Consider the following 288,358-nt stretch of genomic DNA (forward strand, 5'->3'; position numbering starts at 1 on the left):
GTTTACATTAATAAAAAAAAAAAGTTTCTTTTGAAAATACCTGCTAGACCTGAAAAATTAAAAGCATAAGCCTTTTACTGGTTACCAGGGCTTATGAAAAAAAGAACTCGCTTCTTGTCCTGTCAAGTCTTACCCACAATGTAATTTTTTGCAGCTGCCCCAGAAGAATCTGTTGATACCCAGTGCTAGAATAGTGGAGTGACAATGACAGTGGATGGACAGGGAACACCCACCACCCTTTTTCATTACACATGAGAAAAAAAAATCATTGCATAAACAAAAGCAGAAAAAGAAACAACAGTCTACAATGACTATTCAGTGCACGGAGGCAGGACTTTTCATTTCTCAAGTCAAGTACAACACCCAGAGAAGAATTTTGTCTTGGCTTGTTAGTACTGTAATTAGACTGAATAGAAAAACCAAGAAAATATTTAATGCTAGGTTATCATTCTCAAATCACAGTAAATGTAAGATGCATCAGAAAGGTCCCCTTGATACTCAGTATTACTCAGCATGATTTTTTTCTTTTTTTTTATTCCAATATTTTCCAGTTCTACACCATTGTTATTATTTTATAAGTCCAAAAATATAGGAAAAAGTAAGTCTTAGGTTATTTTTATTTTCAATTGTGTATGTCAGAGATAGCTTTAGAACAAGCTAACATTACCGTGGTTCAGGTGTATACAACTGGTACAGTTCAGTAGTACATAAACAACTCTAAAACAAATGCACCATAGAACTTAAATTACCAAAAATAAACAATATTAAACTATGTAGGGCTGTAGGTAAAAACAATTACCTTTAGGTTTTGCACGCTAAAAGAAAAATATCTAATTATGATTGAAATTATGAAGCTCTACTACAGATAATATTGATATATATTACAAAGAAATTGAAAAGTTGTCACATTTTGCTTTTGTTCCAGTGATGTACTGTTACATGAAATCTTACATCAGCTTGTCATGAAATTAACATCTGCTTACTTTAACTACAATATTTCATGAGTTTATAATTTTTGTGTGTAAGTTTTCTAAAAATTTTTGAAAAACTTGCATGTAAAAACATTTAAAGTAAAATAATGTTGCAGGTTGTTTACAGATTCCTTATGGATTATAGGAGTAAAAGCAGTCAGGAAGCTGCAGTGTTTTTAACATTGGTAAACAAATACTGGATTAAAGTGCAACAGTCCTTCTGACAGCACACCTGCTCTGGCTGAAAGGAAATCTTTTCATCTCTGCAGAGAAGCAAAGAAAAAAATATCAGTGTCAGGCGTGTTTCTCTCGAAAGTCAGTGATCGCCTTCCAGAGCGTGCACAGCATTCCTCCTCTGTAAAGAAAAATCATAAAGACACTCAGGTACAAAGAAACTCTCTAGACTGAAAGCCTTCCAGCTGAGGTGCTTTCTGATTTTCTTGCTCTGGTTTTGATCAATGATATTCAGTGGGAAGGTTGATCAAAGGTGAAATCCAGCATGCGTTACTCAAACAGAGAACAGAGTCCTTTTCTGATTACAAGACAGGGCAATCTTTCCACTTGGAGGTGCCTGCTGTCTGGAATTCAGACTTCTGTTCCAAAGGACTTGCATAACCCACATTTGACTTCCAACATGATGCAAGCTGGTGACCTATACACCTGGCATGATCAGGTGATATGTCATGTCACTTACAGTCCATGAGTAACGTTTCTGAAGTTTGATGATGATAATAAACTACTGAAAGCTTTTCAAGCTCTACTTTTTGAAATAAAAGCAAGGCTCTAATGGTGTTTCCAGTTGTAAGGTAAATGCTATACCTTAAAATTTTTCTTTCCACAGAAAAAAGCTTATTTTAAGATTTAAACAGTATCAGCTGTTTGGCAGAAATGTATAGCATACAAAGACATACTGGAAAGTGTTAGTTATTTTAAATGAATTGCACACAATGCAATAAATAGAGACTTAGTATCAATTTTTCTTTTTACAAGCACAGTTCATTTAACTCTGAAGCATTACCTCAGTCTCAAACATTTCAGATCATCTCGTGTAACATAGCAGAGAACATCCGTTAAGGTATAGTCTTCAGCCAAGAACTGCAGAAGGAAATTTAAATGAACATTTTGTTAGAAATATTATTTAAATTCCTAAGCTCATCTTCCTGGAATCATCTGCCCCTAAAACTAGAAGGGTAAATTTGGGAGGAACCTAAAATTGGACTGAAATGCAGTACATGTAACAGAAAAACATGGTTTCTACAAATACAGTGAAACTACTCAAATTTTACACTGTATACTCTGCATCGGCATAGCAGACACAACTTGAAAGATGTAATGCTTTTACAGCTCCTCGAAACCTTTGTCAACTGGCATTTCTATTGCTACCACTGCTATCACAGAATTACAGACTTCACTGAACACAAATTTGACCGTAAGCAATAGCACATTTAGCCCATGAGGAAATGAAAACAGTTAAGACGTATCTTTTCAAGAATGGCATCTAAATTTGATGTAATTGAACTTGAAGGAATCTTTAGTCTGATCTGTAGGAGTGATAACTACATGCAGGTATTCCTAAATTAGCTGAAAACTTTAACACCTCTAAAGTTATATAATTTGCTGCAGAGCAGACTGAGCTACTTCAGGATATTTCACTGTAGCACAGCTAGCTAAGGGTGAACATGTATCCTGTATCCAGAGTATCATCAGTGGGAATGCTGCAGTGTGTAAAGACACTGAAAACCCAAGAGTGTCTATTTACCAGGATATTTTATTGCTTTATTCAAAATCATATTTAGGAACAATTGATGGTACTTTATATTTATGAAGGCCTTCACATTCATGGCTTTTTCCTATCCTCTGAAAACAAATTATTCTCTCAAAATGTGCTAAAGTAATTAGAAAGGTTTGGTGTTTTTTAAACTGAGTCACAAAACAGTACTGCAACTGTGCCAGGCAGTGAATGGGATCATTGCTACCTTGTTTATCGTGGCCTCATCAGCTCCATGAACTCTCAGCCAGTTTATGAGATCAGGGTCTTCGGTCCCTGTGCCAGTGGAATGACGATGACGGACAGACGATCCAGGAATATCTGAAACAAGCATATTTGAGACAAGGTTTTGTGTTGCCAAAGCAACCTCTTCTCATTTTTGACTCCGCAAGCACTTTCTTCAGTGAGCTTTTCCTTCAAGCATAGAATACCAGTATACCCATAAATAAATGCCAGTTCCCAAAGAACACACTTAATTACAACTTATAGACATTATACATTAATTTCTCTGCTTGGTTAAGGGTACAGTTAAAATAGTGTGAACATTGACACACACAAAATTTTTCTGCCCTTTTCTGAAAATGACTTTGCTAGTACAAGGCACATCAATTTCACCGCCGCTGTTTCTACACGAAGGTTGTTGCATCAATTTACTGAACTGTTCAGTGTAACTCAAACAATTGCTACACAGGCAATGTCTTAGGCTGACGATCAGCTACTTTTGGAAGCAACAGTTAGAAGCACATTGCACAGAAATATCAAACTGCATTAGCATTTTCACCTTCTTCAGGGCAGATGCAGCAAACTCTGCTTTCCTCAGTAACATTTAAGTTGTAGTTGCATCTCACCAATTAGGTGTATTTGCATCTCACCCCTTGAACTTTCACTGTAACAATTGGAACAGTCTGTAATTCAAGGAACATATATCTAAACATACTAGATTATCCTCTTTAGGAATAATATTTATTCAGTAGCATATGAGCCTTGCCCTCTTCCATATAATCACAAACAAAAATATTTAAATCATACTCATTCCTTGTACTGTGATTAACAAATCCAGTAATTTGTTTCCACAATGTACATCCTTACTTCAGGGCAAACCCTATGAGAAGCAGCACAATAAAGCATCTTAGCTGAAGCTGGCTCAATAAAATGGACAGACATTTAGCTGGCACTTTTTCATCTGTAGCCAGTATGAAACTTGTCTTTAAAAATTCTTCTCACTTACCTATTGGCTGTGACCTGAGCTGTAGGTTCCTGATCTCTTGATCTTTTTCTTCTATAGCTTGATGCAAGAGGACTTGAAATTCTCTCTCCTTTTGAACTAACTCCTCCAATAACCTGTGAAGTAATGAGAACAAAAAACTCATTTCCTTCAGTAGCTTCAAATTGTCAGGAAAGGAAAGATCTTACTATATCTAAACTGGAAACATTCCTGACAAAGACAAGGACAGAATTCTTCCGCTTTCACTGAAGGTACATTCTTTCATTATAGATTGATTTTGACCTATATCAAGATACAAACATTCATACAGAAGCCCCAAACACACTAGCCTCCACATAAACATTCACCCACTAAACAAGTGGTATGGGAGAATATTTCAGTGAAATTTCTACAGCCTGTGCTCTGTTTTAAACAAAACTGGAACTGAGAACAAATATCAAAGTGGTTCATAATCTAAGGGCTAAACCTTTGTAAGGAAAAATACCAGTTCACATCTCTCCAGAGGACATTTTCAAAGCTATGGAAAGGGTAGAGCAGTGATGAAAAAGTAGTGAAAACATATGGTTGCATTTCATAAATATGAAAAATACATTCTCAACCACACAAGAGCTGTCCCTTCCTCACATATGAGGCACTTTGTGCCTGCCCTCCTAGGCTATATTAAGAGTGAGAAAAGAGGAGGCAAAATACTTGCCTACTTCCCTAAGCAATTACTTCAGAGAATGTCTAGCAGAAGCAAATTGAAACTCATGTTTGACCTCCTTCATAACACAAACCCAGAGAGAAACCTGGAGAGATTCAGTGGCCAGCACCATTTGAGCTGATAGAAAGAAAATAGTCAGAATATCATGGAAAATTAGTATGTAAAACTGTTGCAATTTGTTCTTTTAGAAAAGTGGTTTAGTTAAAGGCAGGATTTGTAAATGATATCTTATCAGGAACTTGATCAAAATTTGGACATGGAGGGAAGACTCATAAACCTATAACTGACTCCTGAGTCTTCAGAAGTTCTGCCTTGAAAGGACTGCAGCATCTTCATCCCTTTATTGAAACCTCTGTCAGCCTGAGAACTATGCAATAACTCTTCCATTCCAGCATGTTTCCTTTTATTTATCCATGTTTTGTTGTTTGTTTTTTTTTTTTTTTAATTTATACCAGTTGAGCTCTGCAAACCTTTTCTGAAAGACAGGAATTCAGTTAGAAAATGTACCACAGAAGCCCCTTACCTGCCTTTGCACAGGAGTAAACTGAATCCCACATGACTGCATTGAAAAACATCTAGCCCTACTTTTAGCTTTCAGGCTACCAGCAACATATTTGCACTTGAGTCCTTCCACACCTGAGCCAACAAACCTTAACAAGTACACCCTGCATGGGAACAGAGCTGCTTGGTGCATCTACACCCCCAGCCTGGGTATAGGGTGTATTCTCAGTGCAAACTGATACTCTGTCCAGACAGGTCACCTTTCAGTTAACTTATTCCTAGCCTGCCTATTCTGGTTGAAAAAGACCTTCAAGGCCAATAAAATAAACCATTATTTTCTCCTAATAACTGCTTGCTGTTTATGCCAATAAAGCTTTCATAAATATTTAAAAAGATTTCTCTATTATTTATTCAAAATTTCTGCATGAGTAGATGTGATTATTTGGCCAAAGGCTTTGCATTTGAAAAATTTACAGAAGCAAAATGCTAGCAAAAAAAAGTACCTCTACAAGCTGATAACTTTGGAGGCTATTCCCCACCGTTAGCTTGGGAAGTAAAGTGAGTAAATCTAAAATATTTATGTATTTCTCTAGGTATAACAATAAGACAATCAAAATATTTCTCATTGGTCACAAGTAAAAAAAAATAATTGTGATATAAGGACCCCAAAATACTGATACTTTATTAAATACAGTACAGTGTAATGAATTACTCTGATTATGGCAACCTTCTCAGACACATGTAAAAGTAAAGTGTTATTTAATATTTTAATTTCAAATGAAACTGTAGCTCCAAAGAATTTTCTATCAGGATGACAACTGTCTTATTGAAGACATGTTCTCTTTCTATCAAGGTCACATTCAAAATTTACTGAGGTCAGTGTCATAAATCACATGCTGCAAAGGCAAAATATCTACTTTAACTAGACTATTTGGTATATTTTAATGAAAAGGAAACAAAATATATAGAAGATGATTTGGATTTTTCTCTGACATTTCTGAAAAAAACAACAAAACCTTAAAGAACCACTTTTCACTTGCACAAAGTGCAAGACATAGCTCTGAAAAAAAATGCAATATCCAAATTTCTGGCTCATTTTTTCTCTTAAGCAAAGCATGTATTTTCCCCATCTTTCTCTATTTAATAAAAAGGCAATGGTTGCTGGTAAGCACAGATCCTGCTTGCAGTGACTTCTGTGCACAAAACAAATCGGAAGCAATTTCCTTATGGAGTTTCTGTGTGGCTATTAGCTTGAGTTCACTTGCTGAGAATAGCTATAGAAAAGAACAGCAAGTTCTGCCTTACTGGAAACAAAACATAACACCATTTATCAGCCACACAGAGCACACCAAAGAGAGAAAAAGCAGAAGTTTGGCAGCAAGTCAGTTTTTTACAGACCTTCCCTGAAAGGGCACCTGAAATCAAGTCTGACCTTAACTTGCTTCACTATGGTTTTGTTGAAATTCATACAACTATGTAAGTGATCAGTCACAAGGATCATCATTAAAAGGAACAGCTTACACTGCAATGGAATTTTGGCACTGTCACTAGCATTCCAGCTCATATATATTTTGAAAGCTAAGCAAAGCATACTGCTGTAAGCAGGCTGGTGTCCCTGTCTCCTGATGTCCAGATTTACCTGTTTGTCTCCAATTTTAGCCTGCCCAGCTGGACACTCAGTGATCTGTGAGCGGCCTGGGAGTCATGGGACACCGTAGAGCTGAGTGTGCTTACACCTGAGGTAGCTACTGCATCTTCCAAGACAATGCAAGGCTGCTGGATGGTTTGATTCTGAGGCTGTTCATCTTGATCTTCAACTTCTATATCATCTTGATCGGCTGTATCACTTTCAGATGCAAGGCTAAAATGTGGCCTCAATTCTATTAAAATATAGGCAAAAGAAAAACCACCAAAGTTAAACATTAGTTAATATTAAAATAAAAGCAGACCCAAGTGACTATTTCCAGATCATCCTATAGCTTTGGTTACAACAGACCTGAAATTTCTCTAACAGGACAACAGATATTTTCTAGGGGTTCAAGATCCCTCAAAATATAACAGCACCTTTGTTTATGCAGATTATTATTCTGCCTATCAAACGTTTAAGAGCTGTAAAAAAAATGAAACATCTGTATGAACATGATTTCTGATTTGCTACCATTTAATGTCAAATTGTGCTGAAGTATCATGTACACAGAGTTTCTTTTGCTTAATTCTATTCTGAGTACTTTATATTTTCTTTTGTGTCTGACTTGAAAGATTTCATTGAACAAATAAGCATTATTTCTTTTCTATCCAGGTATTCCTGCTGTTGATATTCTGGCATATTTAGCATTCCATCCTTATAAGAATACTATGTTCACCAAAAAATTGCAGTCAAACATAGAGAGGAAATTACAAAAAGGCCCCTCTCTCAACAATTAAAAGCACACTTCCCTTCTACTTGTCAGAGGGAACACTGCCTATTTTGTAATGATGCACATCCACAAAACTACAAATACAAAGCTATACCCTGGCTTCTGTTGTTCCCTGTTTAAACTGCCTGCCAGAGCCTACCAGGTATGTGAGATATCTGACACTCCTACACAACCTATTATTATTAACAGCATCTGTTTGTTTATTCTAACTATTATATATAAATCTTTCTTCCTTCTTTCCTTCAATTGTGGCTCCTTATTGCTCCCTCTAATCTCCTCACCAAAATGTAATTTTTTTCCTGAATCCCACTTGCTTTATGCCCTTTCTGCTGAGTAACTAAACTAACAAGTATGTTTACCTTCCTTACAAAATAAACTTTTGTTCCTTGATCTATTTCAGTCCTTCATTTCAATGCTACCTTTTTCAAGGCTGAATATAAAAAGGTCAACAGAGATGTGCTTTCTCTAATATCAGGAAAGCAGATTTATTATGTAGCAGTTACCCAAATATTTCTAGGCAAATATGTCTGGATTTGCTTTGGACTTCTGTTCTTATTAGCAGGATGCAGAAGTTCTTTGCCATTGTTCACCACCAGGCAGCATAAAATTGGCTTTGTACCATTCCTTAAACATCCCATAACTTTTAGAAATGTTAAGGGCAGTGATAAATCTCCATATCATAAGAAAAAAAAATAAAGAAAAAATAGTGAGACAAAGGCAAGGGAAAGTAATCAGAAGTAGGGAATCAGCTGATGATCAATGCCTGAAAACCACTGGGGCACAGAGGCTTTTGTTTAAGCTTGACCACCTACAATTAATGCTGACTCTGAGCTGTGTGGGGAAGAACGGACTCCTAAGGAGGAATTCTACAGTTACTCCTATTACACAGCAATGAAGTACATGCCTGTAAGAGGTGTTCAGCATTCTAATCAGAAGACAGAGGAGTTTCTTTGTGACTTGAAAGTAACACATAAACTCTATTTATATCTTGTTTGTGCTAGGGATATGGAAAGTAAGTAGAATAGGAATAGATGTAACTTTCAAAGTAATTTTCAGATCCCCTTATTGATAATCTCAGACTCAACCCACTGCAGGAAACAGGAATGTAAGTATTCTGACTTAAAGCATTAAATGAAAATTATTTTTTTATATTTGAAAATATCACCATTAATTCCATTACCATTAATTCCAAATTAGAAGTTAAGAAGAAGCAGAAAAACTAAACTTGGAAATAGGTAGAGAAGTAACAGAATGGGTTACAGTTTCATCTAAACAGACTCCTTCCCTCACTGAAGCCATACATTCTAAATCCATATTTAAAATACAATGTGCCAATTACAGGCACTGCAGACCTGTTTGTTTGGTTTTGGCAGGTCTCAAGTCAAGGGTTTGGGGTTGTTTAGGTTTGCTGGTTTTTGAGATGTTTTTTTTTGAGACAGCTTCTGACCATAAGCAATAGGCCACATTTTGGACCTGAAAAAATTAGGTCTCAGAGCACCTTAACTTACTACTACTCACCGTGTTGCAGAATCATTTAGATTACACATTGTGGAAAGGTGCTTTTCAACTTAGCTTGAACAACACACAGATTAGCTTCTGAATTGCAAGACAGACACTGAACAGGAAAAAGGCCACTGCTGGTTTCAAAATCTTAAGCGAAGCATCATAATCACAACTCTAAAGCATGTCTAAAGAGATCAGCTGATAAATATTTGCTGAGTATTAAGAATGACTCACCTGGGACCAGAATTGTAATAGCAGTCTGCACAGCTTTTCTGATTATGCTGTCCAGTGCAAACATCCAATGTGGCTTAATATTATGATTTCGGAGAACTTTATTGACCTAGTGAGAGAAAATTCAGTTATTACATACCCCACAACTTAAAATGAGTATATATATCATATATTTATGACCTATATGAGTTTAAACTTCTAGATGCTATATCTGAGCAGATGATTACAATTATTTCTTGATAGCAACATTAGCAGCTTCATCCATTTTATTATAAGTCATGCAATATGTTGTATTTTTCATCAAGTACTGGTTTCTGTGTTAGGTGACTGTTGATGGCTGTGATACTTAACCTTTATGGCTGTGGAGAGAAACTTCAAAAGAATGCAAGCAAGGCAAATAACAAGGACTATGTTATGAAAGGCTTGCAGCTGAAGCTAATTAATCTTGTTACTTTTTTTGGCATCACTTTCACTGCTTGCTCTGAGCACTACTTGTCTATTCTAAAGTACAATTGTAGGAAATATAAAAGAACTAATGTAATGCTGCTCCTACTTAATTCTGAAACTAGTTAATTAATGTTAGTTTAAACAATTAGGGAACTTCATTTGTGTGCTGTACCATTTTCTCTTTCCTTCTACTTCTTACTTTATACAGTCTGATGGTTTTCTACACTAGGTTGCTCCTAACTTCCTACAGGCCTGCTCACAAACTGCTTTGAACCATATTCTCAGATGCCTCTATGGATGCTCCATGCCACCTGCACAAACATCTCTACCTCACAGAACTGTTTTCCATCTCCTAAATGACAAGGAAATGCCTAGCCAACAGTAAGCAGCAAAAGCACAAGGCTCAGTGCTGTTTTCCAGGCACAGAAGCAATCCAAAGCAACAAAGCAGGAGAAGAACTTAAACAGTTGCAGGAAACAACACATGTATATAACTGTATTTACAAAACTATCAAGTTACAGCATTATAAAAAAATGAGCAACTACTGATTACAGAAAAAATTGGCAAAAAGATACTTCACTCTTTCTAAAAACGGGATAAGTTCAATTCCCTCACACTGTGATAACCTTTCTGTAAAAAATGACTGAAGTCACACAAATGATGCCTTCATAAAAGTTACTAATCCTACTATTTTCACTGCCATAAAGCAAGATTATTCAGTGACACAGTAATTTAGGCAGGTACCTGCACTGGCTTTGTTTGGGATGGAGTTAATTTCTTTCACAGCAGTCCACATGGTGCTATGTTTCAGACTGTGACTAAAACAGCCTTGATAGCACACGCATGTTTCAGCTCCTGCTCAGCAAAGCTTGCATGCTGTCAAGGCTGCCTCTGCTCCTTAAACTGCCCCAGCAGTGAGGGGGCTGTGGGTGGACTAAAGGCTGGAGGGGCACATGGCTGGCACAGCTGACCTAGGAAATATTTCCTTCTGTATAAGCTTATGATGGGCAATAAACTAGGGGCTGCTTTTTCCAAAGGAGCTGTTGCTCAGAGACAGGCTGGTCACAAGTCTGCTGTTGGTGACTGACTGCTTTTGCAACACCTGTGATCTTTTTTTCCCCCTTCACTTATTTAACCATCTTTATTTTGACCCCAAAATTTTCTCACTTTTGGTCCTTCCAATTCTCTCCTTTCTGTTGGGATGGAGTGAATGAGTGATTGGGTAGGGGTTTTCCTCTACCAGCCAGCCAGGGTCCACCCAGCAGAGCAGTACCTGTGTCTGCTCAGTTCTATGTCCAATGGCCACGAGATGGCACTTGGACACTGTGTTTGGACTCGGAGAGCTGTCAGCAGTGCCAGGGGAGCCTGCCCTGGGCCTGACTCCTGGACAGCAGCTGCCCCAAAGGCTTGCTCACTGCCCTCTGAGGCAGCACAGCTCCCCTGTGCGAGCACTTTGCACCTTCCCAAACTGACTGCCACTGAGACAGAGACATGTTTAGCTAAGTCTAGCTTTATTGAGAACTGAAGAAACAAAATCTAACTTAGTCAAGATCACAATCATCCATAGTAATGTGATTTAGTTATTTATATGTCATCACAAAATTACTTTTTCTTGGTTGGTCTGATAAGGATGTTGTGATTATTAAACACTGTAACCTAAGATCACCTTCTTAAGGTGATCACCTTCTTAAGGTTCCCCTCACCAAGAGCAGGGGAACTACTTTCCCTCACTTTTAGCAGTACCTCAGACTCTGCAGCATCTGAGGTCTTGATACTGTTCTAGATTTCAGTGTAGAATAAAAATCTGTTGTATGGCCAAAAGAATTAAGATTGCACACATATAAAGCAAAGTTTTTCTTTTAACTTTCTGTGGGTTTTAGTTAAATAAGATAGTAATGAAAGAGACACTTGTCAGTTTAAAAAAACAACTTGTAATTATGAAGTTAACAGAAAGTAAATTTTTAACCGATAAGAATAAGAAACCCAAGCAATTACTACCAAACAACTGATGCCCAGCCACATCTCTATCAGAACAGCAATACAAGTATTTGTACTATTACCCCCTGCACTGTTTTCTTGACTTTGTATGCTTCCAGTATCAAAATAATATTAATATGAGATTAATAGAGAGAGCTGAAAACATACTTAGAAGAATCCAAGAGAAAGCTTTTGATTTGTAGAAAGATCTCTTTCACAGATTAATTCAGATTAATTTAACCCCCCCTTTTTTTTTAATAAAAGCATCTAATTCTCGTTAATGTAGTCTATGCAACAGTTTGCATGCTATGCCATCTTTCCTGACAGCTCTTCTACTTGTATGAGTGCCCCACGTCTGAATTCTAAAAGAACCATCCACCTCAAATACCTACCTGAATTGTCATTTCATTTTTACTACATGACTTCAGTCTAGACAAGTGATGCTCAGCACAGCTGCACCCTCCCACGTTCATTACTCATTAAGCCTAATTGCTTGGGAACTAACACTTAAATGCATATCTTAAGAAAACATTTGCTGTTTGTAAACTGGCTGTTTAAAGGCTACCCATGCATGTGTTTGGTTGTTCAATGAAGGAAATGATAAATCTTGTATTTATTATTGGTAGAAAAGTAACAATATGCCTTATCTTGCTTATTATAAATTGAAATAATAATTTCTAGTTTGGCAGAAATCTGCTAATCAAATACTAAAAATATGAATTCAATACAGTATTACAAGGTAGACAGACTACTATGGGGGGCAATGCATTAATTTGTAAGAGAAGTTTAAGAGATCTGCGTTTATGTAGGATAAACCTGACATTTATTGTTAGCCTTATCACCCAGAAAACCTTCCAAAATGAGATTTTTTTAAAAAGGCTTTCCTGCCTTACTATTATGACATAATGTTCACACAATGATTCTGAACTGTCTGTATCTTTCATCACTGAGATCTCAGTAGTGTTCAGGGTCTGTGTCCTGCCAAAGGATCACAAAGCAACCAAACCAAGTCACTGCTGTCAGTTCAGATTTTGCTATTACAGTTTCAAAGCCCTCAAATATTATTGTTTCAGCAGCTTTGGGTGGAAGTTAAACAAGTTCTCTTTGGTCCTGGTTTGTTTAGTTACTTTTAGTTTAGGTGCACAAATTTCTTAGTAAAAATGCCAACTTACAGCATCTTGAAAACCAAACAACACAAGCTGCACTTGGCTGATACCGTGGCTGTCAAAGTCCAACTCCAGCTTCAATTTTGAAAGTGTGGTTGCGATGATTTTGCGATCAGTGGACCGTACAAACTCTCTGAGGCTGGAAACAAGTGTTGTGATATGTTCCCATTTTAGCTTGGGTTCTTCAGCTCCCTGCAGAAGAGAGAGGAAAATAAATAGTTTTGATAGTCATCTTTTGAAACATACATCCAGAAGGACTTCAGTCAATTATGTTAGCTGGCAATATGTGTTTTCAGAAACTCTGCTGCTATTAAGGGAAAGGTGCAGCTGCAGGTCAGGTGCTGGTGGCAGCATAACTGCAGCAGCACAGAGCTCTGGGGCTGAGCTCCCTGGTGACAGGCAGGGGGGAACTCATTGAACAAGTAGATGACTTCATTTTACACCATTTGTCGAAGGATGTGTGCACACTGAAGTGTGTGTGTGTCTCTGTACAGCAATGAATAAAGATACGAATAAATGTACTGTGCACTGGGTACTACAAATGACTCATAATTGCAAACACACACATACTTTGCAGTGCTTCTAATTTCTGGGTGCCTCTCAGAGACAATGTGCAAAGTCCTACAGCAGCATTTAAAAGAAGAGATTAGTCAAAGTTATGCAGGAGGCTCACAAAGGGCTTGGTTGTTTCATGTATAATTTCCTCATTTCCCTTAATACAGAACTTCAACACTTAGCTGTTCTTAAAGTGAGTCTACAAAGATCTCACCTTTCTGGTATAAATATTCATTTGCCTATTTTTAAAAGCTTTTGTGAGGATGAGCTACCAAAAGCAAAAAGCTCAAAAGCATTCATCAGAATAATCAGCCTAAGTAACCAGGAAGCAGAGCACTGTATTTGCTCTCATAAGTAACATTATGCCAAATTTCAAAGCCAAATCTTAAATTAAGCCAGAGTTGTAGTTCAACATGAAGTATTAGATGCTTATTCTGAAGGAAGTAAAGTAAATATTTATATAGAGTAAGGATATCCAACACTGATTTCTGTAAAAGAAGGACATATGGTGTTTGGTTCTATTGCATTTGCCAGTTATATGCCATGAATGTTATGGCTAGCCAGACACCAAGAACTCTTGTTTGCCAGTAGCACTGAGCTTTTAACTATAGTCAAGTAATTCTGATCAGGATGAAACAAAGATAATTGTATTGAGAAAAAAGCTTAAAAAACTTCTAGTGCAGTCAAAGATACCACTGACTAAAACATACACCTGAGATAAAAGGTCCTAGCCTCTGATCTTGATCTGCTTTGAAGAATTCACCTGATGATTTTCTTTGCAGAAGTGGATCTCTCTCACTGTTCTGCAGCAGCCAATCTTCTTTCCAGGTAAATAATTAAAAAGCCATTAGGGCAGATAGGTAAATGCACGCCATAGCCCTGGACTAGAAGATCCAAGTCCACCCAGGCACTAGGCACTGTGGGGACAGGAGGAGCAGTATGACTTGCTAATTAGAAAGAGTGACCCATTTTGTGAGGGGCATTCTCCTCCCCTAGCCCTCAAACCCAAGGACTTTGCTGAAACCTTTCTTGTGAAAAGTGTTTCACAGAGAAAAACTCTGTGAAATCCTAAACCATGATGAGGCCTAACAAGCAAACCAGGCTTGTCCTATTAGTAATTTCTTGCATTTCTCAAGGGAGAAAACAGTCTTTGGGAGTCAGAGCTCAGCATCCTTTGGGAGTCAGAGCTCAGCATCCTTTTGAAGGGAAGCCAGTCACATGATCATGAGTTTTGAACTCTTTGGCTCTAAAATTCTGTGTCTCTTCTTCTCTCTCAAGCTGTTCCAGCCCAAGCTGAGAAAGGCATGAAACACTGAGCACACTCTCTGGGATTTGTGATTGAGTTTCAGCCTCTCATGATCACTGATTATTACTTGCATACACATGCAAAAACTGTGTCTGTTACAGCTACACTCTCACAAAGCACACATCACAAATGTCTTTCTCACTGCCCTATCTTTTAACATTTTGTGTAGTTACCAGGCTAACTGTGGGTTACTCTTTCCCCCTCCCAAGAGTTAGAAGCTGGTTTTATTTGCATGGCACCCATTTCCATGTACAGCAACTGTAGTACATGCATAATAATCATATTAGTTTGCATCAGTTTCTAAACACCAGTGTCTTTAGCAGATGGGTTTTCATGTTTTATACAAATGTTTTAGACTAGCAATACTTTGCCTTGAGAATGAAGTGAATCAATTAACTACTAACACACACACAAACAAGAACAAAAAATCCTGCCATCCAATTACAGTGTTGCAACACTTAGCAGTGAGGTCACGATCTGTCATTTCTTCAGTGTTGTCCTGAACTGATGCATCATCATAATGAATCAGCTCCACAAAAGAGTGACAAAAGGTCATTCTGCAATTATTTTGTTGTTTGCTGTAGCTCTCACAATTACTACATCTTCCCTCCATACGTGCTCCCACCTGCACTGAAGAATAGCTGCAATTTGTTTTCTCCCTAGCCCCCTCTTTCCCCTGTTATGGCTGTTGGCTAGAAGGCAATGGTGTATCCATCAGCCCCATTTTTTCTATACAATAGCCTAACATAAGGCCAGAGCAGGCCAAATGACCTAAACCTCCCTCTGTCAAAACAGTCAGTCAGAACACAGAACTTTAAATGGGGGTCAAGATAATCCACTCCTGGTGATCATCCACCTTATATGAGTTACTCAAATTTGACAAACACTAGCAAAATAGAGTATCATGAAAACATGTTTTTCTGTTGTCTTGCCAGCACTAATACCCAGGTATATACATAGTAATTACAAACAACAAAGGCCTATGTAATGCATCATGAACAATTTCAAAGCCTGTTTAATAGCCAAATAAAACAATAACCATGAAAGCTTACATGGTGTATGCTTTCTAGTTTAATTAAACTTCATTTCTAATTGCTTTATTATGTTTAATTTCAAGAGTTTCAGGTAACTGCAGAGAAGTCTGAGAATTCCATAAAATTCTTGCTGCCCTCCGAAATTACCTGAGTCAAAGCTTCCATCAGGTTCCTCACCACCTGCTCTTGGTCCTCAGTTAATATTCTGTGCAGGGTGGCTCTCCTTTCACTATCCTTCTTCAGCATGAAAAAACCAGAATCTTTCTCTTCAGGTGAAGGAGGTGCACTGTGATCCTCAAAATGTTCATCCGGGATGCTGAATGACACAGTGAAAAGGAACATTACAAAAATCATCCCAATGCACGCATTCCTAATCTAGTGAGTAACAAAAATGTCAGGTAGCTCTTTACCTCAGAAAAAGGGAGCGGATTCCCTTCCCATCTTTTTCTCCACAGGATTTGGCTCTTGTTTTGAAAGAGAATGGATCAATTTTTAATTCTGTATCAGGTGAGACAGAGCCATATTCACTGCTGCTACTTGTATCTTCCACCAGAACAGGGACAGGTAAGGATATGCTCCGAAGATACTCTATTTGTATAGGAATATTCAGAAATTAGAATTTAATATTGCCATCAGAGTTTTGAAGTGAAGATTATTTTTTCAGAGGAGACAGAAAAACTCCAGCCTTCCCACACACTAACACAAAATATTAGGGAAAAATTGACAAAAAACTCCTAAAACTTTTTTGTCTGGGATAGAGTTATCTTTCAGGTATGTTTTTATTCCTGAAAGATGGAAATGCTGGGCTTCTTGTGAGTTCACTCACAGAACTTCAACACTGAAGTGAACGTGCATCTCCTATCATGACTCCCAGCAACAGGAAATCTTTTCTACAGGGTAAGTTGTCCAAGCACCTTTCTAAGATCTTAATATTATGGGTGTATATATGTACACTACATATAAGTGTAGATACTAAAACATATATAAGATACATTTCTTCATCAAATTCATTTGTACAAGTTTAATTAATTCATAATCATTGACTAATAATAATAAACATGCAGTTAAGTTATAACTTTTAGTTTTAAATCCAGAACACACATTACCACTGCAGGAAACTACTCATATCTGTTTCACATGTGCACATTTCAAAATGTACTTTGATATCAATTCAGCATGAAGTGTTGTGTGTGTTCAGTTCCCTCCCACTCTCTCCCAGTTCATTTCCTGAAAGAGATGAGTATCCTGTATCCTGGTCTGACATGGGGTCCCAAATGCATTTTGGTTTGTCAGTTATAGAATTTAATAAAAAATCCATTGTATCATTCTCCACAAACCTTGGCTCTGTGGCTACTATAAAACAGCCATTGGTTTCCACCAAATGTCCCCATAAATGACAGGACAGACCTACATGCCTGTATCACCCACCTGCCTGCACAATTAAGCCATAGTCTGGTAGGATTAAAAACAGTATTTCAGATATGCACAATGAATTAGATGTTCCTAATAGAGAAGGGTCACTTATTTTCACAATTGTGACCACTTCTCTTTCCATCTTTTTAGTGTTGACAAATTATACCAGGATAAGTGATAACTACAGCATCTACACAGGTATGTTTTTGATGGAGAAGTAAGTGAAAACTCACCATTTGTGTTAGCTGAAAGGACTGTGTGAGAAAAGGAAAGAGAAAAGAGAAAGTTAAATATGCTGAAATTTACAGAGAAAAGTCTAAAGGGTAACTTCTCATTTTTATGGATTATCTCAATTCTCTTGGCTGCAGTCTCCAGAAGTGCAATTTATTGCAATTTAATTTTATTCTGAGGGGGTGGAAATCACAGTAAAAGTGATCATCGACTGTCATCTCCTTTACCTGATATTTTTCTTTCTTTAAGTATCATGCTAAAAATATACAGAAGATATTTTCCCAAGTATATATCCACACACAATAGAATATGTTTTTACTGCTCTCAAAACTCCTTTGCTACTTTCCATAATTTACAACACTACAGGAAATGAACATTTCCTGAAATGAAATTTCATTAAACAAAAATAATATGGTGTCTGCACATTTGCTATGGGACAAAGATTAATTTTTCTTATGTAGAAAACTCAGTTGAGATTTAATAGCACATTTTAACCTTACACAAAATATACTCTATAAAAATATTCTTTCAATGAAACTGTATGAAAATTTTAAAAGGGAAAAAAATGAAACAAAAATGCAACAACCATAAAAACTGCACAAAATCACAGACTTTTAAAAAATACTAGAAATATTTATATAAATTGACTTCTGTGACAACATGATAACATAATTCTGCTGCAACAGCATTTCTGCAGTAAGCTGCTGGTAGAGAAGGCCACAACTGAGCATTCACATGGGATAGAGATCCACTGTGTTCATCTTAAATACTGAATCAGCAGTTCCAAGAAATAGTACCATGGGCAAGAGGAAACTTCCAGACTGAATTTAGCAATGCTTACCTGAGAGCTTTGAAGGAGACTTTCTCTTCTTGCTTGAAACCTTCAAGAATTCATCTATAAGTAGCTCATGAGCAAAAGCTCGTTTATCAGGATCTGGTTCAAAGCAACGCAATATGAAAGCCTTGGCTTCTGCAGACATGGATTCAGGAATTTCTGGGTGTATTTTAAACATCCCCACCTGAGACAAATAAAGGAAGAAACAATGGCCTGAACTGTTCTTCCCCCAAACACTAAACAACATCAAAAAACTGCTTAGATAGTAGAAGTGGTATATCATTCTCAGGTTTTAACTTTAACTTTATACAACTGGTTTGTTAATTCAGAGAAAAAACCTCAAACTATTACAAACTGCATAAACAATTACATTTTAAAACCCCCACAGTTGCAAGTAGAGGCTCTTCACAAAGTAGAAAATTGCATCTTTTTCTCAGTTTGGTGTTGTTTGTTTCTTAAATACACAGGCTGCTGAATAGCTGCTATCTCTCTACTAATCTATTCAAAAATACACAGAATCAGATTATTGTTCTTAAAGGAAGCACTTGGATATTCTGAGGATGTTATCTCCCTTTCTTACAACCTCTAATTCTCCAGAACAGTCATCAGATTTCTTATGTTTAGAAATGTGACTCTGAGCTGTACAAAGAAGATATCTGACCTTAAACATGGCTGCTTGCGGCTCTCCCAGTTCATAAAATGGGGGTTTCCCTGTTGCCATCTCAATGATTGTGCATCCCAAAGACCAGATGTCTGCAGCCTTCCCATAGCCACGTGGCCCTTTGTCTATGATCTCTGGTGCCATATACTGGAGGGTACCTGTTTAAAACATACTTTCTTTTGTTAACTTAGGTGTAATAATGCTGCAAAGAGACAGCTAAAAGACAAGAGGAACAAAATAACTGAGGAGTGAGCAATATTAGAAGAGTTAAAAATTCTCCTTTTATTATTAAAAAATTGTCCTGTGCATTCTATATAAAATTCAAAATACTGCTCAAGATATTACTTGTGCTTAAAGCATTTGGTATCACCTACTGATCGGGGTACTGCTTTTCAATGTCAATGACAACTGCTAAATGTTTCAATGAGCTTTGGATCAGAGATAGTTTTCATTTATTTTTTATATCTTAAGAATAAAATATGGTAAAGCACTCTGAATTGTACCCAGAGAGGGAAAGGAAGAGAAACCTGAAATCTAAACCTAAAAGTGTAGGTGAGATGAACATTTTCTTCTGAAGTAAGGGAATCAATGTGACACATCATCCTGCATTCTGTTCCTTTTACAGAAGCAATGGAAGAGCAAAGGAGGGAACAGTCACTTCTCATTTTACATAACTACTTAATGCAGTGCCACTGCATGATTTAACACCCAAGTCAAATTATCAAACAGAAGGAGGAGCAAGTGAATGACAGGTTCTGTAGATACGTGATTCTGGAGATTAAGTCAGGATGTCCTGACAGCCAATCATGAAACAAAAAGATCCACAAGATGAAAAAGACACAAGCACAAGAGAGACAGACTCAAATAAAGCACAGGAGAGACACAGCTCTTCTGTTGTAGAGGACTTTGATGTCACAAGTGGAACATCCAAAACAGCACTCTCTTTGAACAGTGCATGCAAGTACAGCGTGTAGCTTAAGATTACATATCCAAAAGTTATTCTTCCAGTAACCTTTTATACTGATTTGAAGTCAATGAAAGTTCAGCAGTGGATTCTGACCCTACATACACAGTTCGAGTGAGGATAAGAAAAATCTCCTCTGGGAACATACCAGTGAAGGTTTCAGTACAAGGATTGATTCCTGCAAGTCTCTTTGAAGTTCCAAAGTCCGAAATCTTTAACACTCCACTGTATGTGTTGATAAGCACGTTATCACCCTGAGGAAAAGTACAGGCAGAGCAATTATTTTTCTCTACAGACCCTTCATCTAAGAAGGTTTTTGCATAACCTGTTTCTACAACACATTCTTTACTAAGTGACTTCTTAAGAGAGGAGATGAAAGAGAAATCAATAATGCTCCTGCCTTATGCAATCCCATTAACAAAACCTTCATCTCAGAGTGAATTTCCCCTCTTACCAGAAGGAGTTCAGTTAAAGAATACTAAAAGAAGAAAAAAGGCTTTTTTTAAAAAAAGCAAGCCAAGCACTTTTTCATGTGCAATCTCCTTGGAAAAGAACTTGCTAATTATACCATCTACAATCTTCTTCACTTCAGTCAGATTTTATGAAAATTCAGTCATCTCTTTGAAAACAGAAAGTATCTACTTTATCACATATTAGGTTGCTATATATGAAATTTCCTAAAACAAACAAAAAAACCCCCCAACATATTTTGTTGGTGCAAATTGAAATCAACAATGGTTCACCTATGTAACCCATGGTTCAGAATAACAGAGAGCTTCCAGAGAAAAAGTTTTTAAATTACAGGACAAATAAATGGTTATGCAGTTACATAACACAGTCAGGCTTCATTCTCTGCAAATCCTTACCTTTATGTCTCGATGCACTATTTGATTATCGTGGAGGTATTTTAATCCTTCAAGAATCTGCTTGGTGTAAAAGCCAATTGTCTGCTCATTATTTTTTAATGGTCCCCATTTTGATCGTAGAAGAGCAGAAAGACTGCCTGTAATTTTGGAGAGCAAAAAGTGAGAATAAAAATCCAATTAAATTCTGCTTTCTCCCCAAAGGAAAAAAAGTAACAACAAGCATCAATCCCAATCTAAGTGTAGGCATCTCATCTATAACCAAAGTCCTCTCCAGTCAAATGCTTTCTTGCATCACCACTAGACTGTGCAATTAAAGAGAGAGTCTCAGCATCTCCTGGGCAGTTTGCAAAGAACTGAAGCCCCTGGGAAGGACTTGCCTTGGAGAAGCTCATGGAGGACTGTTTCTCTTGGAAGGGACCCCATCCGTGCTGGAGCAGGGTAAGGAAGTGAGGGGTCTTCCCCTTGAGGAGGAAGGAGTGACAATTACCATGAACTGACCACTTTCCCCATCCCCCTGCACCACTGGTAGGAGATGGGAGTGAAAATCCTAATGAATCTAAGTGCAGAAAGAAGGGAGGGGTTGGGGAGTGTGTTTCTAAGATTTGGCTTTATTTCTCATTACCCTACTCTGATTGGGTTGGCAATGAATTAAATGAGTCTCCCCAAGTCAAGTCCATTTTCCCTGTGAGGGTAACTGATGAGTGATCTCTCGCTGCCCATAACATGACCCATGAGCCTTCCCTCTGCTCCTCAGCCTCCTCCAGCTGAGGAGCAGAGGGACAGAGTGGCTTTGGTGGGCACCTGGGATGCAGCCAAGGTGAGTCCATCACTGATCTGTAGGTAAATGGAGCTCACTTGCTATAGCAGTGATCTGAGATTTATTGGTAGCACACCATATCTTACTACTCAAGCAGTTTGAAGACACAGTTTTCCCTATTGATTTCAGAAACAGACACTGTAGAATATGACACCTGTGTGAAATAGGTCTCATGGCCCTATTATATGTTTTTATACTTTTAAAATGCTAAAAAACCAAACAACCTAACCAGTCTTCTCCCAAAACTTACCACCTGGCACCTGTTCCATGAATATTTTGATGAAGCCATTCTCACTAAGAGAACCTAAATACTGGACAATGTTCTTATGTTTGAGATGCTTATGCAAAGCTATTTCTTCATGCAGAGGTTGGGAGTATCTGAAAAGCAAAGAAGCAGTTTATTCTTCATCTTAGTGAAGAAAGCCTTGAAACAGCTTACATTGAAAATGAGTATTTGTTAAATGAATTTAACAATACTGGTTGAGACCGGCACATAATAAAATATTACAAGGTCATATGTAAATACAAATAACATATACAAAATATATACAATATTGTTTATTCATACACACAAAATGTTACAAACATGAATAGAGTGAGGAAAAAATTTTCTGAAAAATAAACTCCACTCTAACTCCAAGAGATTAAACAGTTGTGAAAGTGGTTGGATTCATATTGGTGACAAAGTGAACTAGTAAACTATAAAGCTAGTGTATAAATAAAAACACTTCAATAATGAAGATGAATCACCATTTAAATTTTAAAGTAGAAGCATTTGCTGAAGGCTAAATGGGGTATCAGAGTAAGAAAACAGAAATAATTAATGGAGAGATATTTAAAAGAACAGATCAAAACAATTTCACCAAATTATATTTAATCCAGGGTAAAGTATTTTTAAGACATATGCTTTTCAACAGCCTTTTTGGCAAGAAAGTTTCTGGAGTTAGGATCTGTCTCCAGCATTGCTTTATAACCATGTGGAGAAGTAAGACAAAACTCAAATTAGTTTTTAGTAAACCAGAGCTCAGCAGGTGATGTGCTGAGGTGATGTATTAGGTCCACCTTGACACTCTTCCTAACTTAGGCCTGCCCTAATGCTTCCCTTGGAGGTGGGTCAGCTGCCAGATTTTGTGTATTTTCTGTGTATTTCTGGCAAAATGTAGACAATATGCTGATGGTCTGGTAGCTATCTTCTCTAAAGCACTAACATCTGTGGCAACGCTTTCAGGGTAGCTGAAATGAAGGACAGGTAGATGAAGGACACTGAACTCCTTCTGCCAGTCCAATTGTGAAAAGTAGTTACAGCATTTGCAACTGAGGTTGTTATGGAAAAAGTACTTGTGATTTCCACTCCCTTTTATCACCTCTCCCTCAAAGAGCATCAAGCTACTAGTGGAGGTTGGACTCCTAAAATAGTGTAGGGAAAAAAAAAAAAAGGTGGTGATCTGAAAATCCCACTGGAGATCAATTGTTGCAGAAAATAATTATTTGGTTAATGAAAAGTATGATTATGCAATTCTGAGTCAGTTTACTAAAAACTAATTTGAGTTTTGTCTTACCTCTCCACATGGTTATAAAGATTCTGACTCCATTGTTAGTCATACAGAAATGCAAAATCAAAGATTGTATTCCTGAGTTCTGCTAATGAGATACTAATTCTGGGCAGCAGCAGAAAGACCATTATAATTCTTCTTCCTGCACTTTTAAACAGCACAGTTGAGACTTGAGCAACAAAATTATTTTGCAAATAAAGTAAAGCCATAAGAAAATTTTTCCCTAGGATGAAGCACTTTTTGGTTTAGAACTTAATCACTAGAAGACTTTAAATGGTATGAACAAAAACTCTAAATCTTCATCATAGAATGGTTGGAGTTAGGGAGAGACTTTAAAGCTCCAACCCTCCTGACATGGGCAAGGATATCTACCACTGGACCAAGTTGCTCAAGGCTTTATCCAAGTTGGTCTTGTCAGTCACTCTTCCCTTATCTGCCACTGCTGTAACCCTGTCACAGAAGGCCAACAAATTTGTTAGGTGTGATTTGCCCGTAGTGTTGCAGTGTCTGCCGTCACCAACCATCTCAGTATTTTGCATGTGCTTTAAGACAGTTTTAAAGAGGACCTATTCCATGACCACAATCAGCATAGAGGTGAAACCTTTATTAAGTTCCCTGGGTCTTCCTTATTCCCTTTTTAAAAACAGGGGGTTTATTTCCCTTTTCCAGTCAGTGGCAACCCATGGACGCAACTCTTCAGGCCCCATGGACATGTGCATATTCAGGTTCCTCAGATGCCTCAAACCTGATCTTTTACAGAGGGTGGTTTTTGATCCTCCCAATCCCTGCCCTTGCCTCTTGTGAATTGGATGGTGTGTGGCTGGAGCAATTCTTGAAAACTCAGCCTTCTAATGTCCTGGATAACCAGGTCTCCTGTTTCTTCCTGGAGAAGGTCCACATGTTCCCTAGCCTTTCTTTTATCACCATGTACTGACAGAAGCTTCTCACAATGCCCTTGTCATCCCAGGCAAGATTTAATTCTCTTAGGTACTTCTGCTTTCCTAATGTGATCCCTGGCTGCTCAGACAATATCCATTTTCTCTGTATTCCTCCCAGGCTACGTGTCCTTGCTTCCACCCTTTGTGGGCTTCCTTTTTGTGTCTGAGGTTTCCAGGAGATGCTTTTTCCTTCAAGCAGCTGTCCTGGCTTTTTTTCCTGATTTCCTCTTTGTTGGAGTGGAGAATGTGTGTCTGTAGTCTAACATTTCCTGATAAGTATATTATTCAATAGCTTTTATTCAACATATAGCAAAATTGAAGACTCACTGTTTTTTGCTTAGAAATATTTTAATTTCCAGCCCTGCATGACTCATAACTTAAATATTTTTTACAAATTCAAAAGGTGGTAATTCTTACTTATAAAATAATACAAATTAACTTCAGAGATTGTTTTCTTTCTGTAGACTTCTTTTAAAGTGTGAAAAGATCAGGTTACAATTAACCAGAAATGAATTAATAAATGTTTCTTACTTTGCTGTTAAAAGAATAATACTTGAAATTCTTTCTTGAAGCCTCTAAACATTTAGATGAAAGACTAACAGCTTCCTAATAATCTCTCTTTGTGGTATGCTTTGCACACTGAACCTGAAGCCTTTTCTGTTGAAATTCTTTTAAAATGTGTATTGGAGAAGAAAAACGTGGATTTTTTTTTCCTTTGAAGTAGTTACTGCTCTATTCAGGCTATTTTTCTATTAATCACAGTTTTTACAAGAAAATTTATTCCAACATACACAGAACTTGCAACTATTTTGAGTCAACAAATTGTTTCATGTACTAAGGCCATACTTTCTGGGAAATTATAACATATATTGAAGTTCAACTTGGAATAACAATATAGAGGATGGAAGGATTCCCCTCTCCATAATCTAAGTTCTAGTACCTTTAAAAGATTATGAAAATGGAGAAATTATTAGACCACATACCCATTTGACCAGCCAATCTATAAATGAGGTCCAAAAGATTAAGAAGTGTTAATTTTTAAATCAACGAAAAAAACCAAGTCAGAACAGAACCAAGTTATCTATCAAAAAGATAGACCCATGAAAAAGAAACTGAACTAAGCTTGACAGTTTAATGCAGTCAGTTTCACTTTAAAACTCTTTAGATTTCACATCACTTTTATCACAATATTTCTGGAAATCTATGTACACAAAATAACATAAGACTATGAAGACTGGAAGACTTCAGATACACAAATACCAAGGACATTAAGTGCCCGGTCCTGACATGGAAACCTTTATACCAGAGAGAGGGTTACACATCCGTAGAGAAACTCAGCATTAAAAAAAAAATTAACAAAGAGATTGTTCCACATGATTTATTCTAATGTTGAGGCTTCAAAATATTTGGTGCAAAAACAAGAAAGAAAAATGTCTTTATCAACAATTCAGGCCCAGAATTATAGGACTGCACAAATAATGAATTTCAGTAGGTCTTTAATAAGGACATGCTGGAGGATGTTTAGGTAGATAGGGCTCATGACCAGGTGTTTGAAGTAATATTCTGCACTTCAGCTGGTTTTTTTGTTTAGATTTTGTTTTAAAGAAAAAACACTAGTACCAAACATCTAAATTCTCAATTGTGATCACAGTCTACTCCACAACTTGGAAACATCCAATTACAAAGATAGGGATGACCACTATATACCACAGACAGGTAATTTATTGGCAGCTTTGTGGAAGAGGCACTGCTTGATCAGCAAATTGATTGAACACATTAACGATGAAATTATGTCATGCCCAAAATTCGGAATTAGCCAGAGTTACTCTACCTGCTGTCTCTCTCTGGGATTTCTTTGATAGCAATTCTGACTTGATTGCTCAGATCTCGTCCTGCATACACAATGCCGTACGTTCCTTTTCCCAGAATGACTCGCTCACCGTTCTCATCATACTCATAATCATACTGCAGAGCAAACAACAACAGCAGCAACATGAAATGGAGCAGAAGGATAACACTTATTCCATCTGACCCTGTGATCACAACTAAGGCATCCAAGACGCTAATAGCTTTCTGCAGAACTCAGAGGGTGGAGAAAAAAACCCACTTTAAGATGACGGCTGGGTTGCCATGCAGATACACCAGTGTTTCCCTGTGGCTTCTGAGGTAGCTTTTCAGGGAAGAGCTGAGCTGGGCTGTACCCAGTGGGTGCAGTTCCACCTCGTGTCTCAGAGAGCAGCTCTGCCAGCAGGAGCTGTACAAGCAGAGCCGACAACAGAGGGCACTCACTCTGCGCCAGACAGAGAGCCCGGCTCCTGCTCGGGCGCAGGGAGCAAGGCAGGACACACTTAATCCCTCCCAGGGGCTCTCCTGACCTCCCCACGGCTTCCAAAACCGGCACAGCCTCAATTCTGACACTGCCAGGTCTGCCAGCAGACTGTTAGTCAGCACTGCAGCGCATTAAGCATCGTTTCAGCTCAGTTTGAATTTCAAAGAGTCCAAGGCCGGCCCCAAAACATTTATTAGAGAGATTACCAATATGTCCTCTTGTGTAACACAGACAGAATTTCACAAACTCACTCCTGTGCTAAACCCAGTAGCTTAGGCCCAGTTAAAGTATTTTTTTATTTCTTGCATATAAAGACAGCTATCTTTTTAATAAAAGAAAGAATTTGCTGCTTCTTTTAGTAGTTTGTTTCAACAATGAATTATTCTCATGGTAGTCATGCCTCTTAATTCAATTTTTTTGTTGTCATTATTAAATTACATTTTTATTCAACAGAGTTAAGAGACCATTAGCACATTGCTATTTTTCCTGCAAAAATACTTATCCACTGTAATGAAGTCACCCACTGCTTTTCTTTTTGCTAAAATAAACAAACAGGCACCCTAAGGTTCTCAACAGAGGCTCTTTTTCTCTGCCACAAGTCACCCCAGTGGTTTCCCTGTGTACAATCTCTGATTTCAGAGAGAGAATGTTATAAAATGTGTTATAAAATGCCAACATCAAAAGGGGACAGAGGGCTGTCTGTATTCATCACATAGCACTGACTCTCTCAGTTAGTTATGGATGTCTCTAGAGCTTCAAGACACCAGAATTTCTTGTGTTAGGACAGGGGCTTAGGTATTCTATTCTATTCTGCTCCCTGCTACCTCAGAAAAGGCTTAAACACCTTAAGAGCTGCATTGCACCCAATAGACTGGTACTCCCTCTCCAACTATGTGTGTGTTCAGATAAAACTCCAGGTGAGAACACAGTGTTAACAGTAACTTCACTAATTAACTTCATTAATCCCTAGAAAAGGAATGAATAATTTACTTCAGTGAAGTGCTAGACTAGAGGCCCATAATTTTGCATGTTGAGAGAAAAAAAGTACAAATACCTCTAGAGAGTCTCCATCACATTCCCCTTCCTCTGTAGTCTTCCCCATTTCTTCAGTGATACTGTTCACCATGTCAAAAAATCTGTACCAAAAATAAAAAGGAGAGGAAAAAAGCAAACACACACTTGAGACAGTAACTTGAGAAGTACAGGAACAAAGTAATGAAGGGACTAAGATACGAATTAAGTACAGTAATTACTATTTTAGATTACTACATATTATGTAATAATAATGTATATATAAGTATAATTTATACAGCCAGTATAAATTCAGTATTCAAGTTTGCTGGTCAGAAGAAAAATTTTGTTTACATGGCTATTTATCCATCAAAATCTGAAGTTTTTCTACTCCTTTTACATGTGCAAAAAAATCCATGATATCTGAAATTATTAGTGGAATTAGTATTTCAAAATCCACAGCTCGGTTGAAATGCTCATCCTATACCACCATTTCTTTATGTCCATTGAAAGCACTGAAGCATCATGAGAAGTGCCAGGAAGTTTTGCTACATTTGGAAGAGCTTTTGTAGTGTAGGAATGTTAGCTTCAAGTTTTTCCTTGAATGGAAAGGATGTCTATTTCATAACCTTTCATTTAAAAAAATACTATTATAAATTCTACCCTTTTGAAAGAATGCAAGTACAAAAACCATGTAATGCTAAGATATTTCTAACTCATCTCTTCAGAATAGCTCAGATGTGAAGAGGAATGAACATGGTAAAAGAACCTATATGAGTTGGAATGGACGAAAGAACAAGCTAAAGGTTGGGCTTTGAGGTGGATTCAGTCATTAATAGAGAGTGCTGCAGTGCTTTTAGGCAAATTTATGGCCATTTTAGCACAAAAAGATGTGAAATTTCCTTTGGGAATGCTTCCAGAATCAATTCAACACCTCAGCCTCAAGCTTATGGAGCAGGAACACATCTTAGAGAAACTGAGACATCCCTTAATTTTGTTCAACAAAGCTTTGCTAAATTTCCTTCAGGGACACAAGTACAATCTTACTTATGTAAACATATGCTAAAACAAAGGAAATCAAGTGTGCTGGTTTTTAATTGTAAGTAAAACCATATTTACAGTTACAGAGAAATCTTGACCAGACTTTGTTGATACTCCAAATGTTCTCAATTCAGTAAGTCCTTCTAAAGTTTAGGATGCTTTGTTGAACTGGGGGCGTTTGCTTTTAGTAAGCCGTAATATGATAAGTATTACAAAACTAGTCCCAGAAAGGTGTGTGTAAAAAATAATTAGATCCATAATTGTCTTTGTTTCTAATGTTTCCCTGAGCTTGTTCTTTGACCCTTCCTACGTCAGATGCCCAGAGTATTAAGGTACACAGCGTGCTGTGCATTAAGATTTCATACAAAAGAACTGATCACTGAGGATGCTCAGATCAGCTTTCACCATAGCTCTGAAACAATCAGTCCCTGTTGTGCATGCAGGGATCTATCCCATCACAGGCCATGGCTTTTTGAAATAACACTGTGACCCACCTTCTACAATGAAGTTCTGTGCAGAAATAGATTTGAAAGTCATCCGAGTTGTGCAGCACGTACAAGAAACAGCACCGTTCTTCAAACTTTGAAATGCTGAAAGAACGGCCAAGAAAGTTATTGAAAAATGCATTTAGACTACTAAGACTTCTACCAGCTTTGTCAAACCATACAGATCAACCCATTTAACATGGGAAAGCACCAGATTAAATCTGAGAATCCATAGCTTTTCCTTATTGTAAAATCATTCTTTTGTATCCTCCAAAGTTCACATTCTGATGTTTGCTACCATTCAGCTTGCCCCACTAGTCTACACACTGCCCAACAAATAGTAGGAGCAAAGAAATTCATAGGAATATTTCCATTGACCTGACATTTTTGTCTTCAGTACATTTAGGTAAGGCCCTTTAATTTAACTCCTGCAACCAGAATGAAACATCCTTTCAGAATCATATTAGAAAGTGAGACTTTGAACTGAAATAATGAGTTCTTTGTGCTTTAGACATCAGCCAGAGCTCAATCTTGAACACAAAATTTTCTACTCAGCTCCTTGTTAATTGGTACTTTGATAGTAAATTAGAAAAGTGTTTTTAAATTAAATCAGCATCTAAATACGAGGTGAATTACTTTATTACACTTGCCCGCTCACGTCTTCCTTCAGTTTTGGTTTTATCTGCTAAAACTGCAGAGCAAAGATAAAAGAGGAGGCATGTATGCCATTTTCTTATGGATGCATGACTGTCTCAGTGCAAAAACAGAAGAGGCGCAAACTCTTGTACAGTTGCCAGCTTTCCACCCAAGTAGGCGGCAGTTCGTGCAAAGATATTCATTCACCAGAACTGTTTTATATGCATGTCATTACTCTGCTCCTTATAGAAAATATTAAATGCAATTTGAAATAGCTCTTTCTGTAACTTTGTTACATATTGAGTGCCAGCTGTCAAGCTGATGCAGTATAATTGATTCTCACTATATTAGAAAAGGATGGAAGGAAATGGATGGCTAGAGGTGTTACAAGGGAAAATAATGCAGTATTTGAGAAATCAAGCCAAATTAAGTCTCCTTATTAAGCTTATTAATATACTGGAAATAATCCATTGTCCTAATTAAATCAATCTATTTTAGATGGATCAAGACAGCCATCATGTTGCTACTTAATTTGTAGCACAATAAAGTAGAATTATGTATTATGTTGTGCCAAAGAATTGGTGATTTGATTAATGTAACAGGGTGGGGTTTTTTAAGTATCAAGAAATACTTGTTATTTTGAGCTTTAATAGGTATTTAAGATTGTCTGATCCTTGTTCTCCTTTATGGTTGCTCTATTGTAAAATCCTGTAAGTTTTGATGAAAAATGACTCTTCAGAGAAGCTGGGGGGTCTGCCTTTCATAAAGCTGCTTATTAAAAGGGTGAGCTTCATTATAAGCATATTTGTCTCTGGGTGTGTTGACTCATTTATTTTTACATTAGGGAAATTCATAAATGCTAACTAGTGTACACTTTTAGGAAGATAGTCACTGTCCTGAGCTTATAAACTAACTTTTAATTCAAGCTTTTCAAGCATATAAGTAAACTCTTTAGAATTGGAGTAACTGATATTAATAGAATTATTCATTCAATTTCCATGTGCATTGAAACATTTTACTGACTAAATTGTTAGTTGAAACCTGACATGCCCAGAAACCACTGACAAACACAGTAGTGAATAAAAGGGTAACAATGTGGAGTGTACACATAGGCCAGGGAAATTCATAAATATTTAAGACCTTTAAATGAAGGTTTACATTGCTTATATGTTGCTTTCCTCCCTGGGAAAAAAAAAAAAAAAGAAAAAGAAAAAAAAGCTAAACTAGAAAAAGGAAGACTAAAAATCACCTGAATTATAAAAAGACACAGGATAATTTGCTCAGGAAATGCCTCACTATGACAGTGCCCAAGCAGACATAGTACCCACTGACATCTATGGCAGAAGAACTGGTGCTGAATTCACTAAACTCCACAAACAAACAGGGAAACAAGGGCAGCATGGCCTTGTGCCCAGCTCATGTGCATCCAGAACTCCCCTTGGTCTATAAGAAATACTGCAAATCCTGTAGCTATTGATTACTAGTACTTCCACATGAAGCAGCAGATTCAACGGGTGAACACTGGCAGGAATCTCAGAAAAGGAGCTGTGTGGAACTTCAGTGTGTTTTCTAGAAGTCTAGCAGTAATGTTAGACTTCTAATGTTGTAATTAAGTAGTCTGATGAGATTCAAAGCCCCAAGAACTTGGGATGGAAGACAAATATCCTTTTCTCAAGCTTGTCTAAGTTCTTGAGCTACAAAAAAAAAAAAAAGATGCAGACCTCTGAAGCACTTTCCCACAGAAACAACATGAGTAGTGGTTATTTCATAATCCAGGACTTCTTCTGAACAGTGAGTAAAAGCCAACTTGTAGTTTGGCAAATTTCAGTCAGCCACTTTGTTTTCCATTGGAAAAATAAATTTCCTACCTTCTTGCTCATATGCTGTCAGCTCTGCAAAAGAGTAGGAACTTTGCTTGATAACCTAAGATGCAAAGAACCTTGAGGAAACAACCATGTTCCAAAAAACTGATAAATCCTTTAAAGAATAACAGCAGGTTTGGGCTGATTCAATAAGAAACACTTGTATTGAAGAGGTCAAGAGGGCATATGGCAGAAGCAGAGGTATTTTCATTGGCACACGAACTGCAAATCAATGAGTTTCTTACTCTAAAGCCAACTGCTATGACTTCCTGCATACAGAGTGTGATTTAGCACTGCTCTGCTCAGGGAGTTCTACATACTTTCCAAGTTGTTTTGCAGCTCTTGAGAGCCGAACCCTATTACTTGTGAAACAAAATGCTGATTACACTGGCTGTTACACAGCAGGCAGAAGAAGTGACCCTCTGTCACTGCAGTGAAGTATTTACCAAAAACGTGAGCCATTTCAAAGCCAGGTGTCTCCTCAGACCCGCTGTCTCCTTATGGAGTACCATAAATATTTATGGAGGTCTTTGTCATAAAAGCCTCCAAGATCATGTACAAAGACCTGCTTTGTACATTAAGGCTGCATTTCCAAAGCTGACTCTTCCTAGTCTAGAAGGGCTGAGAATCCTTATAAAGCTGAGAACTGCCCCTTCCTAGACCGCTTTAAGTCTAGGAGCCTCAAAGTAGCCAAAAATAGTCCTGATACAAAAATAGATTAGAAGTAGGCCTAGTTCAGCAGGGTCACCCACCCCAAACAACACTTGCCTTCATAAAAGTAAGAAAAAAACCCTGTAGAATACAGAAAAATTAAGTGATCAGAAACTTGCATATATTTAAAAGAAGAAGAAAAAACCGCATTCAGCTTCATGCTATAAAATAAATATTTCCCCCTGCAGCTCCTCATGGAGGGAGCCAGAGAGTTCTCTAAGAATTCACAGTGACTCTTGGCTCACTGTAAAGTCATCTGAGTTGTTTTGGACATCTGTTCAGATGAACGGATTGGAAAATCAATTGAAAATTTAAATTATAATTTACAGTTTAAATAACCAAAGCAGGAGGCTGCACCAGAAACTGTACTGACCACAGCACGGCTTAATAAGGGGAAGGAAAAACCAAAATGACAGTAAATAAACAAATAAATTCTTTCTTTCCCTCTTTATTTTTTTTAGAAGCACACAAAAACATACTGTAGCCAAAACCCAAACCAGACTGAACTAAGCATATTGTTGCAATTTTTGCCTAAAATAAGCTGAATCCCACAGGATTGAATTCCCATGCCTATTGATAGTTTGGTGTTTTTAAGTTACTTTTTGGAAGGAAAAAGAATCATCCATCTGTGCAAAAATGTCCTGCAGACATAGCAACAACTCTGTGTATGGAACAGTTATTATTAGAACAGAGTAATGACTATTTTAAAAATGTAAGTTTTCTGGACCTTTTTCATCTAATTACACTAAAAGGAAAGTGGAAAGTTGCAGGATGACAAATATAGATAAATCCTAGGGAAAAAAAAAAAGATACTAAGGTGGAGAATAGATTGCAAGAGGTTACAGCAGTGATAAAATATCACAGTCACTCCAAGGTCTGCAGCAGCAGCATAATACAAATTCATTCAATTACTCCTTGTATTTCAAAACAAAAAAGGAAACAACTTACCTTACCCCCCTAATAGAAGCAGCACAGAAGTTCCACTCATGGATACCTTTCTGTAACACACAGTAAAAAAATAAATAAACAAACAAAATATTCCTCCTTTATATGAAGAGCCAGTATGAATATCTTCTAGAATGAAACTCAAGAAATGGAAGGGGAAACACTCAAATGACAACAGTCTATTTATTTATTATCTGTTAACACCTATTTTTCAAGGCATTTTTTTCACCTGTAACAGAAGTTTGACATGGGAGGAATTTGGGTTATTTCTTCACCGTTTATGCTGCAAACACAATTTACTACTTTAGAAAACATTCAAAAGAGCAGATCAGAAGAGATGCCAGTACACTCTTGTTCAGTTACTGAACTTGGGATCACATGTAATACTCACAAAAGGAGGGGGGAAAATATTCCACCTCTGAGAATAATGAGAGCTTGCCCTGCACACTCAATCCCTTTGTGTAGGGGAAGGCCAGGTGGAGAGAGCTACAAGTAGAAAGCCTAATGCAGGAGAGCAAAGTAGAAAATTCTTGACAAATAGAAAGAATTGCTCAACTATGAAGGCAAAGTGTCCAAGGAAACAGAAAGGAGACGATTTCACTAGGAATCCAGAAGAGAGTGATAAAAATGCACCAAAGCCCCTAAGAGCTGCTGGAATGAAAACATGACTGGAGGAAAGAAGCCACCTTATGAAAAAACAAAGGGCCAGGCCTCATTTATTTTCAGATCTTTTTAATTTTAAATTTACAAAGCTGTCACATTCAGCAGAAGTGTATTCAACAGTTCTCTGTAGACAGTTATATTGCTCTATGTTTATGTTCTATTAAAACTTTACTGTAGCAAACAGAAGTCTTTTGTGTCTCCTAAAGAAAACATTCTCCTTTCAGGAAAAGGTGGAATTACACCTCCTCACAGCCCTGGCAACACTGGGATCCCATTACAAAGAGCCCCATATTTGAAGAACCTTTCCTTTCTGCAGCTGAATTTCATTTGTCATTTTAGTGATCTGAGCAAGGGCATACTATCAAACAGAAACATAATCAAATGTATTCCAAAAGAAGACTCAAAAATGTGTAGCTTATAAAATGAGTAGTGAAATATACAGAAGTCAGAACAGATACACCACTGAAATAGTTGCACAATGTGCAGAAAATGACAGTGGAAATTACTCTCACAGCCCTAACAGCTTTCTATGATGATTTCTACATCATTTTTTTCCTCCTCTGTAATTTTTTCCTTCCCGCTCAAATCACATTAAATGTTGTGATGCTAATATGAAATGCCTAACACAATGGACCAAAAATACAAGCAAACATCTTTCTTGATGCACAAGTTCCATAACTATTATAAGTGTAACGTACAAAGCAGTAGCTTCCATATCTCTTCAATGTTAAATGGGGTAAGGGTTTCTTTAGAGGGTAAAGGAACAGAAGAGAAGCCCAATATTAGGAAAAGCTGGATTTGCATCTTAAAGTGGAAGAACTAACTGATGCTAGATATGGCATGCTTGTGAAATGTTGCCTGGTTCTCTCACATGAAGGAAGATCAACTCAATCCCTATGCTAATGAGAGGGGTTTCTGCATATCCTTTTACAACTCCCTTCATATACAAAATCTGCTAGTTTTCAATTTTCCATGCTTATAAACTCTTTTCAGACCTTAGCTATTGGTGTTTGTCCAATTCCCACTATTGAGAATAATCTAAAATCTAAATAAATTAAAATATACGTCCTGAGCAGCAGAAATGCTCAAGAAACATAACAAGAAGCATTAGTATTGGTTTTTTACCTGTCATCTACGTGCAATTAATCTCTTAAATCTTAATTATCACACAAAGTTCTCAAGCAATGAAATAACATAAAAGTTATGTCCCTTCATGATCTTGCCAAGGTTTGAATACATTGGAGTAAATATACGAGGCGTGCTATCCAAATTCAGCATCTGTTCTTTGGTTAGGCAAAAAAAATCATCAACTACCCAAAACAAAACTCAAAATGGATTCAGAAGCCAAAGCCAAACAGAGACAGGCTGTTCTATTTCAAACTTACAAACAGCACTGCTGCATTCCTCTAACCCCATGCGGGCAGGGCTGCTAAAATTAGGGAATTGCAAGGCGAAGGTAATGTGCCTTCTACAAAATAAAATGCTGTCTGATTTTTCTTGGCAGTTGTTTATCTAAAAACATAAATATTAAAATACATAGCTAAAAAGCAATAGAAAAGAAAGAGGCTGCATTATTTATCCTGGTATTGACTGTCATTTGTCTATTTAATACATAAGTGCCAGCTGCAGACTCCACTGAGTTTCAGTTTGGATGTGAAATGGAAATTCAACTTCTTTGTGCATGAAAGGAAGTTCATACACTTTGTAACTCACAGATCTTATTCTTGGACCACTGACTAAACTCTGGAAAACAAGTAGAACCATTAATTTATGTGCCAAAATGAACTGAAATCTGAAGCAGGAATTGCTAAAGCTCTGACAGACCTATGGCTGAACTTGGATAGATGAAGACATTTCCAAGCCCAGCTGTCTAACACGCCCTTGCAGCAGAGATAGGTGGTGCTTGCTTTTTAACCAACCCCAAAAATGTTTGTTTTCAGGCTACTAAGGACCAAAGTATGAGTCTTCCTCTGTGCAGTAGACTGACAGAGAAGACATCCTTTTCCTTCACAAAATCTCTTAGCAAAGACAAATATTGTACTGGTTATATTCAGCTGAAAAGGAAGCTGGTGTCTCCAAATTCTTCTAGTCCCTTTTCTCCCTGCGAGGTTTCTGATGGATTCTAAGGACTCAGACAAATTGCAACAGACCATAATTGTACAGCTGAAGGTGTAACTATCAAATTGCTCATCGCATTCTTTCAATGGGTATGATGGCTCACAGGGTACAGAGTTCAATCAGACTCCTGGCTACTCAATAAGCTCACCACAGTAAGGATTCTGGGACAGAGCGAAAGTACAAGGAATTCACCTAATGTCTAATGCCAATGATTAAGACTAGGCCAGAAAAATAGGAAAATCCTGTTCTGCAGAAAATACCCATGCCTGACATCAGGAAGGAGAAGAGGAAAATGGAAAGAAATGTTTAACATGCTCCCTGTCTTCTGAGCACCAAACAGGCAGAGACTAATACATTCAAATCCTTCCCCCAGACAGAGGGTAACTGGGCAGTCAAATTACACAGCTATGAAAAAATGCCATTGCTGAATGTATCAAGCAAAATACCCCAGTAGCTAAATGATAAATGAATGCATATTTTGGAATATGAGTGCACGTGCTCCAGGAAGGTTAATTCTAAGTAGAACATGGGAAGTCACGGCAATGAGGTGCCATGTGTGGACAGTACACCAAGCCTACTTGTTTTGCCTAAAAAGAAACCTACACCAAATCCCCACACTAAGAGATATTAGAATTCTTCTTAAAAATACTGTAAGGTAAATCTCAGAGAGAGAAAGGAAACCCCTTAACATAAACACTTTGTTAGCAAAAAAACAAATGTGTATGAAATGTCAACAAATTCAGACTGAAAACTAGAAGACTTAAGGTCTTTTCACTTCGCCAGCAATATCCCACTCTTTGTTCTTCTACAGTTGCAGTGGAATTATCAAACCACTTTTCAGCATGACTGGTGAACTGTGAAACCTATACTAATATTTAAAAAGAGCTTGATCATTTTATGGGAAATATTATATGGGGAGAGTATCTGCAACACAGGTAAACAGACCTCAACAGCCCAGAAAATTCCTTCTAGTCATCTGTTCCTTCTTACACTACAGTTAAGCCACTTAACAGAATGAAAAGTATTGTGTGGAGGTGAACTAAATATACACACAAAAAAGTCCACAAAAAAGTCCACAAAAAAAAAAAAAAAGCACATTCAAGTAGTCTCTAAACAGAATAAATTCTGAATACAGAAATACTTTCCAAACAGGTATTTTAGAATAGCAAGATTAAGTCTGTAGTTCTGACAAATAATTATTTTCTGTATGGTAAATTTTTGTTTTGCCCAAGAACTGCATACATTTATTTTTTAAATTATTCTCAGAGGCTGAGCCTACTTCAAAAAACATCAGTCAGTATAAAGCACAAATAAATAGAAATTTATTGGTCTAGGCAAACATTTCAGTTTGTTCTCTAAATATGCTTTTTCAGCTGCCATTTACATTTTCTCATTAACTCACAACAAAAAATCTAAGCAGTAGAGTGTCACTGTATTTTGTGTTGAAAAACATTTCTCCTTTTACAGACTGCTAGCATGAAAGCTGAAGATTGGACTTGCTAGTGTTAGGTTAGCAATTGGACCTGGTGATCTTGAAGGTCTTTTCCAACCTAAATGGTTCTATGGTTACCTGAAAGACATGTCTTCATTGTCTTATCCTGCAGGCAAACAAAATGCTCCCATGGAAGAATGATCAGTGCTGGTTCTTACAAATCACAGCATCCCTGGTTTTCTGCCTCCAGCTGACTGAGTCTCTTTTTTTTTCATATACTCCTTCATTTTCCCTTGCTGACTTCCTTCTCTAAGGTTCTAAGACATCCTCCCTGTCATCCCTCTTACCAACATTTTGCTTCCAACACATCCTAGAATGTAATAACCACTCTAGGCTTTCCTCTCCACTTCCATCTCCAGATTTTCTAAGCTCCTTTCCCAATATGTCTGGCTATCTCACACCTTGATGCACAGACTTCTCAGAATTTTCAGTTTCTAGAGCATCCATCGATCCTTCTGCCAACTACTTCAGCATTTGATTGATTCTGCTCCCATTTTACTATACCAGTCTCTATTACTTTCATATTAAAGGAGTATTTATCACAGCTGACACATAAAACTGCAAGGGCAGGAAGAAGATATTTCTGTAAGTATAAGTGATTTTATGCTGCATTATTGGTACAATGGCATTAAATTGTAAATTACTTATGAAATCTTAGGCAACAGATTTGCTGTATATTCTACAATGGCTTAAAACAACTTGAAGGAAAATGCAAGTTATTCTGAAAAATTATGGAAAACAAAAAATCCTTTGAAAATTAGGACCATGTTAAGCACAGCAGAATATCTCAGCATCTTCCCGTGTGTTACTAAAACACTTTTCTACTTTCCAGAATCATAATTAGATGCAACTGGTCACATGCTACATGCCTTAAGTACCATGAGACTTTTAAATTGTGAAAAAAGTTACAACTACAAACATACCTTGTCATCAGGGAGCACGTGCCAGATGGATACTGTCTTCTCCTCAGCTTCACTGTTGATGGAGAGATATGAGGGCTGATAGATTTTTGTTGGTTCTAATATTAAAACCTTGCAGAAAAAAATTTTTTTCAATAGTTAGTACAAAACTGGTAGAACTTAAAAAGATATTGAAAACTGTTAAAACTATTTCTTTGGTCATACCATAGCAGGAAAAATAGGGAAATAATGAAATGCAAAATTTTAGGTACTGGGCTAGTTTAGTGTGGCTGCCAGTAATTTGAGATAAAAAAGAAAAAAAGCCAACTTCAATTTTTTTACATAAGGCTGTTATGTGTCAATTGGTAGCATGTATCAATTTTGCAAATTATTTTTTTGAAAAATGCCAGGTTTTGAAATCTGTCACAATTCAGTCTCCTACAATGCCACTCTAGAACCAACAAAACCACTCTAGAACGTCTCTCTCCCATGCGGAGAAGGTCCATGGTACACCTTGACCATCTTTTGGTAGAAGCATATTTGAGTGAAGCAGAGAAACATATTGACCTACAGCTAAACTGAACAGCTTTTGATTTAGGCCACCATGAACTGTAGCCACTAGATCAAATTATTTTCTCAAAAGTAACAAGTACCACTGCAAGAGGCTGACAGCTGAAGAGAATAGAAAATGTTGTGGAATAAGAGAACAAAAACTAGAAGCAACATTTAAAAGAGATGAGATGCAACAATGACTGACTAGGACAAGTCGGTCTACATCTTTTCAAAAAAAAGTATATAAACATCAAGGTAGAAAGTCTTGGAGAGAGCCATGGCTTAGAGTGAAATCTAAGCCATATCTCCTCCTTCAGAGCTGATAAGCACAGAGATACACTGGAAGTAGTGCAGTTCTGAATTCTGAAAAGTACCTACATATTTAACTCTGTAAATTATAAGCAGCGGGAATTAAAATGTGTTGCTTGGCATCTCACCTACAATTTGTAAAATCTGCTTTAAGCCATTTCACAAACTGTGGTCTTTATCCTTTAACAAGTTGTCTGTGCACTGTCATTCCTTCCTCTAAATGCCAAAGTGATGACACTGATGCTACTAGGTAAGAGAGAGCTAACAGCTAAGCTAGTACCCATGGACAGTGGAGCTCATAAGCTCAAACTCTCAGAATACACAGAACAATGCACAATAAGGAAAAAGGAAAAAAAACTTCTTTTAGAATAAACTAATTGCGATCAGGGAGATGGGAGGGAAAAGAAAGTTGCTAATTTTCATTTTGTTGACTTGTTGAGCTGTGTGATTTTCATTATGAATAGCGTTTTTGTCTTATGACAAAATCCCATATCTCTGTCTGCAACACCAGTGCAAAATCACAGAACAGATTGAGTTGGAAGGGACCCAGAGGGATCACTGAGTCTATACAGGGATGACCTTTGCCTTGTCAGCTCCACGCTCCAACCAACTTCCTGTACAACACCATCAAACAAGGTGGACACTGGATTTATCTCTTGGCTCATGCTATCACAGTGATCAGCTTTGGTTTGCCTCTGAATATTAATAAAAATTCAAACAATTTTATTTGGACAGTTTTATAAGTCAGAGGCTACTGTAAGTATGAAATTGAACTATTCCAGCATCTAAAATCTAAAAGGATTATGCCTTGTCTTGTACAAAACCCAGAAGATTCAAAATATCTTTTGTTTCCTGGCAAAACTTTCTACCTGTTCTCATCAGAAAAGGAAAACCAAGCTCTTTAGACAGTCTCATGTTGTTTTTACTTTACTGCCTCAAGCTCTTGTGTTCAACATTGAAGTCTTCCTAACAGTTTAGTAGCACATCTACACACGGAAAGTAAATGAACTGTACAAAACAACCTGTATCCACTTTAACTATCTGAGAGGCAATAGCAATTGCTATTTAAGACAAAAAGCTGGTTTTACTGATGGTTAGCTGAAAGGAATACCCAAGACATTACTTCCTGGACATATAGAGTTAATAGGTACAGAAAACATAGACTTATTTACAGTATACTTTCAGGGTACTGCATACACGGTGCAGCACTGGGGCATCTAATAAAAATTGTCAGCAAATTTTTTGTGGAAGAAATCAGAAATAAACATATATACACACACACTTATAGTGCAATGTTGTTGAAATGCATTTTCTAGTAGCTGGAACAAGAGATTTCTGACTGTTTGGGCTGATTTTAATCTCTGAAAGGGCACAGTCTTAATTGGCAGTGGAGTATACAAAGCCTGCTGAGCTAGAAAAAGACTGAAATTAATATCATTTTTTTTTCAAAACACCGTATAGTTAATATATAATCACCTAGAGTACACTGTAAATGTTTGCTTTAGGAGTATACCCATTGGTAGCAAACAATAAATAGCAAAATTCTATCCTGACTTTTTTTCCTTATTAATTTTGTATGGAACACATTGTGCAATCTTGTTGTACCCATGTGCATTCAATTAAAATCAATCTAAGATTCAGGCCAAATACATTTTTTCTGGACAGTTAGTTTGGCCACCTAAAAAGAAGCAGTGCTTTGTGCTCATTTCCTTTACACCACAATTTGTTTTAAAAGAGCCCATCCACAAAAACACTACCAAAAAAATGTCTCAAAGACCCAAAAAACCAGCCACTTACTGGAAATCGAACTACAGTCACATCTGTCTTCGTGGCTTCAACAAGGAAGTCCATCCAGAAGTCCACAAGTTCCTGTTTGGCTGTATGTTGCTCTGGGGTCAGTTTCTTAAAATGCTGATATATCAAAATAGTCTCTACAATAGACTTCAGGTACCTGTGACCATGCAAACATACACAGATAGTAAATTCAGTACAGTTTTTAAGCACTAATGTCTCTACCTACAACTGAAGTATTCACCATTGCAACACCAAGGTTGGCAGTAACATTTTGCTTCTCTAGGATTGCTTTTCATAATTACAATTCCCAACTAGAATTGAAAACACAGCTGCTAAATGAGGCAACTGAAATACAAAAGAGTCCTGGAACATTCTTTCCTTCCCATATACCATATTGTGTCTCCTATCCTAAACCATGAACAATTCCTGAAAGAGCTACATCCTCTGCCTAAGGACCAAGCTGAGACTATGTCCAACTTGTTTCAGTAGTGACCTACCTCAAATAAAAATTCAGATGAAAAGTCCACTAGTTTAAGTGTTTTATCTCCTCTATTGTGTCTGCATAGGCAATTATTTAACACATTTCTAAAACATGATGCTTCTGGAACTGATTATCCTGCAAAGATGGCAACAGCTATGTAAAACACTCTTTTGGCATTGCTAGGGAAGGACAACTGGTGTGCTGAATGTTTCCCCTAAATGCAGTTTATCCCTCTCTCTGTTGTTCTATTTTCTGGGGCTGATTTATGGGGCTTCTTGGTACCATTGCTTTCTCTTGGCATTTTTGAAAAAAAGGTTGTAAACATATTCTCACACAATTTTACTGAATACTACAGCAATGAGATATACACACTAAAAGAGAATTTATCACTGTTATCACTTTATCACAGTTAGGCTATTAATGAAAACCTTTGTTTCACCCTCAGAGAGTCTTTAGTGAACATTTCCATAGCTGCCCAATTTCCAATTATACTTCTTAGGCCATCAGGATAGATGGCTTAAGGTACTGTGTCTACTCCTGTTTGCACCAAGTGGGTCCTGCTATAAAGCAGGCAACAGTCTAGGAAGGAATTGCTCACAGGAGAAATTCTTCACGAAGCACAGATGAGTGAGCTGTATTTTCAGAGTTTAATCCACAGACTTAAACCCCAAAGGCACTAAGGTACATAAAATCCTGACAACCAGGCATTCATAAACTCCAGAAAATTCTACCAGGAGGCTTCCAGAGAGTGCTATCCAGCTTCTTAGAAAAATAAACACATAGTAAAAATTGAAAACCTTGCAAATAAATACATTGTAAAAAGCATCTACAAAATATTTTGTCTGAAAATTAGAGTTTTTAATTTTGACAGTTTCTATGTTATGTCAATACAGAAGTTCAGCATTTCTGTACTTTAGCATCCCTCTGATCACCTTCTGGAGGCACAATGTATCCTTTATAAAGAGATAAGAACATATACATTGTGATGCTCACTCTTAGAGTTAGCAGAGTGACAACTTTTTTAGTCAGAAAGGAGTCTTGGTTCTCCCCATCTAAAATAATCCCAGCCCTTAATGAGTAGTTGACTGGTCCTTAATTGCTGCCTATATTCACCACAGGTTCTGGAAACCTGCTGTCAGAGCACATATCTCTGGGCCTTCACATAACAGAGGTTGAGCTTACAGGGTTGCCTCTAACCCTGGATTTATGGCCTTTCTATTAACTGGACTTTGATTTGCAGTCTTCTCATTCACTACAAGATGCAGCTTGCCACCACACAGCTCGCTTGTACTCAGTTCCTAAAAGAACTGCTGTGTGTCATAACCTTAACAATACTGAAAGGTACAGCCAGGCCTCCCTAGCTAAGCTGTCTTCATTGCCCAAAACCTTCAGGCTGTTAGGATTAAACTCACAAGCCACTACCACTTCTCTTCAGCAATGTAGCTGCAAGCAACTCCTCCTTTCCCCTTTGCCCTCAGAAGAGCCTGAAGTCCATGATGAATCTGCCCTTCTCACACAGCAAATTAAAGACCCATATCAGATCTACCCCTGAATGAGGGCAAAGGGGAAGAGAGTCCTTTCTCTGGATAAAAGCACAGTGAAATAACACACACACAGTAAAAATCTGTTAAAAACCACAAAACATATCTCCTGTCAGCTGAGTACAGTGCCTAATGTGAAAGCTGAGGGAGTCCAACATTTTAAAACATAGGAAAGTACATGGCTTTGTTTATCACCTTACCATGCTGGTGCCTTTAGTTTAAACAGCTTTTCTGAAGCCTGGATCACTCGTATATGATCATTAGCCAACATACTGGCCCCCAAGAAAGATCCCACTTCCCAATAGCTTTGCAGTTTCTCCAAGCTCCCCTTTTTACCAAGCAGGCTGCTGATCTTTACTCCTGTAGGAAAGAGAATAACAAGTCACAAGAATTTGTAGTAATGCAATTTTGAAATAACCATTTCCCTTATTCAAAATCTTTTAATTGCTTACATGACTATACCCTCTCCATTTGGATAAAATAGGATGGAAATCATACTTACCAGTTAATGTTATTTGCCTTCCAAACCTTCTAATAGGTAGAAAATTCTTTTTTCCCCACCCCCTCTTCCTACAGGCTTCTCAAGAAAGGAATGTTAAGACATCACTGTCAGGACAAGGCCACAGTCAGATTACCTATGTTCTTGCATGGACCTCATCTGTAAAGGTAAATTGGGGCCTTAGGCAACACAACATAGCTGCAAAAACTTAACAGATGCTGAATAAGGCACCTATTATGTTTTTTTCTGCTTTGTTTTTTTAATTTAAAAGCCCCAAGCCCCAAACTTACCTTTATAGACAAGGTCCCATGCAGAAGGAACAGATGATCCACTGGGCTTCTTCCAGCAGTGATGTTCTTTTAACTGCCGCAAGTCCTACCCCAATGAAAGACATCTATTAATATTCACAAGCCCCTCAGCAACTCAAGACTACGGCGAGCCTCAGGTTTTATTTTGACTTGCTAAGTTTGCTGAGAAACACAGGCTCCCCTGTGGCCTTCAGGATGAGTTTTAGTTCATGTGAGCTGCTACATATAGCTAACATGAGATATGCTACACCATCCCCTGCAAAAAAACCACCATTTCCAGCTTACACAACAAGCCGCTCCACCACTGTAGTCTTTTATTCACTTTTCCCACACTACTCCACTATGACAGTTTCCATCCCACATCATCTTCCATTGTCCTTGATATTCAGGCTGAGTATTCACAAGAAATTTCAATGCAACTCTTGATCTTGTTTTTTTTCCTTAACCTTCCCTGAGTAGCTAGCAGACTAAACTTCATGGTGTAAGCAGTAATAAATATTATCAAAATGGGTATCATTATGTAAGTTACATTCCAGCCTACAAAGTTTCTCTTGTTTTATCACATTGCTCACATTTTTATGACATCAATGTCAGGTAATAAAGGCTTTTAAAAATGCCATAGATGTTACAAAGTATCTCTGATCTGCCTGAGAAATGTCACCTCCATCAGCTCCACAGGGTACCATGGTGACCATCTCTGCAAGGCTTTCAGCCAGCGTGCTATACACACTCACACTGTCAAAGAGACCACTTGAAGATGTACACCTCCACTAGTCAGTGGAGAACTGGGAGGGGGAATTTGTATTGAAAGTGTTCAACTTTAACTGCGTTCTAGAGAACAAAACCTGAATGCTATCCAGAAAACACAGTAAATAGAAAAAATTCATCTCCCCCAGGACTTTAAAGTAACACTCCTCAGCACTATCTGCAAAGACCAAAGGGCTCTACTAGAAAGTCTAAAACATTTGAATGCATTTGATAGCAACACACAACAAAAGACAGACACCTACTAACTTCCACAGGCTTTTAATGTGATTTCACCACAAGAGGTGTTAGGAACTGGTATCACTGAGATACCTGGACCATTTCAGTTGGACCTGCCTTTGTTGACAGCTGTGCATAGGGCCAGAGCTCAAGTGAGGTACAAACTGAGTGTGTGGGTCTGATGAAGAGTACAACTCACATGGGGAGGGACCCATGTAACTGGCTGGCAGGGAGAGGTGTTTGCTAGGAGGGTAGGACTGGTGACAGCAACCATTTTGAGTCCCAGCTCTGTAAGGGAGACTTAGAGGAAGATAGGGGGAGAAAGGATGGATGTGTGGCAGTACCTCAGGACACCAAGTTTGGGAATCATTACTGCTTTGCAGCCTGGAGAAAATGGAAGTTTTACCCAAGTATTCTGTCAGGTGGATCCTATTACCTTAGAGAAGGCAACATCACACTCTCATCAAGTTCTTCTGAGAAAAGTGAGGTACTTGGTGCTATAACTCACTCTAGTTTGCTGACCATCCTCTGCAAAGCTCATCTATAAAGTTACTCCTCCCTGAAAGGCAAGCTACTTATCTCTGAAATGTAGCTGCTTGGAGATGACATTAGTAAGAGGTTCTAAAGACTACAACTCCAATTTAAAGAACTTGGTGGGGGGGAGGATTATTTTGGAAACTTGCAAAGTGAACCTTCATGAATTTAATTCTGAGTTTACGGTCTCCTTGTGTAATTTCCCTTTTCTAAATTTATTTTTATTTCATCATCTTTAAAAGGTTCTTGAGAGTAAAAAAAAAATCCAAGCAAAGTCAAGACATTCTATCCTTCCATGATAAACTTGCCATTCACAAGGGGAGGGAAAAAATGCAGCAGGAATTCCAGTATATTTTATCAGAAATATTTGCCTTTAAAACAAATGAGGCAAAATAGAGGAAACATTAACACCAAAAAAGCCTTTGTTTTTATAACACCAAAAATATACCCACAGCTTCTGATGAAAATAAGATAACAGTAAGTAGATATTACAAGTTAAATATTAGTTTGAAGGCTTTATTTATAAACTGCTTTTCTTGATCAAGTATTGATGGAACAATTCATATTACATGACCCTTTGTGTGTCAAAGTTGCACAGCCTGCAGAGTTCATAACTGTCATAGCATTTCTGTTCTGGTTTCAAAGTATGGTTAAGAAAGCAATACTACCAAGAAAATAGAAGGAGGGTTTTTATTAATGGTCCATTTGCTCATTTAGTTGTGAACTATTATCTGACAGGTACAGGTGGGAGCTTTTAGAAGGCAAATTTTCTAATCTAATGTAGATTGGTAAAAATTCTCTTGGATTTATTCTTATTTTACTGCAGTTATTACAATATTCCCAATGTAATCAGATATGCATCTCCTAATTACAGTCTCATGCACCCTCTGAAGAACTGATAATGACTGCATCCTTCCCTACACCTTTCCCAGCCTAGCAATACAATTTCCATATAACCTGGACTGAACTTGACGGGTTTGTTCTTGCTTCTCTCCTGATCTCCCAGCAGAAAGCAGAGCTTCTCTAATTTCTGTGTACTACAGATAACGCTGTGGGTGGACACCAAACAGAAAGCACTGCCTGGCAAATCTAACTATTGCTAAAAAATGATCTTGTACACACAGATCTAAACAAGAAGCGTCATCAAAAGAATTACACACATGTAAGAGATATGTAGGACCAGAAAAAAACTCAAAACATTTTCCCACATAATCTTTGTGATATTGCCTGATTTTGTTTAAAATATTGACCTCAGACAAAGAAAATACTAAACTATCCTCAGAATCTAGCATAACTCCAGCCATCTGATAAACCTTGTACAAAGATCACTGAAAGGTCTTGCACCTGGGAAAACATAATCTGGGAGTGCAGCACAGGCTGGGATCTATTGCACTGGAGAACAGCTCTGTGGAAAGGGGTCTGGGGGCCCTGAAAAACAAGCAGCTGAATATGAGTGAACAGTGTGTTTCTTCAGCTAAGAAACCCAATGGGATGTTGGGATGTATCAACAGGGGCATCACTAGGAGGGATAAAGAAGCCATTATCCCAGTCTATTCAGTGCTTGCCAGGGCACTTCTGGAATAATGTGTTCAGTTTTGGTTCTCACTATACACAAAAGATGTGGACAGGCTGGAGACGGTCCAGAGAATGGCCACAAAGATGAACAAAGGACTGTAAGCCTGCCATATGAGGAAAAGCTGGGTTTGTTCAGCCTTGAGGGGCAGGCTTAGCGGAGGTGTTATCACCATTCAGCGGGAAAAGGGTGGATACAAAGAAGATGGAGACTCCCTTTTAACAAGGAGTCACAAGGAAACGACAAAGGGTGATAGATACAAGTTACTACTGGGGATTTCCAATTGGGCACGAGATGAAAATTTTTCAAAATTTGAAGAATCAGCTCTTGGACTCATTTCCCAGGGAAACAGTGGATTTGCTGACTTTGGACATATTTGAGGTTCAGCTGGACAGGTGCTGGGCCATCCTGTCTAGAGTGTGCTTTTCCAGAGAAAGTTTGTAGCAGATAATCCTGGATGTACTTTTCAACCCGGCATTCCATGATAGTGACCACAGTCTTATCAACAAGAAACAAACGACCAATGATACACATAGGGTACACTACACTATAAATGTATTTGAAAACAGGTTTCAAAATAGCTGAGTCAGTCTGACTAAGAGTATTTTGGCAATATTCCCCATAACAAAAAAGAAAAATGGACACCAGTAGCTAACAGGAGGGGGTGCTGTATCAAGGGCTTCCAGCAGACACCAACTAAATGTTAGCATGAGACAGGCAAACAAACACACAAACAAACTATCTAAGGAACAGGATACTTCTGCACTAAATAATTCATCAGCTGGGGATGGAACCTTATGTAAGAACGAACATTAATTCTGTAACAGTCTCAATACAAACAATAAGGAAAACAACACTGGACAAACTCGTAAGAAGATGATGCCAAAGAAATAGCACATAAATTTCATCAGTAAAACAAATTTGTACAGATCTAGCTGGCTGTAGTCTGTATGCAATTAGAAGTTTCTTTAAAAGTAAAGGATTCATATTTAACCATACAAAAAAAAAAAAGCCCGGATCCATTAAGCTACCTAATTTAAAGTTAGGCCAGCAAGTGAGTATTTGTAAATGCCATGCAATGTATAGAATGTATCTTCTTACCTCCTACTCTGGCAAAAAAATTCAAATTTCAGCATAGGATGTGGAAGTCCTCTATGGCAACCAAAAAGCAAAATCTCACCCACTCACAGAAGGGCAAACACAGTATTTGGGGCAACTCTACGCAGCCTCACACATAAAATTAATACCTTCATTTACACCTGAGAATTTAAATTTCACTTCCACTATTTATGTGAAAGTAATCATCTCACTCTGACCTTCACACTCAAAATTACCCAGGAAATTACTTCCAGATGTACAGTGAATACCTAACTTCAAAACTAGAGCAGTCACTGAATACAGATAAATTCAGTGGAGTGAAAAAATTTGTTTCTTTCTCACTTGACAACCTTCTCAGGAGAAGCAAAGATAAAAAAAGACTTTACAGAAAGTCAAGAATTATACAAATTCATGGAGAAGAACACCAAATGCAACGCATATTACAACATGCAGTTCTTTCTCCCAAATCTTCCCTGAACGTATTACTGAATAATCTTGAGTTTTCACTCTCCTTGAATCCAGAAAATCACAAACAAAATCATAAACTAATTCTTCCTTCTTAAAAAAGAAACTTTTTTATTACAAGAGTGGCGAGACATTGGACCAGGTTGCCCAGAGAAGTGAATGTTTCTTTGTTGGAATTGTCCAAGGTCAGTCTGAGCAACCTGATCTAGTGAAAGATGTCTCTGCCCTAGATCCCTAGATCCCTACAGCAGGGGATTGCACTAGATGGTCTTTAAAAGGTCCCTCCAACCCAAATCACTGTTATCCCTATGATTCTATGAATAAAGACATTCAGAAGCCTCTAAGAATGTATCAGAAGATAAATATTCTTCTCTCAACCCAACCCAAGCTCAAGTCAAATTCATTTTCCTCAGTCTTAGGATAGACTTCTCATCCATATTCCCTCCAGGTGTTTGTGTTTGCTTGTTTTAAAGAGTGCTGGCTGGAACTGGATTCCCATTTCAGGTGCTCCTGCTTCACACAAATGATGCCATTACAAAGAAGCTTAGCTTTTACTGAATTCTGGTAACCATTTAAAACCTTGACACTGAAACCACATCTTCATGACAGCACTCACCTGCAGTCAGGTGGGATCAGCAGTGGTGTGAGAGACCAACTTAAATATTCACATGCTCTCTATCAAAGCTTTCACATACAACCATCAGATTTTTCCCCTATAATAGTGGGTGGTAGTGTACTTTCACTAGAATGTGATTTCACCATGAATTTGCAAGTTATAATTACCAACTTTCCGCAGCTCAAAGGAAGTATCAAAGCAATGTCCAGCTGCCAGGAGGAGTACTGCATAATTAATTCCTGCTGGTAACGTTGGCTCTGATTCAAACGCCTTCTTGAACCTAGAAAAACAAACATTCAAGCTTACTTTGTAAATAATGCAATCTAGTTGGGACATCATTACAGTTTTAGGTAATTTAAGAGCTTATCTCCTGTTTACACAGCAAGAATCCATAGAAGCAAAAATATTTTACTGTTTTCCACACATTCTTTGTGGTTATTTTTAGGAGTCTGGTATTTATACATCCTCCTCCCATTTCCTTTCCCCCCACACAACAAGCACAGATCCTAATCATCCATCCTAGTAAAATTATCCCAGTAAAGTCACAGTATCTTACAATATTTCTCTAAGATCAATATTCCTTTAAGATAAAGCCAAATAATACTATCAGTCTGTAAAAGACGTGTTTCAGAGTTATATTTATTAATAAGCTCATTAATTTAGTCTTTAATATATGAAATTTTATTGACTTGAAACCTCAGATTTTATTGTGGATCTGCTACAAAGTCACACACAGAAGCAACTGATATAAGAATATACCTCACACTTAGCTATGATTTCAGCTACTCCAAATTTTATTCATTACTGAGTGTCTTGTTGACACTATCCTTATGAGTTCGCATAAAAAACTATACCAGACTGTATCAGATTTCATTCATTCTATATCAGACTGTATCAGATTTCATTCATTCTATACCAGACTGTATCAGATTTCATTCATTCTATACCAGACTATGCCAGATTTCATTCTCCTCAAGAGGAACTGAGCAATCAAGAGAAATGGCAGAGGCATTCACCTAGGCTCAATCTTGTCTTGAAAGAAGTGGAGGTGCTTCACACAAACACAACACACACTGTCCTCATGCTAGCAATGCAAGTAGCTGTGACAAGAGCAACAGGACATCTGCAGTGGTTTAAACTTATTCCTCAGAATAAGAACACCTTTGGTTGCAGGTATATACACACATATTCACACCTCCATAGGGAGAAGGCAAAGACTACTATCATATGTGAGTTAAGGAGCACAAGAGATTTAGTCAATGGAGTTTAAAATTACTTTCTAAAGGATGAAAGAAATACAGACAAACAAATGGAATACATTAACAATTTTTAAAAGGTTGTGAGACTACTATATAAGGAAGGAAAGAAAAACAGTTGGTGCAAAACTAAGGATTTTTCTTCCAGACCATGCTTTGACAGGTAAGCAAAGCTAAGGCATTTTTATCCCACCAGGCCAAAAATACAGCTGGTTTTTAATTTGTTTGTTTGTCAGTTTTTCTGCTCTAATGATTAATGACTTCGCATCCTTTAACACAAGCTCTGCTCTCCAAAACTGTAAGACAGGCTTCTCTTCAATCTCCTACATATATGTACTTTTATACTTCAGCTGCCCACCTCCAAAGAACATAATCATTAAACAAGCGCCTACTGCTCTAAAGAAAAGCAAGAGAATCAGAGAGTACTAGATCTTTTTCTTTCATCATCTGCAATTTTCTCTCTCTCTGCGAGTTACAAAAAAGTGAGGAAGAAAGTACATATAAAATATTTTTGGCTCATTTAAAAAACCCTAACCAACCCATAAACACAAAAAACATCCAACCTAAAAACAAAAAAACAGAACAAACAAACCAACCAAACAAAAACTAAGCAAAGGAGGAAAAAACAACCAAAAACCCATAAAAATCTGCCAACTAAACAGGACAATGCTCTCATTGATTCTAAGTATATACATCTAAGGGAAGCCCTTTAGCTGACATTATCTGTTTGGAGACACAGCGATGTTGGGAACTGGACCACCTTTTCTGCCCTAGAGATCTTCCATGCTTAAATTCTCATGCAATACAAAAATGAGAGAGGAAAGATTGACAGAAGAAGAAGAAAAAGCCATGGAAATTAGTATGTTTTTTTCCAATATAAGAAAGACTGTACTTTTGTAAAAATGTTGCAGTTGTTGACATTTGAGAAAATGTTGCAGTGCAGACACTGAATTAGGGGGGTAGCGGTGAAAAGATATGAATAAAGACTTGGTAGCTTTGGTAAGTCTGATTCACACTGTCGGTGTGAAATAAGAAAGTGACAGTTAATAATTACTCTTTCATTTATTCTCTCATATTTATATGAAAGATGTCTTTTATTCCATTTTCTAATTGTCAGAAAAGCACATTGTTGGTTTGATTTTTTTAATTGGAACAGACCAAATTACCTTGGCATCACCAGTTGTTGCAAAACCAATGCTTTGGTTCTGCTGCCAAATTCTCTTTATCTCATGCAATTCACTGTACTTCCCTTACATCCTTATTTTTCTAAGACTGAGATAATAACCTTTATCTCAACATAACATAGCACTGCCATTGCTCCTGCACGCACCTTGTCCTGTTGTGGCCTGCTGGAGCACTGGAGTAGACCTGCTCCTTTCTAAGAGCTTTTCACTGAGTTATGAGTCAACCTGTTGACCATCCTGTCAAGCTGTACCGGACGGTCCAAGCAATTGGACCATCCGGTACAGCTTCCAGCCAAACTCCAGCTTGACTCAACAGCGATCTCCTTGTTCTGTGGCAGGAGGTGCACAGAGCATTCTCTACTGGATCGCAATTGCCAGAGTCTTTTCCTAGACTGGAATGCCTGCAATCACATCCTGGCATCAGATCTATGATTATCTTGACTGCTAAGATGCATTCATTCAAAGTGTGTTTAAATGGCTATAGGAACTCACCACTGTTATATATATAATCATTCTTAGTTCAATTATGTTTGATATAGCAAGGTTTATCTGCTCATAAGGCACTATGAACAAGGAGAAAACAAGATGTACAATAGCAAGAGTAATTTGCATTTAATTTAGTCTGTAATAATGCCTAAAATTTGTATGCAAAACTAGACTTTTCTTCATATTGTGTTTATGACATTAGGAAAATACAGTGTTACAAAAGACCCCAGAAAGTTTTTTACAGGCTTTGCGCTTTATAGGAAATGAAACTTTTTAAAATCCAAAATTATGCTAGGAAGAATGAAAATAATATGTTGTATTCCTGTTATTTCAACATCTTTTAAAAGTCCAGTAAGAATTGCCAAGCTGTAAATACTGACCAGAAGTTACAAACTGAATTTGAATGCTGAGGCCATAACTGGTAAACAATTTTATCTTATCTTTAATGTGAGACAGCTCTAAGCTGAAGTTTACTGAAAACAAGCGATAAATGACAAAGAAAGAAGAAAGCTTTCCATTTTAAGCATTTACTTCAACAAGCAGCTGATGAGCACAAGACCAGAGCTAAGACGTGATCTGCAGGACACATAAATGCAGATTGTCTGTATCCTCATCTGAATGCAGAGAAACAGCTCATCCTGACAGAAGTCTAGGATGACATCCCATGCCTTCATTTTCTAATCTCTTCCATGTAACAGTGATTAAGTGCATTTCAAAAGCATTAAAACAACCAAGATTTTTGTCTCTGAAATGAGGATAAGAATTCATCTATTACTGACTAGTTATTGTGTGCTTCTTTGACTACTGTAGTCCACTGCAATGTGCCTACACTGTACAATGATGATAAAACTTTTACCACTATAGAGTGATAAAACTTTTGTCAGCAAGTTTGGAACAGCCATACTGGTTGTGAGTTAAATCTCTGAGCCTTGCTAGCTAATATCTGTCTTATTCCAGACATGCCAATCAATTCATGACTGATTATTCTCTGGCCCAGATTACTAAGAATAACACAATAAACAGGAGACTTCATATTTGGGAAAAATGATGAGTTTAGTTTGCACCTAAACTTCAGGTCTCTGAGGCACTTCAAGAATTTTGCAGAACAAGATGTGTGAACAACATAAATCTCTCATTCTCAACAAATAAGCAAGGCAATTCAAAAGATTCATTCTATCCCCTAAGGATGCCAAATATTTGGAAAGTAAAACCATTCAAATATATTCTTGTTCGAGGAATATTTTCCCAAAGCTAACAAAAGGACACAGACCAGGAAAATAGTACTCACCAGAAAGTTGCTTTGTCCCTGCTTTCTATATCTATGAACCCAGATTCCAAAAAAATGTCCTTGTAAATTCGACCAACCAGGCAGTACATATCTGAAGCTACTTGGTCTTCCTGCTCTACAAGGGGAATCATAATTTCTAGAGCTTTCTGTCTGTCTCCAGGCAGATTTCTCCTGTTGAAAATAATAATTTTGATTAAAAAACCAACAAAGTTAACAAGAAATAATTTTTCATGACTGTTTTTAATAGACATTTGACTTCATCCGTGTAAGATGATGGATAGACACAATGTACTATTTTATATATACACACTTACTCCTTCTTCCTTTTTTTTGTCTTTTCTTTATGTCATGAGAAACCTTTATAAATGCCCTTAAACACAACTTCTCTCTCTCATGAAGCATCAGCTATAGCAAAGCACTGAAAACAGCATCAAGAACCTCCAGGAAAACTCTTAGAAGGGTCATATGTTACTTCCTTATAAAATAGAAAAATATGAACCTTGATTTCATGTCTAGTATTTCTTTTAAAGTAATTCATGCTCTAAAGGAAAAAAGATTCATACTTGTGTTTGTGATTTTTCTTTTTATATACATTTTGACTGTGAAGCAGGAAGTCCAAAAAACACAAACCAGCTTGAACTCCCATGATAGGGAAGGTTTAGGAGTAAAGCCAAAAAGGCAATATTAAAAGAAGTACTTCAGACAAATAAACCACGTAATTGCAAGCATTAGACACTTCCTGGTGAGTCATAGCTTTGGTACATACACCATTCAGTATCAAAAGTTTAGAATTTTAACATGTTTGTGTACTGAATAATCAAATGACTCCATTTTGAACATTTCCACATCTTGTATTGACTATCACTAATCCAGATTAATGAATTTAATGAGAACAAAACCAGTATGGCAAATAATGGTTTGCAACATGGATTATTTACACTTAGCTGGTCTTCTGAGACAGAGGTCCCTACTTTGATTTCTGTTTACTTTTCCATCATCAATGCCCTTACATTTCTTGATTTAGGTCAGACTAATCCTGACTAATTGAGCTGCTCCATCCTTCCGTGCTAGTGACCTGGATTAGAAGCAACAGACACATTTTTTTCACAGCAAAGATTCAGAAGTGCAGAGTAATCCAGACCTGCCTTTGCTCACAAAATATCCTCTACAGTCCCAGTAAGGAGAAAGTTGCAATTTGCAAAAGTAATTCCTTCTTGGCACACCAAAGCATGAATGTTTTCATGGCTGTCATGGCTTCTAGTTTAATGGTCAGTCTGGAAAGGAGAGGAATAGGACAATCTCATCTGCACTCCTTTGGAGGTCCTGGGCCAATGTTTTGTCAGATACTCTCAGAGGCAATATCTTGAGTCACAGAACCAGTGAACTATAAGGATATGCCTGAAAAGATCATGCTGCAGTTTTCCAGGTTTTTAGCGCCTCAATGAACTAGTCCTGTTCTCAAAGGCAACTTTGTTTCAGAAAACTGTGACCTTGAGGTCTAAGCAACAGGTTATGGGTCCAGGGAACACCCAGTGACTCTTGTGAAGGCTGTGTAGAAGTGGCAGGTGTAGGCTGGACTATTTAATCTGCAAAACTTCATATATTTATGTCAAAGTGGAAACAAAAAAGACACAATATTTCTACCTTCATTTACCTAGTATAAAGACAAAAGTAAGGATCTAGACATTTTATTCAGACAAAAAATGCCAGACAGCTGTTTTGGGTTTTTTTATCTTTTTTTTTTCTTTTTATTTCAAAACCAGGTTTATTTTTTCAAGTAATTCCTTGTGACAGGTTTTGACATCACTTTTACATGATGTGCAGTTTTAAGCCTCCTCAGTGAACCTGAATTACAAAATTCAAATCTGTGAGAAGCAGAACCATCTATAGACATTTGCTATACTTGACAATTTCAATACCTGCTGATGCCTGGTCTACTCTTCTCAAAGTCAACAGCAAAATGTTCACTGTGATAACAGCAAAGAAACAGAGAACATCTGTAATTTCCTCTGAAAAAACACCTCTCTTAATCACTTGCCTAAATGTCACCATCCTAGGAAGAAAATCTAGGCTTGGCTTTTATTTAATCCATAGAAGCAGTGTATGTCGCTCCATGTATCACATTTTGCTCATGTTATCAGAGAACGTGAAAATTATTTTATCATCATAATACAATAAAATCTTCCTATGGACATTTGAAAGGTCTGCTTCTGTCTCCTGACATTACCAAAATTCAGACTTGAATGAGATGATGTCTTTGCCAGCAGAAATGAAGCAGCGCTGTCACACAGCAACGTTAAAAGTGTATTTTACAGAAGGAAAATATTGTTAGGTATTTGTTTGCTCTAATTTAGGTACTGAAACAAAAAACATAATGCAAACCTATGGAAAGACAAATCAAACATGCTAAAAGAAAAGGAATGAAATTTAACAGTATGAGATAAAAAGAAGCTTAGAATCTCCAGAGCTGCTTCAGTCAAAATCATAGGATTGCATATAAAGATTCCAGTAGGGAACTTCACACAGGATTACCCTTATAAAGTTTGAAGTTTTGATTTACTGTTCCATAGCAGAAGGAAGGGTAGATTCTTACCTGTTTAGTGCAAATGCATAATGCAACCTCACATGGTGGTGGGAAGCCAAGTCAAAAGTGGGCAGTTTTTCTAAAGTTTTCACCAATTTCACAATGGAATCGTAATCCTTCCAAAAGAAAGGAATAATAAAGTTTTAAGGGGCTGTTCTGAGGTATGCCTCTATAAACTCCTCTTCAACCTAAGCAGCTATTATTTCATACTAAGAAGTATTTTTAGTCCATTATAAGTTTTATGGGTTTCAGTTTCTTCAGTCTCATACTGTAAATAGCCTAGCACTAATCAGAGATGGGAATATGCACAGTATTTAGCAGAGAAGCCCAATCTGGTCTCCTGCACTGCTTCAACATGGTCCTGTGGAAATTTTCATACATCTGTTTCATTATTAAAGTTAGGAACTGAACGCATCTCAGTGCTCATATTGTGCAGAAATTACAAAGCTAACTGCATTTGAATTAAGGCATCTCAAATCTCTGAAGTAGGCATAAGCCACAAAACCAAGACTCTTTAATACCACCATTTTTAAAGTAGCTTACTCACTGATATATTTAAAAAACAAATAAAAAATCAAACTCAAACCACTTCATAATGTTTAAGGAGTCACAGTTGAAATTATGGATAACAAAGCAGGCAATTACCAGCATCATTCCAAAACCTGAAATATGAACTATTTGTGTTTCTATAAGAAATGTCACCAGCTTTGGGGAAAAAGAATACATTTGCCTATCAATTGCAGAATGCCACCATAGCCTTTAATTACATGCTGTTCATCATACAGCAGTGCTGAGATCGAGAAGAGTTATTACACATCATGTACTTTTTAGGTACTGTTATAAAACCCTTTTCTGCTATGGAAAGGCAAACAGTGAAACTACAAAACAAAACAAAAACATCAGAGAAGACACCACAAAAGATTTTTGCTAGTGCGTTTTATCCACACATTTTATTAAAAAATCTGTGCCAAATGCACTAAAAAATTTCTGCAAGAACGTAATTTAATTTACTGTTCTTAGTAGTGAACTCCTACCTGGATGTCTCTGTAGGACAGCAGCAAGTTTATGACGATGTCAGCAGACAAGACTTCAACGTTATCGACTCGCTGTCGAATCCTTGCCAGCTCTGCCGCGAGCTCTTTGCCCGTGTAAAGTGTCCGGGCCTTTCTGATGTCGTTCAGAATGGACTCCCGGAAATACTGGCTGCAGAGGAACAACTTCACATCAGCACAGCTCTCCCACAGTGTATGTGCAGAACATGTATTGATGGAACAGTGTCAATGCAGAGACTTGGCCAAGCTCATCTATTAAATATCAGTTTTTCTGAACAGAAAGCAAAAGAGGCTGACATTTATCTTGCCAGCTGGAATATTTGCATTTTACAGGGGTGTACAAGAAGACAACTCACCTGGAACTGGCCTGTGCCACCTTCAAGAGCTGAATAAATCGATCCACCAGAGGTAAGCAAATAGGCCCAAGCAGAGACTCAAAACCAGGTGGCATCAGCTCTGTGAGTCCCTTCACGAAACTGCTATCACAGCAGTACACCTTGTTATGTGGAGTTATCATATAAGGAACAAATATGTAGTTCCCAGTGCACATCTGCAGGGAAACAAGGGGCAATATTTAGGGCAGTTATGGCTTGGCAAGCCAAAGTTTGAAACCATTGCATGTACTACCTGCAGATTTCCACCTGTTAAAGTCAAAGGCAGACGTGCTGCTTACTTCAGCAAGACCAAGTTTTGACTTACAAATTCAGTTTCTACATCAAATATGATATACACCTGAAATGTATTCTTTCAGATTTCTGATCTGCTTCCTGTAAAATCAGTCTTTACAGAAGTGTTAAGTTGACCTTAAAATTTTAATTGGCTCAGTAGTGAAATAATTCTCAGGCCACACCCTGAAGAGGCAGATAGAATCAAAAAAAGCTACGGTAATTGCTTTTCAAGGTGACATAATCAGAAGAAAGCAGTACAGTTTGGCTCACAGATACTGGAAACAGTAACACAATCTGCTTGCCTCACAACACGACAACCATAGAGAAAATTACTCCTCAGATGAACTGCAAAATTACTCAAATAGTTTTGCATTCAAATAGCAAAATAAATTCCCTACTACATAGAAAATATTTTCAATGGGACTTAAAATCATACATAGTTCAGAATAATCACTTACAGATCACCTCAGCATTGCTAAACTGCATTGATTTTTATATATCAATGTATGACAGATACTTTACAAAAAAAAAAAAAAGAAAAAAAATTAAGTGTCTTCCAAGGAAGAGAAGAGGGAGGTAAGATGTCTGCTGGCTGAGGTATGTGTGTGAGTACAGATTTATGTGGAGAGAAAGTTGCCGAATATTTGTGTTTTAAAGAGTCTTAACTATGAGAGAGAATACCAACAAAATCAGGAGGACTTCCACCATTCATCTCTCAAAGCTCAGACTCCATTACTGAAGGGCCCAGCAGCCCAACAACAAAAGCCTTAAGGAAGCATTTCTTGAGACCCATAATTTTTAGTATGCCTAAATTACTTCCAAGGTTAATTAGTTTCTGTTCAGCTGCTTTGACTCTCCCAGAAGTCAATACTGCAATGCAGACACTTCAGAAACTCCCTGCCTAGCTGAGCTCCACGCATTGAGAGGGCAGTGACTGAATAGCTTATGAATGCACAATACCACCTGTGTGCTTAAAACAGGCATTTTAACATGCATTATTAGATTCTTAAAACATGGAAGGATTGAGGTAGTCAAGTCTACAAAATATACGTGTATAGATATGACAGTAAACACACATTTGTGTACAAATCCGAGACTGGCTATGAAAAGTACAGGAATTATTTTTTAATTACACCCATCATACTATGAAATTGTAAGACCTCAATATAAAGGCAATCCTACTGCACTTCTGAGGGGTATCGACAGACTCTGTAAAATCTAAAAATAATTGGTGCAGGAAGTTACAGGAAGTCAATTGAATTCAACTAACACAGAAGTTGAAGATTACTGTATACAGTGCCTTGCACAAGGGTTAATTTAGTCTTCTTTCTGCAGCCATTGTGAGCTACTGCTGCTGAAGAGCTAGGGAATATTTATCTCAGTGTGACTGCAGCAATTCCAAAGGAAAGTTGAGCACTGGGGAGTATATGACAAATTTTTTAACAAGTAACTAAGGAGTGGGATGCCAGAACCCAAACTGGCTGTCTGTGCAACGGAAAAGTGAATGGATACCTCTATTCAAGAATATCCTAGCATGTAAGGCAATCACATGCTCTCAACAGTGAATGGATGAACTTTTTACCCCGCTAAAATCTAATGAGCCCCACAGTCAAAGGCAAAGGGAAAATTATGAACTTGCTGGAACTGGTTTCAGCAATTTTAAGAGATGGGTACATTGCCACTGGCATAAGAGCCACTATTACACATAGGCAGACTGTTCTCCAGCATTCCTTTTCTAGGTAAAGGAGAAAAAGGTTGAGAAGTCAGAGTCAAGAAAAAGGATGAAGTAGCTACAGATATCCGGAGACAAGCACTTTACTTCCTAATGTTTATTCAGTGCATTAAAAATAAATTCAAAAACTGTTGCAGGAAGACCTTCTCAGACCTCTGGCACACTGCTTCCAATGCTCAATTCTTAAATAAAAATCAACTCTGGAAAGGGATGTTCTTATCTCTTGAAATTCACATAACCCAAGGTTTACCCTTGTAAAACAGTCATGCCACCTACAGAGATAGTACCAGAGTCTTGATCTTTAATTCTACCAGGAGGAAAACTGCTCTTCCTGCAGATGACAAGTGCCTCAATCCATTACTGAGAATGAGCTCTGAGAAACTCATCCTGAGTGCACCTTCTGTATCTATTTCAGTGAAACAAGAGAGTCAGCAAAAGTTAGCTTATATGCATTCCTCCTGTTAGCCAAGGAGGGAAAAGAAAAGCTGGTTATAATATAGAGCCTGGCAGAGAAGACATGCAGACCCAAGAGTCTTTGGAAGCAGAGGACAGGAAAGAACTTAACAGTAAAAGACAGGAGAAAACGCTGTGGGAAGAAAAAAAAAAAATTAATCCATTTTCAGCTGTTCAGAGGGCCCCCAGGGGTCTCAGGGAATTGTCTCAAGCTAGAATCTTACCCTTCTATTCAGTAGCAAGTAGTGTGAAAACTCAGTGGCCTTTCCCTCAGCCAGGGCATCACTTTGCTTCTTAACTTAACCTAGATAGGTATCTTTTATCGGAGCTTTGTATAGATGACACCTCTCAAATTTGATTGAAATTCATCAGACAGACAAACAGGCAGATACAGAACAAATGTGGAGGATAAAAAACCAGTACAAGCTCTTAAGTTTCATTTCCTTAGGAAATGCACTTAAAAAAAAAAAGAAAAGTAAAAAGAGCACACATGCAATAAAGCTAAGAAACACAAGAAATACTGACCTCAATTTCACTTCCCTAGCTAAAGAGTACACTAGGTAGATATTTAACAGCTAAAACTAACAAAGGCAGACCATGCAGTAGCTGTGGCATCAAAAGAAAAAAAATAATCAAAAGTTACATATTGTTTACTAAAGGTGGTGGTGGAAGAAAGATAAAAGTGAGGGCAAGACTGCTTTTGTCTAACAAAGTCTATAGTCTCCTTCTCTGGAGAAACATATTGTGTCATCATGACAAATTCTAACTGCAAAGAGCCCAACTCCAGCTGCCTTTGGGCTATGATTAGGGTGGGAGCCCAGGAGAACCAAGCTGTGGGAGCTACTCTAAATGTCAGACCACTTTCAACCATTTTCCCCAAAGTAGAGTGGGTGACTGCTTCTTTCCTCATTCACCCGGTAATGCAACCTGTCTCAGCAACTTATGCTTCTTTCTCATCTTTTTTTGTCAAAATATAAGCTACACTAACTTAAGTCAGAAAGGATCATGTGGTCTTTCTGACACACACTTCCCATCTGCTCACACCTGCTTTACATTTTCACTTAGTGCATAGTACTAGACTTGGAAGCTTAAATATATTTAACTTATTCTATTAAATTTGCTCTGTAATGCTCCATCCCAACACTGATCCCACAAAATCTGGTCTTTTTTCTAACCCTAATTGACTTCCTTTTATACTTTAAGTCTGTTAAGCGCACAAGACAAAATTGTTTTACTTTGATGTGTTCTTGTGAATGGATCAAAGTAAAACATTCACCATATCATGTATAATGAAAGTAACACACGGAAGCCTTTCAATAAATCCAGGATATTTTTGAAGGAGTGGCATCTTAAATACAATTGTTATATTCCGTTATGTCAACACCCTTTAAAAAACATGGGTCGAATACAGGGGCTTCAAAAATGGGTGGGAATAGACCCCCTCAATCAAGAACAGGTGCTGCAAGTTTCATTTTGCAACCCTCTTTCTTTATAAAACCTTAATTATTTAAGGTTCAAAAGTTCAAATTACTCTAGTGAAAATTACAAAAGGATTGCAGGGCACCTGAGTTATATGTTGAAAGGCATTACTGAAAACATCTGGGACAGGCCTGGAGCAGGCATACAGCAAGTTAGATGACAGGTACTGTGGTTCACACTGAGGGACATCAGACAGGTAATCCTGGCCTAAGCTTTCAGATCTGCTGAGCTACTTTTATCTGGGAGATACGAACATACCTATCAAAGCCTTGCTCTAGCACACTCAGAACCTGGCAACACCGGTCACTTTCTGACAGACTGTCCATGTCAGCCCATTTCATCAAGTCAGGCAGACTAATCAAAAGGCACAAGTGCTGGCTGGAGGCCAGCTACACAGAGAAATGCTTACAACTAAGTGACAGACACTGTAATTAATTTTTGCAAATGTTTTAATTGCTCTGTATTTTTCTAATGTCCCTTCCTCATTTACTGAGGACAAATTTAACAATTCTAAAGCATGAGTAATTGCAGATAGAGATGCAAGATAATTTTTAATAGCTCTATAATTACAGAATTTAAGACAAGGCTTCTAGCTAGACCTAGTGGTCACTGGATCTTTAGGCACCTCCTTCTTGTTCAATATCCTTCCTTAGCTTCTGAAAGAAATTAATATAGCACTTATTTGTATGCAAGAGATAATAAAAATCAATAGCATATACTTACATTGTATTGACCACAGCAAGAATATAAACCAGCCCTTCTTTCAATATTCCCCTCTTCTACAGAACTACTTGTGAAAAGGGCAGCTTTTTGAACTTGAATGGGGAGACCATATCTTCTTAGAAAGAACATCATGAAATAAGATAAACACTACTCTCTCTCTCTAAAAAATAAATCTGACGATTTATTTTTTACAATTGATTTTTTTTTTCTGAAAGTTGCACAGATTAAAAAGACATGGTACTAGACAAAGGAACATTTGAGTTCTGGCCAATTAATTCTCCTGTCTTTAATTTTTCTTCAAAAAGAGGCGGAAAACTCTGAAAAATTGCAAAGAGTCAGTGATGCACAGTCCTTTAAATACCCTAAGGTTCTTAACTAACACTGTTCTCTTGGGATCATTTAGCAGTCAAATATCCACAAACAGAGAAATGCTGCCTTCAAGGACAAGAAGTGTCAAAGAAAAAAGATTCCCAAAACCAAAACCATGGTACTTTAGCCATTAATGGGAGAATCTAGCAGAATCCAACCCACTGGCCAAAGCTTTAGGTCACCATACAATGTAACTTTAATAAAAGAAAAAAAAAATCAGCTGAAGTAATAAAAATTGCCAGTATCTCTCACAGTAGGAACTGTTCTTCCTGCTGACACTCTTCTAATTAAAAGAACTTTTTTGTATTTCTCCCACTCATCCTTTTGAAAAATATCTGCTTTTATTTCAATTTTTCTGGTGAAATTTTTAAGGTAGTTCTCTGACTGCACATGGTATTATGTGTAGCAGATGGCAAAATCATAAACCAAGTTATTAAATCTATTCCCCCTCCATCACCCAAATACACAGTAAATCAACATCTGCTGATGTTTTAATGAATACAAACTCAGTTTGGGTTTACTTTAAATCCCACTCACATTAATGATAGCCTTACTACTGATTTGAAAAGGAACTTAAGTAAGCCTCATGCCTCAAATGAACTGAAGCACAGAGACTGGATCTACACTATCACATACATAACCTTCTCTTTGAGAATATATTCTTTCTTTATATACTCAGCAATATCATTATATTGCAACAATGCTACATCCTAAATGCTTGTTAAAAATCATCTTACAGCCTATATGGTCCTTTCACCATCTTTACATAGGAAAAAAAGTTACCAACTTTTTCCTAGGAAAGTATGTGTCAAATATATTAGTCAAGAATTCACAAAATTAAAAATAAGCAAGACGTAGTGTTGTATCATAAATAATAAATACCACAGTTATCATTTCCAGCAAAATATTTACTGAAGGCTACATAGCATTTTTACTTACTCGGATATCAAAAATAAAACTGGCCACAAATCTCCTGTTGGCTGGATGAAGAGTATTAAAAATATTTACCCCTATTTCCATGGTGAAAGAAACCAACAATTAAACATACCCTATGCTACAGTCTTTTGACAGCAGCTATATGGAGATTCTGAGCCTGCAGATGCCTCTGGAATGCCTCATCCAGAGTCACAGAATGGGTCAGGTTGGAAGACACCACAGTGGTCATCTGGACCAACCTCCCCACTCAAGCAGGGTCATCCTAGAGCACACAGGATTGTGTCCAGACAGTTCTGGAATATCTCCAGTCAGGGAGACTCCACAATTTCTCTGGCCAATTTGTTTCAGTGCTTGGTTGCTTGCACAGTAAAGAAGTTCTTCCTCATATTCAGGTGGAATTTCCTGTGCTCCAGGGTCTGCCCATTGCCTCCTGTTCTAGTCCTTGGCTCCATTGAAAACAGCCTGGCTCCATCTTCTTGACACCCTCCCTTCAGATACTTATAGACATGGATGAGGTCCCCTCTCAGCTGTCTCTTCTGGAGGCTGAACAAGCCCAGCTGCCCCAGTTTTTCTCCCTAAGAGATGCTCCTGTCCTTTCAACATCTTTGTTGCCCTGTGCTGGACTTGCTCCAGGAGCTCCATGTCTCTCTTGTACTGGGATCTCAGAACCGGATGAGTTCTCCCACTCACATTAAAGGAGCACTACACCAAACTGTCTCTTGAGCTATACCTTAAACAAGAGGCATTTTAAAGGTTGTGGAAAACCAGTAAAAATTACAATCACAGAGCCACAGAATGGTTTGGGTTGGAAGGGACCTTAAAGGTAATCCTTTCCAATATCTGTGTTGTGGCCAGGTTGCTCAGAGCCCCATCCAAACCAGCTTTGAACACTTCCAGGGATGGGGCATCCATAGCTTCTCTGGGCAACCTGTTCCAGTGCCTTACTACCCTCACAGTACATAATTTCTTCCTAATGCCTAATCTAAACCTTCCCTCTTTGAGCCTGAAGCTATTGCCCTTTGTCCTATCCCTGATCTGATCCCTTCAAGTGTTTGAAAAACAAAACACTGCTAAGGGTGCCCAGCCATACAACACTAACCCTCTTGCTCAGTTGCTAGTGCCTGCAAGTCAGGTGCCCAAGAGAGCAATTCCCATTGCCTCCAAGGGCCCTTCTGGTCAGACCAGGAGCAGTAGTGCAGCCTCACACCCCAGGCAGCCCCCAAAGCTATCCACTACTCCAGCCTGGTGCAAGCAAGCAGCCTGAACTGAAAGGTGTGCACTGTGTCAAGGTGTAACTTACTGCAGTGGGTTGCAAACCACATGTAGAATACATGCATATTAAACACTCAGATTCAGCAAGAAGTCAAATTTTCAAAAAATTGAATAGACCTGCAACTTTCCTCCAAAGGTGGTAGAATTTGAACCATGGAAAATTATGATGAAATGAAAACTGGTTAGCTAAGACTAGCAATGTACAGTCATGAACCATAACCTTTATAGCAACATCTTATGACTGAAACTCTTTACTAGTAATTTCTGGAATGCCTCCGTTGCTTGATTGACCTCAAAAATCAGATAACAGCAAAAACTAAACTAAAGTTTTCAACCAGCAAAGTAACTACCTCCTGTTAAGGTACCACTCCCTGTAAAAATGTATGGTTTTGGTATTACTGGAACATTTGGAAAAGCTCCAACTAAATAGCTGTAAAACCACATATAACAGGAAATAAGCCAATGTTATCTTGTACTGCTCTGCCCAGACAGGCTCCAGGCAGCTTATCCTTGCTATGCAACATTGTATTGACTATTATTAGGAAGCACGAAAATCCAGAAGAAGAACAAAACAGTTGGCAATAGATTTTTTTTTGTTGCTGTTATCCCTCTTATTTTTAGGGATACAAGGTTTAGGAAAAGCAAACACAAGGCATTTCGGTTAGGCAGATATATATAGATACACACACACTTGTTTTGCAACCTTTTTAATCCCCTGGTGCCAAGGATACCATGGTCCTGATATGGCTGAGTTTGCATGCTATTAAAAAACATGTTCTAGAACAGCAAGACTGAACTTCTTGTTTATCCATATGTGAATTTCATTTTTTTTTCATATCAGCAACCTCACATGACTATTTTTGGTAAGAGTGAACATCAGAGACACGGCTTCTCTAGAACAGAATCTCTGTCAAACCCATTTATCCAAGAATCTTATAATTTATGAAGAAACAAAATGTTGATAAAGTAGGCATTATGTTCAGTATTTAGGCATGCACCAATATTTTGGAAAGTCTACTTCCAGGTAATTTGGCTGACATCATGCTGAAAAAATGAGGAAAAAGGAGACAAAGGAGCTGCTAAAACCATTTCACTGACTTCCTCGTTCTAATACCAGGGAAAATACTTCCTCCCAGAAAAGATGTTATGTGGGTGTGCTTGAAAACATCTGAGACTTTCAAGGAACACATTCTTTTTCTGGCATACATTGAAGCATTTCCAAAAGTGATAAATGACAGTGTCACAGTCGCCTATCCAAATTTAAATGAAAAACAGAACAATCCTTTCTGAAACAGACGAAGGCCAAGTTATCATACCTCTCCTTGAGCTACAGGGACTGTCATTTAAAAACAGGACAAGATGACATCTCCCCTTTATTCTATTGTACCAGCCATCTCCTGCTGGTTTCCTGCTAAGAGAGCTCTTCCCCCTACCCTCCCAGGAACATTACATTAGTCACACATCATTTTCCCTAGGTCCTAGGCCACCAGAACAAAATCACAGAATGTAATACATTCATTTACAAGAAAGGCCTTACTGTTCTCTTTTCATTTTATGTAAAAGGCCTAACTGATCATTTCTTCCACTTTCATTAGAGAAAGGCGAGAGATTTCTAGTCTAGCACATCTTTCACAGCCTTCTGTGAGTGTCTGAAAAGCACTTTTTGGATAAGAGCTATACAGAAACTCTATAGGGAAGCCTCTTTGCTTTTTTGGGTTTTTTAACCAAAAAAAATCTGTAATTTAAAATTCAGCATTTAACCAAAGCTTTCATTGGTTTTGAAGCCATCTTTAGAAATGCCATGCAGATAAAAGAAAAGACTGCATCTTTTTCAGAGAGTCGCATTTTATACTGGCAAAAGTAATTACTTAATCTACTGTTAAATAAAGAAGCAAAATCAGGAATGCTGCAGTTTTCATGGCATTGAGGAAAATAAAACCTGGGCAATTTCTGAAATTAAGTACTTCATATCCCCCTCTAGAAAAATTTATTCAAATATATGGAATTGTACAGCATGCACATAGCACCTCGGGGTATCAGCACAGCACTGGGTAGCCTCTATGAAATTCTGTCTTAGCAAATGTGGCTACCAGTAAGTCACGAAGCAAAGCCAAGAACAGCTCGACATGCCAGATAAATACTCTGACATGACTGGCACTGCTGCTCCAGAAAAAACACATTGGAAAAGCAGTGCTCTCCCAGCCACAGGTCTGCTTCCATCAAACTTGAAAGTGAAAAAGGGAAGGGAGATTTGGAAGGTCAGTCTCAGAAAGCAATGGGACATCAAGGTGCAGAAACCTACAGTTTAATAATAACTGGCACTCAGACCACTGGGACCTGCACTACATTTGGATTAACAGCTCCAGGACACAACTTCCAGAAATAAAAACTCTCTTTATAAATGTACTTTTTACATATATATATATGTAAAAACACACACATACACACACATACATCTATACATATGTACATACATATATATCTGTACATATATATATATACATAGATGAACACACATTTGCATACATACATATATTAACACACACATGCATACATACATATATATATATATATATATATATATATACACACTTTTTTTTTTCAGAGCTGTAACCATGGGTTTCTAAAACGAGCAACAGTTTCCAAATAACTCTACTTTCTAATACAGCATTTTAAAAAAACATTAAAGAATACTGAATAGAAAAAGGCAACAAAAAAAAGGATAAAATGACAAATGCAAATGGGTGTGAGATAATATGACAGACAAGTAAAGGCAGCAAAGAAAATACCACTGATAGATACAGGCAAGGTAAGAAGTGAGCCTGGTACCTAGCAACCAAGTGATTTACTGCTAGAATTTCCGGAATTCTACATCAAACTCTGTAAAATACAGTTGGAGAGTGTTACATGATTTGAGTGGAGAACAGAATATAAACAACATTAAATGAAACAGAAGTTTGGAATGTTTATGATTCAACTGAAATCCATACATCATACTTACATTATTCTTCTGGAAAATAATTTCCTGAAATAAAAACAAAAAAAGAAGAAAATGTTGATAGCACTAAGATATTTGATCAGTATAACTTTCTAATACTACTGTTTGCACACATGACAAGAAAAGGTTGGTTGGCAGGTGTTTTCTTATGCTTGTCAAATCAACATAAATGAGGTATTGTCTCAGAAGAGACAAAATTATTATGGAACCAAGTAGATACATACAATTTATGTATACATAAGAGCATACCTACTGTCTGCATGTTAATACACATATATACACACCTATATACATGTCTCTCCATTTATAGATTTTTTTCTAGAGGGATGATGTCCAGAAGTTGTCTATTAATAAACATCTATTCATACTTGAGAAGTCAAATATAGTAAGTAACATTTTGCTACTAGGAGAAGCTATCAAAAAGAATAATAAAAGCAGCACTCATATGAGGTTTTAAAATATTCCAAAACTGCTTGAAATTCACTTGGCTCTAATAATCAGATGCAAAGAACATATCTTCACAATTTCAATGTGAATTTTCAGAGAATTAGAAGCATACCCAGATGGAAAGAGCTGATTCCTGCACACTAATCCAGGTGGTACAGCTCAAGTGTAAACCACTTCTGAACAATGATCACCTTGCCTCCAGCATTACTTGTCAGCAAGTTCTGATCCCAGGAATTGAAAACCATAACAGATTTATCACACAGCTTTGCCTCTGCTACTGGGACTCGTGAGCAGCTTCGCTGGCACAACAGCATTAGAAACAAGCACAGTGGCAAACCAAGATCCCTCATACTTTCTGTGTTAAGTCAGACTTTAATGAAACTGCTCTTCTCCCTGTTGAGAGGGCATGTTTCATACAGGACTGTTTCTAGCTTTCAGCTGTGGGTCATAAAGGTCTGGTCAAATCCCTCAGCATGGAGAGGGATATCTTTGACTAGATCAGGCTGATCAAAGTCCTACCCAGCCTGGACTGAGTGTTCATGCAGAAGAACATTTCACTAGCAAAAGTTTATTTACACTGCTTTGTGCCCTGATTAAATCATGTGCTACAGTTCTGTATTGCTTTCATTTTCAGTTTTTTAATTCCCCCTTCCATACAAGATTAAAACTGCACATGCTCTCCTGTATTGCTTCTACTTTTCCCTGCTGGCTGTAACAAATACAGGAACAAACACTGCCTCAGAAGACATCCCAGTATGCCCACAGCTACTTTTTTTAGGCAGTTACTAAACAGTATGGAAGGAGTCTCACTCTTTGACTAATTCCCTACAGACTATGAAGAACAGAAATGCAAGCCCAGTTCAAAGCTAAGGGAAACCAAAGGGAGTCTTTCAGTCAGCAGAGAACTGGTGGCAACTGTGACATCCAAGTCCCCCTGCACAGAACTGGGCTTCCACTAGTGCCAGCAGGAATCCAGCATGTGATCCATTTACAAAGTCCAGCTCCTAAACTAGTTAAAAGTTCTTCCAAGTGTCCAAGAAAGCCTGATGCCTCACCCCAAGTGATTTCTCAGTGGGAGTTGGGTATTTGGCTCTTTGCCCAGGACAATGAAATTCTGCTCTGCTTATACTGTAGATCATTGTACTTACACAACTCAATTAAATTCCCAGATAGATCTTTTACCATTAGCATTTTATTTTTAGGGCTTTTATCTGTATACTCTTTGTGTTGCAAGAAGAAAGGAAATAATTGGATTGCAAGTGGTCCAGTTAGTTGAGAAAATTTAGAGAGGAGAGCAGGGGGAAGAAACTGAGTTACTAAGCATGTCCCTCCAAAATATAAGGCCAGTCTGAAAAAAATGGGACAGAATCAAAACCCAATAGCCTGCATTTGCCAGAAGCAGTGGAAGCAAACTCTTCCTGAGTGGTGCTGGTGCCCAGACTGCAGTCTGACTCACCAAGCTGCTCACTCTAAATTCTTCTTCTCAGCAAAGCTTGGAAGGGAAGCACAAGAACATAAAACACCTCCTGAATAAAGTCAATGCATCTGAGAGAGGGGAAGTAATTGAAAAGACTGCCATCCAAGTTGTCTGTCCTTTACCACCATGGAAGTTGCTAAACCTTTAGGATAGTTGCAGTAGGAAGCAAGTACCAACTCCTTCGCTGACAAAATTCCCAGCCCCATAGATTATCTTAAAAACCTTCTTGCCTTAAACCAAAGTACTATAACTGTGCACTGAGGCACAAGTTTTGTTTTTACTGACTCTATTACACTGCTGCTAATCTCCAGCACAGCAGTCCTGCAGGTACCTGATGCAAACAGCTGTAACTCAGCAAGATGTAGCAGGGGGTATCAGGAGGCCTCATAAGGTTTGGCAGAAAACTGCTAATTTAGACAGAATCTAAAGCCTAAGGATTATTTTACTGCCTACACACTACCAGTCTCACAGGATTGTTATTACTGTAACAGTTTACCACAAACACCAGTATCCCTTGAATGACAAAGTCTTGCATTCAGTTTCTCATCTGAAATTTGGCAAACTTCTGTTTCCATAAACAGCCATTTAACAGCTAGGTATTTAACTGACTGCAGTCAAGCAATCTAAATCTTTCTCTTTAGAAAACTAAACTGAGTTTTACAGCATTGCATTGTACACATCTTTGCCAGGCCTCAGAACATTTTTTGGCTATTCTATTCTGAATCACAAGTGGCATGTGTATCTCTTACAGAAAGAACTTATTTCAAGTGTTAGGCTAGCTGTAACTTGCCCTCCAAACCCCTTTTTCCACCCAGAGCTACCTTCAGTGACTGCAGAGACTCTGCATTTGTGTCACAGTAGAGGATAATGTTGTTAGCCATGCTGAAGCTCTCCCTGACTCCCAGATGGTAGAACAGGGAAGGTTGACGGAAGGCATCACTCATCTCTACCACAGCAATATCTGCAGAAATAAATTAAAAAAAAAATATTGTCAATGCCACACATTTCTGACAGTCAAATACATCTAGGTCATGTTTCTTCACACAATTTATTTTGGTATGAAGGCCTGGCTTCAAGTAGGAAATAAGAGATCTAGAGGGATTTCCCCATTTTAGCTATTATGCTTGAATTTTGAAAACAGTCAGCAGGATGTGGTTTAGTTTCTTTCTATTTCACTATAACTCCTATGTTTTTTCTTAAATGAGACCTTAAAATGGTAAAAATGGATAAATCACTAATCAAGAAAAGGAAAAAAATTTAATTGCTGTCTTGAAGAATAAAATCTGCTTGGTAAATCTATACATGGTGAATTATAACCTTAGAAAAAAATAAAAGAAAAAATTACATTAGATGTACTTTTTGCAAGTTGTAATAAAAATTCATGTAATCTATAACCTACTATAACATACTGTATAGATTTTGTACTAGAACTTGGACGAAAACAAGCTGAAAGGTAACATTTATATAAAGGTAACATTCATATAAATTACCATTCAGATCTATTTAGATTCATATAGAAAGATGATAGAATGAGAAAAAGACAAGGTACAGATACAGAGAAGCAAAGAGGGAGTGAATACATAAAGCCAAAGAAACATCATATAAATAAAAATTTTACTGCAGAGAATTCTGTTTGTAACAAATTTTACCTGTGTGAATAATGCATGCAAGCACATACACGAACGCTTAGAGAACCAGGAATGTAGTCCACAATTTCTCTTAAACCATGTGTTTCTCTTTACAAGATTTGCACCAATGCCAAGGTATAACAAGAGGCAATTAACTGTTTCTGCTGAGTCTTTGTAAGATTCCTGTTATATCAGGCAGCCTATTTCCATAGCATAAGTCCAGTGGAATCAAGAGAGCAAAGCAAGAAAACTGACTCATCTCCACCTCTTCTACAAACACCTGTCTTTTCACCCAAATAATTTTTTTCTTAGGTTTCAGGAAAAAAAAGAAAAAACTAAACCCAAACCAGAGAAATAAGCTTCTGCTAAAGAGTAAAACAAGAAAAGCAGCCTGGTTTCCAGTATCTCTCTTTCCCATTCCTTTGTAAGCTTTCATTACTGAAAAGATGGATAGCAAGACAAGCTCTGTAGAGAAAAAGCCTATGTACCCTCAAGTTTCTCTAATTAATCTAATCAGAAATTCTACCTCTAAAAACAGCTTCTCACTTCACCTATTTACTTAGATCATGAAAACTGAAATGAAGATATTCAATAAAAGATAAGCCTTGTGGTCACACTTTGAACTCGGGAAACTGTCCCTCTAACTTGTTGAAAAGGAATACCTTTGAGATATCTACTCTTCAGTAATGTGCTTCTGTAACTGGCCTACAGGCTTATAAATGATTAAAATCCTGAAAGAAGGATAGATACACACAGGGGAAAGAGTGAACATTTGCCTATACAAGCCTAGCCTCTTCAAGAAACAAAATTAAAAGAAAGGAGAATAATATGGTATAAAAATTTTTTTCCCACTTAAAAATCTAATATTAAACTGTGTTTTCTAAAAGATTCATAACTTGTGCTCTAAGCATCTTCCTCTGTCCAATTCCACATAAATATTTGCAGTATGGCTGCCATCAAATTTTATTGAAGCAAAAAAGGCAGTGCACTATTAACACTACACATATACTCACTTTCATTGATTTTAGGAAACTGAAGCATCACAAAAGCCAAACAAGAATGACAATACCACAGCTATATTTTGGATGAGATTACAGTCTGTTTATTTTCATCCGAAACTTGCCATAATACGAGTTATATTTTTAACTGCTCTTACTCACATAGAAGTCTAATCTTGAGCAACTCTAAATCTGTGGTACATATCTGTTAGTGCCAAGCAGGAGGAAAACTTACGCAACATGCCATGACTTAATTCTGCAATCTTGCAAGATAATGTGCTCTCACCAGAGTTGCAAAACTAAGATTAAAAGAGAAATATTACTTTCGATGGAGCCTGATCAAAGCTAAATTACAAAAAACACTTGAAAAAGCCTATGTTAAAATTGCAAGTTCCTAAGATCATGAAGAAGGAAAGAGAAAAAAAAAAAAAAATGTGCGTGTATATATATTACTGCCAAGCTGGCCAAATACATTGAACAAAGTCTGACACAGGAACACACTGTAGGAAACATTCTTGGGTCCTGTACCATCCCTATCATAGTAATAATAAAATAAAATAAAACAAAATAAAATAGCCAAACCATACAAAAACGTTGAGTTACTTACACAGATGAGGGAAGGACCATGAGTAAAGAAACATCTGTATGACTGACACTGAGATACTGACATAAACTCTTCTGTGATACTTATATTTTTTATGTAACTAAAGAAGAAAAGATATGTCAAGACTTCTGTGAAATCCTTCTGGATAATCTCATCTGATAGGTAAAGCAGTGGCTTCCCTAGAACAGGTCTATCCTTTTGTGAAGTTTTCCTGCTTATTGTAGCAGTTATGTATTTTAAGATGAAGATGCCACTCACAACAAAGAGATCAGATTTCTCAAGTGCAGGTTAGGCCTCAGGGCTGGTATTGCAATTTCCAAGGGGAACAATGCAAATCTTACCTGAACTCCAACAAGGCAGAAAAGGTATATGCACTTTTGAGATCAGATGTCTATCCAAATTAAAAATATATTTCCTAAACTAGCTCTTCTGACAAACCTATTTCTGACTCTCATCTTTCACATCAGGAGAGAAACTCCTCCGAGCAAAGGAGGGATCAATGTACTTCACAGAAGTCAAATACTACGTAATGATTTGGGAGAGGGGAAAAAAAAAAGATAAAACCCCCCCCATAGAAACAGGAGTGGTAATGGTTCCTATGAAGCACCTGAAATGTACTGTCAAGTGCACTACAAAACAGCCAAACACTATATTCAGTTACATAAAATATGATTAGAAGTTTAGCAAAGATGAGCAAGACTGATGGTTTTCAAGACAAATCTACAAAGAACCAGGATTTAGCTAAGCCCAAAAGAACTGTTTGGTCATCAACACATAAACTGCCATAATCCTCTTTATCAAGTTCTCATTCTCATTTCCCCTAGATGAAATCAATCAAACATTCTCATGCAATAGAAGATAAGTTTTCTATTCACTGGAGAACACAGTTTTGTAAGTGGCAAAATGCTATTTTAACAAAGGTGCAGTAATCACCTCCACAGTTACACTGGAACTACCTCCTTACCAAAACATCTGTGGTTTGAGTTTCAAGGCAAGTAAAGGACTGATTAAGTACAGGAATCAGAGTAGAGCTCTCTCAACACCTGAGACCTCAGGATGAAGCACTCTGAAAACCAGGAACATCAGTTCACTGACATCAATTCACTTCAAATGCTCTTGCACACCTTCCATGTTGCAGCAAACGAAATCTGTTCAGGCAGTAGGGTGGATATGGAAGTACACTGCATAAAACAGGAAGAAAAGACAAAAAAGTGCAAGAACTGCAACTTTTGCAACCCCACTGGCTGCAAGAATGTGAAAGCTAATTTTGTGCCCAAGACCAAAGCAGGGGATGAAATTTATTCTATATCATGAAAGTCAATCTGGTGACAGATCACTGATACGAAAGAAAACAGGTATATAACAGTCTTTAACTTTTCTAGTAATTTTTGTCATTACAGCTACAAAGTCTTACAATAGGTTTTGCAGTAAATTATTGTAATTATTGTCTCCTGATAGTTTATGAACAATAAAATCTAATCACAACCTTCTTTCCCATCTCCTTAACAGCTGGCATGTCTAAATAGATAAGTGCATCACAAACATAAGACTAGAGCTTCATTCACTCTAGCCTAGGCAGCAAAACCAGCATAAACCCAGCAGCAGGCAGTTCAGTGTCAATGTCCTAAATCACCCCAAGCTCTGTCTGCCTGCTGACAGCAGCCAAACGGCCTCTAATGAAGCTGCTGTGTACACATGAGCTGAGTAACCACACACTGAGCTGCAGACACGCCAACTACTGCGCAATCACAACCTTAGCCTGTTATTAGCCTAACTAACATCTACACCAACAAAAGCTTGAAACACACTATCACACATTCAAGGGAAAAAAGTATCACTGCAGTAGTAACCGGCTTCTTATTACTCTGGGAAACCAGATTCGTGAGTTGGAATTGAAGGCAATCTAGTTAAGTAGGTTTTCTTACCTTTTTACCTGAGAAGCACAGGAAAAGTACACATCTGTGCGAAGTTTGGCATAGATTACAACAAATCTTACCAATCATTCCTAACTGTGATGTAAATCCACTTAATTCCCTTTAAGCTATCTGTGCAAAGACTGCCAACCCTACATGTAAAATCTCTGTTAATTAACCTGTCTTAAGAAATGGTAAAAACTCAAGAGTATACACATTAACATGGCGAAAAAAGGGTAAGTGCCCATTAGTGGATACAGAGCCCTTTGCTCTTGGCTATTAGCCATGCCTTTAGTCACCAAGACATTGATAAATGAAATGCAGAGGCCAAAGTTCATCTCCTACTCATTGGTTTAAATGTAACAGGGCAAAGAAGAATGCTTAAACAAGTGCTCTGAGATATCTTACACGTACACCCTACTTTTTGATACTACCTGCTCGCTACAGTGCTGCCAGGAAAAGCAGTGAATGCAAACAAAGCAGCTATACAACTAATGAATGTTTATGTTTGTTACTATCTTCTGATTAATTGGTATTAAACACATGACCATTGCCTTACATTCACTGTCCCACAATTAATCAGGGGAAAAGGAAAGATGATAACGGCAGCTTCTGAGACCAGGATTTTGTGTTCTTTTCCACTTGATGGCTAAAGGAGTGAGATATCTTTCTGACAGACATATTGAAGAAAAAAAAGGAGGGCAAAATTTATTTCAGTGCAAGTGTGAATACCGAATTTATTTCATACTGCAGTAGCAGCTCTTCATTCCCCCTTAGAATGATGATATGATGACACTTACTACTGGGCAAACTTTCAGAAACAAGCAAGAAATATCCTTATCTACTTCAACTACTTTATGACTCTCTGTGCTTGGCATAGATACTTTCCTGTTTACCAGACTGCCTGCATGAGGTAGGAAACCTGCTTTGGCAATCCCAACACGTCAGTACAGATTGGTATTTCTGGTTCAGCTGTGGAAACCACAGTGCCACTGGCTTGTCAACAGCACTGAAACCAGACATTTCCTGTCAAGAGTGTCTCATAGGGCTCCAAGACCGGAAACAATTCATGGGATCCACTGAGGTGGGAATACCCAAACACAGGTGAATGGGCAGCCTCCCAGGAAACCAGTCTGGCCAAGCCAGTCTGTTGGGAGAGGCTAACAAAAAAAAAAAAAAAAAAAAATAAAAAGAACCAAACTTTGTAAGGGTGTCTGAGGGTTGTCTGAGGAAAAGCAGGTGATGATAGCACAGGCAAGTTAAGCATGCCATATGCTAGAGGAAAGACATGGTATTTGTAGAGGCTTGAATTTATGCACAAAGTAGGCTTAAGAGCACTAAGACAAAAACAAGTGATGGACATAGGCTGGTTCTTACCTAGTGAAATGCACTATGACTTAGGAATCTTATCTTACCGCCTCAAGAAGTAATCCTGTCTTGAGCAGTCTCATTTTTATGCAATGGAAGCAGAGATCCACCATCAATGAAGTATAGATCAGAGCCTGTCCTGCAACCTACCCAAAAGGGAGTTTCTGAGCACAAACTCCCAGAAGATACAACACAAACCTGGCTGTCTGGTGGGTGGTCCCATTCCAGATGCTGCATAAGACAAAGTTGAGCTAGAAATAATTACAGCACTTAATACCAAAAAGCACCAAGTTACCTTTGGATACAACAGTACCATTCTGCCCTCATGCTGGTATTAAGAGCCCACTGTTCCTTGAATAGCTAAACTGAGTTGAGCTGCTCTTGAATTTCAAAGTGAACTCCTACACCTAGACTTATAAGCAAAAAGGTATGATTTCACTTCAGATAAACCCAATAAATAGCTTTTACTGTTGGGGGTGGTTCTGACTCTCTTCCACATTTGTATCAGATCTCGTGTGGTCAATACCCAGCGAGACAACTCAGTCTCTCTGTTTGCTTTGAGGGGTGGGGTGAGTGTGCAGGATCAGCTGACTCCTGGATCAGTTAGATGATCTCACTTTCCACCCACACAATCACTAGGTCCTATATAAAGAAGGCACCAGACATCACAACATCTGCAAAGATGCAACTGAATACCTACTTAGTCCTGCTTGAGAGTCACATATTGTTCCAGGGGGTAGGTAAATTTTAATCCTCCATACAGACGTGGATGCAACAACCACTTACTTAAGAATCCCATATATAACATCACAGGAAGAAGAGTTCCTTAAGGAACAAAATGGAAAAGAAATAAAAAAAACATGTACACAGTCTCCCTCATAACATTAGGCATCTATAGCCATACTGACAGACTCTAAATTGGGTATGTGACTCAATTTAGGTCTCTAGGAGTCTCCTCATTAACCAAAAAAAAAAAAACAAAAAAACCCTAGCTAATCATGTAAAAGCATTCTTTCCTCCTTTTAAATAATTAATAATTGTTGATTTCCTTCTAGTTAAGATAATAGAGAAGAACTACTTAAGTAGTTCTGACAATGTGCAAGAGCAAATATAAGATGTCCCTGTATAAATTTAAACTGCAAATCACAGGAAAGTTCATAATCTACAAATCCAGATGTCCTGGAGAGTGCCCCCAAATGTTTAACTGATTGGCACAGTAATCTGCTGTCACACAGGAGCATTAAAAATCTTGCACCCTGTCCCAATACATCGAGGTGCTCCTTAGTAACACTTGTGCAGATTGATTCCTGCCAACTTTTGTAGCTAACTGGCTCAGATCCTTCTCACAAAATCAAATGTAATACTTCACCAAGTAGAACCAACCAAGCAAGGTAGAGAGAAAAACAAGTTACTTTTCTTGTTGCAACAACAGTATTTAAGACCAAGATCCTCCAAGTGAAACTCTGGCCTTTTTGTATGCTTCAAAGATGTGAAGGGAAAAGAACCTCTTGCTTCTGTAATCAAAAACTGATGAGAGATAAGCTGAAGGCAATTACCAAAATAAAACAGCAGAAGCTGGCAAGGAACTGGTAACAAAAAGAAAGTTATAACAGCTGTTAGAAAAAAAAATTAGACAGAAAGATAGCAATGACAAACAATAGAGGGTTGTGTAGGAATTAACACATCAAACTACACATCAAAACCTTAATTACTGTGTCAATGATCTGAAGACAGCTGAAACAATATAGAAAGGCTTTCTGATAAAGAAGAAGAAAACAGAAGAAAGCTTGAGTTCCAAAAAATCCACTCTCTCCTGGCCCAAAACAGGATTATAATGTTATCACATGATTCCAACCCCCAACAATTCAAAAAACCCACTCTCATCTTAATGCATGTGGGAGGAACTCAGGATCAGGCAAGAATTAAAGATGACAAGCAAACAAAGAGCCATTTATTCAAAAATAACCTCAACATCTTCAGACTCAGTGCATCTGTATCAATCCTAGTGAAACAGGCTCCCTAGTACAAATAACACCAAATACTAAAAACTACCCTAATTCTGAACTTAACATCAGAAAAAATACTCAGATCGCAATGGGGTAACTACTGAAGCTCAGCTGAAGCCTGGGGTACATTACAGGGCTAGAGTCAGGATCTGTACCAAATGCTATTTAAGCAATCCACAGACATAACAGCAGAAGCTGTCAATGAAAAGGCAGGCTGTAGCAAACCAGTACTTCTACATTGAGAAGTTTTGTTCAGAAGATCTTCATCATTGTAATTTTTTTCAAAAAAAGACCAAACACTCCTTTGGTCTGGACAGGATCTTAAGCAGGCAAACCCCTAGATAGATAGAGATAGAGAGAGAGATAGAGAGAGAGATAGAGAGAGAGAGAGAGAGGATGTGATGGTATTTGTGTGATTATTTTCGTTTATGTTCCCATGTTAAGTGTCATTGAGATGGAAGATGAAAGAGTGATTATTTATTCTCTGGAGAAGTGACTGAGCCTACCCAAGAAGAAAGAACTTGTAAGAACACAGGTGTGCCAACAGAAAAGTTTCTTTCAGAAAGAAAGGAGAGTCCTATGAAAACCAAACAGCCAGGTCTCATGCGTGGTGGAAAGTTTTCCAAAGTCTGTGTGAAATGTAGAGTTTGCTACAGCTCAAAAGATGCAGAGAACATTAAAGCCAAGGAAAGAAACAAAAATCCACCTCAAGGATAGGACGGGCAGGAGAAAAACCTGATCAAAAGTTCTTTTTATTTCTGTCTTTCCTGTTCTGACTTAATGACCTCAAGTTTTCTCCACCAAAGAAGTCTTCCAGTTTGTTGGTTTTTTTTCCTAAAATCTAACTTTTTTCACTTATGACACAGTTATATATTTGGTTTCTTTGCTTAGCTCACTGTGACAAAAACGTCTAGGCAGATTCACCTCCAAGCTTCAAAAACAAAGTCTGGGTTTCATTGCAGCATCTGGAGGGATCAGATCAAAATTCTGTTTAACTCAGTGCTTCTTCTCTGCCAGAAGCCAGCAGGCAATGTGGCAGAGATGGTAAGAATGTAAGTAAAGACTGAGCTCTTTAGAACAATCCACACACATTTACAGTAAAATGTTGAGCTATCTAAAGCTGAATATCAACAACTGATGTGAACAATTAGAGCTGCTTTTCTTCATGTATTATACTTTGCATCCACTATCACTGAACTTCAGCTGTCCTTTAACTGCTCATTTCCCTGGTACCATAAAACCTTCTGCAATTCTTTACTGCCTATTCGCTAAAGTTTTGACAAGCCTGAACCAGAAAGAAATTTTCAGATCAGCCATGAAACTTCTGAAAAGCCCAATTCAAAACAAGAAAGTACAGAATAATCCTTTTAACAGCCTGTTTTTCTACAGGCAACCTTGCTTCATTGCAAAACTTATCTTCTTTTGCTTTCCTTTAAGACTCCACTTAAGGGTTATAAGGATGTCATCTCCAGATATTTTATCTCTTTAAGAGTATTTGGTAAAGTATGCCATCAAAAGCTTTTTGACATTTCAATATACTGTCTTAAATGGATTACCCTTAAGTACAGGCTCATCAGAAGAGTGTGATTTCCTTCTACAAAAAACACACTTCAACTCCTCCCTGCTGCCAGATTTCACCTATGACTCTAAATGATGTGCTCTTTATTTATATTTTTTACCCATTTACCCAAATGTAATACCAATATAATCTCCCACTACAATGCTGCCGACATCAAATAGAGTCAGAAGGCATACACCAAACAAATAGCAGTCTTTAGCAAGTATTGCTCAAACTCTTTTGGAAACTGCTTTACTAAGGCTTACATGCCTTTTTACACATTTTTAACTTGTTTACTCATCTGAACAAAAGTTCTTCTTTCTAAGGGTATCATTCCATTTCTTCATCTTCTTAGCAATGCCACCTGATGTAGATTACTTTGAAATTTCTGTTAATAAACAGCACACATTCTCTAGAAGGGATTTTCCTTAGGATGTCTTTATGCCATCTGAAAGCTCTTCCTTTTTTTTAGCTAATCCTGTCAATTTCTTGTTGAGAAGCTTGCTCATTTTTACATAGGTTCTAGTAGAAATGTGGCCTGCACCAAGAGGAGCTAAATGTCTAAGAGAGACTGTAGACCTTCTCAAGAAGGCAAGAGCCACACCCATTAAGCCACTGAAAAGACTCTGGAAGTGTTTCTAACAAAAAGATAATTGAATATTTCTTATAATATTATTTTCAAGTAATGAGAGTTAATGTTTTCCAATCCAGTGATACCAAAAATAGTTTAAACTTAGAAGATTCATGAGCAGCAAGTACAGACTGAAAAATAAATACAAGCATTTTAGGATTATGATGAACAGCATCTGGAATGCCTGTAAAAAATGGGAATCTTCCTAAGCCTCTGAAGATTTTTCTAAGACATGTAAACAAACACATTTATTAAATGTCTTTATTTAGTCATGGAAATACTTCCATTCTAAAAAAAAAAAAAAAAAAAAAAAAACCACTCTATTTTTCATAAATAATACAGCACTTGAGAATTTTAGACCCCAAATTTCATGATAATCAAAAATCATGGCCACCACTCCTGGTTCTCACCACCCTCACCACAAAAATCTCTACCTTGTAGCATTTTCACTGCTGTGACCAATGTTTTCTCATGAACAGAAAGGCTTTGACAAACCTAACTGCCTGAAGGATTTGGAATTTCAAATGCCATAATTTCTGATAAAAAACACCACTATCTCTTAAAAAGTGCACAAATCTTGTCAAAAAGGAAAAGAAAAAACAACTGCAGAACCACATGGTACATTCTAAAACATCTGGAAACTCAACAGTCTGAAGAGTCTCCAAGTCATTTGATGTGTAGACACTGTATAGAAAACCTATCCCTCAGGAATGTTAGTCCTTTTGAAGACTATTTAACTATGTCCTTGTATGGAAAAGTGCTTCTTTTAGCTTCTTACATATGAAGATACTTACAGATAAGAGTTAGAAAGTCAAAAATTAAAAATTAGTCATTACTCATTAATAAATCTTTCCTTTCCATTCCTGATTTTAGATTACACCACCTTTTCCCTTTTTCTTCTGAAAAGATCCTATCTAGTTAGTCCTCATCTGCATGGAAACAATTGAATGATTCTGATAATCCACTTTTTCCCTTTTCTGTGTCTTCCACCAAGACCCAAATCCAGTTTTCAAATCTGATGATGCATGTGGTAAAGCCATAGCACATCACATTTATAAACCAAACACCTCTTGTAGTTTTTCCTTTCTTTCTTTCTTATGAGGTTTTCAGTAATTCATTCATAACAGCTCTAACCTCTGTTACATACCCTAACAGATTAAAAAACAAGCATACCCTACAGCACTTAGTTGTTTTGTGTCTCTGTCTATTCATTTGATTTCAAAATTGGTCTACTGACTGCACTGACCAATATTTCCCAAAATAAACCTGAAAAAGCACTAGTTTATCACTTGTTTACTTGCTCACAGATTTCTGGGTAGCAATGCGTGTTCCTTCCTTATGAGCACAGAAATGAATTTATTATTATTTATTGTCTATTTGCAATGTCCCAAATATTTGTTGTTTAAATTCAAAATATTATGTCTTTTCCTATTCATCTGTACCTTACAAGGTTTATTTATGTTCTATTTCAAAGAAATCCTTGATTAAACATACAGACATATCAGTATCCTCTTCCATACCTCATATACCTTACCCATTTCCATCCCCTCCTTTATAAAACAGAACAAAACAAAAAAAGAAACTACCACCACTTTCTTTCAACAAAGCAAGCTGTAGAATTACAGTTAAGCTGCTTTTCCCACGTAACACTATAACTAAGGCTTCTCAAGGCAAACATGATTTGAAAGCAGGTAGAACAACCTTCACAGGGCTTGGTCAGACCTCAGTGATCTGTAAGACACAAGTACAACATTTACACGCAGCTTCCCTTGCAATTTAGCAGGAAAAAACCCACACAGCACTCAACCACACAAATCAATTTACTTCAGTCAACACAGGTGAAGTACAGCATAAACAAAACACACCTGATTAAACCTAGTTTGAAAGATCCCCGGGCTCCACCAAAAACACTGCAAAAAAAGTAACAACTTCACACAGAAAATAAAATCTTAAATTTAAAGATGAGACTATAATTTAGGAGTATAGTATAGGAGTACTCAGAAATTTTAAAAAGCAACCCTCCATCAAGCCAGACATATGTCACTAACACAGCACATGGCATGATAATTTTCTTCTATTGCAACAATTAACAAAAGACAGAGCTGGAATCATTGTCCTGCTTTGCAAAGCACTCCATGGCACAGATTTGGGTAATCTTGCCCTGTAACACAAAAGCTTCAAATACTTATAAAAATTTAAAGGACCCTGTTAGAAAGTAACAAGGACGAGGAGTTTATCTCCAGCAGAAAGAAGCAAAGTTGCAGCCTTGTCTGCAGTTGCAGACACACAAGTTACAAGATTACAGTAAGTGCAGAACTGCTGTCGTTTCGTAAACTTCATCTCTCACCAGCTCCCAAGGACAGCAATTACACAAGTCCAGGATAAAATTCAGACAGACACAGATCCATCCAGCCTGCTTTATTTAGCTTAAGCTCATCTCCCTTCTGCATAGACCAAGCTTGAAATTAATTTCACAATTTGAGCTATGACTTTTTGCTTTAGCTTACTGGAACACAGATCACAGAACTATCCCTCTCCTTTCAAGACTGTCAGAGTATCAGTGAAAGTATCAATAAAGAAAGGGGAAACAAGGTGATACACAAATAATTCTTATTAAGGAGGACAAACCCTCTCACACTAGTTTTCTACCAAAATAACCACACGTGTGCACAAGTAGTAACTTGGTATTTATGTTACTGGAAAAATCACACTCGAAATTCCTGAGAAGCAACTACTAATTTGCAAATTAATACAGAAATATGACTGCTCACACCACCACCATCTGCCTCTAAGGCAGCACAGACTGCCCAGCCTCACAAGTAACAGCACTATTGCATTCTCCAACAGAAAACGGATATGACTCATCTGAGTCAAATTCTTTAACGCTTGACACGATTGCTGCTAATTGTTGCAAAACGAGATTAAACAGATCTGATAAGCGTTTGGCTTTGTCAATGGTAACTCCAGGTGGCCTGTGATAGCTATGATTCCATTCTCATTCAATTCTGTTTTACAGCAAAAAGAACAGCCTTGGATTATTGTGGCTTGTCACTCTATTAATACAAGATGATCAAACTTTACTTCCAAAGGCAGCCCATCTCTGCATATGATTCAAGTATAAAACCCGACTTTTATATGGCTACGGCACTAATTAAGAATTACTGCAGTACAATTTAATATCCAACCACTGTGTGAGAGTGTTTCAAATTTCAGATTTTATGTTAACTATCATGGAGGTTCTTGTCTTCTTAACAGAAATGAGTCATATCTAAATCACCAGTGATCACAACAGCAGTGCATCTGACCTAGCCAGTAGATAAAAAACTCAGGAAAGCTGAGTTCTTGCCTCACCTTTAGTGACACTCTACTGCCAAACCTCAGGCAAGTCATTTACTCTCCATCCTTTTGGTTTCATTCTCCTTAAAATGATGAGATGGCTATCTGATCCCTCCATAAAGTGCTTTAGCCTCTATGGATGAAATCCTTAAGTAAGTACATAACCCACCAAGGGGAACAGCCAGCATCAGGGCTGGCAGAAGCAAGATAAAAGACTTCAAGATAAAGCACTTGGAGCATTGTAAAAGTTGAATTCAATTCTGAAGTATTTCTATATGGACATTCACCAAGCTAGGACAATGCTGAACTCCACGTATAGGAAAAAAAAATATTGTATCAGCAGCACTTTTCAAGCAGAAGTAGCACTACAAAGGACATTTTAAGTGTCTTGCATTGCGTCTTATGAATAAGAACAAGGACTACAAAATAGAAACATAGGCAAACATTTTACTTGAGAAAATAGTCTACAAATGAATCCACTACCTACAGTTTTCAAATCACAGTAGAGAGCAAAACCTCATGCTAGCTAGCCCACAACTGAACCAAGGAAATGATACTAGAAGAACTTTATGAATTCATCAATTCCAAATCAGTGGAGCAAGAGAAAATTTGATGACTGGCATAGGTTAATTGAGTCAAAGTGGCAAGAGTTACCATTTGCATATGAAACTGGTGATTTGCTTAATCTAATCTAATCTATTTCTTTCTGTACTCTGTGTACAAGTAAAAATGTTTTCATTCCAAGTAACTTCTGGAATTCAGTTAGTATTCCAAGTGTTCTAGTACCAATTAACTAAAACAACTCAGTATGCATGATCTCCCTGCAATATTCAAAACAGGATTCAACCTCCACTCAACCTGCAGTACTGAAATGGTAAAGATAACAGTAATTTATGCTAAAAACAGAATTATTTTTTTCCTACAGCAATTATTGATGTGAACAGGAAAGCTACACAGATGTAAATATGAATAATTTCCATCAAAATAGATATTCAGCTTTACACAAACTAAATAACCCACACAACTGGTAGGAAACCTAGTTCAGTTTGCACTTGTATCATATAAACATTTAAATTCTCATGCTTCAGGCTCTTTGTCTTCCATAGAAGAGAAAAAGAAGTATTTAGGATGAAGAAACACTTGAGACACTGGAGAAAAAAGGGTGACAACAGCCACCACCTACTCACACATTCATTTTTAGCAGAGTAACCACTCTTTTACAGAGATTTTTCCAAAAATACCTGGGTATAAAGGCCAGCAAATTAAACCACAAAACCACAAACTCTAGGAAACAACTTTGCCAGCATAGACCAAGTAATTTACAACAGCATAAGCCAAAAATTAAGCTCCTGAAATTTAATTTGTTTCTTTTTCAGTTAACCTTCTTCATTTGCCACACTGAAGGTTTTTCAATATAACTGCAGGGCAGTTACATTTAAGCAGAACTTAATAACTGAAAATATTATATATTTTATCAAAAAAAACCCTGAGATGTGCTCTCTGAGTTATCCATTAGAGATTGACTGAAAAATCAAATATATTAAAATGGAAAGTGAAATTTTTACATCATATTCAGTCATGACACTTTGTATATTTCCTACAGAAACAAAGAAACTGATAATCTATGCTGGAAAAGATGTACAAATGCTATACTTGCAATCTACTTCTATATGGTGGGTCTGAAAGATTCTTATTCAACCTACAGTGCGTATTAGCAGGTTATTTGCTGAGTGACCACTGAGGCCTAAGACTTGCAATAGCTAAGACTGCCCTTCATTCACTTTAGGGGCCTCAAGAAATACTGTGAATTTGGAAGCTAAGATAGCTACTGAAATTGTGCATTCACAAATGCAGTATCTTTAACCCATCTTCCTAAATAGATATGGCACTGCAACTGCACTTCCTCAGCTCTGAACCAAAGCTTCAAAGAAGCACACTTGCTACACCTAAACTAAGAAACCAGTATAGCAATGCTCACCAATTAAGCATGCCCCAGGTCCCACTTCTGCATCAGGACCAAGTGGCTTGGAATGGTTTACATCAGTCTTAAATTTTCCCAGCCTCAGGTTGCTCCCTTCAGACAGGTCACTGGGAGTGCTACTGAGGCTCTACTCAGGCACAGACCTAGAGCATGCCAGAAGTGATAACAGCTTAACAGCATAGGCCGCTAAACTCTGCTATCCATGTGTAGAAGCCTAGAAGATAAGGGGATTAATGTGTATGTCTCCAAACTCCAATAGCCGGATTACTGTGGAGCCAGCCAAGGACTGTTGTGAGAAAGAACAGCATGTGGCTGGAGAAGGGGACCATACAGAGGTAGGGCAGCACTTTTCCAGGACAAGCGTCCTTGTTCAGGCTCCTGGAGATAAGCACAACACAGTACAGTGGTTGAAAGAGGTAAAGAAGTGGGCATGGACTAGAGGGCGATCAAGACCACCAAAGATCTCTAAAGCCCTCTGACCCATTTCCAAAAACGTCTAAAAGAATGGACTGAGCATGATAAGTAATTTGCATAGAAAGTGAGGAACTTATCTCCAGGGCAGAGAAAACTTATCCATAAAAAGGTACCCCCACAAAGCCCAGGTGCATGTGCATCCCAGGACCTTGGCCACGCCATCAGCTGGATCAACACGGGAGCCAGGACTGCTGATCTCTCTTCCTTTTTTGCTCTTTCACCCTCTTCAACCCATCTTTCTCTCTTCCTTTTCACTCTGCCCCTTTATTCAAAACTCACTACTGTTGCTTATACTGGGAGACAATGGACTAAAATACCAATTTTCGTGTCAAGTATATAACCTAATGAAACTTTGTAAGCTTTTGCAGACCCTCTGATTTTTGTCATTCCTTTCAACCATGAGCACCTATGAATCTTAGGTGCTCCCCTCAAGAGTGAGACACCACACCACAAATACTCATTTGCTAGCAAAGATGTAGTCAAAATTTCAATTCAGGTGGCAGAATCTTTGAACTCAGATGATAAGTCCTCAAATTTTTGTTGTCATGCACAGCAAAACTCAGAGAATGTTTTCAAACCTTCCTGTAAACTGAAAGTATCTGAAAAACATCAGACTGAGAGCACAAACAGCTGGCACAGCAGCATGAAATACATTCCTTAGCCACCCCGGTCGGAAGAGGAAAGGATATGAGGCAACCCACAAGGAGACAAGACCAAGAATAACACAAAACCACACCTTTAGACAATCTCAACACAGGTTGCTGCAGTCCTGCTTTTGGGCTGTCCTCTGGAATGCGTGCTCAGCTCACAGAACTTACTCAACAGAAAGCTGACCAGAAGGAAGTAAAGGAGTGAGCTGGCAATCAGGCCAGCTCCATGACCTACCTCATTATGTCATTCTCTGAACACTGAAAGCAGCACTGGGGAGAAGCGTGTTAGTCCAGTTTCTCCTCCACTTAAGCTGCTGTGGGACTGCATCTCAAAGGACACAATATACTCAACTATTCCAGCAGCTCTACTTAAGGAGAGTAAGCGCACAGTAAAATTGGTTTTATGATTGTCTTACCCTACTTAGCACTGCAGCTAGAGGGAGGCAGCAGTATACTCTTAGCAGGAGGGTAATTATCTTTTCTAATATTGATATGCATATTGCAATAACTGTCATCTTGCTCGTATTTATTTATTGGCATTAAGGTTATTTGAAAATGCGTCATGTCAACTAGGCCTTTCAGTGTAAGAAATCTGAGACAGTACTTGACATTACTATGGCAGTAGCTCTAAATCACAGAATCATAGAATGGCTTGGGTTGGAAGGGACATCAAAGTTCACCTAATTCCAACCCTGTCGCCTTGGGCAGGGATGCCACTCACAAATCAGGTTGCTCAGGGCCCCATCCAAAGCAGCCTTGAACACTTCCAGGGATGGGGCATCCCCAACCTTTGGGCAATCTTTTCTAGAGCTTTGCCACCTGCTGAGTGAAGAATTTCTTCTTAACATTACTCTAAACCTGCCCTCTTTCAGTTTGAAAACCAGTTTTAACCTTTCAGTTTAAAACCATTCCCCCTTTTCCTGTCACTATCTGCCCACATAAAAAGCCCCACTCCCTCCTTCTTTTAAGCCCCCTTGAGGTACTGAAGGGCAACAATAAGGTCTTCCTGAAGTCTTCTCCATGTTGAACAACCCCAGGTGTGTGTGTGTGTGAATCAGTATCTTCAATTCATAACAGATAGGAAATATATAATTTCTTACAAACTGAACTAAATATTGAAGACAAGTATCCGCCAGTTTGCAACCAGCCACAGCATAAGCTGAAATTCAGTAAGGTTTGGTAAGGTTTGCCTACCAGGAAATATTTCAACTGAAGCTGCTATTAAAGTACTTGAACAGGGAAGATACAGAGATAAGTATCAGGTTGTCTATATCTATTGTACTTTTGTACAATAATAACAATTTAAATGTATATCTATTATACACTGATCACTCAATGCAGAGACACTTCTGGGATGCTGCAGAACAGAGACCAAAATGCAAGCAGTTAAGCAACAAAATGGACTGGAAATTTTCCAGTTCACACCCATTTGGCAGGGCTTGCTGCAAAAGCTCTTGCTTTAGTTCAGTCCATTCTCCCAGTGCTCTTATTGCATTTTGGCCTTCTCGCATCAGCTGGAAAAGGGAGATCATGGTTTCTGGTAACAGAATTAGTGGCAAGAAGCCTCATTTTCTTGTTTCATTTGTGGAATGCTTTAAGAACACATACTTTTAAGACTTTCTCCATGTACCTCAGAATTGTGAGATGCACCCAAATGTGTTGAAGTACTTAAACCATGTTAAATCCACTTAACTCTTAATGACCTCCACAAACTTCCGGTGTTATTAAGCCTCAATGAAATAAGCATATTTGAGTAAATCTTCAATACAAGCTCTTGAAGTGGCTGCTAAATCCAGCCTGAGACACTTCTCTCCCACAAACAGAGCATTCTGCAATATACCCTGACACTGGTCCAGCAGAAAGCTGCTAGCACAGCTGGGCTGGGCTGCATGACAGTCTCAGCTCTGGACAGTGCTGCCCACATAGGCTCCAGCCTGAAAGGCTTGTCCAGAACCAAGCATCCACTGTGACTTCCCAGCTCCATCTGAGGCCAAAGGGCTTCCTTCCTCATGCTGAGAGGCTGATGAAGTATTTTCTCTCCAGCTACAGACCTGGACTCAGCACGGTCATGGGAAGTTCAGACTTCACTACTGGAAGCCTTCTATGGTTGTGGTAAGTCAGGGTACCCACATGCTGCCCTTGGCCTGTGGCAGCAAGTAGAAGAAGGAAAAAAAAACACCTCTGCTCACTCTGCACCCTCTGTAGGGTTGGGAAATATCATAATCCCTCAAGAACAAACCAGAATTGGACACTGCTGCAAGACCCCAGCATTTCCTCAAAGTTAATACCATTAGTGTCGTATAATGTAATAATATGGCTCTACAGGATATTTTAGAAGGGCTACTTTTTTTTCTGGTTTGCCCTGCAATGTCCACCATGCTTCATATGTGCCACATTCACTATACCCAGAGATGTTACTTCTGGCTAATAAATCAGGAAAATTCCCAAAATAATGAAAACCCTGAAAAACGAAAAAGGAAACTAGAACAACCAAACACAGTATATTAAAAAAAACAAAACAAAAGAAAACAAAAAGAAAACAACCAAACCCAAACAATAAAAAAAACCCAAAACAAAACCCAAAAAACCAACCAAACAAAAAAGAAAACCCAACCCAAACCAAAAACAACAACAACAACAAAAAACTCTAAGAAATTCTGTTCCTCTTCTAACTAACATGCAATCATAAAAATAGTTGTGGAAATTGGAGTCATCACAGTCTTGAAATTTAAATAATATACAAATATTGAATGAGTTCATCAGGAAACTTTACCTCCCAAAATAAGTTTCAACATAATAAGCAAAAGAAAATAGTTTGTGCACAGCAACTTGAATGATTTGCAGGGTCACTGAAAACCCTTGTAAGAAATTATGTATTGAAGGACTTCAAGTATCAAAGGAAGTATATTTATTTTCATATGAACTAACGGTGAAGTTCAGTTCTGCAGAAAACAAAAATTGAAACTGATCTCAGGGAAACAGAGAACATAAATACACAGGACTTCAGCTTATTTACACAAGTAACAATCAGTTCTTGTGAAAGTGGTCAGGATGGTGTCACTGAGCCTTTGGCAATTGCACTTGACCCAGGAATGATGAGGATGTTCAGGACTGACAAAATTCCACCCCCAAGGAGATTTGGAGGGGTTCTTCACACCAACTGCCTAGCAAAAACCTCTCATTTCCAACTCTGATCTGGAAGACAAGGTTACATTCAAGAGGCAAATGGCTTCTCCCCTTCTCCACAGATGCCACAGGTCACTTCCATTGATGGCAAGAGTTGCAAGGAGTGAGTGAAGACAGGATGCAGCACACAACCAAAAACTTGGTTTCATTATCATGCTACATTATTGAAAGCATAACCAGTAGTCAGCAGGCATACATTCAGGTTAAATTAAATCCATTTTCACTCAAATCAGCTATAAGGTTCCTGGAGGAAGGTCAAGAAACCTTATCGGAGATATTGTACTGAAAGGCAGTAATAAACCAATAAAAACCACAATTATGTCATACATGTAGTGTGGTTCCCTTCAGATACATTCTTCTATAGAAAAGAGCCATTACTATCATGCTTTAAAAAGTATGTGTAGCTGAAAAATCGTATTGAAGGTGGAGCAGTGGAAGTGGGAGCATTTAATCTTATGGGTGTGCCTCTATGGTGCAGTTAAATGAAGTACTTTGCTACTGTGTCAAGATAACTGAATAAATTTATCCCAAGCAGGAGGGGGCCCACTTCAGCATCATAGTTTAATTCCTACAGTGCTACAACTGTTCATTGACTTCTGGTACATCATTGGGTCTTCCTTGGTCACATCCAGGGCTTCCTGTGTTACAGTCAGGTGACTTGTGCACACTGCAGAATAGACTTCTGCCAGAAGTTTAACCTGCATCTTCACAGTTCAGAGACTGCAGGCCTCAGTTTATAGGTCCCTAATAAGCCAGAAAGACTGTAATGAAACCAGCATTAAAACTGTATCAGACAATTATTATGTGAAGAGGAAGAAAAACAGATAAATTCTGCAAGAAGTGCAGATAACTCTTCTGTGGAGATATCACTGAAAAACTGTCTTCACCACTGAAAGCACCAGCTGCTTACTCACCCAGAGTGCACTCTCTGCAAGAGACACCCACTGACACAATCAGTAAGCAAGTCCCAGAGCAACTCATTTACTTTATTACAATAAGGGAGAAATGCAGAGCCAAATTTTTATAGGGGTGTCTAGCTCTTAAATCAAAACATACACTTCTTGTGGGATTTGAAAGAGCACTGATTCCCACTGGCTTCAAATGATTCAGACTATGGGAAATCTTTAAGCCCTATGCTGCATCTAAACTCATCCCAATGTTTTTGAATAAAGGCAGACATGATTTAAAAGAGAATTCAACTCTGGCATGCCTTTGTTAATAGTTGATCAGCAGCTTTTCATAACTGAAATATTATATCTGCATCACTCTAGGCATAAATTTGGTCTCAGAGGAAAAAAGCAATATAAACCAAAAAAGCAGCCTGTGCTTGTATGTCAAGCTCAGCCTGAGGTTCATGTTCTCTTGGAACACAATTACAAACTTCTTACAGAAATCTACCCATCAGTAATTACCAGAAAATCCCCCAATTGTCAAAACAGATTCTTCTGTCATCTGTCACACACACACACACATATTCTGTGGTATGAGATGACTTTGCTGACTGCTACAGATGTTTATCTTGTTCTAACAAACGCTGCACTTTGAGTGTGTCTGAGCTGCTGAGTATCAACCCCCAGGGAAGCCAGACTGAAAAAGGGGGAGCAGACTACTGTGGACAGTGGATGTTTGGGGACAATCTAAAGCAGGGAGCCCACATCATAAAAGATGAGAATCCCAGCAATAACTTCCATTTTATTAGACACAGACTTACAAAATCCCTGTCACTATAGAACCACTGAGGTTTTATAATTCCTTTGGGTTTAACTTCCAAATAAATTTGCAGGTACCTATGCATGGAAATACAATTCCAAATACAGACTGTCCCAAAAGCACTGAGGAAACAGAGGAGCAAGTTTTAAATTATCAGCACCACAGAACACACTCAAAAATCAGCAGTTCTATACAGAGATAAAAGAAAAACTGCCATAAAACTGAATTTTTTCCTTGCTTAACTTAATTTTATTTAAGACAACCAGAGGGTGAAATTTACTGAGGACAATGGTGCTAAAGCATGCATACAAAGTCTTTTCTAATTTTCACTGGAACCTTTAGGCTTTAACACAACTTATTTCAGCTGTTGTCACTTGCTACATTTACAGATTTTTGTATTGTGCTTCTTTACTTTGGAAAGCTACTAAAAAGAGAAGCCAAATTATTATCATGACTGCAGCAAATTCAAGAGTAATTTCTTTATGACACATCCTGTTCAGAGCTACAGAAATGCAAACTGCAGAAAAATCAGTCACAAGTTTTTTTCTGCATTACTCAAAAAGCATTCATCTAGTTCCAGTCAGCATTTTCTCCAGTGGGGAATAAACTTAGATGATGTCTGCTCATACAGATGCCTCACGAGTTTTACATCTTTACTGTATTTTTAGGGCCCTAATAATTTCATAACCTGCTTTCCTCCCACCAATTCAAATACCATGAAGTATTTCTAAACTAGCTCTGGAGTCAGCCCTGATGCATTTAAGTGCAAAAGAGAAAGTACCATTTCAAAAGCCTAACTTCTAGTGACTTCCAGTACCTTCTAAATAATCCAACAAAAGCCTTCATGTGGACTCCCTAGTCAGCTGTCTCACTGACAATACTTCAGTAAATAAACACATCAGGAGCATACCCTTAGTGTTATTTATGTTACAGACATGGCTGTTAATTCACACCCCTGGCACATGCTGCATAAGCCTCTCAGCTGTGGGAGAGGCCTGAGGAAGTTCTTTTTGCACAGCAGAGCTACAAATTGCTGTGACAGGCCAGTGACAAAGTCTGAAAGAGAACTTCAACCCACTCCATGAATGTGGGCTGCGAGACCTATCTGCTGTGCTCCTCCTGCTTCAGACAGAAACTAGTGGAATATTAGTTTTCCGGTCACCTATTGACTAGCAGCCTGATGAGAGTAGTGCAATACAGCACCAATATTGGAATTTGGTTATAAAAATTTACAGCTGGTCTAGCAATGGAAATATTTGTGAATATGTTGTTTCAAGGTCCACAATTTTGTCATAATTCAGAAGTTCTCCATTAGCACTATGAACACACAAATTTTGTATCAGGATTATGGATTTTTTTATAGACTCATATTTTTGGTTGTAGATGACATTCAGGTGCTTTGGAATTAAACACTCTTCTGTGTAGAAGATATGCCATGCATTTGGTTTGTGTTTCTAATGCTGGTTTTTAAAAGAATCTGGACTGAATATGCAGAACCAAAAGGAGCTTTACAACCCATCCCACCTAAACATTACAATATATGCTTTGCATTCTGACACAAAGATTCTGTACTCATAATATTTTGCATCCCTGATGTGATTATAGTCATACTCTCAAGACAGCCATCAGCTCAAGTCTGCACACCAATATTAACTTACTTGGCATCTCTTGCTCTAACTCATCACTTGCATCATTGCTGCTGAAATACAGAATTTTTCAATGTGATTTCCACTGACAGTGGAACTAAATTTTTTTTTTTTTTAGTAGTTGTCCTGGACTCTGAAAATGGAAAGAATTATGCATCACCTGCTACATTAATAAGAACTATCATTTGATTCTCCAGTCATGATGCTATAGAAACAGTAGTGGGGTTACAGCAGCACCTGGGGAATGACGGGGGAGGGGAGGAGGGTGTCTAAAAGAAGTAAAATAAGATATGAATGTAAGTGCTGCACAATCACAGAAGGTATGTGCAGTATTTCAAGTGTCTAAAAAAACTCTGTCAGTGAAATTAAAAAGTATTAACCAGGAGGCACAGAGAAAAAGGTGATGAAAAACACCTAATTGTCCTGAGAGATAATGTGGAATAGAACAAAACTTCTGATTACTCTCTCTGCTAGTGTTTTTTTTTTTTTTTTTTGCTCCTACAAACAGCTAATATAGTAGGATACATTCTGCTTTTTACCACAGAAAATATTTACAGCAACTTCTAGGATCGAGAACATTAGTCTTGAATAGAATATGACCCTCGTTGGGTTTAAGAGGAAAGTCTGGGTTAGGGTGTCACAATAACAAACTTCAAGAAACTTCTATAAAGGCATAAATCCCACCTGAAAAAACAGCATCCTAGAATTTATCATATTTAGAGGAAGAAACCACAAGAATGCTGTTGAGCCCTGGTATTGCTTTACTACCTTTCTGTGTGCCTGTAAATGTTTCTAAACACACACTCTGCAAATGTTCTGTACAATCTGCAGAAACAACTTAGGTGTAGAACATCTTTGAAGTAATGTTCACCTTCACACAAGTGACTGTACTCATTCCCTGAACTTTTTGTCATTTTTTATATCAAGAGTCTTCCCAATAAAGTTGCACACTATGTTTCTAAGCCCAGTAAGCAAACATGCCAATCTCAAGCCCAAGCCTGCATGAATTTTGAAAGCAATAATGTTGAATTCCAGAAATAAAGATAAGATATTAGACCTATTTTATCATCTCTTATTTGATGAACTGTATTTTAGATGATCATTGCCGTTCTGAAGACTTATCTCAATAGACTCACACAACAGTGTTAGTAGAAATGCTATCTATCCTAAGGGCCATTGATGGATGAAACTTGAACATAAGGAGTTAATGATTTTGAATTTCCCCATTATAAGGCAACATTAAAGTTAGAAAGAGAGTTTTATATAAAAAGCACATCAGTCAAGCTGTTTATCTTGAGAACCAACCTAAAACAAGTGATTCCACAGATTAGAAAAGCCATATCCTCCTCAGTAACTGTGTGATCACCAGTCCCTCTGAGACCATATTTAAGTCTGAATGCACAATATTTTGCATCTAACAAACTACTGTACACATCCCTGTCTGATTCTAAAAACATTTGTGAAGAAATTACCTTGACTTACAGCACCTCCCTCCCATGAAGAGCTGACTTCATTCAGATTACTGAAATCATGAGAGGTTTTTTCCTTTTACCATACTTTTACCTATTCTGTTTTTCTCCAACACTCTGTTCAGCTAGTCCTTGAGTCACTTATGTAATACAAAGTGACTATGTAAAGATCTGCTCAGGAAGAAAATCATTCTAATCTCAATTACCAAAAAAAAGAGTGCTTACCTAAGCCAAACAAACTCTAAATACTTTACACCCATTTATGGCTGTTTCCAAAAGAAACTGAGCAATTAAGGAAAAATCAAAAGGATATGCAGATCTAGTCATTAAAATTTAGAGAAAATACCATTTAATTACAAATATCAACAGCTTCAGAGACTTTTAAAATACCATGATTATCTATTGCACTGTAGAATAGTGTCTCAGATACATTTTGGCATATCTTTAATTGCCCAACTCTTACAATATTCCTGTTTAGAAATTATATTTAGAATTTAGGAGATACCTGTAATTCACCTGCACAAGCTTAAAATTACTGGAGACCAAAAAAAAAAAAAAAAAAAAGAAAACCAAAAAGCAATCAAAGTCTAGCTATCCTCTTTACAAAGGAAAAGAGCCTTTAAGACAGCTGATTTAATCCATACTCATCAAGTTTTGCAAGAAATTGAACTACATTTTCCTCTCTTTACCTTCCTCTTTAAGTAAAAGAAAATGTGATAAATATTGAAGTCTCTCTTTTTGTCAGACCCTTATACAACAGTTTCCAGGAACCACTTGACATTTGTTTTTTAAGAAACAATTTTTAATTTTTTTTCTGAAATCAAGTGTTATTTAAGCCATACAATCAAAAAAGCTAGACTAGGCTCACTCTTAATATTTGGTGCATGCATGGTTCAATTATACATAGCTGACACCTACTCACTAAATATGCACTGCTAATTATGTCTCAGCATTTAAGGGCCATAGTTGACTGAAGCTGGCAGGAGATTATTAGTAGGCTAATCTACATTTAGAGCGGATGATGAGTATTTTCATCTAAGATATTTTAGTTAATACTCCTTCAAGTCCTTTTAGAACCAGTGAAAGGCATGAAGCAAGCATACATCAGAAACCACCAAGACTTCAGACTGTGTTATATGAAGCAAAAAATGTGACATTAAAAAAGGAAGCCTTAATGATGTACAGGTAGGTTATTCTCTAGGTCTATCCTCGTAAATCACAGTTAATTTACATGCATTACAGGAGTTGAGAGGTTTAATGTTTTGGTTTTTTTTCAAACAAACACAGTTACAAGTTTGATTTTCCAAATCCTCATGAAATGACATCATTCATTACTCTTGTAACTTAGCTGGCCTTTACAATGAATCCAGGAGGACTTCATACCCTGAATGTCACCACTTAACTATCACATTATTTGAAAGCACTTTCACTGCTGAAATTTTATTTCCTATTTACTCAAACTGTGCTGTTTTAATACACTATTTTTTAAATAACATACTGTGCACATATTCATTGTTATTATTATTACTAATGTCACCTTTGATCACTGAAAGCACACAGCAAAAGAGGACAAGAATGGTAAGAGAGAAGGAGTTCAGGTCACCTACAAATGCTATCTCCTACCACCATGTGAAAGCAGGTAAAAAAAATATCTGTGCAAAAGCTACACCCTCCAAGGCTGTTTCAGTTTTGTTCCCTACGCTGTTCCCCATTTGCATTCTTCTACTACACAGCTTCTACTCTTTAATGCTGTTCCCAATGTGAGATTTTTTCACTATTTTAAAGCTTCTGGAGAACAATTAATTCCTAAAAATAGAAAGAGTGTAGAAAGTGCAGCAGGGATAAAGAAACAAGTATGAAAATCCACAGATCCCTCTAGACCTAAGATTTTGAGATTGCAGCTGGTTTATCACTGGTCAGCTCAAACAGTACAGAGTATATGTGGAGCAGACAGAAACTTCTACATCTAGCTCTCTTCAGTCCAGGCACTGGAGGCGATTAACTCTCCTAGTCCTTTACGTGTTTATGGACTTCATTACTAAAGCAGAATGACTTTTTCTGGTTTGCAACAGTTCCATTAAATTCCAGCCAAACAGGACAAAAGATAAAGTAATGTTTCTACATTTACAGTTTGCTGAAAAGTCATTGAAATAAGCGAATTATATTACATAAGCATGTAGTTATGTAGCACTATAAGCCAGACGCCTACTGCCGGAATTAAAAGGGGCCCACTTCAAGTCAAATCTCCCATCACAAGAAAAGCACCCATGAACTATCAAGACCACACCTATTGAACAGCTCAGAGTCCAAAAATTAACCAGTGTAAGAGGCACCAAAACATCATGGATAATTCAACTTCTTGAGCCTCACTATGCAACAGCTTCTTCAACAGAACCACGAGACTCTCAGGTTTCACCTGCTCTGGAATGAAGAGATGCCAGGGTGCTTGAAATCTCTCTGAGCTGAATACAGAGAATATAAAGTCTATAATGAAACTCTATGGCCTTCCTATTTCCACCTGTGAGGACAGCTCCTCTGACTTCTGAGAACTGTTACTTTTAAGGAAACGGCTCTGCATAGGGCAAAAGGAATAAGCTGTAAGTGCATGCTTAAGAATTGCCCACCTCACTGGACTGAAAGCAGCAGTCCATGAAGCAAAGCTTGCAAAGTTTCAAAGAGATGACATGCATGAAGTTTTTTGTGAGAACTAGTTACAATAGTGCCAGGAGGTTTTTGTTTGAGTTTTCTTTCCCTTTTTCTTCACCCCTCCCTAGGAAAGGAGGAAACTACAGTATCTGACAAAAACTTGTTAAATGCTTCTTTTTAGCATGTATTTCATATACCCCAAAGCCACATCACACAATAAGCTTAAAATTGCAGGCCAGGACAATTTCCTGCTTCTGATTTTTTTTTTTTAAAGCAAAAAGCCATTAATTCAGTACTACAACCTTAGTAGTATGAAGTCTTTGAAAATCTAGCAAGCAGGGGTATTTTTTATTTTACATTCACACCATGTATCTGTGGGTAAGATAAGTAGATGGAGAAAAGTTTTAGTTATTACTTTTACAAACGGGGCCGTGTACATCATAAGACAGAACCCCAGGCCACCACACCTTCAAATAAAGGTGCAGTCCTTTTATTGCCGTGCTGCTGGCAAACTGGGGTGAGAGGATGCAGCCTGGGTACTCTTGCCAGCTAACCCGATCGGCGTGCGCAGCTTCTTGTTCAAACGCATCCATCATATGTATTATATGCAATCAATATCAAAAGCACAAACTTTCAACCACAAACACATGGAGCGTCCCAGATGCCGTGTCAGCACTAAGAAATCGTCCCCACGCGTCTGGTGTCAAATCTGCTTTTCAAAGCTCCCACGGCCTCGCAGCTCCTGTCTGTTTCAGCTCGCACTCATCGTACTAGTACAAATTTGCATCCCGGCACTCTGTTAGGAAACCGAGAGAAAACAGCCAGGGAACGTTTAACCCGCCGGCAGCAGCCACAAGCACTGATTCACAGCACGCTTGCTGACCTAAGAGTTTCTTCTTCATTAGCGCGGGGGACGAGAGCGGGTTCTGGCACACTTTCGTCTCCCCGCGTACCCGCCGTGGCCACCCGGGGGGTGTCACTGCAGCCGGGGGCCGCGGGGGGACCGCGGGCTCGGCCCCCGCAGGAGTTGGCGGCCGGAGCTGCTCCCGCCGCCCCGCGGTGAACCCAGGGCGGTGACGGCGAGCCCCGGCCGAGCCTGTCCCGCGGCGGCGATGATCAGCCCCGGCCGGGCAGCCCTTCTCACCTGCGTTATAGAAGCGGTCCAGCACCGCCGTCTCGCCAAAGTCCAGCTTGCCGAAGTGCAGGGTCTCCAGCGAGGCCCCCACCGCCTCGCACGCCTCACGCAGGCTCTGCAGGGCGCCGCTCTCCGCCGCCAGCAGCGGCCCCTGGCTCGCCTCGTTGATCACGTAGGTGACCGCGGTCCGCCGGCCGCCACCCTTGGCCCGCGCCGCGGTGCTCGGGCAGGCGGCGGCGGCGGCGGCGTCCTCAGCCCAGAGAGCGGCGGGCGGCGGCGCAGCCAAGTCGGGCGGGAGGCTGCGGGCGCCCGTGTCGGCCCCGGGCGCTCTCCTGCCGAGTACCTCCTCGCAGGGCGTCCCGCCGCCGGGCGGGCCGGGCACCGGCAGGCTGACGGTCCCTTCGCTGCTGTCGTTCATCCCGGCGGTGAAAGAGCAGCCCCGGGCTCTGTTGCGCTGGCCGGGGTTAGGCGGATGCCATACTGCGCCGCCCGCCCCGGAGCGGTCCCGCTGAGCTGCTGGAGGGGAGAGGTGACCGACGTGAAGCGAGGGATTCCCACTCGGGAGCTAGCGAAGGTTGACGGAGACAAGGAGACGAGCACAGCCTCTCTCCGTGCCTACCACCGGCACCATGACATGCCGCTCCCTTCTCCTCCGCACCTGCAGGGACTACCCGGCGCGCCGACCCCCGGCTGGCCGGCCTCCTTCTCCTGCCACCCCCGACACCCCGCTCTTCCTCCGGCCGCTTCGCTCCTTGGACGAAATTCCTCGGCCGCGGGGCGAAACCACTTGTGGGATAGCTCTCCGGCGCCCCAGCTCCAGCCGAGCGACAGCTGCGGAGCCACTGGCAGCGCGGGCTGGGGCGGCCCCAGCACCGGGCACCTCCTCCGGCCCCGCCTCCGGCAGAAATAACCTTTTCCGCCCCCATGCTCAGCGTTCCGGCCGCGTCCCGCGTGGGAGCTCTCGAGGAAGGGCAGTCACGTCGTGTCCTCACGCGCTTGTCAGCCTGGAAGGACGCCGCTCCCCTTGGGACGTCCTGGCTCGGCCACCCCCACTCCTCGGAGCGTCCCTGGAGGGGACGGCTGCTGGAGAGGTCCGAGGGCGGCCCTGCCGTCTCCTGCGGGGCTTTATTTTGTAATATCCTCCCCCCTCACACGAGCCCACGGTCACGCTTCAAATCTGTGGGGTCAGGCTGCGCCTCCCCGCTGCTGAAACGGCGGGGGCCCTGCCTCGCCCCGGAGCCTTCAGAGGTGCTTGGGGTTCATGTGAAGGAGCCTGTATTTGTAAGAAGCCAGGCCCTCCCTGTGCGTTGAACCTGGTCCTGCTAAAGGGATTTTTATAATTTCCTGCTTTTCTTGTTTGTTTTTGATGGCACACATACTCTAACTAGCTCGTCAGGAATAAATGCTTTGAGTGTTTGCAGTGAGTTGAGAGTAGTGTCAGCACTGGCTAATCATCAGCCTTTGCCGTCTGCTATTATCCGCCGCCTGAACCTACCTCTCCCTGTGTGCCGAACGGCTTCAAGTTCACTGAAGGGTTTATGGCTCCTTTGAACAGGACCGGCCTCACGCTATGCAAGCGCTGCACTCGGAAAATGGAAAACTACCCCTGTATGTTGATTAAACATGACGGTTTCTTACTCTGAGCTGGATCAACCTCACGTTTTGCAAGTGTTGCACTCGGAAACTGGAAAACTACCCCTCTATGTTGATTAAATATGTCGGTTTCTTGAATTCGCCTGCAATTTACTTGTCAAGAATACTTGAAAACTTGGTAAATACCAAAAACATTACTTCACAAAGAAGGAACCTAATAGGAGTAACTAGCATATAGCCAAAAACTATGCTGTGCATGGTATGGCACCCAGCAGAGGACAAGATCCTTTGGTGTTTGAGATAATTTGAAGAAAAGATGCCCTAACATTTCAGATTATTTGCAGTCCAAGACTGAATATCTGGGTAATTCAAAATGGACTAGAAAAGGAAATAATGTTGAGACTTCTGCAGTCTGTTTTTGGGTATAAATACTGGGAATGTGGATGGTTTATCAAACGTCTTTTTTTAAGGGCTTCTATTAAACAGGTATGAGAGAAGGAAAAATAGCATTTATTAGCTTTGTTTATATATCAATAGGTCCCATCCTGTTAAAATTTATGTTAAGACTAATCTACTTGTTGGCACAAAGCCTCCTCCTGTATCATTGTTTTCCATTACTTCTGTAGATCAATTCTGGAATAATTAGAAAAATTACTCACTGCAGTAGCTTCAGTAGCTCTGTTTGCTTTTGCATTGAGCAGTCCTCTTTTCAACAAGATATGCTTGGCATTTGCTTCTGCTGATAAGAAATCAGTAAATGGGGTGGGAAGATGACAAGCAAACTAAAGACTAATTTACAGGGAAAAGTTAATATTTGCTCATCTGCCAGATACAGTAGGTTATTGTTTCTTGCCACAGTCTGAACGGCAAAGTGTTTTTCTAAATTATGGTGTTTTCCACAAAATGCAGAATTGGTGTTAATCCATTCAACATTGCACTTACATCACGTTACAGGAAGCAAGAACAATATGTCTCCGTTGTTCTCAAGAACAGTCCGTGTTTGTCAAGTGCAGAAGGAAGTCATGGGCTGAAAGGAGACGGAAGAAGCATGCTATTCCACTTAGCATTACTGACTTGTGAGGCTTGCTTCATTATTAGCACCATGGCTGTTCCAAATACAACGTAGTTTTTCTACTGATTTGGCTATGAGTGAGGTTGAGCACTAAACTGGGAAAAAAATCAAAATACTGTTGAATAACAAACACAAATTGCTGATGCTTTTATAAAGTGAAAATATATATTTTAATCTGTTAGATCTCTGAAAGGAACTATCAGGCATTTAGGAGCTCTTGTGTTTTTGTGTTTGATTAGGAGGTAATTCCAAGGACTTTTTAAAAACTGAAGCCCATTTGTTATCAGAAGTACTCTTACCTTGTTCACTTGTTTCTCAAGGGCTGTGAAATTAACATCTTTAACACCAGATGGTTTGTATATAATCACAATTCAGTACCATCCTGTTCCAGCTCTGTTTTTTTCAGAGACAAAACAGACAAAAACTTGGAACAACCAGTTGGCTGTAGACTTGTTGAAATAACAACCTTCTCTTTGTTATATATTTCTACAGCTATAAATAATTTACCTCTGGTATTAACCAAAATTGTGATTTTAACATCCAAGAGTTTGCCAACTTTATTAGTTGCAAATATAAATGCAATAGTTGATGAGTTACAAAGAGCATGTGACAAATACCACAGGCTCGATTTAGCTGATCCAACCAGTGTAAACAAGGTCCAAGACCAAAAAGGACAATTCAAATGTGTCCTGATTTATAGAGATTAAATCTAAACATAACTCTGTCCAATTTTATATTTCATGTATTGTGACCATCCATGTCCACACGGATGGCCACAATACATTAAAATTATTTTAGATGAATCTGCATTTTGAATGTTTACAGTAATGTGGATGAAATTCATGGAATAAACTGAAATTTATCAGCACAAATACTGGGTTTAAAATGTATGTGAGATTTCATTAATCCTTTAAGGCCCTCTTATTTAACTACAGGATAACATAAAGGAGTGAGAGATTGGAGATTCACTGTAAATTCTTCACTGATAAACAGGAGAAAGTTTTCAGGAGTCCAGCATCCTTCAATTATGAATGTCTAAAAAAATCTCCAAAGAATTTAAAGAAAATTGGAGATACAAACATTTGGATAAGATATAAGTATGTACATTAATGCGATTTTTGTAACCTTTAGGCCAGAACTCTCACAAGCACTAGAAACGGTTGAACTGAAATTAGAAAAACCTTGTTTCTAAAAGCTATCTAAAAAGTTAGACTAAGTATATCACTGTAGACAATGAGAAGTAACTTTTGAGTTCAACAGGGAGAAGGCAATATTTTGAGGCAGCCAGCTGCCAGTCTTTAAGAAAAGATATACTTATGGTCACACTGAACATGTAAAAGTGTATTTAAGGGGTGGGGGGGGGGTTGCAGGGGAGGGGTAAATAGAGACCAGTGGCCATTGTGTAGGAATGCAGCTGATCATGGAACTGGAATAATATGGGGAATCTGCTTACTGAATTTCAGCATGGTGCACATAGGTGGCAGCCAGCAAAACCTGGCCAAACAATATGGATACATCATCAGGGATGGATATTTCACCAGGCAGGGTTGTCCTTGTAGCACTTTTCTTGTGAGCAGGGTGAAGACTGTGTGCTGTTCTTGCTTCATACTCTTTCCTCACAATTCTCACATTTCTTTCTAAATCTCCACGTCTAAATCTTCATTTGCTCCAGTGTCTTTCCCTCCTCTTCCTTCTTTTATTCTTTTGAACTTCCAGAAAAGCCTCCATGCTAACTGCCTCTTCCTTCCAAATGCCACAACCCTCAGTTTAGCCATGTGAGGGAAGCCTTTTCCCTTTGCACTCATTACTGCAACCCCCTTGGTTACTTTCATTTATTTTCAATGTTGCCAGTTTTTCAATCTTAAATGAACCTTGGGATTCTAAATGCTTTTTCTAAAGCTGCAACACATTCAGCTTGATGATGATATGGGGATTTCAGATGGAAAAATCTCTATACTTCTATCAGGCAATAAGTATTCACTTGTAGAAGAAAATCTTGATGGCATGGAGCCCAGGGAATGGTTCAATATTCAAAAGACAGACAAAAATTAACTGCAGTCCTTGAATATTTTCAGTGTTTTAAGCTACCTGCCCTTGCATATGAGGAAATAGCTCATATTCTACTTTCTCTGGTAGAAAAGATCTTTTTATAAGTTCTTCAAACTCTTGGACTTGAGCCTTTCTGATTACTGTTCCTGCTGACCAGCAAGGGTTTTGGAAGGATTTGTGCACACAGCAGTGATGGTTACCATCTCAACTCACACCTAAGCTAGCTGCCAACTAGCAAGCTGAGGAAATGGGGGACATGTGTTTGTAACAGAGCAGAGCTCTTGGGTCCGAAAGGGTGGAGATACTGCAGTAAGCATCCCAAGCACCTATTCTAATGCTAACGAGGGGTACTTCTGCGAGCTGAGCGTAGAGAAGTGTCAGCTGCATAAAGATAACCTTAAACTGCATACTAAGCAACTTTCCCGTTCTTAATTGAAATTATGTTAGGAAAACAGCAATTTCAGTGTAGTTGGGGATTTTTGTTTTTTGCATGGAACATGTCTGCCATCTACTGCTGCAAGCGGGATCCGTCGGTTTGGAAGAATCTGTCTGGATTCTTCCTCTGCATTGGGGAGGCCACACCTCGGGTCTTGTGTCCAGTTCTGGGCCCCTCAATTCAGGACAGACATTGAGGTGCTGAAGCAAGTCCAGAGAAGGACAACAAAGGTGGTGAAGGCTCTGAAACACAAGTCTGATGAGGAGCAGCTGAAGGAGCTGGGGGTGTTCAGTGCAGAGATGAGGAGGCTCAGGGATGACCTTATCAATCTCTAAAACACCTTCAAAGGGGGTGTAGGCAGGTAGGGGTCAGCCTCTCCTCCCCCACAACTTTTGACAGGATGGGAGGAAGTGGCCTCAAGCTGAGCCAGGAGAAGTTTAAGATGAACATTACAAGGAATTTCTTCACAGAAAGGGTGATTAGACACTGGAATAGGCTGCCCATGGAGGTGGTGGCATCACTGTCCCTGGAGGTATGTAAGGAAAGCCTGGATGTGGCACTAAGTGCCATGGTCTAGTTGACATGGAGATGTTCAGTCATAGGTTGGACTTGGTGATCTCAGAGGTCTTTTCCAACTTAACAAATTCTGTGATTTGGTGTTAGCTGAAAGAAGGTTGCTGGTAGATCATTTGGTTTCAGTAGCTGCATATAAAATGCTGCTATGACTGGGGGTCCTTGGTGTTTCTTGAATTTACTCAGCTGCCCAGAGGCTGAGGAGGAAATAGAGTCATGTTTAGCAACTTCATTTTTTGGGACCTTCTCTCTTTGCCTGTAAAATAGCTTTTGTTTCTTTTGTTATTCTACCTTGAAACCATCCTATTCAAATACTTTCACTGACCGTATTATTTTGCTTTCTACTTCCGTGGATCTTCAAAACCAGAATTCACAAGTTTGTCTGTGAAAAAAATGTTTGAGAACTATTCTTCTCTCAGGACTTCCTTGTAACGTTTCATCCACTTCTTGATCATTATGTCTATGAAAATTCTTTTAATTTTGTCTTTAAAATAAAGCTGGGCCACTGATAAGAGCAGGTTCCTGCTTGCATAACTTCTTTGCAGAATTTCACTCACTACAAAAGATCAGCCAGCTTGGAAAAAAAGGCACTTGATGAAATCTTTCCAATTCAGTGATAAATTATCTATAGAATAACTGGACTTTACACCATGAAGCATCTTTACTCCCTGACGCACTGCAAATGACAGTGTCCAAATTTACTTACTGTACCCCAGTGGTGGCCTTGTATCTTTTCAAGAATTGATATTGACATCCCAGTCACAAAGGGCGATTGCTTTAAAAGCACTTGCTCAGAAAACTGTCCTGTAACTTGCATTTTGAAAAGATAAATTGACGTAAAAAGATTCCACTGAAGCTAAAACTGGCTGAATTTGGCCTGGAGCAGCCAATTCTGTAAGGTATTCCTTTGCCTCAGGGTTAAAAAAAACCTGATCTCACATGATGTCAATAAATGAAGCTTATAAATTGTTAGTTATGAGGCTTTGAGAACTGCTGTGGTAATCCAAAGGATACATAAAACTGAGATTTACTTGCACTGAACTGATTTTATTCTAAAATCCTGGAGGCTATTTAATAAACATATTTGTTTTCATTTTTATTACAAAATTGAAGAATGAGTAGAACCATCTAATTCTGAATCTGAGAGCCAGTTTAAGCAAATGGATATTTTTGTGGCTTTACAGTGGATTTTGTAGTCAAGGTTCAGTTTTAAATATAAGGGCAGGTAGCAGGAGTATGTAACTATGGTCTAAGTTCCATGAGTTATCTGTGGTTAAATAATCTAATTTGCCTTTGCTGTAACTTCTGAAAGTGTAAAACGATACTTTTGCATTTTTATCTTTAAACACATATATGGGTCATTGTTACTAATTAGGGTGGTCTGTGTCAAACTGGAATAATATCAGTGGCTGTATTTTAAGGGACACAGATATGGATATATATAGGATATAATATGGCAAAAAACTGCAGCTGCTGCTCTGCTATTAATTTTCTAAGCCTGAACACCCCCTACCCACCTCTTCCTTTCAAAAGCAAAATTCCCACTGACTTAAACAGAAGTTGTCACAAGTGTTAAGAAGTTTATTCATAAAAGGACTTCCATAAAGAACAATTGCATACTGAGAAGAATGATAAAATATGCAGATCTATTCAATAAATTAGGAGAATGAACAGCTTAGAAGGTCTTTTTAAAAGGAAAAATGAAAGCTAACACACATACTTATGCTAGAACATCTGATGTATTCAAGCTGATGCACACACACCGTGCCGATCTAAGTGGCGTATAAAAGTGTGGATTGTTTCTGAAATTCGGCAGAGATTCCTCCTGCGCAGCAGTCGATCCCGAGCGCCGGCTTTCCCGCCTCGCCGCGCTGCCAGCGCTGCGCCGGCCCCTGCCATGGCCAAAGATGGCGGTGGCGGCGCCGCGGCTCCGGCACCGCCCGGCGGGCGGGCGCTTCCGCCGGGGCCGGGGGCGCGGCGGCTCCTCCGCGGCTCCTCCGCGGCTCGGCGGAGGCCCGGGCGGGGGCCATGGGCACGGCGGCGGGCGCGGGCGCCCTGCGGCTGCCCGGGCTGCACGGGTACGCGGTGGAGTTCTCGCCATACTGCCCGGGGCGTGTGGCCTGCGCCGCCGCGCAGTACTACGGCATGGCAGGTGCGGGGGGCGGCGCGGCGGGGGTGACCGGGAACGTGGCTGAGGAGGAGGAGGAGGCTGGAAACGTGGGTGTGCGGAAGGACAGACGGTGTCTGTCAAACGCCAAAGCATTTGGGGACGACTTTCCTTTCCGCTGCGTTTGTTCTGCCGTGAGACGGCGGCAGTGCCCCGCGGGCGGGCCGGGGGTGTCGCGGGAGCTGCCCCTCGCCCTCCGCAGCCCGGCGGGATCCGCCTCTTCCCAGCCCTCTGCTGCCCTGGTGCTTTCACAACGCCCTCGGGAGGAGCGCTTATTTGATAGGGTCGAGAATAAATGTGGTAGTAAAGGCGTACACAGTGTGAATAAAATGTCTGAAGATAACTTTCTCCGATGACAGGACCCGACGGAATGGCCTGAAGTTGTGTCAGGGGAGGCTTAGGTTGGATATTAGGAAAAGGTTCTTCTCCCCGAGGGTGGTTGGGCACTGGAACAGGCTCCCCAGGGAAGCTGTCACAGCGCCAAATCGGACAGAAGATCAAGAAGTGTTCGGACGATGCTCTCGATGCTCTCATTGGGATGGTGCTGTGCAGGGCCGGGAGCTGGACTCGATGCTGGTGGGTCCTTTCCAGCTCAGCTTGTTCTGCGCCTCCAGCTGTTCTTGTTTTAGTCCCTGAGCGTCCAGGCAGGCTCTGGTGACCCCGTGGTCTCTTGAGAGAGCCAAGCTGAGTGTTCTTCAATACTGGCATCCTTTTCATTTCCAGCGGGATTATTGCTCCCCAAAACATTAATTAAAAAAAAAAAATCCAAGTGTAGAATTACTTTTACAATACCCCCATCAGATGAGGAAGCAGAACCAATGTGTGTTTTATCAGAAGTGAATTATTTTTTTAGTTTCTGGTGAGCTGTGTTTGTGTTACCATATTCAGGTAGGGGAGAAAAAAGTGTTTGATCTGCTGTGTTATCAAAAAGACAAAAGGGAGCTCTCTGTTGGTATGTCTGTCATGTGAGGCCCATGGGAAAAATGCACTTTTATGCTTTATAAACAACTCTTTTTCAACCTCACCGACAGATACACTGGAGTAAAATAAAAACAAAAAAAAAAAACCCAACAAAAAAGCTAAAAAAACCCACCACCAAAAAACCAAAATCAAACCAGAACAAAGCTAAAAAAACCCACCACCAAAAAACCAAAATCAAACCAGAACAATGTGATGTAAATTAATTACTGTTTTAGAGAACATGAGACCACTAGATGTTTAATTATGCAAGTAATTGTTTTAAGTAATTTTAAGGCTTCTTAAAGTTCATGTGCCCTCTGAAGCTACTTCAGAACCACCCCAGTTTCCTTTGGCATTGGGGAACTAGTTGTGATGTTTTGTTTCATTTTGCTGGTTTAGGTTGTGGAACTCTGGCAGTGCTGGAACAAAACGAAGCTGGGATTGTTCTGCTCAGGAGGTAATACAGGTTTATCTTTTATTTTTATAAGATAAAAACTTACTTTGTACTTGTGAGTACCAGGCACAACTGAAATATTTTTGGTTATTTTTAAAGTATTTATATAAAGTTTTTTTTCAATTCTGAAGTAACTACTGAATGCAGGTCTTTTTATTTGCATAGAAATTGATGTATTTGTATTTACATACAGTACAAAATATATGTTTACATTGCATCGATTATGTTATGGGAAATCATCTGCCTTGTACCATTTCCATAGTGTAAACCATTTTGTAGAAAACTGGCAATGTGAATTAAAAGCAGCTTCTCTGCCCTAGCTTGAAATTATAAGTTCTGCCTTTTTAGGAATAGTGCCTTGACACCTAGTTTTATGCCCTTATGATTGATTTATACTGAAAATAGAGCAGGAAGCTACGTCAAGTCATGGAGGTCCTTCCTAGGAGATAAAATTTTCTAGGGGTTTTAAGGAGATTTATTTTGTTTTGGATAGAAGGAGGAGAAAGATTAGAAAGGAGGGGGTTTAATTCTTGTCTGTTATTAACCTAAAATGTTTTAAGGAAAGTCTTGAAACAGTGATTGTTTAGATTAAGGTGGAGATGCTTAAAAATAATTAATCATATGCCGAGAAACCTTTTTTGATTCATAATTGTGAAACAAGACTCTTTGAAGATGTTCAAGACTCTGTTACTTCTGGGAGTGTAGAGGTCTTCAGTATATTCATTACTGTGTTTCTGTTGGGTTTTCATTGTGACTCAGATTCATAGTGGTGTGACTTGCATAAGGCTCTCCCAAGACAGTTTTATTTCTTTCTTTACCACAGTTGTTAGAAATCTTACATTCTGGAGAAGCCATAAATCAGACTGAGTCATGTTGTACCTCTGTTTGTGTGGCAAGTTTTAGACTGGAATCAGAGTTCCTTCTTTGTGTGTGGAAGATCCTTGGCTCGTTTATGCTTTAACTTAATCAATCTATTCTGGTATATGGTTGTAGAAACTGACATTCAAACAAGTAAATTCATAGGAAAATCACTTGAAACTCAAATATGTAAAAATGCTGTTTAGAATGGTAAAAAGGGCAATTTAAAGATTTTCTTTGCATGGAACTAGTCCAGACTTTTATGTCAGGCTTTCTCACAGACAAATATCTTCATTTTTCCAATTTAGTTTTGACTGGAATGATGGCCTGTTTGATGTGACCTGGAGTGAGACCAATGAAAACATGTTGATCACTTGTAGTGGAGATGGATCTCTGCAAATCTGGGATATGACTAAAACCAAAGGTCCACTGCAAGTCTATAAGGAGCACACCCTGGAGGTAAATCAGGCAAACTTAAAAAATGTAATGGACACTCCTGTGTTTGAATAATTAAAATATTTATGTGTAGTCTTATAATCATAAGCAGCTTGTTATTTTCTAACTTTTTTGGATCTGTGGTTTGAATTAATAACTTGACTATAAAGTGGATGTACATATTCTTGTGCACGTTCATACAATGTAGTAGGTGCTGCTTGATTACACAAATATAATATATTCAGAAAATAGCATTTGTGGTTCCTTACAGCCTAAGTAACCAGTGTGATGTATGAAATTACTGCAGTTACGGTGTGATTTTTAGCGAGCCTTATTAGATTGGTCTAAATCAGACAGCTGATATATCAGTCTTATTCTTGAGGTTGTGGAGTGGTACACATTATGCAGATCCTTAGCAAGTGGGTTACACTCAGATCTCCTTATCCTTTTCCCTCCTAGCATTTGTGAGATCCTACTCAAATAACAGCAGTCAAATGTTGGGACAGTATGTATGTTTTTTCAGCCTTGGTTTGATACTGTTGCGTGTTATTTTCTTAAAACCTCAGTTTCTTTGTGCAGTGCTGTATGGGTAGAAAAGAGCATTATATTCAGGTTCATAACTGTTTGCATAGTTTTAAGGATATTTATTCTGTAGTACATATATCTTCCCTAAAGTGATTTTTCTTCCCTTTTTTTTTAAGCTTTCCTTCTGACCCTCCACTCACTGCTGTTAAGTCTTTGAACTTAAAGTGCAATGAGTTTCAGCCTGCATTTTACTGACTTCACTGATACTTTATCTAAAGGACATAGATCTTAGTAAAATAATCTAGTAGATATGCAGTCAAAAAACTGATTGAGTGAATTAAATTTCATTCCCAAAAACCTCAAGATTTTTTCAGATATGAAGCACAAAACAAAAGCTGAGTGACTGTAGTTACTCAAGAGTCCATCTTCTGTAGCTTACTTCCTTGTGGTTTTTCTACTTTGGTTTAATACACTTACTGTATAAACTGAGAATTTTGAGGGAAGAGTTTCTAGTTGTGATCAGGATTTTGATAATGTTCAAAGGCTGATAGTAGTTACAGAAAGATGTAGGTGAAGCATAGTACCAGTTTTGTTTTGTTTGTTTCAGCCATTTTCTCATTGAAATTGCGTCAGTAAGTTTATTTGCTTCTGTTACACCATCTGTTGTTTGTGAAATAAACATTTCTGTGTCTATGTCTTAGCTGAGCTGGTAGCATGGGAGGTGGACATATTCAACTGTGCTCAGAAAGGCAGTATAGGAAACATGGGCTGAGTGAGAGTTTATTGTGAGATATGAAAGGTTTGTATTGATTCTTTATGAACTTGTGTTAAGAGGATGGATTTCAGAAGGAATTTACCTAGCAATTTCTGGCAAACACTGGTGCAGACAGTGTTCTCACTACCTTCCTAATCCTTAATCCCTATCTGACGTTTTTAATGGCAGTTTTGTCACTGCATTTTATATTATTTCTGATGCATGATTGGCAGGGAACTGTTACTTTTTTTTTCTAAATGAGATCATTGTTCCTTCTCAAAACGAATGTGCATTTTTGATTTAAAAGTGAATTTGCATTATCAAAGGACGATGAGTTTTATTCCAGCACTAGCCAATTGCTGAATCTTATGAATAAATTCGTCTAATTTACTTTGGTTTTGGTGAAATCTCGCTGGATTGTAAGATAATAGAATGCCTGAATCAAATTTGTCTTGTAAAGTGAACCTGAACATTTATTTTAAGCTATCTTTTATGTTTTTACATCTTTTATTCCTTCTTTTTTTTTTTTTTCATCTTGCCTGAGGCATTTCTTGCTGCAGTTTAGGAATAAGCTAGGGTTCATTTATTTTATGATTGAAGATAAAACACTAAAAGACTAACAGCTAAGGTTTATGCTGTGTTATTAGTCTTTCCCAGTTGCTCAACACAGCTTCCATTGAAGTGTCTATAAGTTTATGTTGGAGGATGACATGAGAAAGAAAGAAAGAAGAATAATAAGTGAACCATATTGGGTTATTCATACTATCTTCTCTTCATCCTCTCCCTATTACCTAGACCTGTCACATGCCAAATGGACAGGATCTCTTGTTTTTCCTGAGCCTGTTGTCTGTTCTGTTGGTAATTCTTGCCCGAAGCAGAGTTTGCCCAGGTCCTGCTGCCTCTGCTGCAGCTGCAGAGCGCTGAGCAGTGCCAGCCCTGTGTGCCATATGTGCCCAGGCCTGTGTCACAGCACGTGCTCTGCAGATCTACGTGCTGATAGCATGGCAGTGAGCTGGGAGCCCCGTGTGTGCTTTGCCTTATCTGTGGAGTAGATCTGATACATCCCACGTACGATGTATTGAATGCCAGCTATGTGGATTGTGTGACACAGGTGCATGTTTCCCAAAGATCTGTTTCTCTCTGGAAAATCTTAAATATGAATATGAGAACCAAATATTGAGCTGCTGTATGAAAGAGCATACTGTGTAGTGATACAAGTAGGGGCATTTCCAAACAGCAGCAGCTTAGGAGTTGAGCTCAGTCCATCACACAGATTCAAAGGTAAAGAGAGAAATATTTGTGAGGAGCTTGGGAGCCACTTTGGAGACGTGTCATGTCTTCCGTTCTTAGACTCTATGGAGAGGTACTGGTGTGTTTCCTTTGTTGCTATTTTAGTGGAAGAGTTAGAGTAGAAAGGAGCATATTTTAATGAAGTGTATCATAACTAGTTATCTAACAAAAGTAAAAAAGTCAAGAGTATGGTTTGGTAAAAAAACCCGAAATAATTACCTCTCAGTTGGTTATATAGCTTTTGTTAAGTACTGTCCCTGTGTCTTGTACATTTGGGCTGTAAGCTCGTCAGGGAAGTGAGTTAGTACAAAATGTTTCTAGAGCAGTATGGCTTTCACTATATGGGAAGTAGGACTTTGTCAAATAAAAAAGGAGAGTTGCAGATAAAGCAGCTTGTTTTTCTCTAGGCAATGGTTGTATTTGACTTCTGTAACATAAGCAAATAGATGAAAACTAGTTCATCTAAGCTGGATTTAGCATAGACTGAAATATTTCTTAGAAAGGAAAATGCTCAGAAATTGCTAGATATTACCTCAATTTCCATTCTCACACTTTTCTTTTTTCTCCATTTTGGCCCATCTTTGCTTTTTCAGATACTTTTCTTAGCATGTATGTACCTTTAATGTCTGACTGAGAGGCTACATTTAATTTTTGTTCACGTAAATGGTATTGTTGGCAAGTTCTGCTGTGCTTCAGTGGTATGGTTTTTCAGCTGACTAGGATGCAATCTGCAAATCCAAGTCTATTTTGTGAAATTCTGGCTAACTACAGCCTGAAACTTGTATTCTAATGCTCCTTCTATGCTCTTGTGTCATTTACAGGCATATAGTGTTGACTGGAGCCAAACTAGAGGAGAGCGGCTAGTGGTGTCTGGTTCATGGGATCAAACAGCCAAGCTGGTATGTCGGTTTTCTGTTGAAGGTGAAAAGTGTGATTTCTTTTGGATCTCATAGTCCTTTGTGTTAAGAAACAACATGGATTCTCTTTTCTTATTTATTTTTATCCTGTGGCTGAAATTGTGCTTTAATTGAGAGGTTGCTTAAACTCTCAGATGATACTAGTTTAAGCGTATAAATGCCTTTTTTTAAAAAACATTCATCTAATCCTTTCTGTATAAAGTTGGGTTTTTTTCAATGTATGAAGCCTTTCATTTTTTATTGAATTTGTATCTCAACAGTCTTCTTTTTTCCTTTATTCAGTGGGATCCAGCTGTGGGGAAGTCATTATGCACTTTTAAGGGCCATGAAGCAGTCATTTACAGCACTATATGGTCTCCACACATCCCAGGTTGTTTTGCATCTGCCTCAGGTAAGCCTGATGGTAAAGAGGTTCTTCCAGCAAAAGCCCTGAAGCTGCCTTCTGTGTTAGTAGATCAGTTCAGCACTTTTTCCAGCAGATGGTAGTGTGTGTCATATACACTTGTTCTGTAAAGATGGAAAAAGGAAAGGTAAATGTATTGCTGCAGCTGGATTTGTAGGGTCTGTTACAGTCAGTAGATCATCCTCTTGGCCATTTAAATGAGAATCAGCAGTTTTCTAGCAGTGACCTTGTGGCAGTTTTTTCTGTTATTTTATGTATCTCTCTTCCATTCATCTCACTCTTGTTATTGACCACTAAATCATGTTATATACTTTATTTTGTGTTTTGGCCTATATGTTTGTTCAAATTATCTCAAGTGTTGGTAGACTATTAACTCTGTGAGAAATGTAGTCAGTTCTCACTGAGCTTTTTTTAAGCAATTCTGTAGATCTCTGTGCCTTGTTCAATCAATTTTTGTTCTCTGCTTTGACAAGGGCTACAGGTCTTGCTGGTAAATACAATCACAGTTGAGTTAGGTGTACACAGAGGCAAAGAGAGGTGAGGTGGTAGTGTTTTCCAAACACTGCTCCTGCTTCAGAGGCACAAGGAGAGCTCTGCAGTGATACCTGGGGCCCAGCTGATGATTTACTGGGAGAGAGGTGCTGTGAGCCACAGAGTTTGCCTGGGAATTAAAAGGACTATAAGGAACTGTCTTAATACAAATATTGATAGATTAACTCTGGTGACCTGAATTTCTCAGATTTCATATCTGTTGTACTTCTGTACTGATTTTAATAGAAATTGTTTGTCTCTAATATCAAGAGGGTAAACATAACTATGTTTTCCTGTTATTGAAGTTGGAGAGACAGTGTGTACTCACAGATACTAGTCTTCCCTCCTCTGTGGGAAGTCAGATGAAAAAGTACATGTGGCTTTCATAAAATTTCAGTCTGGCTGTCTCCAACTGATTCTGCCTGCAGAGTTTAGCTAGAATGATGAATGAGTAACATTTATTTGTTCTATGTAGTACTGCTTGAAAGCCAAATGTTGGAGCAGAGGTTTTTCCACGTTATGTGCTGGATACCTGTCTAGCACGATGTGCAGAAACTTACGGGATTGAGCTCTGTACACTGTATGAACAATTCTACTGAAATGCACCTAGCTATATACTACAAACAAAATAAGTACCTAAGTACCATTTGGTCAAGTTTAAGTGCTTAAGTGTTTTTTGCAAGTTCTAAGGAATGTTTTCTTTAAAGTTCTGCTTAGAACCCTCCTGTCCATGGTAGTCTTAGCCATACAAAATTTCTGGCATTCTAGATGAACAAAAGGGCTTTGCTGATGCAACTAATTATTTAATATTTGAACCTCTAGGAAATGTAGCCAAACTTTGTTCTAATACATTGCTTGAACAATTTTGGGAATCATTGATTGTTAGATGCTGTATACTGTGGTACCTAAATTTGGTAAAACAATTGATCTGATCTTTGAGTGACTCAGTGGGTGCAGCTGTTGGAAGTTTTGACTAGAACACTACAGAGTTCCTACTCTTTTGTGAATTTTTACTTTGATGCTTGAAAGGGACTAATGTGCTGCTGGAGCCTAAAGCTAATTGCAGTCAGTTTTCACTCATTGATGGAAAAACAACATGCACAAAAGACAGATAATAATGAGTCTTTTTCTTCTCTAAGTGTGACGTTCTCACTTGGGTGTGAAATAAAAATCTGCTATTGGTATGCTGATAGTGTAATTCTGGGTATAAAATCATTAGATTTTGGAAGAAGAAGTCTTCAAAATGATGGTGAACTTGCTTACAGTTTCCAAAATAAAATGTCTGGTGTACTTCTAGATGAAATAACATAGAAATCATGACATGCTGATGTGGAAAAGGTTTTGTGTTTGTATTGTTTGCATTGAAATTTCCCTGTGGTTTGATTGGATTGTTTCACTACAGAAAATACATATTGGCAGTAATTTGTTTGGTCAGAAGGATTATGGATAGTAGAAGGATTCATGACCCTCTAGCTCTGTGTGTAAAGGCCATTTCCTTGTAAAAAAGGTAGATCACACAGTTGGTGTTCAGTGCTTAGTGACATTCTACTCTGTCAGTCAAGGTATCTGATGAAAGTAATGTGGAACTGTTCAAGGAGGCTGGTTGTACTCATTTAGAACTTGCTATGATCTGCATACTCTATGAGGATGACATAAAATCATGGGACAGAAAGCTAAATTTCACTGATGATTCATCTTCTATTGAGCTAAAGTTGGAGCTGGAGAGAAACTCGAATCTCAATGTGATAGTACTGTGTCAAATTTAGAGCTGTTCCCTTCTTTGGGATGTGCTTGCTGGAAAGGTTGACCTGCAGTTTTGTGGTTTCTTATTTTGCAACTTTTTGTTGTCTTGAAAATTAGTAACTGAAATGCATCTGGAGGGAAACTTTATGTACTTCTTTTCATCTCACTTGGGTTTCTCCACTTTTAAAAACAATAGCTTTTTTTGGATGTTGGTAGAGATTATTGAACCATTCCCTTATTGAAGGAGTCTGTACTGCTATGGGATTGTAGGGTGTCTGTGTCTTTTTTTTCCCTGTCTTCTGCCCCACCTGTCTCCTTTCTCATCCCACCTCACACATACCAGCTCACAACCATGTACTTACTGCTATCTTAATAGTGTAGTTCTAATGCTTGAGGAATGAACTGTTTCATGTGGCAGCATCTTCAATTCTGCATGTGTGAGGAAGATAACTTAAGTATGTTATAAACCACAGATTGGAAAAAATGTTGCTCTTTAAATTCTTCAGATTAAACTAAATGTAAGTAAAACAGTGCCCTCTCTTTTTTCTTTTAAAGGAAGTAAGAAAGGGGAAAGAAGGTCTGAAAACATATTGCATGCCACACCCCTGCCATTTTTTTTTCTTTATTTGAATCCCCATAGAATCCTGCAGAAGTTTAATTTCCATGTAACTAATTAGTTTGTGAATATTGAAAACAGAAAACCATACAGAATTGCAAACCACAGTAAAATAGCTGTTCCAAAGGATTAACCTATGCCTGAAGCTAATATTTGATTTTGAAATATGGCTTTTTTTCAAACTATTATGAGACTAGAAAAGGAATACAAGTGAAGAAAATGAGAAATCCAAGATGGAAATAAAAAACAATTGAGAAAGAATTTGGTACTGGGTATAACTTTTTTTGCATCATTAAGTCTCCATTCTGAATACATACAAAAAACTGAGCTTGTCTGCAGTGGACAATAAAATGCAATTGAATTGCAGAAGATATATATGTCTCAAGCTTCAGTCAAATTAGGTTTTATTCAGCACCTAATAAACTTCCATTTAACATTTATAGGGATGTGTGAGGTACTTTACATGCTGTTGTCTTCATGCACAATTATTTGCACTCCAAAATCTGGAAGTAAATGGCTTTTTTTTTTTTTTTTTTTTTTTTTAATTAAATTAGGAGTTAATAGTAACAGAGCAAGCTGTTAATTCTGGATATGTAAATAGGTGCTGTTGTGATGTCAGTAACAATTTCTGAGCAGATAAGCAGGATGTTCAGGTGTACATGTGGCACAAAACCAGAGCCCTGGTCAATGTCTGCCTTACGCTGGAAACACACTGATGTGGAAAATGTCATTAAAGAAGTGACATGAAGCCACTAACAGCATTAACAGCAGCCTCATGGCTAAAGGGGTTTAATGAGTCATTATGTCATTTGCCTAGATTTGTTTTTTTTTAACTCAGAGGGCAAATTGGTGAGAAGCTCATAAAGAACGTTAGAAATGCACACAACAATAGTATTTAGTCAAATATTAATCAGTTCTACTAAATGATTCTCCACAACTGCAGAGCAATAGGCCTTGCTTAGTCCTGTGGTTTATAAAGAAAGCATCCTTTTTAGTATCAATTTGGTTTATTTTCCTTTAACAGTATAAAGTTAATAAATACCATTTTAACTTTATCTGCAAGTATTCTTCAGTACAGATACAACACTGACAAATGAAAATGTGGATGTTTTGGATTTAACAAAGCCCAGATTTAGAATGACTGATAGCTATTTTATTAAGTACTGGGGCCTTAGTTTTAATGCCACTTTCCTTTTTAAATCAGTCTTTAAATTTACTGATCAGGGCAGGTACATAATTTTAATAACACCTTAATTCATGAATACGGAAAAGATTTTTTTTGAAATCTATCTGACAATGTCTGTATTCATCAGAATAGATCAATTAATTATATTCTTTGCTCAAAGACTTGTTTTTCAGACTGAAACCCCAGGGCAAAAATTTTTCTTGTATCACAATAAGGTGTGACAATTTCTGATTGTTTTATTATGTTGACAAAAGTTTTGGATGACTGTAGCTTTGCTGCTTTACAAATGAATCTGTAAATCCAGGTCCCACCCTTGTAAGCCCTCACTGAGTGCTAGACTTTACTGTTGAAAGTAAAAACCATTGTTTATCTCATATTTTGTTTTACTGCCAGCCCTGAGTTAGTGAGTTGCCTTTTAAAAAGTCTCTTCTTGCTTACTGGTATCTTGGTGATAAATGTGTGTAGTAAAGGGATTGTCAAGCTGTAGTTTCATAGATCAGGCTGGCATGTAGTCTTGGTGCACCTTTCTGTGTTTGGTATGCAAATTGTAAAAAACAAATTGATTAAACAAATAATTTTGCATGAAGTAATGAGCTGGGGAAGGTGTACATCTAGTGACATGTACTACTGAATTAGTGCAGCTTCTCAGTAGAGGTGTTTTTTGTGTTTCTGGATCAAAACGTGGGGTTGTCAGGTTTTGACATCAGTTTTCTAAAGTTTCAGCTCACGTTCCTGCCTCAGAAGTAGCACTGAACAAAAGAAAGAGCCATTGCAGAGTAGGACTTGCAGACAAGTAATTCCAAAGATGCTTATATTTGTTGAGGTTCCATAAAAATGGAAGAAATAATCTGCTGTTTGGCTATGACATTGCTTTCTCATGAGTTCCTAAGCACTTTTTTCTAGAGGCTTATATTCAATCCATGTGTATGCAGTGTGGGTCCACTTTTTGCTTCTTGTGACTCCTGGTTATTTTCCTGTTCAATGTATTAGGAAGAATGCCATAGTGAAAAGGGGTCAAGGGTTTGCAAAAAAATGGTTATTTTTGAAATCCAGACCCTAAAGGGATAAAAGAATAAGATGCTTCAATTTGTACAAATGCTTGTACAAACCAAGCATCTAGAGAGCAAGCTGACTGTGGAGTTACTGTGGCTTGGTGCAGTTCAGCCAAACTGCTGTTTATGCTAGAAGCTTTTGAAATACAATTTACTTGCTTTTAGTTTGTTATGTCAAATCTATGTAGTGATGTGAGGGGAGTGTTTTCATTTGCAATCTCTTACTTCATGACTTACCCAGTACATTATTGAATTCCTCCGAGTCTTGTGCTCCGGTGTTGTGTTTTAACCCCAGCCAGCCACCAAGCCCCACCAGTAGGACCAGGGAGAGAACAGGTAGGGTAAAAGTGAGAAAACTCATAGATTGAGATAAAGACAGTTTAATAGGAAAAGCAAAAGCTGTGCATACAAGCAAAGAAAAACAAGGAACTAATTCATTGATTCCCATGGGCAGACAGGTTTTCAGCCATCTCCAGGAGAGCAGGGCCCCATCACGTGTGACGATGACTTGTGAAGACAAACACTATCTCTCCAAATGTCCTCCCACTTCCTCCTTCTTTGCCCTACTTTATATACTGAGAATGATGTCACAGGTCTGGAATATGCCTTTGGTCAGTTGGGGTCACCTGTTCCAGCTGTGTCTCCTCCCAATCTCCTGTGCATCCCCACCCCCCTCATCAGCAGGGCGGTATGAAAAGCAGGAGAGGCCTTGGCTCTGTGTAAGCCCTGCCCAGCAATAACAAAAACTTCTCGATGTTAACCCTGTGCTCAGCACAAATCCAAAACACAGCCCCACACCAGCCACCGTGAAGAAAATTAAACCTACTCAAGCCAAAAGCAGCACATCAAATAAGCTTTACTAAATCGTTCTCTAATGTACAAGCTGAAGTGTTTCTCAGGAAATGAGTTCATCCCTCAGTTCATCCCTATGTGCTAATTATGGTAAAGTACTGTATGTAGCACAAGCTATAATAAAACGTACTTTCAGGTTATAGTATTTTGTATTAAAGTCTCATGTTATAAAATGGTTTAGAGTCCAGAAGAAATAATCAGTCAGTTTTTTACAGTAAATTAATCTGGGTTGTGTCATTTGGGTTACAGGTAGGTATCTAACCAATATTGCCATTTGATGAAAAATGGCTTAATCATATGTCATAACTCTGGTCAATTTTGAAAAAAAAAATTATCCCAACATTTTTGTATAAACCTCATGGGAAACACTGAATAAAGATTTCACTAACTTAAAAATTTTTTTTTTAAATTTTATTTTATTTTATTTTATTTTATTTTATTTTATTTTATTTTATTTTATTTTATTTTATTTTATTTTATTTTATTTTATTTTATTTTATTTTTATTTTATTTTATTTTATTTTATTTTATTTTATTTTATTTTGTTTTATTTTGTTTTACTTTTTTTTCCTTTTTAGAAAAATTTAGTTGGGCTCTTCCCTAAAATAACTTAAAACTCTTGTAATTTTTAGCTTGACAGCATTTTGTATCAGACTAAAATTGACCAGTTGGAAAGTATGTTTCCAGTGGTAATTATGTGTGCTTGCTAGGTTAAGTTGTACTACATGGAGTAGATTTTGTGTATTCAGTAGTACTCTTGGATAATTTAACTGAAGCTGTTATTTGTGTCACTGTTATTTCTGTCTCTGTGTGGAATTCCATGAGCTTTATTGTTCCTTTTCTAAGTTTTCTTGTACTATTGTATTGGTTTATCCCCCATTGACAGCTCAGCCTCACACAGCCACTCAGTCACTCCCCCACGGTGGGATGAAGGGAGAATCAGAAGGGTCAAAGCTGGAAAACTCATGGGTTATGGTAAAGACAGTTTAATAGGTGAAGCAAAAGCTGTGAATGCCAGAGCAAAATAGGGAATTCATTCACCACTTTCCATGGGCAGGCATGTGTTCTGGTGTGTCTTGAAAAGCACGGTTCCATCCATCAAGCATAATGGCTACTTGGGAAGACAGGTGCTATCATTCCAAACATCTCTTTCTTCCTTTTACTTCTCCCAGCTTTGTAGGTTAAGCATGATGCCATGTGCTATGGGGTATCCCTTTGGTCAGCTCTTCTGGCTGTGTGCCCTTCCAACTTCTTGTGCAGTGCCAGCACCGCCACTGGCAGGGCACCATGAGGAGCTGACGAGTCCTTGACTTAATGTAAGCACTCCTCTGTGACAACCAAAACATCAGTGTGGCATCAACATTATTCTCATCTTAAATCCAAATCACAGCATTGTACCAGCTACTTGGAAGAAAAATAGCTCTATTTCAGCCAAAATCAGAACAATTATCTGTGATAGAAACAATCAGCACAATCATTTTTATACACATAAAAAGGTTGGTTTTTAGAGTCATGAGATTTGGGTTCTGCTTTTAATTTTTCCACAGATTTTCTGTTTAATTCGGGCTAAATAATTTAATCTGGTTCAGTATTTAAAAATACATATAAGTCAGCAAGTAATGTAAACTTGTAGTCATTCAGTGTCACTGATTTAATTGTGGTGGTTTTGTCTTTTAACAAATGAATGTAGTGAGGCAGGGGTAATGCTTTAAACTGAAACAGGGTAGGTTTAGATTAGGTATTAGGAAGAAATTCTGTACTTTGAGGGTGGTGAGGCAGCAGAACAGTTTGCCCAGAGAAGCTGTGGATGCCTCATCTGTGGAAATGTTCAGCACCAGGTTGGATGGGGCTTTGAGCAACCTGGTCTAGTGGAAGCTGGTTCCTGAAAAACATTGTACCTGTTCTAGTTAGAATTTTTTTCCCCTTCAGATAGTGTTTCAGGTTTTCATGGGGTTTTATTAACCTCCCAAATACCTAGCTATTTTTTTTAGTTACTGTTCTACCTCTGCACTGTTTAGAAATGATTGCTTTGCTGGTTGTTCTCCCAGGACTTTGGAGATGATGATTTGTGAATTTGGGTAAAATATATCCGTGAATAAAAAAGATAGGATAAAACCTACGTGAAACTTAAATCTTGGATAAACTTTATCTTTTCACTGTTAGACATTGTCATTCACATTAGCAATCTTTATCTTGTGTATAAGAATGATGTACTTGTAGATTAGCATCAATTGAAAAGTTTTGAATAGATGAGTGTATATTGTGTAGTTTTATTGATTCGTCCAAGATTTCACAAATATTCATTAGAAAGAAAGAAAGCAAGTACAATGTATAAACAATTCTGAAATCATAATAAATTATCTAATGGACCAGTAAAAATCTGTTGCCATAGAGAAACTGCTTCTTACAAAAATAGAAATATTTTAGGGGGGAAATGTTGGGTACTTTTCTGGTTGCTTACTTTGGTATGTCAGCTGGAAGTGTCTGTTAATAAATATGATTGCACTAGGTGTGCTTTCCTTGTGCTTTCTATTATTATTATCCTACTTTTGCTTTATTTTGTAGAAGAAGTGCATCCTCAGTATTTGTAGTACTCATGGAAATGTGGAAATGGCAAAATTTTTAACTGCAGCTTTTGTTGAAATGAAATGTAAATATATATGTATGGATGGAAATAAGTTTGAGGTTTAAAAAGTTTGTTAAAATGTTCACTGTGTCAGGATTGCACATGTTTTTTATAATTTTTTTTAAATAATCTGATTTTTCCACTTAAATGGAAAAATTGAATTTTTGTTTGGCTTTAAATCAGTTTTTTCTATTCACAGAAAGGTTCGCTTGCATGTTGTGTTACTCTGTTAAAAACATTTCACAGATAGTGCCAGCTAGAATTAATAACTGCTAAGTCTAGCATTTTCAAGTAAAAAAAAACCAAACCAAAACCAACAACAACAAAAAAACCACCCCCAGAAAATAACATTTTTTTTTTCCTTTTCTCATGCATCAGCGTTTTCTATTAAAAAAGAAGTAATTGGGGCAATTTTACATTTAGTGTCAAAATTGATATTGGCTGAATAACTTTTCCAAATGCATTTGGCCCTCATAATGCTACTGTAGCATCTCTGTAGCAGTTCATTCTAGTTCACCTGGATTTATATATTTATTTGCTTGGGGAAAATGATCCTGTCTGTAGTGAAATATGTGTTTCCCCTTCAAATCTACATTATCTGATGAAATTAAAATAAAAGCTTTTAAAGAAGTCCATTATAATAGCTCAGAAAGACTTAAAACTCAAACTGAACTGTCCTCTGCAGGCAAGCAGATTAGCAAGACTAATGGAGAGTGGATCCAGGGCGTGCTACCTGTTTTTTTGCCAAAACCCTGCTGCTCGTGTTTCTTCCTCTCCATATGTTGCCCTGTTTTTATAAACTCTGTAGTGATGTTTGAGGCTTCAGCTGGCTGCAGGGTGCCATTGTCAGGAGTGCTATCCCTGTACTGAGCAGCAGTCTTCCTCCTGACAGTAGGGGAGGAGAGTGAAAACAGGGAGAAATTGGGTGTTGTTCCCACCTTATAGATGTGGAATTTATCCACCAAGAGTGCAGCATCTCTCCCAGTCCTGAGGGCTGAGGATGAACCAGCCAGCACCAGAGCAAGCTCCCCATGGTCTCTGTGGTCAGAAGGCTGGACTTGTCATATTTAGTGAACCAAGCTCTCTCTGCCTTATTTATTTAAACTTTCCAAATGTTTCATGGGATTTTCTTTTTGGGAAGTCTTCAGGGTCTGGTGGTTCGTGAAATTTGGAATATTGCTGTGGCTCTAGTGATGGTTTTATTTGATCTCTAGCCAGTTTCTTGAAAAGAGCTATGATTTTTCTCTTGTGCCCAGCTGTATACTTTACTGCCAGTGACCAACAGGGCATTAAAACCATCAAAGTGCTTGTATATAAAGGTCATGAAAACAATAATTATAAGGAATTATCAATAATTTCCTCAGTAGCAGTGTAAACTGGTGTTTTTTTAAATTTAGGTAGTATTGATACATGCTTCCCATGAAAATAGGACGCTTCCTAGAAATCCTGAGTGTTTTAATCACCTTTTAGTGATGAAATTTGTCTCTTGAATAAACATAAGCATAATAATAAATTCTAATTAATTTTCTCTCTCTGAAAGCTAGAGAGCTAGAGAATCCATTTTTGCTGACACAAAGCTAAATATTCAGGGCTTATGGGAAGATCCCAGTTTTAAAAATTGAAAAGCTTAGTTGTCCCATCAGTTGATGCAGCTTTCAATATCTTTACAAACTGTTAGGAACTGAATTTGTAAGAAAGGTATATACAAATGCTACAGGTCTTTAGGGGTAGATGAGAAAGCTAAGAAACACTTGTCTGCTAAGCTCTAATGGATTAACTGAAACTTGTAACTGATGTAACAACACTGGATCAATTTCTCTTTGTTTCAGGTGATCAGACTTTAAGAATTTGGGATGTGAAAACCCCAGGAGTCAAACTTGTGATACCAGCCCACCAGGCTGAGGTCTTGAGCTGTGACTGGTGCAAATATGATGAGGTATAAAACTGTTCATCCTACTGTTTTGTTAATTGAACCACTCTAATTAAATAGCAGGGGGTTTTACTGCAACATTATTGCATCTTCTCTTTATGAAAACACGCCTAGTTGCTTTGCTGCTCTTATTCACTATTACGTCTCCAGAAGAGCTTTTGTCTAGGAGATGGTCAGCCCAAGCAGATCAGAGATTTTGCTTAACTCTAGTGGGCAGAGTAGTCAAAAGTGGAAGACCAGTTTGTGTTTCTCTGTGCTCTTTAATTTGCTTACTGGGGATGTCACTTCATTTATGATTTATGAATCTGTATTTTTTGATTTATCTAACTTTTTTATCCAGCATATACATTGCTAGAATTTAGTAACTAAATTGTCATGATATATCTGTGTTTTATGAAATCACCAGAATTTGCTGGTAACCGGTGCAGTTGACTGTAGCTTGAAAGGCTGGGATTTGAGGAACGTCCGGCAACCAGTGTTCGTCTTGCTTGGCCATACCTATGCTATCAGAAGAGTAAAAGTAAGTTGTGTTTTATTTCCCAGTGACCATCACTGAATTATTACACGAATTTTTCTGGAAGCCAGTAATATTTTATGCTATCTAATAACTAAGGAAAAACCAAGGATGTTTGGTTTTTCCAAAACATCTAAGGATGTTTTCTAACATCTAAGGATTTTAGAGAGCTTGGGAGGTGGTTTGAAGGTTACTTCAGCTAAATTATAAGGCAAGTTGGGGTGGGGAAAACACTTGCCCTTACTCATTTTTAAATGATGCTTTTCCTTTGTCTTTCCACACAAAGGGCCAATATTGACAGAAGACAAGATAAAAAACACATTGTGAATATATACTTTTGTGTATACAAGAAAATATTAATGGATTCAAAGGGATTTTGAAACTTTATGCATGAAAGGCTACAGATGACTTTACTGAATCTGTGTACAGCTAGAACACCCACCAATAAGAATTTGCTCCCAATGCACAATGACATTTTTATCATGTTGTATGAAAATATGTATACAAATATCTTTCTGGGTAAGATCAAAAACTAAAACTGTGTTTCAGTGTGAAATATTGAAACTAGCAAAGAGTGTGAGAGTCAAATACATCAATATCAAAGGCTCCTGGAAAAGGAGATAGTACCTAATTCTTTTAAAGCCTTTCTAGAACAGGTGTGTTTATTAATATTTTCTAGGAAAGAAACTTTTTCTGGCAGAAGAAGTTATCCTGGGCTGCTGTTTTGCTTCACATGGCCTTGATTTGTTTCTAACATATTTAGAAGTTACTGTGCTTAGTTTGTAATTTGCCAGAGAAGGGTGTGACTCAGGTAGTCATTCTGTATCACAAATCCTTTTCCTGGTCAGACAACATGAGAAGCACCTGCTCTCTTTATCCCAGCTACCCCTGTCTGCTCTCTCCACTGGTGATTGATGCTGAATTTTTTTTCTAATTTAATGTCTGTATGACTATTCTCTAATCTAGCTCTGTGAAATATTTTTCATAGGAAAAGATGCATCCATGTGCAAAGGAGGCGTACTGAGAGTACATGACTTCTATTCCATCTTACCAGGCTTTCATTGCTTCCATTTCAAGACAGACAGGGTCCCTGAGCACATAAGATACGACAGTGTGGGCCAGCACTTTGAGGTGGTACAATAACTCCACTTGTGTGGTGTAACTCACCAGTCACACTGAATTGAGAGAGAGACCTGGATGCTGCCTCTATAGAGGCAGCTGCCCCTACTGATATCCCTTCCCCTGTGTTGTGCTGACACAAGCGACTGTAAAGCTGCAGCTGATGGCTCTGACTGAAAACGCTATCCCTGAAAGTGACTAGTTTCTGTCTGGATCATTAAGCTGTTTCAATTTGTTGCTCAAACACATTTGCAAGCCTTGACATAAAGGAGGGGGTCAGGAGGACGCAGTTTGAAGTGGAAAAGAAAGTGGAAACCACAAGTCTGGGCAGCAGATCTGAGGCTGGCAAGGAATTCTACCCAGCACAATACTGTCAGGATTCCTGCAGATTTCTTATGGTCTTTCACTGCAGTACAGGGCATTATCAGTGCCCTGAGGTCATCTGGGGTCCTTTTTGGGTGATTTTGATGTTGGTGCATTTGATCCTCATGTTCTTAGCTGGCTTCAATATCTTACACTGAAACACAGTTGTAGTTCTCAAATTTACCTAAAAAGATATTTGGATATGTTGGAGTCAGGATGGATGATGTGGTGGTATCTCCTGCCTGCACAGCAGGCAGATGATAAAATTGTAGTATTTTACAGTTAAATTGAACAGAATAATCTCTTGTAGTAGAAAGACATTATGCAATTTTTTTCAATTTACGTGTGTAGCACTCTGCTGAGTATAGAATTTGTTTAGGTAAGTTTCTAGGATACTTCAGGTTAATGACAAAACTTTGACAGGATGGTTTTGCTTTATCTTAAACTATGAGGACATGCAAAGGGGGCTTATGGAAGGTGTACCATTGTTATTTGTTGCCCGTCAGACTTCTTCCCCTCTAGTATCCATTTTCCTGAGAAAACCCATTTTGTTTTGGTGGTTTTTTTCCCCTCAAAAAAATTTGCAGGAAGTCTGCAGAGGTTCAAGTTCCAGCCTGCACATTCCTCAATTCTGCTATAATAAAGAGAGGTCTGTCAGCAGACTTCAGCAGCCATCAACATACACTGCTCTCTTGACAACCTGGGCAGTTGTGGCAATAGCCTAGACTTAACTTTTGACTTTGTATTTGCTGTGAATAATATTAGAAGTCTTGCAGGAAGACTTAACTGTGAACCACAGTGGGGGCGACCTGCATTTCAAACTCAAGTTGTGTCAGTGGCTTGTTGTATTTCCTGCTGAGAAGTACAGATTTTAAAATAGTTGGAAACTGAAGGTTGCAAAAAAACTAGAGCTGAGATTAATAATTTTTGCATAACTGCATCCTTCTTTTGCTGCAGTTGTTAGACCAGTCTGCAAGAGTCCATGGAAGTGTCCTGTAAAATGCCCTGTAGGAGAGGGGGAAATCATGAAGTGATGTTATATTGCCTTCAGTTTTTCCACTTATCTCCAATTTTCCCATTTGTATAAATAATTTCAAAATTGTGGGATATAGAATTGATAACAGTAATATATATTCTCTGCAGTACGGCATAGATTTTGTCTCTCTGAAAATAATTAACTGGTCACATAACTGGCTTGAAACTTGATTTGTATAACAAGATGAAGCTTAGCCTATTAGCCAAAAGCAAAACTTAATGACTGTTTGTATGACTGTTCCAGAACTTCTTAACTTTACAGCAGAGTTATTTGGTACTGCTGTAATGAAATCTAAGCAAAACAGGATCCCACACAGCATTCCTTGTGATTATTAATTCTATGATTCCTTTTAAGTGGAAGGATGGGGGAGAAATACATTGATGTAGTCTGTTTTGTTGCAGCATGATGTGGTATGAACCAAAACCATTTAAGTAGTTAAACTTTGATAATTCGCTGCTTACAGTAAGCCTGTATATGTTCACAGTGTTTTAACTTTAAAAGTTGTTTTGTTTTCTTGCAGTTTTCACCATTCCATGCAACTATATTGGCCTCTTGCTCCTATGATTTTACTGTAAGGTACAGTATTTTCTCTAACTGGATAAAAATAGAAAGGTGATCTGTTTCAATATGGCTTGCAATAGAAAACAGTTCCGGAGTGGATAGATTGGAGAGCAGTTAATGTTGCTCTCAGATGCTTCATAAGCTATGTTGAAAACACATGGGTTTGTCACTTAAAGGCCAGCTCAGTCACTCTGCTGAGCAATATCTGCTCTGTTGGATGCTTTCTGCAATCCTTTTCACATCACTCTGCTGAACATAGTAGCATCCAGCTGTGATAGTGTCTGATAAGAAAGGTAATAACCCTCATAAATTAATTTAGTTTGGTGAATTCATATGTTTCTGTGACACATTTTTATTTAGGCTTTTTATGAACAAAGTTTTTGTCCTATCAGTATCTGAGGAAGCTTTAGTAGTGTTTCATAGTGTATATGCTTGAGCTCTTTAGACAGTACTTCTGCAAGTTCCCCTGGCTGCTCTGTATATCTGATACTGCCAAGCATCTCAGCAGTACCATTGTTTTAAAGCTAATTTAAAGTCCTAAAGAAGTTTGATTTGATACTGGGATTTCTCTATGATACATGATATCACAAGTCAATACACTATGAAATATTCCTGAACACCTCAACCAAGTTCTTTGATCTACATTTTAATTTTCTAGCATGGACTGAGTGTAGTAGGCAGTACATTAGGAAATGAGAGAAGCCCTCTTGCCTCCATAAAGGACTGCAAAGTTATCCCACTCGTCCAATTATCTCAAGTAATGTTAATGTCACTTCTTGTTGTGTCCTAATTGGTCTGACACCAGACCTAGAGAGGTTCTTTTGCCAGAGGGTTCTGTTGCTAATTCTCAGTGCCTGCATGTGTTGCTAAGTCATAAATCTACCCAGTCTTCTGCCATAGCATCATATAAAGTTGCATCATGAAGTTAACCCATTAAGCATTGAAGTGTCTTGATTGTATCGTCATGCTCTTCCCCTTTTTGACAGCAACTATATATCCTTCAGGTTTGGTGCTAATGTGCTTCATGCAGTACTGAAATCTAGTGCATTTTCAGCTCTGACATTCAATTCCACATATGACATTCTCATATGTGGAAATTGCCAGAAAAGATGGAGAGAGCTTCTAGCTCACAAAACATCATGTCTATAAATGTAGAGCTTGGGGACCTCTTCACAAAATTCACTCTAGGCATTATTTTTCTGTTCAAAGGGGAGACAGCAGACTTGAAGTGATCAAATAAAGATTTTTAACAGTTTTCTAAAACTGTTGGATTTGGAACAAACGACTGAGAAGGCCGGGTGAAAGTCTTTGGAAAAAGTGTCAAAAGCAGAATATTCTTTATAATGGAGGAGAATTCTTGCCATAAGAATTTGTTAACATCTCTTTTAAAGGCTATGTTGTACCTCTACCACATAGTGTCGTTTTACTGGATGCACTGTACACTCCACATGTACATACATGCACACGTCCTGTCATATGTGCACATGCATGTACCCCACACATACAAGGATGCAAATATATGCACACATACATGTACTTTTCAATTTTAGAGTAAAAATCCCTGATCAATATATAAAAGGTGGAAGAGAAGTAGGGATTCTAGTGCATGGAATTAATTATGGGTCTTGTCGAATCTACTCAAGGCCTGTGACATTTTAGCCCCATTTGGTCGGGGGTTGCTGAATTTTGATTCCTAGAACAGCATGGTGGCAGCCCCTTAAAAAGAGATTCATTGCAGTGTTATTTTAATAGCAGTTTATGATTTTGTTCAGTTATATTCTTTGGTGTGTCTGTTTGAAGCTCAGAATTACCTGCAAGCATTAGTTTCTAGTCGATAACAGAATAGAGCATAGTGTTGGAGCAATCCTTTACTGTCAGAGTTCTGTAATCTTAAAAGTTACTGAAGCTTTAGAGTTTAACCAAACAGCTGCAAATATTAGTTCAGATTATCAAACTACCTTGTAAGAAGCAGAGATTTTGTTTAACTCAGGTCATACAGCTAGTTTGGCACATAATCACAACTGGATATCTAAAAGAAAAAATAGTAAGTTGAAAACAAAGTTAGCAATGCTTAGCTTACTCCTTTGCAAATATCATTGAATATGAGCACTGTAGTCAAGCTACTGAAAAGAAGCCTAGTTCACATACCTACTTGATACTGGGAGCTGAGAAAAAGAGGATGTTGATTTGAACTTGAGTTTTTACATACCTTGGTATAATGATTTATAATCCCTGTCCAATAAACGCTTCATTCAGACAAATGTTTTCTGTACCACTTCCTTACTCTTTGGAAGAGCTCAGAAAAAAATGTGGGCTAATTAAAGAGCAGATTGAACACAAATGAATCATTAAAATGCCAGGAAATACACAAAGTACTGTAATATTTCCAGAACTACTTTAGGTCTGCATGCATATTTTTAAATGCTATCTCTGTCAAAATTCAGTTTGGAAGAACACCAGTGTCATCTTTTACTGGAATCACCATTTTGTATTTTTGGACTCTTCAGTGTAAAAAAGAAATCTTGGTGCATTAGTCACAGACAGTGCTCACCAAAATCTAAACAGAAGAGCTGATAAATTATAGAGCTTCATTAAGCTGGTATCAGGCCAGATCTTGGATCATATTCACAGAAGCTTGTCCCTAAGGCAGAAAGTCAATTTTCGTTAAAAGTTGTGCTATACTGGACATACCTCTGCAACACACTGGTAGGTAAACCACTATCTCCAGCTCTCCATCACTATGTACCAGTTCAGTAACTTGGATCACAAAGAAATCTTCCAGAATAAGGCTGATCATAAAATAAACTGTGTTTCATTTCAGCTAGGTATCCTTACTATCCTTGTATTCTTTTTCTGGTATTTTCCTTCAAGGTGAAAAGGTGGGTGTTTGCTCATTTGCTATTTTTTTCTTATTTTCCTCAAATTCAAAGTGTCCTTCTATACCCAAAAACTTCATATTGCTGATACTTCACTGGAACTATAATGAAATAATCTCTTTATAATATTAGTGTGGAAATAGTTAGATGTTCCCAGTTAATGCCTGAAGTAACATCATTGCCCTGATTAGCCGGTATCCAAAAGTAGCTTGACTGTAAGCTCTCCTCTGACAGAAGTTTTTCTTGTTTGCAGGAAGAACTTTTACAAGTCAGCGCAGGAATTAGAGAATAGGAGCAGGGGAATGAATTGTGTCATACACTTGTAGTAAGCTGGCACTGAATTCTGTGCCAGTTCTTTGCCCTTGAAAGGTTCTTGGCTTTATACATCCACATGCTGCTGTGATTTGTGCCTGGTGTGGTTGTGTGTGATTGCTAGTATTAGTTGTTGAGCAGGCTTTTATGGAAAGCACCCTCCAAACATCTGCTTCACACCCACCTGAAAATATGATGTATGAAGACATTGCGTAGCCTAAGAGCATTAGTAAATCTTTCATGAATAAATATTTATCATAAATACTTTTTTCTTACCCAGAAGAATGTAGCCTTAATGAGTTGTTCTTTGTGCTTCCATCTGTGCATTTTCATAGAATCATTTCTTGGAATAACTTTTGAACCTGTTGAAAACTTAACTAGATTTAACAGGAAACTTGTAGTCTAAATTTTAGAAGCTTTAAGCTTTTACAAATTTAATGAAAACTCATGAGCCTGAGTTTCCATGAGTTTCCTCTCATGCCAAGAGAAGGAAACCCCAAGTACTGCCTTTAGGAAGGTAAGAGACGTAGCATGAATTCACCACCACAGGTAATATTACTGATCAGCTAGCTCCTCACCATGCAGCAGCAGGATGCTACAACACATTCATTGTACAGACACTGGAACCTGGAATGATACTTGCTACCTCTTTTTTCCCAGCCAGTAGTGAAGGTGCAGGGACACTTGGTAAGAGTAGAGTGGTGGTGAGGACAAGATAGAAGATATGCAGGTCAGACTATATTTGGTTGGTAAAAGTGAATGGGTCATGGAGCACAGGTCTTTGTGACACTGCTGTGGGTGGTACAAAGTAAAAAATCTGTAACTTAACAGGCTTTTTCTCTTCTCATAATGTCTTGTTCAGAATAAGCAGTCCGCTTATTCTGCACATGCAATATATGTGCAGCTGATGAATTGCATGCCAGGTACATATAAAACAAATAAGCTTTAGAGAAATGAGGGAGAAGTTATAATTTTAACAATTCCAGCGTTAAAAAGTTCAAGAAAATGCACTCATATAGGTTTTGTGATCGATGTAGATGTGACTGAAGTTGTGGCTTCATACAAAATATAGGTAAAAATAACAGTTTAAGTGACATACCTATGATTGTACAATCTGTACAAACCTGTAAGGGACCATAAAAACCTAGGTGGTTATCTGGCCCGTGTTTTAAGTTCATGCTCCTAACTCTGTAGATACACTTAGAACTGAAATAATGCAAGCCCACCTACTTGTGCTGTGAGTGTATCTTCAGTTTGCTGTACAGCCATCGTGCTGTGGTAAACAGTGTCTTAGAAAAATTGCATTGCACTCTCAGTCTGCAGAATGTGGTGGAAGTTGACTCTGAGGAAAGCATTGCTGTCACCATGGTGGTTTTGGAAGCTGTGCAATAGACATTTTTTCTCACTTTGGAGTGCAAAGTTGCTATGAGAACCATCATTAATTTGCCATCAATGGTTCTCAGTCCTGAGAATGAACATTTTTTTGAGCTTTCACTGATAATTATTTATATATTAAAAAAAGGTATCAAAGCTTCCAGTTAGTCTGTTGAATTTGAACTAAGTTGCAGTACTCTTAATCTCTAAACTGCTTCTTTACAACATGACTTCATATAGCAAACACTATTTTGTCCTGCTATTTTTTAAGTTGATCAAAAGGTCTTTCTAGGTTCTTTATTCGTGTAGATCTAAAGTTATCTCCTTTAATCGCAGTTTTCAGTTATGAGCATCTGTCTTTCAGGAAGTATTAGAGAGCTCATGTGGAGGCTAACACTATTACTAAAAACTAACACTTAGAAACAAAGATATTTGTTTCCTTACCTTCTTTTGAACAAATGTGGGAGGATGAAAATGCTGCTTTTGCTCCTCTCTCCCGCAAAATAAGTTGTTTATTTTAGATCTCAGGTACTAGGAAAAAATTAAGAGGGTTGTTGCTATGGCATAGCCATTGTGCTGATACCACTCTCCTTGTTTATGAAGGAGATAACATCTACATGTTAAACAAACTGACCCTGCTGGCTCCAGTGTTTGCTATTTTCCCTGAATTGGTTTGAACTTACAGTACTTCCACTGCAGTTGGTCTGATAATGAGCTGTTCTTGTTAAGTATTGTCACTTTTCCCAATGAAGGCAAGGCAAAGAGACCTCTTCGATTGTTACAGAAGTAGTAAAGCATGTAATTGACCCCTGTGTGAAAATGTGGGCTGTAGAGAGTTTGATTACAGCTGACAGCCCACAGAATGTGCTGTGCAGCCTGTGGACTTTTCTCAGTGGTATATGCAACACAAGAAAGAGAAATAACTCTTTGTTCTGTGCTGGCATATGGGGATTTGTCAGTGTGTTATTATCTGAAAGTTCTGTGTTTGAATCCTTTTTTTCATGGCTGAGGTGCCTTTTACCTCTATTTTAATCCCATCTACTCTTATATCTCTCATACTTCCTGTTAATTGCATTGATGGACACTGCATCTATTGGGACAGTAGCTGGGAGAAGTAGAGGACCTCAGAATTCTTATTTTTCTAGGTATTTTTTATAAACCAAGGCTTGAAAGAAAAATTTATTTTAAAAATATGAACTAGTGGAATTAACTGTGTAAGGCAGCTTATCTGTATAGTACAAATTTGTTATTAAATTATAATACTAAATTCTGTTTTACAGGAACACAGTCTCAAATTCAACAATGCGTGTGACTGAGATCTCTAAATGAGTGTGTAATTTTTGTTTAAATAAAGACCCCATAGTTAATGATGCCAAAAACTGAGAAGAATCACAAATTGTGCTAATATCTTTCAGGGATAAAATTCCCCAGCCATCAAGAAATAAAACAAGAATATTCTAGCCTATGTTTTTTCTTCACTTTTAATGATGTCCCAATGACTGCTTCTTGGTGCCTTCTTTGATCTCAGTTTCTGCAACAGGACACAAAGATGGTTTTGCCCAGTGAGGTTTAATTTATGCAAAACAGCAGATGGCTTTACGAGGAGTATGATTTGTTATGTTTCCTAAGTGGATGAGTTTGCTTTTTTAAATACCCTGGCAGCAACAGATTCATCAATATCTTGCATTATATTTTTGAAATGGCCTTTCAATTCCTTTAATTGTGGTTTGTTTGATTTTTTTTTTCCTTTTCTCTCTCCCTCTTTTATTCTCACAATAGATTCTGGGACTTTTCCAAGCCTAATCCTTTGCTGGAAACAGTTGAGCATCACACTGAATTTACATGTGGTCTTGATTTAAGTCTTCACAACCGTGGTCAGGTAAGAGCTGGGATACATTTACTTTTCACTGCCTGTTACAGGCCCTGTGGTCATGGCTGGGCTGCAGGACTCAGATCCTGAATAAGTCACCAGATTGCAGTAAGCTTCTGGAAGTGAGTCTGGCTGAATGCTTATCAAATAAACCTCATTTCAGGTCCATTTTTATTTGTGAAGTAGTTCCTTGCATTGGGTAGGAGGGGAGGGCAGAACAGACAAAATTGCAAAATCAGATAACTGAAAGCCATGGTGAGCTCTGGGAAAATGAAGTATTTTGTTTCAGAAGGAGGAATTGTAGAGAAGAGTCTAGAATGCTAAGCTGAGATACAGAGCTTTCTTCTGTCTACTTAAATTTTCAAGTTAAATGTTGGTAGTGTCACACATGATACCTAGGTCTGGTTTGGCATACTGTTTAGAGGACTGGGAGAGGCTTAATCTGTGGCTGAAATTCAAAAATCTTCAGCTATTAAAGTGAAAAAGTAGAACCTATTTTGTCAGTAGCCCTTACTTATGTACTGTAAGGATTCCCCTCTCCTTCTGTTGCTACAGTTGTTTCTGTTTTGTAAACAGAGGATTCTTTTTTGGTAGTATGATTTTTAGACAAGAAACTTCGAAAAATTAAGTTAATTTTTTTTAATTTAAAATGAGAAAGCCTTTATTTTTCCATACAAAAATTACTGTTCCTAATGCACTATTTAACATGCCAGAGATATAATTTACATCCAGATTCTTCTCAAATTCACAGTAAAATGTTTTTTTTTTACCCCAGATAAAAATTGTAACATCTGCATTCCCATTCTGCTTGGACAAAGTGAATTAAAACCATTGTAATTTCTGCTGGTAGGACACAGGAGAAAGGTGTAAGTTTGGCCAAATACTTAGCTTACTGCACATGGAACCATTCTAGCTAAATGATAGCTTGATGGGTTTTCTGTGTGGTTGGTTGTTCCTTACATTCTGTTGCTTCAGTGGTGCTGCAGTTCCTGTACGCAAGGCTGTGCTGTGAACCACATGGGGGAATTTGTAAGGCTCAAAAAAGCTTTCAAGATTCAAGTTATTTTTCATCAGTGCAAGGCAAGAACACTTAAAGGCCAGTTGCTGGGGATGGAAACTTCATCCCAAGTGACTGCACAGATGTGATTGGGCTGCACTGGGTCCAGAGGAGTAGCAAGCATAGCATAGTGCATTTAGGGCTTCACAGTCCCTCAGCAGTGGATGTGCTGAGCCCAGTTCAGTTTTCCATGAGGTTGGTGTGGGTTTGCATTTGGTCTGAATGAAGAGAGAGATCTGAATTCATTTTGTATTGAGGATGTGATTACTTTTACTACAAGCCCATTGCTTCATGGTAGATAATGAATTGAAAGAAAAGTGCACATGCACTTTTATGTTGAAAAAGAAACATGATGGTGTGCACACCCATGAACACTAGAACATTTGTGCATTCAGGTGTCTTTTTTCCCACACAGAAATTCTACAAGTCTGATGTTGGACTTAGTGCACAAAATCTATAAACCCGGGGTACATATCCATATTTACTGAGTACCAATGTGCATTCCAGACAGAAGTTTGGCATTTGCAACAGCTTTGATAGTCCTCTGTTTTTTTTCTGTTGAGTTGATTTAATGTATTCTGAGGGTTGGATATCACAGCAATGCAAATTGTGAATGGGGTTTCTTTTAAAGAAGTTTAAAAATCTGTGATAAAATTAAACTCTCATTAAATTAAGGAGTGAACACAAGGGAAACATAATCCCCATTTTAATAGGAAGACCCAGGAGACATCACATTGAGTATACTTTGTTCAGCTCTAAGTAGGACATGGACCTGTTGGAATGAGTCCAGAGAAAGGCCGTGAAGATGATCAGAGGGCTGAAGCATCTCTCATACAAAGACAGGCTGAGAGAGTTGGGGTTGTTCAGCCTGGAAAAGACCACGCTCCAGGGAGACCTTGTAGCAGCCTTCCGGTACCTAAAGGGATCCTCTGAGAGAACTGGAAAGGAACTTTTTACAAGGACACGTAGTGATAGGAGAGGGGGTAATGGCTCCAAACTGAGAGATTATTGGTAGGTATAAGGAAGAAATTCTTTACTGTGAGGGTGATGAGACACTGGAACAGGTTACCCAGGGTTGAGGATGGAAGTGTTCAAGGCCAGGCTGAAAGGGACTTTGAATAACCTGGTTTAGTGAAAGGTATCCTTGTGCATGTCAGGGGAGGTTTGAACTAGATGATCTTTAAGGTCCCTTCCAGCCCAAACCATTCTATGATTCTATGAGCACCTGCTGAATAGTTGCTTCCAGTGTGAGCCCTTGGAGTCTTTCCCTGGCTTCTTTCCCATCCAACAAAGATCATTTGCTTAAATTTTATGCTGATATTCCCCATAAGTAGGTTGTCTTTATGTCTGTTCTTTATAAATCTGATGATGAGCTCCATTATTTTTTTTTCTTCATTCATTTGCATGATTTGTGATTTTCACTGTTTACTTTATAAGGAGTTATGACTTCAGATTTGAACTGCTTCTCTCCTCCAGGGAGAAAGAGAAGGATCCAGGGAGAATGCAGGGTATTTTATTTATAATGGACAAGCTATTCATTTATGCTCAAATTAAGTACCATTCTGGTCATTAAACTTTGCTTTCATTCTTAATGATATCTTTTGTTGACTAGACAGATTATGTTTTCTTTGGCTTTGCACAATGAACTTCTGTGTTTTTTGAAGTATTTTTTCACATGTCAAGGAAAAAATTATATGCATTATTGAAAGTGTTCATAATAGATATTGTGATTAAGTAGCTAGTAATCTAGGAATTACAAGACATTCCTGTGGAACTGATAGAGCTTTGAACAGAACCCTCAGGCAGAGAGTAGGTACATGCAGGCAAGCTGGTTCTTGTGCTAAGGGAGGCAACATGGAAAAAAATCTGGCCATAAGGAATGTGAAGAGACCCACTAGTATTAGCTACATGAAACAGTAAACTCCTTTGTGCTTAATTAGATATTCTAGTATCTATTTTGGATTATCTGCCTCTATGTAAAGTAGGTGTTTTTTGAAAGCTTTGAATTTTAAAACTCAGATGTTGTTTGGTTTGGGGATTTTTTCCCCCACCATAATGTTAGTATCAGATTCATAGAAATATGAGACAACAAGCAGGTGCATAGAAAAATGTGCATTTTTCATTTTGCACATTTGCACAGCATTAACAGAAATGATCTTTATGATATTCAGGGTATTTCTCTGTTAAACTGCAAGTGCTGATGTGAGAGTTTGTCAGGCATATTTTCCAGGAGAAAATATTCCCAACTCCAGCTTTCAGCCAAAGTAGCCTAGGCACATATGAGAACAGTGACAAGACCCTAAGCACCAAAAATCTGTTAAATTTGTGGTGTTGTATAGTATTAAGAACTGAGAAAGTGTTTACCTTTTCAGCAACATTAAGAGTATGAAGTTTTTAAAACCAGATAGTTCTTTCCAAAGTTTAGTGATTAGAAAAACAACTAAAGGTTGCTTCCTTGTATAGGCACTAGAGAGACATAGGATGTAAGTAGAGACTAAAAAATGGTAATCAGCCATAAACTATCATGCTCCTTTAAGCCATCTCTTCCTGGGATTTTGCTGTGTTTACATTCATGTTTACATGCTGTAGGTAACTTCCTTTGGTGTTACTTGTGCAGCTTTATTTAAAAGCAGCCTTTTTCTTCTGTTGTAGGTTAAATGCCATATGGGAGTCATGAATGCATTTTAAATATCTTCAGGTGATCCATTATTGACACAGATCAAAGTACAGACGCTGTAAACATTCCCTTCTTGTCTTGATTCTGAAATTATTTCCATAAGTATGTAAAGAATGGAAAATACACATGTATAATGAATTTCTTTAAATAATGGACAAAAGATAACCAGCCCTTTCTGTTGCAGTTCTTAAACAATTTTGCCTAACTCAAATGTAAAAAAAACCTGACACTCTGAATTTTGTCTGAAAATCTTCTTTAGCTATACCTCACATTTGTTCTGAACTCTGTAACCCAGCCAGTGGAAAGTATAAATTACTGATTTCCATTGAGTCAGGCCTACTGTTGTGCTGCTGAGAACAAGATCAAGTATCTAATGGGAACAGGAGAGGAATCTTTCAATTTCTCTATACTTCTATGCTATGAACAATGCCATTCTTAAACTGCAAGGATATGTAATTTTCAGTGGGAGTGATGGCAAGTGGTGTAGTGAGCACTTGGTAAGAGAAAAGCACATTAGACATCTGTGACATGCCAGATCAGAACAGGACTCCACAATGTACCGTGCTGAGGTGCTCCTTTTGGAAATTAAAAATTTTCAGCTCCAAATGAGAATGAACCAGGTGACAGTTCTCTAGTTCAAAATTATTTATTGTCTGAATGCTTGCTGAAGTCTAGATTTTAGAATAACTTGGGTACAACACAAATAGTGATCACTTAGGATTTTCTTCTGCTGTGATTGTGTGTGTTTGGATCATAATTGCACTACAAAAAGGCAGCTGTCTCTGTAAATAGCTATTTCTGTCAACAAGTCTGGGAGGAAACTTGGTTTCTCTAACCTTCTGGCTACAATTCTCCTCCCCATGCAACCCAGTGGGATCGGGGTGAGTGAGCAGCAGTGTGGTGCTCAGTTGCTGGCAGGGATTAAAGCATTACACACACAGCACCCCATATTATGGAGACAGTGATGGTACCAGTGTGGTATCCATGGCTCTTTGTTACACTGGCCATGTGATTTGGCCTTCTTGAACTTCCACTCTCTTCTTCCTAAAGCTGTGTGTGTCACCAGCATGTTCTGCCCAACCAGCTGTCTGCTTCTTCCTTGCACCTGGCCAGTGGTACTTAGAGCTGAGAAGAGGTGCCTGCATTGGTCTGCTGATCCAATGAAACTGATGGTATCCTGCGTCACTAAAATTTTAAAGATATAATTTCTTACTAGCTGGAGGGAGGCCATGGCCAAACTATATACACTTGACATGCATGCCCTGAAGGTAGCTTGAAATCTTGTTCTAAATTCATCCAGCTTTATGTGGAAATTTGTGATCATTGTCAAGTTTTGGTGTGCAGGTTTGTTTGCTCGTTTTCTTTGTGCAGCTTTTGCAGTGTGCTGCATTAGCTGTGCCAACACAGGAAACAGAAGGGACAGGAGGGGCTGCAAAAGCTGGCTTAACCAGTATAGCCAAATATAAATGCTGATGATGTCTTTACTAAGGCTGTTTGGCTATGTATTTTGCTGTTCATTTAAAGTAATTGTGGATGCTCAAGAGGCCCAGAAATGTTGATTGTTCCATATAAAAGTGGAGTTACATCTTGTGGAAATGTACAGAAGAACAGATACTCCCTGCTTTTTTTCTTTTGATCACTTGCTCTTATCTTTTACACTTAATTACTAAGGACCTAATAGCTTCCACCCAGCTGTTGTGGCTATGCCACTGCTTTAATTATAAGGCTATCTGTACTTCATTTCAGTCTCTTCTTATGGTCCTTCTCTAGGATGCTACGGAAGTTATGCAGTTTCTTTGATTCTTTGAGATAAAAAGAACTTACCTAATTTCATAGTGGATTTTTCCATAAAATATCAGATTTCACCAAGTGTTAAACCAATCTGAACACCTTACTGAGTTGGAGGGGCTAAAAGAAGGAGATATTTCTTAGTGGTGCTTACTGTATGTCTTTCCCAAACTGTGAAAATTAAACTGTCACTGTGTAAGTCAAAGCCAGGCACTAATGAGTAATGGTCACTGTTTGCCATTACCAGCAAGACTTTCTTGGTGTTTGGAAAGGTTTCTGTCAGGCATCACAATATTGTAAAAGCTGCAAGTGTTTGTAGAGGAAAATCGATTTTGATACTGTAGTACTGGGAAGGATAGGAGACAGTACTTTCTTACTCAATAAATGTATTGCTTGTGCATTTTATTTGGTGCAATGTCTTACAAATACTTGCTATTTCTGTGAGCCCCATCTTTTACTCAGTGTAGTGGATTCTGTTACTCTCCTCATGACCAGCAAACGTTTGAGAAGTCCCAGTGAATTGCACAAGCGAAACTCAGGGGAAGACAGCAGGATGTTGCAGCTGTTACTGAAAATACTGTTTGGCTTATGATTATTTGTGATTATGTTCCAAAAGAAAGTAACTGAACTTAACTCTGAGCTGAAGGATGAATCTGAAGGTCAAATTGGGTCATTAGAAAACAGTTTCACTGGTGGAGATTGAGTGCATTTGGGGTCACCAAGGTAAATATCAGCACAGAAAGGCATTTGCAGTTCCAGTGTACCTTCTACAGAACTTAAAATAGACTTATCAATTAAACCAGTTCTTGGAAGACTGAGTCTTCCTCCTAATTTTTAGAGTACAGAGGAATTGCTACCAAATCTGTGGCTATTTCAAGGATTTTCTTCTAACCTGCAACTCACATCTCCATTTCCTTTGCAACTCACTGATGAAAGCACACTTGGAAGACTTGGATTCGGGAATGTGTGGCATAACTTCCAAGTCATCTTCCCATTACCCATGTCAGAGCAACAGAGCAAGTGATGAGACAGCTCTTGGCTTCTTAGATCAGTTCTTTATGATCTGTCTTTGCAATGTGAAAAATAATGCCCCTCAAGTTTCTTATCTCTTTTTTTCCTTAAGAAATAAATGGATTTTTTTAAAGCAGCATTTGGAGCATCTGTTTCTGATAACTCTAATTTTAACCTAGATCTTTATAAGAAGTTCTGTTCCGGGTTTGTTTCATTTTGTCTTTACTGGAAATAATAATTAAATCAAGGTGGGTTTCTCAAAAGTAAATTTAAAAAAATAGTGGTGTTACTGAACATTGAAAATAAAAAGTTTTATTTGCAAACTCCCATCACTTTCAGTCTCATGTAAAGGCTGGCATCGTGCAGTTCACTCTGGCAACTACTAACCAAACAGGTAGTGGTCCAGATTTTCTAGAAGAAAATAGGTATTGAATGAGTTTAAACTCATGCATGATCCATTATGGACTTGACCAATTAGTTTTAATGTTCATCCGTGAAAATAATTTGATGAGTAGCAAACCTAATAGCTTGCTTTATCTTCAGTTAATCTCCATCCCACAAGCTTAGAGGATGTTCAGGATCCCTCAAAAACATGTAATAATGATATAAATAGACCATTAAGTTATGTTTGAGAAGACACAGAAAATAAGAAACTAAAAGAGGAAGGGAAACACAACTAATGAGAGTCAAGAACTGAATTTTTTTGTCTGCTGGCTCTTCTACAGAAGAAAGAATAGACAGCTCTCATTTGAAAATGGGATGGGGAGAAGCTAAGAAATGGGTCTCTCTCAGGCACATTTACATATTATCACATGATTCATTATGAGCACTCTGGAAACTCAGTGGCACCAAGATAGTTCTGGAGATATTAATCTAGAGAGGGCTGTACTTTGATTCATAAAGGGTAATTGAACTCCTAAGTTTTTAGTTGTTCTTTTGAATATATTTAATCTTGATTATGCTAGCAGATTTATTGTGCCTTCAAGTACTGGATAAAAAAGTTGGTGGCTAACTTGGGAGTTTTCTCTTGTTCTCTTGCTTCTTCTGAAGAGTAAAGAGGCAGAATGTCATGCAGGTAATTGCACTAGACTGAGCGGATTGCCCTCGGGTGCTGGAAAAGGTCTAAGTCTATTGCAAGGCAAGATGATTGTGATGAATAGGAAACAGAGGGCCTGTCAAGGGAGTAAATCAGTTAGTGAGTCAATGGAAATGGCTCTGATAAATGAATGGATGTCAGTATTAAATCAGTTGGTGGAAAACATTGTTATACTCTGGGACAAGGATAAACATTTCAATAAAATACAGGATAGCTGTTTCAGCTGAGTTGAACCATGATTTTATAGTCAGGCAATTAGCTTTCGGGGATGACTGCAGTTTTTTTGTTTCTTTGCTTGCTTTTCTGGCTTTACTTGAAGAGAAATATGGTGATCCCCATTTTTTGTACTTGTTTTTGTATTTTTGCTGGTAGATAAATTGGCAAGATGTTTATTCTGCAGTAAGAACAGTGTAGTACCTTTAGTGTATATGCTGGTGCCATAACTTTGCTACTGAAATAAAAGCATTAAAGACAATTAATAAATGTCATTTTGTTAGACTGCCTTGGTTCCATGTAGCTTTAGTTACAATGAAAATTACCAGGCTTAAAATGCTTCTTCTATTTGTGCTGTTTCTTGATATAGTTTACCAGTCAGTGCAACAAAGAATATTCTTGTTTTACAATTAAGCTCTAATTATTCTGCTTTTCCCTGCTACTCAGTAGTTAAAAGTTTCTATAGTAAAACTGCATTCTATAGTTACAAGGGTATTCATAAATGATAATGAAAATTGCATGATATACAAATATGCCGTGCAAAATAGTCAATATTATAAGGATATTGCGATTTATGCATTTCTTAGCAACTGAAATAAGCTGTCCTCTACTCTGTTGGCATGTTAGTTTAAAAAAAAACAACTCAAAAAACCATGCACCCTCTAAAAACTGAAATCAGTGAGATTTGTTTGAACATCTGAGTAAAATTTGTCCACAAGACAGCAGACATTTTTTATAGGATGACAAACTTCCATCCCTTCATGCTCCTAATGGAGGGATTTTTATCAGGTGTGCAAATCAAGTGTGAGTCCATGTTCAGTTTTCCTTTGTCTTCATCCCACCACAGGAGGACTTTCTTCACCTGTCAGTAACATCATCTCATTAATCAAAATATAAACTCTAGGAACCCTTTTTGTATGCTATATTTATTTACTGTGGTGTGCTGGATGAGCCTTCATCCCAATGAAATTTCTACCTCTATTTAAATATTTAAATTAAGTAACATTTAGTTTATTTTTTAAAAAAGTCTAAAGTGCTTTGAAGTATGTATTAAAAATGGTCATATGTCACAGGGGAACTGACATCTCTAAATACTTTTAAAGCACTTACATTCAATATCCCATATTCTTCTCATCTGGGGAAAGGCACACAACTGTTGTAAGACCACTGTATTGGACAGGTCGTAAGACAAAAGGCAAAATGCAGGGAGAAGACATTTTGTAAACTGATGCAGTTGCTGCATGAACAACTCCTTCTCTTCATCGTAGGATTCATCTTAGTCATTTGTGTTTGAGCCAGTGACAATCTCTGAGCTACTGCAAAGGGGCACGTGGCACTCTCCATCAAAAAATGCTGGCTGCAGCACTCCTAGCTTACAGTTGCCCCTTTCTCTGACAGTCTTGTCTGTATTTTGGAGAAAGTAAGGAGAAATGGAAATGTCATTCGTTTTTTCATGTTCTGCCATGCTGCAGTGTCCCAGTTTCCCAGAGATACCTGTGTTCTGTACTTCACGTGTGTGTTTTCATCAAGGTTTCTGGTATCAGCATTTCATAATACACTTCCTGCTGCACAGGAGAACTTGATTCACTGTTGCTTACTGTAGCTTTTGTTTTCCTCTTATTGGCTGGCTATGTTTTCTCCTTTCACGTGGTATCATTAAGTCAATGAGTTGGGCAACTTATCGCATGTGATCCTTTTCAAACTCTTTTAATATCCCCTGTTTATTTTTAGTGGTGCTAGATTAAATGGTTTTATAACTATATTTGTTCAGAGGCGATTTCAGGGATGTTAATTGCATTGATAACAGGTGGGAATTCCCATGGGATTTTTTCCAAATGTTATTTTTGTTTCTTGTTTCTTTACAAAAATAGAAAGTATTGCCTATGGAACATTGATCTGTAGCTGTGGAGAATAGTAAAAAAAACCTGCAGTTTATGTGATTGCCAGCTTCTACACAGCATTTAGTGGAAAACTCAAATTTTCTCTTTGGTATGATTTGAGAGACTGCAATGCAGCAGAACATTATGCTACAGAAAGCTCCATTGTGTTGTATGAATAGACAGACATATTGTCAAGAGTTTTTTTGACCCATTTAGATGTATATGGAAAGCACTTCAAATAACTAAGTAGAACCAGCTAAGGAAGCAATGAAAATGAATAATAGTGCAGTATAGTAAACACAAAATGGGCTAATTATAGTCTGAAATCAAATACTGTAGTTGGATTTCCAAATTTTTAGTGTGCAGCTGTTCATTCTGGCTCTAGAAGAGAACAGGAATTGCAGGCTACTGCAGAAGGAAGCTTGTTGTGCAGAGGATCCAATACTGTATCTTTTGTAATCCCAACTGGAAATGACATTGTAAAGATAATGCAATATGGTTTCAGCCAGATTTGCTGGCATTCATTTGTGGACCTCCTCAGATTTTTTCTCTTTAGCTCTCCTCTTTCTTCTATTTGCCCTAATTCTTGTCTCCTACAATATTTTGTGAATATATGTCATACCTAGGTCATCTTCTTGAGTCATTGTCAGTGTGGTTAACCCTTTCACTGTGTTACCGACTCTGAAGTGCGTTTTCAATTAATTTTCAAACCTAAAGAATCCTGTAGTCTTTTTCCTTGGAGTCTTGTAATTTATTAAGATCTTTAAACACTACAGAATTAGGTTAACCTTCTGGGTTTCTGGTTTTAAGTTCAAGCCTTCATCTAGGGTAGAGCCTGGGACGATGAATTTAGAGAAGTTGGGGTTATACTCAAATCAGTCACTGTGTTTATGAGATGACTTTGTAACAAGTGGCACCACTTCTTTTTAGACTATTGGTGGTCTAGGTAGTGCTTGAAGCAACACTATGGCCCCCAAATCCTAATGATCAGGAAGTACACATCTCTCTTTTCAACAATTGACAGTGACCTCATAGCTTATCAAGTGTGAGACTGAAGGTCTGGCTTAATTCTTCAGGAAACTTCCTGAACTCTTTTGGTTTTCCATTCCTCAGCACTAGACTGTTCAGTTTTGGTCATGAAATGTTTAGATATTATGGTGAAAGGATCCTAAGACTCTATAAAGAGAAGAAACATAGCAGGGTCTGAACTTTTGTGTATCCTTCCTTAATTTAATTTTCAGTTACATTTTTTTGCCTATTTTTGGAACAATCAATTGAAACCCAAAGGTTTCCCTGCTTTCCTCATGAGGAGTATGAAAAATGAGAGGTTGTTCATTTTCATGTTTTTCAGTAAAGTTTAAAAAAAACCCAAACCAAAACCAATTCAGTTATTTTATAATTTTGAAGCATGGTAAGTCAGAGTACCAACTGATACTAAATCCACAATATGCATTAATTCCCTGTGGTTTTTGTAAGAATGACACTTGTGAAGGACCTAAATAGATTTTGTTTGCTTTGTAGGTGGTGGACTGTGCTTGGGACGAACTAGTCAAGATCTATACTCCATCATGTCTGGCAGTTCCTGTTTAGAAGAGAAGATGATCTGACACGCCAAGAACCTTTCTCTTTCCCCCCAAAACCAGACTTGTGCTAAAGTGTCAACAGTGTCACTAATCTCAGTGTCTATAAGTAGAGCTTCTTGAATGGAGTGTTGTGCACTTGAACATGTGGAGACTTCAGGGCTTGGTTTACTGTGCAGGTGGTACGTGAGCTAGGAAAATGTTCCACAGCTACTCAGAGGCTGAAGAGTGGCAATAGCAGATATCAATGGTGTCTTCAGAGCTGAATAACCAACATGAGTTTGTGATCTGTCTGGCTAATGATGACAGCAGAGGCCTGAATCTTCTTGTTCCTTATAAAGATTAAAAAAAACCTGGCAGTGTATTTTGAGATGTTGCTGTAGAAAAGAAAGAAAAGGAAGAGAAAATAAAGGCTTTTTACTGTAAAGTACTGTAATGTCAACTGAAGTTTATATCACCCAGATGCATTTATGTTTTGCTGTGAGTCATGTTGCATTATTTTCTTTTGCAATATGATGCATTTACTCTTGATCGACAGTAAATGTCATAGTTTGTAGCCAGCTGATTTGTTTGACCTTTTTGATTGCCGCTTCACAAAGATGGTAAAGATTATTTTTATATATTTTTCCTTTATATCTCTTTGAGTAAAACAGTTGATGAAGTTATGTAGAAAGATACTCTGATAATAGAGAAAATGGTTATGAAAAAATGAAATATATTCAAAACTAATTGGATCACAATCCTCAAGATTTAGAGATAGGGCAACCATCTCTTCTATTAGACTTGTCTTCTATTTTCACTTAGAAAGTTCTTCCAAGAATTCAAAGTGGAACGTGGCCATAAATCCAGTGTTTCTGGACCTCTGACAGCCTGGCCAAAGTGAGAAGTGATGTCCAGACCAGTTGACCTATATACATGCAGATTAGTTGCATGATATACACATAGCAGATCTAGCATGGCCAAACTATTGCAGTCACTACAATCTGCACAACATGTTCTAGGTATGTTGAACGCTTTGCCTTCCCAGTTTGACCCCTCAGCCCATGTGCTGGTACTTCCATCTAAGTTTTCTGGGGGAAGTAGAGATGTTCAGATGTTATGTTTATCCAAACATCTCTGAACAGTGTTTTAGGATCAAACTGTGATAGTATTGCAACACTCATTGGTATGTGTTAGCCTTCTTTCCTCTTCCTGCTAGCCATTTTTTTTTACCTTCTTAAAACTGTCTCCTTTCTGCTGTTAGCCCATCTCAACTACCACTACCATCAAAAGACTCTTTGCAGGCTGGGTCTTTGCAGACTCTGGTCAGGTTTTCATAGTGGTGTTAATAAATGCTCTACCCTTCTGGGTTGCAGCACTCATAGATCAGCCAGTAGCAGACACTGCCAGATCTGCTGGGTGCTTTGAAGCAATGAAGGAAAGAATTCAGCTGAGCTAAGACCTGCAAATTGCAAGGAAAGAATGGTTGTTCTATCTTAGAGAAAGAGCCAGGGAACTAACAGGGAGACATGCATATATTGATGGGGTATATAGAGCTGGACAGGAAGAAACTTTCTTTTACAACATGACGGTTTGGATCCCATTTGGATCCTGTACTTTTCTTGGTCAAATGCAAACTGCCCCTGGACTGACATCTTTTTGAGTTGAATTAATAACAAAAAATAGATTTTATCTTTTTTTTTGACAGCATGCTGTACCAAATCCGGACCTTTTACTGCACTTTAATTCTGTGTGCTGAGGAATAATGCAAAATAAAGCTGTGCTGCATGCAGCTTTCAGCAGTACCATGGGCCTAAAATCTAATTTTAGGCATTAAAATTGATTATTTCAACTTCAATAGTTCCTCCACTCTTCTGTTTTATCTCCCTTTTCTGCTTTGATTACAAGTTGCTTGTCTGAGTGGAACATTTTGGTGGCAGATGTGTATTTTATATGCATGTTCCTGGGGGGGACAGAGAGAGTACGTTATTCCAGAATGCTGCCATAGCCTATCATTTGGAAGGGAAAATTTAGAAAACCTAGTGCAGGGGGGAAAATTAGGAATTCTGAACATGCACACTCAGCACATGGATTAAATCTTTCCTCAACTGCCTTCTCTCCCTTCATGTCCTGCTTAGCTTCAATGCTGAGGGTTGCTGTATCCGGATTTATTTCTCTTGAAAGATGAGCACATCCAGAAGATACACATAGTAAATAAAAACTGTGGCCTTTAATCTTGCTGTGTGATCTTTGAATGGTGAGAATGTGCTGTAACATTTCTGCACTGTAACAGAAAAAACAGTTTGGCAATAGTTGTTGCTTATTCTTAATTCTCAGGGAATATTTGCTATAGCTGTTTTGAAGAAATACTTTTATTTTATGACCGAAATACTAGCTTCCAATCTTTTTTTCATTTACTGAAACAGTTAACAACAGCAATCTAAAACATGTGACCTGTTCTGCTTTCAAACTTGCTCCTGTGAAAGATTTTGTTTTATTTAAGTCTGGGTTTCTCTTTGGTTTAAGAAACATATTGATTAATCAAGTTCTAAAGGCATGGATTTGTTGTTCTATAATACTATTAAATTAATTGCACACAGTATCTTTGGCTATCCTCTTGTGTTCACTTCCCCGATTAAGAAATGTTGTTGAAAAAGTAAATGCCATGAAAGATACTGAGAGTATCTTCTAAGAAGAATATCATAACCATGGTTTATTTAATGTATGAATACTGGGTGATGGTCACATTTTTCCCCTGTACTGGTAGAGACCATACTTTATGCAACTTTTCCTAGCTTTGTGCCCCATCAGATCTTCATTTTCATAAAGGAAAGCTATTTTAAATTATTCTTTGTGTCTGCTTGTGCAGAGTATGTGTCAGTGGTGAAGTGATCTCTTTCTTCTAGCCAAATACAGTGCTGGCCTCAAATTTTGCTGCATAAGCAGGCTGTACTGTGCCTTTCAGTAGTACTGGTCAGCTGTGCTCAGGGTCATGGAGTGGGGAATGGACACAACTCTACACAGTTCTTCCCTGATAGACCTAATGGTTGCATTAGACTCTAATTAAGGCAAATTTTCCATTAAACATTTTATAGAGGTCTTGAACATTTTCATCCAAGAAGCCATTATAAAAAATTTATGCCCTTGGGAAGACACCAATTTGCTGCATTTTTGTTTTCCTCTCACCTGTAGCTAGGTGAAATGCAGAAGTGAGCATAATTTCCTTTAAACAACGAGAGTTAAGGTATCATAATCATCTCATTAGGGAAAGGAACCACAGAGCCATTCATTGCTATGAACTGTCCCACTGCCAGGCCAAAATTTAACAGAGTTAATGTATGAACTGAGCAGCCACTGTTCCCTCACATGAACAGCCATTGTGGGGAAAGTTCCTTCACTGCCGAGTCACCTCTGATGATATCTCCCTGTTGCTTTATTCAATTCCTCCCCAGTAAAGAGCAGGAGAATGTTTTGTGTGACTGTGGAATGGTGGAAAGGCAGTGGAAGACTAGTACTGAACCTGGCCTCAATCCATGTTGAGAAAAGGGTGGCTTGGCAAGGGACAACAGCTTCCTCTCCACCTTCCTTTCCCACCTATAGACAGGAGTACCATGAGAGATATTGCAAGAGAAGCTGCCCTTATAGTACAGGTGAGTTCCAAAAGATAGGATTTGGCATTTGAACACTTGACTTTCCAAACTGAGCATGGGTGCAGCTGCTCTTTGAATTCTCCATTTAGTTCTGGGCCCCACGATTTAAGGGGGATGTGAAGGTCCTTGAATGCATCCAGAAGTGTACCTCAAAGCTGGAGAAAGGGCTGGAAGGCGTATCCTGTGAGGAGAGGCTGCGGGCTTTGGGCTTGTCTAGTTTGGAGCAAAGGAGACTGAGAGGAAACATGATTACTTTCTGATGCTTCCCAGGGAGGGCAAGAGGATCAGGAACTGCTGATCTCTTCCCCTTGGGACTCAAGTGGTAAGATGTGTGGGAATGGTTCAGAGATGCACCAGAGGAGGTTTAGACTGGACATCCAGAAGCATTTCTTTACTAAGGAGGCATTCAAATACAAACAGGCTTCCTAGAGAGGTGGTCAATGTCCCAAGCTTGTCAGTGTTTCAAGAGGCATTTGGAGAATGCCCTTAACAATATGATTTAATTTCTGCTCAGCCCTGAACTGGTCAGGCAGTTGGACTAGTATGATCATTCTACAGTCCTGACAAATGAAATAGTCTATTAAAATTTTTGTTTCTGATACATTTGTTTTGTGTTTCATTCAAGGAAATATTTAGCCCCCAAAGCAATTTTTCAGCTTGATACTCTGCAATGTCAGAGATTCACTTCTCTAGTGATAATTTCACTGGGGAGGTGACAAAATTGTTTCTGACAGAGGATACACTCAGGTATAGTCCAAATTACTACAGTATTTCCAGAAAGCACAGTCTGATGTTTTTCCATCTGCACTTACCTGGCAGAAAGAGTTGTTTTTATCCCATGTGCAAACACTGTCAAGGTGATCCACACTTCTTTAAATTATGTTGCATGTGGGCTTGGGGTGAGTCCAAATAGAGGCTGATGTAAATGTATTGGCACTTTTCTCCAGTGGGTTCTGACACCAGGCTTGGTCTCCAGTACCTATGGTTTCTTTTCCTGCATTACCAGTTTTCATCTCCAGACACTCATTCTTTATGCGTACCTTGTTTCATTTTATAAACCTTGCCCTGTCTCCTTTACCCTGCCTGTCCTGATGAGAGAAATCAATGGATGATTATAAGGCAGCTCTGAGTAAAGGTATAGTTTTTCCTTCCCTTGTGTTGCCTGACACCGCAGGAGAGTGGTGGAGGGGACTGGCTGCCCGAGAGAGCTGCTTTTGCTCTGCCTTTTCCTTAGAATCCATATCGTCTATTGCCATCTCCTGTTAAAACTTTCATCTGTAAAGTCGAGAGAAGCGATCAGCTTATTTAAGCTTTACCCGGCTTTAGAACATCACTTTTGAAAGCTATGTGACAACCAGTTTTTGGTGACTTCTCAAGGCAATTCCCTCTGCTAGAACCCTGCTTTTCTTAGCAGCAGATCCCGTCTCTGCCGTTCGCAGCCCGATAAGCCGAGGAAGCAGGGGGGGAGTGGGAGGGATGCTGCAGGCAGGCTCGATAGATGCTTTTTTCCCGGGAGGCCGGATACTTTTGGGGAGTAGGAGAAGCGGTACTCCCTGCTTGGGAAAGCGCGGACCTGCACTGATCTCCCCGCTGCGGGAGACGTGGGGCTTCCCACGGCTTTTCCAACATTATTTTCGGGCCGTTGGCACTCGGCTGCGGAGCTGCGGGCGCCCCGCGGCTTTCCCCGGCACGGAAAGCATCTGAGTGCCCGCTCCCGCTGCCCGTCCTCCTGCACCCGAGCAGGGTCGGGAGGGCTTGCGGACAGCGAGAGGCTTCCCATCCCCGCTGAGCCGGGCGTGCTCCGGGGGACACCGCGGGACGAACCTGGAAACACGAGGGGCGGGGGAGGCCGGATGGGGGACACCGAGAGCGGCGACGCAGACACACTGGGGATGGCGTGGGGACACACCGGGGGCGGGGAGGGGACGCGGATAGGAGGGGAGACACGCTGGGGGCGGCGCGGGGGGGACACGTCGGGGGCGGTGGCCGCCCTGCCGGGAGCGCGTCCTGCCTCCTCCCGCCCCCTGCCTCCGCTCGTCCCCGTCCCCCCGCGCCGCCGCCGCCGCGGCGGGTGGCCGGGCGGGCGGCAGAGCCGGGGGCCCGGCGGCGGGGCCGTGCGCGGGCAGGATGCTCCGGTGGCGGGGCCGGGCGCGGGGCGTCGCGGTGGCGGTGGCGCACGGGCTGTGCTCGGGCTCGCTGAACATCCTGCTGAAGTTCCTGCTGGCCCGCTACCACTTCGCCTTCCTGACGCTGCTGCAGTGCCTCAGCAGCGCGGCGGCGGCGCTGGGGCTGGAGGCGCTGCGGCGGAGGGGGCTGGCGGCGCTGCCGCCCTTCGGGCCCCGCCTGGCGCGCCCCTTCGCCGCCGTGGCCGCCCTGGCCACCCTGCAGTCCACCCTCACCCTCTGGTCGCTGCGCGGCCTCAGCCTCCCCATGTATGTCGTCTTCAAGCGCTGCCTGCCCCTCGTCACCCTGGTCACCGGCGCTCTGGTGCTCCGCGACGGCATGCCTTCGCCCGGCGTCCTCGTCGCCGTGCTCATCACCACCTGCGGCGCCGCGCTGGCCGGTGAGCGCGACCGCGACCGCACCGAGGGGACGGGGCGGGACGGGACCGGACGGGACCAGACGGGACCGGACGGGACGGGCGGCAGCAGCGGTAGCCGCTCCCTCCGGGCTTCGAGTGCCGAACGGGAAGCGCAGCGCCAGGCCGGGGAGAAAGACGCGAAGATACGGGGGGCGTGCAGTCCTGGGGGACAGCTGCGACCCCACGGAGGCAGATGCAGCTTCACGGGCGGGCAGGTGCACTTGAGGGGTGGATGCAGCTCAGCTCTGACTGGCACATTCTTGCAGGGCTCGGTACGATCTTTGGAGATAGGTGCATCCTTATGGGGGCCGGTGTAGGAGCAGCTGCAAGCTTATTGCAACCTTACTAGGGAAGGTGCAACCTTATGGAGGGAAGTGTAGTCTTATGGCAGGTGGGTGAATCTACAGAGGTAGATGTAATGTTCTGAGAGCAGCTGCAAGCCCATGGGACAGCTGCTGCCTTGCTGGGGTAAGTGTGATCTTGTAAGTGCAGGTGCAAGCTTAGGGGTGAGCCACAGCTCCCTGCGGCCAGAAGCACCCGTGTTGCTGTCCAGCCGAGGTGTAGGTGGGGTGGGAGACAAAGCTGGCACTTTGTGGCCCGACAGCACCCCTGGGCTGGGGGCTGCCTTAGGCAGCAGAGAACATGCAGAGTGTATAATTTAATCTGCAAAGAGGCTGACAAGGGGCTCGGGAGGGAGGCTGTTCCTTCAGGGATCCCGTGGGGCTCTATGGCTAGAGGGTGCAGGATGGCCAGTGGGTTGGAGGGCAGGCAGCCCAGCCGGCCAGAGCTGGCATGTGTCTGTGCTGGCAAGAGGATGCTCAGGGTTGCTCTCTCTCTGTGTGTGTGTGTGCAGTTTCAGCTACAAATCTTTCACAGTGTCTTCACAAAAGGGAGAAGGCAATCTGATTTTGGCTGTAGGATTTAGAGGGGGCATGAAAAATACTCAGTATGTTTCAAGCTTTAAAAAATGCATATGAGATTTGTTGGGAGGCAAGACTTGGACAAGCATGACAAATCCTAGGGGTTATGGAAAGTGCAATGATGCCTATTTCGTAACTATTCCTCTAGTCCAAAATGGTGCTCTCTTTCTGTCTCCTGTGCAACACCTATGCTTATTTCTCTCTGTGACTCTTGTGACAGGAGCTGGTGACCTGACTGGGGATGCTATGGGCTATGTGACAGGCGTGCTGGCCGTGCTGATACACGCTGCCTACCTGGTGCTCATTCAGAAAACCAGTGTAGACAGTGAATATGGACCCCTGACCGCTCAGTATGCCATCGCTGTTTCGGCCACCCCTTTCCTCATCATCTGCTCCTTTGCCAGCATGGATTCCATCAACGTCTGGTCCTTCCCGGGGTGGAAGGACCCTGCCATGGTATGCATCTTTATTGCTTGTGTCCTGATTAGCTGTGCCATGAACTTTACCACCCTTCACTGCACTTACATTAACTCGGCTGTGACCACCAGCTTTGTAGGGGTGGTGAAGAGCATAGCCACCATCACGGTAGGCATGGTGGCATTCAATGATGTGGAGCCCACAAAGTTATTTATAGCTGGGGTTGTGGTCAACACCTTGGGGTCTGTCATTTACTGCGTGGCCAAGTACGTTGAGACCAGGCAGCAGAGCAACTATGAGGACCTGGAGAAAGAAGCTAGAGAAGAGGAGGGGAAAAGGCAGGCTGGAGACCAAGCTCTGTTCGCCATGGAGACAATTTCCCAGGGGAAGGGGGCTGAGGAAGCAGCAGTGGAAGGATCATCCACAGGGCAGAGACAGAGTGGAGAGGAAGAGAAGGATGTCACTGAGAAATCAGCCAAGGAACTTGTGGTTCAGGGAAAATCCACCATCACACAAGAAACGAACAGAAGCTCGCTGAAAGAAGCCTATCTTGGAGTATGGAGGTTGGTGAGGGGTGCTAATTATATAAAGAAGGATTATTTGATAGAAAATGAAGAGCTACCAAACCCTTAAAAAGCAGGTTTGAAAACCTATTGTTTGAGGACAGACACCTGGTTTTCTGTACAGGGGGAAGGCAGAGCATACATTTCCACATCAATGCTTACAAATCCAAATCATTCAGGATGACTTTACCTCATTGTCAAAAAGCAAAAGATCATAGTTTGCTCATGCTTTGGGCTTGCTTTCAGCTGCTTTCAGTATGTCACTTTAGACCCACCTCAGCTGAGGTGCTGACACTCTGCTGCAGACACAGAGAGAGCTGGGTAAGGGGGAGCTGCCGGGTGCTTGCCCAGCAGCTGGGAATATGAGGGATATTAGTGCCATTGGGATACCTGGCAGTACCAGTGACACAGCAGTGGCCTATACCTTGGATTGTGTCTGGAGCCTAGTGATTTTAGCACATTTGGAGGCTCTGTCAGTGTGCTTCTGTATCTGTATCCATCCAGTTATAGGTACTCTACATAACCAATTCCTACAATATAAACTCGTATTAACTGTACTTTTTTGTGCTCCTCTGTGTCAATACAATTGCAACAGAGCTAGAGATTGTGCCACTTCAGTTATATTGGTGTAAAATTGCTCTCTTATCTGATGAAGTGAAGCCCTCCAGGCCAAGACTTGGACCTGGTTTACCTTGGGTTCTTTGTGTCTTCAGTAGAAATCTTTTAGTCTTGTGGTGGTGTACATGAAAGCAGAACCAGATCTGAGCTTCTGAGAAGCTTTGACTGGCAAAAGAAGGATGTTTTTCTATGAGCTTTAACTATATGTAGCATTTGGAATATTAGCTTGACTCAAATAAAAGAGTTTGGAAATGTTGGTATGTATTGATTGGTTGTGGGAGGGCTATAAAAATTTAGGGAGAAAGTGTGTGCCTTGTGTTATCCCTCCTTGTACCCTAAAGTCGGATGAATCAGAGCCTGGACTGGAACCCAGGTGTCCTCTCCATTCATTCTGTCACAAGCAGAGGCTGAGAGCAGAGCTGGGGACACCCACTCTGAAGCTCCCAGGTGTGCTTTTGCAGGACAGTTGTGCTACATCCTGGCCACGTGCTGGTATGTGGCTTTGTGCATATCTGCCCTCGCTGTCCCTGGCCGTGCTGTCCAGTGGAACAAAGTGAGGGCAGGCAGCAGGAGCTGCCCAGTGCTCCGGCAGATCCCACAGCCGAGTGTTTGTGGAGCGGGATGCTCAGTGTGCTCGGCACGGGGACACCCACACCCATGGCTTAGGCAGAAGCAGCTCCCCAGTGCCCAGACTGTCCCTGTCCCCATGGGCTGTGAGGGGCAGAGCTCCCTTTCCCCTTGGGAACTCAAGCGCTCGTGTGGGAAGTGGGAAGCAGGCACTCCAGTGAGGCCCCTGCTGAATATGCTAGTATTTTGTGCCACATCTCTTTAACTGAAAAGACTGTGGAAACAAATGTTTGTGTGTTTCTTCACCTGAAGATACTTGTTTGGTAGGTGGGAGTTCTTGCGTGGAACCTTTGCTCGGACTAGACAGAGAAAAGATTTGACTGTGAGTACTTCTCACCCCAAAAGGGTGCTGCAGCCATTGAGGGCACCTTGACAACAGACTGAAACAAGTTGTTACCATTTTCTGAAAAAATGAACCAAGTTTGTGGTTGTTGTTTTTAATATTGTTATTGTTGTTATTAATAATTATTTATTATTATCTATTAAGCCACTGAACTGAAAATCAGTTATTCCCACAGCCCTAATTAACCAGTGCCTGGCCCAGTGCTCTCTCCAGCTGAGCAGGCAGCATTAGCCTCACAGCGTGTTCAGACTGAAGTGAGCAATTTGCCCAGCAGGGAATATTTGCAAAACTGCTCTCTGGGGGAGCTTTAGGTTCTTGTCAATAAATGCAGGCAGAAACATCAGGTGCTGTGGCGGTGTGTTTTTGGAATGATTGCAGAAGTTGGCTGACCTGGCATCACCCATGAATTTTGAAAGAGATGGCTAAAAGGACATTTATGCTAAAAACCTAGAGCTGCTGTGCGGGGGGACAGGGAGCTCTGTACATCACATGTTATGTATAGCTTGTGTTTAAGAGGTACTGGCTGTTTGCCAAAATACGTTTACCTTCTGTTCGAGCTCCGTATGGGATCTTCTCAATAAAGGTACTATTTATTGTTTCTAGGCTAATATAATAGGGCTTTTGTTAGTTTTTCAAATGCATCCTAGACTAAAGAAGTTTGTGCCTATTACTTATAGTCTCTCTATTACTCAACTCATTGCGATATTGAACTGCATTGTAATCATACAGATGGCTGGAGAGAAGCCCACAATTCTGATCTGTCCTCACTGTGCTCGGTGTTTTCTGAACACAAAACATGTGGACCTTCTTACCACCTGGATGCCAGTCTTAGATCCCGTAGTGCACACACCGTGTTTGACACATGCTCTAGGAAGCTCTCCCTCTGGACTCTTGTTTCAGGACTTTTTCCTTTGGGGAGGTTAAATGTTTTGCCACTTACTGTTGTTAAATTATTAGTAGAAATCTGTGGAAATTCAAACAGTTTTGACTGTTAAAAAAGCTGCTGTTACAATGTTGTACATTTGCATGTATAGTCGAAATGTGATTATATTGTATTCTGTTTTTACCTGTAAATTCCCTAAATTAAACTGGGAATTTGGCAAATGCAATCCATTTTTTCAGTAACAGACACTGTCGCACAATAAAAAGAAAATACTGCCTCGTGCTGAGGTATTTTAATAGCATCAGCGGAAGACGGTAGAATGAGATGTGGGAATAAAATGCAGTGCTTTCCAAAAGCTTTCTGCTTTTCTTATTGTTGCTACTCCAGGGTGCTCATTTTTGCTTCATTTATAGTTATTCTTATGCCTTTATATCATCCAAGTTTCCTCAACATGTGACCAGACACTATAAGTAGTGTCATGGACAGAGGGACAGACAAAGGAACACAGGATTCGGAAGTGCTGGGACCTTGGTACAGCTCAAAATTTCAGTGGTTCTCAGTGGTGATTTTTTTGGTTACATATTTAAGATGATTTAATGTCACTGGTGTAGCTGTTATAACTCTAGAATTAATAAAAGTAAGATGATGCTCGTTATCAATAATTCCATTATAAAACGACAGCATTATTAAAGGACATAATATTAATTTCATTTTACAATGTTAGGTATTTGTATTATCATCTATGTCACATGGCAGCACTAAGAGATGACTTAAGCATTAATTTTTACCTGTTTGCTTTGGATGAAAGGTACATAATAAGCCTGTGGCTGAAGCTGGGTTGTGCCAGACCAGGCTGCGGTCGGTGGTTATTGCTGAATTCATCTTAGAGCTCCACACAAATGTGCCTGCAGGTTGATTAAGAGAAGGAAACCATCCTTGTTGTCAGATAATAACTGCACCTGATGCACAATGACTGCTTTGAGAATAAACAGGAATTTCAGTGTCAACACATCCTTGAGTAACACCTGCTGTAGCACTCCTAGACGTGCACGTACGCGCACATGCACGCACACAAATGCACATGCAGCAGGACTACAGAAACCAGACAGGCTATCTTTTTTGAAATGCATTCTTCTCTCTAAGAAATTAAAGAGAGGACAGTTTATTTTGAGGCAGGTACAGTTAAAATTTCTAAGGATAAAAAATTTGCATACATCACAAATCTTGTATTTGCCATCACTTCCACAGGGAAAATATGCAGCAACCTACAAAGAGCCATCTGAGAATGAAAGAAATTTTACAGTTTACTAACCAACACTTCAAACCCCTGCATATGTCCAGGGATATTTTATTACCAATGTTTAATAGCCTCTTGTAATTCTGTTAGCTGCAAAAATGTCTGTTTGCTGCAAAGATTTTAGTAGGCAAAAATGTGCAAGCCCTTCAGTTCTGGTCTCTAAATTAACATTTGAGCATTTTGCTGCTAATCCTGGTGAAGGGTTAACACCTTAATCCTCTCTGCCTGTGTCCTTTATAATTTCATGTATGTCTTTGAGGTTTCTTCTGTGTTTTTCTAACTGGAGTCTCTAAGTGCAGTGGAGGCAATCAACTCTGCTCTCAATGAGCTGCTGTATTCATGCTTCAGTTGCTTGTTGAAGGTCATCAGGAAGCTTTTCACTTCAACCCTGTTTCTGTCAGGAATTGATGAGCATGCACATGCCCTCTTTTCTCATCCTTTGCTGCTGCTGTATCTCCCAAATCTTTTTTCCAGTGTCCATCCTGAAAATCGCTGCAAGTGATGGAGGACTTGCCACAGAGGCTTCTCCTACATTTTTTTTTTCTAGAAGGACAAGGAAGGGATGGACCAGCAGGATCTTGAATGTCCAGATTGCTTCTTTCTACCTTTTTGCATGTTTCTGCCCACCAGCTCCCTGCAACCCAGATCCCTATATAGCTCAGCCCTGGCTGTGTCCCAGCTTCTCGCGGAGCTGTGCCCGGGCTGTGTCCCAGTGTCCTGTGGAGCTGGGCTGTGCACAGGCAGGTGCTGGAGTCAGGGCCCTCACTCTGCCAGACAGCCAGCACTGAAACCTGGCTGTGCCTGCCCCTGTGGAGATTTATTATGCACACAGAGCCAGGAGATCTTTTTGTAGTAACAACATTTTAAGTAATAAGGCTATAAACCTGCTGTTGAGCTAGACTCTGGTTTTTTATAGGTTGAGACTCAGGAAAGCCAGTCACTCTGGCTTTCTTCAGTGTTGGACATTGTGCTTGAACAGAAGAGAGGCAGCCTGAGGTGAAAACCCAGGTAGAGAACATGAAAACAATTCTCAAAGAAGTACATGGGATGGGGAAAATATGTGAGCTACAAATTAGGATGGATGGGGAATATGCGATAGTTTGCAGAAAAGAAAAATGTTCTTGCATAAAAAAAAAGTGACAGCATATTAGAAACCAATGGCCAAAAAGTGAGGTGAACTGCAGTGAATGCACTTGAATTTGGGCTCTGGAACAGCAGTGCACATGAAGCAGAGAGGCAGAGCGAGCAAGATGGCTGGGGGAAAGATGGCTGCATCTATTCTTTGTGGTTCCATGATTATTTTTTTTACTGGACAGTTGTAAGAAATTTTTCTCTGGGCACATTATTCTTATTAATAAGTTTATCTTTTATCAATTAAAAGCAATGCCATCTCTGTTCTCAAAATTACAGTGCTTTTTTTATTAGATGTTATTGACTTTGTTCCTGACAAAACAAGAAGATCCCAACAATTATTTACCAGAATTCAGGATTTCTCTGATGAAGAGCAATAACTTCTGAAAGACACAGAGCATTTCTTACCTGACATGGGAGTCAAATGAGGGAGAACAATGATTTGGAACTGGCCATAGTAGTAAACCAGGCAGGCTTACCAGCTGCTGTAAATAATGGGTATCATCAGTAGATGAAAACAGCTAAAGGCTGCCGTGTATATCATCATTAATTCCTCATGTCCTGAATTGCCTTAATTCTGTTAAGTGCACTTCTTGTCTTCAGAGTATCTCTGCAAATTTGTCCTTATGGTTAGTCTAATTCCAAAACATGTACACCTGGTTAAAAGGTAAAATATGGATTTTCCCTTCTGTTTCTCAAGCCACAAGCTAACCTGGTGTCTGAAGGGCAGAGAGGTTTCCTTGTCAATGCATCTTCTTGAGTGAACATTCATGAGAACAGATAAAATGTCCAACAACATATGTTGCTACAAACATACAAAAAACAGCTAAATAATTCCTTATCACAACTTTACAGGAACAAAAGTAGGTTTTCTTAAGCATAGTGGCCAAGAGGCCACTGAGTCTGATTCTTCATTCGGTATCAGAAGGCTGATGCACACAAAACACACCACAACTGAGTGCATAGCCACACAGTTTTCACCCTGGGATTTACAATATTTTCTGAAAGAAAAGAGATTGGGGAGCATTTGCCTGGAACTATGGGGGAAATTTGCTTGACTTAGGGAAGCTGGGATGCAGGTCTCTGTGAAGAATCACTGCCAAGCCAGCAACACATTTCCAGGATTCCTGAGACAGAGTTGGACTTTCAATATTGCTCAGCTTTTTTTTTTTTTTTTTTTTTTTTTTGGGGGGGGGGTGTTTTGTTGGTTTTTGGGATTAGTTTTTTTTGTTAGTTTGTCTTGTTTTTTGTTTTTTTTTTTTTTGTTAATAGATATTGTGAATGAGCAGAATAATCTGTGATACCTGGTCATGTCCTGGGGTACCTTCTGAGTGCTGAACTCTTCATCCAACACCTGGATGTTGCAGTGGGTTGATAAAACCAGTACAATTTCATTCGTATCCAGCTCTGTCATCCAACACAAGCAGAACACTTAGTTTTTCTGTCTGGGGAATCTACTTAACAGTGACTAATTATGCTTGTATACCCATAAAGATCTTTATAGGTGCTCCAAATATTCAATGCCAAAGTTTGGGAAAGAAGCTAAGCAATAGCTAACTGATGTAGAGGAGACAAATGACAGCTAGAGCTGCATTTTCACTGGAAGGTTTTGCAGAAGGAGTTTGTGTTATTTGCTACCCAAGTTTCAGGCCTTCCTAATCTTTATCTGCATCAGTGCCTTTCCTCAAAATCTGCTAATTTTGGCTGGAACCATTCTTTACTTTTCTTTCTGAAGACTTCACCTCTGCCTGTGTCCCTGTCACTGGTCAGGTAGGGCACAGCACCCAGAGTCCTGTGCCTGGCACACACCAGCAGCCAGCAGACAGAAAATGTCAGATGCCACTTTCAGGGTCAAAAATAAGGACACATTGTTCTGTACTTGAGATTCATTACAGATTAATGCTCATCATGAAAAGCATAATGAGTAAGACCTTCACAGCCAAGAAGGCTTTGCTGCATCTCTGCATTTAAAGCATGGTAAGAAAACAGAGATTATTTTTTAGTGGGGCTCCCCTTTGGGTTTTGCATAGATCCAGCATGTTGGCACATAAATTGGCAAACTTTAAAGAAAAGCTACGATGTGAACAGATTCCTAGGTGGCAATATAGAGCAGTCACAGCAGCCCTTCCTTGCCATCAGGAATGGTCTTATTGGTTGCACTAAAACATTTCTGCATTTTGTGCCTTCACCAAGCCTTCATTCATGAGGACATGAGCCTAAATAAAAGCATTTTGCTACATGAGGGGCTCACTAGTGTCTGTTGTTCCACTTCCCCAAGCCAAGGAGAGTGTTAGAGGGGGATTTTAAGATTATTTTCTATCCTGTCAAGCAGAGATCTGTGCTTGAAAATCTGCCACTCAGAATTCCAGCAATGCACAGCCAAAGAAAGAGCCCCTCTGCCCCAAATGTATTTAGTGACATTGCTGTGGCAATGCAGCTGATGGTAAAAGTGGCTGCTGCAGAAGAAAGGAGTTTCTGTCAATCTGATGTGTTCAATGACACCAGGGAAGGGCCACCAGCTGCCAGGGCCATGCTGGCACCCTCAAACACGCAGAGCTGTGACTGCAGAGGCAGCTGGAGAGTTGCTCTGGACCCTACAGCTGCGTGAGTGAGTGTTCTCCTGTGGGGTCAGGGGTTTGCCCCTTTTCCAAAGCTCCTTATTGGGACCTGACACATGAAAACCCAGTCCCTACCTGTGCAGGGTAACAGGTCAGCTCAGCTGCAAAGTGGTATCATGGCAAGGGAAAGAAATGGCACAAATTTTACCTGTGCAGTGCAGATAGGCTATTACTGCAGCAAAATTCTTCCTGTATTACATTTTTTTCCCAGGCGTAGTTCCCTCTGTGCTTCTGAAAGGAAATATGCAAATGCACTAATAGTTTTTATAGAAGAAAAGATTTATTTCAGAAGAGAGTTTCTGCAGGCAATACAATGTCTGCTGAGCTTGCAAAATCATTCAGCATAAGGAATGGATTAGGTTGGGGGCTGCCTTATTTTCATTGCCTTCAAAGTGGCTGGGAGAACGAAGATGTAAAGGTAAGGACTATGATAAAGAATGAGTTCTGTGAAGCAGCTTTGCTACAGTGAGCCTTCAAACCCATTTGAGAATGTCAGGGATTTGCCATTATTCTTGAAGCTGACTTGACAAACAATTCTGGCATCTTGACAGCTGAGCCTTAGAATAAAAAATGTCACAAATTCAATCTGCTGCTGGATGAGGAGTGGTCAGCTGATTCCCAGGGTGCAGGCAGCGCTGATCTGCCCTGCTATCGGTGAGCGCTGCTGCAATGGGATATCTAATTTAGGTAAGTGCATTTCCAGCATTAGGGTGCATCAAGTCTGATTGTGGGTGGCTGCCAGTAGAGACACACAGGATCAGTTTTGCAGATTCATGCAAAAAACTGCTCTCATTTTAACTAAAAATGCTAAGCTTGAGTAGTAATAACAAAGTATTATAAGCTATCTGGGAAGAAGGTAAGCCAAAGGAAGCAAAGAAACCTGGAGTCCTACAGACACATTTCCAAAGATTTATGGTGCTGTTACTCTGCCTTTTTCAATCAGAATAATGAATAAACATTTGAGTAATAACAAGAAGGGCATAAATAATTTTGATTATTTTAAATCCAGTGCCACTATCTGATCCAAATGCAGGTGCAGGGAGCCCACTAAGGTCTGAGCCATGGGCATCCTGGTGCATCACAGTACTTTGAAGGTTGGAGAAATCCACCCCATACAGGGATCTGTGAGGCTGGAAGTAAATACATGTTTTATCTTTGCGTGCCCAGATGAAATTTAGAACTTCACAGCCATTTCATTTGCTTGCTGTTTTCCTTCAGGAGCAAATGTCTCCCCACCCGTATTTTTTTTTTTTTTGTGACAGTGCCTCAACTGGCATTTACATGACAGTATTGCCGGGGAAAAAAAATGAGAAACAAACCCCAAAACAAAAATAACAACAATAAAAAAGAAAAAAATTACAAAAAAGAAAAAAAAAAAGAAAAAGAAAATAAAAACAACCCAGAAGTGTAGATTTATTTCTTTTTACCACAGCCTCCAGGTTAATTTAGTAAACTTTTTTTTTTTCCTTCTGCTTACTTGCTTTCTTAAAGGTGAAGATTTAGATGAACCACTCCAATTGCTTTAGGTCTATCTGATATGTGGGATAAAGATTAGACAATCCACCAGAGCTGGCATTTTTGTTGTGACAGGAGGTACTGTGTTGCAGGGCTAGTGTCTGTGTTTAAACAGAGTCCACTAGACTTGGACTATAGCCAGGTCTTTCACTGCTGGGACCTTTTCAGCCATAAATAGAATTGCATTCCCTCTGAAATCCTGCTGTCACTCACTTTTGTGAGAGGGCACATGAGTGTTTGGGGGTTTCATCCATTGATTTTGGACTGTGGGTTACTTCTGTGTATTTGGTGAGATCAATGGGCTTCAAAACAAGCAAAGAGCTGGCTATCTTCTGCTGCACTAACATGGTCCCACAATGCCAATGAAATTGATTGGCAAAAAGCTGTTTCAGGACAAATAGGTGTCTCATGATCTATAAGCATCCCTCCCAAACAGGAAATGATGGACATGAAACTGCAGCATTTTCTGTAGTGGCAGCAGAAGCAGGAGAAAAATCTTCTGTTAGGGGAGTGTGATTTTATATACTTGTCTTAGGGGCTGCTGAAGTGCAGCTCAGGATTTTGCCTGGTTTGTTACAATGTCCCACTTTCTGGAAGAGTTCCTTGTAGGAATTGTTGTCTACCTGCATTTAGGGATGTCAGAAATGGAGAGATTAAACTGGCTGGTTTTTGTATTTTCTCTTGGTGCTACATAGCTTGCTGTGGTTTTGTCATTAGTTTTCACTAATGTGTCCACAAGCACTCTACTGGGAGACACCTGCCTCTTGAGTTCAGATGCAGTCTGCAAGTCATGAATCTGCTACTTGGCAAAATTCAGGGGTAGGAATGTCCAGCATAGGAAACAGGGATTGGATGGACATAGTGGGGGATAAAAACTTCCTCAATCTGTGCCAGATCCACTTGAGGCAATAACTGCCCTTCTCCTTCTGACTGCCCATTGACAGGTTCCTCATCCCACCTTCCTTGTAGCAGCATCTGAAATGATTAATCTTTAGTTTAGCTAAAAGTTACATTATTTTATTCTTCACTGTTCTGCTGCCTTTCACACTATCAAATCTCAGTCTGGTCTTGTACTGCTGACCCTTCCAGCCACATTTACACTGCAAGTGGTGCAGAATTATCATGACCACTCAGTGCCATCTAGGGCAGATTGGCCTCTTCCATGTTTGGCCCTTAGCTTTCTTTGGGTCTCCTGTCCAACTATCATTCTCATTATAAGTATATTTTTTTTTTCAAAGTAGAATTATCTGATATAATGGGAGGATTGTGCTGTAGCTCTGGGTTCAAAGCAAATAGAAATGTCCTTGACACAGGAAGCATTAGACTGGTGACACTTGCTGCCAAAGGATGCAGTGGAAGCTGAAACTTCCCTTTATAACTTAGGCACATGGAAGAGAACTCCTTATACCCATGTACTCCAGGTACCTGAGGGTTTATAAATATAGAAAGCCTCATATAAATCAGGAAGTTCTTTGAGACTGAAATATGTTCAGTCTGGGAGAGCATTCAGAGGATGTACCCTGCACAGCCTCCTGCTCTCATCCCGAGAACCTGCTCATGGTCCTGCTGAGAATGGGATACCAGGCAAGAGAAACCTTTGGTAATTTGTGTGTTTTCTTTAATGCATTCTCAAAGAGGAACATCTATAAAAGTTTCTCCAAGATACACTCCATCTTCAAAAGTCTTATAAATCCTGTCCTTCAGCAATTTACTCACTCTGCTGCACCAAAATAGTTACTCAACATAGAAAGAAAGGTCCTTGCAAAGGCCCTTGAGTTCTGCTGGAAAAGTTCACCAGAACGGACTGCTTCCGAGTGTGTGGGCTGCTGGATTCCCTCACCTCCTGTGCTATAAAACACCACAGTAATCACAAAGGGACACATGATGTCTGTCATTATGGCAGGCAATGCCCACTTACACCATGTTCCTAAGAGTGAGCAAGTATTCCCTGTAAGTGAATGATGTACCTGGTCCAACTCTCTCAAGGAGCTACTAGACAGTCTCCAGTTTACAAGCACAACACAAAGCTGTGTCAATAGATGGTCATCAAAACCTCCGTTTTACTTCTTCCATCCATCATTTCTACAAAACTTGAATGGAATTGGGCTGGTGTCTTGCTGTGCAGCACTAAGAGATGCTTGCAGCTATAGGAGGTAATGGTCTTAAATGCTTCCCCTTTGTTGTATCCACCATTTGCTTCCTGCTTCCACAGAAGCACCAGCTCTTTGCATTGCAAGATGATAGATGTGCTTCAGGGTGTGGCACAAAAGGTACTCTGAAGTGGATAAAAATCAGGATCTGGAGGATTTTATAGCTAGGTCTTATGCATGGCAACAGAGGAGAGTTTTAAAACAGCAAAATTCTTTAGTAAATCAGGTCAGCCACATCTAATGGAAATCTGTAACTACATCTTTGAAATAATCCCAAGAGTACAATAGTAAAATACTTCTATTGATTGTATATATTTTAATTTAATGACTCATGCTTGATCTGATTTGAAACGACTAGATTCAATGACAAATTCATTTACATGGCTGGAAGATCTGTTTAAAGCACTAACAGCTGAACAGAGGCAGGGCTGAACTCTCCAAAGGCATAAAAAAGCCAGTGGTACAAAACCTAGTTTTAGTTATTTATTAAAACAAGGTTTAATTGTTCCTCCAGTTGCAGAGCTCTCCACCTCTATATTAAGGAGACCAGCCCCTCCCAGGAGCCCAAGGCTTGATGTTAGGAGCTGAATCCTCCCCCCTCTGGCTATGCCAGACAGCTCAGAGCTCAACACTTGTCTCCTGTGCCTTGAAAAGAGCTGAGACATATTATGGGAAATTTCTGACTGCTGCAATGGTTGGATGCACTGATGGAAACTGGGAGTAGGGCTGGAGGTCTATAGGTGGTTGGTGTCTGATGACACAAGATTCAAAGATTGTGGACTTTAGAGACAGGCAGCAGCTGAGTTTTCACAGCTCAGTATTTCTGTAAACACCATGTCTGTGTGTTTGTGTTTCTCCTTAGACATGTAGTTTTGACTTTTTGTGCTTTTCTAGTAAAAGTACGAAGATTTAACTTTGTAAAGCAATTGGCACACCACCAAACGGATTATGCCAACTTTGTGGAGTGGAAGGGCTCAGGAATAATTCAGTCTTGTGGATTGATAATATTTAGAATTTTCATCCCAGAAGTATCTGGAGGACACAGACAAAAAGAGGTCCCTAGTGCATGAGGCTCTGCTTATACAAGAGATGTTCTCAGGCCAAAGACTTGGCAATCAAAATACAGTGTTGAATGATCCTCTGCAATTGTATGTGTTACTAGAAATAAAACTGCATCAAGTGCATAATAGAATTGCTTGCACTTCACAAACCTGTCAGGGCAGATAGATAGCATTGCCTCATCTAATACCAGGTTCCACCTGTGGGTAAATCCTTCTTAGTAGAAGATATTGTTCAATACTCCTTAACAATTCATAATAACTCATTTCTGAAGAGAGGAAGATGAAGCAATGACCATGGATCACAGGTGTAGAAGTCTGATAAAGAAGGTGCAGCAAGTCCCTCTGTAAAGCAGCCACCAGATGTTCTTTCACTCTGTGCAGAAAAGCCCTCCCAGCCCATGGTGTATTGTTTGCAGCAAAAGGCTCAGCTTAGCTATCACACAGGCTCGTACTGTCTGGAGATCTGCAGCAATTAATTGAGCAAATGTATTGCAGATGGAACATGGTGCTGGGACTTCTGACAGCTCTTTTTACTCTTTGATAGAGGAAAGAAAATAACCTGCCTTTGACTGTGAACCAAGTAAGAGAGAATACAGTGTGTTGGTTTTTTTTTAACATGCTTCAGAGAAAGATTCCTGCTTGTGGAGTTACTGATCACATCGGCTTGAGCATGTATGAGCATGACTTACTTCAGAAGATAAGTGGAGTGTGAATGGTAAACAGCTTTTCTTATGTGCTTCTTGTTTAGCTGATGGGAGTGTCATAGATTGCTCCAATGGGACCAAACAGACCAACAGTGAGGGGTCATTTGAAGAAACCTGGTGAATTTCATGCTTTGATAAAAAGTGTTTAACTCATTTCATTGGTAAGTATTAGTCTATGCTGTACTTACATACTGTAAATCTCTTGTGTATTGGAGGCTGCCTAGTAACAACATTTGGAAGACAGAGTTTCTGGGGTGACTAAACACAGAGAGAGAGCTACAGGATGTAGAGGATTTGGTACGTTCTCGTTAGCTATGCAAAAATTACCAAATGTCACACTTCAGACTTTAGACAAATTACCATGGGCACCAAATGAACAAAAGAGCTGAAACAGTGCCTTCAGATACCCTTCCTTGGTCAGCATTTACTATGTTAGCAGGTCCAGCTCCTGCACTTTAACACCCATTGCTCTCCTGAGCCATCTACAGGCCTGCATCCCTCCTTGGGGCTGAGGGCTCCACCAGGCAGCAGGGAGCCTTGGAAACAGGTACTGCCTTGCCCAAAGCCTTCTGCAGGGCTTTGAAGCTCTTGTTCCTCCTCCACAAACTGGGTTGTGACACTCCTGGGTTGGTCTGCTTTGTGAATTAGTGTACGAGTCACTCTCAATAAATCCTTATTGTTTTTGGGAGGATTATCAAAGGTACAGGTTGCCTTAGGTGCAGAGACAGCATTGGATTACTTGGATTGGTTTACATGGGTGCAGCACATGTGAACGGAGCTGCACTTCTCCTCAGCTGCCCAACTCACATGTCTGCCCTCAAGACAGGTGAGGCACTTTTGTGTGTAATGTATTTATTTATTTATTTTTAAATCAGGTACCAGGAATGTACTACGTCTGATACCAGAGAGCATGCTCTGAGAGCTACAGAAGTAGCTCCCCAGACACCTATGACAGGACACTTGCTGTCCTTGTCACAGACAGCTGTTTCTACAGCAAGGAACAATGGAGTCTCCAGAAGCAAGTGGAAATGGATGTGAGAACCACATGCTGTAGATGGAGAGTGATGAGACAGTGACCATCAGAAAGTTGCAACAAACAAGCCAAGTTTGCCTTTGCCAGAGACTCTCTCTGTGGTCCCCAGTCTGGGGATGTCCATGAGAGAGGAAAAAGCCCTCAGTGGGGTCAGGCTTAAGGTTTCTATTTCCCAATCCTTAGAGTCAGAGGGTTTGGGAATTTAAAGATTGGAGCTGAAGCCCACATGGGAGGGCTTGCATTTTGTGAGAGGCAGCAGATGGCTGTCCTCTGCCCAGGGAAGCAGCAGTACCGCTCTGTCATGGCTGAGTGCAGCAAATTTGTTTCTTTGTGTCCTGCTGTTGTTGCCTTGTTCTGCAGCAAACGCAGCTCCCAGCTCTCCCCTTCCCTTCACCAGGAGCATGGCCAAGGCGTGTGGAATATTGAACAGCAGGTAGCTCTTCCCTTTATCTGACATGTGCTGCAATCTATTGCAGTGCAGTGCTATGCTCCAGCCTCAGCTTTTCCTACAGTCTCCACAGCTTTCCCAGTCTCTGATCCTTCCTGAGTGTTTATGTGAAGCCACTTGTGATTTCTCAAACAACGTGCCTCTGCAGAAGAATAGGCTCCAACTAACAAAAAAAAAAGTTCTACACTCTAAAAATAAGATGAAATTTTAAAAGGGCTATAAAAAACTGCGTCATTGACTGGCTCTGGATGATCTCCATGGAAGAGAGAACAATATTCAATTTGTCTAAAACCCCAAGTTCTTCTCAAAAGGCGCTATAGAAAACTGTTCAGCAACATGATGTAAATTAGAGAGCCACAAGAACAGTTCATACTTGAATGAAATTAATTCACACAGGATACAGCAAATATGGCATAACTACAGCACCACTCTTACTTTTTTTTTTATACCACCAAAGCCTTTATTTCCTTTGAAGATGGGTAATTGTGAGGAATACACTACTTTTTCCTTCTCATGTAGAATTACTCTCCCCAGTCTCTCTCTGTTGCACAGTGCATTATCTGCAAATGATTAAAGCTGGCCTCCTCTCCCTTTGGTTATTTTCAGAGACTGTCAGTGTCTCCAATGGGCTGAACTTACCTAGAAGAAGACTCTGTGTATGACCATAAAAGCACCCTATTTATCTTCAAAGAGAAAATCAAGAAGCCTTGACAGATCTCTTGATTATTTTGGTTTCCCTGTAAAAGATTTTGCTTTAATTTAAATAATTTTAAAAAAGAAAATAAACTCAAAGCAAAATACAAGTTTTTGGTATTATTATCCCTGCAGGATTGCTACCAGGCTCACATGGTCCTTCTACCTATGGTGTTCCTACCTGCTGAAGTTTTATTAATCTTGAGTCATTGATTCAAAGTAATATCAGGCTGTTCACAGTGACCTGAAACTGTTCCAGGAAGCTTGGGCAGTACCATCTTTATCTCTCAGAACACTTGCCCTTCCAGGAACAAATCTGCCATTTTCCAGCAGCTCTATGGAAAAAAAAGAATGGAAGCACCATAATTAGCTTTTCCTGATGGACCAGAACAGAAACTCAGAGAACTAAATTTTGGCTATGTGCCCTAGTGCTAGTGCAAGGAAAATTATGTTTCAAATGCATTTTTTTGGCATTGCTTTGGCAGAAAGAGAATGCCTTTTCTCACTGCAGAAAAGGCATCCTTCTCATCCCTGCCTGTGAGACTTCACTGCTTCCCTGGTTTGCAGCCTCATGGTCTGGCACTACAGGCTACTCCTTGTAAGGGTGGCAGGGCAGGACATGGAGGATTGCTGTAGGCAATTACTATCCATTTGTTAGTAAGACGTAACAAAATGTTCCCACTCATTTTGAGGACTCGTGCCTCTATGTGACCATGCAGGAAATAAGGAGATGGTCCAAAACTTGCTTGAAACATATTAATTATACACTACAGCCAAGACTGGGAACTTCACCCATACATAAAGTGGAATCTGAAGAACTGGAAGCAAAATTTGGCTTTCTCTGCCTTATTATTCGATCTGGCTGAATTTTTTTTTTATATTCTAACAGGATTTTTAGTTCCACAGAAGGGTCATTGTGATTAGCCTCTAAGGGATTTTGTTGACTCAGTTCCATGGTTTAAAAAGATGAATCTGGCACTGCTAAGGATATCTAGGATTATTTCAGTCTAGTCCTTAGTCCCCTTCACTAATTTATGAAGCTCCAGGTTTGGGCTCTTTGCTGCTACTGAAAAGACTTTCAGAGCTTCAACTCTCCAATTATGAGAAACTTTGTTCACATTTCTAGCTTTTCCCCCTCCTTCTTCTCTCTCAGTAGTTAAGTTCTGTTTCTAAATCATGGATAGCAATTTACAGTTTAGCATAGCTGTGCCTCTGAGACACTGTGTCCACCTGCTCGTCCTGCTCTACATCATGTTCACTGGTAACAACTGAAGATGAAAGTTTGCTACCATCCTTGGATAATCCTGAGTTTATGCCCAATTATTCAAGTGTTTCTAGTCTCTCAAATGACAATAGTGTGGAGGGTTTTTTTACATTGGTGTGCAACTTTTATTGTGGGACATCTTTGTCTTCTGTGCTTCTATTCCTTTCTTGAAAGAAAAAAAAAAACAATTTGGGGGAAATAATTCTTTAATATCTGGGGGTTTGGGGTGTATGGAACTGGGTTATTTAAATGGTGAAAAAAGGTAAATTCAGATTTGGCAACATCTAAGCCTTGGCAGGAGATATATCTCAATTATGCCTGTCTGACTAGGATCCAGAAATCAGTTTTTTTCCCCTAAATCCCCCTAAGGGCTTTATCAATTTGTCTATGCTGAGAACGTCTCATAGATACTGACAAGTCTGGTCTCTGTGAGTTTTATGCAGGCAGCAGTGTTCTCCTCCAGGACATCAAGAGGAGGTGTCATTTTCTTCTCTGTAGGCAGCATTTACATTTGTGAATAAACTAGGTAAGTAGGATTGAGAGCAGAGACAAATATAAATGATTTCCCATTCCTAAGAAGAAAAGACACTATTGCTTCCTCTTGTCTTAAGAGGGGTGGAATATCTTCCTTCTTGAATTGCTATATAGGCTCAAAAGCTCCTGGTGTGGGGGATATTCAAATTGACATGGATTTGGATCCCTCCTTAGGCAGAGGAAGAGGTTAATTTCTGTGACCCACTTCTGGGGTGGATGATCCAATCTTTCAAATGTACTAGTGATCTCATCACCACCTGGTGATCCTGCTCGAGAGAAGGCTGAGCCTTTCTTGCTGTGAATACCTGTTTTCAAAAGGTGTTATTTCAGGGCTCAGGGTTCTGAGTGTAGGAGCTTCCTGCCTTTTCACTTAGCACAAGGTGCTGACACCTTAGAAGTGCACGAGATTTCCCTCTGTAGGTTCCTGTTTGGTGGCTTGCCTTGGTGACATAGGATCCATTGAACATTGAATGCTCTGGCACCTCATGGGATGTCTGACTGTCCCCATTCCTTCAGAAACAAATCTGGGCACCAAATCAGAGCCTGGAGTCCATTCTGGGGCTGGTGTCATGAATGAATGTTTCAGGTCACTTTAAGAAGGGACAGGGCAGCGCAGGGGAGGGTGGTGATGCACTAACACAGGCAGGTTCTTGCACTTAAGATTTTTCTTGAATTTTGCTTTGCTCTCACTGTTTTTTACAAAATTGGGAAGTATACATTTCAGAACTAATGAGAAAGTGGTGAGGATCAACTGCATATGGAACTACTAGAAAGATTTTGGGCTACAACTCCACAATCTGGAAAAAGTAATACAGGACACCCCTCAGAGAAGAGCCTCATGGGGAGCTTCTAGACAGATAAATAGAGCTACAACACATGTTCCTTTATGGAGCCTGCCTTTCTCTGGCTGTGTACTTCAGCCAGCGTTTTGGTGATTACTCTGTGTAACTTTGGCAGAGATGATGGCTTTTAAAAGCTGCAGTTAGCCCACTTCTCTTTCCAAAATGCTGCTGATGGGAGGACATTAGTCACAGAATCCTTTCTGTGAAAAGAATAAAGAGAAAAATACCCTCTCTAAGGTTTTTTTTGAACCTAGACCCACACACACAGTTAAAATACCTGCAACAGGAATGGTGTGGTTTAACCCCGGTACACTGGGGGCACTGACAGCAAATGAGCCTCGCACAGCTGCTCACTCAACTCCCCCTGCCCCCTCGGTGGGATGGGAAGGAAAATCAGGGGGGAAAAAGTAAAAATCTTGGGTTAGGACAGTTTAATCATTGAAACAAAGTAAAACATTATAATAATGATGATGATAATGATAATAACAGTAATAATAAGAAGACAAAGAGATCCAGATCCGGAGAAAAACAATACAGTTGCTCACCACCCACCAGGAAATGATTTGCCCGTCCCCAAGCAGCAGTTGGTCCCTCCCAGCCAATTCCCCGCAGTTTTTATACTGGCCGTGATGTTCCTCGCCATGGAGCGTCCCCCTGGCCAGTTTCCATCTGCTCTCCTGGTCATGGTCCCCCCAGCTTGTTGTGCCCTTCCTTACTGGCAGTCCACGGGAAACTGAGCAGTCTTTGACTTAGAGTAAGCACCGCTCAGCAACATCAGTGTGTTAGCAGCACTCTCATCCTAAATCCAAACCACAACACTGTACCTGCACCTAGGAAGAAAATTACCTCTATTCCAGCTAAAATCACGACAGGGAGACTATATTTTATTTCACTTGAAGGATTCACAGCTGGTGCTGTATTTCAGAAGTTTTAAAGTGAAGTGTTAAGAATTACACGAGTGCACGTAGCTAAGAAACTGGGGCGGGGAGGAATCACGTTTTTATCTTTTTTCTTTCATTTCTGCCTCGCAGAAAAGCCGGGCGGGCCGGGACCGCCAGGCGGCGCCAAGCCCCTCCTCAAAATTAGGAAAGGGATAAATTGGGAAACGATCCATGCGAAAACTCGGAACAAAAGACGTCTTGTGCTACAGAGTTGTCAATGGCAAATGTTCCGGATAGACACCGGAGACTGTGGCTATTTGTGCCTAACAGGGCATCCCCAGCAAGCTAAATATGGATTTTGGGTACGTGTTAGAGTAACACCGTCACTTTCCACAATTTGATCCAGGATAACATTTTCCATGCAAAGCACTTTAAGCAAGCAAAAATACACTGGCTCCTTCTTAAAGAAATACAAAGGAAACTCCTCATCCTTTCCCACCTGCCTGCAGGAGCTGGGGAAGCACAACACTGCTGGAGCACCAGCAGGCCTTTCTGTGTGCCACAGCAGAAGTGTGGAAGGGACAAATGGGTTTCAGGAGTTTGATGGGTGCCCTCATCTGCTCCTGAATAACTGGCACACCAAAGTACTGAAATGCAGAAAGCTGTCACCCCAGCTCAAAGCTTGCCATCAGCCTGGCTTACAAAACTGGAGCCCCAGGAGAGGTCATTTACTTGTGGGTTTAGTCAGGTAAGTAAGTCCAGCTGCCAACTGCTGGTTTAGAACTTCCCTTGAATGTGCTGGTGGGGAAGGTGTTGGGAAGCCTGGGGAAAGATTCTCACATAGAAAACAAAAAGAAGAAAGGAAAAGGTTTGCAAGGAATTCTTGCAGTTATGTATGCCAGGTCTCAGAGGTGTTTGGGCTTAGGCTTAGGTTTACAATTAGGGTTGAAAAAACCCACAAAATCAAGAGCTCCAGGGACACTGCAACTACAAAAGGCATGCCAAGGGGAACGCGGCACTGCCACAACCTTGCTCCCTCCACATCTTACTCCTTGGCACCACCCATGTGGTGGGAACCTCAGGAAAAAGCTGCTTTTCCTGCTCTGCTTGGGGTTAGGGTCCAGGTTTACATTAGAAATGTGTTCTTTTGATGTTCTCAGGCATTACTGCAAAAGCCTAGTGATGTGGCAGTCACCAAGTCCTTAATATTGCAGTTGCTTTGACCCGTAACTCTTCATGTGCTTTTTCATCCTTAACAGATTTCTCCATATAAGAACTCCTCGGTGACATGATTTACTTTTTGCACCATGGACCATGATTTACTTTTTGCATCAGTTTTTTGGCTGAGTCTTTACTAAACTCACAAGCAGTTCAGAGAAAAGCATAAAAACTCAGATGGAACAAAGCCCATCTTTCAGTCTCTTGGTGTTACCTATTCTGCAAGTGGACACATTATCCTTCTGGTTCTGAATTTATAGAGTGGTTGAGAAAATAAATCTTTCCTTTACTTTCACTTGTCCTGAGATCCAAGGGTACCCCTGTCCTGCTTGTGGCAGTGTGACCAGAGGCCTCTGACTCATCCAGCAAGAGCTCAACCCCAAGTGCTCATTCCCCCCTTCCATAAAAGATGACTCCTCTCTCTGAATATGAAGGTGTCCTCAGCCTTGAGTTTGTGCTGGCCTGCTTGCAGATGGATGAACTGCTGGATGAACAGCTGGCTGCCTGAGCCTGAGGTTTCCCTTCAGCTTGCCAATGAGAGGTTTCCTGTAGAGGAAAATTCCCATGGATGTTGGCCACATGATGGATGAAACCACCCAGGTGGATGAACCAGCTAATGCTATTTAGTGTGAGACACTAATTTTGATGAATGGAAATCAGGCAAGATTATAAGCAGTCCTTGAGACTGGATACAAAATCATGAGCTAGCCTTTCCAAACAGGTCTCATTTGGAAATAAATACAAATGGATGGATGAAAGGGGGTCTGAGCAGTGTGTGTGCTCATTTGTGGTTAGTTACAGGGCCAAGACTGCTCCAGGTTTCTGCAGTAGCCTGAGTTATGTGTCACACTCTTGCTTCTTCAGAACAGCCTGTCTGGTTTAGCCTTCTAAAATGATGTTGTTGTTATTATTATTATTGTATTATGTTATATTATAGATTGCAACGTATTTATCTGGGAGACATCCACTTGGTTTATGTTTTTAGATATTGCAATAACAAGTGGATTTCACCCACTGCAAATTTTTGCCTCTGAAGATGAGCTCATTATAGACCAGAAGGTTCATGCTGAATCTGTCATTGCCATTTTTGCCCTTTTTGTAATATTGACAAGCTGCAGAGGAAACAAGGTGGGTCTGAACTGGGCTCTAAAACCCTTAAGACCTAGACAAGTAATACAGAAATGGAGTAACTGAGAAAAAAGGCAGTGAACAGTGGGGTTCAGCATAATTCAGAGTAGCCAACTTCCCAGTCATCTGCTCTCCTTGAAACTGTGACTGACAACTATCTGGCTCTCTACTTCCTCTTGCACTGCTGGCAGCACCTTTAAAATGTTAAAAAGACAAAGCAGATTTAGTCGATCCATTTAGTCCATCTATTTAGTAATTTAAACTTCCTACTCAATCTGTGAAGATTTTCATATTCAATAAACAGCTTCCTTTGGTAGGCTTCCCTTTGCACGGGAGGACTCAAACATCCTTGGTTTCTGTCAGGCACGAAGGGCCTGGACTCCAATCCCTCCCTCTGAGAAAGCAAGAGCTTTGGAAAGTTTGGGACTTCTCATCTTGGGGTGCTCATGGATCTGCAGACAAGACCTGAGGTGCTGCCCTGGCCTCACCACACAGCAGTGTGACACATTTCTGCCAAGCAGTTTTCATGGTTTAGAGAATGAATCAATGGATTTCCCCTGCAGCTCCCAGTGTTAGTTATAAGAAGTTGCAATTTGTCTTGGCAGCCAAAATGCTCCCACTTCCTTCAGAGAAGGAAAACTGCCAGAGGCAGAATCTGAGTCCCTGCATGTATTGCACCAGGCATACCAAAGCTGAGAGAGATTTGGTGAGCTTTTTAAATACTAAACATAGAGTAATAGAGGCAGAAATAGAAAACAGAAAGAAAAAGGATTAGTTTGCCTGAAGCCCTAGTGAAGTGCATTGCAAACCTAAGGAGTAAATGCTAAATCCCTGTCCTGGATCTGGACTGCTAAGAGTTTTCCATCTCTAACTGAAGGTACATGTTGGTATTTCTACTGTGCTTGCTGCCATGATATTTGTATTTTTAATAGATAATATTTACACTAAATATTTCAGGTGCTTAGTTTAACTGAATTTCAACCATGTGCACTGACTTTTGATGTTTCTTTGCTACTAGGACTGGAGAGCACACTGGATCATGGAGTAATGAGATACCCTTGGAGAGGCTGTTAGGACAAGGTTCTTCCTGGCTAACTCAGTGTGGGATCTCTTGTGCTCTCTTGCAGAAGAGACAAAAAACAAGTAGTAATCAAATCAGACTGAAAGTAATCTTAGCCATCTGTCCTTTGTCATGGTGACCAGAAGTTAGAAGATAAGCAAATTTACAAACCTAGTCTCAATAAAGTTGCTTGGTTTGGTCTTTATTTGTATTTCCTGGGAACTCTGATGGCCTCACTCTAGCAGATAACTTTCAGATAAATGTTAACAAAGTTATGTAGAACAGATCTGCCTCCTTACTAATGAAAAACAGAGCAGTAAAAAGGTAGGGAAAACAAGCCACAACTGGCCCATTGACTTAATGGATTTTGATTATTGCTATTTACTGGAATATTTGGCATTGGATCAGCCATGAGCAAAATGCTAATTTTTAACAGAGCCAGTAGTAACATGAACACTGCACAAGCTCCAGAGGGTAGGTGGGATGGTTTTGCTTTTACAGGATGGACCTCAAAACAGTCATAGTTATTGTGAAGAAATCCAGTAATGAGAGATTCTGCATTGTTGCATGAAATATCAGGAAATTATCAACTGTTTGTTATAGAATGTTCCAGGCATTCTGAACAAAATCTTCAGTTCCAGTTCAGTTTATTATCTGCATTACACCAAATGTAGCACTTAGCTCCCGTGCCTGGGAGAAGGTGGAATTTCTATTTCAAGTGCTCCAGTCCTTGGGAAGAGTGTCCAGTGCTCAGTGCAACCACAGGACGTTGGTACTGACCACCCTGTTTTTCAGACTCCTCAGCCCTGGCAGAAGCCATGGATTTCTCTCTCTCACATTTTTCATGGGGCATTGAGAAGGAAGCTGGCAGTTTGGCAATGGCTTCTTTTAAATGTCCTACATGCTCAGGTGGCCAGGTTACACAATGGATCTCAGAAAAGCACTAAAACATCAGGATTATGCTGAGATTTCCTTTGAGGTTAATTAGAAAAGGAAAACTGGTATTAAACTTAAAAAACTTGAGAAAACATCATGGCACAGGGTAAAAGCAGGAGGGTAAAACACCTGCTGTAATAAGGTACCACTGCCAGGAGAATGAGAAAAATATAGCCTGTAGTGTAGAGACCTAAGGTCAGCTGCAATGTCATATTGCACAGCTATAATATGTAACAATCTGCTGTAGAAGAAGATTGTAACTTAGCTGCCCTATGTCATTAATTTTGGCCAGCTTATTTCTATTAGTGGCATTGAAGCAATCTTGGGAAAACAGGAGCACTTTCTGCTCCCTAAGCATACTCTGCTACTTGAAAATCAAGAGGATTTGAGAAGCATGCTTAGATTGAACTTGTGTTGCTTATGGAAAGGTTTCTATTAAAGCTGGTGGTGTAAGGGGGGTAGAACAGGTCCCTCCTGAGAGACTTGTTTGTAAGAAATGTATTTGTTTGCATAATGGAAGCAAGACTCTTTTCTCTTTGCCACACAGAGCAATTGTGTTTATTAATTGGGTAAAAGGTGATGGCCCTGCCACACCCCAGTGTGTTGGAGCAGAAGGTATTTACAGAGACGTGGGGCTGTTTTGACAAGGGCTGCAAGGCTGGGTAGTTCTGACATTTGTGTTTTTGATGATCTAGAAGTACAATTGTCCCAAAAGATAAAAATCATGATTAAATATTTGTGATTGCAATGAGAAATTAAGGATGTTGCAAATACAGAAAGGACATAAACGAAAGTAGACAATTGTTTAACCAGTGATGTAAGGTACACAAAGGTATTGTAAACTAGCCATCAAGAGATGAATGCAGTAGTTAATTTGGAAGGTTTTTTAGGTTCATGCTCACATTTGTGTATTATAAGCTATGAGATCCTGTTTGCTGACAAACCTTTGCTTTCTCAGTAGTACAGGAAACTTAAAGACCAGTTCACTGCTGGTTCCAGAGGCTCAGCAGGGAGTTGACATTGCTGCAGGTGGAATTGCTTCAGGCCCTTTCTTAGAAGCTGCAATAAAGTCTCTTTGCAAGCAAGGGACTGAGAGAAAGGAGCAGATTTCCTATCACTACCCCTATTACTCCCTAATAGTATCTTTGCTTACACTACTTACAGAAAGAGATTGAGTGTCAGCTTCAGGCAAAGGTGAAACTTGTAGCTGTAATTAATTTGGAGCCTTTTGCCAAATGCTGTCATTACTGCATGCTAAGGTTTCTTGTAGGTCTGTGCTGGGATGTAGGCACTCCTCTTTCCAGTAGGAAACAAATTCCCAGCAAAAAGAAGAGAGTAAAAAAACTCCTGCTGTTGCCCTGGGGTATGCACAGGGCCTCTCTGCTCATCCCTGGCATCATTAAACTCCTGACTCAGTAGAACAGAAGGCAAACCTTAAACAGCTTTCACTATTTTCCTTTGCTCCTTGACAATGCACTCTTTACTGCAGCCAACTGCACTGCCTGAAGTTAATTTTGCTGCCTATCTGTTGGCAATTGCTGACTGTCCCTTTCTGACTGATAACTGCTGCCCTACTGCCAGATGCTTTTTTGGCTACAGATTAAAAATGTGAGCCCCAGGGAGACTGGGTGTAGGAGGAAAGGGAGAATAGCATTGAGAAGCAGAACACACTGCTATTCATTTTTTCCAACAGCTAAGAAATATGGAGGGGTTGAAAATTTCTGGTTGATCATGAAAACTCTATGAAGTTTTCTAAACTTTCTATTATATCCTCATTTAAGGATATAATACATATCCTGGGTAAAAACAAACATTTGCTTCCAGCAGTCTGTGGGCTATGCAAGATCAATCTTGCATGCCAGGGAAAAGTCCACACCAAGAGTTTTTAGGATTTATCTTTAAAAGTTATTTAATTGTAAACATGAAATACTTTTTTGGATGCATATAGTATGTCACAACTGCTTAAAGAATAAAATGTGTCTGTGACCGCTCAGGAAAACTTAAGCACATTGAGTTCAGGAAATTTATTTTGGGGTGTTTGTGTAAGTCAGTTTAGAAGGAGACAAATAGAGCACATTGTGTTTTTAAGTCAAGTGGGAGAAGAGTAAACATGCCTCTAAATCACATTACACAGACTGAGTCCCTCTGGCCTCTGTAGAGGTGATGGTGCTTGCACTACAAGGAGCAAGGGGTAATCCAAAGAACATCATTCTCCCAGAGGCAGGGTGAGAAACAGATGCACAGATATGTTCTAACAACCCTTTATTTTGCACAGAGAATAATTAAGCAAACTCAGAAACATACAAAACCATTTTCCAATACAGAAATTTTATCTCTGAGAGTCTGCAGAGCAGAGGTCATTCAGGAGGAGCGCTGGCCTAAGGGTGAAATTGCTATTCAGAGCTTAAAAATCAGAAGCCTGGAAGGTGGCACAGGTTGGGAAGGGCATGACTGAGAAACTTGAACACTGGTGGAGAGGACCCCATCACCCCATCTCAGCCCAGGAAAGAAGTTTGCAAGAAGAGAACTACTTCCCTCAACCCATTCCTCACCTGTGGCCAAGAGCAAAGGAGAAGTGTAGAAACAATCTCACCAACGTGCCCTGGGATTTTTCTGTGCTGTTTGGGTTGATGATGTTTGCTGTAAAAAACAGGAATGTTAATTTGATTCTCACCCTGCGCCCTGACAAGACTGACTGTATTTAAACCACTCCAACTGATGTTTCTTTGTTTTTTCTCTTTAATTCTTGAAGTCTGTCCTCTCTCCCTAAAACATCTTCTTCACTGGTCCAGTGTTCTTGGAAGAAAGCAGTGTTATGAAATAAAATAGCACACAAACCATATCTAGCAAAACAAACTTCAATGTCAACATTAATGAGGCTGTGGAACAGAATGGGACAGCAGAAGGGCAATCTGAAGCTCACCCCACTCAGCACAGCAGAGATTAATTCCATTTTAGATGGCATGACTTGTTAACTTTTCTTCCCTAGAGAGTGGTTTACTTAGATCCTTTTGGCTGTCTTTGCCCTGAAGGCTGGGTTTGTCAGATTTCTGTTCTTCTTGTTGTTCTGGACTCTGCAGCTGGTTCACATACTAAACCTTCACCTTAAATTTAATATTTTCAACTTAAGCCAAGCTGGAGGTATGTCTAGCCTTGAACATCTAACAGCTTGGAGTAACTTGCACTGTGGGGATATATTGCTGAGGGGAACTATGGCTTCAGCAGTTATTACACTGGCAAGTGTCATCTGTGTTTTGTCATCTCCTGCCTGCACCCTACACTCACTGGATGATGGTTTTCAATCCGTTTTAGCCTTTCCAGGTATCAGTTGTCCTGTCCATGAAACTTCTCTTATAGCAACTTCTATCTTCTAGCAACTTCTAGGAATAGCAACTTCTCTTCCTTTATCATTAATTACTATAAAGTGCTTGAAGGGCTTGAAATAAAAAATCAAGGCAAAATTAAAATATACAAATGATACATAGGAATGCTAAAAATGCTAAAATATTTCGATCTCTTTCCGTCATAGTGGAAGTGTCCAGGTATTTTTCAGTATTTTCCTGCTGTTTACAGTAGGGGGGGTCTTGCTGAACATTTTGCTTCACCCTCAATGAAATGACGATGAGAATTTAGAAAACCAAAGCAATTTGCTGCCCTGTTGCTGGACCACACATTGCTTGCTGACTTACTTTGGACACCTGGGATAGGTTGTTTCTCAATGGCAGTTTTTGGCTGGCAGAGCTGATGATGTGTGTTTATAGCACAGGCTGCTGCTAAAGCCATTATCTGGGTGAGTTACTATGAAATGAGAATGTTCTGGTGCCACGGGAGCAGAACAATCACTGCAGCAATTTTGGGTGCTAGCAGACAGCATTTGCTGCAACTGCAGCCATAGGAGAGCAGCAATGCTAGATTTCTACTTGGAATAACTCCTTGTAACCTTGACAAGGTAACAAGCAAGGTGTGAGAGATCTAGGAGGTCACCTTGCAGCAATACAGAATTAGGGCAATTCCCCTTCACCAGGTTCATCAGTCCGCAGAGACCTTAGAGTGCTGTAAAGAGCAGTGGCAAACAAGAGGCCTTCAGAGCAAGGACAGTGTGACTGCAAAATATTGTAATGCAGGATATTGTTCCTACAGCCAAACAGAAGCATTGCAGAGAGCTGAAGCAGCACTGCTGGAATGTGTCTTCCTGCCGCCACTGAGCCACAGAGCTGTGGGATGCTAAGGAGCAAGTCCTCTTCTTAAAATCTAACTTAGGCCAGAAAAATCTGTCTTAGCTAAACTGATTCTGGAGGTATCAGTAAACAGAAGAACTGTTTGTTCCTATTTTTTTTTTTTCTTTTTTACCGGAGAAAGAAAAATTAACAAAGTTTTGATGGTTTCTAAGAGGTGGCACTAAACATGAAAATGACTTCCTACACTTACTGCTATGTGCCCCTGGGCTGTTCAAACTTGAAACCTACATGCAAAACCAAGGCAGAAAAATCTTGACATGCTGCTTTGTCTTCCTTTTAAGGAGAACTTTGGTGTTTTGTATGGACAATGCCAAATGGCTGAAAAGGCTTAAATCTTTGAGTTTGCAAGAATGAATCACATCAGACATAAAAGCTTCAACTGTTCAAAACCACAGTGCTTGGAGTACCTGTTTGTTATTTTTTTTTACTTCACTGTAGAGATGAGAAAACATTTCTTATTTAAAGAGGAAAAAAGGGATTAATCAAATTTTAAGACTTGACAACATATGAACACCTTTGTACACTTAGCATATTCCAGGCAAGAAATGTCACCCATTGTTAGCATTATTGTTGAAGGACCACAAACTTTTTTGAAAGATCTAAAGGCATAAGAGAATTTTCACAGGCCTTGGTAAACAGTCAATTGTCTATATATTAAAATATTCAAACCATGCTGCTCTTCTGTTTTAAATTTCACTTGTTTCACATCCCAATCATTCTGTCTGGTTAAGCCTGGTTTGCATGTCAGACCATATGGAAGTAATGACTTATTTTTGTTTCAATATGGTTTGATAGATTTTGTTAGTACCAAATTCAGGAACTCACTCCTTTTTAGAGAAGACCTAAAGCACAACTTAAAATATAACTTGAAATCAGCAGAAATTGAACATGATTTTGTGTATATGTTAGTTATGTAATTTGAAATATTTCTTTGCTCAGAATGTTTTCATATTATGCAACTTTTAGACCCAGAGAATATTTCTCAGGGCCTCTTCTGGACCTTCCCTACTATCCATAGGAAGAGCTGTGCTAAGTAATAGTGTTAACTACTCTTTCCAGACCCCTGGAACCCTCTCTGAAGGGTCTAAAGCCCTCTTGATCATCTCCCTACCCTTCATGAGACTGGTGATCTTGCATCCTGTACTAGGGAGTCACCATGGATGCCTCACCTGGCTAACCTCATGCCCACTGGGGGGGCACTTTGTCTGCAGCCCTTGCCCCACCAGACATGGGACTCATACTGCATGTTTGCCTCATGCATCTGGACTTTCCCATCAGGTCATTCTCATTCTGCAGTAGCTTCTCCAGGGCTGCTGTATGTCAGATCACAGGTATTTTGCACTCAGCTCAGTTTCAGTCTCTGCTTCAATACCCCTGTCACTCTGCCTAAGCAGTAGGCAGCAAAGCCATACTCAGAATTAGAGTTACTTTTCCAAAACTGTGCGTGCCCACACCTAGCTATCAGTTTCATCACCATTAGATCTCACTTTGATAACTAGGCTTCCTGTTTTTCAACCTCTGAAGTGCATTGCTTTGGCCTTTCAGACTAGCATTTGCCTTTCGTCTTCATGACTTATCTTCTAAACCAGAGACAGTTTTTCCTGTGACTACAGATAGTAATTTATCTGTGACTACAGACAGTAGTTACATCAGGCCTGTAAACACAGTTAAAAGTCTGGTTTTATTGCCATCACAATCAAGAAATATACATCCTATTGTCCTCAACAAACAGCTTCCTCATTCTATTCCTCTCCCACAAAATTTTCAAAACTGCTGATTTCCCAGCTTCAGGTAGTCTTGTGTTTCAGTATAATCTGTAGTCTAGGTGTATGATTCTAGATTGTGATCTTGCTTTTGGCTGCATTAAGTCTACTAAATGTGGCTAAGCAAAGTTTAATTAAGTGCAATAAGAGTAGGAACATGTCAGCTCTCTTCCTGCTTGGCTCTTCCCTCTACTATTTTACAAATCTACATGGCAGCATTTTGCTCCTTGCTGACTGCTTTCCTGAAAGTCTGATCAGCTTCATTTGATTAACATAATTAGAGGATTTTAAGGAAAAATATGTGTAACTTTGAGGATATTAAAAAGGCCATCAACAATTTACTGGTACTACACAGATGGAAATATGCACTATTGTGTCTGTGCCATCAATTCCACAGCTTGACTAGCTAACTTGAAAAATGCTTTGCATATAAAAGAAAGTTCTTATCTTCATTAACATCTTTTCCACCAGTGATTTTTTTTTTGCTGTGATCATTCTGAGAACACTTTCAAAGTGTTTCTTATAAATATGAAGGACTGTTTACATAATCTAGTATCAGTTCTGAATTTAATGCAAATTCTCATCAAAAGGAAGCAACACCAAAAGTGTTGCAAACTTCTATCACAAATATTTTAGTCCAAAAATTAACCACTATTCCTGAGCATAAATTTATGATGAAAATTATTGCAAGAATCTCAGCATATTGCATTTTAATCACAAGTACTGTTAACTAGGAAGGTGGTGCCTTTTCAAGTACTAGAGCAAATAAATGTTATGCAACCTAATTAATACTGAAAAGTAAATAAAACCCAAAAAACCCCAACCAAACAAACAAAAACCAACAAACCGACCAAAAAGCAAAAAGCCAGAACAAAATAGGGTAAGATGCACTGAAAGATTACTACCACAAAAAAAAAAAATGAAGTGAGATTCTATGGATAAGTAACCAAGTTTTCAAATTTTAATGAGCAATTACTTGATTGTTTAATTATGTTAGGTTAAAAATCCTTACAGGTAGTTATCCTTACCTGCTGGTGCAAGGCTTGCTCACCTAACAGAAAAAGCAGCAGCAGACACCAGCAGCTGACAAATAAGGCCAGGGGAAATACACACCCAAAATAAGGGACACCTTCCTCTTCAAGGAATGTTGGTTGACCTACACAAAATATTTTCAGAGCTGAACCTTATCTGTCCATATGTATGGACATGATGTGTATACACTGAACACAAGCCATTGGTCTTAGGGCAGTAGTAACTGGGTGACATTCAATGGGTTACTGGAAAAAAGTAAATTGTTTCCTACCCATGAGTTCAAGGCCCCACACTGCAAGAGAAAATTACAAGAGCATGCACAAAGAGGTTAGTTAAGAATCTTTAGGAAATACTAAAAAAGATTTTGGATGACTGACTTTTGGTAGCAAAAAAATTCACATCTCCCAACTATTTTCTTTTAGACTAAGCTAAAACTCCCCTCTGTAATCTTCCTGATGAACAAAGGTGTTTATGTAAGCTAGGTGTAACACTGCTGCATGATCTATACTTTTATGATAAAATCAGCTGAGGACAATTTTTTACCTCCTGATAAGCAGTCATTAGCATATTGTCATGCAGAAATTCGTAAAAATAGAAATATTCTAATGCAATTTCTGGTTTTAAAGTCTATGACTACAATTGAAAAATTCAGAGGACGAACAGTCACAGAGAACGCTAAGGTCATGCAACAACAACAGCTCAGAAAAAAACATTTAGGTAAAGGAAGGTCTTTCTTTAAAAAAACAACAAACCATGTACTAGTTTGGAAGATACAAATTTAAAAACTGTACAGAATTTTTTGCTTTTTGCTTATCCTGTTCAAAACCAAACAAATCATTACTGTGAGGGTTTTCGGTGTACTGGGAAGGAAAAATAAAGATTCAGTGCGTGAAAACGTGACAAGTTTTGAAAAGGAAAATTCCATCTGCCCTAGTAAGTAATGTCTAGAAGATCCTTTAATTTTGCTATCCTAAATATCACATGGCATGAAGAAAAAGTGAACTTGCATCAGAAGTGCTGGTGAGGACAGCAGGCAATAACAGCAAGCCCGCAGGAGCCCTTGGTTGGTGTGATCCAGCAGGTGAGGAGAGGCTGAAGCAATGGTGTGCCTGGGGCAGTGTTGGAATGTTGGGGGACACAAGACAGGTGTTGGACTTTGGACCTGGTTAACATAAGAGATTTGATAACAGGATGCCTTGGCAAAAGCAAACAGAACTTTGAAAATTAGACCTAGATTGCAAGAAGATGAAATCAAACGGGTTTACTGGAAAAAGAAAACCCCATTAAACTCTGCCAGCAAGAGATGTTGTTATATGCATAAGCCTGTGCCTGTGATTTTAACCTAATCACTGTAGAACACATTACTAGTCTCCCTGCAATAGTATATAACATTTGTATCCCACAATAAAACTGGACTCTGATCACCAAGTCAGTCTCCCCACCTCTCTCCATCACCAGCATCCGAGCTGCTCCTGCCACGCAGAGGAGCACACACGTGCAGGGCATGAGCCAGACAGGTGCTCAGCTCCTGTGTCTAAGGCTGGCCGAGACATGGTCCAGCCAACATGATTACAGGCATTTCACTGAACCCCTTTGCCCTACATTTGTTCCATTTTTTGGTTTGTTTGGTCGGTTTTTGTCCCCTAAAAGTAACTGCTTTCAAGTGCTGGTAATTTGTTTTTGCAGGAATTGCAAGGTGGGTGCATTCTCTGTAAAAATATTTATTTTAAAATATTTTTTCTTTTTATTTATTTTTTAAAAAGAGTATAACCTCACAACAATAATATTTTACACAAGAGGTTTATGATTGATGTCATAATCATTTATATCACATCTGGAGACTTATAAATAACATTTAACGAATAAATTGTTAAACTGTGATGGTTCCAAAAACTTCAAAAGATTAAGACATGTCTGTTCTGTTCCCCTGAGTCTATCACTCTCTTTGGCAAAATAAACAAGATTTTGCACTTTTGAAAATTTTAGAAAATTACTTTCAGTCTTCCATTTCTACATGAAGTCCCCACTGTTCTTTGAACTGCAGGAGATACATTTCTTGGTCCTCAGGTGATTCACCAGATACCCCTTTGTCATAGAGTCTGAGCAAAATTCCATCTTTGTTGGGATCATCATACTTGAATATTCCTTTACACACTTGATTTTCAACACTGGACAAAGTAGGAATATACAGTCTTCCACTGTCAGGATCCCAGTCAACTAATATGGTCTGCACACCTTCTTCCTCTGTGAGGCCCTGTGTGGTTTTTTCCAGCTGATGATAAGATGTCTGCCCAGACTTTTCAGTATCCAGGTCCATGAAGTCGATATGGGTCTCACTTGGCAATTCATCTGCTGCATCAACCACCTTCAAATCAAGTTCCTCTGTCTCCTGTCCCAAACAAAGGTCTGCTACCCCTACCTCGAGCTGGGGGGAATATGGCTGTCCTGTTTCCATATCAACCAAGTTCCCCAAAGCAACATGTGGCTCACCCTGCAGCCCCCCAGGGGCAGAAAACTTCTCTTCTAGTTTCTGAGCAGGACAGAAGTCTTCAGTCCTTACATCATGCTCATACTCTACAACCTCTGCATTTTTATCTCTCCAAGTGATCTCTGTTCCAGACCGGCCATGAGTTGCCCAGTTTCCGGTTTGGTTCCCTTCCACTAAAGTATCTTCTTTGAGTGAAATCTCTTCACATGAAAAATCAAACAAATGTTTTGCTTTCAGCACCTGTTCAGAAGGCCAATCCCTCCCTTCAGTGTCATTGTAAGCAGTGTTGCAATGGGGACTTTTCCTTTCCGACAGACGTCTGGATCCCTCACAGCCATCCCCATCAACAGTGATAAGGTTGAACACTATTTTTTCACTTGGTATGAAAACCCATTCCTTGCATTTTTCAGTGTACTGCCACACCTGCAAAGTAAGAAATATTTTGAGTGAAGTATAATAAAAATACCCTCTTGCTGCTTTTTATATTTTTAAAATATAGTGCTGGGTTAGACCTTATTAGGAGGTTATTTCAGCTTAGGGAAGAAGAAAGTTCTTCATATAAACACTCAAGACTGTCAATATGCTCTGTTTTTTTTATTCTATCTAAAGCAAAACTATATTATGATCAGTTTTCATATCCCTTTCCCCCCCATCCCCATGTCAAAATAATGGTTAGAACAATTCTGTCAAATACAGGTTTTGTTTCCAAACCAGCATAAAGGCTCACGACTTTGGAGAAAACATCAGTCTTTGTTCTTGGACCAAGGATTACTGAATCTATTTCACTCCTTTTAACCAGCAAAGAGAAAATGTAGTCACAACCAGTTCCCACAAGCAGTGTCAGGTAACATGTCAATGTATAACTTACAGAGAATAAAATAATACCAGGTTTCCTTTCAGAGAGGGAGCTACACATCTGAACACAGTGTACAGAGCCTGCACTGTGTAGTCTGCCACAGGCTGCTTTCATGAATCTGTGCAAAATCATCTAATTAAACCACAGGGATCTCTCTGAAATGAGTAAAATTTTTGACAGAAATCAACATTGTGTGGGCACTGGTGGAGTGAACAGGAAAAACAACCAGAAGGTGCATTTCAGTGCTTTCCAGCTTGAATGGAAGACTAAGAGCACTAATTGATGCACCAAGTAGTCTGAAAGGTTGCACAGGTCAGAAATGCTGGACCAAACAAACAGTTTACTCCATGCCCCCCCAGCCAGACAGGGTGCCCATGTTGGGAAAAGCCAGAGAGCAGCATTAAAAAACCAGGTCTATATTCACTTGTTACCTTAACATTGACTGAATCCAGAGGTGGAGAAATCAAATTGAAGCTCCATGATGGTCATTAAAAAGTGCAATGAACATTTAAAAAAAATTCCCAACATTCAAATTACATTTTTATTAGAGAAAAAAACTCCTGGAGTTGGGAGTTCATCCCGCTACTGAGTGGGAATTTTTCACTAAGTAGCCCTTCATGCTCTTGGACTTTAAAGAGCTCTGTCCTGATAGCTCCCCAAGAGACTAATCTAGCTCCCCATACCGTGATCTGCATCCCAGGAAAAAAAACATAAAGAACAAGACAGAAACAGACTTTTTACTAGGGCCTGTAGTGACAAGGGACAATAGTTTTAAAATGAAGGAGGTTCATTGAGACTGACTATAAGGAATAAATTCTTTACTGTGAGTGTGGTGAGGCACTGGAATATGTTTCCCAAGAAGCTGCGGATGCCCCGTAAGTGCAAGTGCTCAAAGGCAGGTTGGACGGAGCTTTAAGCAACCTGATCTAGTGGCAGATGTCCTTGCCCATGTCAGAGTGGTTGAACTAGACACTTTTGAAGGCCCCTACCAACCCAAACCCCTCTGTGATTCCATGGTTCTGTAACACAACCAGTGCCTCCTCAAGTGCAGGAGGTATTTCTGTGCACATCTGAACACTCTGCAGCAGTGGCTGCTCCAATCCTTCTGAGCCCTTTTGAACTCACAGACCCTCTGTGAAGATTTCTCCTGTCACCTCTGCACTTCTCTAATCTTCTTCAGCAAGATCAGCATGCTGAAACCAACTCCCTTGTATCTCCCATCCCACGGTGTCACGCAGATTGGATTAACATCAAAGTCTGCATTCATTATGATAATTGCATGTTTATGGTTGAATAACTTGCTTAAAGATACCTGTGAGAAAGTTCTGTTGAGCTCATGAGCTGGAAACATGAGTTACATTTCATAGACTTTAGGTATTCTTTCTAAAATCAGCAAATTTTGCAGCACTAAGAAATTTGAGAACATTTTTTTTCAAAAAGTATATTTGGGCTGTCTAAATAACAGAATGTGTTTATACATTTTTGGGTGTTAGGAAATGGTACAGTATTTCAAAGTATTCTTAGAAATCCATGTTAAATTATCTGTATGATGCATATGTGTTAAATCCTTCACAATCACAATTAAGTGGAAAATCTGGTAAAACCCAGTAACAGTCCAAAAAAACATCATGGTGTTTCTGTACTGCTTAATTGCTTTCCCTTCTTGTTTCTGAATTCAAATTAATAACTTTTGTCCAGCTGACTTTACACAGTGCTTCATCTTAGATAAATTTACAAAGTTCTGACACCCTGACAGACCTAGAGCACCTCACACCTTGCTTAAGGCAATGACTCTTCCAAAACCAACAGCTCTGTTCTGATCATTGCAAACTTGAGGTATTACTCTGTTTTTCTTGCATTTAATAACCCTTGATGTGGCTTTCTTCTCTTGATCTCAGTGGTTTTTATTTGGAACTAGCCACAGTTTCCTCCAAGCCTGGTTGGACCCCTGGAAAACACACAGCTCTGCTGGAGTGCTGAGGCTGGCACAGACCTCCTGCAACAGAAGACACTCACCAGGTTTGTTGGATGTTTGTGTTTGTGGATGTGAATATACTTGTGCACCCAATAACATGCCACAGAAATAAAAAGGAGAGCCAGCATGGTAGGCATAATATATCCAAATGTGATTGTTATAGTCTCATCTTCTGTTTTATCTGTTAATAAAACAAAAGGTTTCATTGTAATAAACAACTTGTTAAAGTATGTGGACAGTAATATGTGTATACACCCCACTGCATTTTGGATACAGAATGCAAATGTTTTAGATAAAGAAGAAATTTGCAGGAAATGAAAAAAAAAATTGTATTTGAGTTGCAGGACAATTATTATTATTATTGTCTAAATGATAAATTAAATTCTGTAAAGAAGTAACAACATCTCCCTTAGGTTCTCCAGTTGCTAACTTCAGAATGACCCAGCTCTGCTACCCCCAAACCTTATTCAAGGAGAAAAAATATTCTCCATGCACTAAAACTCAAAGAATGCAGGTACTTCCCTTCAGAGGTACTGATGTACCTTCCAGTCAGTCCCAGCTATGCTTTATTAGAGGCAAAGTTTTCATTGGTACAAGTGCACAGAGAAGGGAAAAGCCATGCTAATTATCACTCTCAAAATGGATACATAAAAAACTCACAAATGCAATTACCATGGTTTTTTCTAACTTGCATATTCTTTTTTATTTTTTTTATTTGCCACCTCATACATACCTTTAAGTGTAGTAATGCAATGTTCTTTAGAAAAGCCACTGTCCAAAACTGGGGTGGTGACATGTATCTGTGCACTGACACAATAAGCTGTTCCAGGTTCCAACCAGGGCACAACCAAGGTGTTGTTGCTGATGGAGAAGAACCACTGGAAGACATTGAAAATATTTTTCCCCTCTTTAACTCCTGAGCTACAGAAAGGTCATGAGCATACACATTTTCTAGAAAGGTTGATACTCTAAGAGCTGCCAGCTGCATCCTTTTCCTCCAAATGCAATCAACATTCAAGTTACTTGTCAAGTCACATCTTCTCTGATAATTTTCTCTTCCAGTCAAAGACTCTTGTACCACCAGTGAACAATTTCGTGCTCCATTTGCAGCAGGACCATTGGCCACTACTGGCTCACATTCTTGTGGTGATGTTGCAATTGAGCTAAAGCATCACTCCAGTCCTGTCCTGACAAACACACACACCCATGACAGGCATGTGGTATGGTTCCACAAAATATTTCAAACTGGGATGTTCTGGAAAAGCCAGGAGCCTTAGATTAACAGAATTTATGTAGACCTTGGAGACCAAAGTGAAATTATTGCTATATTTCCTGCACCTTTGTGAAAAAACCCTCAACAAACCAGCCAAACAAACAAACACAACCAACCAAACCACCAAACTGCATTTGTCTAGTACACATTTGCTAATCTTGGCATTTCAAGAAGCACAGAGCCCAGATTCAATAGCAGCAGTTCCACAGCCTTGTCAAAGCTTACCCGCTTCTTTGTTTTTTTGTTGAGGACAGACACATTGTACTGCAGGCCAGGGTACACCTGAAGCAGAGATATGGATTCTTCCTCAGGACTTTTCTTCCACTTCTCAGGAGCAGTCAAAACGATTGAAATGGATCTGTCAGTAGAAGATACACTTACCATGGGTGGATCTATTTTAGCTGGAAAAATGAACATGTACAAAAAGCAGTCAAATTCAGCAGAGGCACACTGGTTTGACCAGTTTCATCAAACTGATCATATTACATTTTTGCAATGATTAGAGGAGTCTAAGTAGAGCTCTGAAAAATTTACTTATATTGGTAGAAAAATATTTGATCAGGTAACCAAGAGGATTTTTACAGTAAGAAAGTGATCACTGACTTGCAATTGTGCCAAGGAATTCCTGGGACTTTACAGGATAAACAACCTTGAAACTCAATTTACTGAAATAGGCTGAATTACCAGTATGTTCTTAGATTACCTGGCACACATAAGAAATATTGGGCTCTAGAGTATGTTTACTGATTGATTAGATAAAGCCTTTTCAAAATCAGAGTTATTTATACTGTGAATGTGCCGCAGATTTTATTTGCCTTGAGTAAGGCTTTACCACAGCATTATAAAGAATTCAGTATATATCAGACCATACATATATATATATATATCCAAATTATGATTTTATTATTTCAATTACTTCTGTCAAAAGCAGAATATAAGAATAAATGTGAAACATTTAAACTGAAAAAAAATGAAAACATTTAACTGAAGAAACTGAAAAAAACTTTAAACTGAAACATTAAACTGAAAAAAAAATGTGACTTCATGCTAAAATTAAAATATCATACACTGTGAAGGCACGTGCAGTGTGAGCACACATTTTTAATCAAGGCCATTGGACATCTGGCTGCGTGCTTAGCTCTCCTTACTGTCTGTCAGAGGGTTGAATCGTGTGGTCTCCATCCAGTCAGAGCACGCCCCATGTAGGAATGCTTTAACACTTGCATAGTATTGCTCTTCGTGGTCAGAGGTCTCACTGGAGAGGTCACACCATGTTCTGTTTATATTCCTGCATTCTGGCTTTCTAATCCATTTGCCAACACCGTATCTGCATTGAAAAGAAAGAGAAAGGAGCTGTACAAAAGCTATTTCCATTATATTAGCCACCTCATAATATAATTTTCCTTGCTTTATTATGGCTGATAAAACAGTTCCTGTGTTTAGCAGAAATCTGAAATTTCAAGGAAGCCCAGCTTCAGCTGAGATGAAGCACAAGACTTCCACAAGGTTTTAACGAAAAATTAATTAGAATAGGCCCTCTCCAGAAGAAGCCAGATGAAACTAACTGGGATGTTAGTGACACCAACCTAAGTAAAGGTTCACCTGTGCAGACCAGAGATCTCTCAACAGCAGTCTCCACAGCTTTAGCATAAATTCTAAACACACAGTAATTATTTATATGAATGATTATTTATATGGAAACAAAGAGCCCAGTCAGAATGGTCAGGGACACAGCCTCAAGTACGGACACAGATGATGCTCAGGGTCTCCAAGATGAATGACAGGAGACCACTCATTCCTGCCTGATGCCTCATTTTCTAGTTTAAAAGAAAGACTCAACTGGAACACAATGAACTTCAAAACCCTTCTAGCTGAAAAAAGGCCATATATCTGCTACCAACAATGCCTCAGTACTGACCAGCTCTTATACACTGGTAGAACAAACTGAGATTTCCTTGGAAAATTCCTCTTTGGATTTGCTCAGACGTTCCTGCTCCTTAAATTCACATTAAGAATTACCCCTTTGGCTGCTAATTAGTAAGGGCATGTGGCAGCTTCTGCCAGATCACTCACCAGCATTTTCCTGTCTCAAGGCCTTGCTCTCCTGTGTGGGCAGAGGCACCTGAGTGTTTTTGTGAAAGTGTGAAAGATGGAGATGGCCATACCTATGGCGACAGACTCCTCATGGACCAGCTGGCTCTTCAGAGCCAGGGCAGCCAGTTCTCTCTGAACATTTTACCTCCCATCCAACTCCTGGTTTCCACCAAGGACAGGGTTCATTCCTTGCAGTAACCATGAGGGGGTGGAGCCCAGAGCTGTGTGGACATGGCCAAAATCCTAATGCTATGAGATGCCATCTTTCATCAATGCTAGGGGCACAGGAGAAGGACTGTCTCTCCATTCCGAGAAGAAAGGTGTTCCTTTCCCAGGCAGGAAGCGTGGCAAATGGAGCAGTGCTGGTAACCCTGGTCCTGACCAGAGGGAACTGTTTGGGTGGCATGGCTGTGGTTAGGTTGAGCTCTGCACTCTCTCTTTTGCACATTTTTATCATTAATATTGCTGCTGTCACTGCTCATTGCCTTATCTCATTGCTGTTTCCAGTAAATGGTTCTTATCTCCATCTGTGATCTTTGCCTTTCGTGCTTCCAGCTGGAGATGGAGGAGAAGCAAATGGCACCATGGGTTTTTTTAGCAGAACTCCTGAACTGGAGAACCCCACTCCTGAACCATGACAATAATTACCATTCACTCTGTAACTGCTGAGCACTCTTAAGTTACAGGAAACTTCTAGAGACCGACATTCATTTTACTGTTCTGAAATTGTTCCTAGATTGAGGGAAGTGTGAATGTTAGAGGTAAAGATTGGGAGCATTACAAAATCTGTGACAATGGTACTACAACTATTTAGAAGCCAAACTTCTATCACTGCCCTTCAGAATGACACAGTGCTTTTTCAGTGGGAATAAAGGAAATGGAGTCTGGTTCTCAGGCAAATTCCTTGATACCCTACAAAGGTGCAGACCTTGGCAATGTAAGGGCCTGATTCCAACCACAGTACTTGGTTTTGTCCAATGCTTGGTAACAACAGTGGATTTTCTCCTAGAGAGGCTTGCTGGATAAGAATAAATCTGGGGGAGTGGGTCTGTCAGGAAAGAGCAATGACACACTGGGTATTATTAATATAGATTGAATCATACATCTCCATATCCATTTAAGTGTGTACAGATGATGTATACAGACAGACACCAGCCCAGATACCAGCAGTTATTCTTCATCCTTCTCTCTCGTTTTAGGAGGAATGCCTCTGAAAGCTTCCATAGTATTAGAATGTTGCTTCCTACACTTCTTTCATAGGAAGAATATCTCCTTAAACATTTTCGAACTTAGTGTGAAGTAAACAGTGCCAGAAGCAGAAATTAAAAACCACACTGCTTAAGTCTAGCTCATACTTTAGTTCGTTCTTTATATCAGCAATACTTTCCATGAAGCTGGGTTTTCTTTTTAAATTATTGTTTAAAATGCTAAAACAAAAGTCAGTGGGAGATAAAATAAACAAGTCAACTTACACTGCATACTTCACCTTGTAGAGTACTCCATCAGCTGTGCCTTCTGGTGCTGACCAGTGAAGGACATTCTTCATATTTATAGATTCAAAATGGACATTCCTAGGGTTGGGCAAAGAACAATACAACTCTCCTGAGAAAGAAAATAAGAAAGGAACAACACGCACTAAGAATCAGCAAATGCATACACTCCCAAAGTAGCCAACACAGTTATTTTTAAAAAGTTATCTTTTTTAGCATTCAAAGCATAATGTGGTTGGCTGTGGGAAATCAATTTTTTTACAAGTGTCCCTACCTAGTGCAGTCTCAAATTCCATCTTTATGAGTGTATTTTTTAGTCAGAGAACAAGTTTTGTCAGGTATAGTCCTTAGGGCAAGCTCATCTATTTACAAAAAGTAGAAAGTCCCATTTCCTTGACACTTGGATGCAGAAATGTCCCATGACAGTCAGCCTGTAAGACCTCAAACTATTGGCTTGGTAGCAACATAAAAAAAGTTTCAGGGGATATAAAAGCAGCAATAGGAATTTTCCAGGAATTTGCCTTATTCTAAGTGGGAGATACAGAATCTAGAAAATCAAAGGTTTTCATTTCACCTAAATAAATGTCCTCTGCAACTGCTTTAAGTGGATCCAAATGTAAAGATGAAGCTGACCAGGAGAGCTGAGAAAGTTGTTTGCCTGTGCCTTTCCATATTTGTCCACCCTTATTTTAAAACATTTGTATTCTTCAAGCACATTTTAAAATGGTAAAAGTCAGTAAGAGTGAGTTTGGCTGTTACATTAAAACATTTTTCAACTATTAACATGTGAAACTGGATCTTTGACATTTAAAATTTTTTTAAAATTTTAATTTCTCTCCACCCACTGTGGTTTCTGCTGTGGTAAATGAAGTTTCAAAACACAAACACTGACTGCAGCAGAGGAGCCAATCTCAGCATGCAGAAGCCACAGACTATATCTTTACAAGATCTAAAGCATTACAACACTGCTGGTGTGCTCCTACCTACCCCAGCTCAGTGAGATTTGGAAGGCAAAGGGACTGAGACCGTTAACTTTCCATGAGATGCAAAAACAGAGATTTGGGTTTTATTTCTGGTTTTGCCCCTTTACTAAAAGGCTCCTGCCCTTACAATAAATTGTGCAAGTTAGTTATACCACAATTCTGCATGTGTGAAGCAAGAATAAAACTACCATACTCTCCTGTGTCTCCAAGAAGAGTTAAGAATAAAGTCCTTCATGTCTCTTTGGTGATTGATAATATCAGGAGGCATGTGTAGAGAACAGACCATACATAGAGCTTGAATGTTCCACAGTTATCAGACAGGAAAGGATTCAAGTATGCAAGAATTCAACATGCAACAGCTGCATGTGTCAGTCTTTTAACTTGTCTTCAGACTTTCAGTTTCTAGTCTTTAAACACATTACATCCAGTTATATTCTGATTTTATTTCAATTTATCAGGATTCATGGCAGGGGTGTCACAAACAGCATTTTCAGTTTGTACTGGCCTAAGAGCAGAAATCAGTCACCTGTGTTGCTTTGCTAGGTTTAGTCTGCCACAGTGATTGCTAGCAAGGGCTCTCATTCACTTTCCATTTCACTTTTTTTTTTTACAGCTAAGTCACTTCATTAATTCATTGCATGGAAAAAATGAAACCCTTCTTACTGTCTTTGGAAAGGCTGTAAATCCAACCTTGAGTAATAACATTGTTTACATCTTCTCGACTGACACCTGGATTGGAAAAAAAGTAATAATACAGGCTTGCAAACTTCACCACAAGGAGCAGCCAAGTCCTGTTCTTAGAATAAGCTGTAGTGAGACTGTATAGTGAGACTCTCCAAAACAGACATGACTTAGCCTGACTTCACTTGCACATGAGTGAAAAACCCCATTGACGTCAGTGACGTTATTCACATGAGTAAAAGTCTGCATGGCAGGTGCTTCATCTTCTCTCTATGAAATCACCAGCCAGGTTTAAAAACCTGGTCAGTTTTAATCACACAGAGCTCCCTGCCAGGTACATGCCTTGCTCAAGTCAGTACTGTTCAAAGCTCAGTTCTGGTTTTAGCCACATCTATCTATCTACACACATGCACAGACACATACAGACACAAGGATAAGCACACACAAATTCCATGTTACAACCATTACCCATTCAGTGCATCTGTGTTTTACCTGCTAGGAGGTCCCCCTGCCTGTCTTGGTGACAAACAGCTGTGTTTAATGGCAGTGCTGCAGAACAAATAAAGCTGCAACTACCCATGTCCTCTGGCTCTAAACAGATTTTTTAGCTTTGCAGTTCAGTTGGGTAACAACTGCAAAGCATAAAAATATATAAATACAGAAAAATTTAGATTATTTTTCTGTGCAGTGGCAAAAATTTTGGGGTGGGGAGAAGGCAGAGGACCCACTGAAAGCTGACCTTTTGGTATCCAAGTGCCTCCAGTGTGACCACTGTGGTTCACTGTAGCCCTCTCAAGCAGAGTGAACATCTGCTGTATTTTACTGTGGCATGGCACAGAGGTGCAAACACCAAATTATCCATCAAATACAGCGGCAAAAGAAGATCACAGAACCTTGTAGACAACTGCAGGAAACAATTTAAGACAGTGAGAGATGTGGGAAGCATTAAGATAGAAAGATGAGCCTTACTTCAACAGCCCTGCTACCCACAGCAGTAAAAGCCAATAACTCCTCCCCGACAGTCATCTCAGAATACAAAAGAGGAACTGCTTTTCTGACCATGGCAGAGACTTTGGCTCAACTGTGGTCATATTTTCTTGTACAAAACTGACCCTTATGAGCACCTCTGATGAGCACCCAGCCTTCATGCTGGGTACCAAATTTGTGGGCATCACTGCAGCTGTGCCTCAGCACTTGCAGCTGCTGCTTCAAGGCCATTGAAGGGGATTGAAATCCCACTTACACACCCCAGAGAGGAGACAGCCTTTCAAACAGGCTGAGTCCCTGATTTACCTTTTCCCACTGGTAGCTTAGACCCACCAGAGAAGCATCAAGCAATTAAGGATTAATCTAGGATACACTGCTTCTGGCAAAGAGTGCTCTAAGTCACTGCCCTTTCTTTAGTCTTTCAGTTCAGCTTTGGGTGACTTCCACCATATTCCTATGACATCTTGTTTGCTCCTCCTATGCTGTTGATCTTCATTTTTTGGGGCATTTTTTCTCTTTTCTTTCTCCAGCTCATCTGTTTTGATTGTTGTGTTGTTCTTGGTGAAAAACTGTCCCTCAAACGCATGGCAGAGTGTAACATAAAAATAAGAATGGTCATACTCAGAGCAAATGTCCCTTTAGCATTGTGTTCAGTGTCCCTCACAAGCAGAGTGTTGGGGCTGACTTTTCTGGCACATCTCCAGCTCCAGGCAAGTCGGCACTGGCCATGCAGGAATGCAAGGGAGTGCACCAAGGGGTAAACAGGGGGACTGAGCCAAAATTGGAGATCATAAGTCACAGAGGAAGGGAAACCCACCAAAGCCAGGAATACACTTTAGCCAACTTATTACTTACTCATCATCTTAGCAACAATTTAAACAAATGAATAAATTCTTTTAAAATTAAGTGATCATGAAAGTTTTTCTCTGTGCAGATTGTTTTTGACTCAAACTCAGCAAACCAAATCATGAGGAAGAGAAGAAAGAGCAGGAAGAAGAGGAGGAGGAGGAGGAGGGGCGTGTAGGAGCCGTTACAGCTCAGCTGCCTTTCTCCTGCTGTCTTTCTCCTTCTGGAACTCTCATGTTGCAGGGTGTGAAGTCAGGTTAGTGAAACCCTCTGACTTGAGTGGTACTGGTGGGAATGTGGGGAGGAGCAGAGAGGTGATTTCCTGTTCAAGTCATAGCAGCAGTCAAGAACTAACCACAGAGCACACTCTGCCCTCCCACAGGAGGAGCCCATCACTCCCATCACAGCCTGTTCAGAGAGGGCTTGGGGAGGAAAGACAGGGGCAGAAAGGCAAACATCAGACAGCATGAAAATCAGGTGGTGGAGCAGTTGGAAAAACTTGAGGGAGGAGGTGGGGGAAGATGGGAGAAGGATGAGACAGGGGCACGTGGGGTTTGTTTTTCAAGAAATGGGCAGGCTGCCATTGGAAAAAGGTGAGCCTGAGGAGGTCGTTTCATCAGAGCATGAGTGGAAATACAGCCAGAAGAACAGCAGACACAGAAGTGGGACTGAAGCTGTGGCTTGCCCTGACAGGCTCTCCTCCTCCATGTGAAGCCTTGCTGTTATTTATCTAAACCATGCCCTAACTTACCAAAAACACTTCTAAAGAGCATATTGGTCAAAGGACATTTCAGACTCAGTCCAGAAATACCCAGCCTCAGAAAGGAGGAGAAAGTCTTCCCAGTCCATTGAAGATTTGTTAGGAGACAGCTGGAGAGGACCATGGCAGCTAACACCCATTCCTTTTTGCTATCATGTATGAAATAAAATAAACTGAATTTTCTTTCCACTGTGTTGAAAGTTTGCAAGTACGAGAGCAGAGTTCCCACCACCTTTCCCATGCCTTGCTGCAAACACCTTTGCTTGATGCACTCCAGCAGGCAAAAGTTATTGTAGGTACATTTTCTATTAATTCTGTGTGACCAATACTGGCCTGAAACAAGCAAACAAGGTGAGTGAAATTCAAGGTGGGCTTGTCTAAAATTAGTCACAGCCCTTTCAAGGCCTTCAGAGTTTCAATCTGACTGAGGTGTTTTGTGCTTGATGGTTTGATTTGGTTCCAGTGTGGTTCTTTTTGTTTTGTTTTTAATTTTAAATTAAATTAAATTAATTTAAGTTTGGCATACAAAACCATTTTTTGTCAAAAAGAACCACGTTAATTTTAAAAGCCCAGTGATGACACAATGCCATGACATGATGGCTGTTTTTATTTGAAATACTAAAAACTGCCTGACTGTTTAGTGTTTAATGTTGAGGTATTTCTTTTCTACCTTGAACATGTTTAGCACTACCAATTTAATACTGCTTAGATCAATCACATTGAACAGCCAAGAAAATGCATACTTAGTTAGAATACCTCTGACATCTTACATTTGTTTTTCAAAGTACCCAAGAGTTAAGCTTTCTATTTGAAATATTATAAAAATGATGCTCTGTGACAGTTATCAGCCAAATTGCCATACCCCATGTTTTGGTACACTCCTAATCCATCTTCACATAAAATATCTATCTTTTACATATAAACTGAACCAAAATGATGTTTGGCTTTCATCATTCAGCACTAACTGCTATTAGGCAACAACAGTCCAATTACAACTAACAGCATTATATTTATTGCCTAATAGATGTTGCTCCTTGCTCTGTGGCCTACCGATGGCTTTTCTAGAAAAAGGATTTTGCTTTTCTTGGGAGCCAAAACAATTTTAATTAGTGAAATCCACAATTCTGAATCCACATTTTACCTTGGACAGAAGACTGAATGTAACATTGGTGGGGGATGAGCACTTGCTTTTCTTTCTGAGGGAAAGGCAATCTTAAGAAGATGAAAGTTGAACATCTTCTGCACCTGAGATCTGATAGGAAGGACCAGCACTTCCTGAAATGCCTCACCTCTCACAGGCAATGCCTCTGGGAAGGAACTGTTTGCAGAGAACTCCTGGGGCACAGAAATACTGTGCCTCTAAGCAATATCCCAAGTTACTGGCACGCCAAGTACAAAGAAAAGAGCTGTATGCCTTTTAAATCCTATCTAGAGATAGATAGTCCTGAGTTCCAAAGTTCAGCCTCTTACAGAGTTGAGCTTCTTAAAATACAGGAGCTCTTGTTTGTCTCATAAAGGGTGGATTTTCCCTCTCTTACTTGCAGATAAGCAATAGGACTTCTCCGGGAGAACTCAATCAGAAGAAATCTCTACAAGTCAAAACTACAAAACCAAACATAAACAGGAGCTACACACACACACACACACACACAAATGGGTTGAGTTATCCCAACCACTTGCTTCTCTTGGAATTAAGACTATAAAGGTCACTAGACAACAAGAGCCATAGAGGTTCTCAGGAATAGTTCTCAGCTGGAGGGGTCAACCTGAGTGTTTGCATGGGGAACTGCAATGCACATCTAAGTTCTGGGCTTTAATCACAAATCCCAATGGTGTTGGAATTGCCTCTACGGAATGAACTGCCTCCTTTAACCATTTCCATCTCTAATTATCAGGCAATAAGAACTTGAGGAATCACACACAAAGCCAAGAGCTAGGGCTAGATCTCAGTGTGGCCTAGAATAGCCTGGCATGAGATTGGAAGCTGGAGATGAGAAGGTAAGGATAGGCCTTTCAGCTATATCCACATGACACTCCTTCATATACTGCACTTCTCCTTATGCCAATATCCATTTTTATTTATTTCTATGTCACATTTACTCCTCTTTCCTTCACAGTAGCAGAGAGCAAGGAAGTATTGTGCAAAAACACCAAGCTCAACCCCTCCACATACTTCTACTCATTACTGAAGGCTTATGTTCTCTCTGATAAACTCACAGATTATCACCAAAACACATGCATTTCAATCCTGCAAAGTATATAGACATGTACTAGGTTATGCAAAATACTATATGCACCAAATTTCAAGCCAAGGGTTCAAAAGATAATTCTATTTTGCAATTTTCCCCCCACTGCTTTTCTCTTTATCTCTAGCCTTTTATTCTGTATTTCCCAGAACAACTTCAAAAGGGATGTTTTGTACATTCCAGTACAGGTCTAGTAACTGTGAAAGAAAACATAGAAATTTGTTTAAAGGGAGGCCTGAAGGTGCTTTTTAAACTACTATTTATTAGTAAAAATATGACAAAGTGGAATATGAAGGATGCAAATTAAATCAGGTGTGTCAATGCAGAACAAGCAACTTACACTGCTATTAGAAAACATTAAAAAGGGGAAACTTTCAAGGCTGCATCATATGAAATGGAGCTGATATAGCCACACATCAGCTCCAGTGGGATCTAAGGCTGGATGTATGCTAGCAAGGACTGCAACCCGGTATAAGCAGGTGTGTTAGATTAAAATGTTTATACTGAGAAAAACTTGTCTCATTTTAACATTGGACCAGCTGTACTTGCACTATATATATTGATGAAACACATCCCCAATGGCAGCTTCATCCAGAAGAAATCTAATTCACAATACAGACAAAAATACAGTAAGAGAAATTATTGAGATTTGCTTCAAAATCCCATACCTTAGCTGAATGAAAATAGTAAAATATGCCTTAAATAAATCGAAATGCTTCTAGTTTTGCAGCATAGCATCAAGGTTCATTTCCCTTTCCTCAGAATAAGGATTCACCGTAGTAGCAAGTGCATTCTTTCTTCTGCATGTATCTACAAGGGCCAAGGATTTCAAAGTTTCTCTAACTGCAGAAGAATGTGGTTAAGGAAACCTCCCATAAAAGCAAGCAGAAGGATTTAAGATGAAGCTTGGTAAGTTAATAGACCACAAGATTCTAATAGAATCTGGTAGAATCTAATAGAAGTTAATAGACCACTTAGAAAATTCAGGCTGTTCCTTCATATCCTTATCAGTTCCTCACAAAAATTGCTAAAGATTCCCATGTGGTAAAGAGGAATGTGCTTGAACATGCTTGGACATTTCTTGATCCCACTGATTAAAAAAAAAAAAAAATCTATTTTATTTCTCATTTTCCGCACTTTTTGATTTGTTCTACAGTACAGATTTTTAAATGGTTGAGTCAAACCAATTCATAAAAAACCCCATTTGCAACGACAAGTGAAATTTTTATCCTTGCTCAGATAGTCTGTTAGGTAGAGTTCATAGACAGCAGGGCCTGAAAACAGTTAGAGACTGCTGGAACAGCAGGTGTGTAGGGGTAAAATCATGCCCACTAACGCATCACAGTGAAAACCAAAGTTGGTTTGCAAAGGTCAAGCTATAATGTAGCATTTATATGCTGCTGCTGAGAAGTTCATTAAGTTACTTGACAAGAGATCCCAAGGAGACAGGCGCAGGACAGATCCCGTGAGATGTAAGAACCTGAGTCAGCAAGGTCCTGCTGTAAAACTGCTTTACGTGGCACTTGGGTCCTGGTTTCTTGTGTTGGCACAAAGAATCCAAAGGGGACTCCTCTACCTATCACTTCAGAGAAAGCACACAGACACTGCTATGACAGTTCTAAGCTTCATGTAATTTCTTCCCTTATTAGCAAAATACTGCTAACATTTACTGGCACTCATGGTCTCACACTGAAAAAGATGAAAATGGAAGCTCTAAGCCTTCAGTGAAAGGCACAGCTCTCCCTTCCCTGCTAGTATTGCTGACTGTCAACAAAACCCTGAAATCACGTCCACGTAAAACCTCAGGAACGTGCAAACAGATTCCCTTCTGCCTTGAACAACCACTAGACAAAAGCAGCATAACCCCCTGGACATTTTTCTAAACTTTCTTTGAAATCAAAACCAGTAGTAAACACATTTTAAAGTTGTTTTTTTTTTTTTAAAGGGTAACTGAATGCCAGTTGTACAGATTTCCCACAACACTTGCACTGATAACCATCAGACTTAAATAAGCTGGAAATTATGCCGTCAGTTACCTAAAAAGTAGCTGGCATGGGTACCTCTGAAAGCAACTCAAAATCACTGATGCATATTGGAGTAGTTTTTCAAAAGAGTTAGCTGAGACACAGTAGGGGTGCTTGAAGGCATTCAGGGTACAGAGAACTCTCCTCACCTACTTCCAGCTCTCACAAGATCAGAAAGATTTGCTGTGGAGTTAAACGGGAGCAGACTCTTTGGAATTTTGGAAGCAACACTTGCAGCAGAGAACAAAAGTATTAAGACAGAGTAGGTTTCTTAGAAGGTCTAATCCTTCCAATGCCTTGCTCCATTTTTTAACCAGAGATAGACAAAAAAAGAGAAATAACGTACGATTTTAACAGCAGCAGGGGACTCCCCCTGCACACACGTTCCAGGCTTCAGTTTATGAGCTCATTCCCACCGGGTAACATCCTTGTCCATGCCGAGACAGTTTGCTCTCTGAGCTGCTCCCGCAGCCCACTCCAGGTGCCACCTTTATTGCTCCCTCTGTCTCTCGTGCTTGGATGCCACCATATGACACAGTCAGCAGGTGGGAGACGGGACGTGGAGCCACTCAGGACTGTAACCCACGAGCTGAGTAAGTCTGCCAAAACCCCTCCCGACTTTTGTTTTAATCTAGCGCTTGACTGCTCAGCTTGACTCCTGAGGGTGGTGCCTGTCAAACAGAAAAGAGCCTACAAACACCAAAGGTATTTGGGGAATTTGGAAAAACGGGTACAGTAAGAACTATCTCAAGAGCACGCTATCAACTTAGAGCTGACAGCAAAATCAATACAGAGCGTCATAAAACCTAATTCCAGCTTAGTTACAGAGAAAGGGAAAAGATGAAGCAACATTACAGAAATACCCAGCTCTCCTCCTCCAGCCAAAACCACGAGCACCAAACGCACACGGCTGTGTAGGGCGGAGGGCACGGAGCACCTCGCTCCGGGGCTGGGGGAGCAGAGCAGAGCCCGGCGCGGAGTCACGGCTCTCGCTCCGGGGCTGGGGGAGCAGAGCAGAGACCGGCGCGGAGTCACGGCTCGCCCTCCCAGCCGGGCAGGGATGCTGGTCCCGAGCACCCACCTGTGCGCGCCGCGGGGCTCGGCGACAGCAGCAGCGGCAGCAGCGACAGCGCCAGCAGCCCGGCGCCCATCGGGGCCGCATCTCCCGGCCCGGGGCGCCCCGCGCCGCGCAGGGTCGGGCAGGGCCGGGCCGGGCAGGGCAGGTGGGAGGTAGGAGGTAGGAGGAGGGAGGAGGAGCCGGGCGGACGGGCGGGGAGGAGCTGCGGGATGCAGGGAGCGCCCGGTGACGCTGCCGCGACCGCGTCGTGCCGCCCCGACACCGTCTCCAAGCTGCCGGGTGACTTCTCCTGCATCCCTCAGTGCTTTCACTGATTAATAATTCTCCCTCGAATCCACCGTAAGACGTGAGTGGGATGCTCTTGCACAGCCCTTTTTTATTTCTCGGAGGAAGCTGAAAGGCTAACGTGATACATCACCGAGTGTTCAAAGACACGATTTTCCCCACTACTTCTCATTTAATTGTGTGTTTGAAGATGGAAGGAGGCTATGGAGTCTCCATTCTTGGAGACACTAAAAATCCATCTGACAGAGCTGAGCATCGTGTTCCACCTGACCCCGGTTGGAGTAGGGGGCTGCAGAGGGACATTCCCACCTCAGCATTTCTGGACTCGTGAGAAATAACATGGTTTTGCTGCGAACGGAGCTCTCGCTGAGTAAGTGTGGAGCTGCTCAGTGCAGCCCTCACTGAGAGCAGGCGATGAGGGGACCTGAAAGTGTGCATGCTGTGCTCGTGGGGTGCTACAGACTGAGTACTTGGGGAGGCTCTAGCAGTTGAAGGTGCTGAGACATCAGCCCTTCTTCTCTTAGATGGATCCCTGCCTGCTCCTTTCCTGCCAAATGACCTGATTTGCTGTCCTCCCGCTTGTTATGTTCCCTTCACATTTACCTTCTCCATCTTGGCAAACTTTTGCCAGTTTTTGTTCTCAGTCCTTTCACCACCAACCGCTTCCCTCAGGCCTTTCTGTATAAAAGGAGTATCATGCAAAAGGAGTATCATGCAAACAAGAGCCAGGTTTCAACAAAATTGCTACAGATCAATCTACTGAAGTGATGGTCAGCTTGGGTTGATGGGTAAAACAAGAGGCTGGGTTTGGAAATTATTATCTTGCTTGTTTATCTAATTCTAATTTGCAGAAGATGAGAAACTGAACATGGTACATATGTAGGGTAATATATATTGTAAGTATATGAATCCATATAGACATGCACACTATAGTGGAGCTCCTGATGGACCTCTCTCCCCAGTTGCTGTTTCTGTGTGTTCTACACAGGTTTCTCTCCCAATTGTCTCCCACAGACTGTCACTCTGTGTCTTCTCTGCAATTCCTGCTTTTTTGCATCGTGTGCTGTGTTGGGAAGGGGACACTTGTCTGGATACAGAGGCCCACTCTGAAAGTGTGGTGAGAAACTGAGGTTTCTAGCCTCAATTCTGACTCCACAGACAAAACACCTGTTCAAAGTTCAAAGCCATGGTCACAGGGCAAGTAATCCTGCTTGCTCATGGCCTTAACTATACATACAGTGAGTGATGAGAGGACCCATAGTGAGTTCAGGTACTCATCTGGACAGTGTCTCTCCTGTCAATAAATTTTGACCAGATTTTTCCCAAATACTTTGACACTGCTTTCTCTAACTGGAGGTGTTTCCACATTCAGCTGAAACTTCTTGCTGAAACTCTTGTGAATAAATGGCATATTAAGCAGATGTTGGGAGGGGAGGCCTTCCAGTGTTTTTTTTATTCCTCTACCCTTGTTCTTGGAAATGTCCCAGCTGACTTGACTTGGGAAGACTGCAGCCTGGCTTCAGACTGGAAACTTTGTCACAAGTGGCTGAAGTTTCTAAGTATTATAAAGAGTAAAAGTAGCCCCTCAATTTCAGTGTCTCATTTTCCACTTTCTTTTTTTCTTGAAGAGAAGAAATAATACCCTTTTCCTGCCAGAGTTTGGCACTGCCAATATGATTTGCCATCACCTCTACTTCCATCTTCACCCATGACAGTGGACCTTTTTTTCCTTTGTAGTTTGATTTTTTTCCTCTCCATCTCTATTTTTTTGTCAAAAATGAAAGCTATACATAAGAAATTAATGATAAAATAATCTCATTTCAGCAAGACAAGATCTCTCTCATTTACATTACAGCAAACTTGCATATAGCCCTTAACTTCCACAGATTTACTCCAAATTGATTGTACACGAGAGTGGTTAGGGGTAGAATTTACCTGCTCTACAAGGTGACTAAAAGATTGAATAGGGTGAAGAATTTATTCTTTATTATAAAAATAGTTCAAGAAGTTAATTCAGCTATACAATGGAAAAAGTCAGAAGAACATTTAGGATTATGTATCATAAATGCTTTGAAAAAAAATCCAATCCTTGACATTTTGATTTATTCTCCTTTTTAGCTGGGTGTTGCAATGGCATTGGGATAAGCTTCTGCCTTTGTCAAATAAGTGTGAGAGAGAGATGGTAATCTTTCCTGATAAGATGCTATGTTACAGGTGTTCAGGAGCAGTTTACTTCTCCAAGGAACTTGCTGGCAGTCTTGAAGGGGTTTTTTTTTCATCTGACATCCTTGGCCCCAGAAGTCCAGCAGGAGGGAGGAAATTTTGTGTTTGATAGGGTGGGGAGTGTTAACCAGCTTGATTGCATCAGTCTGGGACTGCAAGTGCCCTTTTTGATTTTCTTTCTCTTTCCCTGATCACACGAGCTGCAGTTGGAATCAAGTCATAGCTGTGCTTTTCAACAATCTCCCTCTCATTCTCAGTACTGTTCAAATTTCTGAGAAACATGTTTATTTTGTGGAACAGTGCACAGCTTTTGGCTCCAACACTACCTGTAATCCCAGGCTCCTTTCTCAGTCTCAGTTACTGTTGACAATTCCATTGAAAATTTGCCTGAGTGAAGCTGGCAGTGTCTGGCCTTGTGTTTCTGCAAATGATGGTGATGTGTTGACTGTGCTTGGGTGGTGACTGAGCTGGGTGTGTTAGCAGGTGAAGAGTGAGGTAGATGGACTGCACAGATATTTCTACAGACCATATTTATTGTCTGCAAGTAATAAGAAAAGCTCTGTTTGGACAAAATAGAGTTTCAGTCAAGATCATCACATCTAAGATGCATCCCACTGCATCTGGGTCTGCTATCAGTGAAGACAAAAACTTTTCTGAGACTTTTCCTCCTGACAGCAAATAGAGAGATGGTCTTTGAAAATCGAGGGCCTGTGCTTTACTCTGTAAATACTTCAACTCAGGAGTGTAAATGAAAGAGTCATTTCAATGCATATAGCATCAGACATTGCCAAATGTACTCAATAAGAACAACATAAGAACTAGAAGGAACTGGAAACTTCAGACATGTGACCACAATCCAACCTAGCCTTGCACAACTGATCTCTCTATGGAAATTTTAAAATTGTTGTAATTTAAGATGCAGGTAGGCTACCTTGGACAATTTTTAATTATACATGGAAAAGATAAACCTACACTGATGCTCAGAATACATTTCAGAAAATTTTTGCCTTTGCATTCTTTCAACAGAACAGTAGCAGTGTACTATTCTTCAGAGGAACTTAAAGAAAAAGTGCTTGAAAGCACTAAAAGGTGCTCTCAGACTTATGATTTAATGTAGAACTGAGAAAGGTGCATTTTTGTTTTTGTGCTCACTGCAGGAACAAATCTGTGTCTTGTGTAACCTGACCAACCACCTTGCAAGTTGCAAGAGGGATTTTTGGGTTTAACCAATTGGTTTAGGGTTAAATTGGGGTGCTTTTTTTCTGATACTGTACAGTTTTGTGTCTCTCATATTTGCAACATCTTTTGCCTACTCATCAGTTCTCTGTTGTTGAATCTGTATTCTGCCAGCCAGGTTAAAACTCAGGTGCAGGCCACTAGGTTTTTCCACTAGGTACAATCAAGAGGCACTGGTCTTGCTGTTCAGCTCAGCAGAAGATTGATGGCAAGATGTCTCTTTTGCTGATCCTGATACTTGTTGTTTGCCAGTAAGTGCCTCTGACACTGCTCACATTAATGGGAAGACTGCCTGGCTGCTGGCTTTGCTGCCCCCCATGCTGTTATTAAAAAACTTCTAGGGAAGTGTCCAAAGGGAAATACAACAGAGCTCATTTATTTGTGACTCTTCCTTTCTGATTATGAAATACACTCATATTTTGAAGATAAATGTATGCTTAGGCAAGAACAAGTTAAATAGCATTTTTCCCTTTTCTGATATATGAATTTATCAGAGTTCTTTTTCAAAGAGAAAACTGAGAGTGAAATGATATTGTTCTGAGTGTTATGGAAGAGAGTTTTGAGTGATGATTCATGTTCCTCCAGACAGAGTTTATTCCTCATGCTACAGTAGTTTCAGTGTAACAGCAGTTACTCATCTTCCCCCATAAAGTACCTCTTGTGAAAGTGATTCTTCATACTCCTGTTTCCTAAAATATTTCTGTAATTTACTATAAAAGCTCATAATTTTCAAGGTATGCAGAACAGCACAGGTATTTTCAGTTACAGGCTGAAAGAAAAGCATCACATGTTTATATTTCTTTAAGACCTTGGATAGAGAGTTTAATAGATCTTATTTAAACAAAGTTCTTTTTCAGAACTTTGGAAAAATGAACAGCCCAGAAAGTTCTGCTTTTGCTCACAGTGAACTGAAATACCTTAAAAATTGCTTCTTTGCTCTTCGTAATTTGATTAACTATACAAAAAAAGTAGTCTTAGCTCAGAAGTCAAACAATCAACATCAATAAAAAAACCAATTCTTATACACAGCTGTGATTAGGAACATACCCACAGAGCTGTACAGGGAGCTATCTAAACTTCAAGCCCTAATGAATGAGAGTAGTACATCTTATAAACCCTGGAGATAGTTCACTTGGATCTTTTGCAAATGCTTTGCCTTCTGTCTCTTACAAGGTGCTTCTGATAAATGCAAATGTGACCAAGGATAAAGTTCTCATGCACAAAGAGCCAACATGTGTAGAGATACTTTGTGTGTAGGCTACCTGCAGAGACAAAGTTGAATATGGACATACACCTCCTTCTGTGTTCCTGTCCCCTTCCAAAGAAGCCAGAATATCAGAACTGTGTCAAACAAGATGGTCCCACCTGCTGAACCTCAACTACACCATGCCATGGGTTAACTGAAGAGAGTCTATTCCAGAGATTCCCTCCAGTGTCCCTGGAGCTCTAGGCTTTGTGGCTTTTGGAGCCCTAACCCTAAGTGCAGCAGTAAAAGCAGATGTTTGCTGAGGCTGATGTTTCTAGCACATGGTTTTTGCTACACATACACTTTTCCTTGATCTTTTTGACATGAAATCACAAAATAAAGGACTCAGAAAAAAACTCATATTCTTCTGAATACTCCATATCTCCTTCTTTTGACAGTCCCTCTAATATTAAACTGCTTATTATAATGCTTACACTCCAGTAAATCATGGTAAGCCTTCCAGTGATCACACTTGGTAATACCTTTGACAGAGCTTTTCCTTGTCTCTAATTCAAAGAGTAGTTATGATTTTCCATCATATTACAAGTAGGAGGATGTGGCACGTGTTCTTGATCTGACTCAGTCTACTGATACCACCAAAACCAGTAAAATTAAACCATTGCAAACGTGGAAGTAAAAGACATTCTTCCACCCTCCCAAGTCACAGGTGCAGAGTTATTTTGAGCAGTGTATTCACAAATCCTGATTTGAATAGAGCCCAGAAGAGCTGAACAAACCACTGAGTGCAGCCAAGGCCACCCCTGACTTGTAAAACCAAATCCAAAGTGAGTTCACAGAGATGGAAACAAACTAACTGTGACTGAGAAGTCATAGTCATAATAATCAGCACTAACTCTGACTGTGCTTGACCCAGGACACCCACTGAGGCAGAAAGTGCTCTGGGAAATGTTTGAGCCCAACAGCCTGCAAAAGGAAGTTTGCCTTTGAGTAATGAAAGATTAAATGTAACTCCCAAGAGGTCTCTCATGAACCTTCAGAAAATCATGATGGTGATGATATGCTAAAAAACATGCCTGTCCTGCAAACCATAAGCATTCTTAAATTGCTTATCAGAAACATTAATAACCTTAAGATACAGCCTTGTAGGACAGAAATGAGTTTAGCAAACACCTGGAACAGGATGGAAACCTATTCCTGTCTGGGTTCTAAGAATCCAACCATTCATGCTATGGCACCTGGCCTAGAAACCACAGACTGGTTTCTCAGCTACCTCCCCTGCTGCTATAAGCATCTTTCCTGACCTGAGAAGTAGGGGAATGACGCAATCTCATCTGGGTTTAGACCAGGCATCTGAATTTGTGGGCTTACTCTATGTTCACAAATGATTTTTGAACACCTGCTGGTTTTTTAATGCTTGACGTTTGTGGTTCTACCACATCTGCATGGCTAACATGCCTGAACTTCAAAAAGTCTGATTTTCAGTCATCTGTTCACGTGTTTGCAGTTCAAAAACAGCACCTATTTTAGGTGTCTTCCTTAAACAGAGGACTGCAATTCAGTTTGGAAGATCTTTGTGTGATTAGTGCTGCAAACAGCAAGAAAGTCAGGGATAATCATTAACTTAAGTGCCTGAAGTCAGTCATGTCTTTGAAATCATGTAAGCCTGAATCTGGATGACTCATATTGTCAGGACTCTTTATGCCATGGGCAGTAAGATTGGGGCAGCCACAGACAGGGCAGAGTTCCCTGCAGGCAGGTAGATGCAATGGCCATAACACAGGTAAGTGTGACATGCCCAGAGCTGCACTCACGGTGTGCTTGCTGTGGGGATCCCCTTCAGACTGGGGCTAACACGGTCTGCTTAGCCCAGGCAGTACTGCCACCTAGAAACTAGATGTGCAAAATATGGTCATCCTCAAGAAACTGTGAGTAAAGGAGTCAAGCATTCAAAAGCTTGGCTGTTACAGTGCTCTGTTACCTCCCCTTGGGAATAGAGTGGAAACTGTCCTTTTCAAAGTGCTGCTACCGTCCTGATATGATAATGTAACAAAGAAAAGGAGAGGCATTGCAAATGCTTAATAAATCATAAGAGACAGCTGAAACAGTTACTCAAATGGATGGAGAAGGCTTTTTCCATATAAATAATGAATGGCTCCTCCTGTGAAAATGCAGGTATGGCACACATGTAGGAGGGAGTGATGTCGCCCCAGCAGTGTTTTGTTAAGGAAGGAGAGATCCCTAAAGGCAGGATTTTGTCCTAACAGTAGAAAAAAGTGCTTCCAAGCAGAGCAGGAGCATGCAGGTGATATGACATGGCATTTCCCATCATTTTGGGAATGGTGCTGTGCAGGGCAGGGAGTTGGACTCAATGAGCCTCGCGGGTGCCTTCCAACTCAGCTTATTCCCTGATCCTGTGAATAGTTGTTACTAGGATGCACACAAGTCCCTTGAAGCCCATGGAAGGGGATGGTGATTTTAAAGCTCACAGAAGCAGGAGCATGATGTGTGAATGTGTGAGTATGGTGAAGTTTACACAGCAAAAATGTAATGAGGCTCCCAACTAGAAATTATCTGTAGGAATCACTGCCCTGTTTTTCAGAGGCTGGAGGATAAGTTTTCATTTACAGTAACAGCAACAACCTAAACAGAAATTTTGCTTCCATTATAATTGTTCAGAAAATAAACAGATCCCACAGCTTCTGAATAAAGTTTCTGCTACTTTCATCTTTCCTGCTTAACTCCAGTATCAGACTATTAAGCCTTGAGACCAAGTTTTACAAGTATTTTGTTGCTTGACAAAATGGAATGAAGAAACAAACAGCCTATAAAGAAGCAATAATGGTATAATTTTGAAAGTATTAGCTATAACTCATACTGTTAACTTCTGAAGGAAGAAAGCATTGGTGCTATTTGTTTTCTATGCAATGGTAAAGAAATCAATATGACCACATAAATGCTTGGTAGCATGAATACTTGAGTCACTATAAATTCTATTAAGTCTATTTCCTAAAATGTCAACAATTCATCTCTGCAGAAAAATACAAAACACATTGGAGCATCTTAGCCTTAGGAAAATAAGCACTAAGTTTATATTTGCTGCAAGAATCTCAAAGAGCTTAAGGATAATTTTTATTTGTGTTTTCTTACTATACTAGCTCAAATTTTAAAAAACCTAATGAAAGAATATCTGTATTATTGACTTGGAGCAGTGTTATTTAGAAAAGTTGAACTCAATGAATCAGCTTACATTTAAAATTAAGTACTAAACAAAGAGAAAATATACAGTCAGAGCTGAAGTTGCAGGTCTGGGTAAGATTAGTCTAAAAATTAATGTCCAATTAGTGAATTGATGAGGATGTGCAAGCCCTTCCCAGGTTTCAGCAGTGGCCTGACAAAGTGGTAGTATTAATCTCTCTGAAAAAGCAAGAATAACTTAAATGTAGAGAATGGCTATGTATTCTAAGTTGGCTTCTCTTCTTTGCTGTCATGATGTGAAGAACTATCCATTAATTTGTTCTTCATTTTTGCCTTTCTGCATAGTTGAAGATGCTTTAATTTTTGACTAATAAGCTTCCTTTTCTTAAGAGTTTAAATGTCATTTTGAGAGTTATTCTTGATTTCTGCTGCATTTGCTGAAAGCCAGTGAATGTATTGAGTTCACATCTGCCTAACTATGCGCATTTATCTCTATGACAATGTGGTTTTTTCCTGTTACCCACTCTACCACCACAGGCTATTTCTGAGCTTCTCCAGCTGTTTACTACTCATAGAGAGTTCACTCACCTGTCTCTTTCTCAATGCAAATGTTGCAATAAACCAGTCCACAAAGATGTGTTGAAACTCCTTCTGATGATTCCACGTGATGCCATTTTATCAATTACTTTCATCTCATAAAATATTTATTCAGATGATAGTGGAAATTTAGTTAGAAATCATTATAAGAACACAGCTGGACTCCATCATTTATTTTTCCTTTAGAAGGCTCATGTCATGATGCTTCTTACTTTTTTCTGGGATGGAATAATTTCCTCAGTCAGAAGGAGCATTAGAGTAAAGGTTAGAGATTCTTATCTTAGATAGATACATTTTCCCAGGAAGGACTTCCAATATGAAATGCTTTTTCCTCTATCAGTGCTCTTTCTATTTTCCCTCTTTCTCCAAAATGTCCAAATGAATTTAAAAACTTACTAAAATAGCAACTAGATGTCGTAATTTCCTCTTAATATCTGCTGCACCCTTTTGCTGCAATATTGCAACTTTTGTGGATGGCCTATGAACCCAAGCTTGAAGCCAAGGCAGATCAAGAGAGTGCATCCTTACCAATGAGGTCCTTGGGGGACTCGCTTTGAAATTAAACTAAAGTCAATTTCAATATGGAATCATTTTATTGTGTGGGTGCGTCCGCTCATGAAGTTTGCATTGGGCTCAGAGCAGCATATAAAGGCTTGTGAGAGAAATCAGGCTAAGTGAAGCACTCATCATTAATCAGAGCACTGAACAAGCATGAGCGCTAGAGAATGAACACAGCTGCCCCTTCATTTATCTTGCTGTCAGGAGGCAACTCTCCTACAGAGAGAAGCTCAGAAGTGGTGGCTTAGGTTCTTTTGTGTCTCTCAGCTTGCAGAGAATATATATGCTCATGTATCTTAAATGCACATCTACATTACATACATAAATGTCTTTATATACAAAAATATACCATATATAAGCACATTTTTCTACTGCTGCGTGTACATTCATATTTGTGCTCTCAGTAGTCCTAAACTCTACTTTGGAGCTTAAAAGTGAGAGATATGCCAGTTTATTTAAATATTTATTATTGATTTTGTATAGTCTGGGTTTCTGACTCAATAACAGAAATCTTTTCTACAGTCTCACTGTCGAGGAACCTTCTGTGATAACTTTCATCAGTTCACCCCTCATGAAGATGTGATGTGTAAGAGCTGATATGGTAAATCTGAGTATCTTATCTTCCATTTCAGAGTGAACATGTGATCCTGGGAGGTGATAGAACCTATTTTCTCATTTTCTTTGGGGGAAAAACCCAGAAAAGAGAATTACAAGTTACTGAAAGTCTCCAAGTGTTATTTTTATAGTGGCTGTTTGTCAAAGGATGTTCTGAAGACAAACTAACAGACAGCTTGTCATATACTAAGTTTATAGGGCAACTGAGTGTCTGGTCTTCCTCAGTCTGACCTTTTGCATGACAGCAATAAATCAGTAGCCTCCCATGTCTCTTGTATTTTCCCAAGCTCTTGGGAAAAGGATGATTGAATAGGAGGAATTAGTGCTGCTGCAAAGGACTTAGCATAATGGATTGATCATTAACCTTTTAAGCCTGGTATCCTGGCTTCCAAACTGGCCTACCATGGCTGCTTCAAGGAAGCAAAAATCTCCATACAATAGCAGGGGTGGTTTGTGCAGGCAAGGGGGAAGATTTCTGCAACCAGAGTCATGAGAATGGGTTGTTGGGTGGCACTGCAGCCCCCGTGGGACAGCTCTGTGAGTTACACAGACCTCAGCAACATAGACAGGGACATGCCACATGTATGGCTGTCTCCACACAGCACAGCCAGAGCTAGGCACTCAGTGTGACAGGGTTAGGCTATCCTGTGGTGTCATCTAGACCCATCTCTGAGGTAGCTGAGATGCCTATAGCAGTGTGTCTGAGGGAATAGAAACTCTGTGTGGGCTGCAAGTAGTCAGGTGGTTTGCTTTTGGGGCATTTTCATTACTACCTTGCTAAGAGCATCCAAATTAGGCAGTTTCAAGTCAGCCAAGGAGGGGGCACCTAACCACTGATGCACTCATTTGATGGCAGTTTTTAGTTTTTGTGAAAGAGCATGTGTGATTTGCTGCTCCTCAGCCAAGAACTTTTCAGGAGAAAAATACATCACCACCTAAAAGGACAGAGACACCCATACAGAGCACTCTGGTAGGTGATAATATCAGACAGTCAGGTACCATTTCCTTGAGTACCCAGGACACCTGCAAGGACAGGTATAGGGAGACCTATGTATTACAGAGAGACCTGAAATCTCTTTTGCAGTGACAGATGAAGACTAGACAGGATATCCTCACTACCTAAAATGTGCCTGCTTCCCTGATTTAGGCAACTACATCCTGTCCCGGATGTATGATTACAATGGAGTCCTATTAGAGTTGGAATTCAATGTTGACAATAAATAAAGTTTCTCATCTCATGCTGGATATATGGTCTGAAAGATCCTGCTCAAAGGTACAGTTTCAGTTTCATTTGATTTGAAGTCACTTCACAGCACGTGTTGCAACACTTGAACACATATGTCAGAGGACTCATCTTGACAGGGCTTTCCATGAGAGAAAACAGTGAGATGTAGGCAAAGCTAAATGGGTGACATATAATCAGATCAACCTCAAAAGTACCAACTAAGCATGTTCTTAACTTCTGGTAATTTTCATGAGCCCACACTGAAAACATGCATCCATAATGCAGTTCAAAATGACAAAATTTCTTTTAAAAAAGATTTTATGGTCCAGGAGCTTTAATTCATGTCTTAACAACACCCCGCACTGGTCATTATAATGCTTTGTGTGTTGTCTTGCCATCTGCCTACAGAGAGAAGTTACGGTCCCATTAGATTATACTGTTGGTACTGTGCTGAAGCATAGGAAAATATCTGAGAAGTTTTCGGCTTGATTGATGCTGTGATATTTTCTACAATAATATCAAAGGTAGCAAGTGTGCCAATTTGAGCTGAATTTCACCTCACATTAACAACACCATGGAAATCTAATTGTGATATTTTGTACTTCCTCATCTCTTATGACGTGTTACTGACAAGCACAAGAGGTCAGAGCAACAATCTGATTTAAAGGGATGGAGAAAAGGCATTAACTTGTTTCCAGTCATGGTAACACCTCCTTCTGGCAAATCACATGGGAAAGTGGGGAATTTACAGGTGGACCAAAGCTGGAGTCTGCTGAGGCTGCCTGCTTCAGAGGTGATGGAGTATATAGCCAGTTGCTTGGCTGCCTGGGCTGTGTGTGTGCTCAAGAAACTCTGTACAAAACCTTTGAGCTTATATTAAGTAGAGACTTCTCTTTTAAGAATTGGCTATTCATGTTTAACCCTGCCCACCAGGTGTTTTACTGTTGTTGCCTTTGTATGGTCCCCTGGGCTTTGCTGTCATTCCCGAGCGGGTATGCTGCCACTTGCCCACTGCCTGACTAATCTCACCTCAAGAAACCTTTTATTTCTGTACTCTTCTCAAGTCATGTCCTTACTGGTATGGTTTTCCTGCTGTGCAAAAGTTTTTATTAGTTTTCTTAATAGTGTAAAAGCAAATTGTTTAAACAGCAGCAAGCATCACAAATGTGTGAGTTTCTACCAGTTATCTTCTGTCACTGGCATGCGTACTCCTGTACACATGTAACAGGCTTCACCCTTGGGAAATCAGATTTTCAGCTTCCACATTTGCTTTGTGCTCTGCTGATTTCAGCAGATCAGGTGAGAAGTGGGGAGCTAAGCTTGTCCAATAAACACAAGTGCAAAAAAATTAGAGTCTAGAGCTAGCTGTATGGGGAAACTTCATCAGGTCTTGTCGGAACCCAGGAAATTCGTCTGGCTGCCCTGGAGGACTTGAGCCCCCTGCCCAACACCCCTGTGCCTTTGATTTAGCCTTTGGAAAAAACAATTACCAACCTTATATGAAGAATTACAAGCCAGGACAGTTTAAGTAGAATGATAGTGAATTAATCACGGGGTGAAAAAATAGATTTTTTTGGCTTTTTAGAATGGGGGTTCAGGGGGAAATCTAGGTGTGTCGGGCCTTTCTCCTTCTTCTTTTTGGCCTCTATCTTCTGCTGTGATGTTGGCACTTTTAGACTAGTTTAGAGTAGAAGCTCACTGTCTAACACAGGTAATAGGTATTGGAAAGTAATTGTAAACATTGTATACACAGTTTTTAGTATAAGGACATAACACCACCCCGGGGGTAGGCAGAGTGCCCCTGACTGTCTTGCTGAGTGGACCTTGGCAGGACAGGAGAAAGAATTTTATAGGTAAGAAACAATAAACAACCCTGAGACCAAAAAATGAAGAGCTCTGACTCCTTCTTCGATGGCCGGGCTGGGAAAAGAGACTTTCTAATGCATCTCGGGGTCACTCTGACCAGCTGGAGTCACGAGAAGATCTAAAATTCACAGTTCACCCACAAAGACTTCCTTGCAGGGTCAAGGTGCGAGTGTCAAGAGACCAGAGGACTGTCACATTGTTTCTCCATGACTTTACCTTTGAGAAGATGCAGAAGTTCAAGAGGAAAGCAAGGCTTTTTGCCTCTTCAGGTTTCTCTGGAATGATCATGGATAGGGTGTCTAATGGCCACATTTGAAATGCTGACAGAAACAAAACAAAGTTTCGTAAACAAGACAAGTTGTTTTCCAACTTGTCTTGTTCTTGTCAACAAGAACTTGTTTTTCAAAACAAGTTCTTGTTTTCAAACAGGTGTATTCTTTTGGCAACTCACAAGATGCTCTGATGTGGTCTGTTTTATGCTTCTGTCTGCTTCCTGCAGAGAGTTACTGGTCACCACATGGCTGCAAAATTCTGCACTTCTGACAGGGCTCCATGAGACAGGGAGACAAATGGGATTCATGCCCTGCAACATTCAGCATTGCAGCACTCAGTATTGTAATACATTATTACAATAAGCATCGTGCTTAGTGCAATGCACAATCTACAGAGAAGTGCCTGAATTGATGAGAAGAAGTCTCTTTCTTATTACTGTAATCCCAGACTGGAATTTTTCTGTGTCCTGACTCTCTTGCTATAATCTGCACTGTTGGCACACCCCGACTGCTGCTTTTGTGCCTTGCCTTTGCCTTCCTGGCATGCTGGAGAGCCTGGGGGGAGTCTGAAGCTGTCCATGCATCAAGTTATTGAAGGGGAAAGGTGACAGGGCTGGGCTTTCATCTCATCCCTGCTGTTTGCAGGATCAGGAATCCATGGATGCTGGAGGGATGCTCCTGCTCCCTTACAGGTGCCGCCTTTAGGACAGTCTGAGAGGAGACCCTGCACTGCTGACAGCTGTTCAGCTCCTTGGGAGGTAAAGAATTATACACAAGACAGTGGTAGGGATGTGAAACAACATTATGAGGTTCCAGCAGCCAGAGAGAAATTATTCCTTTTACTACTGATATCCTTTATATTACAGATAATAATACCACATATAATTTGCTTCCAGAAAACATTTCCTCAGTAGGCATAACAGGCATTTCCTGCACGTTTTCTGTGGACTGCAGACTGCAGAAATAATTGTCAAAGTAATACATGAATGCCAAATTTGAACATAAGTCTTCCTTGGCAAGAAAGATAATGGCAGAGTTTATATCACAGTCAACAGGTTCAGTGGTTAAAGATCAGCCAAGACTGTAAGTGCCAAGTTACTTTAAGGGGAAATAGCTATTCTGGCAAGCTGTGTTTCAAAAGATGCAGGAATTTACAGAACAGCTGGCTCAGCAACAGAAAGTCAGCCCTAGAATGACTAAAGACCATTCCTTTTTTTTTTTTTTTTTTTGTTTGTTTGCTACTTGGAAGAAAACACCAAAATTAACTCAGTTTATTAGAAAATGCTAAAGTTGTGAGTTTGATCAGCAGTAAAAGGAATCATTTTGTGTGATAGGTAGTACCACAGTGGTCTAGTATTTGAGGTCCTGAAATCACAGAAAATAAAATCCAGTTCCCTGCATTGCCCACAAGCTTTCTGTGAAATCCTAGCAAACACTTACTTCAAAGGGGATTGCTTGTACATCTTTACAAATACCTCTGAATACCTTTACAAACTGGATTAGTGCCCTTCCCTGTTTCACATGGATATTATAAACATAAGTACATGAAAGTATTTAAGGCACTCTGAAAGCAGGGGTATTTAGAAGATTAACTCCCACGGAAGTGAATAGTTTTTGAATGATGTGTTCCCCACAGGAACACGTTTTTTCTTGCCTGGGAAAGATGAGCTCTTCTAGCTGCCTTGCTGTTTCAATGACTGTGGTCTGCATGGTCCTGCAAAGATGCTCCATGTTTCAGACATTTCTCATGGCCCAGAAAGAAGGTAACTCTGCCCCAAGTAAGTCTGCAGAAGTCCTCCAGCTGATCCGATGGCACGGTGGAGCCGTGGGTGGTCACCCTTGGTTCATGTCACCTTTTATCTCCCTACCACAACTATTCACTAGTTAGGATGAGTTGTAGCTCTCTGGCACTAAGACTGATTCTTGGACTCCAGAGATGGAAAGGCTTTATAATTCCATGCTTGAGGAGCTTATTCACTGCCACAGTTTTACAGTTCTCTTAATTATTTTCTCAGTGTGCCCTTTTTCCTCTGCAAATCTCATGTCGCAGGACACAGCTTGTGCCTGAACTTTTTTTTCCTGAAGTATCAGTGATATAGGAAAGATTCTTCAACTGAATCATTCAGGGATTTTTAATTTTTTTTTTTTTAACAGAGAGTTTTCCAACTGGAAAACTCAGAGGTTGGAGGCGTCCAAATGCATATCAGCAACTGTGTGGGATGAGGATTTCCAGTTCTGCATTTAGGCAGGGGAGCAATCTGCTTGCATCTCTCCATGCTGAGATGTGGAAATGACTTCACTGCTCCACATACTGTGGTTGGAAGCATTGGAAGGACCCAGTGATGATGTCTTGCTCATATATTTTCTCATTTTCTTAGTCCCTGTTCTTGGTCTGGGGCTGTGGACCCCAGATTTCTCTCTGTTCCTCAGGCAGAGGGAAGAGCACAGCACAGCAGCTGATGGTGTAGCTGTGATTAAGGCATTGCATTACTCCTCTCTTGCCACAACATGTCAGTATAATCCCATATATACTTCAGCCACACTTCTTTTTATAGTTCCTTGGTTTATTTAGAAAACATTGCCTTGGGATTTGGGATTTAGCTGTTTTCTTTTCAGCTTTAATTTGTTTTCCAATCTGTGAAGTAACAGCTGCATGCACTGACTAGAAATGTATATCTTCTGAGAAAGTAATGCAGACTTGTTTCAGGAATAAATCCCTCCTTTTTAAACTTTTCTTTTAAAAAGAAGAGTTCAAGTATTCATCAAAGGCTCAGTTCTGAAATGTACTTTCCCAGGACTGGCTCCTGCCAAGCTAGGTACATTTATCAATGAAAAATGAAATTACACCCTATCACCCTATGTGGTTTGATTTTTATTTTTTTTTTTTACTTGTAGTTTTTAAATTAGAATTTTCTTCACAAAGTAATTCTGATTTTTCTGTAGTAGTGAAAAATTCACATCTGGTGTTCACATCATGCAGACCATGGCTAAAATGCTGTCCATAATCAAGTGAACAGATGACCTGTATCACAGTGTGAAGTTAGCCTTTGGACTGTGAAAGCTGGCTCTGATTTTGGCACAGCCTGCAGCAAGCAGGGAGTCTGTCCCTCCTTCTGCTTCACAGCCTCTCCAAACAGCTGTGATCCCACCCCAGAATTCTGGTCATTCACACCCATTGTGCCCAGTACCACTCACCAGTACCTGCTCAGAGCTTGCCTAACACCAGGAGTAATTTGCTTTGTGAGGGTTAGATACACAGCCTCCTGAGTCATGACAGAAAATGCAAAATGGCCAAGAGGGAAGAGTAAACCTCTCACTCTTTTCTCTTTTCTCCTATTTTGCCACTAAGAAACTGAAAACAGTTTGGGGGAATTCTGAATTCTCCAAATCCCAAGGATGCCCTTGGACTTGAACCCACTGGACCAGCTGTCCTTCTCTCGTTGAGTTTGTCCATGCTGTTCTCCAGCCAGCTGAAATGCTTTAAGGCTGGAAGGACATAATCTGCAAAGGCCACGGTAAGTGCCTCAAAACTTTCTTCTACTTAAGGAATACTACATAATTACAGTATGTTTAATAATGTAAGCAGCTAGTTTCACTGCTCTCTTGTGCCTGCTTGTAGCTTGCTGTGAGCACAACGTGGGTGTAATATCTTCCAGTGTCCTCTTTTGGCCTGCTGGTTGTGTCACTCCAGTCTTCAGCTTGCTCAAGTCTTGAAATTCATTAGAAATACTAGCACTGGTGTTTGGATAGTAAACATTAAACAGATGTTTTTAATCCTGACTGTTTGTGGGAGTACACCCTGTTCTGCTCTGCTCACCAGCTGAAATGGAGTGCAGGGTGGGAGTTAATGCTCCGTTTGCTGCACATAAATCTCAGTGAGCTCTTTGGACCCTCATGCTTACACAACAGAAGTTTCTTGGGTCTTGTTTTTTCTTTTCTAGCCAGCACAGCAAGGAAACAAGGTCTTGTGAAGTGCAGCTTGTGAAACTTGCACATTGTGAGCAGGAGCAGAGCCCCTGGAGCAAGGAAGAGACCTGATCCAAGGCAGGGGAAACTCCTTGTTCTCCTGTCACTGTAATGCTGATCTGTCAGTCTCTGCTGGTGAAATCACAGGGCTTCTTGTCATTAACAAGGAGCTGAGGGTGACTGGAACAGCCTCAGCTCCTGAAGTAAGGCTGATGAGTGTGCAGAGCAATGTCCTCTTTTTGCCTCTTGCCTCGGATTATGTGGGTATGCTGCACTCCAGGCAGGATTGTTGAATATTACATGTTGAACTCTACTGCCTTCAGAGAAATAGCACCCCACTGAAAGCATTCCCAAAGGTCACTGATTGCAGTATGAGCTCTGACTGGAGGTGTTAGATAAAGATTGATCCGAGCTGTCAAGGACAGTTTTCATTCCTGTCCTACTCCAGGAAATTTAGACATGCCATTGGAAATCTCACAGCCTGGAAAATTAGGGACACAAGGGGCTTTTTCCCACAGAGAAGAGAATCTTATTTTTTTCACTCAAAAACCAAAGTGCTGTCAATGATATTCTAATAAGTGGTATTTTTTCCTCTCAGCAAAATTCCAGTTTTTCATCAGAAATATTTTTCTGGAAGTGTTTTTATTGATACTCTCCACATGCAAGGCAGAGGCTTATAGAAAATCAGCTGAAGCTTCTATGCTATTCAGTTTGCCCTCCCCTGTTTGGCTTATTTCCCCCCCCTTACACCATAACATAACTGGCTATCCTTGGACCTTGAGAGGTTATGTTTCTTGCCACAGGTCATCAGGGGTTGGTTACACCAATGCATGGCTCTTCTGTTGGGTCAGATTGATGGCTTCAATCTGAAATATTACTTTTCCTACTTCACCTGGAAGTAGCAGAATCTTTTTTTTTGTTGTAATGGTCAGCCATGGTAAAAACATGAACAACACAATGTTCCTTTGGATGACTGATGGTAATTTGAGTTGGTTCTTTCTGCTGTCCTTAATACACAGCAGGTATAATAATTAGGGAAAGTGCCTTTTCCCAGTCCTAGCAGGCTTTCCTCCAAGGCATGACAAGTACTGTGTTTGCACACACTGACAGGATCACACAGCTGCAGTAGCTCTTGCTTGTTTGCTCTTCTTTGAGGTCATAGCACAGCTTGTAGAGCAAGGAGGAGTATGGAGACTGGAACATTCAGAATAACTCATCTCACTACCTCTGCCAGATGGATTTCCTAGTTCTGGGCATGTCCTGCTCAGCTCTTCCCATTGCTTGTGCTTGACCCCAGCCTCTTCAGTTATAAAATCTTAGGCACTCAAAGTACATTGCACTTTATATCACTGTGTCTCCTGTTATTTCAGGGAATCTTTTTGTGGCAAGCACCAGCGAGGAGAAAATTGGCAAGAAATGATGTCCTTGTGTGCTCAGGGATGGCATAATGATAGATCTCATGCAGCTCAGAGGATTCTGCTATTTATTTAGTAAGTTTTGCACTTTTAGCATAAATTTTCATGGTACTTATGAATGGAGTAATATTTCATTGAATGAGAGAATCAGCTTCAAGAAAGTATTCAGAATGAAAGTAATAAAAAGAAGTAGCCAACTGGGATCTCAGTCAATTTCTGAAATCTCTTCACATTCATTTTCCAGAATTTCATTAATCCTACTCCATTTTCCACAAGATTGTTCAAATTTAAAAGTGATCATTCAAAGGCAAAGGGAAGATCCTTGGCACTAGAAGGGCTACTGTGCCCAAGGTACCCTGCAACTCCAGTGTACATATCAGCATTATCTCATTATCATACATATCAGCATTATTGCATCCCCATAACCAGGTTTTCTCTTCAGATTTGTTAATGTAACCTTACAAATCAAATACACATGACTTCAGGGTCCAGCTTATACCTGGTAGATATCCCATTAGTACATTACAGCAGTATTTCAGTCCCTGGAGTAGAGCTTCAGTCACCCAAGCACAGATGTTGTGTGCATGACTTCAGCTGCCACCCCCAGGACGTGAGGATCTCGTGCGGATCCCTCACTGTATCTGCCAACCACACATGAATTTCTCTCTCTGGCTTTAGAAATCTTCTCTGTAATGGCTTTTTTCCCTCTAAGGTTGCTGCTGAAATAGCTGAAATGGTCTCTCTGATCAGAGCACATCGATGTTGTGTCCTTACAGGTGTATCTTCTCCTTGGCTATGGACACATATGAAAGAGTTTTGCTCCATAGAAGCATGGGTCTCCTTTTCAGAGGCAGAAACTGCTTAATGTCTGTACAATTCATCAGAATGCTTTGCTCCTATTTTGTATACTTGTTGAAATACACATTTCTGCTCTAATGATGCTTCCTAGCCCCTGTGTGCACTTTACCTTCTTTCCTTTTCTCTCTTTTCCAGCAGTTTCTTCTCCAGGTTTATGTCTCTGAGTCTCATTCCACTCAGGACACATTTTCACAGACCCTCTGGAAATGTTTAAGTTTGATTTAACACAGACAATGCTATTGTTTATCTTTTTGCTGGTATCTTTTAGGAGCTTTATTCTTTCAAATATAAGAATTTGTATTAAGAAGTTAGCCTAGAAATAAGACCTTAGCCCTATAACTATCATGTTCTTGTCAGCTATTCAACAAACCCAGTGTCACCTAACAAGCAATGTTAAAAAATACTCCTCTGTTGTAAAAAATGAAAAGCAGGAGCTTTCTTGGAAAATTGTATAATTTGTGATTTCTTACACCCTAAAAAGAAAAAAAAAAGTATTAGAAAGACATTGCCTGAAATAAATAGATTAAATTAATAACAATTTTCCTGATACTCTTTTGTGGGTATAACAATTAGCACAATGGCTCTTCATTGTCATCCTGTTCTTGTTTTTAAAAGTAAGGACATTTCTGAAGAGTCTGGTCCTCAGTGTGATACTCCTGGGCTGCATTATTTCTTTATTAAGGATATTTAAGCAACTCAGCATAAGGGCCCCAATGCCTTAGAAAAGAGCAAAATATTTAAAAATTTAAAACTGTCTTCAGTATTTACCTCAGATCATAGAACTTTTTCAGGTATTTCCTTGTAAGCATTGTGGCTCAAGCTTCCCATTTTTCCCCATCCCAAGCCAAAATTCTGGTAGCAATGACCCCTTTAACTGGGTTTTCAGTGGAATAAAACCATAACACAATTAAACAACCAGTGACTTCAGAATTTGGGGGATTACGTTTAAAAGGGGTTTCTTTTTTCACTTTGGAAACCTCTTACAAAAGATTCTAAAAACAAGTTGCAAAGGAGACTCTAACTTTCCTGATCATGAACACCAGTGTCATGAGTTTCCCTTCCCTTCTCTCCAGAAAGTACCCTTGTTTTGTGTCCTGTGTCCTTTGTCACAAACTACTATTCAGGAGTTTGAGATTTCTCCTTTTTTTTTCTTTTTTTTTTAAATCTTTTTTTACAGACAGGTTTTACAGTGTCTTTGATCCTTGTAGCAAACATTGGAATCCAGAGAAATCCTCACCTATTTATGATTAATTCCCTGCAGTCTGGAATACTTGCTAATGTCTAACAGATCTGTGGCAAAAGCCAAATGTCATTTCACAACAGAGCCCCACCCTGGGCCACAAAGTGGCTCTCAGCTGAGATCAAGCCATGCAAGAGAGTAAACCCCAGGTCCACATCTGATTCATGCAGATACATGGGAGGTACAAATGGGACTGGCCAGATGCTGCACCATATGATAAACACCAAGGACCATGGCATCCTATAAAACTGGCCATTTATATGGTACAGCTGGCTATGCATCATCTTCTCCGAATTTATAAGGCTGCAGCATCTGGTTCATTGCTGTTGCTCTATCAGCTTTTCTGGAGGCCTGTTCTTGAATTTCTGGTGGCTGAATATTGCTTTTCTGGGTGCCAGTGGAATGGGAAGTTAAATCCATGCATAGCAGGAGATCAGCTCTTTTCTCTCTGGCACGTCAGACATGTTCAAGCCAAGTCATGAAAGACAGAAGGGTAGGCCCTTGTGGGATGGGTTCCACTTCACAACAAAATCCACAACTGCTAACTCCAAAAGAATAATATCTATTTCTCATTGGCAGGACCCTCAGATGAGGCCATTGTCACAGGCTGTGGCCACCACTGCAGACATCCCTCAGCATTGTGGCCGGTGAGAGTTCACAGAATTGGTCTCAAGTCCTGCTTTTGTTACTGCTTGACCTTTCCCTCCCAGTGCCATGGCCCTCTTTCCTGAAACAGAAGCTGGCACTTGGTTAGAAAATACCTGCTGTGTAAGTGACTAAAATAAGACAAGAGACAAGTGTTCTCATCTGGGTCTTGAAAACCTTTTGCAAGGAGGAACCAAGCTAACAAGGTGAAAGCATCCTGAACTGAATGGTGTGCACATGCACAGCCCCCTGTGCAGCTGTGTGCCAGCCTGGGCAGCTCCAGAGGTGTGGACCCACAGCAGAAGGTTTGCTTGTGCCAGGAGGAGCAAGAGAAAGGAGGGCTAGAACTCACTCTTCCAGGTATTTCCAAACAGACTTGTCAGCAGGAAAGTCCCAGTTACAGTTAAGAGAACTCTTTCTCCATTCCACCCTCGTGGAGCTGTAAACAGCAGTGCAGCATGCAGTCTAAGGCACAATAAGTTGTTTTTTGAAGTTACAGCATTACCAGGTCTATCTAGAAGCTGTGAGTGCAGATCACTCAGCCTTAGGGGAGAAAAATGCAGCACCAGTCATTCTACCAAACCCTTCCCCAGTAAAATTATATGTCAGAACAGCACTGAAAGAAAATTTGCATTTCAAATGGAAAGGGAAAATATGCTTCTGCAGAACATCATGGGGTTGGCAGTAATAAATCGTGGTACTGTCAGAATGGAAGTGAGTTCCTGCAACTCTTGCACTGCTTTCTGTAAACCTGTGTTGTTGCTGAGGAAGTGAAATCTGGTTAGCCCACAACTTAGCACACAACTGTGCAAGACTTCTTCAGATCTTTTATTGCTCTTCCCAGCATTCATGCTGCACATTTTTCATAATTTCATCAAATTGGGAAAATTTCAGGTTTCAAATGTCTTCATAGACCCCTAGCATGGCAGCTGCTATATTCCTAGCTAAGTCTGAATGCTTCAGGTACTCCTATAGCTCTGCTTCTTTTCTTGTTTATTTTTTCTTTTCTTTTTCTTTATGTTCTCAATAAAACAGTTTTATCCTGTGCATCTGACATAGGTACAGTATCTGGAATTGTCAGAATCTGTTCTCTGATAAAGCTTGATCTTTGTGTAAGGATGGCAACGCCAACTGCCATAAGGAAATAAAGGAAATTCAGAAAGAACTTCAATTACTACAGATACTGTTTTCAGGCTGTGATAACCCACTGCTGAAATACAAGATAGACTGTTTCTTAATTGTTTGCCTGGACAGTTTTTCTGGACAGTGCAAGACAGGGAGCAGGATCTCACTCTTGTCTTTGCACCAGGTATTTTGCTTCACAAAAAAATCTTACCTAAATAAAGAAACTGTGGGATATAAGAGGGCAAAGCAAGTGGAAGAATTGAGAAAGGAGCAAAAAGGGAAATGTGGTGAAAGAAACCTGGTTTTATGGACTAGATGTGTGGATATGACTGGATGTCTGCAAACCTAGTTGTTCAAATACATCATTTATTATAATCAGGTGTGGAAATATTTATTATGTAACAACCTCTTTCATCCTGTTAAAGGCAAGAGTGACCAGCATTAACTTCCTTAAACGCAGCCTCTTCCCAAATGCCTACTGCCATCATCCTGAAGCAGTTCTCTGATGCCTCCAGGGGAGGTGCTAGTGACAGACCATGAAAAATGCTTTGAATTTGGCTTCAGAGACCTCAATGTCCGTTCCTTAAACTGAATTGATCCACGTTTGTGTATGTGAATTAAGGGAAAAGTGATTATGTAGCTGGGACCTCCATTTTCCCCAAGGCTTTCTTTGCCCTTTTGTGTCTGGGCCACACTCACCTCCTCATTTGGTCTGCAGTTACAGAACATAGTCAAGGACCAAGATTCTCATTACTTACAGACCTTGCAGATCTGCAAAAGCTATTTCATCTCTCCCTCCTGGCATGACTTAGTGAGTAGCTACCCAGATCTTGCTCAAGCAATTTTTTCCCTTGTATGATTAAGGGCTGAAATCATCAGAAATCCCAGGAAATGTTCAGCATTCAGTCACCATTTATTGTGAAATGGCTAAAGTAGAGGTCACAGAATCACAGAATTCTTAGATCTGAAAGGGACTCTGGAAATCATGAAGTCCATCCCCCCTGTCCAGGCAGGGCTACCTAGAGGTGACACAGGAACGAGTCCAAGTGGGTTAGAATGTCTCCAGAGGGGAAAACTCCATGACCTCCTTGGGCAGCCTGTTCCAGTGCTCTGCCAGCCTCAATGTAAGGAAGATTTCACTCCTGCTGAGGTGAAAGTTCTTGTGTTTTAGCCTGTGGCCATTGCTCCTCATCCCTGAAAACAATCTGGCACCAACCCTCCTCTTGGCACCCACCTTTCAGATATTTACATGCATTAGGGAGATCCCTTCTGTCTTCTCTCCTCTAAACTATCAGACTCAACTCCCTCAGATGCTTCTGACAAAAGAGATGCTCCAGAGCCCCCATCACCTTTGTGGTGCCCCACTGGGCCCTCTCTGGTCACATCTTGTCTTTCTTGTACTGAGCACTCCAGATGTGGCCTCACTAGGGCTGAGTAGAGGGTCAGGAACTTCTCCCTTGACCTGCTGGCCACACTCCTCCCAATGCACCCCAGGATGCCACTGGCCCTGCTGGCCACAAGGGCAGTGCCAGCTCATGGTCATCCACCAAGGCTCCCAGGCTCTTCCCTGCCAATCTGCTCTCCAGGAGGTCAGTGTCCAACCTGTGCTGGTCCTTGGGGTTATTCCTCCCCATGTGCAGGGCCCTACACTTTGCCTTGTTGGACCTCATTATGTTTCTCTCCACCCAATTTTCCAGCCTATCAAGGTGCCACTGAATGACAGCACAGCCTTCTGGTTTATCAGCCACTCCCCACAGTTCTGTTCCATCAGCAGACTTGCTGAGGGTCTCTTTCCTTTAACTGTCTTTCCCTGAATGGAAGGGAGGATCTTTCCTGTTTTAGTTCACACTCATTCCTGGCTAATCACATACTGGTTTCACTGTCAGAAATATTATGCTGAGGGTCCTATGAAGACACTGTGAGCATGGAATTGCTCCTGTATTGCACATTTCTTATTTTAAAGGAAGGACACTTTTTTTCATTTTCAGTTGTAATCATTGTAGAAAACATAAAATATCTGAAACTAGTGTTTTATAGATAGTATTTTAATTTCAAGACATAAAATACAAAACCCCTAGAAGCAATCTTAAGGATATTTCCACAAAGACTTTTAAAATGATTTTATTTTTATATTACAAGTCTGTTCCCTTTGAAAATGCATATATATACCATCATAAATTGTAATATGGGACATACAAAGACTCCTTGACCTTCATGTAGCATTAAAGGACTGTGATCAAATAATCAAATAATTTAATGCAGCAAAGGTTAATTTAAAAAGTATCCAAGTATGTATTCCAGACATAGACAGCAGATGTTGATTTTCAGCTGGACCTGTGATGGAAGGCATCTTCTGCCATTATCCCTGTAATGGGGAAGAGAAAGAGAATTGCTGCTGGCATGTGCATTTGAGGTGGGTGGTATTAAACATTCAACACATGACATTCACCTGCATTTGTCCTGTCTCTCTGCAAGTTGTTTGGAAGTCTGGCTCTAACCTGAGTTTCCAGCTCTTTACAGTACAGGGCAGGCAAGGAAAAAATGCAGGAAAGTCCCCTAGAAAGTGACTCCCTCCTTAGCCTAAACCCACTGACCAAAACCAAAGAGACACCAGTGATATGTATCATATTATGAAGCAGAGGAAAGGAGAACTTCTATGGGTTTAGGGTACAGAACTGAGAACAGAAGCCCTGGTTAAAACTGACACTTTTCCAGTTTTTCTCTGTTACCCCAAATCTGAGCTTGCTAAGGCCAATTCCAATGGAGTCAAGTTTGGGTTAGGTCTTTGTACTCTCTGTGCCTTTGTACTTACAAGGCAGGATTTATAGCAAATCTTTTGGCTATCATATTGTCACATATGATATGTGACAATAGCCCAGTGATTGATGTAAGTAAAAAGAAACAGATTTTTCAGATCAGCTAGTGGAGATAATTCTTGCATTTTGGCCCATGGGAACTGATGACATTTGATGACTGATTTCTTTTTAAAAACACTACACTGAAGAGAGTCCATGAAAAGGGGACAGGCTCATTTTAATTATTCCATTAGATCAATTCCTTAGCAGAAAAGGCTGGCAGAGCTTGTAGGAGAATTGCATGTTAATGAAGTTGGAGGTCACTCATTTTTCTAGTTAACTGTTACTTGACAGAAAAGCATTTATGAAAGCCATGCTGTGTATAACTCTTTAACTATACTATGTACAGCTGCTGAAAGAAAGGGAAGAAGCAGATATTCCTGAGGACAGTGTCAGCATGCAAATAATTATCTATCCCATTCCTACCATCATCTTGGCCTTATCATTCTTACCTGGTGTGCATCTGAGATTATGTAAGTATTCCAGCTAATATTGTCATGTGGGATGGCAGTTTCTATGACACACTTTTTTCTCTACTTTTGGAGAGTATCTGCCTTTGGTGAGGGGATAGATCTTGACTTCCAGAGTCATCTCCAGTTTCAGACAGTGACTTACCTGTCTCAGAGGTGCCAGCCCTGTCACTGCAGCACGGTACATTGCCTGCTGCTGTAGGCACTGCTCTGGTCCAGCACTGGCATGTACATTTTTGCCATGATGCAGTAGCTGACTCCAGGCCTCAAATCTTCTATTTTAATAACCTTGTCTTTCCCTTCGTAAACCAGGACCCTGTGTTGCTTCATACAGAGTGGAGAAAGAAGAGCCAGTCAAGCACATGTTCCTAGCAAGTGTGTCTATGAGTAAATTTTGATGAGAACAGAGGATGCAGAACAGCACATGAACTTAAACAAACTTAACAGCATTAATAACTTACTTATGCTTTTTAAAGAAAATTCCCTTCCCTCCTCAGATTCCTCTCCTATACCATTTTTTAAACTAAGTCATAGATTATGAAGTATTAAGTTGATGGAAAATAATACAGGGAGGAATTACAAATCAATTCAATCAAATTCAATTCCTGAAAAACAAGCCTGATTTGTTTTCAATCACTTGCACAGTTATTACTACTCTCACAATCCCAGAAGACTGTTTCAACAGCAAAACAAATATGTTGTGCCCACACTTTTCTGGCTGTTCAATGGTAAAGAGTTCATATCTGAATATATTCTTACCTCATCTAGCAAGTTGTTAATTATGAAGACTTGATACAGCAGATCATAATAATTTGTCATTGGTATTTTGCTGCCTCTCTTCCTTCTGTAAGGAGAACGTGGAGCCTGGAGCTTCACTGTTATGGATTTGTTGCTATGAATCACAGTTACCATTGGAGGTCCTATCTTAGCTATGGAAAAAAAACCCCAAAGCTATAAACACAATTATAGTTTATGAGTAATATCCCCTAAAATGCAATTTGAATCCATTCAACAAATGCTCATGTTACCAACAATATATTATGCTCTATTTATTCCTCAAGTGACACTTTGTAAATTCTTACTTCTTGGTATTTGTTGGGTTTGGTTATTGTTATTTTGGAGCACTATGATGACAGTGCTAACCAAAAGCTTTGCACATGTCATTTCTATGTCCTTTCCTGCAGTCAGGATAACACAGAAATGTGAGAAGAATAGTGACCACACACCATGCAGCTCTGTTCTGTCTTCTCCCCCCAAAGAAAAAAATGCTTCCTTTTTTATTGTCTTCAGTCCTGTCTTTCCAGCAGCTCCAAAAAATGCCTGAAAATTATTTGTGCAGTTCCATGCCCAGAGGAGTAGGTTGAATTAAAGGGATCTTTTGATCTTCTAATTACAGGTAAATGGCTATTTAGCCATAATCACTTGGCTTTCAAGTGTGTGGAGAGTTGATCTGGCAGAACACCTCACCTCAGAGCTATTGACTCACTTCTTTACATACAGCTTTGTGGCTAGAAAAAGATAACTCATGTTTGCAAGTTGTGAGCAGATATGATGCTTTCCATGCCATGGAAGATCAAATTCCTTCCAGGGGACACATGTGTTTGCACTTACTTTCTCTCCAAGGAGTGAATCTGCAGCTGAGGCTCCAGCTGGAATAAACACCAGCCAGGGCTGCTCTCACTCTGCTGTAGTAAGGCTCCTGGATGTCAGAAGTCTCTTGTGTTAGGTCACAGACATGGCTTGAAATCCCCCAGCACTCATCTTTTTTTTGCCATGTGCTCTGCCCATACCTATTGAGAAAGAGGAGGAAAAATGTAAACTTTAGGGATCACTGCCTGTGTCCATGCAGATTCTCAGCCATCTCTTTTATCTCATGGCACAGACAAGCATCCTACCATGGAAACAAACTGCCTTCAATTTGACAACAGGGAAGTTTGATTTCCTGGGTGTTTGGGAGCTAGAGGGTTCTGTCTTTTCTGAAGGAAATCTAAAGCAGAGACATGGGTCACCAGCCCTGTCAGAAGCCACCTCTTAGCTGCCCCATGGGAGAGGTGAGCAAGCTGCAGTTTAGCCAGTGATGAGCAGAATGCCAGATCTCACCAAACTGTTCCTCAAGGGCAATAATCATTTCAGGCACTCACCAGTGTGCCAGGGATGGGAGCAGACCCTGGAGACCAGCCTCTAATGTTGCCTCAATCTTTCCATGCAAGGCACCCTGAGACGGTGCTGTGGGCACGGGAAGCCACTGAGATACCTTTAATGTTCTATTACAGAATAACTTGACCTACCTAGACCTGCTTGAGGCAGCTGGTGGCTGGACCCAGTGGCTTTCAGAGCTCCCCTGCAAACTACATTTTGCTTGAAATCCTTGGTGCAATGAGGGTGCAGAGCATAGTGCTGGAGGTGCTTACACCTTGCCTGCCTCCTGCTGCTCGTCTGCCCCTGGGGAGTCGAACAGCATGCCATGGGATTGGCAAGTGCAGAAACAACTGAGAGCTGGCAGCCAAGCAGGACATGGCTGTTCCCCAGGAATGAGAACCTCCTGCCACCTGAGAAATGATTTTAGCCCCAGCAGGGCTGAGCCCCAGCACAGGGGGAGGCGCCGGTACTTACACTTTATACTGCACAAAGTAGAGAACTTCTCTGGCCTCTCTGGCCCACCCAGGCTGCCAATGCAAAGTGGTGTTGAAATTTAACGAATGGAACTCTACCTTCTGGGGCTTAATCGAATCTTGCAGGTCTTGGTTTCCCAAAACTAAAAGGGCTGCAGATAAGAAGGAATGATAACATAAGGTGTTTGTTACAGACACGCTCCTCCGTACTGGAATCAGAGGGAATTGCTACAGACCATCTTGTTTCATGACTAGCAGACCACAGGGAAATGAAATCTCCTGGATCTCGCATTCAAAACTTTCCAAGTCACGAAATCAAGCAGTTACAAAAGAAACACATTTAGAACTATGAAAGGAATACTTTTATGTGGTTTGAGTGTTTGAGGCGGGGTTTTTTGCTGTTTGTTTTCGGCTTGTTTGTTCATTCATTTTTATTTTGTTTTTCTTTTTCTGTTTTTTTTCTTTTTTGTTGGTTTATTGGTATATTTTTCCTCAGTGGGTTTGCTGCCATGGAAGATACCTCACAACCATCCCAGGAAACAAACCCTTTGGATCTCTTCACAGAGTCTGCAGTGAGCATCCCCATCAATACTTAAAAGTCAAGTGCTCTTTCCCTCTTTACGCCACAACTCAACTTTAACCTGAAGAGATTATAGCTCTTTTAACTGTTACCACAGTTGTGTTTACCAGCTCCTGCCTAACAAACAACCACCTGAAATTCACTTCTTTTCCTGTCTGTGCCATGGAAAAGCTGTCTGACAGTTTTCAAGATCATCTGTTTTCAAACTGCTGTATTACTTCTAAAAGATTCAGTTAACAACCTCTCTGAATCATTCAAACCCCAATATTTTTGTGGATTTTGCAACCCAGATGACAGCAGCTTTTACCCTGGCATAGCACAGAATCAGATAAGACTTGTACTGGCTGAACTAAAACTGGTAATACAGCCATGAAAAAATCTGATAGGCAACACGTTCATTTTATCTGCATTTCAGAACCTGGAAAGATAAAATAACAAACTAATTCGAAAGTGACTAGCTTTTGAAACCCACCAAAGGAAACAGAGATTACTTGACTCATCCAAAATATTCAATAACAAGCCCTGTCCTCCCACCCCCCCCCCTTCCCTTCCCATTCAGGAAAAGAGCAAAAAGCTCTTACTTACAAGTGGTCTCATCCTGAAGCAGGTGCATCAGTAAGCAGAGGATGGAAAGCATGATCCTTCTCATGCTTAGCAGAGCAGCTCCATGACTGAAAAGCACCTCTCTTCCTCTTGGGCATGTCCTATGAGGAAGTAATTGTTAAGCACTCCAGAGTTCCCCTTATTTTCAGTGGTTTCCAAATTCCCCGGTTTGGCTTTGGTTTAATTTAGCTGCAAAACGTATGAGTAGCTCTAAATTAAACATGAGCAATTGTTCTTTCTTGGCAGCTGTGGTCATGCAGAGTTTGGAACTAATTATGAACCAAGCCATTATGAAAAAGGTCCTTTTTTTAAGACACTGATTCCCAGATGATGTCTGCCAATATTGCTTCACCCCATAAATTTGTCAGGGAAGCTTTCTTGCTTGCCATGCTAAGATTTTTAATAAGTTTTTATTGATTTATTTATTTTAAAATTTATTTATTTATTTATTTACTTATTTTCAGCTCACTAGTTGCTCAGAGCTGAAGAGCACAAGAAATTTTGCTCTAAAGATATAAAAGACCTACCCATGGGATCTGCTTTGGGTTTGATGGACTGCCTCTGGGCCACAAGCAAGAGCTGGAGTTTGCAGGTGTGCTGGTGGCAGATCATCATCTAGGGGGCTGTCACTGGAGGAATGAGAGGGCTGTGAAATCACTTCATCCCATGCTGGCTGTGGGAGAGATGCTGGGATGCTGGGGAAGTTGCAGGACTGACAGCCTCCAGACTGGGATTGGGAAGATAAGCCCAGCCCACAGGGCAAAGTGCCACTCTGGGTTGGACTTTCAGACTGCTTGGAAATGTATGCCCCAGCGGGTGCAGGTGTGCTGCAGCACTGCCTGCACAAATGCTGGCATTTGCCAGTGTTATCCTCTGCATCCTGCCTGCCCAGTATGCCCATCCCTACAAGCCTGACCCAGGGCTGAGGATGCTGGGGCTCTCCGGTGAAAAAAAAAAAATCTCACTTTGTTCTTGCAAATGCTTTAATGGCACATGCACGTCTGCCTGGTGGGAGATGAGTTTTGTGCTCCTGGAATGTGTGGAAAGCTCAGACAATTCTGCTGCTAGTGAATGCCGTGCTACTGCCTAGGCTTGCCCCTCGCTGTTCCCTCCCCGAAAGCTCCCCGATGCTGACACCCACTGGTACTTCCCTGCTCATGCACTAGTGCAACTAAGCCAAAGTCAGGATGCTTTCTCTGTTTGCAAACTCTTGATGATAAGCAAGAGGAGAAAAATGCTAATTTTATAAGACTTAGCGCAGCCCTGTGTAACAGCTCTCACAAAAGGAGTAATGGATGTGAAGGCTACCTGTCTACTGAGAAATAATTGTCATGAAATCATCTTTACTTTGTGAAAACGTGGAAACAGAAGACTTGTCAGGTCAAAAAATGTGCAAGTTCTGGCTCAAATGAACTTATTTAAAGGCCACCAGTTATATTGAACAAATTGAACAACATCTAGTCAAGAAGCTGATTTTGGTCAGATAGATGGGCACAGGGTCCCAGTTCAGCTGACCACATATATATCATTATACTTGCACCAAACCTGCCCCACATACAGTAAAATGCTGTGTGACTTTGAATAATGAATTAGTCAAACCAATTAAGGGAATTAAAGAACTGAGAAAAAATGAAGAAAAAAAAACCCACCAAAATGCAGGCAGAAGTCAGAAATTCTATCTCCCGCTGCAGATTTTTTATCTATCCATTTCCCAATGGAAATGGATAAACAAAAAAAACCTTTTAATAGTTTATTTACTTTAAATAGTTCCCCATGTCAAATTCAATTAGTATTTCATCATGTTACATGAGCTCAAGTACGGGAATAGGGAACTTTTACAAACCAATCACTAGACTGAAAAGCCACCAGTGTTTAGTCACAGGTCATGTATTTGTTTACTTGGATTGTACACACCTTCCCATATCCCGCGAAGCAGCTCATTGCTAGGAGCTGAAGTGTCAAAGTTCCTTTTGGCGGTGGCTCCTCCTAGGAAAGCAGAGGGAAACCCACCAGCGGGTTTTGCTCGGAAAAGGCTGCTGTGCCATGTGGTGAGAGAAATGCCTGTCACATGGCTGCTGGAAAACACCCAGGCTTTCCTGCGCACTGCGCTCCGATAGTGTTTTATCGGCAGCTGAGCTCGGCGCGCTGCAGTAATCGGTGACTCCTCGCACACTTCGTGCTGCCATTGAACCAGCCGCTGCTGCAATAGCCGGCAATCAGCATCTGTGCTGCTCATCGGCCTCGGTCACGCTGCTCCGGTGCTCTGTGGGATAAAAATCCCCACAGTCACAAGAAGCAGCTGCGCACACACACGCGTGCAGACATGTGCACCTATTCTGGAGTCTCACAGAATACGTATACAGTGTATATATAGTGTATATACAGTGTATATACAGGATATACACTGAAGAAGCACAGGATGATGCACACTACAATGCTATTTAAAATGCGAGGACCTCTAGAAACAATATCAAGGGTACTCTAACAGTACTTTATGAAGAAATGGAAAGTTGAAGTGCATTACTTAGCCCAGCAGAATCCACAAAAGTAGTTATGCTACTAGCTCATCCTCGCTTACACTGCAGCATCTTTCTGATCCAAACCATTGTGAGACAGCAGAACTGGTATTTTTGTGACCCAACATAAAAAACCATGGGTATGAGAATTTTTTCAGTTGCTGGAATAGAAACCTATCTGAGTGCTATGTAAACAGCTTGCTTTCTCTTGAGGATGGGTTATTGCAACACAGAGGTAAAAGTCAAGTATTTTTGCTGAAAGCTGCTCGACTCATTTAATTTGAAAGGACCACCTCCTTGTTACTCTTTTTTTATTCTTTTGCCCTTGAAAGAGTTGTTTCCCATACATAAGAGAGGAAAATGTAACCCTGAAACTGCTACTGCAGCATGACCTTTGGTTATTCAGACGCGAGTCTGATATTTGCAGTGGATGAGAGGGTTGGTTTTGCTTACATGCCTGGATGAGGATGTGGGTGGATGAAGAAAAAAGCATACCCAAAGCACACAGGGGAATGCTTCTGGTAACTGCCAGAGGCAAGGAAATTCTCTCTCATGTGTGGCATTTCACACAAAAATAAAAAATGTGAGTGGTTCATGGTACTCTAAAGACTATTTGCAGTTGGAGCCACAGTTTTCAGTCTTTTCTAAACAGCCAGTGTGGACTCAGAGGAAAACCTGTCTTGGGAGGGGACTCTGGAGGTCATCCTGTCCAGCCTCAGCACAGGGATAGTGACAATTTTACCCCACATAAAGTTAACCACCTTTAACATGACTTTCCTCCTGCATATCCTAGTGGGATTCTTGTGCTGCATTTATGACCGATGCTTTTTGTGCTTTCACTGTGCTTTTACTTCAGATAAAAGTCTGCCATTTCTGCAGATGCTACAGTTTGCTACAGTTGGCAATTACATCTCTCCCGAGTGTCACCCCTGCTGGCTGGAGGGATCCAGCTCCCTCAGCTTCCTCTGGTGTGTCATGTGCAGCAGGGCAGCCCTTTGCCAGCTCAGCAAAGGGGACTGGGAAAGTGAATCACTACACTGCATACAAAAATTAAAATGAAAGCAAAGAAAACCCCCACAGTCAGGCAGGAGGGACTTTTTGGATCTTTCTTCCCTGCTCTGTAGGGAAGAGACATTGCATCACACGAGTTCTTAGCGAGAAGTTTCTGAGGAAGCCACGCAGACTTTCACTGCACAGTGTGTGCCTTCCCTGCTTCCTGCACACAAACCTCACCTCTCTCTGCTAAAGAGCTTGGGCCAACATTTTAAAGATTGCAGTTAGAAATTCCAATGCTGTAGCTGCATCTACGTAGGGAGACTTTTGGCCATATTAAAGATGAAGATCTCCTGAATGCTCAAAAGTAGTGAGTCATCATTTGCACATGCAATATTTATTTAACAACGTGCAACACACTGAACTGACTAGGAAGTTAGTAACCAACACTAACATTCATTAGGAACTGAAATTAATACAAACCCCAAAATAGCTCCAAGTCTTTCATTTAAATGACAAGTTCCCTTAAAATTGTCTGTTTTTCTCACTTGAAAAGCCATGGAATTATATTTTTTCCTACCACTAAGGAGTGCTGTAGCTTGTTTAAGCCCATTACTCTTTAGGTTATGGATCCCTCACCAAATCATCTGCAGACAAAAAACTACCAACTTGGAGACATGTGAAATGAATATTCCAGAATTTGTTGGTTTTTCTTGGGTAATCTTCATAGCACAGTAAAGGTGCCAAGTGCTCACACAGCCAATAGAACCCACAGATAAAACTGGAGAAGTACATTACAAACATTGCTCACGCTTTCTTGGTCCACCTACTAAAGCAAAGAAAGGCTCAATTCTGGTAGTGCCAATACTCTCTGACACACTTCCACCAGAGGCAACTCCTGATATATTGGTAGAATATGACCCATACACTGATTTTTTTTTATTTTTTATTTCTTTTGGCAGGGAGTGGTTTGAAGCCTCTGGATCTAATCACCAAGTCCAGACCACACTGGGCTGACTCAGCGCATGGCACAAGAAGGGCAGGGGGGTTGGCAGGTCGGCACTTGGGAAAAGACACTCAGAACTGGGAAGCCTGCCTCCACATTTGTCATCAAAAGTTGGGCTGCAGAAGGAGCAAACACTTCTGGTAGCTGCTTTGGACAATAAAACCTGGAAAGATGCAAGTTCCAGGGGTTTCCCTGGCCAAGAGAAAAAAGAAATACAAGGGGAAAAAAAAAGAGAATCTGTCTTTCACTCATCTCTTCTGCAAAGAGAAATTTGCAAGCATCACACTTTCTAGCCTGTGGCCCAGTTCTGTGATTGTCTTTTGAATTCTCAGTATCATTCACCATCATCCAAGGAATGCAAACTCTAGACCAAGGAGTCCATTCTGACAATGATCTTTACCACCGCCATCTCCAAATACCTACTGGATTTGTATAAACACTGTTTAACAGGCCTTTTTTGTTTTCCTGAATAAATACAGTGTTGAAGATCTTGTGTGGATAGTCCCTAAGCATCCGGGAATCAGTGTTCTGAACTTTTCAGGACAGGACCCTTCACACTTAACTGGTTTTCACGCTTCTCAGAGGTGTTAGTTTCGAGTCTACTGCAACATGACTGTTTAACCAGTAAGATCACCCTGTGATTCTTAAAGACAAAAAAAGCTTTGTTCCATGCTCATCTTAAATGAAGTTTGCTGTATCTGTTTGCTAGTTTTGCTGCACAGCCTGAAGCAATTGACAAATTACCTATTTGTAATTTATCATCCAAATTTACAGTACTTTCTTGCAATTTGGAGTCAGATTTGGGGGTGAGTACAAATTAGTACTGTATTAAAAGCTGATAAAGGCCAGATTGATACTTGAGATGAAGCCACATGGAAGAAGGGACTGAGAAATGGCATAGATGCTCTCTGCCTCCTTGCTACCACTGCCCTCTAGCCATTCAGACAAGCTTTTGCAACCCTTCCTTCCTGATTATAATTTATCTCACACTTGATCACATCTGCAGCAGATTAGCACAGGCCTCAACTCTACCAAACCTGGTAGCAGAAAGCACACAACAGTACATGCAGTTCCTGTCTTCTGGAATGGAACTGCACATGCCCTCCACCCTTCCTGCTATTAACTGAGCTGCTAGAAACTTAAATGTGCCACAAAACATAACACAAAAGTCATGCCCAGAAAAAAAACAAAGTGTATATATTTTTGTTCTTTTTGCTCCGTATTTTCAGTCTGAAAGGATTGTATTTACTCTCTTTGAAAGGGCATTTTTGAAGGGATGTTAAGTTTTTGAGTTTGTTATTCAAGCGATGTTGGCACAGAAAAAAAAGCTGTATCAGAGTCAATACTCTTACTGCTGTACTGTGAACATTGCAAGGATGTGACAACTGCAGGATTAATTTTGCAGGACACATAGCAAGCTGGCAGGCAGAACCTCCTGGTTTGCCTGCTCATTGTTTGCTCTGCTTGTAATGCTTTTCCTCTTTCAAGCTGTGGCTGGACAGCAGAAATTAAAACATCACACAAACAAGACTTCTGTGTTCTTTAAACTTCTAACAGTAATAAGTTCCAAGGAATGCCAGCTTTCCTCTCTGTAGCAATTATTCCATTCAAATGGTTTGACCATTTAAAACTTGTTCATAATTCTTAAACAGAACAGAAGGGAGCAGCCCCAGGCTGAAGCAATAGGACTGGACTTAAGTTAGTGCAGGCTGCATGAACAGCATCAAAGGGCAAAAGAGAAACTGCAATGCTGAGGATGATGATGGTCAGAAGTATCCAGGAACTGCTGCACACATCCACACACACAGATGGGTCACACACATCTCCCCCAGTGTTTTGACTCTCAATAAAGCTCAAGCATACACCATGTAAGTAACATGAACTGAGAGAGCTTTGAAAGTATATTTAGTCTTCAGAAAGAAAGCTAACATAAAGAGGCAAGGACACACATTTTTCTTCTTAGATATTTTTAATTTATATATAAAAACATTTAAACTGTACAGTATTTACAGGAATTTCATTATAGATTTCAGCCCAATGATGGAATCCATTTAGAGAATATAGAAAGAGTAATAATAAACAAGAACTTCATAGTTAAAGGACTGAACTATAAAAAAAAACACACCAAAGAAATCTACACAGGTCACCTTTTCCTAAGATAAAAAGCTGCTTTGTATTTGGTTTGTCATTTTGGTTGTGTGTTTTTGCTTTTTGGGTTTTTGGTTTTTTAAGATGTGCTGAAACTATTAATTTGAGCCATGTACATCTCTTACTTACTACAACTCAACTTCTTTACTCAACTCTTTAGAACCACTTCAGATCAACTGGTTATTCCTAACCTGAGAAAAACAGGTTTTCTCATGCAAGTTTCTTTCTCTGCAATCTTCTATGAAGGATGAAAAAGAAATTAAAAACATGTGCATCTTTTCCAGGCAACTGTCTTGTTTCCACAGATGTCAGTAGATTTGACAATTTTATTTTTTTTTAAACTACATTACTGACTTATGTGGAAAAACACACAAAAGCAGATTTTATGTTTCTGTGCCAGCACACAGCACTGCCATAATGCCTCATTGTTAACTGCAGATCTAATAATAAAAATTACAACATCCACCCAAGAACAAGAACTAAAGAAGTTCTTAGAAATACTGGCAAGTATGAGGCCAAAGTTTGGTGAAGTTCTCTTTCACTGGATATAATTTCAGCTAGTCAGGATACAGTTTCAGCTAGTCACAGCTGGTAAAAGAATCCCGTGCTTTGTGCACCCTTAAAACTTCTTTATTTCACAACTAGAAAAGCTCTAAGCTGGACTGAGCAATTTAAACATCTAAACTATCCCTGTGCCACTAGGTAAGTATGCAGCACACAGAAGGCAGACTGCAGGGATGGTGCTAGTTCAGTGGCTTCTATACTTAGAGCTCAGAAATTTTGATTTAAAAGTACATTAAGCTTGTTTTATTTCAAAAGCAGGTCTGCTGTATATATATGTGATATAGTACAAAGCACTCATACTGCTGTTCTTGATTTTCAGCTTCTAAAATAACACCACCTTTCCAATAGATGTTGACTATCTGCCATGAAAAAATTTTCCCATATGTTATTATGATATATTTTTTGTCTCATTTCTTATTGATCTTCACATTGCAATTCTTAATGATAGCCTAGCTCCTGGCTAGGTCCTTTTACTCACACTTGACTCCATGTGATTAGAAAGATTCAGAAGAACGTACAATGTACTTGTATTGCAGGGGCAAGAGACAAGAACCTGAGATAGTCACTTGCTTTTAAAATGTGTCTACCTGCACTCCTCTTCCACTGTGTCAGCAAAGGAAAATCTTCCAGAACAATGAAACACTTAGCTCACACAAACCTGAGATGCTAAGTCTTAGTTCTAACAGCACCAAGGTTTCCTGATGAACTGCTAAGAATGTAAACCTAATTAAAAAAAAAAAAAAATCATGCTTCTGACAGAATCTTGGTTTTGTGGCAGGTACATCAAATCCAACAACTGCCAGAGCTAATTCCTGATGTTCTTGGACAACATCAACTTTTTTTTTTTTTTTTGACTAAACTGACAGAAGGAAAACAAACTACCAAGTGCAAGGTTAAATACTAGGAGCAGTTGCAAAGAAAATACTCAGCAAATTGTCTGGTCAGAAACGTCTTCCCAAAAAACAAGACTAACTTTACAGTTTCTAATGTTTTCTTTATCCCTTCAGAGCCAAGTTTAACTTAAACACTTCTCTGACATTTATAAATTCCTGAGGTATTTACTGTAATTCATATTCATCAACTAACCTCCAAACTCAGAAAGAAATTACATCAACTCCAATCTCTGCACAAGACACAGCTGCGCATCTACTTCGTAGACAGCTAGGAGCTTCAGTGATGAACAGCATCACTACCTGGAAAGTCAGTTTAATTAAGTTTCAAGTGCAAGCAATACTAATTTTCAAAAAGCCTTCTTGTAACACCAAGAGTGTTATTTTCTGCACCTCTGCCATGGGGAGACCTACACACTAGTGCATCTGAGCAGTAAGGCACTAAGCACTGCCTTCTAGGAAAGGAACCCAGAACATGACATTGGAAAAGTGGCTAGGGGGTCTCATTATGTCTGAATATAATGCAGAAACATATCACAGCCAGCTAACAATTACTGACTGGGCCTTCCGTGAATCATAATTGCAAAATTCACCTGCTTGATTTGGATTTTCCTAAAATGATCAAAACCCTGCTAACCAATCCGTTACTTTCCTGTGAGTAGTGATGGGAAAAATAGCTATTGTTTTTAAATCTTTTGTACCATTGTGGTCAACATCTGATACAGACAAGAACAGAAGGACTCTGGAAACAGCTGTATAAATTAACTTCACCTTAAGAATACTCATGTCACTGAGAAATGTAAGGACAGAAGTACTATGACACTGGTTTTCCTTTAAAGCCACCTGCTGTAACAGGCTAACAATTCTGATAATCCTCTAGAAATGTCTTTAAAAATAAACAAACAATTTCATGTAAATGGACCAACTTGTACCCGTAAAGTGTTCTTTTTTCCTGAACTAAACTTCATTAATGATTGCTATAAACATTTCCTACAAATAGAAAATACCTATCAAGTCTTGATTAAAGGGAACTAAATGGATTGCATGGATTTCAATATGAAAAAAAAAATATATAAAATTCTTATTCCTCAGTTTTCAAAACTACAACTTTATAATACAAAATTCAGAAGGCTGACAGATGACAATAAAATTCACAAAGTACACCTTAATCACAATATTCTTCTATTGTGTTGAGACATACTTTTAGAGGGCGATTTTACGTAGTTCCTGAGTTATGTTATTAAAACAGGGGAAATGCCAGTGATTTTCATCCTGCTAGAAAACACGCTTGGAAGGAGTTCTATTCATTTCTATTTAGAGAACATATTGTTCTAAAAATTAGGACAGAAGTATGCCAGAAGAAACCAGGCTTTTGAATCTTGAGGACATTTTCTAAACAATTTGTGCAACCGCTCATTAGACTTTTTTTCTCAGTGATGATCAGTCAGCTTGCTAATATATTCTGCCAGAATGTGACATTGTTACTCACGCTACTAGGTGATCCTAAGGTGCTGCTGTACTAAAGTTAACAGCAAAGACTACAAATTCACAGAATTCTTAGGGTTGGAAGGAACCTCTGGAAACCATGCAATCCACCTTCCTGGCAAGGCAGGGTCACCTAGAGCAGCTGACACAGGAATGAGTTCAGGTGGGTTTTGAATGTCTTCAGAGAGGGAGACTCCATGATCTCCTTGGGCAGCCCCTTCCAGGGCTCTGCCACCCACCCTCAATGCAAAGAAGTTCTTCCCCATGTTGAGGTGAACTTCTTGTGTTCTTAGTTTATGGCCACTACTTCTTTGACATGAAATCAAATTCTTAAGAAATACAGAAAGAGCTTGTAGGCATAATCTTATTGAAAAGAAATAAGAGCACTTTATATTATAAAAATACTCTTCAAAAGAAAAAGATTTGCAAGAGGATACCTCCAGTAATGGTAAAAACTCTCAAACATTTCTTGCCAAGTCTATCATAATCAAGTGAAGTACTTCTTAAGCATTATGTTCATTGAACTAATTTTGAACAAGATTTGAAGCAGAAGTGAATAGTGGTATAGCTGCTGTTTTATAGTCAAGGCTATGTTTTCTAGAGAGTATTGTTTAAAAACACAGCACTATTCCAAACAGGGAATAATGAGTTATATCATATATAAAAGCATTTTAAAAAGTGGTTATTATGAAATTCCCACACACTTTTTATGCCATTTTCAGGTACTATTTTCAATTGTGCACCGATCAGAACAAGTACAACTTGTAGATGTTCACAAATTAACCCAGACTTTCTATAAGCTTTAGTAATGCTGTTCTTTCTGGGTTGTGGTTAAGCACTTCAGCACTTCATCCTGGCTACTCAGTTGGCCTGTAAGCATTCACAGGCTGTTCTTCACCAACATCTATCAGCATATCCAATGGAACATGAGGCTTGTCATAGCCAGAAAACTTGAAGCAGCTGTTTGGAATGACTGTTTGTTGTGTTTCTGTGGTAGGAATCTCTGACCCTGAAGACTTACTGCATATATCCATCTGGCTACTGTTGGAAATGAAGTAACTCTCTTTTCCTTCGCAATTTTGTTCATCAGCATCAAAACAGACCTCCTCTGTGCTTTCCTGCACAGGCACCTCTTCTGCTGTGGCTGGTGCCTCTGGGGAAGAGACAGAAGAGTCTCCATCACAGGAATTCACAGGACTAACAGTTGGTTCTTTTGGCTCTATCTCCAGCAAGGTTACTTCACCACTCACTGGCAACTCGGAGTGGCCTGATATCACAGATATATACTTCCCCTCTGATCTTGGTCCCATTATGGCACCTGTGTTCAGGTTTCTCATCACACTGACCTAAATGGAGAAAAAAAACCAAAAAACAAACCAACTTTGAGCTTAAAAGCTGGAAAAATATGTAAGCTGATAATAACAAATTTAACATCACTATTACCAATTCTAAAACAAAACCGCAAAATTAAAATCTGGCACAGTCCCTGGCCTATGTTCATGAGTTTAACTTTCCAGTAACACTTGTATGCAAGATCTCAAAAATGCTGACTTTGGGCAAGCATATTTGCAAGGATCAAATCCATTTCATGTCACCCACTACACTGTGCAGTTTCCAACATAGAGGAAAATAGCAATACAATAAGACAATGTAATACTTTTCAGCTGGGGAAACCTTTCATACTCATTATAGCTAATGAGTGTAATTTACAGCACCTGTGATAATATCTGGCACCTGTCCCAGCCAGGAGGGAAGTGAACAACACACCCAGTAGCTGCTTCTATGCTGAAGTCTCCCAAATTATTTCAAGAGCCACTAAGCGGTCCCTCAATGCTGCAACAAATTTTCATGTTTCACTTCGAAATCCCTCTACAGGTTGATCATATGAATTCTTTCAATGGCCAGGCCCCAGCTTGTTTTAAACAATTACAATATGCCTTCAGGCTGCTTACATTATTTAGATTTTTAATGTCTTTTCAAGAGTACATACAAATGAAAAACAAAGTAGGGTAACTTTTCAGCTATTTGATGGTGTTCCCTAAAGATAACAGAATGCCTAGGGAGAAAGAGCTAATGGTGTCCTTTCACAAATTTTGTACTTCACTATGTATGTGTATCACATAATATCAAGTATTACAGATCCGTGAATTTCTTAATGAAATACACAATCACTGTTTTTTCAGATATTTTGTAAAAAAGTAATCTGCCTGAAAATTCAGATGGAGGCAAATTTTGAAGAAAGAGATGTATACAGGAGAAGGAAAGACAAAGTGAAATAACATTAAGAAAAATCACAAATAGACATAAAGAACCTCCCAGTCTGTACTAGCATAAGAACTGAGAGGGCCATCAAAACCACATGATCCAATCTGACTCTGCTTTTCAAGAGTATTCTCTGATGAAATGGTTGTGAGACTGTAGTTTTACATTCACACCTTCAGAGCATGCTGACTTCATTAGAAACTGGTTTCAACTCTCACTTCAGTCTGATTATCTTACCCCTCAGTAGCCCTGATACCTGTTGATGCTACTCTGTGGCTAAGGCTGGATCAATAAAAGCATCACAATTTAGGAAAACCAAGCAGCTGAAAAACACCACCACCAGTCAAGCAAACCCCCTGAAGAGCAGTTACTGGTCATCTAAGTTAGCTTTACAAACAGCTGTGTGAACATCACTCAGGTGGGGCAATCCCATGGGGAATCAAAGGTTGCCACTGAAAAGTGCATTCAGGTGGCTCCTGACACATTACAACTAGCTGCCACTCAACCATCAGCATCTCTGGATCTTCATTTTCTGTTATAGAAACAGAATACTACATAAAGAATATTCAGAGTAATTTCCATGAGAATTCATGGGAACTGCTCCCTCATAAGGAGCAGATGCTTAAAAGTTAGTTGCAAGTAACAGATTACAATCAATAATGGGTAGATACTGAAAATGTTAAGAACATCATAAAGGATTAATATACTTTTTGAGAACCTCTTTATACCAGTATATTGGATATATATCCAGAATATTGGGTACTTATACTATACAACACTGACCTTGAAGGGACCAGCATCTATAGTTTTCTGGGGTGGGAGTTAGCAAACATCTGACTCTAAAAATCACACAGCAAGTGACAACAGAAGGTAATTCTCTGTGTAGGGTGGAATACTTGAGGAATGAGAATTACAACAAAGTATTACAGAAACCATGGTCAAAAGTTGCATTTTCAGCTTTCTATCTCTCCCCATACCAGTAGAGGCTAAACAGAAGTTAAAAACAAAACAGAGTCAGTTCTTGTTTCTGTCCTCTTAGGATTTTCACACATTTTGAAAAAATCACAATCCTAAAATGTGTTAAGGGATCACCTTGCATTCTACACAGGTCCAGCATTTCATAGTGAGCACTGGCAATACTTTGAGACTGCAGATAAAATGCATATTCTCTGTACAACAACATCCAAGACTTCTCAAAAAAGGAAACCCATTTTTCTCTTGACAAGTTTCTGACCAAGGCAAGATGGTGCAAAGACACTCCTATTCCCATTCATGAAAGAAGGAAGCGATCAGAAAAAAAACCTCCCCTGTGTTTCCTGGTATCAAAGGTTTTTTAAAAGCCACTGAGTCATAACTACAAGACAATTTAGCAACTCATGCAGTTGCTTCTAGCTTCCAAGATAAGAATCAGTTTATTACAGTAACATTCAAAAGATCTTAAGTAACAAGGGTTATTATGATATGGTTGCTATTTGAAGAAAAGTATTTACTATAGGTAAGTTAATATTTTTCTTTTATTCACATTACCGAGCAAACTGACAGCCAGTGATGGGTATCAGCAGTATTTCCTGGCATGTGCAGGTACTCACATAACTTCCTGTCTCCAATAACAGGACCTGAGCTTTCAGGCCTTTCACTGTCTCATCAGACTAGTGAGACACACTGCTGAAAGTCAGGCTCAAGGACACAGATAAATAACATATCCCAAGGAATCTGTAACAGCTAAGGTAATTACTAATTCTTTCTTAACTTCCTTTTCTAATGATGTGTCCACCTATGAGTTCCAAGTAATTTTCAGGTGCACATTTAATGAAGTTTGAGAACTCCATTTCAAATCTTACTAGGATGTTGGCAAAAATCTTTGTTGTCTTTGCATGGTTCCACAAAACATTAACGCTATGTAAATTTAAAAAGAGAAGATGATGTTACTGCCCCCTATAGATGCTCACAGGGGAAAAAAAAAAGTTTTCACAAAAGCAATGAAGCAGCTTCTCTCTTATAAGATGATAATTATTTGTGGCAAGTGTCAGTCAATATTTACAGGAACAATTAGTTTCTCCACATCAGAAATATATGTTGTATAACCAAAAAGCAAAGCCCTGTCATTCCTGTCAGAACCAGAAAAACCACCAGCAGAAAACAGAAAAGCAGGCTTAAGTAAGACTCAACTTTCACTTTTCTCTTGAGAGTTAATGTTTTCTAATCCCAAAAATATCTGCCACCATTCAAAGACAAAAGACACTGAAGAAAAAGGGAAGTTAAAGCAGAGAGAGAGATGCCCACAGCACATCAGAAAATTATGGTCAGGTTCGTTTAGAAGTGGGTATGCCCTTATCACAAATCTTAGAACAAAAAGGTAGTACAGGAATAGCCACCAGACAAATTGCAATGACCAAAGACAATGGGTGAAAGAGACAGCCTCCTGCAATACTTCTTGTGAGATAAATGAAAGGGAGTTTTAACTACAGCTGAACTGCTGAAATACCAGATTCCTTTTGATCCAGGCAGAAGACTAACATGACGTCTTGTAAAGGAATCTGTCCTATTTCATATATGCATATTCCTGGTAGGATCCTACTGTTTATAATGATGCTTAAGCATTTAAACAAACATGTTTTCTGATTAAGACAATCATTCATTGCCTATTTCAAATGACAGCTTCACTGTGGAAGTAGGACCAAGACATGACTGATATGTAATTCCTGGGAGTCACAAACAGCACAGCAAATACAGTATAAAAGCTCTGGAGCTCTAATTGGCAGTGAAATCTTTTTCTTTTCTCTGACTATGTAACACTCACAATGGTTACTCTTTCTCATTTCCCCTTCTGTTGTAAAACTCCAAATTGCTGGAAGTCACTCAAATGATGTTTTAGCATCTACTTAAAGGTGCCAGGAAGGAGATCACAGAAAATTAGCAGTCCTAAGGTAGAAAATCTTGCTCAGCCCTTTAAAAGTTGGAAAAACTCCCTAGATGTTTTATTTTCAGACAAGCTCAGATAAGGCACAATGATGATAACCTGTACAGAAAGAAATGCCTAGTACATATTGAAAGGTCAGTGACAGGCTCCAAGTGCCATTAAGTCTATAGAGACAATGTCATATAATTAAACTTATTGTTCATATTAATTAAATTGTTTGTTCATTACTTCAAATGATTAACCATAAAATAATTATGCTTGTTATTAACCGCTCATTTTACATTCCCACAGGATTCACATCACCTATTCTGAAACTACCCCTATGAGCTCTACAACTTATATTTGTCATTAGAGTCTTCATTGGAAATGGACAGAAATACAGGACACCTTGATTTGGAAGGGACTGACAAGAATCGGTGTCCACTTCCTGACTGTACCCAGGGCAACCTAGGAGTTAAACCACACATCTCAGAGCATGGGCCAAATGCTCCTTGAACAGGATTTGGGCAGCGACCACTTCCCAGGGGAGCTTGTCTCAGTGCCTGATCACCTAGCTAACAATATTTACAAATAGTTAAAGGGCTTTATTCAGCTCCTTAGCAATAAAATATGATGTAACATGTGAACCATACTGTGGTACTGGAGCCTAGGAACCACAAAGTAACATCTAGCCCAGAAAAATGAGAAAATGGGCACACACAAGTTTCTACAAGGTGAGCTCAAGTGTGAAGTTGGAGCATGCATCAGGAAGCTGACAGGTGTTAAGGAACACACATTCTATTTGTGATATTCTGCTTCCTAATCCTTTAAATCAGATATCACAGTGCTACTGGAAAGCCAAAATAAATATGGATCCATTGAGTACAGCATTGGATCCATTGATTACAGCACTGTAATCCTGCAGAGCCATCTTTTGCTACATGAATGGTCTTCAGAGAAATTACTGTTGGGTGTACATAGGACACAAAGTCACTTATACAGAGAAGTACACCCTGGTGTGAACATGACAAAAAGTCTCCAGGGTCTGCTTTGATATTGGGGCCTAGCTGGAGATGTCAGAAAGATTTCTCTCATCTGATTTTTTATAGCTTACAGTGTGAATGGCTACCTCCAAACTAGTCCCCTGGCTTCATCAGTCTGTGGAAACAGGAATTTTAGAAAGCATTTTGTCTGACAAGAAGTGCATATAATTTCAGAACAAGATTAATCATCTTGTGCTGCCCAAGCTGGTGGACTAGATCACTGCTTTACTACAAAGGAACCACCTCTGGCTTGGTATCTCCATTTAGTCAGAGCAATCTTGCCTCCTGATATTCTATTCTAAAGAACACAAATTCCAGAGGAATCTTGGGCATTCACTATGGAGAGGTCATTTTAAAGGGTTTTAAAACTCAAGACCAGACCATGGAATCAAAGATCATTGTCTACTCTCTCTATAAATGAGACTTCCTCCATCCACTGAGAAGATACCCTTGCTGTGATTTCTGTTTGCTACTGCCTCAGGTGGCAGCTCTTAGAAGTTGTGGTAGTTCATTCCTTGTGACTAACACAACACCAGGAGAACATTACAACAGTAGTTCCACTCTGGCCTGACATGAAACCAAGGAGTGCTGCTGCTCTTTAAGGAATATCCACTCTGTTTCCTAACGACGGCTACAGGAAGTTTTTAAAATAGAGCAGCTGTTGACTTCTCTTCCCTGTGACTGCTCAGCGTGAGAACAGACTTCCCCATGTCCTTCTTCCCTCTTCCTACAGAACTATTACTCCCTCCCCTTACTCTGGACATTAATAAGAATATTGTAGCAACTAGCAGAAATGCCAGTACTACCGTTTAATGAAGGAATCTCACAGTTCCTGTGACAGGACAAAGGGAAATGGGCACAAACTGAAATACACAGAATTTTTTCTGAATGTAAGGAAAAACTCTGAGGGTGGTTTAACACTGGAATAGATTGCCCACAGTAGCTGTGGAGTCCCCTTCCTTGCAGGTATTCAAAAGCCAGCTGGATATGCTCATGGCTAATCTGCTCTTGCACTTGAGCAAAAGGCTCTGGGTAGATGACCTCAAAAAGTATCTTCTCACATCAGAGATTCTGTGGCTTTGTGCTCTGCTACTAGAGCGAACACAAACCTGCCTAGATATGCACCTACGGAGCTTTTAAGAACCAAGTTCTGAAACTAGACCAACTACTGCTACTTCAGTTAAAGACAGACTGAAGTCTAGCCCTAAAACACTAAGAGGCATCTGCTTGCAAAGGCTATCAGAATATTAGACTGGCATAAATTCTAAATATCTACAAGACCATGGTAAAAAAGCCAAATAAACCCAACTAAAGAAACCCAAGAGACTGGCATAAACATACAGTAGTTACAGAACTTACCAAAGACTTAGGCAGCTGTATGTTGTTTTTCCTTAGTTTCTTGCAGCCACAGTATACTGTCGGTATTACCATCAAGATCCCAACAACAACACATAGACTGATGATGCCATCTGTACCTAAGAAGTTAAAGCAAAATCTACTATGAATTTTGGAAAAATAAGCCACTGCTGTATCATTTAGAATAATTTCAGAAATTGCAACAGCTCAGAATGCTTAGCTGTAATGTGTGAATTTTTCAATTTACTCCTTTTTTCACTCTGGAAAACTTAATCCATAAGACTTTTATGGAGTCAATAAAAATCAAAATGACAGAAGCTTTTCAGTTTATATAAATGTAATCACATTTTTATAGAAATAGAGGAATTCTGAAATTAATTTTTGTTCCTTAGAGATGACAGATGGAGATAATGAGATTTGTACACGTTCTATGTGACAGCATATTAAGTGACATAACTACACAGAGGTTATGTACAATAAAAGTAAAACACATCTTCCAAAACACAGAATTGTTAATGATTACAGTAGGACTCCACTAGTCCGACTCTCCTTAATGCCCTCCCTCATCCAGCTGCTCCTGTGTGTTCAAGAAGTTTAGACAGAATAGATAGATAGACTGCTTCTATCTATTTTATTTCTTTGCTGAAATTAAAGGCTATGATGAAGTACAACCACAATGTTTCTAAGATGTTTAGAGATAAAAATTTGGATCACTATTTGCCTTTTGTTCTCTTTAACTAAGAAAAAGACAGTAATATCTTTATGACCATAAGTTTATAGTTGCTTCCAGTTAAAAGTATATACACATTACCCTCAGTGATGAGGCTGAGCAAAAAGCCAGTTGCTAGAACAGACAATGCCTATGAAAACCGTATAGCTCAGTGAATAATCCATTTGTGATTTTTTAATTACACCAGTGTTCACATGCAATAGAAACAGGTTTTGTAATATCAACACAGGAAAAACACACCCCCAAAAAATTCAGGGTCACTTGAAAATAATACATGATTTGTATTGGTCAGAACTCTCAAAATGCATTTGGAAAAGATTGGCTAAGCTTTCCCTATTTATTCTATTCTCCCAAAGGCACCCCAAGCATCAAATACTTGCTAGATCAGATCTGTCTTCAGATTCAATATGTTCTTAATATGGCATTTGAATCCTCTTACTCAATGTCTGCCTGAGAGGAACAGGAGTGCAAATTTCCTCTGATCGAGTGCCAAACATCAGAGAATTGAAAGTTCCTACTGCTGAAATACAGTAAGTGGAACTATCAGGAAGAATTGGGATTTGGAGGCTACACTTATGCATTGTACAGTTGTCCTCGAAGAGCTCTTCAGTCTGAAAAAAAAAATGGAAAACATGTTATATCATTTGACTCACTAGAACAATGTTACAGAACCTTCCACTACTTCCAAAAATGTTAAAACACTATCAGAAGTGTTTCCCACATCACTCATATGCCTTGCAAAAGCTGTGTGACCATCAGGCTACTCACTACCTTAAGATGTTATATTTGATCAGAGCATACTATTTTCCACCTAAAATTTCTGCTGTTCATAGCAGAGATTCACATTTATAAAACTTGCACCTGGATGCATATGAAAAGCTAACTGTAAGTAAACACACCTGTTGTAATTTTCCTCACCTTCACTCTCCATGATTGCTAAATAAAACTGCTTGAAAGGCAACTTTCTTAAGTGAAATGTCTCTTTAGACAAATGAGAGGGGCACAAGTTAAGTTACTAATGTTTGCATGTATGCAGAAACAGCAACATGTGATCCAGCAACACTTATCTTGTGTACAGTTACTGCAATAATCTAATTTTTGTTGAAAGCACTCATTTGGACAACTAAAATACAGACCTTTCACCTACATATCTCATTGTAATGTGCTCAACATTTTAGGTGTTCAACTACCTGTCAGCTCCATGCATCACAGGCGTAAATCCCTTGTCTAGACATTTAAGGTAAACAAGTGTTTTTAATCTTAAATTTTGTTTTTGGAACCTACCTCATTTTTACTATTCCAAACAGTCACCAAGTAGGCAAGACCTGAATAAATGTCTTCAATACAAGAAAGAGGAAATACAGGATGGTGAATATCAAGCAGGATTTCATCACCATGTCTTGAGATACTCAGTTTTGGTGGTCCTATTTTTCCTGCAACACATTGCACCATTGCTATTAGGCCAAAGCTTTTAACATAACATATGCTTTCCAAAATTCATCAGAGATTTCAAAAGAATTACATCTTTATTTCCATGCTGTGAATATTGGAAAGCTGTGGTAAGACCTCTCTGTTGCTTAGAAGTAATGGAGGCATTTGGATGCATTAACTAATCAGCTTCTAAAATGGAAACAGATTGTCCATAGTGAATTTCACTGTTAAGCAATTTCAGCTTCCTACGCACATAAGGCCATAAAAATTCAGCTGACAACAGAAGAAACTAACAGCAATTAAACATATACATGAATGAGAACCAAACACAAGATCCTGCTGACTAGATGCCACCATAACTCACCTCAGTTAAAAACAATACAGCACTGAAACAAAGGCTATATGAAAAGCTAAACAAATCTCACCATGAGCATCCAAAGATTCCAAACTTCAGATTTCCCATGGCAATGGCCTATGTGAATTTTTTGTGTCTAATGGTCTGACTGAACACAAGTTTCTTGTTCAATGGAAAAAGGATTTTGCCTCTTTTCTCCATACATGGCTATCAATTCTCTGGAAAGTGTCACACTGAGCATTACTACCATGACTTGTGTCCTTTTGTCAAACTATAGAAACCAGCCACTATTTCAAGTAATAGGACTGTTGAGTGGGAATGGAATCATAGCAGAAATCAAAGAGGGACTCCACTCCTTCAGCTCCAGCAATGCAGAAATCCAGCTCTAGTTAAAGCATAGCCCAAGTCAGACAGAATCTCACAGGCCAGCCCCTCCCTGAAAGCTGTAGGTTGGGAATGGAGCAAGCATGGTAAGAAGTCTCTTGGTCCTCCTGACTCTGCTGCATTTCCTTTGCACTGCCCATGCAATGCCAGGGCCTGCCACACTGGACTGTAGACACGAAATTTACTTTTACAGTACTGATGTTAAAGTCTGATTTTTTCCAAAGCAGCCTGAAGGATTTACATGAAGAACTAGTAATTAGTTATCCATCTACAGCTTTTAGTATTACCTAGACACCTGAAGCTATCAGGACATGGCATTCTAGTGTCAAGCAATACATTGCTACTTCAGTAATGCCTAAAGGTCCATGTTGTCTGGTGACAGTTTCCTACCCTAAACTGATGTCTGGAACATGGGAAGGATTCAGAGTGCACCATCAGCATCACCTTCTTGCCTTTAGATATTCTGAAACATACTCAGACACCACAGAGTAAGAGCTAGCAAGCACCATGAAGTTCCTACTAGGCAATCATCGTGCTTCATTTCATCCTGGACTCCTGGCTTTAAGATATTCCCAAATGCAATGCAGTAACAGAGCAAAAGGAGTAATTACTAACTCTTTAATTTTGGAAAAAATTACAAGGTTTAGTTTAGATACAACTTACCATGCCTTTGCAAAATAAACTCATTGGTCTCAACATATTCAGACTGTTGTGATCCAACAACAGCTTTAACTTTAAGCCAATGAGATGAATAAGGGTCACATATTTCCTCTGAGAGATCACAAAAATGAGCTGAAGTGTTCACACAGGTTGAGACCTCCTTATAGTGACCTAAGCTGTAAAAGAGATCAAGTAATAATTAATAAAATATCAACAATTCTGTACAATACACTGCCTGTAACCAAAAACTGTGAGGGCGCAAATTGCCCAGGGAGGTTGCGGTGTCTCCTCCCCTAGGGATACTCAAAAACCAACTGGACAGAAAAATGGATGACCTGCTCAAGCAAGAGGCTTGGACCAGATGACCTCCAGAGATGGCTGCCAACCTCATTCTATTACTTGACAAATTTTGCCTTAATTTACACTTGAGCAACCTTCCCCCTACATGATGTCACTGCATAGAAACAAGAGAATTTACCATGGACTGACTACTTTTATGTGCTTCTAGAGAATATCAGGTATAGGAAATAATGAAATAATAAGAACTTACTTGTAAGGCTTGATTTCCACAATAAAATGAGGAGTTTCAGACATAGGTGGGTACTGCCAATGCAAAACTGTTTTGAAATTTTCAGATGTTACTACAATCCCCGTTGGTGAAGGCACTAGAATGAAGAGAACGATTGCATTTTGATAAACAGACCTTTGCAAACACAAGAACAGCCAAATGTACTTCTAAATTATTTGGAAAAGGCAACATGCTAGACATAAAACTCACAAATGCTTCCCCCAAATGAGCTCATCTGTCACCAGTACGAACACCTATGAGCCCTGTAAGCTAATTTATTACTCACCTCTCCTACAGAAACAGCTTTTGTCCTCTTTGCAACATCAGATAACCCACGCCCACTGAAAGCAAGTCCCTCAGACAGCCTCTATCAGACCCATAAGCAGACACCCCTGTGTTGGTCTTTTACAGATACAACAGCAAGATAGGTTTTAAGACTTTAGTCAAGTTAGAGGAGATTAGCCCAGTCCCTGTAGATTTCTCTTGCTGTTCAGAAATTGAATTGGAGTGGATGGGCTGGGAGATGGCACCAGAGCTGGAGTATCAAGGCCAAAATACAACAGGCCTCCTAGAGTAAGCCTGGATTCCCTATGAATTTTTAACAGTGATACTTCTACCACTCCAGCAGTATCTTCAGTAAGCTGTGATGCCCGAAATAAACTACAAGCATTTGTAAGGAATTTGAACACTGAAGCTATAACATAGCTCCATTTGAAGGAATCCATTTGAAGCACACTTAGCAAACAACATCAGAGGTAATACAGTAAAGCAATCCAAAAATAAAAAGCAGCACTGACAGTTACCCATGTGCAGCAAGTATCTGTTTCAAGCAGCAAGCTCAAGAGGGCTGTCAAGGGAGCAACAGCAGGGGAAGGAATATTTACAGCATCCTGTAAATGTTGAAGGCTGCCACATGACACTCAGGAAGAGAAGAGAAATTAAGGTCATTCAACTGAATTTAAGCTGTTTCAACTCAGCTTCTCAGTGTCTGGTTTGGCACCCCTAGTATTCTCAATGTGGCTTTTATAAAATGCTGAGGGAACTCATGTTAGACCTGCTCTTGCTCACTAAGCAAGTACTACAACTTCACTCTGCAATATATTTAGGGAAAGTAAACAATTTTCACATCCTGAGACCAAGACCACAAGTATAACACATTACTGAAAGTGATACGTAGAGGTTGAGATATGCTATTGACAACCACAAAGGTTTGATTTAGTATAGGTCATTCTGCAAGCAATACTGTGGTTTGCTTTAATAAGAGTGGTATTTCAGCTATTGGAAGAAGAGGAACATAATCATCAAATTCACAACCACAAGACAAAAAAAGGTGACAAGTTGACAGAAGAGGTGTCAAGCACACAGACAGGCAAAAGCACATATAGGTTACTTCAAATATGCACTTTTAAGCCAGTGTAGCTATCCTTACAAAATGTCAACTTTTGTCTACTATTTCACAAAAAAAGCTGCTTAATATAAGGGGTTGACCCCAGAGCACTGAAGGAGGTAGCAAATGTTACAGTCGGACCCCTCCATCATCTGCCTAAGGCTTGGGGAGGTCCCTGCTGACTAGTAGCTCAAAATGCACTGCCTAAGGCAAAACTTAATTCAACTAATTGGACGTTTCTGAGATGTAAAAATAAGACAGCCTTCAAAGCCTGATACTTGCATCTTGTGCAAGACAAGAATTCCTTCCCTCTTTCTGGCATTACTGTATACACAGAGGGATTTGTCACCTCTGCTTATGCAAGAGGAATACAGCTGAAGTGCAATAATGCACGTAATAGAACAGGGCATGATGAAGCCACAACACAGAGTTTATGGTACAGCTATCTGAGACAACAGTGGCCCTAAAAGCCATAGAAGTTCATTCAAGTCATATGTGACTTTTAAACATCATATAGGCACTGAAATACAGACTGAAAGCACAAACCAAAAGCTTGAAAAGACAAACTGTGAAAAAATAACAAGCAAAAGTATATTTTCAAAGTTTGTTCCTTTTTTAGATTTCCATTAAAAACAAACAAATCCTTATATTCCTGAAGTGACACATCACAGGCTTATAAGGCACTTTAACAGGCCAAGAGGGACAACAGTTTGAACTCTGCCAGAGAGTCATGGTTAACTCATAATTTATAGACAGACAGCTGCAACAGTAAGCAGTCAGTCCCTTCTAGGCCCCTGGCTGGGGAAGTGTGCCTTCCTTGTGTCATCCCTGTACTCTACCTACAGTTGCTTCAGCTCACAGATTCACAGAATATTCTGAACTGGAAGGGACCTACAAGGATCACTGAATCCAAGTCTTATGCAAGTGGCCCACAGGGGGACCTGAGCTCACATATCCACTTAAACTGCAGCCAGAAAGTGTAGCAGCTCTGATGACTTCACAAATGCAAAAAAGTCACTCTCCATAGCTTTTGCCACCCATGAAAATGAAGAAAATGGAAAAAAGATCAGATAGATCTCCACTACCTTTGAATGCTTCTGAAGTACTGTGCAGCCATATGCATTGGAAAAAAAAAACGTAACAGATAAAAAGGTGGCAAAAAGGCAACCAGTACTCTGAGAAGTGGATTCAGAAGGCAGCAAGTCAATGCTAAGTATGAAAATAATACATAAGAAGAATTTAGTCTATCTCTGAAGGCTGTATTTCCTAAGTTGTTTTTGGGTTTTTTTGAGGCCCAACTTGGGATTCAAAAGGTTTGAGATAGCAACATGGATGTGCCATGCTAAATTTACAAGTGTTAGTGCTGTTTAGCTAGTAATGAGCAGGCCCCTGGGGCTTGCCCTGAGGCTCCCTTTCCTGCCTGTATATTGGAGTCCAGTGCTCCTTGCTCTCACTGCTTGCAGTACTGCTTATCACCTCCCAGTAGTGTGTCTGGGAACATTCCAGCAACAGCCAAGGAGATACACATGGGCTGGCAAGTGGCCACTGCTGCTTTCTGTGCTCTATCACACCCAGTAGATAGAGTGGGGGTAAGAAGGAGGAAGCACGGAACATTTGGAGTGATGGTGTTTGTCTTCCCAAGTAACCTTTACCCACGATGGGGCTCTGCTCTCCTGGAGATGGCTGAACATCTGCCTGCCCATGGGAAGCAGTGGATTAATTCCTTGCTTGGCTTATGTGCTTTTGCTTTCCCTATTAAACTGTCTTTATATTGATCCATGAGTTCTCCAGCTTTTACCCTTCTGATTCTCTCCCCAGTCCTGCTGGTAAGAGAGTGAACAAACAGCTGCCTAGGGTTTGGTTAAACCTTGACAAAACAGTCCTAATTATTTATATCCTCACTTCAATCTGCTCTAAATCAAACAAAACTGGCCTGCACTAAAAGCAGAGTCCAGCCATCTGGGGGCTAGAGGAGAGTCAGGAGCACTGCCCAGCACTACAGGACCCGAACTGAGCAGGAAGAGGTCAGTGCTCACCACAGGCTGCAGGAGCACCAAGCAGTGGTTCTGCCTTCTGCCATGTTCCCCTCCAAGGCACACAGCTGGGTCAGCGTGGCCCCCTCCCTGTGCACTTCTGGCAGGCCAGGCACTAAACAGGTCCTGCTCCTGTCAGACTGCTGGAGGGAAGTTGCCTGTTGGCTGTGCTTGGTTGGGAGCCTGGCAAGCACCAGGAGCAAGGCAGTGAAGAAATTTTGTACCTGCTAGCTAACTGGTTTTCTTTTAAGAGGCAGCAGCCACGAAGTGTATGTGAAAATGCTTGCATGTGCTTGCCTTGGCCAACTTTCATTTATCCCTCCTAAAGAAACCCAGGACATGCATTTCTCTTGTAATGTCACTCCCATACCTGGATGGTACTTTAAAAAATTTACTGAAAACAAGCTTAAATTAATGCATGTAAAACAATTTATGCAGAATGTTCTACCAGAAGTTCTCAACAGACCTCAAAGTCACAAAGGAATTGGTTAACAAATTAAATGAGTACAACGATTGCCATAAAATTTAAAGCTATTAATTTTTTAAATATTTATTGGAATGAACTTAAATGATTTCCCAAGTATCATGAATAAACATTATAGAGCATTTTTGCAGCTTCTATTTAGAATTTCATTTTCTAAGGGCTCAGAGGTTTGACATCGTTCATGATAAAAATCTTCACAAGGTTGTAAGCTGTATTAAGAGGAGAGGTAGACTGAGATCACCATCTTGAAAAAAAAACACAGCAAGCTGCACAAGATGGACACTTAAAAAAACAGATGTTACAATGCAAGCTAAATATTGCTTTATCTATTTTATGAGTGTTCATCCCTTTTGTTATAGCTGAGAAGTGTTGTAATAGATGATATCTAAATACAGCACTTTCTACCACGTAATCTGTTTTTGTTTGCACCTTGACAGTAAATTGCTATGAGTGTCAGTAATCTGAATCATAAAGAACAACTCAAGGCCATCATGATTATCACACATAACAGCAAGTCAGCTGCCTAAATGAACTACACACATCCTTGGAAACGTCGCTTACAATGTGCAGTAAGTACCTGTACTGCTACCACAGCCTCCAAATCTTCTTCACCTTGACCACAGACCTTGTCTTCCACGATACTAAAATACAGACTGAGAGCTCCCATCAGCAAGTGCCCAGCTGCACCATGGAGTCAGAGGCCTGCCAATGCAGGCACTTTAGGCAACCAGCTGCAGGAAATGCAGGTGTTCCAACTGCTGCTGGGTTATCTGGCTTCATTTCTTTTGTAAGGAAAATGGTGTCCTACAATGGACATTTCCTCATTACACACTCAGCCTTGATATATGTATTATACTACTGGCACTTTGAAAGCCCTGTAAGATTTAAGGGGAAAAAAAAAATCATACAACTGCTGCCATGTAAATTCTGGGCTCCTCAGTACAAGAGAGACATGGAGCTTGTGGAGCAGGTCCAGCAGAGAGCTACAAAACTGATCAAGTAATTGGGGCATCTCCATTATGAGGAAAGGCTGAGGGGCCTGTTTCATGAGGAGATGAACAAGAGGGGACTTCATCAATATCTACAATCCATATCTGAAGGAGAGTGAAAGAAGTCAGTGTCTCACTGGTGCCAAGCAACAGAACAAGAGGCTATAGGAAGAAACTAATGCACAGAAAGCTCCACCTGATTATGAAGAAGTACTTCCTTACTATGTGAGTGACCAAGCACTGGAACAGATTGTCCAGAAAGGCTGTGGAGTCTCCCTCACTGGAACTACTCAAGAACCATCTGGATGCTATCCTGTGCCATGTGCCCTAGGATGACCGTGACTGAGCAGGAAAAGGTTGGACCAGATGACCCACTGTGCTCATTTCCAACCTGACCCATTATGCTAGTCTATATGTGACAGCATCACAAACATGGTTCAGACTTCCCTTTCTACCTTAATTCTTCCCCTGTAGTTCAACACATTTGCTTGCATCAGTATTATAACAAAGTAAAGGCATGTTATTAGTCATTACATATAAAACCAGCATTTTCATTCAACTAATACACAGAATTGTCAATTAGAATTCCCTTCACAATGCTTTTGTTCGCTAAAAAAAGGGTTTGGTTTGAGACCAAGCTCAGTGCAAGTCACCAAGAAAATACTGCTGGAGTTTTTAAAACCTAACTCAAAAATAGGTTCTGCTCCTTTGAGCTGAGGGTTTGCTGCACTCACATGCAGAAAAGTGAGCCTTCTGCTTCTAGGCAGCCTGTTACAAGATCTACACCACAGCACTGCTCTCTATGCTTACAGAGGTAACTGTTGTGCTGGACTAGGCTGGATTACAGCAGGTTTGTTTGACAAGTGATTTACTGATATTGTGTTTTTTTACCCTAAAAAAATGCTTAATACAATGTAGACGTGGCATATTTTACCAGCAATTAAACCATGCACTTAAAAGAGATTAAGAGCAAACAAGACAGTATTTAATATATCAAGCTATCTTACTGATCTAATGGGTAAAAAAGATAGTATCCCTGTAAAGTTCGCTGGTTATAATCAGACAGCAAGTCAAACGAACTGGATATTCAAAATGCAAAGTATTAAGGGACAATAATTCAGTCAGATTACTGGTTTTAGCACCACCAAGCCATATCAGACAAAGCTAAGCAGACTTCCAAAGCATGGTGTGGCCCATGCTCAGGGGCAACCAAGTTCAGTCACTTCACCTGGACATGGATCTGAACTCCAAGAAATCTCCACTTGCAGAATCCAAGGAGCCTGGGCACACAGACAACTCTAAGTAGCCTCAACGAAAATTAAAAGCATGTTCCCTTTCGACTATTAGACAGCAACCTCTGTTTTCAATGAACTTTTCCAGTTTAAAATGAAACTAGTAAGCCTGACAATTTCTTCCGCAATTTACTTGCCGTGCAAACAGAGTGAGGACGCCGTTCTCCGCTGGCAAGCCACTCCTCCCCAGGAGCGCTTGGCCAAAATGTGCGCGTCCCCGGCCGCGATCTCGATACCTTCTTTACACTCCCCAGTCCTGTGCTGCTCATTTTCGAACCGAATTTCCCAGTTTCTCTACTTCTTTGGACACACGAAGTCATAGAGCACAGCGGAGCAGGCCTGTCCGGCGCACACGCCGCTCCTGCTTTGCGTGCCAAAATGCGCGAACAGCCGAAACAAGGCTGATGTCACCGGCGCGCCGCCACACGGCCTCCGGGGCCAGGCTGAACCGCGCACCGAGAGAGCTCGGCCGGGGCCCCTCGGCGGGGCAGCACGGCACAGCTCGGCGGGGCAGCACGGCACAGCTCGGCGGGGCAGCACGGCACAGCCCCGGGGAGCGGGGGCTCCTCCCGCCGCCGCCCGGCCGCTCGCACTGCCCCGACGGCTCCCTGCGCCCGCAGCGGCCGGCGGCAGCGACGCGGGGCCGGCGGCAGCGACGCGGGGCCGGCGGCAGCGACGCGGGGCCGGCGGCCCCACCGGCGGCGCTCGGTCACGGAGGGTGCCGGGGCAAGGCGCGGCACGGCCGGTGCCACCGCCCCGCAGGTACGCCGTGCTGCCCATCAGCCGGTCGGCCTGCGCGGGCCGCCCCATCCCCCCGTCCAGCCCCGCCCTGCCCGTTACCTGCGGGTGGCTGCTCCCCCTGGGAAGCCTCGGTCCGGCGGGGCGCCAGCAGCGCCGCGACAGCCAGCAGGGATAGCGGCACCCGCATGGTGCCCGGCAGCGACCGAGCCTCCGCACACTCGGGGGCCGGCCCACACACTGAGCCCCGCGGCGCTGCCACGGCCGCTCCCGCCCCGCTCCGCTGCGGCGCCTGCGCCGGGCAGGAAGGGGCGGGATGCCGGCTGTGATAGTGCGGGGGTGGGAGGTCACAGCCGGGCAGCGCCCGGGGGGCGCCGGAGGAAGGGCAGGAGGGTGGCCCGAGGCAAGCCGGGGAAGCGTGGGACGGCGGCCCCGGCAATGAGGAGGATGTTGTGCTCCGCGATGCCCGCGCTGGCTTTGTCAATGCTCTGTTTGAAGTGCTGGTGCTGGGCCATACCTGCCAGCCGCAGCCGCTTGGAAAGCACCGTCCAGCTCGTCATGTTGCGACTTGTGCTCGCTCCCCATTTCTTAAAAAACACGAGGTGTTCACCCTCTGGAGTGTTCCAGAAGCAGCACACTGAGCTCATACACGTAGAGGAATCCTAACTTACACTGGGAGGCTTTATTCTTTCTTGGAAATAACCTAAATGTATATGTACTTAAAAAAATTGAAGTTTGCTGAGCGGGATGGAGACTGCAATTTTTGCCATCTTGCTGTTCCTGTGTATCCCATCCAGTGTCCCACTGCCAGGTAATTCTGTGCCTTAACTTTTCAAAGTCAAGACCACCCTGGGCCAGATGAATAGGACACAGAAGAACCCTCTTCTGCTATGTGCCTCTGCAGCTGTGATGAGGATGTAGCACCTTTATAAGCTCTTGTCAGTGATTTTGTGATAGTCCTTTTTTGCAGAACTAAAATGGAGACACCTTGATGGATGCTTGACATCCACACGTTTTCTCAGGCTTTCAAGGAGACAGGGAGGAAGAAACAGAGCTACTTGCCTGAGCCATTACGCTTCCCCTTTCCTGTACCTCTCTTTGAAACATTCAGCTGCTCCCTCATCTTTATTTTCAGTCCCAAGCATTAGTTCACTCCATAGGGAAAGGTGTGGAGAAATTGATTTTCTTGCCATCTAATATCCACACTGGAAAGACTCAGGAGACAGCACAGTTTGCTGTGTGGGAAGGAATGAGTAGCAAGGAGAGAGGGGTCGCAAGCTCAGAAATCAGGTGTTCCCAGAGGTGATGAAGTGGTGCTGTGGGATGTAGGATCAGTGTGGGCAGGCACAGAGTGAACATCTCCTCCCAGCTGTGCTAAGGTTGAAGAGAATGGACTGTGAAACTACACTGACTATATATAGCAAACAACCCTCATAGACTGACCTTTGTGCTTAATGCAACAGCAAACTTTTTACAACCAGCAAGCACTTAATTGCCTTGACTGAGGTATTGAGCCCTCACTTGCACATGGATTTCAACTGCCTGAATGAGGTCGTGCTTGCATGGTATTTTCTGGCACATAATGACAGGATGAGGAAAAACCAGCCTCACACTGTGACAGAGGAAGTCTGTATTAAATATTAGGAAAGAATTCTACATCAATGCAGTTGCCAAACATTAGAACACGGCTTCCCAGGGAAGTGGTTGAGTCACTGTCCCTGGATAAAAGAAGTGCATATGTTACTCTTAGAGACAGGGTTTGGTGGTGGACTTAGCAATGTTTCAGTAACACCACATTTGGTGATGGTAACAGTTTTTTCCAACCTACATGATTTTGTGATTGAAATGATATTTTACACAAAACTTAAGTAAGAACAAGGCATCACCAGCCCTGGACAGAGTTCAGGTGTTCTGCCAGTTGTATCAAAGGCTGACAGTGTACCTAAGGTGGCTGGCACATAAACAGAGCTTGATAAGGTTGTGGGTGTTTTATGAAAACAGAGACTTGAAAAAACATGAAAGGGGAGATCAGTGAATAAAAATTAAGCCATCTCTGTATGAAGGAAGTAAATATGATTCCACTTATGAGAGCTGTTCCTGGTGTACCTGCTGCCTGTGCCACCAGAACCATGTGCACAGCTCCTGGCAGGAGGTGTTCTTAACTGTGCAGTCAATGCAATCTATCACCACCAAAACCTTGCCAACTTGCTGAAATTATTCTTGTCTTGAAGTGTTACACATTGGAAAAAAAAAATTGTCTAATATGTAAACTGTCTTGTAACTTCCTCCTTTGCTCTTCTCACTATCAGCTCAAGTGCTCATCATGTGCCTTTCTGCCAGAAAAGGTCATGACAAGATAAACAAGTTCATGCATTGTGGGACAAATTTTCACAGCCTTTTTGCTTGCTTGTTTGTTTGCTTACTTGTTTTCTTAGCTATGCCTTAGTTGTGTCACAGGATTACTGTGCTTTCACGTGCATGTGCAGTAGCCCTCCATATGGTTTTGCTGTCCTTGAAGAGGTAGGTACAGGATTTTCACCTCACTTACACTGAAATGCCTGCTGCTTTGATTCAATATCACAGTCGTAGCACCACATTTTCTTTAAATGCTATCATAAAGAGAAATCACAGACACAGAGAAGTTATGTCTAAGCAGAAATTCCCCTAGTGATTGAAAGCATTAGCTGTGCTCACCCTCCAAAGGTAAAAGCAATTAAACACATACACAATCCCAAAAGAAATAAAATTTAAAAGTGCTCATTTGGGATCATTTCACTTCTATACAACCCATGAATCTGTTGGGAAGTTTAGTAATCTTCTCATGTACACTTACATGTAAAAATACACATTTCATCTTCCAGGAGCATCATTCCTAACTCTTCATCAGTCATTTCAAATGCACGCCCAATTTTATTTTCCTTGGCTACCCATTCTTTCTAAATTCACAATTCCAGGAAACAGAGAACTCCTTTGGACCCCCCCCCCTTTATTTTAATTTTAATTTTAAAGTATTTTTTAAAATATTTTCCAGTTAGACAAAGGAATGTAATGCATTCTCCTTGACAACAGCCATAAGATCTTGATGTCTGACTGACTGTGCAATGGCTGAAGAGTGCTGAGCCAAGCAGTAGGTATATGACTCACACTGGCCATTTAAACCAGTGCTGGTTTTGCATAGTGAAGGTGTTGTGGAGCACATAGTGTGAGCATGGAACTTGGGAATCAGCAACACAAATCCCTAGGAGAGCAGGCTTCATTAATTCTGCTGTTCATGGAATGTTTTGTTATGTGTGTGTTTGTTGAAGCAAGCTCTGTGATCTGAAAAGGAAGGAAGCCAAATAAACAGTAACTGGAATGAGTAGCAGAGGTAGGAGGTGAAGTCAAATAGATGAAGCAATATATTAAAGTGCCAGTGTGTGTACTGATACCAGCCAAGCTTTCATTCTTTTCACAAACACCCAAAGAGAATTAAGCATCCATTGCAATAGGTGTCCTGCAGTTGAATAGGAACAGGAAGAGGAAAATATGGATATTCAGTTACTCATTTGAGCACAATGTTAAGCTGTTGTCCCTGGGTGAAGTTGAGATGGAGTAGGGATCAGTTCAGGATCCAACAGGGAAAGGGATTATTCCTGAGCAGGACACAGTTGGGCTTTTCCAGGAACAAAAGAGATTGCCTCAGAGAAAACTCAGATGGCAGAGACTTACAGAGACACCAACCTTTCCAAATTTATCAACATTTTTTTTGTTACCTTGGCCATTTATTAGATATAATTTGTTTGGCTTACGCTTCTGTTGTTTAAAAATAACAAAAGGATATTTGGTAAATTAGTGGTGGGTCAGGAAACTGTCACTTCAGCTAAAGCCAGAACAGACACCTGGTCTTTATTCTATCCAATGATTTATTGTGTTGGGAGACTTGCTGCAATTGAACTGTGTGACAGTTAATAGACTATGAAAAATGCTATCAGATGCTGTTTATTATTAGCAGCAGGCTAATAAATTATAAATGTGTTGAATCCAGTAGAGAGAGGGAAACAGCAACTCCAGCACTTGAGGAAGCAGATATTTTCTGCAGCAGTGCACTGGACTGCCCATGTCTGTCCCAAAAGGATGTTGCAATCAGGAAAAGGGACTGAAAGGAGCCATTCTGATCAACAGTTGAAAGTGAGTATTGTGAGGAGCGGCTAAAAGTGTTTGTCTTGTCTAGTCTGGTAAAAGAAAAGGCTAAAATGAAAACATCTCCTCTCTGCAAATATGTTCATAGCTTTTAAACCAAAAGATAAAGTTTAAATATAATCATGAAATACAAAATGTTCCTGTCTGAATTAAGGCTAAAAATTACAAGAAAGTTTCTAATTTTCAAGAGATTAAACCTTGGAACAGCTTCAGACTAAGACTAATGGAATAAAATCTAGTTAGGTGTAATAAATTTGTTTATATTATAAATACTTATTAAAGAATAAAGGCTTTTTCACTGCTACAGCATTCCTTATAAAGTAAGGATTTACAGGCCAAATAAAGTAATCCAGAGAGAGATTACCAGAACTCTCTTTCACTGCTATAGCAGTGAAAAGAGTTCTGGTAATCTCTCTGGATTACTAGTGAACTGAAGAATGTCTATAAATATTAGCTGCTAAAAGTATTGTATTGTAGAGCTTCTTTTTCTTGTAAAATGTATTATTGATAGCTTCCAAGCCTTTCATTTTTAAGGTTGTAGACAAAAAAGGAAACTACATCCCCATAAAAGAAAAAAGTTCTTCTGACAATACTTTGAAATAATGCTGAAAGAGAAATAAAACCTGGTAAAAAAAAAAAAAAAAAAAAGCTCTTGATTTAATGAGAAGTCTTTCTGATTTCTACTGGACATATCTAAGCATACTGAAAGAAAATGCCCTGCAGAGCTGCACACAGACTGGCACAATTCTGACATAGTAAGATCAATAAAGGGATGCACGTCTCATTACATCAACTAAGAAATTAGTTGTTAAAAAGAAAATCGTCAAAATTGGTTTAGGTTTAGTCTTTTGGCTTCTCTAATTCTTGACAGTTAGAAAATTGTCAAGAATTGTGCCTGAGACTGATCTGTAACAAACTTACATAGCTCACTGTAGAACATAAGTAGAATATAATTGCTACTCAACAAACAGGCAGCTAACCAAGCAGTTAGTAGTTTATGTGATATTGTTTTCCTGATTTTTTCCTGAGAACAAAACTTTCCTAAACTTTTCTACAGTTGTTTGTGGTATTGGTGAAGAACAGCATGAAATCTGTGGTGGTTTTCTGTTATTGGGAGGAGAGTCATATAAAGAGAAGGAGTTGAACATCACGCACATGTCAGGAAATGGAGTGGTGTCCAGGTTTTTGAAAGGTAAATTGCTTGTTGGTAGAATTGTTTCATTAAAGTTTAGGGCTTGACATGCTTCAATGATCTCAGTCCCAGGTGGAAGTTAAAAAAGCTTGGGAAGAAGGACGTACAACTGAACAACTGACAGTAGACACAAGGAATACAGAATTTATGGGCCACAGGGACATTTGGCAGAACTCCTAAGGGTGGGTTGTTACGAACTCACAAAACAAGGAATGAACTAACAGAGCCAACTCAGCAACTGTGCTGAATCCTCTCCAGCTAGGTAAAAAGCAATTCCAGCAGGGAGAGATCATGACCACCAACTCATGAATCACCTACCCAAGAAACCCACTGACTCAAGAGAAGAGAAAGACTGACCATACTCACTAATTGACATAAGAAGCACAGAAATAATTCAACCAATTAAGATAGAGTACTAATTAATAAGAGAGCTGGGTACCTTGTAGCCAATGAACATTAATGCCTTTGTTTGCTAAAATGCAATAAATAGTGAAAATTTTTGAAAGTCAGTGATTTTGTGGATTTGCCATCCAGCACTGCTTTCTGCACAGAGCTGTAAATACATTAAACATCTCAGCCCTGTGTGGGGTTCAGTCTCTTGCACACCAGGTGAAAGAACCCATTTTGGAGCAACAAGAGGATCTCTGAAATGATGTGCAAAGATAAAATCACTCCTCTAAAATGTGTAAAGCTGGCAGGGCCTTGCAGGTATGTTCTGTCCAGACTACACAAGGTACAGTTTTTATTGCTTTTTCTCTAAACTATTGATGTTCAGTCACTGAGTTAATGATCAGTTTTACAGGAGAGAGAATAGGAACCACACACCACAGAGGAGTGTGTGCATACTGTAGCTACAACACCACAAGGGTGTGTTAGCTGAAACTGCAACTTTTGCATTCCAGTGTATTTTATTTGGGAGAAAAAGCTTGCTATAAATCAAACAACAGCCTTGAAAACCATGTTGGAGAGCTGCTGACTGCACACATGGACCATTTCATAGTTTGGTTCCATGACCACCTCCTTCCGCAAGGAAAACTGGATGCGGACATTTTGGCAAATAGTTGAACCTACACAGTGAATGAGTAAGAAAAAAACACCCACAATCACATCAGAAAATCATACACCAGTCTTTGTTCTCATCAAAGGCATTTGTTTTTGTGGAAGTCAACCAGGAAAAAAATACATTTCTGGTATCTTTGATAAGAAATGCACCTTTTAACTTGTTCCAGTACAAATGCAGGTAAGTGCTTTTGTAGAGGTGCATGAAGGTTCACAAGCATACAGAATGGGTTGTAGAAAAGCAATTATTCTTGGCCCAATAATCCTAATTAGCGTTGTCTACTCTCTCTTATAATCATCTGCAGAGTGAAAAGGGAAGAGGAGCGTGGAAAAAACACAGGTCAGATGCACAAATCGCTAATTCCTTCAGCTGTCTGGAAGGGAAACAAGGTGTCAAGTGATGTTGAGTGGCCACCTCCTCCAGGTAAGGCACTGCCTTCAACAGCTGCCATAGAATAGAGACAGTTAAGTCCTCTCTGCTTTGACTGGCAGAGACAGAAAGTCACTGGTGCAGGCATACACATCATGCTCTCCAGCGCATAAGCACACATGCATTCATGGATCCCCTAAGCACCAGCATGGCCCTCTGATGGTCACCTGCCTGCATCCAACCCTCCCTTGCCTCCCCCACAGGTCTCCCAGTTGCTGGTTGGTCTGGATTGAGGCTCTCTGCAAACACCCGCGCGCTGACATCTCATTCCACAGACACTCCTTGTTCACAAGGCTCTCAGGCATGGCAGCACTGACTCCCTGTCAGTGTGATGCTCCAGCCTGAGGCCCCTTTACTCACTGGCTGATCCAGCTGGAATTTTGCTGGTAAGCACACACACACCCTCTCCCAACTCTTTGGGAAAGATACAGACACTCACCCCCAGCAGCTGGCACAGGCACCCATGCTGTGACCCACAGCCCTGCTGCAGCCCCTGGTGCAGAGCCCCTCACTCAGCTCACTCACCCTGGGGAGGGACAGACTGCTCATGCACAGGGCTCAGACAGACAAACACAATGTTTGGACCCGTTTGCATTTAACAGGTCTCTTCATAGCCTTTTCTGCCTACTGCGCTCTTTGTTCCTCCATGCACCCCTTTGCCTGTGTTCCCATGGGGATTTCCACACCTTATCCCATTCCTGTAGCTATCCTAGTCCAGGTCGCCCCTGGCCTACAGTCCCAGCTGTTGCAAAACCCAGGGTCTTGGAACTAGATCCCTTCCAACCCAAACAAAGCAAAGGTGAGCCCATTTTCCAACACCTACATAATAAAAAAAAATGTTAGCACAGGTAGAATTCATCTGATTTCTCAGTGAGGTTTGTTCAGCTCAACTAGACTTCATGGTGCAAATAAACATCAGTGAAAATGAATGGAAAATTTCAAGCTGTTAGCTGAAGAGATCCAGGAGAATTTAAACACAGGAAAGTATTTTACTAATCCAGTTTGGGATAAGACTTTAATAGGAACCAGAAATTAATCTGACAGAGAAAAATAAGAGGCATAACTTGAAAGTCTGATTGATCTGTAGAGAATTTTATTTTCCTGAGATATCAGATAAAAATAAAAACATTGAGATTGGACTGGGAAGAAATGAAAGTATGTGGGCATGCAGCTACCTTTGGTCAGGTGCATTTTGGTCTGTTGAAGGAGATTGACAATGTATGCACAGGCTCGGGATTGTGTAGCAAAGAGTGAAGATCAAGAAAATTTGAAGAGTGTCCATGGGAAGATGCTGCTTCCAGATATTTTCAAGGACAAAAAGCACAGCATTGATGCTTGCTGGCCAAAAGGGGTGGCAGGCTGGGTTGCTGCCACACTGTTACCTGGTATGCTAACAAGTACATAAAAAGTGTAATACTGCTTTACACTTTTTTTACACTAATACCAGTGAGGACCAGAGTCCAGAACTCCTCTTCTACTGAAGGCCTCTGATCACTGGCCTTAATAGCCAGGCTTCCTCTCTCCCTGGCCAGGTGCATCTTAAGCATGGGGAACAGGCAGTGGGGAGTGCCACCCTCTGGAATCCTGCTTAGATACCTTCATTGGAGCCCCTGGGGCAACAGCAAAGGTTTTGCTCATGTGGCACGGTGTTTGTACACGAATGCTCTTCAGAGTTTTGGCTTCTCTATAATAGATGCATTCTTGGTATTTGCAATCTGTTGTTATTTCTTTTTCCTTCACTTTCTTTGGTCCATACAGAATGTCATGCCTCTGAACTTCACTGGGAAGATGGGCAGAGCTGAGGGAGAAGGAATTTTAATTGCTGAGACTGCAGAACTTCACTGCAGCTGGCAGACACAGCTGCAGTCATGCTCCAAGGGTACTTCTTTTGCAGTGGAAACAGCCGGAGCTGCTGCTCGAACAGAGGCCACTGTGCAAATCAGATGAACTTTGTGAACACGGTGGTCAGGAACATGTAGCAGAAAACAATCCTCAGAAGGGTGTGAAGAACAGGAAGGAAAAGTGGAAAACTCCCCGAAACTATGAAGAGCGGAAATAATAGGGAATTAAACAAAGAACGGGAACACTTTAGGAAGAGCAGTGCTTTAGAGGGAGCTTGACTGTATTAGAAAACACATTTCTTCTTGTTGTTTGCTTCTTACTATTTTCAGGTTCTGATAGAAAAGAAACTATGCTCAATCTTAATTTTTTGCTCATAAAGGAAACCAAAATCCCTGAAAGTTTCTGTATGTTAGAATTAAAAGAAGTAACAGTGTGTTCAGTAAATAATAGCAGATATGAGATAAACAATGAAGACCCAAGATAGCATTTCATACACTGTGAATCTTGTTAATGTAAAGTAAATATGAACTTTACTTTCACTTTACAGATCGAGGATAAAATCTTCATTTTCATATTGGTCTCAAAATACCAATAATATGCTATGAAGGAAAAAAAAGGGGTTTTTAAAATTTTCATCTTTTTTTTTCCTAATGCTATGCATTTTGAACAAAATGTAATAAATGTTAAGACGTGCAATGACACTCTACTCAGCTGTTAAGCCATGACATGAAAGTACTGCTTTTCACAGGATTGTCTGTGTCAGTGATGTTGGGCTAAGTCTGAAGTTTGCCGGCAATTTTGGGCTGCAAAACATTCCCTGTGCTTTCTATTAACTTTTTTGGTTTCTGGGCAGAGGCCAAAAGTGCTTCTGTCATTTTGGATTTTTTTTTTTTTCCCCATGGCAGCCTACCATGTACTGACATATTTCACCACATCTTGTGCTGCAATCCAAACCTTGATATATTAGCAATGCACTGCGTGCCCCAGAGAACTGAAGAGGCCATGAGGCCTTTGTGCGGTTTCATGCTTCAGTGTTGTGACTATTTATACTGCCTAGATGGCTTAAAAATTTAAGTGCATCCAGGAAAAAATAATTTGAGATCTGGAAATTGCTCCTTGTGAAAAGAAAGCAAACAAGTTGGTTGGTACAGTTTATCTGGCAAAGGGCAAATTGTGGTCTCCCTAGACATGGAGAGTTTTCTGATAGATCTTCAATCTAGGGAAAATGTTGTAAACAGATGCAGTTCATAAAATGTATTTATGTATTTATTAACAGTATGTCCTGTCAGAACAAATTATGCAGAAAACAGACAGGATCTTTAGCGCTTAATATTAATTTAAGATCAAGAATTTTTCTTGAAAATATGCCATAGCCAAACAGAAGTTCTAGGATTAGTCCAGAAACTAAGAAGTGTAATGCAGGAATTAAAAGTGGTCACACTGTACAAAGGTGGACTAGGTCATCATGATTGTCTCTTCAATTCAATTATACAAGAGTACATGAGAATCTGCAAAAATTACCAAATGTGGTTGGTGAAGAGTTGTGCAATAATGTTACACGATAGAGAACATTTCAACTACCACTTCCCTTAAGAAGTTTTGAAATCCTTTTTCTGTGTTGTCTGCAGAACTGTAAAAAAAAATAGAAGAGAACCTCACTTCCTAAATAAACTGAGATTACACACCACAGGACATGCAGAAGACACGAGAACTCTTAGAGATTTCTAGGCTTCTTATAGGAAGGAGAACTGATGACAGAGCATGTTATTTTCCTGACAAAAACATGTTTATTTGCAATAATGTCTCATAACTTCTTTATTTTGGTTTGGTTTGGTTTGATTTTAACTCGTTGGTGTGGGGAGAGTGGTAGACTTCAGATGAAGTTTATTAGAGAAGCCCTCTGGTTGAGTCACGAGGTGCAGAAACCCCCTTGCTTTCTAAAAGCCTTCTCAGAGAAAAGTCTAGGTGCAGCTACATCCAATCTTGGCCCTAGACTTTGTCAGTGGTTAAAGTTTAAGGAATTAGAGAGGTGCGATCTTTGTACGACCTTGTCCTACAGTCTTAAATCAGATATATTTCTATGAAAATGAATTATTTCTTAAAATAAATGATTAGACAAAAAGATGTTAATCAGAATTCTTTGCTAGTAAAAGTTAAAGTTACTCATAGTGGATAGGATAGTGCACTATATCAAAGCAGTTCTATTAAAGCTACTGAAAACAAAAAATAATTAAAGGAGAGGTTGATGTAACTCACCCATACCAACAAACAAGGGCTTAATCTCTTTCAGTCAGCCTTGAGGGGTCTCCTTAGGGGATGTCCCCTACCCAAGGGAGGAATCCCCACCCACTCCAAGGAGGAATGTGTTAGAAGAACTGAACCATATGAGAGTAGACTGGACTTTCATAGTATAAAGTGATTGACTTCCAATTGCAGGTCTCCAGTTGCCTGACTATCAGTATGTTGATTTGGGGTTGGAGACCCAGACTTGTTTTAGCATAATGCAACACCAAAAGCAGCACATGGTTCCCCCTCTCAAGCCTTGCAAACAGGGCATTATCCCTTGACCACATTCCAGGCCAAAGAGTCCTGCTACATTTGTATATAAATAAAGGGCTGGAGAAAATCTTCCTGTTTGTTCTTGGGGTCTTGTGTGTGCGTGTGGCGTTTTTTCTGAATTCTTAAAACCATTGCAGTTGTCGCTTGAGACAAGAGGGGTGCTGTAGTGGTGGCAAAATGCTTGATGATGCTATTTATACAGTACCAAAGGGTTTCAATTACTGCTCTAATGCAATTTGCTTTCATGCAGTGTAAATGTAGCTTTTGTGCTTTTTTCTTTGGGGAGCTGTGCCTCATTGCCCAGGACTGTGGCAGTGTAGCTTGGGAGACCTCATCCTCATCCTAGCTTTGCAGAAACAAGGAGATACCTTTACCCACAGATCACTAAAATCTCTATGTCTTGTGTTGGCCTACAAACTCAGTCCTCCAAAGTTCAGAAACTGGCTCCCCTCAGCTTCTCAAAGCCTGACTGACCTCCTCCATCACTTTCCTTACCATTGGCTTCTATCCCACAGAACTTAAAGGGAGTCTTGCTCACTCAGGATTAGATAGACATGAGCTGGTGCTGGAGTCTGGTCAGAAGTGGCTTCAGAAAGCAGGTTTGGCAGGAACAGGTTGTGCATAATGTGCTCACCACAGCCACACACAAGGGTTTCACTGCTTACTGCTCTGCCTGCACATCTCTAATGGACTCGAGTGTCTGGTGCTGCAGTGCTCTGTCCAACAGAGAGGGAACAGCATCTCACACACACGAGACAGATAATTCCATCTCTGCATACCTCTTTCCCATGTATCTTTAACCTCTGTCTTTTTTTCTCTCCAAGGCTGATCGTGCTTTCTTGAAGATCTTCTCTACATCCAAATGGCAAGAGCATTTCAAATGAGCATTCTTCCTGGATATCCACTTGTTTGAAGTAGTTTATCCCTCTGAATTAAACATTCAATGTGGAAACACTTCTAAGCCAAGATTTATCTGGTTTTAGGAGCTAGTTTCTACTCCGTAATTTCTTATTAAAAGTGTTTGCATTTACTAGTATAAAAGACAAATCTTTTCCCCCTTCTCACTGATCAGGCATCCATCACAGATGCCTTCCTTGGGAAACCTTGGCACAGCTCCTCACAACAGCACACCTTGTTTTCTATGGCATGATTTCCAATCTGGCACCAGCTATCCATGGCAACAAGAAACTTAGCCTGCCTGTATAGGTCTTGGTGTTTTAGATACAACTATTGCTTAAACTTTTCCTGTAATCTTATGCTTCTCCTTCTGGCTTAAGGAAACAAAAATACAAATGCACCAGTCACCTTTGAAAATTGTTCTTCTCAACCTCACAAACATGTGATAGGCCTTTAGATTTTTTTTTTTAAGGAAGAACAGCAGAGTTAATATTAGCAGAATAAAATTCAACAGTAGGAAAATATGGAAATTAAATTGATACAGGCTTGCAACACTTTAGCATCAGAATGGCATCACAAAAAGTCTAGGCTGCCAAGTTCATCTGCTCCGGCAACTGTGATTTGTTTTTAATCATTGCAGTACAAATGAGGCATTTCCAGACATCAACATATCCTTTTTGAAGACTTACAGGATAATAACATTACTTATATTGAGCAGGCCCTGTTGTGCCTGTTTGCCACCTTCTTTCTTGAAAGAAGCAGATATTTCTGTTCTTGCAGAGACATTGTTACATAATTGTTTGAGATCCAGAAGAAGCATTTGAAAAAATTGCCAGCTGTTCAATACAATTTTTCATCTGGATATTGCTCCCCACAGAGCTGAGCTGCTGGAACAGATCTGAAGGGTGTTCTCTACATTAAAAACTGGACATATTAGTGCAAGATTCAACAGTGGTTTTGGCTAAGTAAGACTAATTTTCCAGGAGCAGATTGGGGGTGCTCGTACAACCCATCAGTGCTCAGCTTCTAGAACTGGGTGTTACAGCTGAGCGGGAGGCAATAAAACAAGTGACCTTTAAAGTTCATTTAAAGTGTGGGTGTTGGGATTAGCTTTTGCATCCTTTATCATGAATGGGGAAATTAAATTTAAAAGCTGTTTGGTTCTGGCCCTTCTGTGACTGAGAACAGCCAGAGACTTCATTAATCAACAAAAAAAATCCCTGAGGGTGCAGAGGACAACTGGTGTTTCTGCATAAGCTTTGATCTCTGCCCAGTTCTTCTTCTGTTCTAACCCAGTCCCATTTTTAATGTCTTTGTTGATGACCTGGGTGAGGGGATCAAGTGTACTTCCAGTAAATTCCCAGATGACACTAAGTTGTGTAGGAGTGTTATTCTGCTGGAGGGCAGGAAGGCTCTGCAGAGGGATCTGGACAGGCTGGATCAATGGGCCAAGGCCAACCGTGTGAGATTGAACACGGCCCAGTGCCAGGTCCTGCCCTTGGGTCACAACAGCCCCTTGCAGTGCTACAGGCTGGGGGCAGAGCAGAAAAGGTCCTGGGGGTGCTGACTGAAAGTGTCTGAACATGAGCCAGCTGTGCCCAGGTGGCCAAGAAGGCCAAAGGCATCCTGGCCTGGATCAGGAATAGTGTGGTCACCAAGATCAGGGCAGAGATTGTCCCCCTGTACTGGCCACTGGTGAGGCCCCGCCTTGAATCCTGTGCCCACTTTTGTGCCCCTCACTATAATAAAGACATTGAGGCCCCAGAGCAAGTCCAGAGAAGGGCAGCAGAGCTGGCGAAGGGTCTGGAGTACAAGTGCTATGAGGAGCAGCTGAGGGATTTGGGGGTGTTTAACCTGGAGAAAAGGAGGCTCAGGGGGGACCTGATCATTGTCTACAACTCCTGCAAAGGAGGCTGTAGCCAGGTGGGGTTTGACCTCTTCTCCTGGGCAACCAGCAACAGGACAAGAGAATAGCCTCAAGTTGTGCCGGAGGAGGTTCAGGTTAGAGATCAGGGAGAATTTGTGATGGAACAACTCTGGAAAGGGTTGTTAAACATTGGAACAGACTTCCCAGGAAAGTGTTAGAGTCGCCACCCCTGGGGATGTTCAAGTAATGACTGATCTAGTTGACAAGGTGATGATCTGTCAAAGGTTAGACTTGATCTTAGAAGTCTTTTCCAACATAAATGGTGCTGTGATTCTCTGACATGCCCATGGTCAGAGGAACAGCACAGTAGGGCCATTGTAACTTGTTTAGCCATGGATCTGCATCTCCACTGGTGTCTAATAAGGTCTTTCCTGCAACTGGAAGAGTCCCAATGTGTATATGTGTTTATGTGCACATCTCTCCCTTTTCTCAAATTTCTGCTGTGTAGCAAGGGGAGAGCTTGCATTGCTGCTTTCTTTCCAGCACAAGCTGGAATCGCTTTCTTCCTTCTATCTCTGTTTTTTTGGGTTTTTTTAAATTTTCATTATATTTGTAAGAATTCACACGGTATTTCATGAATGTTGTCCAGTTAACTTGCAAGCTTTTGGAAGAGAGGATGGCCACTTGTGCAGAAGTGCACATGGCAGGGGCAGTGGGACTGTCACTCTTATGTGCACATACACAAACACTCCTCCTCAAATGGAAATGAGGCTATAAACATTTTTGTTTTATTTGTAAACTGTGTTTGCAGCTATCACAACATTTTTAAGATTAAAAAACAACAACAACAAACTAAACACAAACATATGGGCAAAGATGCACCAGTTTGGTTTTTTTGCTGATTCCAGGTTAAGTGGGAAAACTAGAAATCAGCACTAATACAAAAAATAAACATCCATTTAACCTTTTGTTTTTGTTGTTGCTGTTCTGTTCATCTGGCATAAATTTGAAAAATAATAATAAATCTTTTGGGGGCTGTGATTGTTTTAACCTGCCAGTAACCCCCTTGAGTTCATCGGAGCAAAAGACAGCGAAAGCCTATTTATTGTCCAGCAGGCACCTACACATGTTGTAAGTGAAGTTCCATCTGGTCACAACATCGTGGATCATCTGGGTAACAGCCAGGCTTCATTTGCTTCATGTCCTGGACAGCATGAAGGCAGCCGAACAGGAATATTTAAATGACTGACCAACCGCAACCAAGTTTGCCCCTGAGAATTCGTTTAATAATGACTGCTCACTATGGAGCAGTAGTGGCTCTGCGAGTTGTTTTCTGTTTTAAATGAGCCAAGCTGGGCTCCATGGAATGATTTAGCCTTTTTATTAGGTGCCAGCAATTTACTGGAGGCACACTCTTGCTCTTACCTTGGAAGATTGGGAGGTGGATATTGACTGTGCCTAAAAAGGTTTCTTCCTGAAACTTGTTTATAGGAAAAACCTGAAGAAACCTGGACTGCTGACAGAGCAGTTGTGTGGAGTGTATTTTAGACCTGTGCAGAGGGCACCTAAAACTCTCCCATATCAGAATTTTCCAGGCCTTTGAAATTATTCATACCTATTTCGCACAAGGGCAAAAGACAGAGTGCAAATGCACCACTTAGTTTTTTGTAACCCATGACCTGAGCACCCCTCAGAGAGACTTTTGCTGGCCAGCACTGCCATCCTGATCCCAGGGGCATACTGCCTCTGCCTCCAGAGGTTCCCCAGCTGGGCAGGGGTAGCTCACAGCTTTCTGTGATGTCTGGCTACCAGATGTACGCTCCCCCTGGAAGACTCTGGTCTGCAGATCTGGATTTGGGTGCAGGTCTCTGAAAGGGTAGCAGACAGCTGCCTAACACAGAGACCTGCAGCTTCAATTACAAATGTTGACAGAGGGGGTACTTGAATGCATAATGGGTGCTAGGTGAATAATACCTGTCACCTGGGGCTAGGGGGGACACACAAATCCCAGCATGCTACCTGGACACTAATGAATGCTTCCAAAAATTAATTATCTCTAAAAATACTGTGTTGGCAGTGCCCAAAGAAGCTTTTTAAAGCACAGTGAATCTCGTAAAGTTCTGTAGGTTGCTCACTGCTTGTTTATCGTAACAAACTTATTCATAAATTATATGGAGAAGTACCTGAGTTTACCTCCAGAGGTGGCTGTGAAAAGTATTCCTTTCTGCTTTAAAATGTGGGCATTTTCTATAAAGATATCGTTCCTGTAAGATCTTGGAGTAAAAATTATCCAAGAAAAAATGGCCTCGATACTGCCAAGGTATCAGGATGGTGTGTGGGCCATTCCTTTCAGAAAATCCCAGGAAGTAATGAACAAAGATTACAGGGGCAAATTCATGACAAAGTTGGTTGCTGTAGAGGCCATAGAGTATTTAGGAGATACCAGGCGGCCCACAGCTGGCCTTACCTGTGCCTGCCACCTCCCACAGCCAGTCCTGCTGTACAATCAGACAAAGATACGCGTAAGAGTTTACAAAATCAGATTTCGGAACCTCTTTGTGTCTATATCTCTCTCTACATTTAACCTGAATGTAAGGACTCGGAGGCATGCACATAAACTTCAGATCAGTGGGGCCAATGACACCGGTGTCGCCACTGCTGGATCAAGCCGTGCAGGAGCTTAAGGAGGCAGTAAAGTGAAGTTTGGCTCGAATCAAACTGCCCCGAAGTATCCTTTCCTTTCTCGGGCACGGCAGTATCTTCCCAAATCCACTTGGAGTCACTGTAACACAGCGGCCGGGCCGGGGCCGGCCGGGGGGCGGCGGCAGAGCCGGGCTCCATCCCTGCATCCCCGAGAGCGCTTCTGCGAGCAGCGTCACTGACCGCCCAGGTCCCAGTTGCTCATAAACATCGGACCCTGCTACAAACACAGCCTTACATGATGCGCTTGAGTTTGTGGTTATGAAAGCAGATATTGGCGAAGTGCATTTTCCTGCATGTTTAAGGGATATCTTTATGCTTCGCAAAGTAGTGGAAAAGAAAAGCATTAATTTGTTAGAAAAAACAATAATTTCATTACTGCTTGTGCACTGAGGGATGTGCTCATATGAGGTGCACAGTCCCATGGAGGGGAGGGGTTGATCATACCATCCTGTTTCTGCAGACACGTGCTTCTGCGGAGCTGGAAGCTTTGGGAGAGAAGGAGACGTGACTGGGAAAGAACCCAGCTCTCTTCTCAAATGAAGACTGCAAAAATGGACAGAGATTGACAGAGCACAACTACTGAGAAGAGCATTGTCTTCGGGTTGGGAGCTGTACACAGTGAGCAGTGTATTTTACCTAAGAATTTTAATTTAAAACTTCATTTTTTCCTCTACTGTTCTACAGCAAATCGTACAAATGCAGCAAAGGTTACAAGGGATTAAAACACAAAGCAGTGTACACTGCACAGCAGTCTAAATTGATACACTGTGTTTTTAGCATGCCCTTTAACAAGAAAACATGCTATATAACAAATGAACATTAAAATAAATGATTTACAATGGTTTGGTTGGCAGAGAGATAAAAAAGCATAATAGCTGTAAGGAACAGTATTAAGAGTCTATTAAATTATTACCTTACAGTTTCAGTCACTAAAAATTACTTGAATGGACAGGAATCCATTTCAGTTTTATAAAGAAATCTTGGGTGTATTTCAGAGATGGGATGATTTTCCCTGGGCAGGAATAGCACAGTCATGTTTCTCATGAAATACTCTGCTGTCCTCTGTCCCTTCTCCACGTTACCATTTGCAATCCAGATATTTAGACCATGCCAAAGTATCGATTGAGACATTTACAGTTGCTCTGCTGCCATATGTGTGTTTTTGTCTCGAGCGTTATAATTTCAAAGGTATCTTCTGAACAATATCCTAAGCCACCGGACAAATAAATATTGAGTTAGTTTAGCAAAGAATTAAACCAGAATACAGAACTGATGCTGAGCAGACTGCGGGCACAGGCTGCAATTCTCTGGGCAGTCCCAGCGAGGCTGTGGCAATTGGTATTTAACAGCCTTCGTCAGAAGGGTAAACGTGGTGTAAAATGCTGAATAGGAAGGAAGCTACTGCCTTTAGCCTAGTGAAAGCAAGACATATTTTGAATCTAACTTAGAAAATACACACCATCCCTTGTTATTCTGATTAAAGAATATATTCAATTTCTGCCTGAGTGATGAAATAATAATAGTTAAAAAGTCATTTCACTCACCAAAAAAAAAAAAAAACTGTTTAACAATAATCATCACATAATTATATCCTTACATACATTTACTTTATTTTGATGAACATTACAGTATGTTTAGGAATGATTTATTTATTTGAAATAGTTTTCAACATTAAAGTTTAAATGATTGTCATAACATTGATCTTGTCACAAAAAAACCAGAGGATTCCATCATGAATACTTCTATAAATTTGCTTACTTACCACAGAATAGAACAGCAGTGTTCCAAGGACAGAACAGCCTGCAGTGTTGTGCAGGAGGACATTAAAATGGAGACTTCCACAGTGTCTGGAGGAATCTGAATACCTTTTCCATATAACTAGTAGATCTGAGCCTTGAGGATGAAAATGGCAATGTATAATTATATTGGTTTTTTTCCTTCAGCTGTGTACTTAACCTGAATTGTGCTTTCCATCTGAAGACTAATTTGTCTCTGCTGAATGGTATAATTTCCACTATCAGTATAATTAAAAATGAACAAATGCACACTACAGATTTTCCAGTGTGGCAATGCTATATTTAATTTGGTTTCTTTATCTTCATTTTGAATGCTCAGTCCAGCCCCAGTTTGCATGCAACCCATTTCTACAGCTAACCTTCTTTCTATATATTACATATATGTAGGGGTTATGCAGTACTTGTGACTTAGACTTCCATAAAGAGCCTGGGAGCAGAGGAATTGACAAATCTGAAATATTGCCAAGAAGCACAGGTCCAAGCAAATGCCGACATTTTCAATGTGAACATTTTCAAAATGAAGATAAACTCTTCAATAAACTTCCATAAATGTGCAGTCTCTTCTCTAAGAAGTGCTGTTACAGAAACTGCATTAGCTGCAATTTAGGATTGTATATACTATAAACGTGGTCATTTGGCTCTTTTTAGCAAGTGGTGACAGCTTAAAATTTTCCAAATGAACTGCATCACAGCATTTTTCAAGGTAATTGTTACACTAATTTTTTATTTGCTAGATAAAAAGTACTCAGTGTTCAATAAAACACAACTTGATGAATTGTTGGGTACTTTGGGCACATAAAAAGTTCTCTTTAGCTTCATTAAATCATATGTTCTTTCTGATATGGAAGGTGAAGAGGGAGGGCAGGTATATTTTACTGTATGCTGCTGATACCTACAGAGCCATGAAGGATTTTTCAGTGCTCAGCCTGGAGTCTAATAGTTGGCAGTGAAGCTGCTTCAAATTCCAGGTAAATATGATTAACTCATGCTTCTGTAATACTTTCTGGGTTAAACTGCTGACATTAATTTGACCTGCAAATTGCACAGGATTTTAGGGGACATTTGAGATGTTAATAATCTATATAAAGGGAAACCAATTTCAATTTGCATTCTTAAGTCCTCCCCCCACAGAAACTTTCTGCAGCTTTTAAAGCTAAATATGCAAGTCCTGCCTAGGACACTGCCCTGGGGCACCTCTGGGGTGATCCCTGAGCTGCTCTGTAGTAATGGGCTGCTCCCTCCTCTTTGCAAGGAGAAAGCGACCTCAGGTGAATACTTCCTGGAAGCAGAAGGAGGATTAGTTAATTGAGAATTAGGAAGCATCTCCAAAGGGTAAGGACCCTGTTTTTAGCTTCTCATGGTCATTTGAAAATGAAAGAGATTGAAATGCAGCTCAGGGAGCCCTGGGAAAGGGCAGGTCTGTGGATGCTCTCGGAGGCATGGCACCGTACAACACATGGCTGCCCTCAAACCCAGTTTGGAAAATTTTGTGGTAAAACCCATTTATATGTGAAATCTCATGGTGTTGAACCACTCAGAAACAACAGGCTTTAGGATGATGGAATGAAAGCCACCTGAGCCCATCAAGGTGCAGGGCATCCCCCATTTTGCTAGGGAATGTGCCCTTGTGCCTTAGGCTTTCAACACTGGTGTTATATCACTTGCTTTGGACCAAGAGTCCATTTTTGCACTATGCCAAAAGCCCTTCAGAAAGCAAGTTGTCTGTCAAAAAGACAACTATATCTTCCCAATCAAGACTACTGTGAGGTAAAGATTCAATCTAAGGGTGTGATCTTGCATTAAATAGAGCCAGGGACAAAAATCCCACTCATCTCAATAAGGCTGGACTGAGCTCACCAAGTGAAGACTTGGAGGTTGATCTCCCAGGGACTAAGTCACCACCATAACCTGCAAGTGGTGCCCTGGCAGTGGTGAGAACACTCACACTTCCCACCATCTCCCTGTTGCACTTTCTCCCAAAGGCATATATTCAGCCTTGAAATTCTTAACTTTAAAAAAAATTCCTCGTAGATTGGGAGCCCTTGTGGAAAAAAAAAAGAAGGAAAATGAGAAAAATTTAAAAAAATTAAAATTACCTCTGAAAGACGAATTGAATCTTTTAAGTGGTAGGAAAGTATTTACAATTTCCTGATGAAAACAAACTTGCTGGATGTTTTAGCATCTGCTTTATTTGCTTTTCAGGTTTTTTTAAAATTATAATAAAGATTGTGATAGTCTTCTGTGAAGAGATGCCTCCTGCAGAGATTTTCACTTAAACAAAACCAGCAAAATTAATTTTCTACTCATCTATCTGAAGCAATTGAAGCAACAATATAGATAGTTTACTTGTGGTAGCTCAAATTGTTTAAAGTGCTTAAAACCCTGGACTTGTTATCTTTACATAAAAACAATTAAGGGGTTGATAGTGTCATCTCTTTTGCCATGTAAAAACCAAACCTCATCAGACCAAGGCCCAAGCATGAGAGTTTTGCTCTGACCTTACCCATGTGTATATTGACATGCTTTACAAACACCAGGCTGCCATACAGAGTCACAAACTGACATGGTGACCATAATGTCTGTGTCCCTCTTCGGTCTCTGGCAGCCTTTCCCCTTGGCCTTCCCAGCCAGCTGCCACTCCCTTGCCCTGCAGCCCTCCTTCCCAGCCCCTGGGATGTTATTGCCTCCCTCCCAATCCCTCACTCTGCACCATGTAAGCATGGCAAAACCTCGGCTTCAAAACGAGACAGGATGTTCTTGTCCACAAAGTGGTGAAGAGAAGGTGGAAAAGTCGGCACCAAAGTGCTGCCCACTAAAAGAACTTTCAGATTTTTCATAGTTGTTAAGTTAAGCTCAAAATGTTGTTCATTTTTTAAGCCTTTAAAAACGCTCATTATGATTTGTTTTGGTTTATTTTGTGGTCTGGGTTGTTTTTGGTTTTTTTTGAACAGTTAGTGGCCCAGGGTTCTTCATTATTTCTCTAAGATACTGACAACTCAAATGTTTGCTAATGAACTATTGCTGTTTTTGCTTGAGATCAGTCCGACAGTTTTGTTCACATCTGCCTGATCCCATTACCTCTTTCCTTGCTTTCTGTTTTTCACCAGTTTGAGAGATGAGGCAGATCTTTTTAGTTCTGTGTTTATTCATAAGTATCTGACAGGCTAGCTCCTGCCCTTTTACCTACAGGTAAAAGGGCAGGAGCTAGCCAAAAATTATGGAATCTAAACCGTAACTTGTCCTGGATATAAATGAATAGAAATGTCTGATGTTGTGGGGGGAGGGAGGAGGGGAAAAAAAACAACAGTGAAATCACCAGAGACTGGAGATTAAAAGCTCTGCAGACAGCCTTTTTGTTAGCACTGTGAGCATGGCTACAGTACTACACGAGTACAGTACTACAGTAACTCACTGACCTCCTTATTTTGTACGTCTTCCTGTGGGTCCTTGCAGTCAAACCTGGCAGAGACCTGCAGGCAAAGCAGTTGTTTTCAATCTGGTCTTTTGGGCAGGCTGGGCAAAGGCATCTGCCCGGGAGAGCACCCTTGGGACGGTTTTTAATCAGTCTGTAACTTCATAAAGAGAAAGCACAGTTCTGATAGTGATAACACATTGCAGTGCCACCACTAAACAGTGATAGAATTGATGCCGGCAGCTCTGATGCTGAATGGCATCGAAGGCATGGAAAGGCATTTTTCAATACCTCCTCCATCTCATGATCTGAAAAGGTAGCAGAAAGAGAAGTGAGGAGCATCAGGATGGATGTTTATCCTGCAGGAAAAGGAAAAATCTTTATTTCCTATCAAAATTCTGGAAGCTTGGGATTGTTTTGGTAATGCTATTTCAAATATTTTCGCGGCAGAGTAGGTTGAGCACTATTCCCATTTCATTGCCTGAGATAGGAGTTTTTAAGTATCACGTCCCACACAGCTGTGCACCAAGTAAGTTTTCACACTGAGCTGGGAGCAGATCCCATGGTGAGGGGATGACATCTCCAGGGGCTGGAACAAAGTGAGAGCAGGCTGAGTCATTCCCTGCCTCCTTATCCTCCCTAGTGGTGTCTCCGATTTGGGTTCCTTTCAGCCGTATGCATGAGCAGATAACTGAGGGGAAGGGCATGGGGAAAGTTATTTGCATTCCAACATTACATTTAAAAGCAATAAATTACTGGCAACTATAAACAATCTCCCTGCTGACAGCACAGCTCATAAAAATCTGGGTTTGTGTATTTGTTGCATTTGCATGTGTGTGTGCATATTCAGCCTTGTGGGATTTCTCCCCTAGTATTTATTTTTCTGGACTCTGAATGTGGTGCACGATGGAATGAAGATTTTTGTTTCTTTCTCTCATTTGATGTGGGTCTGACTGAAAAGTATGGTTGTTACCACTGCCTTAAGTTTCAGCTTTAAACAAGGAGAAAAGGCTGTGAAGACCTGAGTTAAACCTAGACAAATGTCAAGAATGCATCCGTTGCTGTGATTTTTACTGTAGCCAGAAGGCTGCACACTTCAAATTGCTGCTGAAGAGGAAAGAGTCTTAGGGAGAAAAAGGAGGAGGAGGGCAAAGTCAGCATTTGCTGTGTCCACAATCTGACTACTGAGTGCTTGGGAGTGGGGTTTGCAAATGAAAGGAAAGCCACTCTATTTCTGCCACTAAAGATGGCCCCAGCCTAAAGATGTGAAGGTGAGAGTAAACTGAGAGTGGGGATGATGTGAGGTAGTGTCTGCTCTGCAAAATCTGTCAGGTACGTATGGTGGTGTCACAGCATTGCAGTGATCCTTCAGCCTGGTGGATTGCTGGCATCCAAGTACAATTTTCAAAGCATTCTCAGTTAGATGCATGGTGGAAAGAATAAAATTCTGCTGGAAAAAAAAAATCAGTGTGTTTCATATAAACATTCTCTTGGGTAAACATACAATAGTAAACTGCCAGATTTTTCCCTTATGAGATTTAATCCCTAGCGTTGCTTCAACTTGTACTTGTAATGTCCTCAAGCCAGCACGGTCCTCAGTCTTTGTGCTTGGGAGGTATGAAGGTTTTGATTGCCACCATCCATTTCTGAACTAAGGAAGCAAAAAAACCAACAAAAAAGAAGAGATAATTCCATTGCTGCTGCAATAGACTGAAGTCATCTGTGTCCATCAAGATGGGGCTGCTTTGGCTGAAGTGGCCTGACTGATGATTAGGGAAGAAGGAATGTTGCAGCCCACCATTTCATAACCAGGTGGGAAAAGGCAAGAGTGCTGTAGTGCAGTGGAGGCATTCTTAGCAAGAACCACAGTCTAGAGTTCTTGGCCCAGGAATAGCTGCGGTCTAAGAAAGTTTTTCATGTGGTTTCAGATGAGTGTGGCTAAAGCTATCTGTAGAACCACACATAAAACCCCGTCAGGATGAGGTCACAGGGCAAGGATGAAATTCTGCTATGAGTAGCACAACTTCCAAGCTGGGCTTGTATTTTCAATCTCTAAATAAAGAAGATGTTTCTGGATCCAGCCAATGTTAGGTCCAGTATGCTCCTCTGTTTCAGCGGCATGTCCTGTGTGAGAAAACCAAGTATGTGTGTCCCAGTTGCTATTGAAAAGCCATCAGTTAGTGCTGATGAGGAACTGCCTGAGAATGAGTGTCCTCACCATGCCTCTGGAGCACTGCAGAGAGAAGTTGAGCCCAAGCATAGAGATGGGGAAAATGAAGAGGTGGGGACAAAGGGTGAAGAAGGCAGGGAAAGCATGTGCTATCAGGAAGGTGCTGGAGAAAAGGGTTTTCTTTGCACTTGGTCACTCTCTAAAGGCAGGGCATCACCTTTCCCTGTGCCCTGATGAGCAGGAACTGCAAATGTCATCACACAGGCTGTTTGGAGTGGCGTTTTTTCTCTGGCTCTTGCTCTCATGTGTCCCAGTAGCAACATTTTTCAGGTCACTTTCCAGATTTGTATAGGACAATTACCTTGGAGCGGGAGGCATGGTGGAATGATGGCTGCCTTTCACAGGGCTGGTGCTGTGCTCTGGACACCCACCAGCTTCTCTCCAGAGAAGGAGGTGTTGGCTGGCTGGGCCATCACCCTGACAAAGGCAGGGCTTGCCTTAACACACAGGCTATGCTGAGGCCCAGCTGACTTACTGAGAGCTGAAATTTGGTCTGGATCAGCTCAGGGCAGTTTCATGGCTAATAACACTGCAAAAAAATCTCTCTCTTTGGTTTTGTGATGGTTTGCGATAGCAGCATGACAGGAGCATGAGCCTGGACGCTGGGCACCTCCAGCTGCATGCTGCAGTTCACAGAGGATTTCCCCTTCATTTCCCTTCATCCCTACAAGCTTTTGCTGGAGGAAAGCAGCAAAATGAAAGTCAAGAAAAAGTAAGCCAGGCTTTTACTCAGGTGTCTGTTTTTTACATGGCTGTTTGATTTTTCCTGAGCTCCTCCATTGCTGTGCTTCTGCTCTTCCCATCTACCCAGACTGAGACTCCAGTGGGGGTTATCAAGGTCTGATCTCGACACTGTGGAATAAAGAATGCAGTGCTGTGTGCACTGTCAGATAAATGTACCTACACTGATCTGTGGCTGAAGAGAGTCCTGGCAAGGAGTGTATGACGCTCTGGTGGCTCCTCTGCTGGGTTGAAGGGACAGGTTTAAAACCTAAAAAATCAGAAGCAGGTCCTGGGCAGCCCTTTGTGGGCACTGAGGGGGAGAGAGCAGGCCCTACAGATCTCCATGAGAAGCGCCGCTGGCTCGGCAGGGAGAGTGGAGCAGGCTATGCCTGTGGTTCACATCTCTTTGTCAATGGCATCCAGCCCCTGGCCTTGGGAACTGACTGGCGGCAGTTTGCAAATGTATGTGCTTGGCTGGGAGCCTGCAGTTCCCTTTGTCCCGGCGGCACAGGGGGGCTAATAGGGAAGCCGGAGCGTGTCATCCCTGACTGCCAGAGCCTCCAAGCACTAACATGACGGGCAACTTTTCAGACAATATCCAACATGAACATTCAAGGCTGAGCCTATTCTTCTTCTAGACACTGGTACTGACTGATTCCACATGCTGCTTTCCAGACTCTGTTGCAGTAACAAGCCCCAGTCCTGAATATGGACCATCCTTCCAGTCAAAAGCCCTGTTAAATCTGAAAGAGTAGAAACTGTTTAAGATAATAAAAAGTTGAATGTCTTTGAACATTGTGTATAATGCTGTAGATGTAAACAAGTAAAGTATTTGTAGAGAGTCTCATATAATATACACAAAATTATTCGTATTTGCTCCACTCTGCTTTGCACACTTTGCTCCTGATTCTTATATGTCATTTGCATGAATGTGTGTGCAATTAAATTGTGTTGTGCTTGACCTTTCCTTAAGATAAAGTAACTACAAGTCAGAGAGGGTTTGAGATGGGAGTGATAATGGAGGAAATACGCTCATCCTTTTCACTCCTGGGAAAATCTGAATCAGGTGGCTGTAGGGAAAAATCTTTTGGAGCTTCCTCTGACCTTCCAGCTTAAGGTAAGAAATTTTGTTTTCCTGGAAGGCTAATTCTTTTGGGATTTGCTAATGGGCATACCATATGCTGGTGGATTTTGTGACATGGAAGTAAGGCAAATGGAAATGTCCATAAAGACACAGGTGGGCTGTGTACCTAATGGATTATCTGTACGTAGACTTACATTTAATCTTCTGAAGACTGGCACGATGGCCATGGCTGGCCTGATCCAGGGCTAGTGATGGTCCTACTTAGAGCTTGGAGCATGGGACTGGAAAGCATGACCTCCAGGGATCCCTTGCAACCAGCTTTCCTCCACTCCACATGTGAGGTGCCTACATTCGCAATGCCTTGCAATTCCCTTAAACCAGCTACTACATGTAAATAGCTTGGAAGTCCTGCTGAGTTTGATGCTTTCTTGCTGCTTGTTTCCTTATTGCCAAAAGCTAAACATAAAAGCATCCCAAACAATTTATAACTAAAAGATGCAGTCATCTGAAAGACCGGCCTGAATTTCTTCATTGCATCCCTGGAAGCAAAGCTGCAATCTCATACCCCTGTCTGCAAATGCTGTCGGGTGGCTGTGAAAGACAGACGTTTTCCAGTACTGCAGTTACAGCTCCGTTTTCTTCTGCCAGAAATAGAGTAGCAGTGGCATGTGATTTGCAAATCTGGCATGCACGCATCAGCCTGGTTGAAAACAATCAACAGAAGCCATTTCCTCAGTGCAAGTAAATATATTGACATGTGTTGACAATAAACTGATTTTGTGCGCTTTTGGAAAGGCAGACAGCAGCTCACATGTTTTAACTGCTTAGTTCCTCTAAAGCAGTATGCAGAAAAATGTCTTTCATAAGTTATATTAGGCAGTTCATCTTCCACATCTCTGGAACAGTCATGGTATCATCTAATTATAAAATTTTTACACACTATTCGTGCTGCACTGATCATGACAATAATATGTTAAAAAGTACGTGTAAAGCATATGTTTTAGGGTATGTGATGGAGTTAGGGTTGTTAAATAATAATTTTTATACTGTTACTTCCACATAAAGCATTAGCAAAGGCTAATTTTAAAGAAACCATTGGCTATCTTTGTTGTGTCTTTAATATATTTGTTCCTTGCTGAATAATCAGTCATCGTACAAATATCCTTCCGCCACTGTCAATAATCAAGAAATATGAGACTTTGTAATAACTGAGGCCCCAGTCCAACAAGGCCCTAAATCTCATGCTTAATTATACTGCTCTTGGTTTGAGACAGGCTGGCAGGCAGGCAGGCTCCACAGCATGGCACAGAATTCAGCTGGCAGCCCAGAATGCTGGGAAGTGCCCATTGCACCCAGCTCTGCCGGCAGCAGGCAAGCCCTGGCAGGGCAGCTGGGCTGAGCCACTTGCCCTCAGGAGCCAGACACCCAAACCCTGCCTCCTGGGAGAGCCCCTGAACTGCTCTGCAGTCACACACCTCCCAGAACAGGATAGCCCCTGTGTGAGCACACCCACAGCCCCAGGGAGAGGCCAGCAATGCCCTGGCTTCATATCATGCCAGTGGGAGGTGAGCAAGGCTGGACACCAAAATGCTCTCCCTTTCCACAGGGGTGTTTGCAATCTGCAGCCTGGCAGCAGCCTGCTGAAGGGGAAGATGCCTTGTTAATCACGAGATGACCAAGAAAAAAACAATCCAGTCTAGTACTTCTCATTGCTAGATCTCAAACTGAGTCTGTTCAACCAAATGGTCACCTCCATGAAGGATTGTCTGGCTTCCTTGGGAATCAGAGATTTAGTGACCATCAGGCAGACTAAAGAAGCAAATGCTAAGAGAGTGGCTTGTGCTTGGATTTTGTGCTAAATATCTGACCAAAAAAAAGTCTGCTGGATCCTCCCCA

The 288,358-nt window shown here is 40.1% G+C and overlaps 6 protein-coding genes and 1 long non-coding RNA gene across 11 annotated transcripts; 3 read left to right on the forward strand and 4 right to left on the reverse strand.

The window, feature by feature from the left end:
• Nucleotides 1-389: 389 nt before the first annotated feature.
• Nucleotides 390-98,920, reverse strand: MAP3K5 (mitogen-activated protein kinase kinase kinase 5). Its single transcript, XM_030235598.2, has 30 exons — nt 98,381-98,920; nt 70,254-70,393; nt 67,512-67,535; nt 57,235-57,428; nt 56,861-57,029; nt 55,836-55,942; nt 53,243-53,413; nt 49,196-49,308; nt 43,152-43,311; nt 40,933-41,086; nt 38,299-38,406; nt 33,106-33,155; nt 28,958-29,053; nt 27,466-27,547; nt 25,914-26,047; nt 21,842-21,969; nt 20,775-20,911; nt 20,057-20,162; nt 18,945-19,102; nt 18,290-18,467; nt 17,451-17,471; nt 16,215-16,392; nt 15,952-16,120; nt 12,916-13,101; nt 9,323-9,428; nt 6,808-7,048; nt 3,968-4,080; nt 2,948-3,060; nt 1,990-2,066; nt 390-1,326 (listed from the first exon to the last, which is right to left on the reverse strand). The coding sequence occupies exons 1-30, from the start codon at nt 98,787-98,789 to the stop codon at nt 1,266-1,268; spliced, it is 4,083 nt and encodes a 1,360-aa protein (XP_030091458.2). The 5' UTR covers nt 98,790-98,920; the 3' UTR covers nt 390-1,265.
• A 7,145-nt stretch (nt 98,921-106,065) lies between these two features.
• PEX7 (peroxisomal biogenesis factor 7) lies at nt 106,066-147,301 on the forward strand. Its single transcript, XM_030235745.2, has 10 exons — nt 106,066-106,246; nt 107,621-107,678; nt 108,842-108,992; nt 112,359-112,436; nt 112,737-112,845; nt 123,293-123,399; nt 123,800-123,913; nt 126,946-127,001; nt 133,328-133,427; nt 144,662-147,301. Exons 1-10 carry the CDS (start codon nt 106,123-106,125, stop codon nt 144,728-144,730), a joined length of 966 nt encoding a protein of 321 aa, XP_030091605.2. The 5' UTR covers nt 106,066-106,122; the 3' UTR covers nt 144,731-147,301.
• Nucleotides 147,302-150,476: 3,175 nt separating this feature from the next.
• On the forward strand, nt 150,477-155,847 carry SLC35D3 (solute carrier family 35 member D3). Its single transcript, XM_030236558.2, has 2 exons — nt 150,477-150,912; nt 152,071-155,847. Exons 1-2 carry the CDS (start codon nt 150,477-150,479, stop codon nt 152,898-152,900), a joined length of 1,266 nt encoding a protein of 421 aa, XP_030092418.1. The 3' UTR covers nt 152,901-155,847.
• A 28,784-nt stretch (nt 155,848-184,631) lies between these two features.
• IL20RA (interleukin 20 receptor subunit alpha) lies at nt 184,632-202,759 on the reverse strand. 4 transcript variants are annotated; one of them, XM_030236482.2, is made up of 7 exons: nt 202,632-202,759; nt 193,006-193,135; nt 190,588-190,766; nt 189,665-189,840; nt 188,900-189,044; nt 188,208-188,347; nt 184,632-185,758 (listed from the first exon to the last, which is right to left on the reverse strand). In XM_030236482.2, the coding sequence occupies exons 1-7, from the start codon at nt 202,699-202,701 to the stop codon at nt 184,844-184,846; spliced, it is 1,755 nt and encodes a 584-aa protein (XP_030092342.1). In that variant the 5' UTR covers nt 202,702-202,759; the 3' UTR covers nt 184,632-184,843. The 4 variants fall into 4 exon arrangements, with proteins under 4 accessions (XP_030092342.1, XP_030092346.1, XP_050828613.1 ...); XM_030236486.2 differs by having other exon boundaries at nt 193,006-193,104; nt 202,632-202,746; XM_050972656.1 differs by lacking the exon at nt 202,632-202,759 and adding an exon at nt 201,897-202,563 and having other exon boundaries at nt 193,006-193,104.
• A 16,318-nt stretch (nt 202,760-219,077) lies between these two features.
• On the forward strand, nt 219,078-237,277 carry LOC108962434 (uncharacterized). The gene is made up of 3 exons (XR_001991060.2): nt 219,078-219,422; nt 221,244-221,363; nt 236,748-237,277. It is a non-coding gene; the product is annotated as an uncharacterized LOC108962434 (long non-coding RNA).
• IL22RA2 (interleukin 22 receptor subunit alpha 2) lies at nt 227,254-234,402 on the reverse strand. The gene is made up of 7 exons (XM_009092791.4): nt 234,191-234,402; nt 232,259-232,377; nt 231,095-231,245; nt 230,093-230,271; nt 229,241-229,410; nt 228,627-228,805; nt 227,254-227,521 (listed from the first exon to the last, which is right to left on the reverse strand). Exons 1-6 carry the CDS (start codon nt 234,196-234,198, stop codon nt 228,650-228,652), a joined length of 783 nt encoding a protein of 260 aa, XP_009091039.3. The 5' UTR covers nt 234,199-234,402; the 3' UTR covers nt 227,254-227,521; nt 228,627-228,649.
• A 1,600-nt stretch (nt 237,278-238,877) lies between the features above and the next one.
• On the reverse strand, nt 238,878-260,775 carry IFNGR1 (interferon gamma receptor 1). Of its 2 annotated transcripts, none has more exons than XM_050972372.1 (7): nt 260,592-260,775; nt 253,549-253,663; nt 253,002-253,174; nt 251,453-251,505; nt 250,608-250,779; nt 249,442-249,557; nt 238,878-243,224 (listed from the first exon to the last, which is right to left on the reverse strand). In XM_050972372.1, the coding sequence occupies exons 1-7, from the start codon at nt 260,677-260,679 to the stop codon at nt 242,736-242,738; spliced, it is 1,206 nt and encodes a 401-aa protein (XP_050828329.1). In that variant the 5' UTR covers nt 260,680-260,775; the 3' UTR covers nt 238,878-242,735. The 2 variants fall into 2 exon arrangements, with proteins under 2 accessions (XP_050828329.1, XP_030091916.1); XM_030236056.2 differs by having other exon boundaries at nt 251,453-251,601.
• Between the last annotated feature and the right edge of the window lie 27,583 nt (nt 260,776-288,358).

Source organism: Serinus canaria, chromosome 3 (assembly GCF_022539315.1).
Source record: "Serinus canaria isolate serCan28SL12 chromosome 3, serCan2020, whole genome shotgun sequence".
NCBI lineage: Eukaryota > Metazoa > Chordata > Aves > Passeriformes > Fringillidae > Serinus > Serinus canaria.

Bases quoted from the DNA above. Each gene is read 5' to 3' on its own strand.
- IL20RA (XM_030236482.2), bottom strand. From the start codon at position 202,701: ATGGGCGCCGGGCTGCTGGCGCTGTCGCTGCTGCCGCTGCTGCTGTCG. The intron at 190,767-193,005 runs GTAAGTTGACTT...TTTTCAATGCAG, and splicing joins TACAAGGTGAAGTATGCAGT to ATACGGTGTTGGCAAATGGA. The intron at 188,348-188,899 runs GTATGTATGAGG...TTTTATTAACAG, and splicing joins TTGCATTACTACACTTAAAG to ATAAAACAGAAGATGAGACT.
- SLC35D3 (XM_030236558.2), top strand. From the start codon at position 150,477: ATGCTCCGGTGGCGGGGCCGGGCGCGGGGCGTCGCGGTGGCGGTGGCG. The intron at 150,913-152,070 runs GTGAGCGCGACC...CTCTTGTGACAG, and splicing joins CTGCGGCGCCGCGCTGGCCG to GAGCTGGTGACCTGACTGGG.
- PEX7 (XM_030235745.2), top strand. From the start codon at position 106,123: ATGGGCACGGCGGCGGGCGCGGGCGCCCTGCGGCTGCCCGGGCTGCAC. The intron at 112,437-112,736 runs GTATGTCGGTTT...TCCTTTATTCAG, and splicing joins GGGATCAAACAGCCAAGCTG to TGGGATCCAGCTGTGGGGAA. The intron at 133,428-144,661 runs GTAAGAGCTGGG...TTTGCTTTGTAG, and splicing joins GTCTTCACAACCGTGGTCAG to GTGGTGGACTGTGCTTGGGA.
- IL22RA2 (XM_009092791.4), bottom strand. The intron at 231,246-232,258 runs GTAAGTAAGAGC...TCTTATCTGCAG, and splicing joins GCTTCAGGATGAGACCACTT to CCCTTTTAGTTTTGGGAAAC. The intron at 229,411-230,092 runs GTAAGTGCAAAC...TTTTTTCCATAG, and splicing joins ATTCACTCCTTGGAGAGAAA to CTAAGATAGGACCTCCAATG.
- MAP3K5 (XM_030235598.2), bottom strand. From the start codon at position 98,789: ATGAACGACAGCAGCGAAGGGACCGTCAGCCTGCCGGTGCCCGGCCCG. The intron at 19,103-20,056 runs GTATGTTCCCAG...TGTTTTAAACAG, and splicing joins TTGTACTGAAACCTTCACTG to GTACCCTCCAGTATATGGCA. The intron at 9,429-12,915 runs GTAAGTTGGCAT...TTCTCTCACTAG, and splicing joins TGTTTGGTTTTCAAGATGCT to GTCAATAAAGTTCTCCGAAA.
- IFNGR1 (XM_030236056.2), bottom strand. From the start codon at position 260,679: ATGCGGGTGCCGCTATCCCTGCTGGCTGTCGCGGCGCTGCTGGCGCCC. The intron at 253,664-260,591 runs GTAACGGGCAGG...TCTTCATTCTAG, and splicing joins GGGGGAGCAGCCACCCGCAG to TGCCTTCACCAACGGGGATT. The intron at 250,780-251,452 runs GTAGGTTCCAAA...TTTTTTTTTCAG, and splicing joins TTTGGAATAGTAAAAATGAG to ACTGAAGAGCTCTTCGAGGA.